This window comes from Panthera onca, chromosome D3 (assembly GCF_046562875.1).
Source record: "Panthera onca isolate mPanOnc1 chromosome D3, mPanOnc1 haplotype 2, whole genome shotgun sequence".
NCBI classification, from domain to species: domain Eukaryota; kingdom Metazoa; phylum Chordata; class Mammalia; order Carnivora; family Felidae; genus Panthera; species Panthera onca.
In genome coordinates, this window is record NC_138350.1 from 16,813,844 (window position 1) to 17,095,278 (window position 281,435).

Below are 281,435 nucleotides of genomic sequence, written 5' to 3' on the forward strand. Positions count from 1 at the left end.
CCTCTCCTCCTCTTCCTTCTTCTCCTTCTTTTTTTAAGTAGGCTTCACACCCAGCAGAACCCAACACAGGGCTTGAACTCACCACCCGGAGATCAAGACCTGAGCTGAGATCAAGAGTCGGATGCTCAACTGACTGAGCCATCCAGGTGCCCTTCCAACTATTATTCTTGAGTTGTCCATTTTCCCCTTCAATTCTGTCCTCTTTTTCTTCATGTATTTTGGGGCTGTGTTGTTAAGTGTGTGTATGCTTACAATTGTTATATCTTCTTGGTGGACTGACCCTTTTCTCATCATAAAATGACTTTCTTTGTCTCTAGTAACAATTTTTTTGGTCATAAAGTCTATTCTGTCTCAAATTTGCATAGTCACTTCAGCTGTCTTTTGGTTACTCTTTGCATGGCAAGACCTTTTCCATTCTTCTACTTTCAACCTATTTGTGTCTTTGAACCTAAAATGAAACTCTTGTAGGGGTGCCTGGGTGGCTCAGTCAGTTAAGCATCTGACTTTGGCTCAGGTCACGATCTCACACTTCATGAGTTCGAGCCCCACATTGGGTTCTGTGCTGACAGCTCAGAGCCTGGAACCTGACTTGGATTCTGTGTCTCCCTCTCTTTCTGCCCCTCCCCTACTCACACTTCGTCTCTGTCTCTCTCTCTCAAAAATAAATAAGCATTAAAAAATAAATAAAATGAAACGAAACTCTTGTAGACAGCATACGGTTGGATCATATTGTTTTATCCATTCTGTCAATCTCTGGATTTTAGAGAGTTTAGTCCATTTACATTTAATGTGATCACTGATCATGTAGAAAACAAATTATGTTTTATGTCTATTTAGTTCCTCAATTCCCCCCATCATTGCCTTGTTTTGTGTTAATATATGTTTTCTAGTGTGCCGTTTTAATTCCTTTGTCATTTCCTTCACTGTATATATATTTTAGTCATTTTCTTAGTGGTTTCCTGAAGATTACCATTAACATCTCAATATATAACAATCTAGTTTGGATTAATATCAACTTAATTTCATTATTCTGCAAAAACTTTGCCCTTGTGTATCTTCATTTCTCCCACCTTTTAAGTTGTTATGATACAAATTACATCTTTTTTTTTTAAACTAGGCTCCATGCCCAGCACAGAGCCCAACATGGGGCTTGAACTCATGACCCTGAGCTCAAGACCTGAGCTGAGATCAAGAGTTGGACACTTAACTGACTGAGTCACTGAGGCACCCCACAAATTACATCTTTATGCATTGTGTGGGCACACAATGTTCAACATGGATTTATAATTATTACTTTATGTAGTTGTCTTTTAAGTCAGAAGACAAAAATGAGTTGCAAACAAAAAACACATTTTTCCATTTTTCATATTTACCTTTGAGTACCAAAGTTACCTTTGAAAGTATCTTTACAGATGCTCTTTATTTCTTCAGGTGGATTTGAATTACTAACTAGTGTCCTTTCATTTTATTTTTATTTTAAAAAATTAAAAAAAATTTTTTTAACGTTTATTTATTTTTGAGACAGAGAGAGACAGAGCATGAACAGGGGAAGTTCAGAGAGAGAGGGAGACACAGAATTTGAAACAGGCTCCAGGCTCTGAGCAGTCAGCACAGAGCCCGACGCGGGGCTCGAACCCACATACCACGAGATCATGACCTGAGCCGAAGTCGGACGCCCAACTGACTGAGCCACCCAGGCGCCCCAAAAATTTTTAACGTTTATTTATTTTTGAGAGAGACAGAGATAGAATGCGAGTGGGTTGGGGCAGAGAGAGAGGGAGACACAGAATCTGAAGCAGGCTCCAGGCTCTGAGCTGTCAGCACAGAGCCCGACGTCGGGCTCAAACTCACGAGCTGTGAGATCGTGACCTGAGCCAAAGTTGGACGCTCAACCTACTGAGCCACCCACGTACCCCAGTGTCCTTTCATTTTAATCTGAAAGATTCCCTTTAGTATTTATTGCAGGGCAAGACTGCTAGAAACAAATCTCAGTTTTTGTTTATCTGGTAATATCTTAATTTCTCCTTCATTTTTTGAAGAGTAGTTTTGCCAGATGCAGAATTCTTGATCGACAGTTCTTTTTTCTTTTAGGTCATTGAACATATCATCCAACTGCCTTCTGTTCCCTATGGTTTCTGATGAGAAATCAGTCGTTAATCTTTTGAGATTCCTTTTGTTTGAGAGTCACCTCTCTTTCTGCTTCCAAAATTATCTTTGTCTTTTGACAGCTTAATTATGTGTCTACGTGTGAATCTCTTTGAATTTATCCTCCTTGGAGTTCCCTGAACTTCTTGGATGTGTAGAATTTATCCTCCTTGGAGTTCTCTGAACTTCTTGGATGTGTAGAATTTATCCTTCTTGGAGTTCCCTGAACTTCTTGGATGTGTTTCCCATCAAATTTTAGCCATCATTTTTTTCAAATATTCTTTATGCCCCTTTCTTTTTCCTCTTTTCTGAGATTCCTATTGTGCATGTGTTACATGCTTGATGGTGTTCTATAGATCTCTAAGCCTCTGATCATTGTTCTTTATTTTTCTTTCTGTTCCTATAATGGATAATCTTGATTGATCTATTTTTGTGTTCACGAATTCTTTCTTCTGCCTGCTCAAATCTGTTGTGGAGTCCCTCTAGTGAATTTTCCATTTCAGTTATTCTTTCAAGTTCATAATTTCTATTTGATTTCCTTTTATAATTTCTATCTCTTTATTAGCGTCCTCTATTTGGTGAGACTTTGGTCTCATTCGTTCCTTTAGCTCTTTGAACCCATGTGTAGGGAAAACCTGCACAGTTTTCCTGAATTGGGAAAAGTCCAGCTCTCCTTCCAGGATTGTTCTTGTACTTTTCACACCACTACCAAACTCACCACACCTCTGTCACCAGATTTCTCATACCATGATTTCCCACACCCACCGATTCTCTGCAACATCAGCTGCATGTCTTACAATGTAACTCAATCCTGACACTGTCTACCTGGAGAGAATGTCAGATCCCACAGATGAAGGGCCCAGTCCCACAAAACTGCTTGCACCCCACTACAGATACCATCTGTAATTAGTAGGTCTCCAGGTTACCCACAGCTTCTGTTCAATTTGGCTAAGAATTGGAGGTTCCCATTACCCCCTCCTCTGGTTCACTGAATTTGCTAGAGTGGGTCACAGAACTCAGGGAAATAGTTCCTTACATTCATCAGTTTATTAAAGGATACGGATGAACAGCCAGATGAATAAAGACATAGGGTGAAATACACAGGGTGAGGGCTGTGAGGGTCCCATGTGTGCAGGAACTTCTGTTCCCACGGAGCTGGGATGCCTTTGCCAACCTGGAAGCTCTCCAAACCCCTACTTTTGGGATTTTATGGAGGCTTCTTCATATAAGCATGATCAATTATTAAGTCCTCCAGTCCCTCCTCTGGAGGATGAGGGGTAGAGCTGAAAGTTCCAAGCTTCTAATCATCCAGGAGCCATCCAGAGCCCATTCAGAATCACCTCAGTAGAACCAAAGACGCTCCTGGTGCTCGTATCACTTAGGAAAGTACAAAGGTTCCGGGAGCCCTGGGCCAGAAACTGAGGGCAGATACAAACACTTTGGAAAACTATCTGGCAGTTTCTTGAGGCAATGTGCTAAGGTCTTACAGGACTATTGTTTGAACAGGAGTGGGTGACTTTGAATGCCGTTCTTACCAGGGAAAAACAAAGAGAGGAATACAGTTACTGTTTGACAAGACATAAATTAACATCAAATAGGAGGAAACATACACGGTTAACCGTATCTGAGTTCTGAAAGGCCTATTGAGGCTTGCGAGTTTAAGAGGGTGAATATACACAATGTACGAATTGATCAGCCATATAAATTAGATAATGATGACTGCATTTGCTAATTGCAAAGTATTTTTATAAAGGACTACCTAGGAAAGGTTAAATGTGGTCTTATTATGATTATGATCAGGATCTGAGGTAGGATGAGCCTAAAGGCTGAGTTTTAGGATCCCCCTGGAGATTGGAGATCAACCAGGATATGAGTTACAAACATTGCAACAATTCAGAACTATTGCATAAAGAAAGGCAAAATTTTACATATAGTCTTCTCTTAAAAATTGCTTTTCTAACTAGAAGAAATAAATGATCAGTATAGAAATTCAGATAACATGCAAAAGCGTTCAGAAGAAAATAAAAAATATATATTACTATATACCACAAAGAGATAACCAGACTTACTACTTTGGGAGTATGCCTTCCAATCATTTTGTGATGCAGGGACACCCATACATAAATATCTTTTTATAAATTTGAGATCATACTGATCCTATGATAGCTTGCTTTTTCACTTTTTTTTTTTTTACAAGTTTCTAATGAACATTTTTTACCAGAAGGGATGTCAATTTTGATACTGTTTCCCCTATGTTTTTCAGGTATTAAATTTTTAATTATTTTTTGAATAAATAATGCATGCCCATGGTACAAAATTCACAAAGGACGAAAGGATGTCTTTCCCTGTCCTCAGTAACATATTTTCCTTACAAGAGGCAGGCTGGGTTCCCAGTTTCTTTATTAGCCCTATATTTATAATCACTTAATTTTTATTCTCTCTTGCAAATAACAGCATTCCATTTCATTGTCCTGCACCTCACTGTTCTCTCTCAATGTCTTGGAATCTTAGAACCTTCCTTGTCAACCCACAAAGAGCTGGCTCATTATTTTCATAGTACACAGTACTAAGCTGTGTGGGGTTCCCATAATTTTGCTGAATATTTAGATTGCTTCCAATCTTTGAGTGTTAGCAATAAGGCTGCAATAAATATCCTTATTCTTGTGTGTGTATGGTACCTACTTAGGTGACAGAATATGCAGATTTTTAATTTTTCTAAGTAGTTCAAACTGTCTAGGATGGAGATAGTCATTTACTCTCCCACAGGGATGCCCAAGAGTGCCTATTTCCTCATATAGTCAACAACACTGTGTGTTATATTTTTCATATTTCCAATCTGATATACGTTCTATCAGAGAAAGGGACAGACAGAGACAGAGAGATCAATTTTAAGGTATTGGCTCATATGATTGTAGAAATTAGCAAGCCCAAAATATTTCGGGTGGGCCAGCAAGGTAGAGACCCAGAGAAGAGCCAATATTGTAGTTCAAGTCTGAAGGCCATCTGCTAGCAGAATTTCCTCCTGCTTGGGGGTCATCAGTCTTTTGTTCTCTTCAGATCTTCCACTGATTGGATGCAACCCACTTATGTTAGGAAGGGCAATCGATTTTACCCAGAGTCTATAGATTTAAATATTAATCTCACCCAAAAAGACTCTCACAGAAATATCCGGAATAACCAAGTATCTGGGCACCAGGACCCAGCCAAGTTAACACATAAAATTAACCATCACACCCAGGGAAAAAGACGAGTTGCCTAAGTTCACGCAGTCCGCCAGATGGAAGTTTCAGTCTAGATCTAGAACCAAGGATCTCTTTATTTAAGCCCAGTTCACACCTGTAGTCCTAATATTATTAACACTACATTTGACTCCCCAAAGGGTCCAGTTTGAGCAAAGAAACCCTTTTCATCTCTACTTAACATTTAGAAATCTGAGATGATTCTTATCAACTTCATCCCATCCCCTTCTGGCCCTGGGGTCAACCCATAACTCATCTGGGGAGTTGGCTGATATGAGGGCCAACTCTGTGCTCAGAGGACTTCTGGGAAAAACAACAACAACAGGAGAGGAGGGCAGGAGAGTGCTGGAGTGCTGTTTGAGGGAGAATTTACCCATTTTTGAGTCATTTTGTTGTTGCTGTTAGGTTTTTTGTTCGGGTTTTTTTTGTGGGGGGGGGGGTTGATAGTCTTATGAAGCAACCACAGCTTGTATCCTTCTGTTTTTATTTTCTCTGCCTGGAAATAAAAAGCAGGTGTTTCACACTTGTGAAAGGATTGTCTTGTTTTTCCAGAACAGGCATGTAGACCCAAAGCCAAGGAGAAAAGACACCAAATGCTACATAATCTACCTTGAGAGAGTTGCCAAACAAACCCAGCCATTTGTGCCAGTCCTGCCCTCAGGGTTTATTAAGAAGTGTTGGGTCAGTGTGGCTTTTGAGGAGAGGGGCACTGAGGTCTCTACTAATGAGAGTACTCCAAGGAAAAGTCTGTGTCAAACCCTGTATCAAGTTGTAAAGGCTGGAACGGAATTCAATACCTTTTTAAAATCAATCAATCAATCAGTCAGCCAATCAATTAATTAATTTAGAGAGCAGGGGAAGGGCAGAGAGAGAGGGAGAGCCCCAACATGGGGCTCGATTTCACAAACTGGAAATCATGACCTGAACCGAAATCAAGAGTTAGATGCTCCACTGACTGCGCCACCCAGGCGCCCCTCAATGCTCTTTTTCATAGTCTACCTATGTGGTAGGAAAATACAGCACAATGATAACTTTTTAAAAATACTAAGAAGGCTCTCGTTTGGATTCCAGATCTTTCTTGTGGCTTTGTGGCGATCACAATTTCTGAAGTCTGCCTTCTGAGACACAGGGGAGGTAGGAGAGAAAGTGGGAAAGGTATTCAGAGTTAGACTCCTCTCTCTCCGGGTCACTCCCTCCTCCGGAGTCTGGGAGAAGACTTTTGAATCACGTTTGAGTTTTAAATAAGAAAATAAACAGGACAGTGATTTAAATATTGAAATGAGATGGCAGTGGCTACAAAGTTGCGTTATTTAGGAACCTACTCCTTGGTGTCAAAGGACCAAGACTGACTGTAACAGGTGGGGGCAGTTGGGAAAACACCGCTTGGGGTTTTTATCCCGTGGAGGTTAGGATCTCAAATAAGCCATTTACCTGCAAAACAATCCCAGCAACTGAAAGATGCCTAAGGCTCTGACAGATGACCTTGTGATCTCCCAGGATGCTGCAAATCCTTGATCTGCCTGATGGATGTGAGAGCGGGCACTGCCTGGTTTCTGGGAGCTGTGTTATCAACATAAATTAGTAATTTGTCTTTATTTTTAAGAACTTCTATTAGTCAATGACAACCGCACCCATGATGGTCAGATGAGCAGCGGGGGTCAGGCTGCAGGCATTGTTAACTTCATGGAATGAGGAGTACAGATCTTCCTTGACCTGTGATGCGGTTATGTTGCCCTAAACCCATCATAGGTGGAAAATATCCGAAGTCAAAAATGCATTTAATGCACCGACACTACTGAACATCACAGCTTAGCCTAGCCTACCTTAAATGGACTCAGAACGCTTACGTTAGCCTACAGTTGGGCAAAATCATTTGGGAGTCTTGGATTTTAAAACTTTTCTCACTCTTGGTCAGTGGTTGCTAGGGCTGAAGGTGGGCGGAAGACTGGACTACAAAGGGACAGGAGGTAATTTTGTGTGTGTGGGGGGGGAGGTTGTGGGAAGGTTCTATATCATCGTATCGATTGTGGTAGTGGTTACACGATTATGCATTTGCCAAAATTCACAAAACCAAATATAGTTGAGTCTTACTGTATACATTATACTTAATTTAAAAGGAACCCGACTATTTCTCAATTTTAATTTGTAATAGCATAAGTATAGTTAGATATAACCCACATGAACAAAAGCTCTCAATTTTTTTTTTTCAAGCTCAATTAATTTTTAAGTATACCAAGGGGTCCTGAGACCAAAAACTTTGAGAACCACTGAGCTAAAGCATTGATTTCTGTACTAAAGCAGGCGCCATCACTTGCTCTGGAGTTGGAGAAAGTGATTAAAAGGGAGGGCACACATTCTCTCTGGCTCTAATGCTGAAAAGCTGTGTTGTCCAATGTGGTAGCCACTGGCCATGAGCAGCTATGGAACGCATGAAAAAGGAGCTGGTTCAAATTAAGATGTACTTAGACAAAAAAAAAAAAAAAAAAAAAAGAATGTAAATGGTCTCATTAATAATGCTTACAAAGAAATGACAATATCTTGGACATATCAGGTCAAGTAAAAGCTATTGCTAAAATTAATTTCAGGGGCGGGCGGGGAAAAAAAGAAAAATAAAATTAATTGGATTTTTTTTTTAACTTTCATGTGGCTATCAGATCATTTAAAATGTGACCTTGGTTATATTTCAACCGTACAGCGCTCTTCTGGGGACACTCAGACTTCCCTGCCAATCTCCTTTCCTCCATTTACAAGCTACTTGTAAGCATCGTGGGTCTCCTGGGATGTGAAGTGTGGGTCATGATACGGGTGCTGTGAAAGCTGAAAGTAATGCATGTGACGTACTCAGCAATGCACGCAAGTACACCTTATGTGTGGTGGCTGTTATCAAAGGCCTAGGTTTCTCCATTGATGCCGTCAGAGACGGACCACAGGCTCACTAAGGCCCTTCCTCTGCAACCTATGTCCACTCTGACGACAATAACTATTGGTGGCCGAGGCCTGATCCCCGCTTTCGGGCTGGGCTGCCCTCTTCATAACGAAGAAAATTAAAATGACCCCAGGGGCTGGAAGTGGGACATCTGTATGTAAAACGAACGGAGCCCGAACAAAACTTGAAAAACCAAGCGGGCCGCAGGGCCTCCCTCGGTAACCGACGCCCGCGCGCGTTGCTAAGCGGGGAAAAAGAAAAACAAGGATGTGGTCCGTCGTCTCTTGTTCTCCGGCGGCGGCTGCTTCCGGTTCTCCGGGGAGCCGGTCCCCGGCCTACCTTCCCCGGAGGAGCTGGGACTGTGGCCGCGGGTTCCGCCGCCTCGGGAGCCTTCGGAGCCCTCAGTCCAGCGAGGTGGTGGCGGCGGGGGGCGCGGCGGCGGGTCTCCCGCGCGGCCGCGATGCTGAGCTCCCGGGCCCAGGCGGCGATGACCGCGGCCGACAGGGCCATCCAGCGCTTCCTGCGGACCGGGGCGGCCGTCAGGTGAGCCTGGGGGGGGCGGGGAGGGGGCGGCCGGAGAGGCCGGGGTCAGGGTCCCCAGCCTGGGCCTGTGGCGGCCTTTTCACAGCCCTGGCAGGGTCCCCGGGGCCGGAGCGAGCATTCTGGAGGTTTCTGCGTCGGGCTTGGTAGGAGACCCAGGCCCCGAGGCGGGACGGGGGATGGGCCTCCAGGGCCTCCAGTTGTTCGGCAACGCAGTTCTGTCAGCCCTCCCCAGTTCTGCTAGCGCCCCAAATTCTCTCAGCGCCCTGCCCTCCCATCCCCGCCCGCCACTGCCTCCTCCAATCCTGTCCTTGTCTCCAGAACTTCAGACACCCTCGGGCTCGTCAAAGCCCCGAATTCTGCCAGTGCCCCTCAGACCTCTCAGGGCCTCGCAGGCCTCCCAGGACCCCTTAATCCTTTCAGGGCACCCCCAGTCCTTCCGGACTCCCCAGCCATGTCAGTTCCTGGTCTGCCGGAGCTCCCCAATCCTGCCACGGTGCTCTCACGCCCTGCAAAGCACCCCGGGTCTTCCTCGATTTGGGCAGTACCCCTATTCCTGTTGCCCCCCACCCCTCACCGCCTAGTTAAGCCAGGGATCGCTGATTCTCAATCTTATTAGTGAATCTCTATCTTGCAAGAGTCCCTGAACCGATCAGCACCCCTTAACCTGTGAAGGCTTCCAGTCCTGGTATGGTCTCCCATTCCTGCTAGGAACCCCAATAGTATGGGTTCCCCAATCGTGTCAGGGTCCCTATTTCCCTTCTCTTACTCATCCTCCCACAGGCTCCAGGCTTGAGAGCTGAGCGCTGCACCCCCATTCCTGGCCCTAAATGACTGAGACCTGCCGCTCATCTCAGCTTCCTTCCTCTGGAACTGGAGCAGGTTTAGGGAGCTCCCAGGGCTGGGAGCCCTCAGCGGCCGTCCTGTCCAGTGCCCCCATTCTGCAGGTGGCAAACAGGCCCCGAGTCGGCTTTGCCTACAGCTGACCTCACAGTAGAGCTGGGGGAGAAGACAGGTCTTTTTACTCCCAGACCCCACTACTCTCCTCGGGTTGTCATTTTGCAGGGGAATGGGGTTTCCGGAGTCACCATGTGCTGGGGTTTTTGTCCATACCCTGCGGAGGACCTGGGCAAGCCCCCGCTCCCATCCCTTCGACGCTCTGTCCTTCAGGTTCCCGCACAAGGTTTGTGGTTTCCAGCACAGACCCGGCAGCCTGACGGGCGGGCATGCGCTCAGATCCCCGCGGCCTCTCTCACTTTGACGGAGTTGGCTCGTCTCTTGGTTTCCTCATCCGTGAAAATGGAGATGATAATAAAATCTACCTCTGTGGGATTGTTCTGAGGATGGGATAAGATCATCACAGTGCCTGGCATAGAGTATGCACCCCTAAATATTGGTGTTTGGTTAGGGGCACCTGGGTGGCTCAGTCGGTTGAGCAGCCGACTTCGGCTATGGTCATGATCTCACCGTTCCTGGGTTCGAGCCCCCTGTCGGGCTCTGTGCTGACAGCTCAGAGCCCGGAACCTGCTTCGGATTCTGTGTCTGTCTCTCTCTCTGCCCTCCTCTGCTCATGCTCAGTCTCTCTCACAAAAATCAATAAACATTAAAAAAAACTTTTTTTATGCTTTCAGTGATGGTTCTTTTTAACCTTTCAGGGCAGTTTCGTTAACGCACCTGTTGTGTGGAAGTCAGCACAGTAGTGCGCGAAGAAATTCAAGAATAGCTTTCACAAATGAAATTGAGATTATAATACTTAATAATTGTAGCAGCTAATGTTTATTAAGCCCTCTGGTTTTTTTTTTTTTTAATATTTACTTACTTTGAGAGAGAGCATGTGAGCGTGGGAGGGGCAGAAGGTGAGAGAATCACAAGCAGGCTCCACGACGCTCAGCACGGAGTCCCGACGCGGGGCTCGATCTCACAACCGTGAGATCACGACCTGAGCTGCTCTCAAGAGTTGGGTGCTTAACTGACTGAGGCACCCAGGCTCCCCGAGCCCTTACTTTGCATCCTGTGCATTAGTGCTTGTTTGATTCTGAGAATTCCATGAGCTGGATCTCGTGATTGTGCCCATTGCACAGGTAACAGAACCGAGGCTGCGAAAGTGGAATGACGCCCTGAGGAATAGAAAAACCAGAATTGAGTCAGATTAATGCACCTGTCCTTTCCTAATCCAGCTCTGTGCATGTTCTATGGACTCTGTCTTAGGAGAACAAAGATTGATTTGGAATTCCGTTATCAGTTATGTATCGTATTAGTTGTGACCTTAGGGAGGTGTTGGTTGTTGGAGACAGAGTTACTCATATCACTAGTGACTCCTCATCGAGTTAATGTTGACTGAGCTGAGCTCAAAACAATGTTCACGGGAGCCAAATATTGGCATAAGAATATATTACACACACATATATACACATATCTAACACATATATACCAGTATATGTTGTATGTATGTGTATACACACACACACACACACACACATAGTTTGTCTTATTTGGTGGAAATACATAACTTTGCATAAAAACAGTGTTTTAAATTGCTGAAATGTCTTCGTTTGTAGTAAAATAACTTCAGTGTTTAAGCCAAGCCTCAAATTAAGAAATTTTTAATTTAGTAAATGTTTAGTAGATCGGTTATGCTATATATAGTATGCCCCTTCCCTATTTAGTATTTCTATATGTTGTCTCCAGTATCCAGTCATTCAGTAAATATTATTAGGAACCTGTTAGTTGCCAGGCATGATCTAGAGACTTGGGATATGCCAGTGAGTAAAAGAGACAAAGATCTCTGCCCACGGGGACTTGCATTCCAGGGGGGGAGACAGACAATAGCCCTAGTTAATGAGTGAATGTTACATTAGAAGGTGGTAAAAAGAAAAAGCAGAACTGGGTAAAAGGAACCAGGAGTACAGGTTCTAATTGTTGGTTAGAAGTGAAGGGGAGGGGGGCGCCTGAGTGGCTCAGTTGGCTAAGTGTCCCACTTTGGCCCAGATGACATGATCTCATGGCTCTTGAGTTCGAGCCCCACATCATGATCTCAGGGCTCCACGTGAGCCCGGTGTCAGGCTCTGTGCTGACAGCTCAGAGCCTAGAGCCTGTTTCGGATTCTGTCTCCCTCTCTCTCTCTCTGCCCCTTCCCCGCTTGCACCCTGTGTCTCTCAAAAATAAATAAACATTAAAAAAAAATGAAAAAAAAAAAAAAAAAAAGAGATGAAGGGGAGGTAAGAGAGAGCCATGCAGTGATCCGGCAGGGGGGGAGCATTCTAGGCAGAGGGAGGAGCAGTGCAAAGGTCCTGAGGTGGCCTGTGTGACAGCAGCGTGGGAGGCAGAGTAAGGGGAGAACCTTGGCATGCCCCCTGAGGGAGATGGGGCTTCTGTGCTCTGACTTCGGTTTTAAATCCTGACGTCTGAACGTGCTGGTTTTCAAGACATAATCCTAACAGTATCATTACTTCAACTTGAAAGTGAGGTGTTTGGTGGGCCATTGGGTTATTTTGATGAAATGTTATTTCTGTGCACCTGTGTCTATAGTCATACGTATTGTGTCCATGATGAGGGAAGAGTGTAAGCCTATTTTCTTTTTTAGATATAAAGTCATGAAGAACTGGGGTGTTATAGGGGGACTTGCTGCTGCCCTTGCCGCAGGGATCTATGTGATTTGGGGTCCCATTACAGAAAGAAAGAAGCGTAGAAAAGGTAAGAATGAGGTCATCGCAGCCTAGTCTGTGCACTTGACCCCAGCCCTTCCCGTCCCAAAACAGTACAAAAAAGGGAGGGTTTTGTTGTTGTTGTTGTTATTGTTCTCTTGTATCTTCGGTTTCCGAACAGTACTTTCTTTTAAAGAGAAGTTCATTTTAACGACTCATTATTTTAGACCCTGTAGTGAAAAGATTTCTGTTTCACCCCCTCTACAGTCTCGAGTTTGAGACGTGCTCCGTAATGAAAAAGTTCACGTGGCTGTTCTCCTTAACATGGTACTCGTGTTGTTCAGTGCCACAACTGACTCATTGTGTGACGCGTTTGTGGGTTCACTGACCAGCAGCTAGTCACGAGTAAACGTTTCAAGTTAGTGTCTTTAATACAAAATTCTCTTTCCTTAAAAAAGTACCCCCTCTTGTAAATGCTGCTCTCACTGTGTTGATTAAAAGTCAGCAACAACAAGCAAACCAAAAAGGGGATAGGTGGAACAAAATGTTGATCGTTGTTAAATCTGGGGGTGGTTCCAATTAGAGTCCGTTACGTATCCTCTCTTCTTTTGTGCACAAAAGTTTGAGAACTTTGCATTAAAGAAAAGTTTCTTGAAAAGGTTTCAGCAGAAGAGGGAAGTACGTCAGGTTTTGTTGATCTCTTTGCAGAAAGACTGATCACAGTTGCTATGGTGGTGTCTTTCGAACTGATTCTAAGAACAAGATCATTGTCCTGGGGAGCAACAAAAGAACAATTGTTTTCTTCTGTTCTGAGAAACGTTGCTTTCTTATCAAAGGAGGGAGAAAAGGGGCGAAAGAGAGAGATGTTGTTACTAAGTGTTTTTGTACACTCAGCGTAAACCAAACTGTGCCAGACACCGTGGCGGCCTTCAGATGTAACACGTGACGGGGGACCTCCTTCTGTCGCTTACAGTCTCCTGAAGGAGCCACACTAGGACCGGGCCTCGGCGCGGATCGAATGCCTGGCCCCCGATGTCAGTGGGCACGGACTTTGTGAGATTGGGATTTTAAACTCCAGGCCACAGTGCAGAAACTCTGGCTCCCAAATGGGAGAGAAAAAAAGAGCCGGTCCCATGTGATGTGCTGTTGTCTTCTTCCCCCGACTTTTTCAGGGCTGGTGCCCGGGCTGGTCAACTTAGGGAACACCTGCTTCATGAACTCCCTGCTGCAAGGCTTGTCTGCCTGCCCCGCTTTCATCAAGTGGCTGGAAGAGTTTACCACCCAGTACACCAGGGATCAGAAGGAGCCCCCCCCACACCAGTATTTATCCTTAACCTTGTTGCACCTCCTCAAAGGTATCTAACTGGGAATTTAAAGGGGATTGTGTGCGTTTTGAAAGCAGCAGCCCAGGTGACAGGCAAAGGGTTAATAGCCTTTGTGTGAAAAAAGATCGTACAGATTGTTATAGAAAACAAACAAACAAAACACGGAGGGTCCAGTAGATACAAACAGCTGTTTTTTTAATTAAAGATGTAGCCATTTATTTTTAAATTATCGTCAGCTTATTAATAGCTTTTTTAGGGAAGAAAACACATCCACTGCCACTTAAGCATTTTGATGGTGAGAAGTACTCTGGTTTATTAAAGTTTAAAGAAAAGAAGTGTCTTAGCCTAAGAGGTAAGGTAATTCGCAGAAGAAATAGTACAGATTGTATGCAGGTTCACAGTGTTATCTAACAGACCCTCAAATATTCAACGTGGCCATCATCGGAGAAATATAAATAGCATACTGGAGGGGTTATCGTCGTTTTGCTTGTCAGCAAAGACTGAACAATCCACAGTTCTGATGGGTGACGTGTTCACATGTGCTGGTGGTGGTGTAACGTAGGGCAGACTTTCTGGAAAGCAGCTTGGAACCACACAGTGATAGCTTGCAAAATGCCCGGTTCCATTTGACCTAATAATTCTGCCGACCGTGATTTGCACTTGCCTGAAATGGAATTCTGAGAGCAAGCCAGTTTAGGAATGGCTGAACAGCAACCCCGAGCTTGGGAAGTCACATATATAACAGTCTTGATAAAGGGTGTATCGGTAAAGGAAATCACCAGTCCAACTTCATCTTTAGGCCAGTTCTTTTGACTGTAGAACGAGTTTTTCCTCCCATAACATCTGTTAACATCCCAAGGACATTCCACAGAACACGATTTGGGAAATGCTATTGTATGTACAAAGATCTCCCAACACGTTGTTACAAAGGAGGGCAGGGGGTAGAAAATGTCGATGTCCAGCAGTAGAATGATTAAGCAGTCAACGAAATATTACGTAGCTGTTACGAATCATCTTTATAAAGTGTTGTGTTGTATTGTTTTTTTAATTTGGGAGAGGCATAGGCTATAATACCGAGTTTAAAAAGAGCAGTGTTCAAAATACGATGTAATTTGACTTCAGCAAAGCAAAAATGTCCACAGATAAAGGCCGGACAGGCCGTTTTGGTCTTGTGCAATTGACAGTTTGGGAACATTAAGAGAAAACAAAACAACCATATTTCTATAGCTTACTCTCACAGTCAGGAAGAAAATGGATTTAAAAAACAGCTCATTGTTGCTTCACTGGGGTGTTTTCCCCGGCGAGCCCAGCCTGACACGGAAAGCGAGTTCTACTGTTCTGTATAACAGGCAGTTTGAAAATAATTTCTTCTAGGGGTGCCTGGGTGCCTCAGTCGGTTGAGCGTCCCACTTCGGCTCAGGTCATGATCTCACGGTTCATGGGTTTGAGCCCCACGTTGGGCTCTGTTTTGACAGCTCAGAGCCTGGAGCCTGCTTTGGATTCTGTGTCTCCCTCTCTCTCTGCTCCTCCCCCGCTCACGCTCTCTTTCTGTCTCTCTCAAACATAAACACAAATAAAAAAATTTAAAAAAATCTTCTACTACCCTGTTAAAAATAAATACCATTCCAGAGTGAAAAGCTGAAATGTCCCTACAGGCAGTATAATGCAGGTTCAGGAGCCGTCCTAGCGTGACCTCCGGTCTCCCCTTTTCACACGCGTGATGCTGTGCTGGGAGCCAGAGCCGTGCAGGGCCACTCCACCTCAGTCTGTTCTCCCCTCTCTGTGTCTGCTTCTCAGTGACTTTTTATTTTGGTTTTTAGAGGTAATTTTTAATTATACAAGTAATGCATGAACAAATTCTCCTTGTAAAAAATTAAACCATTACATAAGGCCATAGTTCCCTTTATCACTGCCCCAATCCTGTTCCCCTCCTTTCTTCACAAAGTAAAATATAAGTGTATCCTTCCAAGCTGTTTTCTACGCATTGAAATATGTTTTTAAGTACCCACAAAAATTATATATTGTCTCATTTATGTTTTTTCCTAAGCAAATAATATAATACATATTGGAGAAATGTCCATGTACCTACATATAGCTTTACCTCCTTCATTTTTTTTCTCTTTTGTGAGTTTATTGGTCTTCTGTCTTCTGTGAATTGCCTACTCATTTCCCTTGCCCATTTTTTGTTTTTGGGGTTTTTTTTAACTAAAAAAATTTTTTTTATTTATTCATTTTTTTGAAAGAGCAGGGGAGGGACAGAAAGGGAGAATCCCAAGCAGACTGCACTGCCAGCGCGGAGGCCGAGGTGGGGCTCGAACCTGCAAACCGCAGGATCGTGACTTGAGCCAAAATCAAGAGTCGGATGCTTAACAGACTAAGCCACCCAGGCGCCCCTCCGTTGCCCAGTTTTTAAAAATTGCGGCAAGATACCCATAACATAAAACTTACCATCTTAACCGTTTTTAAGTGCACATTTATGTGGCACTGAGTACATTCACATTGCTCTGCAACCATACCCGTCTTCATCACCAGAACTTTTCCATCATCCCATATCGAAATTCTGTATCCGTTAGGTAGTGACTTCCCATTCTCCTCTGTCCCCAGACCCTGGAAACCACTATTTTACTCCCTGTCTCTGAGTTTGACTCTGTATCTCATAGAAGTGGAGTCATAGAATATTTGTCCTTGTGTGTCCGGCTTGTTTCACTCAGCACAGCGTCCTTCAAGTTCATCCGTGTGGTAGCAGGTGTCAGAATTCTGTTCCTTTTTAAGGCTAAATATGAATAATGCTCCATTGTATGTACATACCACATTTTGTTCATCCATTCATAAGTCAAGGGACGTGTGGGTTGTTTCCACCTTTGGCTTTTGTGAATGATGCTGCTGTGAACGCGGGTGTGCAGATACCTACCTACTCGTGTCCCTGCTTTTTATTGTTTTGGTTGTATACCTCCAAGTGGGATTGCTGCACCAAATGGTCATTCCGTTTAATGTTTTTGAGGAACCACTATACCGTTTTCCAGAGCAGCTGCACCAGTTTGCATTCACACCAACAGGTGTGCAGAGGGTTCCAGTTCTCCACCTCCTCGCTCACGCTCATTATTGTCTGTCTTTTTGATAGTAGCCATAATGGGCGTGAAGTGATTTCTCATTGTGGTTTTGATCTGCATTTCCCTACTGATAAGTGATGTTGCGCGTAAGTTTTTGTGTGGCCATTTGTATAGTTGTTTTGATCGTTTGTTTGTTTGTTTTTTTTTTTTTTTTTTTATAAATGTCTACTCAAGTCCCTTGTCCATTTTTTAATTGGGTCGTCTGTATTTTTGTTGTTGTTGAGTTTGGGGAGCTTTTAACACGTTCTGGATATCAGTCCCTTATCAGATATGTGATTTGCAAACCTCATTCACTTTCACAATTGTGCAGTATCCAGAACGTCAGGATACCTCAGTTTATTTAGCTGTTGGCTTCCGGTGCCTTGTGGTCATAGATGGGCCCCAGCGAATGGTCTTGTACGTGCCCCTAGTGCACACGGGCCTGTGTTTGCCTGCAGTAGATCCTGAGAAAGTCAGACTGCTAGGACATGAATCATAGGACATGAAAATTAGTAGATATTGCTAAATCACCTCGTGGGATTTTAAGCAAAATTAGGCTAAAGGAGACATTAAAATTTTCCTTGAGAGGAAAAAAGCTAGCACACAGGCTGCTTGAGGGGCCTAAGAGGAAGAAGGAGGCTCGGTTGCTGTCCTAATGGGCACCCTTTGTTCTGGAGGGTAGAGATGTGACACCAGGGTCCTCAGTGCTAAGAGGAGCCTCGGGACTTAGCACTGGCTCCCCAGGCTGCTGCTTCTCCACAGGCTACCCACCCCCAAAGTCCCCACCACGTTCAGCCTCCTGAGTCAGAGCCCGAAGTGTCCAAAGGACTCTCTCCAGTTTACCAACTGCAAATTAAAGAGAAGCAACAGGCTGGCTTAGTCGGTCTGGAGGTAGTTGAACTCGGGAAACTGCACAGAGGTGGCGGGCCCCTGTATTTTTATGTCCCACACTCTGTCTAGCAGCGCTGGGCCGGCGAGGCATGCGATGGAAGGGGGCCGTCAGGATCAGGAGTCCTCAAACTCTGGCCCGTGGGTCAGGTCTGCTCCGCGGCCTGTTTTTGCAAATAAAGTTTTATTCAAACAGCCATGCCCACTTACTTGCGGTCTGGCTGCCTTGGTGCCACAGCAGCAGAGTTGAGGAGTCGCAGCAGAGCCCACAGAGCCTAAAACGCCTACCGTCAGACCCGTTACAGAAACAGCTTGCCAACCCTTGATCTAGCTGTGATGACAGTATAGACTCGTGAGCCCGTCACACGTTCATTTTTGTTTGTTAGGCTTGGTTTTACATATGACCGAAAAGTGAACTACTCAGCAGACCCTTTCATGCTGCCCCGTAGAGCTTGTCCCGTGATGATCAGAAACTCCAGTGCAGACAGATACTAGCAGAGGCCCCGTGGCCCCAGAGAGAGTCCTGTTGGGTGGGGTGGGGCGAGGGGGTTAAGCACTGAGTGTGGGTTGGACTAGATGAAGTCTTCAGGGGCCTCCCGCCCTCAGAGTTGTGAGTTAAAATCATTTCATTCAGGAGGAATCTCGCAACAATTTATATCGATGACGATAATTCAAATAGCCGAAATCAAGTACTTCATTTAAATGCTATAGCCTCATGAAAGATCACATTCCTTCAGCAAATACACGGTGCCTAACAGCCCTCTGTGCATTGGTTGAGGCTAGAAAGAGGAATAATGAAAGAACCATAACTCAAGGTGGATTTTACAGCGAGAGGCTTAATTAGCTTTGATATGTTGTGCAGGACAGGTTTCCTGGCTTCTTGTTAGGCTAGTGAATTTACTAATGGCGTCACCTTTTTGGTTTCCAGCTTTGTCCTGCCAAGAAGTTACTGACGATGAGGTCTTAGATGCGAGCTGCTTGTTGGATGTCTTAAGAATGTACAGATGGCAGATCTCTTCATTTGAAGAACAGGTAAACCTCCCATTCTGCCCACTAACGCGCTGGGGCCTGAGCTCGCGATGACGGCTGAAAAGTAGCCTCGTTGCTAAGGCATGAAGAAAAAATGCCAGTATCGACCTTGCGCTCGCCTGGCCTGAGTGTACATTTCTGTGGCATTCTAGCCTGCCTTAGTATTCTGGGACCAGATCGCAAGTTCTGTTCCCATTCTCGCGATCAGAGGAGAAATGCAGTGGGTTTTGTTTGTTTCTTACCCGTTGGGTGGAAAGGTTAGCAGGATAGGGCAGGAACACCTCATTGCCAAAGAGCCAACCTCTTTTTTGTTCTGGAGTGACTTTGCACGTCATTGGATACCAGGGCCACCTGGATCTTTCAGAGAGAGGCGGGTGGCTTTACCTTTGGGGCTCAGAGGGGCTTTTTTGAACCACACCCCCATTTTTAAAAAGAAATCCGTTTTTAGAGGCTAGATGAATTGAAGTAGCCCCAGACCTTGAGCAGCTGTCATATGCACCCCCAGGGCCTTCTTCCAGCCACTCGTACTCCCTTTCCCACAACTGCAGGGTCACTGCCTTTTTTGGTCCTGACCACACCCCACCCCCTCAGACCGCTGCTATTGCCGATGGTGAGTCTGAGACCGAAGCTGAGAGTTAAGTTGTAGGGACGGGGCGTTTAGCTTCCGGTGATGTGCTGGTACGGCCTCCCTGGCTACCTTTCCAGGACGGTCTTGGGACCAGCTTTGCGTGGGCGGCTTCTGCCTCCACCATCCAGATAATAGACCCGAGAAATGGGAGACAGCCCGTGGGTCCTCACAAGGGTGGGGCGGGAGTGAAATGCGTTTAAAAACGCTGAAAAGTGAGGGGGGAAGGCTTCCCAGCCCCACTTGTTTTTAAAGACTACCTCTGTTTCCAGTTCAGTCTGAAGCTGCACAGGCATTACTTTGTAAACCGGGTGTTGACGCTCTTTCTACTTCCTTACAACGCATCTCGACGAATCCCTTGTATGTTGAAATGTTTCTCCATTTAGAAATTCTTACTAAATCCTCCTCTGGTAACTGGCACGATTTAGCTGCATTTTCTTCTCTCTAAGCCGAGAGAATGGCTGAGATGTACTCCCAGGGACATCGGATACCTTTGCTAAGTCGTGCTTGTCTGTCAAGGACCCTTGACTGCAGTCCCAGTTACTCCTTGGATGTATTTCCAGCAGCTTCAGCAGGTAGCAGTCACTGAGCCCTGCGCTGTGCACGGGAAAGAGGCAAGCATGGCTGGCCGCCAGCCTCTTGCCCTCTGGAGGCAGCCGGAGCTACTGGCCCAGGGCCTTGTCCGCATCTCCGCTTTACTGACCTAGTCGGTCAGCAGCAGACTCGCACCGTCAACCACTCTTCAGGGTCTAGAGCCAGGGCTGTGGCAGCTGTGTTGGGCCACTGTGCCTCCGTTGAGTTCTCTGATTTAATCCTCACTATGACCCCGTCAGGACTCACGGTCACTGTCCCCGTCTTGCGGATGAGAACACCGAGGCTCGGAGGAGCAGGGTGGCTTGCCCGAAGTCACCTCTCTGAGTGGCAGAGCCAGGGCTGGAGCCCCGCTGGTGCTAAAGTGCCCGCTGAAGCCCCGCCCTCGTCTGAGATACCTTCCTTTCCTCGAGGCCGAGGAGCTCCGTGGCTCACAGACACGATAGGGTTGGGTCTGACGGCATCTTGTCTTGAGATTTTTCCCTCTGGCGAACCCCTGCTCCAGCTTCAAGGGTTGGTCCAGACGCCTTGTCTGTGAGCTGCCCTGGAAAAGCTGGTCCCTTTCAGGCTGCGGCAGCGTCACTCGATAAATAGCCAGGCTGCCGCGTCCACCCCTGGGTTGTGCGTCCTTCGAGGGCCTTGCCCTTTAGCTTTGTACCTCCATCACTCTCCATCACGCCCATTCATAGCCTAGGAGGGGCTTCATTTATACGTGCAACAAATATTTTTTTTTTTTTTAAGTTTACATCCAAGTTAGTTAGCATGTAGCGCAATGATGATTTCAGGCGTAGAATCCAGTGGTTCGTCCCCTGCAACAAATACCTATCGAATGCCTGCCTCAGGCAGGGCTTGTGCGGGGCCTGGGGTTGTAGCGGCAAACGTGGCTTGCAGGTTTCTGTGGACAGTAAAGAGGTCATTTCAAAATGTGCTAACCATAAGATAAGCGTGCCGATGTGACAGTGACCGTGCGAGTGTCAGGGGCCTGGCGCTGGCGGGGAGAGAAGAGCAGTGGGGGGACTCCTTCAGGTAGAGAAGACTCTTCTGGAGACCCGAGATTTTTGCTGGGACCTGAAGTCTGAAACGAAGTGAGTCCTGTGAAGAGCCTGGGTGTGGGGCGAAAGCCTCGAGGCTGCGGTGTTTGGGAAGGACAGGGAGGTCGGTGTGGCTGGGGCCGGCGGCAGCAGAGCCACGGAGGGGAGGGCGCTCGGACGGTGGCAGGGGGCGGGTTGCGCGGGGCAGCCGGTGCCCTGGGCTGGAGGGGGGTTTCTACTCGGTGTGCAGTGGGGGAACCACTGGAGGCTTTATAGGCACCCGCCGTGACCTGATTTATGTGTGAACGGCACGTGCTGTACCCGAGGGACAGGAGCCGGGCAGAGGGAGCAGAGAGGGAAGTGGAGAGGCCAGAACAGGTGTCCGGGCCGGGGATGGCCTGCCTCAGAGGCAGGGGAGGCAGAGAGGGTTGGGGCAGGGGAGACAGAGTCCTCTGGGATTCGGGCTGTGTCTCGGGTAGAGGACCCGCTGCACCGGCTGGTGGGGGAGGGGGCTGAGTCGGGGAGAGTCCCCGCGGGAGGGTCTCCTTGCGCAGGTGCCTTTCCGGCAGAAACGTGAAGGATGAGAAGGGGCCCTGTGTGAAGATGTAGGCCGGCCGCTCAGGCCGGAGTGCAAAGGACAGGCCTGAGATGGGAAACAAGGAAGGAAATTGTGAGCCGGGCTATAGCGTGGACGGGCCTTGAGGACATTGTGCTGAGTGTAGCAAGCCGGTCACAGAAGGACAAATACTGTGTGATTCCTTCTGTGAGTTTCTGAGAGGCCAGATTTTGCGAGACCGAGAGTGGAATGGTGGGTGTCCAGGCCCAGGGAGGAAGGGGCTGGGAGTTGATATTTGACTGGAACAGAGTTTCAGTTGGGGAAGCTGGGACGGTTCGGAGAATGGGCCGTGGTGACGGTGACATGACGTGTGGACGTACCTAACCCTATGGAACTGTACGCTTCAAAATGGTTAAAGCCGTAACGTTTATGTGATGTGTTTGTTTTACCACCACCACAACAAAAGTAGGCGGGGCAGAGGTCAGGGCCATGTTGACAAAGCTGAGACAGGCTGGGAGGCGGCAGGTGTGAAGGCAGCCCTGTGCCCCAAGCTTGCTTTCCTCCTCTCTCCCCTTGAGCCCCTTAGTCGAAGGGCCTTTACGGGGAAAGTGTCGGGGAGGTAGCTGTCGATGGGCTGAACCTTGAGAAGGTGGGGGGCAGATTCTGCCCCAGTGGCTGCAGGTGTGCCTGGTGGTCCACGCAGGGCGGTTCTGATGTGGCCCCAGCCTCCTCGGGCCTCTCTGAGGCAGCTTTGCCCTGTGACAGGATGCCCACGAGTTATTCCACGTCATTACCTCGTCCTTGGAAGATGAGCGGGACCGGCAGCCCCGGGTCACACATTTGTTTGATGTGCACTCCCTGGAGGTAAGTCATTGATCCTCTCAATACGTGTATGTGGTTCGTGCATATTTAATAGGTATAGGGAGCACAAGTGTAATCTTTGCACCACTTTCAACTCCACAGTAAGTCTCGGGGCGCCCGGGTGACTCAGTCGGTTAAGCATCCGGCTCTTGGTGTCGGCTAAGGTCGTGATCTCACGGTTGTGGGACCGAGCCCCGCGTCGGGCACTGTGCTGGGCTTGGGCCCTGTTTGGGATGCTCTTTCTCCCTCTGCCCCTCCCTCCGTGCGTGCACATGCGCACACTCCGTCTCTCTCTGTCAAAAAAAAAAGTCTCAATAAAAATTACTAGTGGGAGTGGGGCTGGGGGATTGTCTTAAGCTATAAACTTTGCAATTGGTGACTTTGGTTAGGGTGCCAAGCCTCTTTAAAATGATTCATTACTACGATTTGTATTGGCTTTGAGAAGAAAAGGTATTTCTTCCTCCTTGCCCCCCCCCCCCCCATCTAATCTAGGGAACAAGGAGCCATAGGAATGCTAAATGAATCCTCATTTCCCTAGAACACTATAGATATTAGGGAGTTGGTAAAAGTTAACTAGCAAAGGGATGGGAGGGAGTATTCCAGAGAGAGGAAACGTGTTTTGATTGCATTTGATGATTGGGTACAGTCACCAACCAGAGAGGATCACCAGGGCTGCTTTTAGGATCTCTTGTTAAAAGTCGGGTTTAAGTGGGGCCATGAGCAGAGAAGCTTGTAAGCTTTAGGAGCAGCGTGAGGGTGGTAGAAGGGATTGCGGCTGGGTTTTCAGTCTGTTTTCATTCTTCTTTTTTCCCTACAGCAGCAGCCAGAGATAACTCCTAAACAAATAACCTGCCGTACGAGAGGTAATCATTCCCCTTGAACTGTAACACGGAAGATGGGTACTTTTGAGATGTGACAACGATTTGTTGTTGAAGACAAATTGTGTCTTTTTTTTCTGGTGACATCCAATCCAGCTCGAACTGTGCGTACTTGCAGAGGAGCTTGTGTTTTGGAAACAGCTTTCCATTGTTCGTTCGGACCATCTTGAATCGTTCCCCTCACACCAGGGCCTTGCTTGGTTTCCCGCTCCGAACAAAAGTAACGGACCTATTTCCACCTCAGACAAGGGTTTTCTTTCTACCTTCTTGCCTTGATCTCACTCGAGGAACTTAATAAAGCTGAAACTGTCATGTCCTCAGCAAATGATCACAGTCCTCCTTAGAAGGAGTTGTTTTCTTAAGACCTAAACTTAAGAGGGGGGAAAATAAGACAAACGGATTCCTTTGTGCGTCAGTAAGTAATAATAACGATTAGCTTTTGAGCCCAAGACTGGGTGCCAGTGGCTGCAGCATCTTAACGAGGCTCACAGAGATGAGGTGACACAGCTGGGACCCAGCCCAGGGTTGTCTGAGTCTAGGGTGCGAGTTTTCTGACTAGCACACCACGCTCTTTATTCCTCTAACTCCCATCCTATCAAAAAAAGTCCCGGTTTTTCAGAACTTGCTTATTCTGATGGCTTTCAGACGTTTATCTCACTTTCTGGAATGTTGCCTTGTGCTATATCCATCTTTGGACGTCGCAAACACTTTAAAGTGAATGTGAAAATCCATTATTCAACACAAATTCCTTTTTTAAATGTGGCTGTACCCATTATACGGAAACCACATTTAAGGACCTGTATCAATTCTCCTGTGAAAGGGAACGGGTTGTTTTTTTTTTTGATGGAAGTCAGTAAGGAAAGCTATTTCAGTTTACCTTCCAGGAACATTTTTTTTCTAAAGAGGAGAGTTCCTACCACGTACTGAAAAGGAGGGTGAATTTTGAGGTTGGTACCAAGGGGCTGGAGGTGGCATATCCAGACGTGTTCTGTGTTCCAGGGTCACCTCACCCCACGTCCAATCACTGGAAATCCCAGCATCCCTTCCATGGAAGACTTACGAGCAACATGGTCTGCAAACACTGTGAGCACCAGGTAACTACAATAGCAGAACTTGGTATTTTCTATGGTTTTCTTTCAAGTTAAGATTCGTGAAACATCTGGAGAATGACTGACATTGGTATATGGCGCTTGTGATCGCCTGGGCTCTGCGCACAGAGTGGACTGACCGCCTCCCTTTAGTCAGTGTCAAGCTGTCCTTTGACCCTCAGGGGCATTTTCTGCACTGATGGCAGACCCATTGTGGATTGGCAGGAATTCGAGTCTCAAGGCTGGGTCCCTACGGATGGTAGGCACGATAGATTCTCTTGCTTGGGGTTTTTTTTGTCTTTGTTTTTTTGCTTTGATGTTTTAAAATAACTTTTTATTTGGAAAATTTCCGACATAAATACAAAAATGGAGAATTGCGTAATTAGCACCTTGATCCATTTTAGGATATTTTCAACCCCCGCCAAAAACGCCCGTACCCATTAGCGGTTTCTCTCCATCTCCCCCACACTTGTAGCCCCTGGCGACCACTGACCTACTTCTGTCTCTATAGATTTGCCTCTTCTGGACATTTCATACACACGGAATCGTACCATATGTGGTCCTTTGTGACTAGCTTCTTTCACTCAGCATCATGTTTTTCTTTTATTCTCTTAACATGGTGAGTTGCAGTGATTGATTTTTCTAATGTTAAACCAGCCTTGTGTTTCCAGAATTAACCCCGCTTTATTGTGATGTATTCTTTTACATATATTACCGGGTTTGGTTTGCTAATATTATCTAAAGGAGATTAGTGTCTGTGTTCGTGAGGAATATTGGTCTTACGGTTTCTTGTAATGTCTTTTGTCAGGTTTTGTTATGAGGATTATACTATACTCATAAAATAAGCTGGGAAGTGTTCCTTCCTCCTGTTTCCTGAAGGACTTTGGTTAAGCTTGGTATTGTTTCTTCCTTAATTATTTGCTAGAATTATCTGTTTTTCTTTCTTTCTTTCTTTCTTTCTTTCTTTCTTTCTTTCTTTCTTTTTTTACTGTCTTTTGTTTAATTTTACTTGTTTTAATTTACATCCAAATTAGTTAGCATATAGTGCAACAATGATTTCAGGAGTAGATTCCTTAATGCCCTTTACCTGTTTAGCCCATCCGCCCCCCCCCCCCCCAGTAACCCTCTGTTTGTTCTCCATATTTATGATTCTCTTCTGTTTTGTCCCCCTCCCTGTTTTTATATTATTTTTGTTTCCCTTCCCTTATGTTCATCTCTTTTGTCTCTTAAAGTCCTCCTATGAGTGAAGTCATATGATTTTTGTCTTTCTCTGACTAATTTCACTTAGCATAATACCCTCCAGTTCCATCCACCTAGTTGCAAATGGCAAGATTTCATTCTTTTGATTGCCGAGGAATACTCCATTGTGTATATATACCACATCTTCTTTATGCATTCATCCCTCGATGGACATTTGGGCTCTTTCCATACTTTGGCTATTGTTGATAGCGCTGCTATAAACATGGGGGTGCATGTGTCCCTTCGAAACAGCACACCTGTATCCCTTGGGTAAATACCTAGTAGTGCAATTGCTGGGTCATAGGGTAGGTCTGTTTTTAGTGTTTTGAGGAACCTCCATACTGTTTTCCAGAGTGGCTGCACCAGCTTGCATTCCCATGTTTTTCTTTCTTTCTTTAGTTTTATTTTCGTAGAATTTCTTGTGAGGCTTTGCTATTAGGTGTATACATATGGGCTGTTATGATGAGTTGACTCTTACTTTCCTGATAAAATGTCCTTCTATGTCTTTGGTAAGCCTCCTTGTTTTAATAGTCTATTGCGTCCCATTAGTTTCTAACTCGTGTTTCTATAGGATATCTCTTTTTGTTCTCTAATTTATCTATCTATCTATCTATCTATCTATCTATCCTCTTATTTAAGTTTAGTTATTTTTGACAGAAAGAGACAGAGCATGAGTGGGGGAGGGGCGGAGAGAGGGAGACACAGAATCTGAAGTGGGCTCCAGGCTCTGAGCTGTCAGCACAGAGCCCGATGTGGGGCTCGAACTCACGGACCTCGAGATCATGACCTGAGCCGAAGTTGGACACTCAACCGACTGAGCCACCCAGGCGCCCCTCTATTCTCTTATTATTGAGCTAATTTTTGCCTTTGTATTTGAAGTGTAGCTTTTGTAGACAGCATATAATTGGGTTCAGTTTGACAATTTGCCTTTTGATTAGTGTGCTTAGTCCATTTATGTTTAAACGTAAGTATGTGGTTGGACTTAAGTCTGTTAGTTTACCGTTTGTTTACCGTTTGTCTCATAGAATTTTTTTGTTCCTCTGTGCTTCCTTTCCTGCCTTCCTTTGGGTTAATTGAATACTTCTGAGTATTCCATTGTAATTCCTCCATTGGCTTTTTAGCTCTACTTTTTTACATGGGGAGGGTGTGTGTGTGTGTGATTACATCATGCAATTTTCATGTATCCTGGTCTATTCAGAGTTAATATACTCCCTGTAAAATACAGGAAACTTACAAAAGTAGAGTTCTATTACCCCCTTTTCTGTAGTATTTTTGTCATATATATTACGTCTACAAATTATAAACTCCACTATAATGTCATAATTTTTGCTTTAAGCACTTTATGTGTTTAAAAGACGTTTTTGAAGAAATGTTTTCTATTTACCATTCTCAGTGTTCTTTGGTCCTTTCTGTAGACGCAAGTCCATTGGATGTTTTTCCCCTTCAGCCTAAAAAGATTCCTTTAACATTTCTTAGGTTATTGGCAACAAGTTTATTTAGTTTTCATTTACATGAAAAGGCTTCCATTTTGCCTTTTTTTTTTTTCTTTTTGAGAATAGTTTTGTTAGATACAGATTTGGGGTTGCTGTTGTTGTGGTTTGGTTTGATTTGATTTGTTTGCTTTTTTGACTGAACTAATTCGGCACGTCTGTTTCCAGCCATGGTGTCTCATTAGGACATGGATGACCACAAAGTCATCTCAGTCTGTGGAAGGGAAGACCAGCTGGGCAGGGCACGAAGGATTGCTTCGCATCCGCTTACGGTGCAGGAAAACCCTTGTGTCCAGATACCTCCCACAGTTGACTTGCTGTTTTACAATGCCAGGAAAAGGAAGGGAAAAGGGGAAGGTCTAGGTGAAGAGTTGTAGGGGAAGAAAGGCCTTCAAGGAGGCGTTACTGTGGCGTCTCTCTGTGCCTTGCTGATGAGCTCCGAAGAGCGCATTACTGGGGTGCCTGGGTGGCTCAGTAGGTTGAGCGTCCAATTTCAGCTCAGGCCATGATCTCACAGCTCATGGGTTCCAGCCCCGCATCAGGCTCACTGCTGTCAGCGCGGAGCCTGCTTTGGATCTTCTGTCCCTTTCTCTCTCTGCCCCTCTCCTGCACTCTCTCTCAAAAATAAATACACATTAAAAAAGAAAAAAAAAAAAACGCATTACTTCTTGAGCAACCTAACAGGGACAGAAGGAACCTCACAGCTTTACCTTGGGCTGTAGCTGGTGAATTTCCAGTAATTGTTCTAGATAACAGAGTCCTCCTTCTCTCTCCTTGCTCCCCACTCTTCCTGCCCGCCCCTTCTGATCCCGCCACGGCCACCTGTGGTGTTTGAAGCATACACTTGAGCATCAGGCAAAGAATAACTGAGTAAGCCACTGAAGCAGAAAGATAGGCCCGGAAGTGGATTCACGGGAGTGACATCATCCCTTGGGGGGCGGAGCCGAGCCATCGTAGGCTGCTATTTGAGCTCCCACCCGTCTTCCCCACCGAATGCCCCCCACCCTGCCAGTCAGAGCCCCCTGAGGACATGAGCCGTGCCCCAGCCTCACAGCCTGGCAGAGCCAGGGCCCAATCTCTTAGCGCGAATTCCACCCTCCATTCTCTCTCCTGCCGCCCCCTACCTCCAAACTGGAAGGGGCGGCCCCCACGCATGCCTTGTTTCCTTGCAGTTCACCACTTTGAAGGCATTGTTCTGTGGTCTTCTGGCCTCCAGTTTTTCTAATGCACAGTCGGCATGATTCATACCGTTCTCCTGTAGGTACAGTGTCATTTTTTTTCTCTGCCTGCTTACAAGGTTTTCTCTTTATTTTTGAGTTTCAGCAGTTTGTCCATGCTGTGCCCAGGTATGGTTTTCTTTGTATTTGCTTGGAATTTGCTGAATTTCATGTATCTGTACATGTCTTTCACCAAACTTGTACATATTTTTTGCCATTAATTTCCCCCCAAATTTTATGCCCCTTTCTCTGCTTGTTGGTTCGCGTGGTACTGTTCCACAGCTCACTGAGGCTTGGTTCGCTTTTCTTCAGCCTCTCTCCTCCATGTCCTTTAGATTGGATAATTTCTGTTTACTTGTCTTCAAGTTCACAGACTCCTCGCCGTCGCCATTTGTGTGCTTGTCCAGCAGAGTTTTCATTTTGGTTACTGTGCTCTTGGTTGTATAATTTCTTTTTAGTTCTTCATAGTTGCTGGATATCTACCGAGACTGCCCGTTTGTCCTCCACCAGGACTAAATAACTCTCTCCTTTGTGTCCTTGAGCATGTTTGTCATAGTTCTCGCTAAGGTCCTTGTGCTCATTTCAGTATCCAGGTCAATCCGTAGGGTCCTTCACCATGGCTCACATTTTCTTCTTTCTTCGTAGTGTATGTCTAGTCATTTCTTATTGCATATTAATTAACGTCGTAGTAGAGACTTTGGATTCTGTTACGTTTCTCTAAAAAATGAATTCTCTTCTGGCGTACAGTTAACTTGGCTGAGCTCAAAGCCCAACTGTCTTCCCCACATCGGGCAGCAAAATCTCTGCTGAGTGTTTTCAGCTTCTAGCTTCTGCTTTTTGCCAGGCCCCTGGAGTTTGCCCGCATGTCTGGTGTGGGTGTGCACACGGGCGTGTGCCTGCTTTGGAATTGGGCAGGGTTTATACATTGATCTGGGGGTTCCTCCTCTCTGTGGCTGTCCTCTTTCTGGGATTTCCTCCAGCCTCTTTACCAGCCCTGAACTCAGTCCTCTGATACCTCCATCCTGTAAGACTCCTGCTTTTTTCCACTCAACACTGAACTGCGAGACTGGGGAGCACCCCCGGGCAACAAGTCACACAGTGGAAATCTCCCCACGGAGTTCCTGTTTTCCCAAGCGTTGACGGTAGCTCTCCAGTTGCCGTGTTTTGTTTTGGTCCAGAATTTATATGCGTTATCTCAGGACAGCTACTCTAGCCACACTACTCTGTCATCACCAAAAGCAGGAACTCTTACCCTATTTTATCATCTGGTTTTTTGTTTTTGTTTTTGTTTTTTGCAACTAATACCATAACAGGCACATCTTTCTGATTACGCATACGATTCTTCTATACTGTTTTTAATGTGGACATGATGTAATTTATTTAATCATTCCCTAGAAACTTCAGTTATTCACATTGTGCCGATTTAAATGATGCCGTGATGAACATCCTTGTAGTTTTGTCCAGGGTTATTTCCTGAGGATAAAATCCCTACATTGCTGGGTCAGGCATGTTCTGTAGTTACCTCACAAGCTGTGCTTCGGTATTACTGTGCCCGTTACGTTGACAAGGTTGTTTGTCCTAGAATTTGCTTCTGGGTAAGTACACTGTGTTCCATTATGGAAATGTTGGGCATCTAAATATTAAACTGTTGCATAGGCATGTGTCTTCCCATCTGTAAAGCTTTGACTTGAACCTGCATCCTTTCTGGATTTTCTGCACTGTTTGTTTCAGAGTCCCGTTCGATTCGATACCTTCGATAGCCTTTCACTGAGTATTCCAGCTGCCACATGGGTACGTATTGAGCGATGGTTTATTTGGGGTCTATCTTGGAGACATTTAAGTCTGAAAGGGCTTTGAGGCATTTTGTGTAGCTGAGGTGCTGTGCGTTACTCAGACGCTTGGTTGGCTGAACCTGTCTTAGTTGTCGCGTGTGGTACCATGGCCCGATGTGGGGGGAGAAGAAAGTGGATGGTTTTTCTCTGGCTGCAGGAATTTTGGCTTTTTTGAGTGTACATACACGTGTTACTCTCAAATGCAAAGATATCTAAAACAGTGTAGAAGTCCTTAAGTTTCTACAATGTTACGTAATAGCTCGTAGGAGCAGGCCTAGGGTGCCTTGAGCTCCACTTTGCTCAGGGAATGTCCAGTAGTATCTGTGAAGCTTTATTGGCCATAAAAGCAAATAAAGCTCTGGGATCACACTGCCATCCGTTAAGAGTTTCAGTATAGCTCTCTTTTAAGTTGTAATCGTGAATTTTGTTTTCTGGTGCTTCAGGGGCATCCACTGACCCTGGACCACTGCCTTCACCACTTTATCTCATCAGAATCAGTGCGGGACGTCGTATGTGACAACTGTACGCAGGTATGCCCCTAAGCCCCAGTGTCCCCCCCAGGCCTGTGTGTCCTGATAGAGCGCCTCTCACAGCAAGCTCTTCTGACTATGCCCGGATGGTCGTTTTAGCCACAGTCACGTAACTTGGCTGGGAAATCAGTAGCCCATGGACCAAACCTCTTTTCTGGATGAGTTTTACTTCATCCACAGAATGTTTACAGGAAGACTCTGCTGTGCTTTGAGACAGGACATATGCCCCCCCCCCCCCAGCCCCCTTGTCTTACGCCCTGCTGTACTGACGCTTACCTGCCCTGCCCGACTCCCATAAGCATTTGTGTTTCATCCTCTGAAGAAGAGGAACTGTGTGGAGCAGAATTTTTGAAGACACAGAACAGGCGACGTGCCCACATCAGAGTTCTAGCGTTGCTGCCTCACTTCTCTTGCCCCCTCTGTCACTTGACGACTAAAACTGACAACAGGTCACGATTAACTGGGGGGCTGAGCTCCTTCAGCAGGTCAAAGTCGGGCGCCAGCTGAATCCAGGCGGAACACCGGTCGGCCCTGCGGTTTGCCGCAGATGTTGCGTTACAAGAAATTCTGCAGAGAGGTTTCTTTCATTTCAGATTGAAGCCAAAGGGACGTTGGATGGGGAGAAGGTGGAACACCAGAGGACCACCTTTGTCAAGCAGCTGAAACTAGGGAAGGTGAGCCCACGCCACACACCTTGTCGGCCTAGCTCTCAGGGACCCGCCGTGTCCCGCCCCCGACAGCCTGCTGCCTCGGTTTCTCTCGCCCGCAGCTCCCTCAGTGTCTGTGCATCCACCTGCAGCGGCTGAGCTGGTCCAGCCACGGCACGCCCCTGAAGCGCCATGAGCACGTGCAGTTCAATGAGTTCCTGATGATGGACATCTACAAGTACCACCTCCTGGGGCACAGACCCGGGCAGCACAGCCCTAAGCCCGGCGAGAGCGCGGGGCCCTCACTCGACCTGCAGGACGGGCCGGCCGCCCCCAGATCAGGTGCGTGCCCCAGGAGCCGACGCACGGGACGTGCGGCTCAGAGAAAAGGGATTTGGTGTCACCGCCTTCTGGGACCCTTATGCTGCGAGGGAGCTTGTCCGGTGGTGGCTTAAATACCTGAGAACGGCAGCACTGGGAGTGTGAGGGGGAAGATCCCTTTAAAAGAGGTCAAACGTCCATAGTAATGAGATGTATGGTTTTAAAAACGATAAATCGTAGTTGAAAAAATTTGGGAAGACAACCTTAACATCGCCTTCTGGTCTTTTGACTGAATGCTCGTTGGCTCTGAGCAGTCCAGTGAATTTCTTCCCGCAGTATGGTCATCTCGTTTATACGGGTGACGCGGGGAGGGAGGGTCCTGGCTAATGATCACTGACTTCTTCGTTACTGAATTCCCTATTGATCTAGTTCCACTGCTGTCCTCACCAGAGATGAATAATGGAGTCGGGCCCCAGTACCGCAGGTAGCTCTTGGGACCCTCAGCCCCGCTGAGGGGAAAATCGGAGGCCCCAGGAGGCGAAATGACTGGTCGGAGGGCAAGTGTTAGTCCATTGGGAGAGAACCAGAGGTAGTGATGGGCAGGTTTTTAAATTTGTTTTACTTTGAGAGAGACAGAATGCATGTGGGGGAGGGGCAGGGAGAGAGACAGAGAATCCCGAGTGGGCTCCACATCCTCAGCACAGAGCTCATGCGGGCTTGAACTCATGAAACTATGAATCATGACCCGGGTGGAAATCAAGAGCTGGGAACTTAACCGACTGAGCTACGCAGCTGCCCCAGTGTTGGGCAGTTTTTAAAAGCTATCTTATCTAACACATTGAGCTCTTTACAGTTAAATAGATGAGGAAAACCCATAGACTCTAAGGGCTCTGAGCCCACACTCAGCCCCCACATTTGCTCCCAGTCAAGCCAGACGGCTGTCTTCCCCGCACCCCAGATGCTCCTGACTCAGCGTCCTTTACTGCTTTTATTCTTTCTTGCGTCCATAGTTGTGTGGCCTGGCAGGACATCATTCACAGGGAGACTGTATTTTGCCTTTTCTCAGTTGATCAATAGATGAACGTCAGAAGCAGCTGTAGTGGGAAGAGGGCTCAGTCTTAGCCGCTGCTTGAAAAATTTTTTTCTTAATGTTTATTTTTGAGAGAGACAGAGCTTGAGCAGGGGGAGAAGCAGAGAGAGAGGGAGACACAGAATCCGAAGCAGGCTCCAGGCTCTGAGCTGTCAGCACCGAGCCCAATGTGGGGCTCAAACCCACAAGCCGCAAGATCATGACCTGAGCCGAAGTTGAATGCCCAACCGACTGAGCTACCCAGGCGCCCCTTAGCTTCTGTTTTAAATCAAGGGCTGCCTCACTCTGGGTTCTTCCTTTCCTGGGGGGAGCAGGGGGCGGGGTGCAGGTCTGCTAGTCGTCACAGCATGCTGGCTATGGCCACCATATGACCCACAGTGACTGACTTGGTACTTACAGGCCCCCAAAAATGACCCATGAAAGGAAAAAAGACATCAGCATCTCCTTCATTATTTTACCTGCATCCATAAACATTTATTAACGCTGTTACACGTTGGTATTCTTTAGAAGCTGGCGACTAAACAAGAGAGAATGTTTAGATCGGTGGTTCTCACCAGGGAATTTTGTCCCCCAGGAGACTTTGGGCAGTAGCTGGTAGCGTTTTTGGTTGCCACAAATGGGAGACCGGTGTTACTGGCATCTGGTGGATAGAGGCCAGGGGTGCCAAGAAACATCCTGCCACACGCAGGACAGCCCCCGCCACAACCAAGAATTATCCGGCCCACGTGTCGGTAGTGTCCAGGTTGAGAAAGCTTGACTTTGTCGAAATGTCAGTAAATTAGCTACAGCTTAACTCTGGCGCGTCTTTAGCAAACAGGGATCAGGGATAGGAGGCTTTAAGGTTCACAGAGCTCTCAAAGTGAACAGCAGACCAGGAGCTAGACACACGTTTTCTACTTGGGATTAAACAGTCAAGGACAAAAAGGACGTTTTAGCAATCAACATCACACAAAATGAAATACTTGGTTTTCTTTCTTTGTAGCATTGCTGGGGAGTTAAGCTCAAGGTAATCGAAGCCATGTTTTGTTTACCCACAGCTACTGCGACTTGTAATTGCCTTGGGCCTTTTTCTCTTGCAGTTTTGAATCAGCCAGGGGGTCCGAAAACACAAATTTTTATGAATGGCGCCTGCTCCCCATCTTTATTGCCTACCCTGCCAGCCCCAATGCCCTTCCCCCTCCCAGTTGTTCCTGACTACAGGTGAGCCACTCTTCAGGGGCACATTCTTCATCCGTTGTCGCTGCTGTTTCTCTTGGTTTCCAAAATTAGCTTAGCACAGAAATGAATGCCAATGTGGATGGACATTTTTCTTTCATCTTAAGGTGTGATTTCACTATTACGCATTCCTGTTTTCGTCCAAAACGGAAATCACTTTAAAAATAAGAATTCTAAAAGTACGTAGAATTTAAATATATGTCTTCTGTGTATACACGTGTGAATGTATGTAGAGTATGAAGAAGGAGATTTCAAATTTCTCAGGATACCACGTAGAGGTCAGCAGTTAAATCCCTAAAGCCTTCTGCTCTAAAGTTGTACGTGTGCTTACACACAGGGTACATACACTCACGGAATGGGCATCTTCCCATGCCAGTAAGTATCAGTCCCTATTGTCGTGGCTGTGTAGTAATCACTCGTACGGATGTGCCATCGAATCAGTCCCCCGTCACTGAACATCTAGGATTCTTTTTGTTTTTGCCCGGAACCCTTTTTCCTGTCGGTAAACCACTGGCATCCGTTCCTCCCATTCAGTTCCTCCACGTACCTCTTCCGGCTGATGGCGGTTGTCGTCCACCATGGAGACATGCACTCAGGACACTTCGTGACTTACCGACGGTCCCCACCTTCGGCCAAGAACCCTCTCTCCACCAGCAACCAGTGGCTGTGGATCTCCGATGACACCGTCCGCAAGGCGAGCCTGCAGGAGGTGCTGTCCTCCAGCGCTTACCTGCTGTTTTACGAGCGCGTCCTTTCCAAGATGCAGCACCAGGGCCGGGAGTACAGGTCGGAGGAGTGACCACCCCGGCTCCGGAGCTGGAGCCGTGGCACTGTCCACACGGGCCGGGAACAAGGCAAAATCAGACTGTGTGTGTGCACGCAAGAGGCCCCACTAGAGTCCTCAGCCTTCTGGTGTGTTCTAAGAGCAGGCTCCGTGCAGGAGCCAGTGGCCCCAGTTCAAACCGGATCAGGCTCCCTGAATGGTGCGCCCCGGACGGTGTCCTTGTGCTGGGACAGCATTCGTTCTGTCTAGAACGTCTTTTTACTCACCTGCTAATTAAAAGAAATCCAACTCTGGAAGCCACCTTTTTTATATTCGGCCACATTAGGTGTTCTCAGAGGGGAGGTAGCTTTGTCTAATCCTCCGATTGGTTTCAGCCCCGATCTTTTATTTTTAATAAGCAGGCCCATGAAAATCGTTCACGAGAATTGGTGAAATTGTTAAAGGCAACAATTTAGAAGAAAAAGTGCCTTTCCCTTTCGATCGCTTTTGTAGCACGTCCATTTGGGAAAATATACGTTGTCCAAGAGTCCTATAAAGAACTTTTGGAAAGCTCTGTTCCTTCCAAGTTTCTCAACGGATAGCAACAGGACAGTTACGAGACACCTCAAGAACACCCACCTCCTCTTTCTGTGGGTCTTTTTTAATCTTTGGATTCTTTATATGTAGTAAAAGCGCACCTGCCACATCTGCCCCCAGGGGAAATTCTTTCACTGCTCGGTCAGTAGTGAACTCCCGGGTCGCTCTTAACTCTCTGCTTACCGTGCCAGAGACAGGATGACGGTACGTCCTAAAACTGCGCGAATAGCCGGGACGGGGCCGCCTCCGTGCTGGCATCTGCGCCTCCTCTGCTCTGGACAAAGCTCCGCTCCGGACGGTGGTTCCTAACTCTGTGGCTCATGCAGAGCTCCTGAGGTTTACAGGTGGAGCTGGGGGCTGTGTAAAAGGACAGTCCTAGCCTTGGTTTGAGAGCTGGGTTCAGAAGGAAGGGCACCGACCGTGGGGCCGCAGTCTTTCTTTCTGAGCCTCCGTTTCCTCATTTGTAAAGTGAACAGTTAAGACTCAGTGAGCATCAAAACCCCAGCCCTTCCCACAAAAAAAAGAGAAAGTTTTCAATTTTTAAAAACGTATCTTTACAGTTGATCATCTAGTATTGTCATTTCATTACAGGTCCGTACTCTAAATTTATTGGTTTCTAGTAGCCTGATACAAAGACTGTATTGAGCACTCTCTTCCCTCTTTGGATAAGTCTCATGAATGCCTCTCAGGACCACAGGAAGTTTGAGGACACACAGTAGTATCTATGTTTTAGCTAGTTTTATTTAAACAAACAAAAAAAAAAGATACCAAACTCAAATGGACTCCTCAGAGTTAAGATTTGGAATCAGAGCTGTCTAAAAGGTCCCCCGAGGTAAGGCTGAGGACCATGCTCCTTCTGGTGGGGGCAGGCTGGCAGACACTTCTAGACGATGCCTGGGTGTTGGCTAAAAGCGGAAGTGGCCCAGGTGATCACCATCCCGCCTGGCCCGGCACTCACCCCCGAGGACTCCAGACTCACTACCGATTGAAAATACTGTGAAGGTTCTCCAGGCCACGGGCATCAGGGAGAGAGGAACAGTTCGAAGCATCTGAGGCCTTCACTGCTGACGCCCCTTCCTGATTCCGTGGCAGGCCCTGGCTTTGACGCTGAACCCAGTCCACCTATTTTGCCTGGGTCTGGTGGAACAAACCCCCAGTTACGTGACCTGACGCGGCGTTGCAAAGTCGCAGCTTTCAGTCACTGCTCTCCTGCCACCGCTTACTCTTTGAAGCCTGCCACTAAAGAGACACGCTGGGCACGAAAGGGGATGATCCTCTGAACGTTTAGCTGTCAGCAGATCTTTGGTCAGAGGCCAGGGTGGGAGCCAAGGTTGTAAATGTGAATGATAATCTGTGCAGTCTCTTAACCTGACTTAAAGCTGACTTCCTCATTTCGTAAATTATTAGGCATTGAGTAGCAGCCACATCATCTTATTTCTGGCTTTAAGTTATTTACAGAGTGGCTTCTCTTGGCAAAAAACCGAAGTTAAACTAGTAGTTTATGCCATAATAACTGCTGATTTATGTATTTGCTAAAGGTACCTTTTGTATCTGCTGTGTATTATAGTAATAAAAGAATCTTTTTGTTAGGAAAAAAAATCAACTGGTATTCTTTCATACTTGACCAATTTGATAAAGCCATCCTCTTTCGGAATCCTGCATTGCTGTGCAATAAGCCCCACGCTTGGATTAAACCTCTTCTGTGTTCCCTTTTCGGAAAGGGGATGCCAGTTCCCTCCTGGAGTAGGGAGGGAGGAGAAATTAGACTTACAAACTGCTGACAAAGTTTTTACTTTTTAGTAGGCAGAATTTTGCGAAATGTCAGATTGACCCGTGGAGCTAGAATCTTCTTTCGGACGGGGAGACTGTGATACCAGTGAGTGTTGGTCGGGTGGTTCATCATAAGCAAACTTCCGTGGGCCAGCTGAAGCCTGACCACCTCCACCTTCCGGGAGGGCTGCTTCCCCCGAGAATCCTTATGCCGGAAGAAGAAATCTCTGCAGGCCCCGAAGGAGACTGAGGCTATGGGGCTCCCGGGAGCCAGTTCCCTTTCATCATCTCTGTGTTCACCGATGTGGTCACGGCCATCTTTGTACCTGCCACGAGAAAACAAGCACGATGTACAAAATGGCTCTCTCCCGGAACGTGCCAGAACCCTTGCTGTCCTACTGCGTGAAAGGTGCGAGGAGCAGCCCCCGCTCATGGTTCTGCAGGGGCGGGGGGGCCTCCTCCGGGTACGCAGATGAGCCGCGCCTGGTCTCCATTTGACCTCTTCCTATTTGATCCCTCACCTTAAAACACACCTCACCAAAAGAAGCCACGAACACGTCTTCCACTCCTCCCAGTTTGTGTATGTAAACCAGTATAACATAAGATGGTTTCTCCCTACACTTAGACTCTGCACAGATAGCGTAAGTGCCCATCTCTGAGCTCCTGGTACCCTCTCTCCCTCACTTCTCCAGCCAGATCAGTGGGATTCCCGTTCTATACGCACCCCAAGCCCCCTCTGCTCTTCCTCCAGATGTGTGTGTGGCTCATGCCCTCTCTCCAGTTAGTCTCCAACTCCAACATCAGCATCTCGGTAAGCCCTCTGCTAACCACCTTCCCCTAAACTCAGGGTTCGTAAGCGGAGCGATTCTGTCCCCCGCCCAAGGGACGCCTGGCAATGTTTGGAGACACTCTGGTGGCTGCGACTGGGAAGGGGATGCCCCTGGCATCCAGTGGGTGGAAGCCAGGGATGTTGCTCCCATCCTGTGATGCACAGGGCAGTCCCAAGAGGAATCACCTGGCCTGAAACATCAGTGTCGCTGCTGAGAAACCCTGACCTAAACCCAGATCCCTTCCTCCTCGCCATTCTTTAGCAAAATCAGCCTGTTTCATTTTCTTTCAGACACTTGTCAGCATCTCGAATGATCTTGTTCAACTGTTTGTTCATCAGACAATCCCCTCTCGCTTCCCAGTGCAGCACGGGCTCCACGAAGACTGACCGCTGGTGCTGTCCCTGCTGCACTAAGGAATTACTTGTACAAATGGGTAAAATATGGTGAAATCTAAACTCATGCCTTCAGGAGAAGAAGATTTATACAATTCAGTCCAGCAACCTAAAGAAGAAAAAGTAAAACGCAGGTAGGACGTTACCTGTTCACGAGCACAAAGTTGAAGGTCTCTCCAGTCACCGCAGAAACACGATCCCGGACGCGCTCTAGAACTGGGATCCAGGGCTTTGGAGACAGAGTAAGGCCCGAAAACGTGTAGGTCAGCCCGGGGTTGCCGTAGGTCGCCTGCTTCCTGGGCACACTGTGCCACTTCCCAAACACCTGGACCCTGGCCAGCGCGCCTGTGCAGATAGAACATGGCAGCTCAGGAGGGCAGGCAGGTGAGGACCCCACACGTTTGCTCCCTGAGTATTCAGGATCGAAAGGGGACTAAATCAGGAAGTAACATTTAGTCTCCTGACCAAGGACAAAACTCCCTGTTGCTAGCCCAAAATGTTCATGTAAGAACAGTGATTCTTGTCCTACACTTACAGAAACACGGTCTTGTCCATTTTCTTTTTTTTTAATACCGTGACTTCATTGTCTTGCCTACAGTGGGAACGTATCAAGAGGCTGAAACGCAAGCAAGCTGAAGTCAGGCTGCACGCTAGGGTGATCCCGCCAACCGCGGGGACCGAGGGTGTGGAGCCCCCAAGAAGGTGAAATTAATGCAGCCAAGGCTGTAGGCTGGGGTCTCCGTGGGCTTTTCTATGCCTGCAAGTGCTCTGCCACCTTGCAGGCGTTCTCAGTGTGCGTTCGGTCACCCGGCATCACCCGGAAACAGCCGCTAGAGCGTGGGGGAGGGGCCGGTGATCCACGTTCTCAGAAGCAACAAGGTCCTCCAGGTGATGCAGAGAACCCCCGTGGGGAGGAACTACCTGGTTATTTGCTGTGTCTCCTACGAGACCAGCTGCACCTCAGAATCACCTGGAAGCTTTCTAAAAACACCGATGCCCAGGCTGCACCCCCACCCTACTCTGATTCAGTTGGTCCCGGGTAGAACGCAGCATCTTTTTTATTTTTAACCTTCCCAGATGATTCTAATCAGTGGCCAAGTGGCAAGTCACTCTCAGCATCTGCCTGCTCCCGGTGGTGGGTGGGCAAACTTTTCTCCAGTTTGTGTCCCGAGCGCCCAACAAGGTGCCTGGCCCAGAGAATAGGTGTTGAATCAGTAAATGAAGTCCCCGGAACCAATGGCTCCCGAGTTCGTTATTTCTCCAAACACAGCCCGCTAGTTGTATGAAACAAGTCTTCAACACACACGGTCCTCTGCTTACCTGTAAAATACTCCACTTCCCGCTCCAGCTCCTGGAAAATCTTGTCTGCTTCAGCTTTGCCAAACAGGACTGTGTAATCACAGCTCAGGCCCTCAGCCCGGATGTGCTGCCAGCTGGGGCCGGCCTGGTGGCCTGCATTCCCCTGGGTCTCCGCCTTCGGCCTTTTCCTGCCACCCTCCTGGTCCACTTGCCGGCCTGCTGGACCTTCTCCGCTCACCTCTCGCTCCCTCTTTCCCAAAAGGTCCCCTAACTCCCCTTTCACCAGGAATCTGTCCATCCTGTCTCCACGAAGCAAAGACCTGGGCGCGGGAGGCAGGGCGGAGAGAGAGATTGCCCAGGCTCGGTCCCAGATCCAAAAATCGGCTTGGTGGAGAAGTGGTCCCACTGCATTTCTCCGCGGTGCTTTCAAGTTCCCACTTTTAACACCATGTTCTAGAACAGAAGTAGAGGATGTTGAAGTTGGAAGGGTCCCTCAGGATGTCCTGGGTCTCCCACACCTGGCTATGAATCACAATCTGCTTGCAAAACCCCCAAAAGCCTGCATTCCACCCGCAAGCACCTGACCTTATAAAGAAAGGACGCCTTTCCTGGGACGCCTGGAGAGGTGAAGGGGTTCGCCTAAAGTCACTCAGAAAAGCAGATTCCCTGTCTCCTTTTCACCCACTGCTGACCGGCCCTCCGACGCCACTACCCCCTCGGGTAAGCATAGCGATCCTCAAATGGCTACGATTCAGAGTCTGAATGTAAAACAGTTAAGCGTGATCACCCGCACGCCCAACTCCAAAAGAACTGCGTGGGGCCCAAAAGATCACCCGCACGCCCAACTCCAAAAGAACTGCCCGTGCGTGGGGCCAGGGGGAGGCGAGGGCGCCCTGAGAAACCCCAGAGAGCACCCGCGCCACCCTGAGCCCTGCAAACACCGGAGGCAGGGCTGTCGGGAAGCGGACGACACCCGCGCAGCCGCACTGCTTCCGGGCGGATTTCGGCGCCGGCTGGGAAATGCAGGCGCCTACAAACAGTATGGTGGCGGCTTCCTGGCGCCACCTGCTGGCCTTCTGGGCGCGCGGCACTCACTGCCGGGTTTCAGCCTGACTGCCTGGACTGTGCCGGCTGAGGATCCTGTGTGGTTTGGGAGCAGCTGTTGGGTGTCGCCTCTCCTCAGGGGCCACTGGGCGTCCAGGTAGGGAGCTGGGCCACCAGGTGGGAGCACGATTCCATGGCTCCTCTATCCGTCTCCACCACCCTAGCTGTGTGGCTCCTACAGGTTGCTAAAACTCTCTGGGTTTGAATTGCTTCATCTATACAGTAAGGGCTATAAAACCTATGCCCTGAGAGCACCATGAGGGTTATTAGATAAGATGTGTGAGAAATGCTTCTGTGCTCCAAATAAATGAGGGGCGCCTGGGTGGCTCAGTCAGTTAAGCGTCCGACTTCAGCTCAGGTCATGATCTCGCGGTCGTGAGTTCGAGCCCCGCGTCGGGCTCTGGGCTGATGGCTCAGAGCCTGGAGCCTGCTTCCGATTCTGTGTCTCCCTCTCTCTCTGCCCCTCCCCCGTTCATGCTCTGTCTCTCTCTGTCCCAAAAATAAATAAACGTTAAAAAAAAAAAATTAAAAAAAAATAAATAAATGGTAGGTTCCGTCAGTGCTCCTAATTTTGGTTTACTCTCTGTCTCCCCCAGTGGAGTGAACGAACGCTCGGGGAGACCGGAGCCCTCTTTTTGAATGATCTCGGCGCACAGTTGTGCAGGTTTGGACAAAAGCACACAGTCGTGTGACCACCAGCACAAGGAATCTCCAGAGGCTCCCTGGGGTTCTGTCGCCCCACAAGATCCCCCCCCCCCCAAGCCTCTTATCAGCTCCCTTTCACCCCTGAGCTTCCAACCACCGAGGTGTTGCCTGTCTCTATGGTTTTGTCTTTTCCAGACTTTCTTAGGAAGGCTATACAATATACAGCCGTTTGGGTCTGGCCTTTCCTTTAGTCCAAAAGCTTTCAAGACGCACCCCTTGTTCGTATTGGTTGGTTGTTCCTTCTACTGCTAGGTAGCATTCTATTGTATGGATGCCCCACAGTCTGTTACCCACCCCCCACCCCCATGAGGCACGTTTTTACAAATGAAGTCACCGTATCCATTCACGCATGAACTTTTGTGTGAATGCAGATTTTAATTGCACTTGGGTGAACCGCAGGGGTGCGTGGTAAGCGTCTGGTTCACTTGATACGCAAGCTGCTGAACTGTTTCCCAAAGTGGCCGGAAGCGCAAATGAAGTTGAGTTAGGGGCTTCTCTCCTGACACACCGGGCTCCTTGCCCCAGGCGCTGGAACACAACAGCAGTCAGATAAAAGTCCCTGCCCCCAGCAGGGTTCAATTTTGGAGGTGGAGACCAACAAGGAAATAAACAAGTATAGACAGTACAGAAGCTATAGAGTGACCAGCTAGAAAGTGGGGGAAGAGGAGGCCTTTCAGAGGAAGGGACCTCAGACCCAAAGCTTACCAGGTTGGGGGGGGGGGGGGCAGCGTGTGCAAGGCCGTACAGGCCAGGCAAGGGACAGGCTGGACTGTCCAGTGAATGTGAGAAAGCCAGATTCGGCCACCTCGCAGTAGTAGGGGCTCCCGTCCGAGCGGGGAAACAGCTCTACCAGCAGCGTAACAAGCTGGGGTTTATTCTAAAACCGATTTGAAAACTACAGGAGGATTTTACCTGGGGATTACCACGATTCATTTACATTTCAAAAGCAGCACTCTGGCGGCAAAGAGGGGAGCGGCCAGGATAGTAGCCAGGCGACGCACAGCGGCAGTTGAATCTGGGGTTTGTTTTGGAGATAGAGCCAAGAGGCCTGTTGATGGTTTGGACGCGGGGAGGGAGGGAGGGAACAAGAAGAATCGCAGGTGTATTGGGAAGAGTTTCTGGAATTTACTCTTCAAGACCTCAATTCCAGTCTCCCCCAAATCTTACAGGTTAGGCTAAACGCGGGACCGCACTAGGCCCTAGTTTAAGACCAGTAAAGTAGGTTGTGAAAACTGGGGCGTGCACCCGGACCTAAGGGCAAAACAAATTACTATTGTAATGTTAATTGCACCCCCACTACAACCCAGTGGGGCAGGTACTTCCAGCTCCTTTCCACTGCGGGGAGGTGAAGGGACGGGCCCCAAGGCAGAGGTGTGACTGCTGAGTACAATGAATGAAAGACTAAAACACCTAAGAAAACTCACCCTCCGGCCAGAGGCTTCCAAGCCCCGCCAGGAGCCAGGGGCGTTGCTCCGCGGGCCCTCCGGCACATGCGCATTAGACCCCCCACCGCCCCCTGCCCAGCCCCCCCCGATCGGAGCATGCGCGGGGCGTTTGGCGCCAATTTCGGACCGCTGCAGCCGGCGCATACCGCGGGTTCCCGGGCGGCGCGCGTTCACTCTCCCCGGCTCCGGGATGATTGGCCAGAAGACCCTCTACTCCTTCTTCTCCCCGAACCCCGCCGGGAAACGACGTACCCGCAGCCCCGAGCCGGCCGACCCAGGGACCGGCGTGGCGGCGGTAGCTGAGGAGAGCGGGGATGCGGCGGTGAGGCGCGGCGGGGACCGGGCACCGGGAGCAAGGGACCGGGAGGAGGGACCGGGGTCCCGCCCGACCGAGGGGTAACAGGGATGCACCGCTGACCCGTTAATTTGGGTCCTAGTGTTCAAAGCCGCCTGCACGTGTTCAAAACAGCCCAGGCAGTTTTCTATCGGCGGCCATTCTGAGGGGCCAGCCAATGGGGATGGATCGCGGGGCCCACGGCGCCAATCAGACGCGAGGGGGCCGCCCCGCTCGGCCCGCCGTCCAATCGGAGAGGACACGGGGCGGGAGCCCGAAGGGGTTTTGCCGCGAAAAGACCACGTGGGGACGCGGGTGGCGGGTCCGAGGGGGCGGGGCTCCTGGGTCGCGGCCTCCCAGCCCTTGTACCCCTCCGGAGGTGTCGCGGGCCTTGCTTCCTGCCCCTCTGCCAGCCGCAGTTTGGTACGCAACCCAAAACTGGGGTCAGCGGCCTGCCTTCCCGGCTGGGCTCCCTCACTCCGATTTTGCTGCGACTTGCCCCCTGGCGGCTGCGTCCCCGCGGATGGGCGTGCTGCTCAATGGGCCCTGGGGATGGGGGCGGCAGCTGCGGGCGCCCGGGCGCGGCCCGCTGCGGCTCGTGACCAGCCTGCGCGGGGATCGCTTGCAGGCCAGCCCTGCCAAGAAGGCCCGGGCCGGACAGGAGGACCCCGGCACGCCCCCCACCTCGCCGCTGAGCCCCGAACAGTTGGTCCGCATCCAGAGGAACAAGGCCGCCGCCCTGCTCAGGCTCGCCGCGCGCAACGTGCCCGTGGGTTTCGGTGAGAGTTGGAAGAAGCACCTCAGCGCCGAGTTCGGGAAACCGTATTTCATAAAGGTAAGCCTGGAGGCTGCGGGGCCCTTTGTGTTGCTCGTACAACTTGCCGAGTCCGCGTTTGTAGAATATTGCTTCCGCGTTTGTAGGATATTGCTTCCGTAGGCTTCTGTATTCCCTCCTTTAACGTCCTTGTGAGCTACGAAAGTAAAATACACCCATGGTGTTTTGCATTTGCACGCCTTAAGAGCTTACTGTAAGATGATCGGGGTCTTTGTTAACCATTCAGTTGGTCTGCTCTCCAGGGAAGAGCTGCGTGGTAAAATCGCAAACCCCTGACTGCGTTGACACCCGGTTCAACCTTTACAAAAAGAGGGGAGGGGTTGGCACCAAGAGGAAGTCAAAGCAGCCAGGCCCATCAACTCTGACCCACTCGAAACAGAGGGGAAGGGTACTGACTTTGGAGTGGGACATCCTCGGTGACCCGCAAGTACAGTTGTTCCTTGCTGTTTTTCAAAAGAATTTGGATATAAAACATGGCGAGGAGCTAGGTGGTGCTTCTGTTAGCTTACATTGGAAGTTTTCTTAATGAATTCTCGTGCTTTCCGGTGAGAATCTGATTTTAAATCTAATTTGCCTTTACCTCAGCTCATGGGATTTGTTGCAGAAGAAAGAAAACATTACACCGTGTACCCACCCCCACACCAAGTCTTCACCTGGACGCAAATGTGTGACATAAGACATGTAAGTACAAGTTGTCGGTGAGTTTTAGTAAAAGGGGGGGAGGGTGAGAATCCAGTAGTTATTTGTGAATGGCCCTGGAGTTAAGGCACTGTCCATCATTGAGTGATAAATGCTGAAATGGTGAGTTTTGGGCTGGCTGTTTTGTAGCCTGTTAACTTTCTAACTTTTAGCATGTGCCACCAAGGCAGCAAAAAAGAAAAAATTATACGTAGACTTTGGGTCTGTGTGCTCTAATTTTTTGGGTTTTATTTAATCCTGAAAGCAGCTCCATGCCAGCATCACATCTTATTGTGGTGGCGGTGAGGAAACTGAGGCAGGAAGCGGTTAGGTCTTTTTCAATTGGTTATTGTCCATCCACCTTGACCTGCAGGTCAGTACTCTCTTTGTCTGACCACACTGTCTTTCATAGGTGATGCTTTCAAGCTCTTCCGGCCTCAGCAATTCTGCTGCCCTTTTAACAGACCCCTTTGCTCTGGTTCATTCCGTGCAACATCTACTGACTGGCTTGGTCTGGTCACTTCAGTCTCCTGCTCAGAAGCTTGTTTATGGCTTCATACTGTACGAACGACAGAAGCTGAACATGAAAATAGCCGTGGCCTACTGCCTGGCCTGTCCTCCACCCCCAACCCTCTTGCTTCAGAGTTGGACAGTGTGACAAGAATCCTCTCTTCTGTCTTTTGAAAAACTCGATGAGATCCATCTATGGCACCTCCTGGAAGCCTGTTACCCACTACCTTTGTGATCTGGGCTTCCTCTCCAGTACATTTAGTGTCTCTTCATGCTGGAGTACTCTCTACACCCAGCTCGGGGCTTGAGATTTTATATTTTGTTCTTATCCTGTTCCCTTCCCCGTCTTGTAAGCCAAGGGCAGGAATGTGTGATTTGGTAAATCCTGTCTCTGTTAAATCTCGTAGAAATGAGATTAGGTGAATAACCCATTTAGATAAGGCTGTCACACCTAATATTTAGCAGACTTGACAGTTTTTCACTTTAAAATGTTTTTTTTTTTTTTCAACGTTTTTTATTTATTTTTGGGACAGAGAGAGACAGAGCATGAACGGGGGAGGGGCAGAGAGAGAGGGAGACACAGAATCGGAAACAGGCTCCAGGCTCCGAGCCATCAGCCCAGAGCCTGACGTGGGGCTCGAACTCACGGACCGCGAGATCGTGACCTGGCTGAAGTCGGACGCTTAACCGACTGAGCCATCCAGGCGCCCCAACAGTTTTTCACTTTAGAGCGAGAGCTTTGAATAGAGCTCCCGGTTTTCTAAAGTTAAAGAAACCAAGTCCTGTTTAATTCAGTACGAGTTTGTGCCTTGTTTGAACAGTGAGTCCTGTTTTGAATGCCAGTGACCACTGTCAACAGGAAAAGGAGAACGTGACAGTTCTGTGGATCAGGTGGCTCAGGGAGTTGTCTTGACAGACGGGGAGGTTTAGTGACTCCTTCGGGGTCGTCCCTTATCCAGGACCGGAACCGAAGGCTTCCCTGCTGGGACCGGCTGCTTCACGAGGGAGAATATGCTGAGGACGGAGTGCACACCAATGGGAGGAGCAGGGGGGTCCTCAGAAACTTCCCGATGTCTGAAGGTTGGGTTGTGAAGGATGCGGTGTATGTTAGGCACAAGAGAAGCTTCTGAGAAGGAACAGCAGGGCCAGAAACATGAGAATGAGGAGGTGGGCTGGCACCGGATCGAACTGACTAGCTGTATTTTAATACTGCCTGTGACAGTGACCTCACTACTTGAAATTGCATGTTGCCACCTGCTCCAGCACCTTTGACCTTCTTCTGTTCCATCCCTCGGGATATGGGGGAACAGGCCTCTTCCTGTGTTGCTGGTAGGGAATTTGAATTGCCTCCCCTCATTGAAAAGCAATTTGTAAAATACACCTGTCCTGGGACCAGCGCCTCCGCTCTTCTGAATCTGTTCCATACGTAGAGAAACAGTGTATAAGGATACACATATTAGGGTGTTTGCTGCAGTATTTTTCTTGTGACAGAAGAAACTTAGGAAACAAGCCAACTACTTATTAGTGGCTGAGTGCTTTGGGGATTGGAGGACGCATAAAAGGCACGATGTAGGGTGATGGCTACAATAACCCCAATTGTATAGGTCACTTTACAACGTTGACTCAGGAGGGGATAAGGAAGAGCAGGAGGCCCCGAACCACTCTGTGTGTTTCTGGATGGTTGTACTTGTGCCAAGGGCACGTTTTTTGAAATTTGAAAAACGAAGGGAATGAGAAAGACCTGAACCTGTTTTCACACACTTGCGTCAGAGAAGGAGTGGGGCCGTGCAGCAGGGTGACTGAGTGAAGGCTAACTTGATAATGGAAAGTAATGGTGCCGGGTCACCCTCTCCCTTCTGGGGCTTCTTAGTTGGGTTGGAGAGCCGCCTGTCTCCTCATCACGGTCCTTTGTACAGGTTATCAGGCAGGCAGGTGTTCGTGTAAACTGCCTATGCGACAGTATTTACTCTCTTGCCACCTGGTGTTCACAGGTGAAGGTTGTCATCCTGGGACAGGATCCATATCACGGACCCAATCAAGCCCACGGTCTCTGCTTTAGTGTTCAAAGACCCATTCCACCTCCACCCAGGTACGATTGCTTCACAGATGGCTCGGGTCCAAGTGTGATTACTTTCAGGTGTGTGCTTTGTGGATCATACATGCACTTGGGAGACTTCCAATAGCCATTGGAGTAGGATTTCTCCATCTTGGTACTGTCAACATCAGGGGTTGGGTCTTTTTATGGGAGAGGTGAAGGGTGTTTAGTAGTGGCTTCTACCCGCTGCCGCCCCCCGCCCCCCCCCCCCCCCCCCCCCCCCGCAGAACTAGAGGTGCTGGTAAAATGGCAGTGATGGATGTCTTTGGACAGTGCCCGAAGTCCCCTGGGGTGCAAAAATGACCCCTGATTAAAAACCACTGCTTTGGAGAATTTGACGTATAAAATGTAAGAACATAACAAATACACAAAGATCTAAAACTAGAAGCATTAATTGGGAGGGAGGTTGTAACTCCTGGGCTGATTTACTTAAGTCATCCAAAGTGCTATTCCTTAAATTCAAGCCTAAACCAAAGGAAAGGTCTTTGGCAAGGTTACCGGTCAGAGGAGTGTGATGCTTCCTCACGAATCCGCCGGGTCCGTTCGGCCCTCCCCCTGCACGGGCTGGGGTGCAGGCTGGAATCCACGTGTATGTTGGAGGCTACTGGATTCTCGGAATTGTGCTCGAGATCTGTTTTTTGTTTTTCTCCTGGCTTACTTTCAGTTTGGAAAACATTTATAGAGAGCTGTCTACAGACATAGATGGTTTTGTTCATCCTGGTCACGGAGATTTATCCGGGTGGGCCAAACAAGGTAAGCCACCTACCTGGCTGCTAGATGTGTCCTGGATGGATTTCAGCACAGTCTTCCCTTGTCCTGCACTGCTTGCTTATGTTTATAAAAGAACACAGCACTGGAACATTCTCACAGACTGACTGCATTTATACAAGTCAAAATATGTGTCTCCTCTTTATCCTCCAGCCAGTGTTTTCGTTCGTGTTTTAACTGTAATTTGAAAGAGAGAAGTTTGTTCTTTCTTGTTATTTATTTTTAAGTAATCTCTACACCCAACTAGGGGCTTGAACTCACAACCCCAAGATCAAAGTTGCACGCTCCACCGACTGAGCCGGCCAGGTGCCCTTTGTAATTAATGTTTTATATTTGCTAACTTTGACCACTTGGGAGGTGACCTTACCTTTCTCATTTCAGCACTCGGGTTGTGTTTTTTCTCTGTTGAATACCATTTACAGGACTTTTTCTTTCTTCCTTTCCTTTCTTTTTCTTTTCTTTTCTTTTTCTTTTCTTCCTTTTTCTTTTCTTCCTTTCATTGGTTCTTTTCTTTCTTTCTTTTCTTTCTTTCTTGCCTAAACGTTTATTTTTGAGAGAGAATGAGAGCACAAGCTGGGAGCAGAGGATCCGAAGCAGGCTCTGTGCTGGCCACAGAAACCTCGATGCAGGGCTCCAACTTGTGAATCGTGAGGTCATAATCTGAGCCAAAATAGAACACTTAACCAACTGAACCAAGCAGACAGCCGGCCGGACTTTCTTCCTTCCTCCCTTTCTAACAAATAAACTATAACCAGATAAGGAAAGAATATTTACCATCTGATTCTTTTTTCTTTCTCTTATTATTTTTTAATTTTTTAATGTCTATTTATTTTTGAGAGAGAGACCTAGCATAAGCAGGAGAGGGCAGAGAGACACAGACTCTGAAACAGGCTCCAGGCTCTGAGCTGTTAGCACAGAGCCCGACGTGGGGCTTGAACTCACAAGCCTTGAGATCGTGACCTGAGCCGAAGTTGGAGGCTCAACCAACTGAGCCACCCAGGCGCCTCACTTGGGATAGACAGATGTTTGAAACAACCCTGATGACTGATGAAAGGCACGTTCACTGTTACAAACTTAGAAGATGTTGAAATTGCAGAGGTGAAAATAAAATGCTCTCTGGTCTTGCCCGGAGGTGCCCAGCAGTCATGTTGCATTGCTTTCTTTGGGAGCCGGTTTCAGACAGCTGTGCTGGACCCCGACACGGGAACGGTTCCACGGGCACAGCCCCTGTTGTCAGGTGTCTGGGCTGGCTCGTTTGTCTTTTCAGCCGTTTCTTTGCTGTGTGTCTGTAGGTGTTCTCTTACTCAACGCAGTCCTCACCGTCCGGGCACATCAGGCTAATTCGCATAAGGAGAGAGGATGGGAGGAGTTTACGGATGCGGTCGTGTCCTGGCTAAATCACAACTCCAGCGGCCTCGTCTTCCTGCTCTGGGGCTCTTACGCTCAGAAGAAAGGCAGTGCCATCGATAGGGTATGGTTGTTGTGTTTTGTCTTTTAAACACTTTAAGCCAGTTGAGAAAATCTTAGGAATTTTCCGTTGTGTGGTCTTGGAAAACCCCATGTCCTAAGATGAAGCTTATTCTCCCTAAAGACTTAAGAGTTAGGGTCAGGTTTGCCATTGAAAATTAAGCAAAATTCAGACGAATTACAAGAATGATGACTTGTGTGAGAGGAAAGCACCGGGCCAACTTCTGATTCAGTAGCGTTAGTAACGCGGGCGTGGACCTGCCACATACGTAGAATGATGCGGGCACCGTCCGGTGCAAACGATGCAGTAAGTGGCCAGTAAGGCCAAGGACCCCGCGACCACCGAGCCGCCCGCCCTCGGCTTCCCCCCACCTGCTCCTTCTCTGCTCTTCTCCCTCTGTTTCCAGAAGGAGCAGCGTACCTGGTGCCGAGATTAAAAGCCAGACGCCATCCTTGAATCTCTCCTTGCCCTCCTGGCCTTAAATCCTGTCCCCTTGCCTCCCCTGATGCCAGTCCTCCTCCCGCTCACCGTTGACGGTGCCACCAAAGGCTTTCTGTTTCTGGGGTCTACTCCCCGCGCCTTTACGTGACCGGCAACCGAGTAGGAGCCACGCGAAGGCGCTTCTCTCTCTACAGAGGGTCTGTGTCAAGGAAGCAGACGTTTTCAGGTGTTGTGAGGCAGCGCATAATAAAATCTGGCATGAGTGAACTAACTGCTGAGATCTGATTCTCTAGGCAAGTAGGAAGTGTCCGTGCGAGCCGTCTCCATCTCTGCCTTGGGGAGACTGAAGGGCTGCGTGGCTCTTCGTGTTTTAATCTTTATTATCGACAATGGTCCGGTTGGACGGGAGGCGCTTGTAAAAGCTTGGTCATTAGAAGCAAGTTGCGGGTCCAGCCCAGTGGCTTTCCTGAGCGCCGGGTCTGTCTGTCCCGGCTGCCGCGAGGCACATCACATTCGGAGCTTCCCGAGTTAACGCTCTCCTTTCCTCAGCCGGCCTCGCTGAACCTGCTCCCGCGTACTCCCCAAGGGTGGAGGGTACCGCCGCCGGGCACTTGTGCAAACAGAAGTCCCATCCCGCACTGTCCCTCCCCCCTCCCCATCCTGCAGGTGTCAGGCCTTCAGAGCCTTTCCCCTGCTCTCAGATGCCTCCCCACCTAACTGTCTGTGCCTGGCCCAGGCCCTCACCTGATCTTGCCAGAGTGTCCCATGGAGTCCCCCCGTGGAAGGCCTTGCCTTGGGTGGGGTCTTGAGCACGAGCACGCCCCGGGCTGCCTCTCAGCCGCAGCTCCCACCTTCTCCACTCCCCCCCGCCCCCCCCACCTCTTCCCTGTGTCCCGCTTCCCTGCCTGCCTTTGAATATCGTGCCTCCTCGGTCCAGAGACTTCCTTCAGAGCCCAGCATGGCTCACATTTTCAGGGCCAGGCTAGTAAGCACTTAACCTGCGTAAGTTACCTGTCAGGCTGCATCAAGACCCACGGGCCTTCTTTGTCCCTGCACGGCATCTCCACAAGTCGGGCACTCTTCTTCCCCGTTTACAGATGAAGACTGACGTGCGGGCTGGACTCCTTGACTTCTCTGGGGCCACACGACACGGCAGTCAGAACTTGAACCCAGGCCATCTGGCTCCCGGCTCCGTGTTTTTTTGTTTTGTTTTTATATAAGTAATATTTACCCCCAATGTGGGGCTTGACCCCCCGACCCTGCCATCGGGGGTCGCGTGCTCTTCTGACTGAGCCAGCCAGGTGCCCCTTCAGGCTCTGGTTCTTAACCACACTGCGCCGCCTGGCTTTAATGATGGCCCCTCCCGGATGGAGGTGTTTGAAGGCAGGGATGTTGTGAAAACACTTGTGAAGTAGCATTTATTTATCTTTAATATTTTTATTTTTGCCGGAGCGTGAATGGGGGAGGGGCAGAGAGAGGAGGGGCAGAGGATCTGAAGCGGGCTGGGTGCTGACAGCAGAAAGCCTGATGCCGGGGACTGAACTCAGGAACCATGAGATCATGACCTGAGCCAAAGTTGGATGCTCAACCCACTGAGCGCCCCAGGTGCCCCGAGGTTTTTATTTACATACAGAAAAGAAGCAAGAAAACAAACGTCCCTGGTCTTCCTGCTCCATTAACTAGAGTTGACATTTAAAAAATCAAAGTGTTCTGTTTTTGTTGACAGTTCAGGTAATACAGGAAAGTGTAAAATAGAAAGTAGATAAATGCCTTCCACTATTTCTTTTCCCTAAAGGAACTATAGTGTCTTAGATATTTTCCCAAAAAAACCTTTTTGTGTAATTATCCCTTTTTTCTTCTACTTGCGATATTTAGGTCTTTCCACATCAGCCCACTAGCTCAGCCTTGTTCTTCTGATATCCTCGTGGTGTCCCCTTGTAAGAAGTTCAGGGAAGTGTTTGCAGCCAGTTGCCTAACCCTGGGTTTATGATGTGAGGTCTTTCCTGACCCAAGCCTGGAACGTCATGCCTGCATCTCCACGTGGGTCTATGCCCCGTGGGGTCCGTTGGCAAACGCATTCTTAGCAGTGGGATCGCTAGATCCTAAGATACGGGCACATGACCGCTGCGTAGGCGGTGCCTCCGGTCCCAGACGTGCCGACTTTGATTCTCTCGTTCTCTTTCAGAAACGTCACCACGTGCTGCAGACCGCTCACCCCTCCCCGTTGTCGGTGTACAGAGGGTTCTTTGGATGTAGACACTTCTCTAAAACCAATGAGTTGCTGCAGAAGTCTGGCAAGGAGCCCATCAACTGGAAGGATCTGTGACCCTAAACTGGGGAGGCTGTCCCTGGGCCGGCTTTTAGAAGCTGCTAGTGAAGTTACTCGCCAAGAGTGGCAGCAAAGGCTCTACTCTGGGACCTCATGTCTGTCTTTGCAACACGCCTTTGGACTAAAATATACCTTCACGGTATTTGGGAGAGAGAGGCGGTCAAATACTCCAGACCACTGCTCTCTGTGTCACCTTTATGGTAAAAGGGGACAGGAAACAGAAGCACCTTGTGGTACAGCCAGCTGTTACTTTAGTTGGACTTTAGGTTGTAGTGTTGGGTGTGTTTATTTAGCAAGGCCCTCCTTTGCCCAGCTTGGCTTCCCGTTCTTGGCCAAGTACACTGCTCCCCGCATCCTTCTGAGAGCCCCGAGGCCCCTCCTTGCAGGAAGCGGGACATTTTGCAAGTGCCCAGAAATTTGGGGCTGAAAGTTCTTGAGGACTGATCTCTGAGTGAGCCTTCAACAGATCGGGAGAGGGAAGTGAACTGGGGCTTGTTTTCTAGTTACTCTATGGGTGTTCCTAGGAATAAACAGTGGAAGTTGAACTGGAAGAAAGAGAAAGGGGAGTTATTTTTTTTTTTATTTTTTATTTTTTTAAAGAGGAAATGCTTTTCTTCTCTGGAGTATCTCGAGTTGGGGGATTTCAGGAAGCACAGAGTGCCACTTGCTGTTTTTTTATGGACTGAAATCACATGGGGATTTTTTTTTCAACACTGGTGAATTTTGCTGTTTTAAAAATACTTCTGCAGATGTATATATATATTTTTTAATCCTTTGTCGGGGAGACCGTCTTTTGTTAGGTCTGTACCTCCGTCCTCCATCCTGTTAGAGATGCCGTTGCTGTGTTAGTTGGGGGAAAGGGGGCGTTAACTCCAAGTGAGCTTGGCAATAAAAAGATAGTTGAAGTTTCACTCCGTGCCCAGTGCTCTTTCTGTCAGCTCCCTCTGGCCGGGCGCGCTCCGGCTGCCCCGCAGCAACCTTTGTGGGCAGGAAGTGCTGCCCCCCCCCCAACCCTTCCGCCCCGCCCCTCGGATGGAGCCGCCCACCTCTCCAGGCCGGGTAAGCCCTGGGCGGGTTCCCGGGAGGGTCACCGACCGCCGGGCCTCACCCCAGCCGGGAGATGGCGATGGGGCCGTAGGTACGCGGTCAGGAACTGCGGAGACCCTAAAGAGGCCGAGTGGGGCCGGAAAAGCGTTTCTCCGGGGATCGTGGCTGCGAGTCCTGCCAAGCCTTGGGACAGCGCAAGGGGAGCTCCCCCGCCCCCATCCCGTTAGTGTTTGCAGACTCTTCCCTGGGACTCTGGACTGGAGGTGTGAGGCTAGGGCGCTAGGAAGAAGCCCTGATGGCCCGCTGACCTGCCAGCACTTGGCTGGGAGTCGGGGTGGAGGGTGGACCCTCACGTTCAAAGCCTGGACTCCCCTGGTGTCTGATGAAGAAGGAAGCCAGAAGTACATGGAAGGGCCTGGTTAACACGTGCTAGTATTTAAGTGGGCGAGAACGCATCCAGTGCTCACGGCCCCACCTCCTCTCTGCGCAGGGATCTGGAAACCTTTTGCTCGAGAACATTGCTTCCCATCTAGGCCTTCGTTTTCTAAACGTTTCAGAAGGAGGGTATGTGATCCCACACTGCCATGGGCAAGCAGGCTTTCAACAGAAGGAAGATCCAGAACCAAGATGCATTCTCAGTTTGCCCTCTGGTAACTTGGGGTGGGGGGGGGGGGCGGCTCCCTTATCCAAGTGAGGAATGACGAGGTGATATTTCTACATCAGTTAGGCTTTGATGCTTGGCTCCCGACACAATGCTGTCCATAGGGGAGAGGCGGTGAACTCTGGGTTACTGTAAATCATTCAAAAAGTGAACTCCTTTGCTTTTTCTTGTTTAATAGTGAGCCTTAGACATCTAGTGATACTTTAAACAGAACACAGAGCTGTGGGTTCAGTGGTTTATGACCGCCCCTCCCCCAAAGGAAATGCAGATTTGATCACTGGTTTCTGGAGTGGTCGTTATCCTTCACGTTTTGGGATTTGCTATGATCACAGCACTAGGTTTGCAGAAATGGATAAAAGGCAATCTTGGCCTTTTAGGTCAGGGGTCAGCATGCTTTTTCTATATAAAGGGTCAGGTAGTCCGTATTCTAGGGTCTGCCCTGGTTCCGTCCGTGAGAACCACTCCACTCTCTTTTGCAGACAAAGCAGCCATGTGGTAAATGTAAATGAGCAGGTGTGGCTGTTTTCCAATAAAACTTCCCGGACACTGAAATTGGAGCTGAATATGATTTGCACGTGTCACGAAATCTTGATTTTTTTTCCCCCCCTTGAGCATTTAACATGTAAAGACCGCTCTTAGTTTGACTGCCATAGGGAAACAGGTCGAAGACACCTGTCCTAGGAACTCCCACTCAGATGTCTGCAGTGGCAGTGCCCATCTGTGGCATCCTGCCACCGGTCAGTTCTGCGTGGCTCACCGTGGGAACAGGTGAGAACCCGGCCAGAATGGTTCTGTCTCCCTTCTCAGGCAAGGGGAAGAGTATTTGTCGAGGGCTTTTGGAAACCGGGAAGTCCGCAATGCAAAATGACCTGGGAACCCCGAGTTGTAAACTAATTATGTGAAAGTCACTATCTGAACAGAGTCCAGCAGGGCAAAGTCAAGAGAATGTGGGGTTTTTTTTGTTTGTTTGTTTTTGCTTTTTTAGACATGTTGTTAAGATGCTCCCATTATTACATGGGACATTCTGTCCATCTTAAAATTTGCTTTCTGCTTCAGTTTGCACCTAGTATAAAAAAGTAGAGTTTCGGACTTGGGGAAGCAAACAGTTCAGTGTTTGGCAGAAAAGCAGACTCTTCATCCTTGTCAAACCTTCGAGATGTACAAGGGAGAACAGGTAGGAGGCTCTGGGCTACTTCAGAGGGTCCTGGCATGTTGATTGGTGGTGACGCATGCTGAGAAAAGTCTGGAACTTCAGTGGCCTCTCTTCCTACTTAGAGTCCTTCTGACACTTTGAATCTGAGTCTCACAACCTGAGGTCAGACCAGGAGTTCGATACTTTGCAGTCTTTGCTACTCAGTTGTATATTTCCTGTGTCTTCCTGTCCCTCTCAGCTAGTGGCTTTTGTGGTCCGGGGGGTGGTATCCACAGGCTTCAAACAAGCCCTTTGTATGCCTTAAGACTCCCCATGGATGCTTACCTGTGCGACGCAGGCAGACTGGGTCTGAGGACCCAGAAGAGGTCCCTGGGGACCAGCCAAGAGGGTTCTTGGCAAGTTGGAAATCAAACGTGAGCCCGCAGGAAGCGAGAGCAGAGACCGAGGGAGCATCTGGCAAGACTTGGGAAGGAAGAGCATGAAGTCTCGTCTTTGCCTGGGGCCTGGGGTTTTTACTGAGGATTGTGGTCTGGTGCGCGTGTCCCTCCGGGCATCTGGGGACCGGTCAGAACCAGGACAGGGTCCAGGTGTCCCTCATAAATCACTTATTCTTTGGAGCCAGGGGGTCTTGGCATCGATGTCCAACACGAGCGGTCTGGAATGTGTGCATGAAGGCTTCACCCGGTCCCGCCTGAGAGGTTCTCTGTCGTGCTGGAAGACTCCAGAGATATCATTAACTCCCTGTCCCTTGCAAGGAGGACATACATGAAGCCATGGATAGGGTGGGGGTGCAGGTCCTAACGAGAATAGAAGCCGGAAAAGAAGTAAGGGGGGAAAAAAACCCCAGCTTTTTCTTTCATGGGGTCCATTTCATTTCCCTGTCTCCTGGGGAAACAAAAACATGAATGCCAGGCCCGCTCCCAGAAATTGTGATTTAAGTGGTTCTTGGGGTGAAAAGGAGACATGGGCGTTTTTATGAAGGGTCAGGTTTGCAGCCCAACCAGCAGCTTCTTTGACCAGATGCCCTGTGTTCTGTATGTTACGGAACCAGGCTGGAACGCTGGCAGAAAAACCAAGCGGCCCTCGGAGATCTTGGTGGATTGCAGATTGGTTTTACGCCGGCGGGCTCAGAGGAGACCGTTTCTCCAAAGGTCTGAGCCCGGAATGCCAGTGGGGAGGGTAATTTATAGCCAACAGCCTCCATATCTGGGGACGGTTTGCGATGCACAGCAAACAAAGGAAGAAGAAACCGGAGGCGGCATCTCTAAGCTAGAGACCAGAGTTTGTTTTAGTCCCATCAGCCATCTTTGGTGTAATTTATCCACTTCTTCAACATTGACGCCATGTGGTCACTTCATTTTTTTTTCTTTTCAGCAGATAATAGGATTTTCTGCATGTAAGAGGTATTTGAAGGAATCTATTTTTTCTATTATGTTGGGTAGGAAAAGTTTATGAACGATTGGTTTCCAGCCAACCATTCAGCTTCTGGAAATTACTTGTGGCCGTAGAGAGAGAGTGTCAGAGGATAGCTGAGGCACCAGAACCGAGTTCCCCATGTGTGTGTGAGTAGGGGTAGCAAGGAACTTTTCTAGTCTCTTTGGAAGTGAGGAGTTTCATTAGACGTTGCTCGGTGCCTGTCACGAACAAGCCACTATGCTAGAAGCTCGGTGTTTGTCGTTTGATTTCACTTTTCCCAGCCACGTGGTAAAGTACCTGGATGGACAAATAGACTCAGCCATTTGCCTAGAGCCACAGGTAACGGAGCTAGGATTCGAACCCACGGCAGCCCGATTTCAAAGCCGCGTCGTCTTGCCACTGTTTACACTCTGCCCAGATCACGGTTATCGGCTGTCATCAGGGAGGACTTCCAAATGGAGTTTACAGAACGTCCTGGAGTCACGGCTCTCCCAGGAAAAAACCAGGATGTGTCCGGAGTCTGAAATGTGCCTCTTTGAAAATTTTGCACGAGCTACCCTCTAGTGAAGTCATTGGGATCGATAACCGAAGCCGCATGGTGCAGGGGCTGCGGTCTGGGGAGGACTGCAGGCGGGCAGGCAGCGTGCCAAGCCCCTGACCGGCATTGTTTCGCCCTCCGCTCCTATAAAACGTAGGTGGGGCTGGCCCGGCTTACAGCTGACGGTGCCCAGGCTTCCAGAGGACAGGCACAAAGTGGCTTCCCGCTTACGAGTCCGAGGGGGAAAGTTCCAAGAAGTCCACCGTTTGCCCACTTTTCCTTCTTGGAAAACAAGCCCACAGAGGAAGTCTCTCTGGCTGCCCCTGTCCCCCTGCCATTTAAACTGTTCTGCAGAAGTTCGGGTTCTGGCGGGTTTTTCCACTTGCTCCTCCTGGTTTACTGAGATCAGGCCCGCCAAGCTGCTGTTCCCCTTACCTCTTGTCAGAGCACAACGCCCTTCCGTGTGGCCTCTGCCTTACCGGCTCTGGTTTGGACCTGGGGGTGACCTTTGTCCTACATGCCCGCAGCCCTCCCCTCCTCGCGGAACATTCCGTAACAGCCTGTGCCGGGTTTCCCGTCTTCCCCGCCGGGCCCTAGCAAGAGCCAGCTGACCCAGCTGTTGGGGTGTTTGGGTTTTTTTTTCCTCCCTGAGCGTGAGTGGCATTTTCGTTCGGAAGGTTTTACCAAATCTTTATCTGGGGAAAGAAGCCTGGTGGTCCTTTGACAGCAGTTGTGCAAACCCATCGGAGCTTTTGCTGCAGGCTGGCTCCAGAAGCCCTTTCTCAAACACCCCACAACCCGTGTGCAATTAATTTCCTGCATGTCTCAGGAGGGCCGGGATGACTTTGTCCGTATTGCTTACGACAACTTGGACTTTAGATGCCCCATCTTGGGCTTTAGATGGCTTAGATACGTAACAATTGTGAAACCCAGCGAGGGCTGGGATTGAAGGGTGGCCAGCAGGGTCCCTCCCGGAGTGGCAGGGGGCCACACGAGTGGTTTGGTGCGAGATCTTGCCCCACTTCACCTGGGCTGTTACTGGTCTTCAGTGCCTTGAAGGTTAAGTGCTCCGGGGATCATTTTTAAACGGCAGAGGCCAGTTCCTCTGAAAGTGACGCTTACAGTCACGGTGGTGAGCAGCTAGCTGGCTTAGAGTCAGGCACACGGCAGACAAGGAACCCGGAAAATGCAACCCCGAGCGCGTAATTGGGAGGACACGGGAAAGGCGGAGGGACAGGGGGTAAGTGAGCTCACCCCTCCGTGGGGTCACTGACCATAAAGCCGGCGCCCACGTGGATGGGGGTTTCACGCGCGGCGAGCTGAGCCCCTGTGCAGGAGTGTGCATGCGGGCTTTCCAGAGGGGGACGGTCACTCCTGTTTACCGGGACCTGATGTGAGGGTTGGAAATGTAACAGATCAAGGAGAAGAGCCTCTCTCTGCTTCTGTAAATGGTTATGTTGTTGGGAATCTCTGCGTGAACTCTTCCATCCGTTCCACAAACCGAAACGGTAGGGTTAGGTTTGGGCTTAGGTTTACTGAAAAGGTAGTTCTGTGATTTTTGTTGTTGTTGTTGTTGTTGTTTTGGGGTTTTTTTTTGCCCTCAAGACTCCTGTCCTTAAGGAAAACCATTCGGTTTCTCACAGATGTCCAATCTCTCAAACTATTATTATTATGTATATTTTTAAGTGTATTCTGAAGGGGGGGCGCCTGGGTGGCTCAGTTGGTTAAGCGTCTGACTTCAGCTCAGGTCACGATCTCACAGTTGTGAGTTCGAGTCCCATGTCGGGCTCTGCACCGACAGCTCGGAGCCTGGGGCCTGCTTGGGAGTCTCTCTCTCCCTCTCTTTGTCCCTACCTTACTTCTGCACTCTCTCAAAATAAATAAAATTAAAAGAAAGAAAGCATACTCCAAGAGTCAAGCATTTATAGTGGTCCCACATTGCTAGAAAGATGTTATTTTTTAAAAAAAATTTTAATGTTTATTTTTGAAAGAGAGACAGAGCATGAACGGGGGAGGGGCAGAGAGAGAGAGAGAGACACAGAATCCAAAGCAGGCTCTAGGCTCTGAGCTGTCAGCACAGAGCCCGACGCAGGGTTCAGACTCACAAACCATGAGATCATGACCTGAGCCGATGTCAGACTTAACTGACTGAGCCACCCAGGCGCCCCTAGGCATCATTTTTTTTTTTTTTTTTAAGGGCTCTAGGGAGTAAAAGTCAAGTGGCACAGAGTAAAAAGGTCTCCCTGCACCACCACCCTTCCATCTGCCCCTCCTCCCTGCTGGGAGCCACTATGCACAGTTTGGTATAAAACTTCCCATATAGTTTCCTAAAGACCTATTTTGTGCCTTCACCTCGTACACAATTATCTCTCAGTGATGATGATGATTACTCTAACATCAGTGGGCTTCCATAGAAGTTGGGTGACCAACCGTCAACATTGGCCCAGGCCTGAGGGGGAGCTCCTGGGAAGCCAGTCCTTCCAGTTAAAAACTGCAAAGTAGAGACATTGTTTTATAAATGGCTTTTGCCTTCTGACAGTGTCTTGGGAGATGAAGATACGACTTTACTGACTCGGGTTTTAAATGGAAAGACTCAGCCCATCCTCGGTCATGTGACCGGACGTGCCGACCTCCTCAGTTGGAGGAAGCCATTTTATTTCCTCTGGCAACCATCCCCTTGTTCTCTGTACTTATTGACCTGATTCTGCTCTTGATTTATTCGTATTTTTAGATTCTACTTAGGCGTGAAATCGTATGGTATTTCTCTTTCTTGGTCCGACATATGTCGCTTAGCACAATACCCCCCAGCTCCATCCCTGTTGTCGCAAATGGCAAGACTTCATTCTCTATGGCTGAGTAATATTCTGTTGTGTGTGTGCACGTATATGTATATATTCCCACCTTCTTTATCCATTTGTCTGTTGACGGACACCCAGGTTGCTCCCGTATCTTGGCTGTTGTAAATAATGCTGCAGTGTATACAGAGCTGCGTGTATCTTTTCAAATCAGTGTCTTTGTTTTCCTTGGGAAAATGCTTAGTAGTGCAATTGCTGGGTCGTAGGGTAGTTCTATTTTTAATTTTTTGAGGAAACTCCATGCTGTTTTCCAGAGCGGCTGCACCCGTTTGCCTTCCCACCAACAATGCAAAAGAGCTCCTCTTTCTCCGCATCCTCGCCAACATCTGTTGTTGGCTGAGTTGTTAATGTTAGCCATTCTGACAGATGTGAGGTGATGTGGTTTCCGCGCGCATTTCCCTGATGATGAGTGACGTTGAGCATCTTTTCATGTGTCTGTCGGCCATCTGTACCCTTCTTTGGAAAAAAATCTCTGTTCGGGTCCTCTCCTCATTTTTAAAATCAGGTTGTTTTGTTTTTTTTTTTTCACGTTGAGTTGTATAAGTCCTTGACGCATTTTGGATACTCTATCACTTACAAATATCTTCTCCCATTCAGTAAGTTTTTTGTTTGCTTGTTTTGCTGATAGTTTGCTGTACAAAGGCTTTTTATTTTGATATAGTCCCAATAGTTTCTTTTATGCAAAGGAGTTCTTTTTGCCCCTGCTCAGGTGCCGGGTAAGCTCTGGTTTATCACCTTTAAATCTGAGACATAAATTAAAGTATTACATGAGATACTTGATCTTTAGGGGGCAATAGAAATTTTAATCTTTTCAAATGGAGGCTCCCTCAAAGTCTTGTCCCTGTGTAAACTTTGGGATACCTTAATCTAAAGTCTCCTCTGAGTTTTGACTCCAGGATCTTTAGAGAAGTACGCATCAGCGCGCCTGGAAGCATGGTCAGAAATCTTGCATTTTATCTGAAAACTTCATGCACGTTTCACGTTCTATTCTTTTTTTTTTTTTAATGTTTTTATTTATTTTTGAGACAGAGAGAGACAGCATGAATGGGGGAGGGGCAGAGAGAGAGGGAGACACAGAATCAGAAGCAGGCTCCAGGCTCCCAGCTGTCAGCCCAGAGCCCGACGTGGGGCTCGAACTCACGGACCGCGAGATCGTGACCTGAGCCGAAGTCGGACGCTTAACCAGCTGAGCCATCCAGGCGCCCCTCACATTCTATTCTAAGAGACCTCTTTGTTATAATAATAGTAAACTTCCTGCCATAGAGTAAGAGGATTCTCCAGGAAGATAGGCCATGTTTGTTTATTCAGGGCCCCTCCTGCTGGACAATGTGGGCCGGGCACCACAGGGAACCCAAGGTTACTTCGTGGTTGGCACGCATCAAGTGTTGAATTACGCTCAAGGACGATCTTAGGATGGAGTCCCTGTTTACTCCATTCCTCAAACCAGGAAACCAACGTTTGGAGAATTCCCGTGACTGGCTCAGGGCAATCAGATGACAAATGGCAGAGTCCATTTGGCTCACCCAGATGATCCCCATGCCAGAAGCGCTGCTTTCTGGATGTCCCTGGGCCACTCAGCGTACCTTAGCTCCCTTCCCTGCACTGGGGCCCCGGGAAACAGCCTCGCTCTTCAGGTAGCCCTGGGATTGTGCCACTCCTGTTGGGCTCACTGGAGCACCACCTTCCCAAATCAAATCAAATCAAATCAAATCAAATCAGGCCAAATCATGGGTGAGAGTGATATTCCCGGTACATATTCTCCTTTCTATTTGGAAGTAAATGGGTCTCCGGCTCCAGTAGTAACTTGAATAATTAGCTGTTGGAAATGCTCCTCTTAGCAGACCTTCCTTCCACGTTATGAGGAAGGCCGGGGCCTGGTTTTTCCACATTCCCAACACACTGGGAGTTTGGGGGCCCTCCCGTTTAGAGGAATAACCCACGTATGGAGGAAGAGGGGCTCTGGTTCGGGAAACATTGGGCTGCCTGTGGGGAGCCCAAACCCTTTCCAGCGGGACTTCTCAGAGCCCTGAATATACTAACCTGCGGTGGCAGTCTCCAAAATGTGACTCTGGGACCTGGCAGCGATGGGGACCGTCTTTCAGGGCCGGTGTCCCACAGCCACCTCTTGAGAAGCACGGAACCGTTTCATTTCTTGCCCTTCTCAATTTTCCTTCGGAGTCCCGGAAGTATGATCCTGCAACGGATCAGGGTCACCGGCTTGAGCTCTTGTGCAGGGTTCCAAGGTGTGTGTGTGTGTGTGTGTGTGTGTGTGTGGTCAGAGTTCAGGCTCTCAGGGAGATCTGCCAGCAGGCAATTGCACTAACTCAACCGTGGGGGGAGGTGGTGGTGGGCGTAGGGGGAGCGTGAAGAAAACGCACAGACCCCGCAGGACGGCTCAGGTCCAGCTCTGCCACTCCATGGTGGGGCCTTGGGCAACAGATGCCCCCTGTGCCTCGTCTCTTCACTGGCAAAACCGGGAGCACATACTTCCTAGAACCTTTGTGGACACGTGAAGGAACGACAAACCTGAAGCGCACAGCTTAAGACCTGGTGTCCAGCAAGTGCCCGACAAACGTTAGGCTGTATTATCGTTAAGCAATTTCCTTGGCTCGTTGGACGATCGCTTACGCCTCGCGCTGTATCTGCCCTCGGTTTCCAAAAGAGCCCTGTGTCCAGAGTCATTTTTTTCTAACTCTCGCTTGCTGGGGAAAGGGGTCAGAGAGCCTGTATCGGGAGTTATTGCGAAATTCGAACAGGTCTGGGTTTTAGGCCCCGCCTTCCCTCACAGGGTTTACTTTCTAGTGGGGAAGACAGGGGTGCGTGTAAAAGTGACCTCACACATAACTACACCCAGGGCGCATGCAGAGGGAGAGGACAGGGAGCCATGAGGGCATCGAGCAGGAGCCTGGCGTCCAGTGCAGGATGCGGTGGGGATTCAGCCGCCTGTCCAGGTGGTTGCCCGATGCCTGACCTTGACACCCACACCCTTGAGACTCGTCGGGGCAGGAGGACCCTCCAGGGAGGCAGGAAGCACGGCCCGGACACTGAGATGGACCTGAGCTAGGTGGAGGCATCGATGCATCCCGTGGGTTTACCCTTCTGGGTGCTAGGCGCTGCACTGCAGAGCCAGGGACAGGCCACAGCCAGCCCTCGTCCCGACGAAGCTTACATTCCACGGAGGGGTATGAGTGAGCATATCAGCATAGCGTCAGCTCACAGGGACGCATAGTGTCAGCTCAGCATATGGTAAGTGACACGAAGGAAAGGGACGGGTCATTGAGAATAAGACCCGTGGGTGTCAGGGTGGGTCTGGAGTGGGAACATTGAAGCAAAGACAGAAAAAGGGGCAAGAGATAACTATGCCAGGGAGCAGTGGTGGGAAAGAACATTCCAGAACACGGGCCCACAAGCATGGGCTGAACAGGGACCAATGGCCAGAGAGTGGGCCGGGGCCAGATCCCCAGGGCCATGTGGACCACAAAGGAGTATGATGAAGGAGCCACTGAGAATGTGAAATTCAGTTCAGCTGCTCACTGCCGGAGTGACTTTGGGCAAGTTTAACTTCTTGAGCCCTGAGATTCCTTTTCATTTAAAAACAAAACAAAAGGCTGCTCATGATACTCATCTCACAGAGTAGAATGAGATCATGATTATAAAACGCTTCGTACAGAGCCTGGCACACAGGAAGTACTATACAAATCTTAACTATCGGTGCTAATATACAGGTTTTAATCAGTAGACAGGGTGCCTTGCATTTTGTGGGGTATATTTTTTAACTTTTTGCTATAGAAAAAAGTTAACTTTTTTTTAATGTTTACTTGGAGAGTGAGAGAGAGAGAGAGAGCACATGTGCACTGGAGCGGGCAAGGGACGGAGACAGAGAATATCCCAAGCAGGCTCCACACCACCAGCACAGAGCCCGACGCGGGGCTCAAACCCATGAACCGCGAGATCATGACCTGAGCTGATACCAAGAGTTGGACGCTGGGGTGCCTGGATGGCTCAGTCGGTCGAGCGACTGACTTTGGCTCAGATCATGAGCTCACGGTTTGTGAGTTCGAGCAACCCACATCGGGCGCTGTGCTGACAGCTCGGAGACTGGAGCCTGCTTCGGATTCTATGTCTCCCTCTCTCTCTGCCCCTCCCCTGCTCATGCTCTGTCTCTCTCTGTCTCAAAAATAAATAAAAACATTAAAAAAAAATTTCACACCCACAACATAGTTGAAATAACAGTAGAGCGAACACCCACTGCATTCTGCATCAGTTGCAGACATCGGTACCTTCTCCCCCTGAGTACTTCGGCATACTTCCCTTTAACTAGAGTTTGGAGGCGGGGGGGGGGGTGGGGGAGGGTGTTGGAGTTGTTCAAGCAAATCTCAGAGCCGGATAAATACTGTAGTAGGTATCTCTAAAAGAGAGGCGGACTTTTTCAAAACCATTGCCATGATTGTTTCCAACACAGTTAACGGTGTTTCCTTAACCTAGTCCCCAGTTTGCGCTCAGTGCCCTCTGACTGTGTCAGAGAAGTCTTTGAACAGTTGTCCTGTTCCAATCAGGACCCACAAAAGGTCCTCTTAGGTCTCTCTTCGTCTGTAATAACCGCCCCCCTCCTTTATTGAGTGCCAGTTACTTACTGAGGAAAACAGGTCGTTTGTCCCATAGAACTTCCCACATCCTGATTATGCATCTCTCAAGCATCAATTTAACATGTCTCTCTGTCCCTATACATAAGTACATAGGTGTAGAGGCTTGAATCAATTCGGGTCCAAATCCTTGGTCCAAGACCACTTCACAGGTGGTGCCGTTCCCTTTCTTGCTTTCTTCCTTCCTTTCTTTTTTTTTAAATATTTTTCAGGAGAGCGTGAGCGAGGGAGGGGCAGAAAGAAGGGGACAGAGGATCTGAAGCAGGTTCTGTGCTGACAGGCTGACAGCAGTGAGCCTGACGTGGGGCTCGAACTCATGAGCCTCGAGATCATGACCTGAGCCAAAGTCGGACGCTCAACCGACTGAGCCGCCCAGGCGCCCCCGCTGTTGGCTTTCTATTGTGTCACGTGAAGAAGAACCTAACGTTGGGTTATCCCACCTTCAGTGATGCTCACTCATCAGTGAGCGTGGGAACATTATTAGCCTGACCCCCGTTGCAAAGTCCTCGCCAGCCTTTCACTGAATAGTTCACAAGCCATGGGCGATCCGAGCCCAGGTCAACATTATTTCCTTACTGGCTGCAAATGTGGCTTCCTACTTCCCTCCATCCCGGTTCCCTTCTTAGCTGTCATTGTTCTGTAATGGACAAGTTTCACCCACCGTCTGGCAACCCCGAAGTACAGGAAAAGCAGAATAAATGCTTGATTGTGTCCTTTTTTTTTTTTTTTTTGTAAGTCAATTTCAGAGTCATGAGTGCTACCATTGGGAGTTCCCCAGGTGTCTGTGAGGTTTTGTTTTGAGGAACATTAGGACCGTATGATTTTTGAAACTGCTTTGACATATTTCAGTCCACTGCCGTGATCACTGTTTTACAGGCCCAGGTATCTTATCTTTGGCAGAGCAAGCCGCTACCGGGTCCTCGTGTTCAGGCAGGACAGGAAGTTACAGTTCATTTCTGTACATTTCTGCCCCAGCTCTGGAATGAGCCGTTCATTTCCCCAATAGTCATGCTTCCTTTTAAGGCGAAATATACTTAGAAATCACAATGTGGGGGCGCCTGGGTGGCTCAGTTGATTAGGCGTCGGACTCTTGATTTTGGCACCAGTCATGATCTTGAGGTTTGTGGGTTCAAGCCCCACATCAGGGTCTGCACTGGTGGCATGGAGCCTGCTTGGAATTCGCTCTCTCCCTCTCTCCCACTGCCCCTCCTCTGCTCATGCTCTCTCTCAAAAATAAATAAACTTAAAAAAATCATAATCTGGGACAAGAAATGGTTTACAAGTTCCTCTTGGCTTCTCTGTGCATTATGGACTAGGGTCAGGGAGCTGGGTCAGGAGACTTATGCAGTGGTTCAAATAAGTGTCAGCAGTGGCTTGACCTTGATCTCAGGTCAAAGCCGGGTGCATCATGGAGAGTGATTAGAACGCTCTTCATTTGTGTTGTTTATATTAGCTCACTTAAACCCCACCAGATCTCTCTGAGGAAGTCATTCTTATCATCCCCGTTGAACACACGAGAAAGTCAAGGCTCAGAGAGGTGAGGGAATTTGCCGAAGGTCACACAGGAAGTAAAGAGCAGAAATAGAACCTGGAGTTAGCAACTCCAGATTCTGTAATCCAACCGGTACACAAGGTCTTTTTTTTTTTTTAATTTTTTTTTTTAATGTTTATTTTTGAGACAGAGAGAGACAGAGCATGAACGGGGGAGGGGCAGAGAGAGAGGGAGACACAGAATCGGAAGCAGGCTCCAGGCTCCGAGCCATCAGCCCAGAGCCTGACGCGGGGCTCAAACTCACGGACCGTGAGATCGTGACCTGAGCTGAAGTCGGACGCTCAACCGACTGAGCCACCCAGGCGCCCCCACAAGGTCTTAATTTAACTTAATTAACTAACCTAGATTAGTTTCTGGCACAAAACGTGATCTGTCAGCGAGGCTGGCCTGCTTGTGCTTGTCAACTGGGATTCTGGCGAGGCTCCCGAGGGCCTGGGCCACCCTGCAGACCCTCTCCCTGCCCGGAGAGGTTTGTGGAACCTTAAAATGGCCCTCGAGACTGCTCCTGGTGCCCTCTATCCACACAACCTATAAGTTCTTCTGAGCCCGTCTTCTCATTACTTAGTCTTTACAGGAGCCCTCGTGAGGTTGGCGTTACTCAAAACTGAAAAACTGAGGTCCAAAGATTCCAATACGGAACCGACGCTGCGGAGTTTCCCAGCTGCTGACGGTGCCGAGGCCTCTGATTCTGTGTCTAGAGCGGTTTTCGCTTTGACTTCTGGAAGGGACGGGACAGGGGAGAGGTTGCTCCTTTTTAGAGAAGCAAATCACCCATGTGGGGTTCTCTTGATTCCTCCCGACATTTGCAACCAGATTTCCAAAGCTGGTGGGAGGCGCTGGGCCAGCCTTGAAGGAGAGCAGCCGTCCCCAGAAGGTCAAGTTGACTCAGGTTGGGAGGAGTCACGTCACACTGTCGTTAAGGCAGGATGGTGCCGTGGCCCCGCCCGGGCACTAGGCGTCGGGGAGGCCTCAGCCAGCAGAGCCAACTGGGGGAGGAGATACCCACCACGTTCAACATCAAGGAGAAGCCTTGCACAAAGCCCGCTGGTCTCCAAGGCAGGGGCCGCTCGGCACCTAAGTAGCAACACTAATGAGGAAAAGAACTACAAGAATGACAGCAGCCGCTCCTGATCGCATGCTTTGTTAAGGCCGAGCTAAGCAATCTACCTACGGGAGTTCATTGAATTGCCTTTCGGGGCGCTGGGGTTATTGTCCCCATTTTACAGATGGGAAAACTGATTTTCCAGCCCAGGCAGGCAGACCACGGAGGCTGTTCTCAGCTCTTGGCCCTGTAGCTCCCCGCTGCTCCAAGAAGGAGGCGGGCCCCGGCCACCTTTGCAGGTGGAATTCTATCCTCTCTATTCCTTCTGGACCCGGGATTTTGTCTCCTTCCATCATCCACTCATTCATCAGCAGGTATTTCCTGAGCACCAGCCAGGTGTGGCTGCTGGCTCCAGGAGACGAGGAGCAGACAGCACAGGAAGGAGGGGCCCTCCCAGGCAGGGTTTAAAATCTCACGGCACATCTAGGAGAAGCCCTTGCTGTGCCACTAAAAAAAAAAAAAAAAGAAAGAAAAGAAGAAAAAAAAAAAGCACACAACTTGGTCTTGCAGGTAAGGATGTTTCTGGAAGGAGGTGTGACATAGCCAGGCAAAGGGGCTGATGCAGGAAGGCGGAGGAAGTGTGTCGGAAGCTTATGGTGCAGGAGCCACAAAGGCCTCAACGGAGGAGGAACCAGGAATTCTGGAACTTTCCAGGAACCAAACAGCCTGCCTGGCGCTGGGGAAAGGGTGGAGAGGGGGTGGGGCAGCAGACAGGGACAAATTACTAAGCAGCATCATGAGACACTTAAGGGATGCACGCCTCCTTCTTGGAGCAGCGGGGAGCTACAGGGCCCAGAGCTGAGAACAGCCTCCTCGGTCTGCCTGCGGAGAACTGATTTTCCAGCCCGGGCAGGCAGACCTAGGTCGTGTGTGACAGTTGACTTTGGCAGTTTCTACCAAGATGGCTCAAGTGAGACCCTAGCGGGACAGGTGAGCCCGGTGAGCCTTTGAGACCGCGGAGCAGGTTTTCCACTGGAGGTGGGGACGTGCCCCTCTTACGTTTCTCCAGGGTGGGGGCCCAGCGGGAACCATTCAGGCCAGTGGTGCCTGGGCCAGCAGATTAACCCCAACGAAAGTTGGGTTTGGCTGACAGGTGTTAACTGAGCACGGGTGGTTTGCCAGGGAAAACTGAAATTCACAGGCTTTTCATAAAAGGGATTTCCTCCCCAAAGTTGTCCCCAAATTGGTGGCCCCCAATGCTGTACACCTGCTCGACTCTCAAGGCAGTGTGGGATTTGGTACAAACCCACCAACCTGTAGGTAATGTGTGCTTACTCTGATGGTCACGGGATTCTCCGGAGACCCAGATGTTCTGACGAGTGATTAGTTTGAGAACCGCTCTGGTTCTCATTTCTAGGCTTTGGATTCCAGCCGTCCCAGAAGGTAGGGTAGCCAATTCATCCACCGAATCAGCAGCCTGCTCACCTCCACTTACTACAAACGTAGGCTTTGGGGGCGCCAGGGTGGCTCAGTCGGTTAAGCGTCCGACTTCGGCTCAAGTCATGATCTCCTGGTTTGCGAGTTCGAGCCCCGCGTTGGGCTCGGTCCTGACAGCTCAGAACCCGGAGCCTGCTTCCGATTCTGTGTCTCCCTCTCTCTCTGCCCCTCCCCTGCTTGTGCTCTGTCTCTCTCTCTCTCTCTCTCTCAAAAATAAATAAATTTATTTATTTATTTTTTTAAACGTAGGCTTTGGGATGAGGCAGAGCAGCGTTGAATTCCGTGTAGCTCCAAGCTGTGTGACTTTGGGCAGGTCACGCCCCGCTCTCTGGGTGCTGGATTTTCATGCCCCATCTGTGAAATGAGATAAGAATACTACTCCCACAGGATGGCTGTGAGGAGTAAATGAGAACCCGAATGCAAGAGTCACGACGACGGAAGGCGTTGTTATATATCAGCATGCCGTGCTTTTAGCGTTTGTGGTTAGGGAGTGACAGGCGGCAGGTTCTGTTTGAGACGAAGGTTACAATTCTCTCGCTCTCCCTGGGCATTTCTCCCCCCGGGGTAGGGAAACATGACCTCTCACCAGCACAGTGCCCTGGCCCAATCACAGAGGTAGGTGATATCCTTGCGTTGCCCCCTCCTCCGCTGTCACCTGCACCGTCACACATCGTCAGATGCGAAAACAAAGGAGTGGCCTTTGTTTTCTTGTTTACTATTTGTTTATTATGAACCAAGTGTTCATAATAGAACACTTTGCTGCTTGCTGTTCCTTTTTTAGTCCTTTTGGCAGAGTCCCCATCTGTAGCCAGCATAGTTGCTAATTCACCATCTAGCACAGTGCCAAGGGCAGACTCTGCTTGAGACGTCCTGCCCCCCGTAGCAACCTGGCGAACTCCTATTGATTCCTCAAAGGCCCAGGGCAGATGTGTCTTTCAGCTGTCCCTCGTGCCCATCACCACCCCTGGAAGGAGTTATCTCTCAAACTCCCTTCCAGATCGGGCTGTTCCTGATGCTGGGATCCTAGCGGCGAGATCTTGATTTGAAAGACTTTATTTGAGCGGGACTCTCCTGTGTCCCCCCAAAGCCTTTCCTAGGAGAGGAACCCCAAGACCACCGAGAAGCAGTTCCGTTCTTCGCTCCTGGTTACATTTTGGTGCCTCGGCAGTGGACGCAAGGATTCACACACTAGCTCACAGCTCTAAGAAACCAAGCAGCACTGACAGTCACCTCTCAGATCCGCTGACTTGGGGGACCTTTCTCAGGGCTTACGGAGGGAAATCCTGCCCAGGCAGGAAGAACATGTGAGGATTAAGGGCGTGGGCTTCCAAGGGAGGCCACCTGGGTCCTGCAAGTGTGAACTCGGGGGTGACTGAGCCTGTTCCCTCACCTGCAGAGGGGAGTAAGAAGGGGCACCTGTTGCAGACGGTTGCAGGGGGAGGCTGATGAGACGACACGTATGAAGCTTGTAGCACACGGGCTGTGACAGACTGCGTGCTCCCTACACTCTAGTGACAGACAAACACGCCCGGTGACTTCTTAGGAATCGCTTCCAATCCCCTACAGCGTTCTCTGACATCTCCTTTCTTCCTTCCTTTAACCCCTGTGATAGCAAGTGAAGAAAGAAAATCCCTTTCTAAATAACATAAAATGTGACCCCTCTCAAACAGCAACAACAAAACCACGCAGAATCCGCGGGAATATCCCCCATCGGATCAGGGAACAGACGAGAAGTCAATTCAGCCCTGGCCTAGGCTGCCGAGGCCCCAGATTTCTGCCCTTTGGGAAAACATCTGCCCTGCGGTGACCTCCCTAAGCAGCTTGGGGCTGGAGCTAAGGAGCTGGTGAGTCCTGGGACTGTCCCATAGGAGTCTGCCTGTCCCATCTGGGCCGGCCGGTCCTCCGGGAGTGGCCCCGAGGCCTGACCCGCGGCACACTGGCCCCCGTTACACAAATGTGAGTCCATTTGTGTGCCTTTGTGGAGGAGGACCCACAGCTGAAACGACACTCATGGTCACCTGCCTCATTCTTTGCATTTTGCGGCACCAAGAAGGGGAGGGCTGTGTTTAGTGACTAAACAGATCTTGGTTGGTCCTCCCAATAATCCTCTGAGGTGGGCGAGGCTTTTCCAGACGGGGAACCTCAGGTTCAGAGAGGGAACGTGATTTGTCCGAGATAGCACTCCGTGGGTGGCGGGGTCTCGCTGTGCAGTGACTCGTGCTGCCCTGGACTCTCGGTGCGGTCATTCGTGGCGGTCGTCGGGATGAATCGCATCCGGCACTGGCTCAGTTCCCCACGTGGGATCACCTTGGACTCTCGGCACTCTGTCTTGCGAGGTACGCACGTCCTTACCCTACTTTGTAGATGAGGATCCTAAGTATTGCCCAAGGCTCACCCTGCTTGTAGGTGGCAGAGCTGAGGTCAGCTACCAGGGCACCAAACAAGGTGCCCAAGGACAGTGGGGTTTTGCCGTGAATGATGTGTTGGTGTAGAAGGAGCCCTGGCCTGGAGCTGGGACCGCAGTGCTGATCATGGCCGTGTTGCTAATTTCACGCGGGACCTCCGACCTCTGCTCATCTATAGAATAAGGACACTCCTTAATAAGCACGTGCTCACCTCCAAGGGTCCCCTCCCAGGCTGTGGGGTGGAGCAGGTGGATTAGGGGGAGCACGGTGACCCGTGACACCCCCGTTCCTGCAGGCTGGCGTGCAGGTTAAGGTATCCGCCGGTCAGCTTTGAACTCCCGGGCAGCCTCACGCGGCTGGCTCCCCTCACCTGCGTGACCTCTGCCTTAGCAAAAGGACATCGGGCTGCCCGCCTGCCAGCTGGAGGGTTCTTGGCTGCCCACACTTTGTCCTGACACTCTGCTTCTCTTTCCGTCCCAACGTGGCCAAACCCGGGCAAAGCGTCTCGCAGGTGAGCACATGGGCACAGAAGGTGCTTCTGACTAGGGGAGTGTTTCAAACACAGTCGAGAGATGCAGATTTGGGCCAGAGGTCAATGGTACAAGCAGTGAAATAGGCCTAAGTACGTACAGGAATGTGGCAAGCCGGGGGAGGTGGCCCTGCGGGCTGGCCAGCCCCAGAGAGCGTAGACAGCCTCCCGAGTAACTGAGTCCAAGTCAGGGGAGGGCTGACCTGAGCACAGACAGACCTTCACGAGTGGCTTAGATCCGTGGGGGACAAAGGAGGGCGTGCCGCATGGCTGACTCGAGTAAAAACTCACCCGTGCTGGAGCACCGGCCGGTCTGAACTCCTCCCCCATGGCCTGATGCACGACACCAGCCTCTTGCTGAAAGGTGACACCCTGTGGGCCGGGTTCCCTTAGTCACCCCGTGGGCGCCTGTCAGGACCCACATGAGAATGGAGCTGGCGGCCGTGGCCACCGTGGTGGTAAGTGGAAGCAAACACCCAGGTGCTCTTCCTCTTGGTGGGAGGAAAAATCCGAGCGTGGAACAGAATTGCTGTCCTCACGCTGGCATCCTGCCCCCCTCGGTCCCGCACAGACCTTGCCAGGGATGGGTGTGTGTTGCAGGGGTGGGGAGCCGCGGGCAAACAGATCCCGACCACCCCGCACCCCCCACCCCCCTTCCACTCTTCATTTGGTCGCTGCCCCGTGCTTGTAGGTGCCGAGCGGTTTCCTGCGTTCGTTGTGGCTGGACCCATGATTGCTCTGACACCTGGCAAGGTTTGCTTTGCAAGACATAAAAATAGCTCTGGCTGTGCTCAGTTTTCGGGTCAGCTGGGCGATTTCGGCGAAGGGCGACAGTTTGGCATGGCGTGGGCCCCAGAGCTTCACTGCGGGGACTCCTCTGGCCTTTCCTGCCTATGGACTCAAACCACCTGCGCAGTGCTCCTCCTGGACCACTGTGCACGTCTGGCATTGTTAGTTTACATGTCGCTCTGATGCTCCGTCTTCCAGGGACACGGCCAGTGTCTGGTTTTACAGTCGGGTGTCCACATGCTGGGGGGTTAACACCGTCCATTTTAGGGAATTTATCTACGTCCACTTTTCATGCTAGGACGCTGTGAAAGGTTTGGGTGCGGGGGCCGGATTTGAGTGAAGTCAAGGTCCTGAGCTTCTCTGAGCCCATTTACTGAACTGTGAAATGGAAGTAAGATGACAACAGCAATGATAATATCCATCACGGTTGTTCTGAGGTTTGAGGCTAGCAGGCACCCTATACTCGTGACGGTGTAATATGTGTAAGTACTATTATGTTTATTTGTTTATTTAAAAAAAATTTTATTAAAAATGTTTAATGTTTATGTTTGAGAGAGGGAGAGAGAGAGCAAGAGAAAGCAGTCAGGGGCGGGGCAGAGAGAGAGGGAGACACAGAATTGGAAGCAGGCTCCAGGCTCTGAGCTGCCGGCAAAGAGCCCGACGCCGGCCTGACACTCTTGCGAAAGAGCCGCTGGAAAGACACTGCTTGTATCCCCGCATCCCTGATACAGGTCCCAAGATGGAAATTTCCAAAGTCCAAATCCAAATCCAAATTCCAGCTTGCCTCAAGCCATCAGTGGGTGCTCGGTGTGGGTGTGTGCAGGTATCGTTCATTTTGTACACGCCTTGGGGGTACCTGCCATGTCCCAAGCTGGGCACCAAGATCCCGAAATGAATGACAGTTCGTCCCTGTCTACAAGGGCAGCCGAATTGGCCCGGAGAGACCAGTCGGTGCCGTTTCCATGCTGTGTTGTCTTTGTTTCCATGCTGGAGGTCTGTGGGCTCTCGCACCCTGTCACGCTCTCCTGCCCAGGGAAGGTGTAAGACTCTAACCTAATGGGCTCGCTAAGGGAGCCAGAATAGCCTTTGCAACATTTTTGGTACTGTCCCCTGCCAGTGACTAATTTCTAAATCTGTCCTAAGGGCACGCGCGAGCCAGCAATGTCAGGACTCTGACCTTTCTTGCACTTTTTAAACTTTTCTCGAGAACTTGCTACGTGCAAGAGTGGAGTCCCCAGAAGGACCTCACCATCGAGAAGCAGGAGGGAGGGAGGGAGTACACCTGGGGGTCTGGAGACCCGGTGGTGGTCACCCGAGAGCAGTTTTGTCCCCTGAGACGTTTGGCGACGTCTGGAGACATTTTGCATCGTCGCAGCTGAGGGAAGGGGGTGCTCCCCGCGTCTAGTGGGTGAAGGCTGTGCGCCCTACGATGCGCAGGACGGCCCCCACCACGGAACAGGGAACGTTCCAGCCCCGGAAGCCAATAGTGCCGCGGTTGGGGAGCCTTGGGGGAGAGAGCAAGGCGAGGGCATCGGAAAGCTGGGTGCTGCTGTGAACAGGCGTGTACCTCTGCTTGTTTCAGTCCCCGCTTTCAGTTTTTGTGGGGCTATGTCTCGGGAGGGAAAGCCCTGGGTCAGAGAGCAGTTCCATGTTCAAGTTTTTGAGGAGCCACCGAACGGTTCCGCACGGCAGCCCCACCATTCATTCCCCAGTGCCCCCAGCAGCAGACAGAGGTTCTGGTTTCTCCACGTGCTCACCAGCCCCTTGCTGTTTTCTTCCCTCCGCCCCCCTTCCTTCCCCCCTCCCTCCTTCCCTGCTTCTCTGTCTCTCTGATTGCAGCCATCCTTGTGGGTCTGAAATGGTACATGGCAGTATATTGATTTGCATTTCCGGAACGACTAAGGTTGGATCTCTTCGTGAGCTATCGGCCGTTTGTATATCTGTTTTGGAGCAATGTCCGTTCGTGTCCTCGGCTCATTTTAAAATCAGCTTGTCTGGGGGGGGTGGCACTTGGGTGGCTCAGTGAGTGGAGCGTCCGACTTCGGCTCAGGTCACGATCTCGCGGTTTGTGAGTTCGAGCCCCGCGTCGGGCTCTGGTGCCGACGGCTCTGTGCCTGGAGCCTGCTTCCGTTTCTGTGTCCCCCTTTCTCTCCGCCCCACCCCTGCTTTTGCTCTCTCTCTGTCTTTCAAAAATGAATAAACAGAACAAAAAAATTTTAAATCGGCTTGTCTTTTTGTTGCTGAGTTGTAAGACTTCTGTATATGTTCCGGATACTAAACTGTTAGCAAATGTGTGATTTACAAATATTTTCTCCCCTTCGGTAGGCCGTCTTTTCACTTCCTTGGTAGTGCCCTTTGATGCATAAAAGTGTTTAATTTGAATGAGGTCCAATTTATCTACTTTTTTTTTTATGCTCATGCTTCTGGTGTCACATCTGAGAATCCATCGCCAATTCTAAGGTCACAACGATTTGCTTCCATGTTTTCTTTTAAATTTTTTGTGGTTTTTTTTTTTTCCATTTTTTTTAATGTTTATTTATTTTTGAGAGAGACAGAGACAGAGCTTGAGCGGGGGAGGGGCAGACAGAGAGGGAGACACAGAATCCGAAGCAGGCTCCAGGCTCTGAGCTGTCAGCACGGAGCCCGACGAGGGGCTCGAACCCTTGGACTGTGAGATCATGACCTGAGCCGAAGTCAGACGCCCAACCGACTGAGCCACCCAGGTGCCCCAAATTTTTTTGTGGTTTTAGTTCTATTTAGGTTGTTGACTCATGTTGAGTTGAGTTTTTTTATATGGTCTGAGTTAGGAGTCCTGTCGTAGACTCTGGGTCTAGAGTTCTTTCTTGTCCAGCAAGAAAGCGGGACGCAGGATTAAAATTCGAGAGATGGCTAATGTCCGGGAGGAGACAAGAGCCCCAACTAAGGGTCCTTGCTCCGTTTTTATTAGGATCAGAAGGCTTACAAACGTGATGATGGACGTGCACAAAGAGATAATAAATCTGTGACCATTAACTCGTGGGCGTGAGGGAAAGAGGGTTTTGAAGATATACGGTGTTAGAGGTTTGGGTCAATATAAAACAAAATCCTGGAGCCAGGCAGATGGTTGTTCTGGGCAACTTTACCCCGCAGTGGTCTATAGCCCTATTTACCTATTTACCTAATTTGGTTCTCCCTTCCTGTGAAAGAAGCTTTCTGCTATAGTACTAAATTGGGGGGGCATATCTGCCCTGAATACCTAATCTTACTTACCTCATATACTTTTGTGTTGGGGCCTTTACCCCACCCTCTCTATACCTATTTAACTAATCTTGTCTACCCAAACGTGGGTGTGAGCATCTGTGGCTTTCTAATTCTTTATGCCTTGTTAACCCATCGGTGCAAGCCTGGGGAATCCCTAAGCTTATTCCCCACAGAGTCCAACCTCATTCTATTGCTTGTAGAAATCAGTTGTCTCAGAACCATATGTTGAAGAGACTATTCTTTCCTCCTTGAATGGTCTTTTTTTTTTTTTTTTTTCAAGTTTGTTTATTTTCTTTAGTAATCTCTGTACCCAGCGTGGGGCTTGAATTCACGATCCTGAGATCAAGAGTCTCATGCTCTTCTGACTGAGCCAGCGAGGCATCCCCCCACCCCCCACATTGAATGGTCTTGATATCTTCATAAAAAGTCTATGGGCCATAGATGTATATGGGTTTATTTGGGGACGTTTGATTCTAATCCATTGATCTATATACCTGTTCTTTACGCCAGTGCCACACTGTTTTGACCGTAGTTTTACAGTAAGCTTTGAAATCAGAAAGTGTGAGTCCTCCAACTTTGTTCTTTTTTAAGATTGCTTTGGCTATTGGTTCCCCTTGCAGCTGCATATGAATCTGTTTATCGTTTCAGGTAGTATGGCCATCTTAACAGTAGGAAATCTTCCAATCCATGAACATGGGATGTCTTACATTTATTTAGATCTTCTTTAATTTCTTTCAGCAATGTTTTATACACCAGCGTTGTACACACCTTTCACCTCCTTGGTTAAATTTATTCCTAGATATTTTATCCTTTTGGATGCTACTGTAAATGGAATTGTTTTTTTAATTTCCTTTTCAAATTGTCCATTGTTGGTGCAAGAAACACAATTAATTTTTACATATTGATCCTGTATCCTACAAATGTGCTTAATTTGTTCATTACTTCTATTAGGGTTTTGTGTGTGTGTGTGGATTCTTTTTTCTTTTTAATTTTTTTAATTACATGTATAGAGAGAGTGCAAGTGGGGGAGAGGGGCAGAGGGGGAGAGAGAGAGAGAGAAGGAGAGAAAGGGAGAGAATTTTAAGCAGGCTCCATGCTCAGCAGAGAGCCTGATGAAGGGCTCGATTCCACAACCCCGGCATTATGACCCGAGCCAAAATCAAGAGTCAGCTGCTCAACCAACTGAGCCACCCAGGGGCCTCATGTGTGTGGATTCTTCAGGATTTTCTATACACAGGCATCTCCTGCTTTTTGAAAGTTCACATTATGCCACTTTGTTTTTGTGAAAGACCTACACTAGTACCTGTTTTTGCTAACTGGAGGAAATCTGAAGAGGATTTTTGCTTTTAGGAGAAAGTGGAAAAGTTAAAATAGCCAAGCTCCTTTGGTGAGAACTACACTCAGCACCTCAGCACCAAAGCTGCCATAGCTTTGAACTGTGTCTGTGAGCATCTGAGTTTTGTCTTGATTTATGTTGTGTATCCATTAGCAAGATGTGTCCTCAGCTACCAGAAAAGCCTAAGAGAGGTTATTTTATGGGTCTGGGAATGCTCAAAAGTGTTTTCTTATCAATTAATGGTAATTGCTTCTTTGCTTTACGCCATTTCAACTTATGAAAGTTTTCAGAGGAACCTCTCTACTTTTGGATAGCAGGGAAACCTGTATAGGATCATGCCGTCTATGATTAGAAATGATTTCAGGTCTTCCTTTTCCATTTGAATGGCTTTTATTTCTTCTTCTTGTCTAATTGCTTTGGCTAGGACCTCCAGTACAATAGCAAAATAGGTGAAATAGGTGAAAAGTGGGCACCCTTGCCTTGTTCCTGATCTTCAGGAGAAAGCTTCTGGTCTTTCACCATTGACTATATATTAGCTATAGGTTTTTCATAACGTGCCTTATTGCATTCAAGTTCCTTTCTATTCCTACTTTTCTGACTTCTTTTTTTTTTTTAATCATGAAAGGGTGTTGGATTTTGGCCAAATGCTTTTTTTTTTTTTTTTTTTTTTGGTGTTCATCGAGGTCATCCTGTCAGTTTCCACTCTGTTCTATGGATGTGGTCTGTTACATTGATAGATGCTGAGCCACCCTTGCCTGCCTTTTCTGTAAAAAGAAACTTGATGACCTTAAAGGGAAAAAACCTCCTGACCCTGTGTATTACCTGGAAAATACCCTGATGACATTTCCACAGTTTCTGTTGCCCAAAGTGCACAAGAAGTACTCAGAGTCGTGCCGTTCTGGGAAATCTTGAGAACGTTTCTACTTCCCTTAAGAACATAATATTGAATTATAAAAAGACAAAAGCCTTTTAGGTACTATATTGATATGTTTGAGCTTGGTGGTCCTGTTTTTTTGTTTTTTGTTTTTTGTTTTTTTCTAAATGCTTCTACTGTCTCCCTGTGGCAAAATTGGTTCCGAAATTTCAACATGTTCAGGTCGTATTTTTGTTTGTTTGCTTTTTAACAATCTTTACTTCAAATCGCAATGATCGACTCCACTAATAGGGCAGAGTTAGCGTGGAGGGAAGAGGCATGGGTTAGAAATCAGAATATCTGAATTCATGCGTTCGGCAAAATGACTTTTTGTCCCTTGTTAAGCTCTCCCTGTTTACCGGACACTGTTTTAGACCCTGGAACAGAACAGACTCTCTTCGGTCTTGCTGGGTTTTCATTTGGTTCTAAGCACACTCCATCCCGGGCGTACTAGCGCTAGGAAGAAAATAAGGCAAAGTGCCCTTCCCCCTTCCAGAACCATGATGAGGATTGTGACAGTAATACAACGATGATGGCGGGGTGATGATAAGATAATGGCGACAGTCCCTTTACATCTACGAATTGGAATATGTAGAGTCTTCTCTTTTCTTTCTAGGTAACAGCTTTATTGAGAGATAATTCATATGCCATTTGGTTCACTCATGTAACCTATATACTTCCGTGGTTTCTAGTACATTCCCCAAGTACATTCACTACAGTCAATTTTAGAACATTTTCATCCCCCCAAACACAACCCCTGTACCCTTTATCCCCATCCTACTAGCCCTAGGCAACCACTCAGCTTTCTGTCTCTATGAATTTGCCTGTTCCGGGCGTATCAGATACATGGCGTCATACAATGTGGTCTTTGGCGCCTGGCATAATGTTTTCAAGATGCATCCGTGTTGTAACGTGTGTCAATGCTTCAGTCCTATTTTATGACCAGATAAGACTCCGTTGTATGGATGGATCACCTTTTGTTTACCCATTCTTCAGGTAACGGACATTTGGATTGCTTCAACTTTTTGGGTCTTAGGAATCTGTAACGGGATTCATAACAGGCATGATCTACTCATCTCTTACGTGCATGTTGATGATTTATGGTGAGCATGTGTTAGTGTCCCTAAATGAGAGGTGAGAAACAGACATCCAGAGGCGTTCAGGAACGTGCCTAGGACCACAGAGCGTGTTCTTCGCAGAACCACTCTGTCCACTGCCTTTCCTCTCTGCCACGGCCAGCTGAACCCACAGAACCCTAGCTTGCCCCTTGCCCCGCGAGCCCCTTTAGGGTGGGAATAACTCCATTATGTAGACTCTAAAATGCCTTTCCTTTTTTCCCCTACAGATTTTCTGAATGACCTTGCTTCTTTTTCTATCTTGTTTGATTTTCTCCTGCTTGACCTTCTCCTGGTTAAAATTCTGGGGGGAAATGACAGACTCCAAGCAAGTCACCAAGAGCACACCCGAAGGGAGCTGTAGCCCAAGCCAAGCGCCTTTTCCAGCCTCAGACAGCTCAGGGGAGCCGCCGCAGAAAAATGATAACAACGGCCCTCTGCCAGAGACTCCTAACCGGACTGAGCCAGCCTCCCACAGAGGTGCCGACGATACTGATCAGCAAAGAACTTCCGGGCCGCCCCTACGCCAGAATCCCCCAGGAGACCCCCTTTCCTCTGATGACACCTCCCCAGCGCCCCAAGCCAATGCAACAGGGACCGCAGACCTGAAGACCCCAGATACCGATGGCCCGTCGTCTCCAGCCAAGCCCCAGGGCCAGCGAGCCAGACCCCTCTCCAAGAAAGACGAGAAGCAGGAGCACATCAAGAGGCAGCTGATGACCAACTTTATCCTGGGCTCCTTCGACGACAACTCCTCCGATGAGGACCCCAGTGCCGGCTTGTTCCGAGAGTCTCCCCGGAAGGGCAGCCGGGCCAGCCTGGGGACTCTGTCTCTGGAGGCTGCTCTCACTGCAGGCGAGCCGGAGAACCCCGTCCCCACCATAAGGTAACGTGCCCTGTGTCCTTCTAACTGGGAGGCACAGGAGACTGTCTTTCTAGAAAGAGCTTAGCCTAGTTGGGAAGCCGACCTTGAGTGTGACCCGTTGTAATTTAAGCCGAATGAGCCAAGGCTGACAAGAGCCATTCGGGATGGGATGATGGGGGCTGGAGGGAGGGACAGGTTCCCTGCCTCCTGAAGAGACCTTCTTTCATTTGTTCCTTGATTCTTTCAACAGGTAACTAAGCACGGAGGCACATGCCTTCCCCTTAGGGATGCCTTCAAAACAAAAACTCAGATACTGTAACCGCATCCAGCAATTTGTTGGAAACAAATGCCCATAGGCCCGTCACAGGTGGGAGTGTCGAGCCTGGGTGTGCAGTTGGTGGCTTTGTTTGTTTTTGTTGTTGCTGTTGAGCTTTGCCGCCTCCCTTCCGGGAGACAGAATTGCAAATAGAATACGGTAGTTCCAGGTGGAAAACTCAGGAAACACAGACAAGCAGAGAAAAGAGAAGGGCCACCAACCGTAACTGGGCCAGGTCCTCTGCTTTCCTTCCAGTGTCCTTCCCTCCTTCCGGTCTGTTCCTTTCTCCAGGAGGTAGAATCCCACTGGCTGTCGGTCTCAGTGCACCTCTTGTACTCTCTCTCTCGAACGTGAAAAACTTGGACGAGGAGGTGGCTTCTTCCATAGGTGCCCACGTTCCCAGGGAGCTTAATTTGCGCTCTGGTGACGGGAAATAGAAGGTAGAGAGAGACGAAATGCGAGTATTCCCTGTACTGACCGTCCTCAGGGGGGGAGTTCAGTTTGAGGTTCCGCAAGGGTTAAAGGAAGGGAGGGCTTTAGGGTCTGGTACAAAGAGCAGTCATTGGTGTTGGAAGCAGAGCTGGTTCCACCTGGGCTCTGCCACCCCCCACTGTGTGCCCTTGGGCATGGCATTCGCCTGTCCCGGCCTCAGTTCCTCATCTGCCAAACACTGACCTGATTAAATGGCATAACGATTGTAACGTATGCAAAGACCGGTACATAGTAGGTACTTAATAAGACCCGGATTCCTTCATAGCTCCTCCCTGTGGCTTGCTCTTTGTCCCCCCAACACCCACTTCACCCACCACTTTACAGTTTATATAAATTATCTATTGATCCCTTAGAACAACAGCACAAGGCTGGCGGTGGGTCCCCATTTTACAGATGAGAAAACCAGGGCTCAGATCCGTGGCGTCCCCCCCACCGCCGCCCCGCCCTGGCTACTGTTGACCCTTTTGCTCACATCCGTTGGTCCATCTTGGGTCAACTCTGAAGAAATATTCAGGGGGGAGCCTCCCAACCCCCTCCCCCCCAAAACCCTCCAGAGTGTTGCTTTGCAGAGAGCCACTGCTGTGCTCTCCCTCTTCCACAGGGTGGTCATTCCTCTTCCCCGGGGCCCCCAGGTCAAAAGCCCAGGCCACGTTCAGATGTGGGCAGGTGGCCTGCAACCAGCCGGAGGGGTGAGGAAATGAAGCCTGACTTAGAGAAGGCCAATGTGTGGGTAAAGTGCCCCTGATGGAGTCTGGGAAGTTCCCTTTATTAATATTATTCTTTCCCGGTCAGCTGCTAAATAATCTGCACCCTCAGGCAAATCCCCTAACCTCCCGGGGCTCTGTTTCTGCAAAATGGAGGCAGGGAGTAGGGGTTTTATTTATTTATTTTTTTTGCTAGTCCTTCCAACCTTCCCATTTCGCAGACAGAAACCTAAGACCGGGGTGGGGGGTGGTTTATTCCAGGGGGCTGCACTCAGGCAGAAGCTACAGCAAAGGCATTGATAGGTCTGCAGATCTTCCCTGCTGGTAACAGGTTCTTCACACACCGTGTGACCTCTGTGTCGCTCCAGAGGTCACCTTGTGGCCCATGCTGGCGTCTTCCTGCCAGGCCACCAGCCAGGAGACCGAGTAGAGAAACGGCACATGTTTAATTCTGTGGCGTGGGAGGAGCTCTTTTTGAATGATCTCAGAGGGCCTTTGTCTTCCCCCTGTGCCCTCGCCATCCCAGAAAACTCCCATTTGCTGTTCCCTCTGAACTGAAATGGCCCTCACCCCCTCCTCCACACCCCCCTCCCCCTGCCACCGTTTCCTTACACCTCCCCCCCCGGACCTACTTCAAGGCATGTGACCCTCTGCTGCCTCCCTCTTGAAATTCTTAATAACTTTTCAACAAGGGCTCCATGTTTTCATTTTGCACTGGGCCCTGTGAATTCTGTAGCCTGTCCTGCCTGCCCACCAAAGTCACCTCTTCTGCTTTTTTTTTTTTTTAAGTTTATTTATTTATTTTGAGGGAGAGAGAGTGAGTGGGGGAGGGGCAGAGACAGAGGGAGAGAAAGAGAATCCCAAGCAGGCTCCACACTGTCGGCACAGAGCCCGACTGGGGGCTCGAACTCTCAAACCTGATCATGACCTGAGCCGAGATGGTGTTGGATACTTAACTGACTAAGCCACTCAGGCACCCCCGAAGTCACCTCTTCTGAAGGGTGTTCCCTGTCCCCAAGCATTCCCCATGTGCCCCCATTTCTTGATTGATTGCTCTGATATGTTTTCACAACTCATAATCATTCCTGAAGATTATGTCATTAATTTCCTTGTGTTGACTTGGTTGTTACCTGTCTCCTGCACGGAGGGCAAGGTCCATGAAAATGGTGCCGCGTGGGTCTCCAGTTTTCCCCACCGACTGGCCTAGTGTGGGTTCATGGTAGACTCTGAATAAATATTTGCCGAATGCATGAATTCAGTGAGGAACCCAGGCTTGCCAAAGACAGAATTCTGCATTCCTGGGGCATGCAAAACACTTCATGAATGAATCTGGGAAGGAAGGAAGGAAGGAAGGAAGGGAGGAAGGAAGGGAGGGAGGAAGAAAGGAAGGAAGAAAAGTGGGAAGGAAGGAATAAATAGATGGATGGATGGATGGGTGAATAGACACTTTGCTGTTGCTTTCAGCAGCAATAGCATTTTTGTTTGCATAAAACTCTTTTTTGTGTAAATTGTATGATTTTGTAGACTAGTTCCATGGTTAAGCCCTAATTTTTCTTCTGCATTTAATATGGTTGTACAATCTCCCTGTTGCCTCCCATCTTCCCAGCTGGCAAGGGCCGGCTGAGATTATGGACTGTCTGTTAACCTGGTGACTTCGTGCTGTCTGTTCAAGTCCCCTTCTCGTCTTCCCTTTTGGGTTCATCTCAGGCCAGGTGTTGGGACTTGGCTCTTCTCTGGACTTGGAAATAGTCCCCAGATGGCGGACTTCCCATGCAACCCTTAGAGAACAAAGCTGGTGAGAACATTACATGTGACAAAATGCTCACGTGCTGTGAAATGAAGGTTCCGAGGTAATCACTTTGGTCAACAGTGGCAATGTGACTAGTATACAGTGGGTCTGGGGTAAGATGCCCGTTCAGAGCACTGTTGCCCTGATACTTCTCTCCCGTGGGTGCGTGTGTGGACTGAATGGGTGGGATAGGACAGGTTCAGGATCGCACAACTGTAGTCCTGAAAATTAAAGTTATGACCCAGGGGGCGCCTGGGTGACTCAGTTAAACGTCCCGCTCTTGCTTTTGGCTCAGGTCACGATCTTACAGTTCATGAGATTGAGCTCTGTGTCAAGCTCTGTGCTGGGTGTGGAGCCTGCTTAGGATTCTGTCTGTCTTCCTCTCAAGATAAATAAATAAGCTTAAAAAAAAAAATAAAGTTATGACCTGGAAATTCATTAGTTGGTGGTGAACTCATTTAGCAGCAAAATCCACCGTGAATAGATGTAAAGTTGTTTGTAGTGTTTATTTATCCCGTTTTGTGAATATTCATGCCTTCTGCTGCTGAAATAGTAACATGAAAACGTATCATGTAAAGCTTTACCATCACCCCCCAAGAAAGTTCCCAAATTCCAAAGCATATTGAGTCCTGGGAGTTTCAAATTTTTTTTTTTTTTTTAACGTTTACTTATTTTTGAGACAGAGAGAGACAGAGCATGAACGGGGGAGGGTCAGAGAGAGGGAGACACAGAATCTGAAACAGGCTCCAGGCTCTGAGCTGTCAGCACAGAGCCCGACGCGGGGCTGGAACTCACGGACCGCGAGATCATGGCCTGAGCCGAAGTCGGCCGCCCAACCGACCAAGCCACCCAGGCGCCCCAGAGTCCTGGGAGTTTCAGATAAGGGATTGTGGACACATGAATGTAATGTGCTTAGATTTCTGTCCAATTAGTAAGCACAGAAAATGAGGGTGCTTAATGTTTGTGTGTGTGTGTGTGTGTGTGTGTGTGTGTGGCTGGAAAGTCTATAAGGAATGTGTCAAAATAGTTAATAATCATTGTTTTTATATGGTGCAATTATGAGTCATTTAAATTTTCTTCTGTGTTTTCCAACTTTCTGCTGTAGATATTGTTACAACAAGTGTTAACAATGTTTAGTAATAAAACCTTATAAAAATATTGGGGGGGGAAAGTGAACCAGTCATCCCACTTCCTAGATAAAAAGCTGAAGCCCTGACCCTCAGGGGTCTGTCAGAGGTCTCTGATATCTCTATCAGAGATAATCATAGGCCCTCAGTGCCATTCGAGCCCGGACCCTCAGCAGGTGCAGGTCAGAAAGCGGTCTGCGATCTCCCGGTATTGATGCTTAACCTGGGCTCCAGCAAAGATGCCTCCACCCTCCTCCTAACCCGTTCTTGGCATTAGTGAGAAGAATGAGGCAGGGGAGGCAGCCATTAAGCTCTGTGACCTTGAGGATGTCACCTACCCTCTCAGGGGGCTGGACTGGATGCTCTGAGATCCTTTGTGGCCCCAGCAGCCTTTGCTTTTGTTTCTTTGTGTGTGGAGCGGTGTGTGGTGGGGGGCAGGGGGGCGGTGCTGGAAGAACGGAGGTGGGAGGGGGAGGGGGGAAGAGAGCTTGGGGAAAGTTTGTTAATTTCGAACCATTTTCTCCTGGGCCGGTTGCCCCTCGATGGTCTGGGTCTTCCTAGGTAAACATTAGGACAAACTCAGAGATGAAACGGTCCAGTGGAGAAGCTAAGGTTTGTCCCATTCATTCATGGGCTTGGGAGCATTTATCATAGGCCTGCTGGTTGCCGGGCTCTGTGCAGGCACTGTGGGTGCTCAGATGGCCTCAGAGAGGCCAGGCCAGGCCAGGAAGGAGCCTAAGAGGCCACTAGCCCAGAGAACTTCCCATCGTGGGCAGAGAACTTCCCACTGCGCATGCTTTCTCCTCCACTCAGCTGTCAAGTGCCCCGGGGCCGAGCCGTTAACCTTTCTGTGCCTCAGCATCCTCCAGAACGAGGTCACAGTGCTGCCTACCTCACAGGCCCGGTGCCACGCTTAGCTGAGCTACTGTGAGCCCACAGTGCCATGGCGTGATCACTGTCATTGGGTGCCAAGCACAGTGGTCACAGCAAGGGCCCAGGCCCCGCAGGCAGACAGGTCTGGCTTCGGATCTCAGACCAGTCCCGTGAGCTCTCTCAGCTGCAATTTCCTTCTCCGTCGAAGCGGGGCAATGCTGGTGTCTACCTCACAAGTGTGCTGAGATCACGGGAGAAGGAGTGGCGGGTGTGGGTGGCCCAGGGGCTGCCTCGGGGGCCGGCCGCTGAATGGGCATCTTCCAAAGCTCTCGCCTGTGGCCATGGCTCTTCCCAGGCCCCTCCGGGCGTACATCCTTAAGGTATAGCGGCCTGTGTCCGCAGGGGAGGAAGTGGAGGGGGGTTAGGTGAAGTGTCCCCAACAAAATGGTAGAACACAAGGCAGTCCACAGGGTGCTTTCCCAACCACTCACTTCCCTGGTGGGAGTGCTGAGTTCAAGAGAGGCTTCTCAAGGCAGACCGCAGAGCCCAGGGAGGCGAGTGCGGGTCGGTGGGGTCTGGACCGCAGTGAAGGACACCACAGGCGAGCACCCTGACACCCGGGACCTTGCTGCACTTCTGTCCCAGATAACGTCCTGGGTGGGCTTGCATCGGGCCTCTTCCAGATCCTTCCTGCTCATTATCTCCCCTCCGTATCTCTTTTCCTCTGCTCCAAGTAGCGAGCAGGTCATAAAACTTTAAATTGTCTATAAATATTTGTTATTTGTCCCTCAGTGAAATGCCATGGATCTTTTGATAATGTTTTAATTTACTTATTCCTTTATTGATTTAGGGAGAGGCTGGCAGAAACCCCGTTTTCAACTCTTTTTAGCTCCTAAGATGTTTTCTGGGAGGTTCGGGGGAAGGGGGTCTCTGTTTTCACATTGTTTCATTGGTGGACTGGCTATTGAGTTTTGGAAGAGGCTGGCTATTAATACAGGATCCAGAGAAACTAAACATTCCTTTCTCTCTCTCTTAAATATCTGGATCCCGCTTTATTTTTATTTTTGTTTTTTTAAAGTTTATTTTTGTATAATTAAAAGAATTTTAATGTTTATTTCTGAGAGAGAGAGAGAGACAGAGTGCAAGCGGGGGCGGGACAGAGAGAAAGGGAGACACAGAATCCAAAGCAGGCTCCAGGCTCTGAGCTGTCAGCACAGAGCCCGACATGGGGCTCGAACCCACAAAAGGTGAGATTGTAACCTGTGCCGAGGTTGGACACTTAACCGACTGTGCCACCCAGGTGCCCCTTAAGTTTATTTATTTATTTTGAGAAACAGAGTGAGAACAAGCGGGGAAGGGGCAGAGAGAGAGGAAGAGAGAGAGAGAGAGAGAGAGAGAGAGAGAGAGAGAGAGAGAGGGTCTTAAGCAGGCTCTGCACTGTCAGCACAGAGCCCAATGTGGGCTCAGTCCCACAAACTGTGAGATCGTGACCTGAACTGAAATCAAGAGTCAGATGTGCAACAGACTGAGCCACCCAGGGGCCCCGTCTGTATCTTAATTTAGAAAAATCTTTCACTTCTGCTCTATGCTTAATGGAACATTTCCTCCATCACATATTGAAAGGGATTATTTTAAATTATTTTGTTAATGTTTATTTTTGAAAGAGAGAGAGCTTGCGCTCGCATGCAGGGGAGCAGGGGAGGGGCAGAGAGAGGGAAGGACAGAGGATCCGAAGCGGGCTCTGTGCTGTCAGTGGGACTTGAACTCACGAACCATGAGATCATGACCTGAGCTGAAGTCAGACGCTTAACGGACTGAGCCCCCCAGGTTAATGCCCCAGGGCATTATTTTGGTTTTGTCTGAATGAACACACTTTGTATATGGATGGTTTTACAGATGAAGTAGAGAGAAGAGGTTTGCTCGGGGTCACAGAGGGCACAGGGCCAGGCTTGAGGCCGCTCACGGCTCCGGAATTTCCACTGTGCTGCTCGTCACTTGTACGTGTACCATTTCTTGTTGTTTTTTGCGTGTGCCTTTCGCCATTGACCTGGCTTTTCCCTCTGCCATACCAACAAGTTAAATTTAGCCTCTGATGAGCCTGAGCAGAAGGGCTTGTAACACGAGACTGCATCTACAGCCAAGTTTGAACTGTCATCGAAAGCATGGTGACAATTGTTTAGAGGAGATGTTTGTATAAAGGCGGTACTGAGCATAGGGGCGTGTGTTATTCTTTCCTTCCGATCTTCTCTTCCCTAATAAGGCAGGCAGAGAAAAACCCAAGTCGTTATCACTCTGATGACGTGCCAAGCGCGGACATCTAAGTGAAATCCTTTCTTGAGCGCCCCCACGTAAAAGCGAGCTGTGTTACGACGTCTCTCGGGCTGGGTTGGCGGAGAAGTTAGCATCACCACGAGGTCCAACGGGTGTTGGGGTTTTGTCACTAGAGGATAAAAATCCAGAGCGATGCAAGTAAACTGATTCAAGCTCTTTCCCACTTGATCCTTACTGACTTGGGGTCTTTTGAAATACTTCCACTTCCTGATTTTAATTGTTTTCCCTATTTTGAGGTGAATATATTAAATTCGGGTCATGTCGGGGATGAATTTGCAGGGGGGAGGGGGTTGGTTTGAAACTTTAAAAAAATGCATCAGCCTAAGGTGGAGTTCGTTTTGGAGGAAGGAAAGACAAGGCCGTGGAGAACATTCTAGAAATTCTGAAGAACTGAGAATTGTGTTCACCTGTTTTATGTATTTATTTCTTAATCCCCTTGTTGAAACAGTTGATATCTGGCTAGAGCACAGCTAACTGGTGTCCTCAGGCAGGGCAGCTTCTACAGCTCCTAGGAGAGGTCACTGCTGCCATTGTGGCCATATTTGCAAACTTTTACATTAGTTTTTGGCTTCTTGCTTTGCTGTGAACGTAGGCTACATTTATTATCATTGCAATATTTTCTAGGCAGTGTTTTGGGTCCTTTTAACTTATGAAAACTACTTGGAGAAGTATTCATTCATTTATTCTAACTGGAATCAGTTTGCGTGGGTTCAAGGCTCCAGCTCTGTCACCCTTAGGAAATGTACATCTCTGGGTCTTGTTTCCTTATCTGCATTATGGAAATAAAAACGATAGGATTGTTGGGCACCCGGGTGGCTCAGTCCATGAAGAATCCCACTCTTTTTTTAAAATTTATTTTATTTTATTTTTTTAGCGTTTATTTATTTTTGAGATAGGGAGAGACAGAGCATGAACGGGGGAGGGTCAGAGAGAGAGGGAGACACAGAATCTGAAACAGGCTCCAGGCTCCGAGCTGTCAGCACAGAGCCTGATGCGGGGCTCGAGCTCACAGACCACGAGATCATGACCTGAGCCAAAGTCGGACGCTTAACCGACTGAGCCACCCAGGCACCCCAAGAATCCCACTCTTGATTTCAGCTCAGGTCAGGATCTCACGGTTCATGAGTTTGAGTCCCGCGTCGGACTCAGAGCCTGCTTGGGAGTCTCTCTCTCCCCTCTTTTCTCTTCCCCTACCCCACTAGTGCTTTCTTCTCTCTCTCTCTCTCAAAGATAAATAAACTTACAATGAAAAAAAAAATTAAAAACAATAGGATCGCTATTAAATAAGACAAAGGCACAAAAGAGCACCCAGGGTATGCTGGTCTTAGCAGAAAGCTTATTTTTTTAAGAAAAGATGTATTCATTTGAGTGTGGCTGACACACAATGTTGCATTCGTTTCAGGTGTAGGACATAGTGATTAGACAAGTCTATGTAGTTATGCTGCACTCACCACAAGTGTAGCCGCCATCTGTCACCATACATCACTGCTACACTATCATCGACTATATTCCTTATGCTGTCCCTTTCATTCCTGTGACTCATTCATTCCATAGCTGGAAGCCAGAATGAAGCCTTTTTAGGGTCTCAGGGCAGCTGGGGTCTTCCCTGCCTTGAAAGCACTCACTTTACCAGGTGACCCATGTGGTCCGAAGTGTGTGTTGGGAGCTCTCCGTGGGGACAGAGGGACCTGGAACCAACTTGTCCCTGGGAATAGAGGTGAAAGAATGAGCAAAACCAGGAACTTGGAAGCCAGAAGTTGACCTGACTTCGGGGGCTTTTACCAGGCACTGTGGTGACATCTGACTCATATTTTAAGGTTTATTTATTATCAGAGAGAGAGAGAGAGAGAGCGCGCAAGGGAGGGACAGAGAGAGGAGAGAGAAAATCCCAAGCAGGCTCCACACCGTCAGCTCAGAGCCCGAGGCAGGGCTGTATCCCCCTAACCTTGAGGTCATGATCTGAGCCGAAATCAAGAGTGGGGCTCTCAACCGACTGAGCCACCCAGACGCCCCTGACTCATATTTTAAATAAACCATATTTTCCACCACTTCCCTAGCGGGTGTATTCAAGCACTTGTGAGTTTTGCCCAGCTGCCAGTAGCTAGTGGGTGCCATCCTGGAACGCTTCTCCTCCAGTCAGGCGAGCTGGGTAGGAAAGCAGCCAAGAGGGTTTTTGTTTTTTGTGTTTGTTTTTTTTTTTTTTTTAACATCTCCGGCGGTCGTTTCCCGGCCCCCAAGGTCAGCGGTGGCTCCGTGATTGGCCGGCGCGGGGGGGGCGGGACCTGGCTGGCGGGGATAGGGGGCGGGGCCCGGTGAGGGGGCAGGACCCTTCTGGGAGGAGGGGTCCGCTTGGGGGCGGGGCCTGGGCGGGCGCGTCCGCCCCGGACACTTGCGCGCAGGACTCATTTCGGGATGGAGGAAGCTCAGCGCTTGGGCCGGCATCTGCAGGTTGCAGCACAACCCGGCCCGAGCCGCTCTCGGACCGCGCCTCCGCCTCCCTGTGGCTGCCCCGCTGGGCCCCGGGACCGGGGTCCGCTTCAGGGGGTTCAGGGGTGCATGCTCGGCATTCCGGAAGGAGCCGGGTGGGATTGGTCGGCGGGCAGGTCAATATGAGTCCTGCCAAGTGCAAGGTCTGTTTCCCTGATCGCAAAGTAAAGTAAGTAAGCCTGCAATTCTAATGACCGTTATCTTTTGCAAACTTATGCAGCGAGTCCCCCCCCCCCCCCTCCCCGCCCCTAGTAGAGACAAGCCGTGTGATCCCTTCGCTCCACCTCCTCTTCCCCGCCCCCACCAAAGAAATGCAGGCTTCAGTTGGGCCGCTGGGGAGACGGAGCCTGCCTTGCAAAACCCGGGGGGCTGGATTTGGCGGTGATGTTGTTTGGAAGGGGGCGCTCAGGAACACAAAGGTGGACCCGCTGGCGGGGGGCCTCGCTTTCCTCCTCTTCCTCCCCTTTGCTTTGGTGAAGCCTTGGTTGCGGACGGCAGGACTTTGGAAATGATCGCGAAGTCCGGGGCGAATCAATGTGCATCTGAGCGCGCATCCCATTTAAGGTTATTTTCTGAGCAATTAGTGCAGGCGTTTCTGTGCCCCAGTGCTTCCTAGCCCCACCTGCTTGATTTCTTGTTTTCATTGTATTACACTTGAAAAACTTACCAAAGTCACGTTCTGTTTGTTGTTGAAAAGTCAGAAAATTCTAGATAAGCAAAAAGGAGGAACAAAAATCACCCTTAACCACTTCTCCCCATGCATCCCCGCCCACCCCATGATCTTTATTAACAGTTGCTGGATAGTTAGTGCAGGGAAGTGAGGTCACTTGGAGCCAGAAGGACCTGGTTGTTTGGGTTCAAGGTTGGGGGGTTCAGAGAGGGCAGGAGACATGCCCCAGGAAGGAGGCTGACCTTGAAGTTCTCTGGTCCCTCTGCAAAGCAGAATAACAGAGACTTTCGGGGGACCCTCCTTGGATTGCTGAAGGCAAAGGGCCTGCAGACGGGCACCGGTCCCCTGTTTGGATCATGATCTTTCTTGTACACTGAGCTTTTTGTAGAGCATGTTAGTCACATTTCTACCCCCATCTGACCCCTCTGGCAAAACCCCTCAAGTCCTCCGGTGTGCCCAAAGCTGGCCGCGTGGCCTACAAAGGAGACATTTTTTTTTTTTTTCCTGATCTGTAAGGCTATTTACACAAAAGTTCAACCTACGAATCTTGAATCACATTTAATCGAAACCACCTTAAGCTGAAAGAATAAACCTGCAAGAATTGGAATCACCCCATTGCAAGTGGCTTCGCTGCCATGGGAATGCTGCTCAGAACCAAGGCCAGCTGCCTGGTTGAAATGTGGGTTGTTGATTGGTGGCTCTCGCCCCCACCTGCAGGTTAGAATTTCCTGAGGGGGGGGGGGCGGTGCTTTTGGAAAATGTAGATGCCTGGGTGAACCCTACTCTCCCCCCCCAACAATCCTTCCCATCCTGGGGATGCTGAGTAATTAGTCCAGGTGGGGTCTAGACATCAGCAGTTTTTAAGGCTTCTCGTCATGGAGTGCACAGTCAGGGCCGAAAAGCACCACTTAACTCAGAGTTGGTGAACTGTTTCCATCAAGGGCCAAATAGTAAATATTTTCGGCTTTTGTGGTCATATGGTCTCTGTCACACCTACTCAGCTCTGCCATTTACTGCCCTAGCAGCCACAGATAATTACATCATGATTGAGAGGGCCTGACTGTATTCCAATCACACTGTATTTATGGACACTGAGGTTGAAAATTCACATAATTTTCTCATGTCACAAAGTAAGATTCTTTCAACCATTTAAAAATGTAAAAACCAGGGGCACCTGGGTGGCTCAGTCAGTTGAGCGTCCAACTTCCGCTCGGGTCATGATCTCCCGGTTCGTGAGTTCGAGCCCCACACCAGGCTCGCTGCTGTCTGCACAGAGCCCGCTTCAGATCCTCTGTCCCCTTCTCTCTGCCCCTTCCTCGCCTGCCCTCAAAAAATAAATGAACATTTAAAAAATAAGTAGAAAATAAATAAAAAGGTAAAAACCATTATTAGCTTGTGGGAGGTACCAAAGCATGTGGCAGCCTGGATTTGGTTTTTGGACCCTATTTTAAGGACTCCTGGCCTAGCCAAGGTGGCCATCCCAGGAAGCACTGGGCCGGTGGGGAGGGGGACAGGAGGCCTGAGAGATTTCCAAGGGTCTATGTGTCTGGGAGCCCAAAGATGAGTTCAGAATTATCGGCCTTTTACTAAGCTATGCAATGTCCTTTCTTCCTTACTTGCTTGGTGAAAATAGTAAATAAATAACTTTACTTCCATCAGGTCATCGGCTCTCAGCGGTTACCATCCCTGTTTTACCAAAGAGAAAGGAGAGGTAGGGACACAAGGGCTGGTTGATGTCAGGGCCCAGTGGCCCCATACTGGGCTCTTCCCATGGCTTCCCTGTGGAGAGGCCCCTCGGCTTAAGGTCTTTACTGCCCGCAAGGCCCAATGCTGAACCCTGCACACACACTCAAGGAAGGAGACGCAATTAATGTTAATATTTTCATCTTATGAGGCAACTAAGAGACACCTGCTAAAGCAACTTTCCCAGGATTACACAGGTCAGGAATGGTAGATTCTGCATCGAAAGTCTGGAAGGATGGCTCTAATCTACGATGAGATCGATTAGAAACCATTAGGTTTTCTCAGCTGAGGCACTGCTAACGCGTGGGGCCCTGTAATTCTTTGCGGTGAGGGGCTGTTCTGAGCATCCTAGAACATTCAGCAGCATCCCTGGCCTTTACCTACTAGATGGCCACCCCTCCTTCGTTGTGACCACAAAAAAATGTCTGCAAACGTGGCCAGGTGTCTCCGGGGGACAAAACTGCTCCCAGCTGAGAACCCTGTGGTATACACATCGCCTCTCAAATATAAGTGCTTGTTTTTTCAAGTCCAGACAATAGAGATACTCCCATTTGTCTTAAATATCTTCCTGCCTCAAACTTAGATTCAGAAGGTCAGAGTCCGATTGGAAGCCCACACTTGCCGTCTGTGTGGCTTGAGGTCATCGGGCCTCTCGGAGCCTCAGTTTCCTCACTGTGAGCAGGAAATGGTGGCCTCCCCTGCACGGGGCTCTGGGGATTCAGTGAGAAGCCCCCTGTGTCTGATTCATAGTGACACTTGAGATGTTTATTTCTTCCCTCCAGGTGTTTTCTGCCTGGTCTTGTGCCTGAGCAGCTGACTGTGTTTGGTGTTTGGCGGATAGCTCTGTGGCCTAGTTGATTGCACCTGAAGCCATTTCCAAAGTCACCCTGGAATATTTCAGCCCTCACACTTGCCTTGGAACAAATGCCGGTTGACGGTCGGCCCTCCAGAGCCAATGTTGGTTGGCCTCCAACTTTGTCAAAAACGAATAAAAATAGCCACTGGCCTGGAGACTGGGTCTGAAACAAGGCCCCTCCGGCAGCATTGTGTGTTCACCCGCCTAGTTAGTTGTGATGGGCCGCGACCCACCTGATGGAGGGGCTCTGTCGCCATGTTTGAAATCAAAATGGCGGCTGGGAATGGTTTTTCCAGGCCACAAAATGGTGTTCTTCTCCTGGATGACTTTTTGTTGTTGTTGTGCTTTAGGTCAGTTTGCTAGAGTTTTAGTGTTTGCGTGCATGGAAACGGGATGTCTGAGACTATCTGAAGCCAAAAGATGAAGCCAGCCAGTCGGGGAAGGCTGTAGATAAGAGTGGGGGGTCGGGGAGAGCGGATGGATGGGGAGCAGACCCTGGGCAGAGGAGTGGCTGAAGCGTTTCCTGGTGAGGTTGGGAGGTCAACAGTCCCTGATCCTCTTGGCTTCACTGGACTGAAATGATAATACAGAGTTTACTGTGTGCCAGATGCCATTTTTTACTTTCTGTATATTAACCTTTAAACCTGGTGTAGTACGTGTTAATAACCTTATCTTACAGTTAAGGATACTGAGTGCCTTGCCCCATGGATGCCAGAATGGCTAGGGCTTTCAGCATCCCTATTAACAAAATTCATATATATTTTTTTTCTTATTGAAAATAATTTATCGAGGCACCTGGGTGGCTCAGTCGGTTAAGCATTCGACTCTTGATTTCGGCTCAAGTTGTGATCTCACGATTTCATGAATTCGAGCCCGCGTCACCGCAGTGACAGCACAAAGCCTGCTTGGAATTCTGCCTCTCTCCATCCCTCTCCCGCTCATTCTCTTTCGGTCCCTCTCAAAATAAATATGCTTAAAATTTTATCACCGCGGGAAATTTAACAAACATAAAGCAAGAGAAGAAAACACAAACCACCCATAATTGCTCACCATTTTGGTGTCTCTTTCCCTAGATCAGAGGCCTGCAGGTTAGGGCCCTCAGGCCACATCTGCTTGTTTTTGGAAATAAATAAAGTTATCCGAAACAAACTGAGCTCCTTGCTGATTGATGGGATGTAATTGGCAAGACAATATCTGCCCTTCCAAAGTACCCTTGTAAGTCCTTGTAAGTCCTGTTTTGTTTCAGTAGTTCAGCCCTAGGAGGTTCTAGAAGAAAAGCTGCTTGCAGTTTATTTATTTATTTAAAAAAAATTTTTTTTAATGTTTATTTATTTTTGAGACAGAGAGAGACAGAGCATGAACGGGGGAGGGTCAGAGAGAGAGGGAGACACAGAATCTGAAGCAGGCTCCAGGCTCTGAGCGGTCAGCACAGAGCCTGACGCGGGGCTCGAACTCACGGACGTCGAGATCACGACCTGAGCCGAAGTCGGACGCTTAACCGACTGAGCCACCCAGGCACCCCATGATCAATCAGTTCTTCACCAAAAGTTTGGTCCCCTGAACCCACTCATCCCTGCCCTCGACCTGCCTGGTGACACAGCCACTGGACACACCTGTGGGTGGTTAACTTCTGGCTTAATTCCTGGCAGATGAATGTCCCCTTGCTGCGTTACAAAAGTGGACTGAATATTCGCGCCTGATTCTCTTCCATGTCAGGAGAAGGTCCTGTCAACATCCCACTAAATGACGGCAAAAGAGATTTTTATTTTATTTTATTTTATTTTATTTTATTTTATTTTATTTTATTTTATTTTATTTTATTTTATTTTATTTTATTTTATTTTAAGTTTATTTATTTTGAGAGAGAGAGTGCAAGCAGGGGAAGGGCAGAGAGAGGGAGCGGGAGAGAGAGAATCCCAAGCAGACTCTTCACTGCCAGCACAGAGCCTGACGCGGGGCTCTATCTCGTGAACCATGAGATCCTGACCTACGCAGAAATCAAGAGTCAGATGCTTAACCGACTGATCCACCCAGGCGTCCCTAGATTCTTTTTTTTTTTTTTTTTTTTAAGAGATGGAAACCATCAAGGCTGGCAGGACAGGAGAGGAGATTAGCAATACTATTTTGGAGGCCCCAAAGCAGGTGAGCCAGCAGTAACTGGCTTAGCAGAACCAAGAGGGCTGAGTCCTAAAGCAGCCGTGAGGACAGCTGAGAACTTACTGGATCTGCACCCTGAAAGGCGCAGGGACTGGCGGCATCACGTGCCTGTGCGCCTGGGGGTAAAGGTGGGGAGGTACCAACGTAAGAATTGGGTACAAAATGCCCAGATCTTCTTGTCTGCTTTGCTTGGCAGGGGTTGTCCACTCCCACCCCCACAGAAAGCAGGCAATTCATTCCCTGGAGAGGGAAAAGTAGAGGGTCTTGGCGCTGGGGACCGATGGGCACGGTGGAGGGTGTGGGGCCTGTATCCAAACGTGACGATCAGGGTCCGTATAGGTTATAGGTGTTGAAACCTTCCCTGCCCCCCATCCCAGACCTTCCTGCTACGTCCACCCCCCCACCCACCCTCTTCCCAGCTGCTGGCCAATTGAGAGTTGGACCCTTGAAAGAAGATGACTCTAAGTGTACTTCGGGTTCCCTGGTACACAGCAGCCCCCCTCCCCAAGGTCCCGAGCGTGGAGCTCAGGGTCCGCTGGCCTCACCTCAGTACCTTCTGTCAGCCCTTTGGTTCTCGCTCTTCGCCACGAGGAAGTGACTGAGGCTTAACAAACAGTTGGGGACAGTTTCTGGTATGGAAGGCAGGCCCCGAACAGAGAGACACAAGAGACTTGGAAGAAACAGAAATCGTGCCAGGAGAAGGGAACGTGAAAAAGCTGCCATTATTGCCCTCACTGAAGTCAGGGAGGATGTTGCACACATAGGCATAGGATGCGTGAAAAGGAAACTCTGCTGGTCATTAACAAGCTCTTGGTTGTAAAAACACAACAGCGGCGGCGGGGAGGGGGGATGGGTGGTGGGTGGTGCCCCTGGGTGGCTCAGTCAGTTGAGCGCCTGACTTCGGCTCAGGTCATGATCTCACAGCTCATGAGTTCGAGCCCCTCATCCGGCTCTGTGCTGACAGCTCGGAGCCTGGAGCCTGCAGCCTGCCTCGGATCCTGTGTCTCCCTCTCTCTCTGCCCCTGACCCACTCGCATTCTGTCTCTGTCTCTCTCAAAAACAAACAACCATTAAAACAAATTTAAAAACACAACAGCGGGTTAGGAGAGAAGGCTGAAGGAATTGCCCGGAAAGTGGAAGACACGAGATGGGAAGTAGGGGAGGGGTAAAATACAGAAACTTGCCGGCCAGTCTAAGAATTTCAGCATCCAGATGATAAGGCTTCTGGAAAGAATAGAGAAAAAGGAGGCAGGGAAATCATTTGAAGGAAATATTCGAAGATAAATTCCAGGATGTGAGTTTTCACATTGAAGGAGCCTGATAGATGCACAGCCCCACTGACGGAAGCAGACACACACCTGAGCACATCCCTGTGAAACTGTAGGCTACAGGAGACAGAGACAAGGTCCTATAAGCTTCTGGATGTGAAACAAAACAGATCACCCACGAAGGATCCAAGTATCGGAACAGCTCTGGTTCCAGCATCCTCGGAAGCCACAACATGATGGTGCAAGGAAACTCGGAAGGAGAAGGTTTTCCCTGATAGAGTTCTGTACGCGGCCAAAGGCTAGGGTCAAACGTGAGAGGAGAAGGAAGTTTCAGACCACGCCAGCTGATGACACATTTACCACCCCCAGTCCCCACTCCCGAACGCCTTTTTTGAGAAGGCTAGCGATCTCCCCCTGAAGCCAGAGAATAAACTGACATCCAGCATAGAATCAGAGGGAATCTCCAGGGCGGTAGTGATGAAGTAGCCTGGTGCAGCGAGGAGGAGGACAGGCACGCGAGGACGTCCTCATCACATGTCCTGCCATGGTACCATCTTTTGAATTAGATGAACTACTGGACGCTATGTCCCAACAAAATGAGGGAGAAAGAGGGAGCCGTGTGATCCCCCAAATGAGAAATCAGACCCGAGGAGAGGCAAAAGGAATCCTGAGGAGGTCAGCAAAAGAAGGCCCAGGATGACAGTCGGGTAAGGGGGTCTGGGGAACCGGCAGTCAAGACGGGAGGAGAGAGCAGAGGCCTCCAGGAGGGATGTTGCCAATGAAAAATAAAGGAGCTGCTCAATTAGCTGCAATTAGTGGGCTGCATTAGCAACAGGTGCAAGAGCTATGCGAAGGAGGGGTGCCTGGGTGGCTCAGTCGGTTGAGCGTCCGACTTCGGCTCCGGTCATGATCTCGCGGTCCGTGTGTTCGAGCCCCGCGTCGGGCTCTGGGCTGACAGCTCGGAGCCTGGAGCCTGCTTCCGATTCTGTGTCTCCCTCTCTCTCTGCTCCTCCCCCACTCATGCTCTGTCTCTATCAAAAAATGAATAAACGTTAGAAAAAATTTTAAAAAGAGCTATGTGAATGAAAACCCCACTGTCTCCAGGAAAGAGAGAGAGAGAGGAAAGAAAGAGGAAGGAAGGAAGGTAGGAAGGCACATGTGGTCTACCCCAGCCCTCATCTGTGAATAATCCTGGATTCATGAAACACCATGTACTGAATCTGCCAGGGTGCAGCATGCCTGTGTTGAGAGATTGGGGGACGGGAAGCAGATGGGGCAGCTGAGTAAGAGCACTCATTCTCATCCCTCGAGATCCGAGGGCCATAGATGGTGTCTCAAAACTCAGATACGGAAGACCCATAACTCTGGTTTCCTTGCCGTATTTTGGAGCTGTACTCCAGATCAGCACTGCCTAATAGAAACATAATGTAAGCTACACATGTAATTTAATTTTTCTTTTTTTTTTTTTTAAATGTTTATTTATTTTTGAGAGAGAGACAAAGCACGAACAGGAGAGGGGCACGGAAAGAGGGAGACGGAATCCTAAGCAGGCTCCAGGCTCCGAGCTGTCAGCACCGAGCCCGACGCGGGGCTTGAACCCATGAAGCATGAGATCATGACCTGAGCCGAAGTCAGACACTCAACTGACTGAGCTACCCAGGCACCCCATGTAATTTAATTTCTAATAGTCACTTTAAAAAATAAAAAGAGGGGCGCCTGGGTGGCTCAGTCGGTTAAGTGTCCAACTTCGTCTCAGGTCTGCTATCACTGTTCCTGAGTTCGAGCCCCACATCGGGCTCTGTGCTGACAGCTCGGAGCCTGGAGCCTGCTTCAGATTCTGTGTCTCCCTGTCTCTCTGCCCCTCCCCCACTCACATTCTGTGTGTCTCTCTCTCAAAAATAAACATAAAAAAAAGTAAAAAGATATGTATTTGAGTATATGTCTTAATACTATCTAAAATAGATAATATTTTTTGATAGATAATATAGGTAATATTTTTTTGTGGATTTTTGTTTTATATATCATGTAAGTATAAAATCATATGTATACACAGTATGTGCCATATCAGCCTTTAAAACTACATATCTAAAATCTCAAAGGCTCAGAAAATATTTTTCAGAATTTCTTTTTTTATAGTCAATATGTTTACTGTATTTTATTATTTTTTTGCTACAGTTATAGCAAGTTTTTATTTGTTTTAATTTAAATCCAAGTCAGTTAATATATAGTATAATAATAATTTCAGGAATAGAATTTAGTGATTCATCACTTACATGTAACACTCAGTGCTCATTCCAACAAGTGCCTTCTTAATACCCATCACTCATTTAGTCCATTGCCCCCCTTCCTCCCCCCCAGCAACCTTTGGTTTGTTCTCTGTATTTAAGAGTCTCTTATGTTTTGTCCCCCTCTCTATGTTTATATTATTTTTGCTTCCCTTCCCCTATGTTCATCTGTTTTGTATCTTAAATTCCACGTATGAGTGAAATCATATGATACTTGTCTTTCTGTGACTAGCTTATTTTGCTTAGCATAATACACCCTAGTTCCATCCACGTTGTTACAAATTCTTTTTATTTATTTATTTTTTAATGTTTTACTTATTTTTGAGAGAGAGAGAGAGAGTGCGAGCGAGCATGAGCGGGGGAGGGGCAGACAAAGGGAGACGCAGAACCTGAAACAGGCTCCAGGCTCTGAGCTGTCAGCACTGAGCCTGACGCGGGGCTCGAACCCACGGACCACGAGATCATGACCTGAGCCGAAGTCAGAGCTTAACTGACTGAGCCACCCAGGCGCCCCTACAAATTCTTTTTGATGGCCGAGTAATATTCCATTGTATATTCCACATCTTCTTTGCCCCTTCATCTGTCGATGGACATTTGGGCTCTTTCCATAGTTTGGCCACTGTCAATAGTGCTGCTATAAATAGGATTTCAACGTACAGTCAATATAAAAAATGTTGATAAGAGGGATGCCTGGGTGGCTCACTTGGTTAAGTGTTTGACTCTTGATTTTGGCTCAGATCATGATCTCGCGGTTCGTGAGTTCAAGCCCTGCATCAGGCTCTGCACTGACAGCATGGACCCTGCTTGGGATTCTCTCTCTCCCTCTCTCTCTCTGCCCCTCCCGCCTCTCTAAATAAATAAATGAACTAAAAAAAAAAGATGTCACACAAGGTGATACTCATGCATTGTTCAGGACTATGGAGAGATGGCAATGCCAGAGAAGTGCTTTCCTCTGGTGTGGGGTTCTGGAGGGGGAGGGCAAGGAACCACCACCTGGAAGTTACACACTTTTTTTTGTTGTTGTTTTCAGCCCCCCAATTTTTGATATGTGTGTGCAGAAAAGGGCATGAAAGACAAATCTAAAGTGTTAGACTGTGTGGGCTTGCTCCCTGTTCGTAAACCCCTCCCCATAAGCTTTTCAGTATTATTTGAGTTTCTAAGTTGGGAGCGTATGAAGTAAGAATTAACTGGAGATTAAAGATTTGAAATGTACAGCTTGGGGCACGCCAGGGGTCACTCCTGCTCATTCCTGTACTGGGTTCTTGAGTCTCCTTGTGAAATGCTTCAAGGTCCCTGGTGGAGACTACAAAGAGGGGGTCTGACGGGCTCCCACTTCTCTGTTGATGTTGACTTCACGGGTGCTGGCCTCCCGACTCCCTTCCCCCGCATCCCAGGCTCCACGGCTCATCGGGGTCTGTCCTGTTCGCTCTGCAGACCCAGCATGTCCGGACTCCACCTGGTGAAGAAGGGCCGAGAACTAAAGAAGGTGGACCTGCACAGAGACTTTACCGTGGCCTCCCCGGCTGAGTTTGTCACGCGCTTCGGGGGGGATCGGGTCATTGAGAAGGTACAGATGGGGTCCCGGCAGTCGGGGTGGGGTGGGGCCCCTCCTCCCAGCTGGAGGGGAGAGAACCTACTTCAGGCTCACATAACTCTGTAGAGAAAGGGCCAGGCCACCCTTCCGTGGGTGCTCGCTGAGTGCCACGTGCTGGAATTCATCAGCTTTCTACCCTGTCAACAGCCGGAAGCAACAGGTGCATCATCCCCATTTCACACAAATGGAGACTGAGGTCTGAAAAGACCCCACGGTGCTTTCATGCAAGGGGCTGCTTTCTCAGTTACTTGGGGGGGGGGGAGGCAGGTCTAAAAGCCCCGCCCTGCCCTTCTGAGGTGTAGAGCTCCTTCCGGGAGAGGAGGCCCATGTACTGAATAACGATAACGAAGGGAAACCGCTACCTGTGGCCATTTAGAACGGCTTTTCGCATCGTTTCCCGTTCCATCGGGTTAAGGCTCTGGGCCACAGACTGGTAATACCCGTCGTATTCATGGAGAACAAAGATGCAGAGACTTGACATTGGTTGTCCAAAGTCCCGTGGCCAGAGAGGGCCGGAGTCGGGATTTGAACCCAGGTCAGTTTGACCAGAAGGCCTTGTTCTTTTCCACTATTACTCCAGGGTGGTGCTGGGTAATTATAACAACAGCAGCTACTGGCTTTTGAGGGCCTGCTCTGCCGGGCACCCTGGGAACTGCCTTACCTTATCTTACCTCATTTAACTATACACCCCCGCCCCCCACCGAGTCCTGTCAGGCGATATTATTTTGCAGAAGGGGAAACAGGCCCAGGGAAGGGAGGTGGCTTGCCTGGGTCTTACAGCTGGTCAGTGGCAGAGCTGGGATTTGGACTCTGGTCGTCAGAGTCCAGACCCCACGTCCTCTCTCCAGCGTCCTAAGTGCAGTATTGAGCGTTAGAGACTCCTATGGGCTCCTGAGCCTGGCAGCCAATAGACTCTTCTGCCCTGGAGCCTCAGAGTTAGAAACTCTTGGGCGGGGATCCAGAAGCTACGCTTTTGTCACACTTGCCAAGGGCACTGTGTTGCAGCCGGCCCAACTGATGGTGGCTGGCACGCAGCCCTGGGGAGCCGAGAGGCTGGGTGGCCGCTGAAGGCCTCAGCCGGGAGCTGCCTCACTTTATGACTTTGGACTTGACCGTGGCTTGCCCTTTCCCCTAGACTCCTTGTGGGAAAGCTGCACCTGTGGAGACTAGAACAGCCAGCCAGCCCACAGTGGCCTTCTCCCCTGGCGGAGCTCCCAGAATGTGCTGGGACAAATGGGGCCTAGGGAAACGGGCTGTCCTAGGCTCACCCAGAGCCCTTCCTTCTTGACCAAGCCTCCCTTTGATGATAAGACTGAGAGAACCGAAGGCCTGCCATTCTGTCGTTGCTCTCCAGGGGGCAGTTTCAAAAGGAGGGAGCACTGAACCAGAGCCCAGAGCGCTGGGCTCCGTCTGCTGTGGCCACTCATAAGGATATGACACCTGGACTCAGTTTCCCTTTCTGTAAAATGGCAGCCATTGCATTCCCCATCTCTAATGAGACTTGTCCTCCCGAGCCTTAAAATTATGTTCTTGCTACGTCAGTCAGAGGTTCGAGGCCATATGCCTATTTCTTTTTAACAGGAAAACTAGACCTTGGTTTTATTTCTTATAGACCAAGCCAGGAGGCTGGCCAGTCTGAGATCCTTATGTGGGGGTCTGCCTAATGCCACACAGGAAGTTCAGGCACATTAGGAATGGAAACTGGGACCTTTTCTGTTGCTTTCAGTTGCTGAGGATGGCCAGTGTTACTGCCTTTCCTCCTTACCAAGTCTGGGGCCTTTAACCTCCAGGACGCAGAGGCAGCCAAGGCGGCCAGTTCAGAGCACAGGTCAGAGTGTGCAGGGCTCACGAGTCCCATGCCTGCTATGTACTGGCTGTATGATTTTGGGCAAGTGCCTCGACTCCTTTTTTAATATCTTTAATCCCAAATAGAGATAAGAATACAGCCACTGTCAAGGGCTGTTGTGAGGATGAAATGAAATAATGCTGGTGAAATATATGGTACTGTAGCTTGGTACATGTAAGCATTCAGAAATGTTAAGTGATCGTGATGGTGCCAGTAGAGGATCAAAAATCATTCATTCATCCCATCCTGTCCATCCTGCCCATCTTGTCCATCCATCCATCCATCCACTTACCCATCCATCCAACCATCCATCCATCCATCCATCCACTTATCCATCCAACCATCCATCCATCCATCCATCCATCCATCCATCCATCCATCCACTCACCCATCCACCCATCCATCCACTCATCCATCCATCCACTCATCCATCCATCCATCCATCCATCCATCCATCCATCCATCCATCCACTTACCCATCTACCCATCCACCCATCTATCCATCCACTCACCCATCCATCCACTCACCCATCCATCCACTCATCCATCCATCCATCCATCCATCCACTCACCCATCCACCCATCCATCCACCCATCCATCCACTCATCCATCCATCCATCCATCCATCCATCCATCCATCCATCCACTTACCCATCTACCCATCCACCCATCTATCCATCCACTCACCCATCCATCCACTCACCCATCCATCCACTCATCCATCCATCCATCCATCCATCCATCCATCCATCCATCCATCCATTCTTTCATCCATCCACTCATCCATCCATCCACTTACCCATCCACCCATCCACCCATCTATCCATCCACTCATCCATCCACCCATCCATCCGTCCATCCATCCACTTATCCATCCATCCATCCACCCATCCATCTATCCATCCACTTACCCATCCACCCATCCACCCATCTATCCATCCACTCATCCATCCATCCATCCACTCATCCATCCATCCATCCATCCATCCATCCATCCATCCATCCACTTACCCATCCACCCATCTATCCATCCATTCATCCATCCATCCACTCATCCATCCATCCATCCATCCATCCATCCATCCATCCACTCTTTCATCCATCCACCCATCCATCCTTTCACTCATCCATCCATCCATCTATCCATTCCTCCATCCACACATCCATCCATCTATCCATCCATCCATCCACTCACCCATCCATCCATCCATCCATCCATCCATCCATCCATCCATCCATCCATCTGTCCATCCATCCAGTCCTCCACCTGACCAATCATCCATCCATCCCCTCATCATCTATTCATGCAGCCAGCAGATTTTGAGCACCTCTCTGCCAGGCTGTGTGCTCTAGAGATTCAAAGAGGTACCTCAGGAGGCTCTGCAGCTGTGAGATGGACACCGGGGTAGCATGCAGCTCCCAGCACAGGTAGGTGTGCAGCTCTGGCCCCTTCCCCATTTTCCCGGTCCAGGTGCTCATCGCCAACAACGGCATCGCCGCCGTGAAGTGCATGCGCTCCATCCGCAGGTGGGCCTATGAGATGTTCCGCAACGAGCGGGCCATCCGGTTTGTTGTCATGGTGACCCCAGAGGACCTGAAGGCCAATGCAGGTACCCGGGCCTTGACTCCTTCCCCTCCCGCCACCCCCTGTCCTTACCTGCCCTCTCCTCCATTTTACCTAGGCCACATCCATCCTGGACGCCAGAGTCCCAGGGTACCTCTCCTGAGCTTGCATTATTTGCCTGTTCTTCATTTAATTAAAAATGCAGGGGCGCCTGGCTGGCTCAGTCAGTTAAGCGTCCGACTCTTGACTTCGGCTCAGGTCACGATCTCACGGTTTGTGAGATCGGGCCCCGCATCTGGCTCTGTGCTGACGGTGCGGAGCCTGCTTGGGATTCTCTCACTCCTTCTCTTTCTGCCCCGCTCACTCACTCTCGTATTCTTTCTCTCTCAAATAAATAAACTTGAAAAAATGCAAACGGTCAATACTCAAAGTAGAAATCCTATCTTTGAGAAGTGCCCAGTGTTCCATCAGAGTGCTCTTTCTCACCTGGTGGGGCGGGGCGGGGGGGGGGGTGGTTCTTTCTTGCAGATGTATGTATTGTGTTTCAACCATTCAGTTTTCTGTTAACTGTTTCTCTATGTCTGTTAGCATAGCTCATTCTGTAAATAACTGTCGGACAAGTTTGCTTTTTTTCCCTGAACCATCACATCCCTCTACAGACTTTTTTCCACACAGTAGCCAGAGTGACCTCTTAGAAACCCAGCCTCAGGGCCTGTCAGCTCCTCCTCGAAGCTTCTGAGGCTGCGGGGCTGTCCCCTGCCCTCCCCCCGAACCTGGAGCAGAGGCCCTGGGCCCTGACCCGCACTGATGCAGCCTTCTTCTCTCTCTCTCTCTTTTTTAATGTTTATTTATTTATTTTGAGAGAGATGAGAGAATGAATAGGGGAGGAGCAGAGAAAGAGGGAGAGAGAGAATCTCAAGCAGGCTCCACATTGTCAGCATGGAGCCTGATGTGGGAGTCAAACTCATGAACCATGAGACCATGACCTGAGCCGAGATCAAGTCAGACGCTTAACCGACTGAGCCATCCAGGTGCCTCAGGATGCAGCCTCCTTTTAACTCAGAGGACAGATTTGATTGTCAGCCCTATTTTATAGACAAGGCAGCGAGGCACGGGGACATAAGTCATTCGTCCAGGGTCGTAGAGCCAGTATGTGGCATGGCAGGATTGGAACCCCAGGCTATCTGCATCCACAGCCTTATTCTGTGGGGGCTCCCATCACACTCAGGCTAAAATTACACGTCCTCACTCAGGCCAGTTAAGGTGCCTCACAACGTGACTCTGCTGGCCTCCTGGCCCCATCTAGTGCCTCTCACGTTCCATCCCTGGGTCCCAGCCACAGTGGCCTCATCGGTTCCTGGGCTGGCTGAGCTCTTTCCTGTCCAAGAACTCTTGGAACATGCTGGATCTTTTGCTGATGACGCTCCCCCCACTACTTCTCCACCCCCGAAGCTTCTGGCACAACAGGCCTCCACCCCTCCCTGCCCTAGCCTTTGAGTCGTGTTCTCCCGTGTGACTTTTACAGAGAGCCCTGGCGTTGACCCCGTTCTGGTGCTATTGTGTTTGTTTTCTTGTTTATCTTCTCAGATAGTGGAGTAAAACCCAGGGACGGGAGGGAGCTTGTCTGACTCCTTACTTTGTAATCTGTGGACCCTCCCCCGTGGCCAATGCTCGTGTGCTCCATAAACACGGGAGGCAGGCAGGCTGGAAGGAATCCACCACTCTTGGGTTTCTTTGCGAGCCAGCACATGAAGTTCCACACTGTTCCTTCTCAGGATCCACAAGAATCCCATGGGACAGGGGTACCAACCCTTGCCTTTGGCTTGAGTCTGGCTTTTCACAGTTCAAAACACTGCCCAGTGAACATCCTCTTACATCATCCTTTGGCTTCGTTCATGAGTAGGGTTTTTTAGGACATATTCCTAGAAGTGGAGTTTCTGGCATAAAGGGCATGACTATTTTGAAATCAAAACATCGCATTGTATTCAGCCTTAAAAAGGAAGGAAATCCAGTCACGTGGTACAGCGTCGGTGAACCAGAAGACATGATGCTAAGTGCAAGGAACCAGTCACAGAAAGACAAATAGGATCCCACATATATGAGGTCCCTAGAGTTGTCAGATTCGTAGAGACCGAGGGTAGATAGTGGTGGCCAGGGGCTGCGGGAGGGAACAAGGGGAGTAGTTGTTTCATGGGCAGAGTTTCAGATTTGCAAGATAGAAAAAGTTCTGGAGATCTGTTTCATAACAATGTGAATGTGCTAAATCCTCTGGAACTGGACGCTGGAAAAATGAATTCGATGACCCATTTTATGTTTTTTGTTTTTTACCATGGTTAAAAAAAAAACATCGTATTGTTGGGGCATCTGGGTGGCTCAGTCAGTTAAGCATCCAACTCTTGGTTTTGGCTCAGGTTATGATCTCACGGTTCGAGAGTTCAAGCCCCACCCCACGCTGGGCTCTGTGCTAACAGCGCAGAGCCTGCTTGGGATCCTCTCTCCCTCCCTCCCTCTCTCCCTGCCCCTCTCCTGCTTGTGCTCACTCTATCTCTCTCTCAAAAAGTAAATAAACAAAAATGTAAAAAAACCACATTGTATTGCTTAATGGCAAAACAGTATTAAGGTAAACTTTAAATAGGAATTAATAGGGGCTCCTGGGTGGCTCAGTTCGTTGAGCATCAGACTCTTGATCTCTGCTCAGGTCATGATGTCAGGGTTCGTGAGATGGGGCCCTGAGTTGGGCTCTGTGCTGATGACGTCGAGCCTACTTGGGATTCTCCCTCCCTCTCTCTCTGTCTCTCTCTCTCTCTCTCTCTCTCTCTCGCGCGCGCGCGCGCGCGCGCGCGCACACCCACACCCACACACACACACACACACAAAATAAATAAACATTAAAAGAGGGAATTAATAGAACACGCCATCTCTTATCCCAACTGTCCCCAAGAAGCTTGCGTCCTTCTTTCTTTAGTCCCTTCCAGACCTTGTCCTGATGCACATATATTTTCACATAGTGAAAGTCACGTTCGGTTTTCTTCAAGTGACCACACGCGTTTGTCCCTTGCTGCCACAGAATCTCGGTCATCTTCTCGGTGGCCGTATGTAGTCCTGCAGTGAACTTCAGCGTCTCAGTTCTTCTTTCCTTTTCGCATTTAATTGCAGAGTATATCAAGATGGCAGATCAGTACGTCCCTGTCCCAGGAGGGCCCAACAACAACAACTATGCCAACGTGGAGCTGGTTGTGGACATTGCCAAGAGGATCCCCGTGCAGGTAAGTCAGATGGGGTGCCCAGTCTGTCTACAGGGGGATGATGCTCTGAACTTCGGAGCAAAAACTCACTCCTGCAGGTTCAGAAGGGAGGGAGGAGCCAGATCGTCCGAGACCCTGAAATCCGGGGCTGATGTGACCCCAGGGAAGAGCTTTCCATGCGTGACAGGAGGGGGATTCTCCAAGATCTTCATTCACGCCTCTCTGTGTTTACAGGCGGTGTGGGCTGGCTGGGGCCATGCTTCCGAAAACCCCAAACTCCCGGAGCTCCTGTGCAAGCATGACATTGCTTTCTTAGGTAGAGTATGTCTCTGTCAGATACGCGGGAATCGGGGTGTTCACGGGATGGTCTGCTGGGTCAGGCTCTCTTTCCAGTGTAGCCCTGCAAGGTGGGGGTCACTTTACATTCCCACCTCACCCTTTCATTGTCACGAGGAAGCAGGGCCGGCCGGTGGAGGGGAGGTTGGGCAGCCCAGGGACATAGGAGGCATTACCACGGGTACCGCCGCGGAATGATGCTGGAGCGAGCGGAACCCTCTGCTCATGCTCCTGCTGGTACCGAGATCCCAGCCACGTTCAGATTTCTGACTGGGTTCGGAGGTCACATTTCTGATAAGCCCACACCTTTCTTGGGCTGTTCTCAGGGCTTTGTAATGTCCTGGCATCTTAGGACCAGAGTCCCTCATCGCTATAGCTTTTTAGGTAAAACGATACTCTCTATGGCATCTGTTTGTTATAGGATATGTATTTGTAAACTCTGTGTGTGCAGGTATGCTGTTGGCCATCTTTGCATGATTTGGGGGAATCATTTACCATCCACACTAAATCCCCGTGCTGCTTCTTATCTCTGGGCCTGCAACACACACTGTATGAAGCAACTCAGGGCAAATCAGCACCTGACATTCCACAGGTCTGCTTAGTGACCCAGGCCTGTTTATGTTTTCTCTATCTATTGTCTTTGGTTGGCCGTCACGTGGGACCCTCATTATCCCTTAGCTCCTCTGGAGGTTGATGAGCCAGCCCAGCGACCTATAGCCCATAGGCCAAGTCCAGATCACTGCCTGCTTTTGTAAATAAAGATTTATTGAAACACGGCCCTCTCATTCATTTATTTATTGCCTATGGCTGCTTTTGCCCAACATTGGCAAAGTTGAATATTCATGACAGAGACAGGCAGACCTGCAAAGCTCCAAATATTTTCCATCTGGATCATTATAGGAGAAGTTTGCTGACCTAGGGTCTAGTTTTCTGAGGTGCTAGCTTGGCCCTTTGGTCTAACTCTTTGGCTTCTTCCCGACAAGTGAATTTTGCGCATGCCACATACCTCAGGTTGTAACTCAGATCAGGTTTACAGTCCACATGTACTAAAAATGGCAAACTTCATCCCCATCTGATGAAGTAGCAGACCGATAGATTTTTTTTCCTTCCCCAACTTGTTGTTACATTCCTTGAGAGCTAGGACCTGAGTACTTGTCTTCGTGCATTTGGTTGGCACGGGGCTGCAAGGGGCCACTGACTAACTCGATTCTGCCTCGCCCTTTGTCCCTGATCCCTCAGGCCCTCCCAGTGAGGCCATGTGGGCCTTGGGAGATAAGATCGCCTCCACCATTGTGGCCCAGACGCTGCAGGTCCCAACACTGCCTTGGAGTGGAAGTGGTAAGTGACCTGAGCCTCACTCTGCGGGGAGCTCTGCCACCCTATCTGCCCAGAAGGGGTGATAGGAATATGCTTTTTTCTTTTTATCCTTATCATTTAAAAAATTTAAAATGATGAAACCAATGGTACAGTTTCATTGCAGACAGCTTAGAAAATCTAGAATTACAAAAAAGAAATAGAAATCACCCACAATCCTATGCCCCAGTGTCAAACGTCTGTTACAGCCAAAAAGCCTACCTTTCCGGCCTTTTTTTCCTAGGCATATCTTTTAAAAAGCCAGAGATCTTGTATTGACTACTCTGTGACTTATTTTTTTTCTTACTAATCCTTCTTTGTCAATAAGTACACTTTACAACATTTAAAATATCTGCATTGGATTTTATCGTAGAGAGGTACTTACCATAATTAACAGTTCTCTACAGTTATATATTTAGGTTGTTTCCAGCTTATTTCGTTCCAATTTTTTGTTTTAAGAGCTAAAAGTAATGGAGTCTTGATAGTCTTATAGCTAAATCTCGATGTAGTTTTTAATCATTTCCTTAGGATGAATTCCTAAGGAATCCTAGGATAGAATTTCTAGGATAAATTAAAAATGAACAGGAAAAAAAAAATCTAGGATAAATTAAAAATGAACAGGAAAAAAAAAATCTCAGGAGTTTCCTATTCAATCTGATTTTTTTCCTCAAAGACAGCGAATTTGGGATGGAAAGGGTTTTAGAAAACAGTGATTCACATGTAAATGACATCCGTGGGTAGAGTTGGAATTTTTTTTCAGTTCAGGTTAATATGATTGTTCTTGGTAGACTCAGTCTGAATTTCTTAAGTTTGATTTCCCTTTCGAGGTCAAGTCAGTCCTTAGGAAAATTAAAAGCCACTGTGCGAAGCTGAAGGACTGTGTATGTTGTTGGTCCAGAGGCCAGGTCTTGAGAGGCTTTGGTGAGGAAAGGCCCTGTGGTTTCCGTATTATGTATCTCCACCATCCTCAGGAGGATTCAGCTTTTTTTTTTTTTTTTTGTGACTCTCCAGGTCTGATGATAGAGTGGACAGAAGATAATCTGCAGGAGGGGAAAAGAATCAGTGTCCCAGAAGACATTTACGACCAGGGTTGTGTGAAAGATGTGGAGGAGGGCCTAGAGGTAAACATGGGGCTGGGAGGTCAAGGTGCTGGAGGCTTCTCATCATCCTGGAAACAGTCTACCTTCTAAAGAGGTCTGTTTGCCCTTCGCCCCCAGGTGGCAGAGAAAATTGGTTTTCCCTTGATGATCAAAGCTTCTGAAGGCGGTGGAGGGAAAGGAATCCGGAAAGCAGAGAGTGCCGAGGACTTCCCAATCCTTTTCAGACAAGTGAGCCGTTCTTGCTGAGTGTTTGGGAGTTGTGTGCACTTCGTTGTTGGCTGCCAGATTCTTTTCATTTGCGTTACCGTGTCAGAAATCAAGAGGACATGTGCGGGAGCTGGAATATTGCTCTGCTGTCTTCTGAAGCAAATGTGTACGTTTTTACGACACACGGAAGTCCGTGGTTCGTGTTGATCCCCACGCCATTAACTTAGATGTTCGATTCTGTGAATCCTCGTGACTTTAAATGATTTCAGAGAAGCAGGGCCAGAGTATCTATCGGCTTGTGACTATAGTTGTCTCTCGAAAGATGGGACATTGTGTATGTTTTGGTAGTCTTGGTGTTTTTAATGTTTCTAGGTGATTGACTTTGGTTGTAGGAATGAACTGTGTATCTGCTTATTTGTAGCTGGGTTTTCACTTTGCCAACATTATGCCCTATTGCAGCTGCCCGTTGGCATTTTTTTTTTTTTTTTTTAACGTTTATTTATTTTTGAGACAGAGAGAGACAGAGCATGAATGGGGGAGGGTCAGAGAGAGAGGGAGACACAGAATCTGAAATAGGCTCCAGGCTCTGAGCCGTCAGCCCAGAGCCCGACACGGGGCTCGAACTCACGGACCGTGAGATCGTGACCTGAGCTGAAGTGGGTCGCTTAACCGACTGAGCCACCCAGGCGCCCCGAACCGTTGGCATTGTCTTAAAAAAGGTAGGCTGATGATCTTCCCATTCTTTTTAAAGACTTTTTTTGAAGATTTCTTTTTAAAGAATGTTTATTTATTTACTGTGTGTGTGAGAGAGGGAGGGGCGGAGAGAGTGGGAGAGAGAGGATCCGAAGCAGGCTCTACGCTTTCAGCGCAGAGCCCGATGTGGGGCTCAGTCCCACAAACTGTGAGATCATGACCTGAACTGAGATCAAGAGTTGGACACCAAACTGAATGAGCCACCTAGGCCCCTCAACCTTTCCATTCTTAACACGACTATTTTAGTATTTCTAGGGTTTCTTCCAGAACTTGTTCCCGTGCGTGTTTGAAAGAGTTGCATTCATTCTGCCCGGTGTTTTGTTCTACGTTAAAAAAAAATTCCAAGTTGTAGATCATGGACATTTTTCCCATGTTGTTCCAGTCTTGACGGTTATTTTGATGATGTGCCAAGAAGGACTTAGAGGGCGCGTGCATTTACCAAAACGGGTCAATAAATTGCTTTCTAAAAACGTTTACCAGATAAACAGCTGTGGGCAGTGTGTGAATGTTCTATAACGTAGTGGTTTCGCTCTCACGTGATTCCATTGGGCTGAACGGGTTTTTGGGGTATTTTGGGGGGAAGAAGTTCTATTTACAGGAAAGTTGTGAAGGTGGTAGAATTCCCATCTACGCTTCACCTGGTTTCCCGCCTTTATCTTCCGTCAGCCGTGCTACATTTGCTATAACTAAGAGATCAACAGTGATACGTTTCTATTAAGTGAACTCTAGACTTGATTCAGAGCTCACCAATATTCCCCACTAATCTCTTCTTTCTGTTTCAGGATCCAGTCCTGGAGCCTCTATTACATTTACGAGTCATATAGGTTCTAAAGCTTTTCCCCCCCTTTCTTTAAAATAGACGTGGGGCGCCTGGGTGGCTCAGTCGGTTGGGTGTCCGACTTCAGCTCAGGTCATGATCTCAGGGTTTGTGAGTTCGAGCCCCACTTGGGGGCTCACCGCTGTCGATGGAGGGCCTGCTTCGGATCCTCTGTCCTCCGCTCCCTGTCCACCACCACCTCCCCCCACGCTCTCTCTCAAAAATAAATGAAAACATTAAGAAAAAAGTCTTTTAAAATAGGTATTGCTTCTTAGAGTGGTTTTTAATTCACAGCAAAATTGAGTGGGAAGTGTAAAACTCCTGCATACGCCCTGTCCCCACACATGCCCAGCCTCCCCCAAGCGTTTTTCTTTTGATTACGTGAGTGCAGTATGAAACTGTTCGTATACAAACATCCGAACACTTTTGGGGTATATTAAACATAAAAAAGGAAAATTCTCTTTTTTTTTTAAATTTTTTTTAATGTTTATTTTTGAGACACAGAGAGACAGAGTACGAACGGGGGAGGGACAGAGAGAGAGAGGGAGACACAGAATCAGAAGTAGGCTCCAGGCTCTGAGCCATCAGCCCAGAGCCCGACGCAGGGCTCGAACTCACGGACCGCGAGATCGTGACCTGAGCTGAAGTTGGACGCTTAACCGACTGAGCCACCCAGGCGCCCTGTGGAAAATTCTCTTTTTATCACCACCTCTGAACTCCTCCCCCTTCTCAGATGTAACTAGTTAGCGGTTGGGTTGGTTCCAGCACTTCGACAATATATACTTTTGAAAAAACAGTTTTAAAAGATTTTTTAATTTTTAAAAGTAATCTCTGCACCCAGTGTGGGGCTCGAACTTACAAACCCGAGACCAAGAGTCACATGCTCTACCGTGAGCCAGCCAGGTGCCCCTGTATCTACTTTTATATAGACAGTCATACAGTTCTGTTTTATTATTTTTTGTATTATAAGTGGGGTCATCCCCTATATAGCTGCAGCTTGCTTTTTAAAAAAATTTCTTAGGGGTGCCTGGGCAGCTCAGTCAGTTAAACATCTGACTCTTGGTTTCAGCTCAGGTCACGATCTCCCGGGTTCATGAGATCGAGCCTCGTGTCGAGCTCTGCCCTGGCAGCACAGAGCCTTGCATGGGATCTCTCTCTCCCTCTCTCTATCCCTCCCCTGCTTGCTCTCTATCTTGCTCTCAAAATAAATAAAAAATAAAATAAAATAAAACTTAAAAACTTTTCCTAGGCATCGTTAAATGGGACCACTGATTTTTATATCGTCATTAAGAATTTCTGGACGATTGGCTTTAAGCCATCAAAAGAATGAAGTGAGAGAGTACTATTTAAGAAGGAGGAAAAGAAAGTTGCAGGGTAGCATGCTTCGGTCCTATTTTTATCCCAAGAACATTCCGTGTGCCATGTGTGTTCCTGAGTGTGCCCCCGGCTCTCACCAGCGCACTGACTTAACCAGTTAACTCTTAACCACAGTCACTCTTAGCACATTAAACTCTAACACGCACCCAAATCTTAACAGCACATTATCTTTAGGAGATGGGGTTGTGGGAAAAGTGCCCTTGTTCCATTATAGACTTTTGACAATATCAGACTTAAAACATCAAGGAGAAGGGCATGTCTGTGAGAGAGGTAAAACAAAGCTAAGAGATCAGCAAAATCGTGGACGTATCTTCAGAGAACTTCGCGCTCCAGCCCTGGTCCCCCGGGGAAGAGTGAGCCACTCTGCTGTCCCCCCAGGTGCAGAGTGAGATCCCGGGCTCCCCGATCTTTCTCATGAAGCTGGCCCAGCACGCCCGGCACCTGGAGGTCCAGATCCTCGCCGACCAGTACGGAAACGCCGTGTCTCTGTTCGGGCGTGACTGCTCCATCCAGCGGCGGCATCAGAAGATCATCGAGGAGGCACCGGCCACCATCGCCACACCGGCTGTGTTCGAGTTCATGGAGCAGGTGAGCTCTGCAGAGCTGGGGAGGGGGGCGGGTGGCGCGGGGCGGACAGCCGCAGGGAGAGCCGTCTCCACCCAGCCAGCAAAAGCGCCCTACAGTTCGCGTTGCCAGAGCGGGGTGGGTGCCCGTGAAGACACGGTCGGCGGGGTGAGAGCCATCGTAGGGAGTGTGATCCCTGAGGTCCCAAAGGAGCTCCCACACAGCAGGTCCTCAGCATTTGGTGCGGGGAACTTACAAGCCACCATTGAGACGGTCCAAGAAAACCACTGGAAACCCTTCGGTGTCCGTTTCTGTGCAGTGTGCCGTCCGCCTGGCCAAGACCGTGGGCTACGTGAGCGCGGGGACGGTGGAATACCTCTACAGCCCGGATGGCAGCTTCCACTTTCTGGAGCTGAATCCCCGCCTGCAGGTGGAGCACCCGTGCACGGAAATGATCGCGGACGTCAACCTGCCGGCCGCCCAGCTACAGGCGAGGAAATGGGCTCCGGGCCCTGGGGTTTCTTCCGCCTGGGGTGGGGGCCCTGTCCGGCTCATATCGGCCCTTCCCGACTCTCTCTTGACTGGCCGTCCCTGGGGAGTGACTGGTTTGTTGCGGGAGTAGCCCTGAGAACCACACAGGCCGAGAAGCTTCTGAGAAGTGGCTCGTCCCCTTTGTCTGGCTATAGACTTCTTTGAGAAATGGGCAGAAGCCTGTTGAACTTCTCCCTGGGAAAAAACTATTTTATACAGTTCCAGGGCATTTGCGGACCCCCCGTACCCGTTCATAGTCCCTCCCAGAGAAGTGTGTCTCAACCTTTTTTTTTTTTTTTAACTTTTCAAAAAAGTTTATTTATTTTTGAGAGAGAGAGCACGAAAGGGCCAGAGAGAGAAGGAGAGGGAGAGGGAGAGAGAGAGAGAATCTCAAGCAGGCTCTGCACCGTGAGCGTGGGGCCCATTGTGGGGCTCGAACTCACGAACCGCGAGATCATGCTCTGAGCCAAAATCGGACGCTTAACTGACTGAGCCGCCCAGGTGCCCCTCAGCCTTTTTTTTTTCATTACAGCTCCCTTCAGGAGTCTTTGTAGATACTTTTCCCCCTAATTCCTCCCCTTATGAAATTTTAACATCACAGATATACCTGTTTTTACTGTAGATACATCCACATCTTACGCATACAAAGAGTAAGATGATTTCATCCCCAAGAGCAAATATTTGCCCCCTTGGGGGGCAGTATCAGCCCCGTCGAGAACTTGTGACCCACAGTTAGGAAATCCTGCACCAATGGGAACTCAAATTTGTAAAATATGTGTGTCTTTCCTTTCTTTCCTTGCTTCCTCCCTCCACCAGCATTTTTATTGTTTTTCTATTTTGTGGGGTTTTGTTTTTTGTGTTTTGTTTTTTTTTAGTTTGGGAAATTTCAGGAATGTTGCAAGGACAGTGCAATTAACACCCACCCCCTACCCCTCAGTCCACCAATTGTTAGTCTCTGCCATGTTTGTGTTGTATTTGTGTGTCTGTTTAATTTTTTTTCAGCTTAACTTTTTTTTAATGCTTTATTTACCTTTGAGAGAGAGAGAGAGAGAGACAGAATCCGAAGCAGGCTCCAGGCTCCGAGCTGTCAGCGCAGAGCCCGACGCGGGGCTTGAACTGATGAACTGTGAGATCATGACCTGAGCCGAAGTTGGTTAAGCAACCAATTGACCCACCCAGGCGCCCCGCAGCTTATGTTTTTGAGTGATGTTTTGACTTGAACCTTCTTGGCACTTTACCTCTAAATCCTTGAGTCAAAGGAACTCCCAAGAATAAGATCATTCTAAAAAAAAAGATCATTCTGGCACAACACCACCAGAAAATGATGACGCTTGGTAAAGCACTGATGCCACCACACGTCTATCTAAAATTAAGAAGTATAAAATTAAAAAATTGATAAAATTTAGGGGCTCTTGAGTGGCTCAGCCAGTAGAGCATCGACTCTTGATCTCAGGGTCATGAGTTCAAGCCCCGCATTGGGCGTGGAGCCTGCTTAAACAACAACAAATTTATACAATCTAATACCATTAAGAGTTTCCCCTCTGTTCCAGTAATCTCTTTTTATGGCTATTTTTTTTGCTTACTTTAAAAACCCAGGATCCATTCCCGGACCTCACATTCTGTTTCACCACCACAACTTTTGAGTCTCTCCTCTGTCCTCAGACATACCTTTTTGTTCTCATGTTGGTGTTTGAGAAGAGTTCAGGCAGAACGCCCCTCAGTGTGGATTTGTCTGATGGCTTCTTCCTGGTGGAAAGTCCCGTAAGGGTTTTGGCAACTTACCACCTAGGCGGGCGTTGGGCCCTTCTTAGTGCATCTCATCAGAAAGACCCAGGAGGTTAAATTTGTGTCTTATACTCATTCTGCAGGCTCAGGTTCCTCTGAGTCCTTTTAAAACCTTTAACTCGGGGCCCCTGGGTGGCGCAGTCAGTTAAGCGGCTGACTTCGGCTCAGGGCGTGATCTCACGGTTCATGAGTTCCAGCCCCGGGTCAGGCTCTCTGCTGTCAGCACAGAGCCCACTTTGGATTCTCTGTCCCCTCCCTCTCCGTCACCCTCCCCCTACCCCTGCTGGCTCTTGCTCTCTCTCTCAAAACGGATAAATAAAAACTTTAAAAGTAGTAAAACCTTTAAGTCTGCAGCTGGCCGCCGTTATATCTCCCCTTGCACGGATGGCACCCGGAGTCTGTAACTTTTATTTGACGCACGGGTGTTCTGGTGGCGTGAGGTGGTTTCACGAAAGTGGCTGCTTTTCCTCGGGGGACGCTGTTTGCTCCCTGGGGGCGGAGTCAAGCCTCTTGCCTTTTTCTTGCTTTGCTTCTCCCGCCACCGCAGCCACAGTGTTGCACGCTCAGGACGTGCTCGGTATCCCTGAAATCGTTCACTGCGCCTCTTCCTCCGTGGCAGTGCGCTCGGTGTTTGGGGGCCGGGGTTCCGGTGGGGCTGAGGCTCACGGGGCGTGGATCTCTTCCTTCCAGATCGCCATGGGGGTGCCGTTGCACCGGCTGAAGGATATCCGGCTTCTGTACGGAGAGTCACCATGGGGGGTGACACCCATTTCATTTGAAACTCCTTCTAACCCTCCGCTCGCCCGAGGCCATGTCATCGCGGCCAGAATCACCAGCGAGAACCCAGATGAGGCAAGTTGGGAGGTTCCCCACCCCGCGTCTGCTGTCTCCAGTCTCCCAGTGTGGGACACATCCCAGACGTTAGCCTCGGACGAGACGCCCAGGCTTCCCAGGGTACAGACAGGCGCGGGGAGGCGCACCGTTTGATCGGGGGTGAGCCCTTCATGCGTCTCATTGGTCACTTACATGACGGTTACCCCACCGGGCATTGTTGCCCTGCCCTACAGCTCAACGGGTTGAGGTAGGGTTTTGTGCCTGGGACCTGCTGAGGCCGCGGCCGGGCCCCCTTGTTGGACTCGAAAGGCCACATCCGTTTTGGGGATGAGCAGCCAGGCTTGGAACCCGGGGCCTTGGTTTTCTGGCCCCACGTACTCTCTGCTACAACATAAATGGAGTCTGATCCCCCGTGAGGAGTTCCTTTGCGACTTGTTCTTCCGTGCGCCTTAAAAATCAGCCAGCTGGCATCTGTCCCACTTGACGTAGTTGCTCACGGTTGATTGTCACATGAGCTCCATAAAAATTTACCGCAGCCTGATTGTTCCATGATTACACTCAAGAAACCTGGGGTAAGAGGTTTGTCTCCCCCCACCTCCCTTTTAATGAAAGGATCGTAAGGTGTGGTAGCGCTATTCATTTGGCATCTTGGGCTGCAAACGACCGACTCTGGTGGTGAGTAAGGAAAATGGGAGGTTTTCAGGGGGATGATGCCTGGGAGGGCGGAGAACCAGGTATGGAAACAGCCCAGGCACCTGAAATTCTCCAGCTCTCACCTCCAGGTACCTGTGCCCAAACGGATGCCTCCATTATGTGCATCAGAAGCCCTGATCACGGCAAGCCAGGGTCCGTGTCCCCTCCCCCCTTACTAAAATTATTTTCAGGGGGATGGGATGGGCCATCCCCCACCCCCCAATAAGTGTATTCGGTGTGTGTTAGCGTTAGATTTCTTTATCTGCTGGAATTTTCATAATCCAGAGTTCAAAAGCTTTTTATTACTGACAATATCAAGCTGACAAAATCAGAATGTATTTTCATTCCACTCCATCATGAGCAACGTTCACCCACATCGTATCTGTACTTCCTCCGCGCGCACCCCCCCCCCCGCCCCCGCCCCAGCCCATCCAACTGGGTTATTTATTTTTATAGCTTTTTTAAAGTAGAGATTACCTGCACGCACTGACGTGTGGACAAGGGTAGATACACCCACACCCGCAATGGGAGATATCAATGTTCTGTTGATGACGCTAAGCTTTTAGTTGTGATGGGTGTTCTTGGGTTTTCCTAGGATTTAATTCTGATGCACATTTGGCCGGAGTGACGATTTTTTTTTTTTTTTTTTTTCCCATTTTGCTTTTTCTGCCCGGGCTCCAGGGGTTTAAGCCAAGCTCCGGAACGGTTCAGGAACTGAATTTCCGCAGCAACAAGAATGTGTGGGGTTATTTCAGCGTGGCTGCTACTGGCGGCTTACATGAATTTGCGGATTCCCAGTTCGGGCACTGCTTCTCCTGGGGAGAGAACCGGGAAGAGGCCATTTCGTCAGTATCTCCCTCCTTCCCTCCTCCTTTCCCTCCTTTCTTCGGGAAACTAAAAGTTAGCCTGTGGCTTCAGATGCAGCAGCACCAGGAGATAAAGGAGGCGAATCACCGAGCAGACCCTGTGTCAAATACCCTTTGCTAAAATCCAAGAGCGAAGTCTGCCCTCTTCCTGTGTCCGAGATCCGTAAGGGCCAGTGAGCTCACCAAGGCCATTTTGGTCTTGGGATCATTACAGGTCGCATATAAAAGGTGCCAAGTACTATAGCTTTAAAAAAAAAAAAAAGATGCATGTGGGACTTCTTTAGATACAAACCTTTTAAGTAGGTCCTGGAGAAACGCCCCTTGACAAAGGGGCTCCCGAATCCCGAAACACCCACATCTTAAAATTTCTCCTGCCTTGCCCCGAGCGCAGAGAGGTAAAAACCAGCTCACGTTGTGATTAAACCTTCTCGTGTGGATGAATAACTGTCCTTGAGAGTGAAAAGTCCCAAAGACATTGCAGTCATTCTGTCTCAAAGGCATTAAAATCAGGGTGCCTGGCTGGCTCAGTCGGCGTGGCACGTGACTCTTGATCTCAATGTTGTTAAGTTGGAGCCCCACGTTGGGTGTAAAATTGAAGGGGGAGGAGGAAGGCCAGCCATCCCAGCCCATGCCGATGCAAACGGCCTGTGGCTTGCGTGTCCCATGCTGTGAATGACCAGTATCCATTTCAACAGAATTCAGAGGGAAGAATTTCAGCATTTCTTATGGCCGCCAGAGTCCGGTGCCGGGGGCGGGGGGGTTCAAGGGTGCCAGTTCCCCCAGGACTGAGGCTTTCCTAGGATTTGGGATTTCTCACTGCTACAATTGGGCGTGTCCTGAGCAAATTGGAACAAGCGGGTCACCCTTGAGCCCAGTAGCTCGTCTCGTACGTGCAGATTCCAGTGCCACAGCTGACCTTCCGTAGACTATTGACGCCCTCATTTGATCTTAGTGCATCTTGTGTATTTTCTGTCCCCCCCGAACTGGGCTTGTGATTTGCCCCTTTGCTCCACCTGCTGAATGCACGCTGGGACACCAATGTCAGATATCAAAGCTCCCTCCCGGGAAGAGAATTGTTCTAATCCCACCTCTTTCTCTGGTGCCCAACACTCTCCCTGTGATTTCATAGGGAGTAGGGGTATCAGCCCTTTGGACTGGAGCCCTGTTTGGGGGAAGGCCACCCCTCTGGGAGATGGGAGGTGGTGACCAACCAGGCACGGGTGGATGGGTGACCGCCACCCCCTCAGTGGAGGGACAGCGTTGGCCGTCCGTAGGCCCACCCCGTGCATACCCGGCAAAGCAGCTGCCCTGGGTGCTGAGGATTTGAATAGGGCTGGCCGGAGAGAGGCAGAGCTACTGGCCGTGGTTAATAATCATTACCATCACGGTAATTAATCCTGTTGGTAGCAACCGACCTTTTTTATCGGTGACTGTGTGCTCTCTATGGATTGTCTCACTTTAATCCTCAAGCACCCGTTGGAAGTCAGAGTTATCTCCCCGTTTTCCAGATGAGGAAACTGAAGCCCAGAGCGGTTAAGTCCTTTGCCCAAGTGACCAGTAAATGCTGGAGCCGAGATTGACACCTGGGCCATTGGACTCAGGCCCCCCTCTCTCAACTCTGCTATTCTGGCTCTCTGAGAAGCACGCAGGAACTCTGTTGGCCGGTATATTAATTTGGAAAACAATCAATGTGCCTTTCCCCTCAAGGAACATGGTGGTGGCTTTGAAGGAGCTGTCCATCCGGGGCGACTTCAGGACCACCGTGGAGTATCTCATTAACCTGCTGGAGACCGAGCGTTTCCAGAACAATGACATCGACACAGGGTGGTTGGATCACCTCATCGCTGAGAAAGTGCAGGTGGGGGGGGGCTGCATGCTTCTCCCCTCGGGGTCGTGGAGCCCCCGGCTCCTCGTGGGCTCGGTCACCACCGACACTGAAGCGCGGAGTCTTTCCTAGGCTGAGAAGCCAGATATCATGCTTGGGGTGGTGTGTGGAGCCTTGAACGTGGCCGATGTGATGTTCAGAACCTGCATGACGGATTTCTTACACTCGCTGGAAAGGTAGGGCACGATGGTAATTCTCCACCGCCCCCCCCCCCCCTCCCGTGGGACGCGCGTTAGTGGTGAGGAAGGCGATGACCAGCGCCCAGGCAGTTAGGGAATCCCTCCTCCGTGCTTGCCTCTGAAATTCCTCGCCTGAACCGAGTCTGCCCTGGAGGAGAGTCGCTGGGGATGGGATCCTCAAGGCAGCAGACAGAGGGGTGCTTATTCATGCTGACTTGTGCAAGCGACGTCATAATACTTGAGTTCAGAAAGAAGGTGGATTTGAGAAGCAAAGCAGGGTATAGGTCACCTCTACAAATGTTCTTTCTGGTCCCTCACCCGAATCAGACGGTGACTAGTGAAATGGAAGGGGCCAGGTCGCTCACTGTTAGAATGGGCCAGGATTTCGCAGCTTCAGCACCCTTGATGTTTTGAGTTTTTTTTTTTTTTTTTAATGTTTATTTTTTGAGAGAGAGAGAGAGACAGAGTGCGTGCCACAGAGGGGCAGAGAGTGAGGGAGACGCAGAATCTGAAGCAGGCTCCAGGCTCCAAGCTGCTGGCACAGAGCCCGATCCGGGGCTCAAACTCATGAACCGTGAGATCACGACCTGAGCTGAAGTCGGATGCTCGACTGACTGAGCCGCCCAGGCGCCCCTGAGCTGATTCATTTTTTACTGCGGATTCATTTTTTATTGCAAGGGCTGTCCTGTGCACTGTGGGAAGTTAGCAGCATCCCTGGCCCTCTATCCCCAGTGTCCTCCCACCCCCTCACTCCGCCAGAAGCCATGACAATCAAAGACATCTCTAGACATTGCCAAATGTCCTAGAGTAGAGGCTGAAGTCACCCCTCGTGGAGAAACATTGTGATAGGCAAATGAAACTACAAAAAAAAATTTAAAAAGAGAATAGATTTTAGTGCTTGGTTATCATGCTTTTGAACAGTAATAGAATCTCAGTGCGTGCACCCAGTTTCTTTCATAAGCAGGTGGCAGGATTCCCACATGGGGAGTTTTTCTAAGAACAAGCATTATGAATTTTGCTTCCTGGGAAGCCCTCTGGAAATTTCTCATCCTTGAGTAAGTGCTGTTTCCTTAAGTCCTGAGGAATGTCAGTTTCCTTGCCTTTTCATCAGTTTTAGCTTTTTTAGTACAGTCAGGTGGGTTGATGCTTAGGCAGGGCAAAGAGCTGAGTGATTGGTTCAAATCCAGAGGACGGCTGCAGAGTTCTCGTTCATTCCCACAGCCGACCGTGAGTCTGTCTTCTCTTTCAGGGGCCAGGTCCTTCCTGCCGCTTCTCTGCTGAACATCGTGGATGTGGAATTAATTTATGATGGTGTTAAGTACATTCTCAAGGTGAAGGCCCCGGGTTTCTCGGATGTCTCCAACACCCTGGAGGCTGGTGGGAGTTTTTATTTCTGCAGGGAGCCATGCCCGGAGTGGACTTGCTCATGCTTGGGTCCTGGGACGCCCCAGGCAGTCCTGTGATCTTGAAACCTAAGCCCTTTGGGTTTCAGAATGCACAGACATGAGCGATAGGCACAAGGTACAACAGAGCATGTGTTAGCGTCCTGGGGCCTCAGTAACAAAGTACTGTAAGCTGGTGGTTTCAGACAACAGAAAGGTTATGTCTCGCACTCCGGAGGCCAAAGTCTAAAATCCAGGTGTCCGCTGGGCCCTGGTTTCTCTGAAGTCTCCAGGAAAGAGTCTGCTTCATGCTTTCCTAGCTTCTGATGGTTGTGGGTGGTCCTTGGTATTCCCCGGTCTACAGACTGTCACCCTGATCTATGCCCCTGGCTTCATATGACCGCCTTGCATGTGGGTATGTGTTCACAGTGTCTTCCTTCTGCATTGGGTCTCTTCTCAGAAAATCACCAGTCAGATCGCATTTAGGGCCCACCCTCCTCCGGTAGGACCTCTTTCAACTAATTACACCTGCAAAGACACTATTTCCAAATCAGGTTGACATTCTGAGGTGCCAGGAAGGACATGAATTTGGGGGGATGATATCCAGTCCAGTACAGAGCATGAGCAGGACCTGTGCTGAGCTGGCATAGTGTGTGGGTCCCTTTCCACAGGGCTGGTGAGGCCAGCTCTGCACCGAAGGTCAATGTGTGGCTTTCTAATCTCTCCCTGGCCCACCTTCAGGGCTTTCCTGAAGGTTACTCGGGGTGGCTGTCCCTTCAGAAGTATCCGGTTACCCTTGCTGGGACACCCGAGGTCAATTCAGCAGAGACTATCAGGGAGTCTCTGAGATGTGCGGTCACAGGGTCAGGCCCTAGTTCTGAGTCGGGGTGACCTGTAGGGCCAAAGTGTCCCCAAGAAGCTAAGGCGGCCTTTAGGGAGGGAAAAGATAACCGAACTTGAGTCAGCTTTTGAGGCAGAATATTTATTTTCTGTTATCTTTAAGATCACTGAGCACTTTACGCTTCCAACTTTGGGGTTTTTCAGGTTTAGTTCAGCCGAACGAGCGTGTTATCCATGCGGGCGTGCTTATAAAACCACTTTTTACCCCTCCATGCTGCTTGGCTATTCTGGGGGCCCTGGTTCCCCCAGTGTGATTTTTAAATATGGCACATGCTTATTGCATAAAAGTCAAAAATTTCAAGCAAGCACAAAACATCAAAAGAGCAAGCCCTTCAGGTGCTGACTCCGGGAGGCGATCCCTATTAACGTCTTAGCAAATCTCTTCAAAATTTTTTTCCCCTCAGGCATTGATTTTGCACATTGAGATCATGGTGCAAATACTGTTTTACTGCTTTGATATTATTACGGCATGATGTTTTCCCCTGTTAGTAACAAGGTTTCTTATATCAGGTTGTTGTCTCTAATGCTGTCCAGTAGAACTTTCCGTAGGAAGGCAAATGTTCTGTATCTGTGCTGTCCAGTATGGGGCCACCTGTATCTACTGAGTGCCGAGGAACTAAATTTTCCTTTTTTTTTTTAAGTGAAATTAGCCATGTAAATAGCCAGCCTAGCCAGGGGCGGCCATGTTGGACAGTGCTGGTCTAGAGTATTCCATTGCAAGGTCGTTAGATGGCTACTTTCTCAGTCTTTCTGTTGCCACGAATAGTGTTGCAATAGACATTCCTATACTTCTTAATACCTTTTGTTTCCACATGAATATTTTACGGGTCAAGGGCTCTTTAGGGTGTTTCGTGTTCTGAGAGAGAGCACTCATGTCGAACCGAAGGCTAGTATGTCCGGTTGAAGTACAGAGCTGAGGTCAGGGCGTGGCCACCTGTGCCTTTCTCAAGTGTCCCAAATGTCTGGTGTGCCCCTGGGCAGAGCCGGGTCTGAGGAGGACAGAGTCCTGGTCACTGCTGGAGTCTCCAGGACTGCCTCGCTCCCGGCGAGACCCCCACCCCATCTCTTTGCTACTCAGGGTGGCCCTGCTTGGGGGCTGATGCTTGAAGACAGGAATCGGAAGGGCAAGCGATTGGTGGGGATGTGGCCAGGCTGGAACTCCGCCTGTAGCCAGTGGCCATCAGGCCACCCAGGGGACAAGTGTGGCACCACTCTGCAGCTCCAGCAGTGGCTCCCTGGGGGCGAATGAGGGCCGAGACTGGAGAGATTGCAAACGTCTACCGTGGCACTCCCACTGTGGATCCTAGCCCTTGCTCGTGGCGCCCTGGCACCCAGGGACATGCGGGCCTCCTGAATTCGGGCAGGGACACTGAGTCTGTCCCTACAGGTGGCCCGGCAATCTCTGACCATGTTCGTCCTCATCATGAACGGCTGTCACATCGAGATCGACGCCCACCGGCTGAATGACGGTGGGTTACTGCTGTCCTACAATGGCAACAGCTATACCACCTACATGAAAGAAGAGGTTGACAGGTACATGGCGGGGTACACAGAGCCGCGGGTTGAAAATACAAAGCCAGCTGTGTGCAGCCCAGGAGTCTTCGATAAAGTACCATTTCCAGTAAATTCTGGGGCCCATGGAGAGGTTAATCTCTTGGCTGGAAAAACACCAACTGGCAGACATCTGGGGGGAGGCTCCCAGGAGGCCCGTTTCTAGTGACATAGCGGGGTTCAGAGCCAGATGGGATGTGACTCCCAGCTCCGTGGCCTGCGAGGTGTGCGACAGTGTGTCAGCTGCCCCTTGTCTGAGCTGCGGTGCCCACACCGGGCTGAGCGCAGGCCTGGAGGAGAAGCAGCCGTCCAGTTAGGGCAACGGCTCCTCGTACCAGGCACGGAGCTAGGTGCTGGGATGAGACCGTGGTCACGACCAATGGAGCCTGTTGGCGAATGTGACCCATTAAACAAGCAGAAGTGGCAGGAAAGGTCTCTGTGCACCTGAGTGGGTGAAATACAGGAAGGAGACCCAGAAAGCACGTAGCAGGGGGGCATCACGAGATAGACCCAAAGACCCTCCTATTCTGATGCAGCTGACCACACTGAGCTCATACAATGAAATGTGGACCAGCCCTGACGAGCAGGCAGTACCGACCCCCTCTCCCGCTCCAGCCGAGGGGAGTCAGGCCCAGTGCCTGCGAAAGCTCCGCTTAGAGAGTTGTCTCCCTTCCCAACCTTCGAAGTTTTGGAAGAAGGCAGACTGGATTCGCCCCAGCCAGAGCACTATTTTATTACCTCTTTTTAAGCCATGTTCTGTCTGCCAGGAATGTTCAAGGTTATTATAGGCTCCCCCCGGGGGCATACTCTCCCCAGTTCGGTTATAAGGCGAAGACTTACCATTGGTAACTATATATCGAATAATATTGATTGCGTTCTCTGTGCCTGTTAGAATTCTATCAGTAAAAGGGACTTGTTTTCAGCCAGAAAAGGGTCACACCTTTTGCTCACCCGCTTCATTCCCAGTTATCTCTGCTGTAACCGTCAAAGGCTAGCATTTGGGAAAGTTGGAGTCCAACAGACCACGTGCAGGGTCATGCTCATGGCTGCCTCTAGGGAGGGGGAGATACCGACCAAAGCCTGACTTGGGCGTGCGGGGTGGATGGTCCTCCCCATCTACCCGCCTGCCCGCCCGTTCTCCCTCCCAGTTACCGTGTTACCATTGGCAACAAGACCTGTGTGTTTGAGAAGGAGAACGATCCCACGGTCCTGAGGTCCCCTTCGGCCGGGAAGCTAATACAGTACACGGTGGAGGACGGGGGCCACGTCGAGGCTGGGAGCAGCTACGCGGAGATGGAGGTGAGCACAGAGCCCGCCCCTGGGGTGAGGCTGCAGCCGGGTCTCCCCTCCCCCCACTCCCCAAGGGAGGACCATCCGCCATCATCCAGTCTGCACCTCTCCCCTGGGCTGCCACCTGCTGACTCCTCAGAGAGCCAGTATGTGGGGTTCAGCCCAAATTCTCTGCAGTGTTCAAAGGGAAAACCTCCAAAATGTACACTCTGCAGGAACAAGTGAGAACTGATTTTTTTTTTCAAGCTTATTTTTACTTATTTTGAGAGAAGGACAGGAGAACAAGTGAGAGAGGGACAGAGAAGAAAGGGGGAGAGAGAGAATCCCAAGCAGGTTCCACGCTGCCAGCACAGAGCCCGATGCGGGGCTCAAACTCACGAACTGTGAGCTCATGACCTGAACTGAAGTCAAGAGTCAGACGTCTAACTGACTGAGCCACCCACGTGCCCCAAGAACTGATTAATAATAATGACGGTGATGATTTAACAAGCCGTAAGCCAATACTTATAAAGTGCTTGCCTGTGGCAGGTGCTACTGTAGGCATTTTACGTGTCTTTAATTACCTTCTGTAATCTTTCCGGCAACAGTCATAGGAGATGGGCACAGAGAGGATTCCCACTTGACACATGAAGAAACGGGCCCAGGCAGGCCGAGGAACTCACTCAAGGTCACACAGGTTCACACCTGGGCTCCATGCCACGCTGCCACGGTAAATAATACGATGATGGCAGTGAAAATGCGGCGGCTGTAGGAGGTGGTCCTTGCTGACCTCCCGCCATGTGCCAGGCTCCTCTTCTCGGGTAATCCTGGTTACTCAAGAGGCCTGTGAGGCGTGGCTGTCTTCCATTTTATGGTTGAGGAGAGTGAGGCTCAGAGAGGGCAAGGCACCTGGTAGAGGTCATGGAGCGATGGGTGGGGTGCTGGGCTCCAGCCCAGGTCTGTCTCGGGCGCCCAGGCTGTGAGCTGCTGACCTAAAGGGTCACAGTGCCGGCTGCCTGCAGCCCACGCCACGGTGGCAAAACTCATCGTGTCTGTGTTGGCAGACCGTCAGGCCAGTCAAAGGGGCTGGTGACTGTGCTGGGAGCATGTTCTTCTTGCCACCAAGTGTTCCCCAGAGGGTTTTCTCACTGCCTTTAAGAGAGGAGCCGGTCACTAGGGGCGCCTGGGTGGCTCAGTCGGTTAAGCGTCCGACTTCAGCTCAGGTCACGATCTCACGGTCCGTGAGTTCGAGCCCCACGTCGGGCTCTGGGCTGATGGCTCAGAGCCTGGAGCCTGCTTCTGATTCTGTGTCTCCCTCTCTCTCTGCCCCTCCCCCATTCATGCTCTGTCTTTCTCTGTCTCAAAAATAAAACGTTAAAAAAAAAATTAAAAGAAAAAAAGAAAGGAGCCGGTCACAAAATACACCATGTTTTCGGAATATGTCTGTTAATCCCCCCCCCCCCCCAAATGATTTAACTGTATTTCTAAGACAGAGGCTTTACATCACAAATAAAATCAGTTTCTGGGGCACCTGGGTGGCTCAGTCGATTAAGCATCCAACTCTTGATTTTGGCTCAGGTTTGAGCCCCGCATCGGGTTTTGTGCTGGCAGTGTGGAGCCTGCTTGGGATTCTCTCTCTCTCACTCTCTCTCTCTCTCTCTCTCTCTCTCTCTCTCTTTCTCTCTCTCTCTCTTTCAAAAGGAAGTAAATAAACTTAAAAGAAAAAAAAAAGAAAAAAGAAATTAAAAAAAGCAGTTTCCGTGCCTGTAAAATGGGTACAATAAACACCTGCCTTCCCAGCTGCCTTTGCAGATGGAGATAATTCACGAACAGCACTGAGCCTAGCACACAGCAGGCTTCTGGCAAATACCAGTTCCCTCCATCCTTTACACATGAACTCTGCTCAGGGAGTCGTTCTATTTAAATGGCCAAGGACCTGCTCCAGAAAACTGGTTCTGGGGGACTCTAGCTGTCACACACGCACACACAGCCAGTCCTGGCGGGCTCAGCTCGTCTTTTCCTTCTGCAAAACAGGTGATGAAGATGATCATGACCCTGAACGTGCAGGAAAGCGGCCGGGTGAAGTACATCAAGCGTGCGGGGGCCGTGCTGGAAGCAGGCTGTGTGGTGGCCAAGCTGGAGCTCGATGACCCTTCCAAAGTGCGCCCGGTATGTTGCACCCCGGCACAGCCTCCCTGGCTGGCTCTGCCCGTTCAGGGAGCCGAGCTGGCTTAAGACTCCTGACTCTTGTCCTGCCCCTGTGGGCCCCCGGCAGCGGCATGACGGGCACAGAAGCCTGCCTGCCTCTGCTCCTACCCCTCCCATCAGCTCCGCATCTGGCTCAGGGTCAAACTCAGGTTCTTCTGATAACCTACAAGACCCCAACTGAGTTGTCCCCCACTGGCTTTTTCTTCCCCCCACTGTCTTCTCTGGCTTCACCCACTTTTCTTCTCCCCCTCATTTAATCGAACATGCCAGGATCTTCCACTTAGAACCTGCCCCCTTTGCCCAGAAGAACCTTCCCCCAGATGTTTTCAGTGCTTACCCTCTTACCTCTTGTAAACATTTATTCGAGCGTCATCTCTGAACCCACCCCCACCCCCCGCAGTGAGGCCTTTCTGGACCACCTTTTAAAAATGTTTAATAGATTTTTTTAGTTTTATATTCACAGAAAATTTTGGCAAGATAGTACAGAGAGTTTCTATATACCTTGCACCCAGTTTTCCTCTTACCGTCTTATATTAGTGTCGCTCAGCTCCATAAGTGCAGGAAGAGGGACTGCCCTTGGCCCCCGCTGTGGGGGCCCAGCTGGAGAACCAGCCCCAAACTACGCAGAACGAAACCCTCTGGTTAATCTCAAAGGACAAGAGGAGCCCACAGGGGTGGGGCAGCGGAAGGGGCAGGAAGCTGAGGGTTCCAGGCCAGCAGAACAGCACGTCCCAAACCTCCTGGGCCCCAGGGCTGCACGAAGTAGGCAGTCAGTGGACATTTGTAGAACGAATGACTAAATGAATGGGCGTGTGAGGTCAGGGTGAACCCTTGGGGGGAGCTTTTTGTTTTTTGGTTCTCCAAGGCTAAATGTTTGTGATTTACAAAAAGCTGGGACATTGGCATGAGAGTTTCGTTAAGTTTTCATCCGGCTAGGTGTTTATGTCTGGGATTGGATAAAGACTGAAAATAAATAGGGAAAATAGATAGTCGTGATTAGAAAGCAAAGTGAAACAAAAGAACCTAATCTCCTCCAGAATCACCGGGGGCACCTGACAACGGATTACGGCATTTGCGATGGGGGAGATTTGGGAAGCCAGCATTGGGGCGTGAATGTAGCAATTGTGACTTTCCAGTACGATGTCTTCTGGGTTTTTCGTTCTTTCTCCCTCAGGCTTCATCCTAATTATATTGTGTGTTGGTAGATCTGCCTCGCCCCTCGTTTTTATCTTGTCTTACTCAGGAGGCAGGTGTCCTTGACCTCTGGTTCTTGCTGTGTCTCGTCAGGCCGAGCCATTCACAGGAGAGCTCCCTTCCCAGCAAACTCTGCCCATCATCGGAGAGAAACTACACCAGGTTTTCCACAACGTCCTGGAAAACCTGACCAACGTCATGAATGGCTACTGTCTGCCAGAGCCTATTTTTAGCACAAAGGTAGGTCATGTGCGAAGGATGGGTATGTAGTCTGCACGCGTGTGCAGGTCTGTGAAGAGCCACGAGGGTTTAAACCATCAGATCCGAGGTCTTTACTGAAGTAAGGAATGGAAAAACGGCTAGTCCTCCGTTTTTACAAAGGACTTCCTCACTTTGATTGTAAACACGGGTGTACGTTTCTCTTTGCTTCCATACTGTTGCGAAAGCTGTATTGGTTTTTTGTGGTTCAGTTCGTTGCATCCTGGGGAGTGTTCAAGCTGTGCGTGAGGAAAGGAGTCCGCGTGGGTCCCCTCTTAGAGAGCAAGGAAGGCGCTTTGGTCAGAGACACGCTCTGTTCGTTGTTCATCGTTCCAGGGGTCCGTTGCCTACTTACTCTGTAGAGAAATGAGTTTTCACACTTGCAGGCTTCTGCGCAAGACCCACGATGCTAAATTCATCATCACTAGTAATAACATCGTGCGTCACCTTCTATCTCTTAGTGGTGGTGACTGTGCGGTGGTGTTTATGGCCAGTATGATATTATTTCCACCTTACAGGTAAGGAAACTGGGACACAGAGAGGCTAAGAAACTTGTCCCGTTTCATCCGTGAAAAAGATCGGGTTGGATTTGAACACTGACCATCTGTCTTCAGGGTCTGTGCTCTTAACTCCCGTGTTGTCTAATTGTGATCGCCGTGACGGCCACACTTCTTTAGCCTTTGCACTTGCCAGCGTGTGCATTCTTTCAGTTTTAAACCGCCCGACCCCTGTGGTGGCAGCACTCTTATCCTTCTCACTCAGAGACTGTCAACATTTCGGCTGCTGGGACCCCTGGAAGCAGCTTCGTGTCGCTGTTAAGCATCTCGGGAGCTTGATGGCCCGAGTTTGCTTCTCACTAGCTGGGTGACTTTGGATAACTCAGTCAGCCTCTCTGTTTCAGGTTTCTCAACTATAAAATGGGAATAATGATTATCCCTACTTTGTAGGGTTATTTCTGAGGATCGGGGGGGAAGGTACAAATAAAAGTTTTAGCGCAGTGCCTGGCACTGAGCAAGCGTCCTCGGATGTGAGCTCTTCGTGTGGCCTTGTGTAATATCCTCACGCCAGGCTGGCGGATGCATGGAGAGGGGAGTGCAGGGAAACTGAGTATTCCCCTTGTGGTCAGTGGGCCATTCCGCTCGGGACTGTTCTAGAGGCTGCTGCGTCTAGCTCTTGGGCTCCTCGAGTACAGGACCTGGGTGGTGCATGTCGCGTGCCTCGTGGAGGGTGGTGTTGCCCAAGGACCCGCAGGGCCTCAGGCTGACGCCGTGGTCCCCGCTTCAGCTGAAGGAGTGGGTGCAGAAACTCATGACGACCCTGCGGCACCCGTCCCTGCCGCTGCTGGAGCTGCAGGAGATCATGACCAGCGTGTCGGGCCGCATCCCCGCCCCCGTGGAGAAGTCGGTCCGCAGGGTGATGGCTCAGTATGCCAGCAACATCACCTCGGTGCTGTGCCAGTTCCCCAGCCAGCAGGTACGTGCCCCCCACCCGGCCCCACCAGGGGACCCCCGGGTGCCACTCAGGAACTCAACTCCCGGTCACCGTGGCCTCTGATCGAGCACGCACGGTGTTGGGGGCTAACCCCACCATTTTCTCCAAAGCAACAACTGTTCAGATGAACACAGGGGCCTCACTCTATAGAACTCAGATTCAGAATAGGAGTGAGCGGTTGCTACAAATGCAGGGAGCATTTTCCACACCTGACCTGGCTGAAAGAGAGGCAGTTGTGGGTTTTTCTTGCAAGACTGTAGCTTTGACTTTCCTCTGGTGTCTGTAAGGTGATCATCTTGGGACTAGATGTGTATATAATATTTTTACGTGATGGAAAGCCTTCCAGGGTCGTATAAAATATCTCTAATAATACTATGTTGGCCTGATTTTTTTTTTTTTTTTTTTTGCTTTTATCAAGCATTTTAAAGGCAATTTGCTTTTGGAAGAACCTGCCCGTGTCTCATTAGAAGGGATTCATACCGTCACTGTTCCCCCACCCACATGTTCGTGATTTGGGGAGCTAGGGGTCAGCCACTCCAGAGGTTGGAATAGATCCCACCAAAAGGGATCTAATATGGATTTATACTGGAAGAGGCTGAGTGAAAGACACCAAAGATCACCTGTTGCATGATTCCATAGAAAAAGCAAATCCCTGGAGACAAAAAGTGGATTAGGGGTTGCCAGGGGCTGGGGGAGGGGGATCCAGACATTTTTAAATGCTTATCGGGTTGCTTTCTGGGACGATGAAAATGCTCTCAAACTAGATAGTGGCAAATGGTTGCACAACTTTGAATGGACTGAGAAATGCTGAATTAGGTGCATACTTTCAAGGCGGGGGAGAAAGGCGCCCGGTGGCTCATTCGGTTAAGCGTCCGGCTTCGGCTCAGGTCATGATCTTGTGGTTCGTGAGTTTGAGCCCCACACCGAGCTCTGTGCTGACAGCTCAGAGCCTGGAGCCTGCTTTGGATTCTGTGTCTCCCTCTGTCTCTGCCCCTCCCCTGCTCGTGCTCTGTCTCTCAAAAATAAATAAACGTTAAAAAAAATAAAAAGAAAATGAATGGGAGACATACCATGGTATGTGAATGATATCTCGACTGAAAAATAACCAAAACACAACTCTAAAGAACCCCAGTTGAGAAAAGTATGCATTTGGACCTTTTAGGAATTTGTTGTTAGTGTAGATTTTTTCATTAAAAACAATTTTTGTTGCCAAAAGCAGTATGATAATACCAATAAATCTAGTTATAAAAACAAGACACCCCCCCCCCCCCAGCACCTTCATTTTCCCTGGGGTTGAAAATTCCCTTCCCTTTTCCCAGACCACTCATATTTGTGGAGAAGAATAATACACGTGTCTTTACGGGATTGTTGTCATTTCTGAGCTCTTGAATTCCTCCAGCCATGTGTTGAGAGGGACAAACAGCTGGTGGCCAGAGAGCTTTGGAGCTGAAATTTTTGATTTTTAAAAATGTTTTTTAATGTTTATTCACTTTTGAGACAGAGAGGGAGAGAGGGAGGGAGGGAGGGAGGGTGAGCAGGGGAGGGACAGAGAGAGAGAGGGAGACACAGAATCCGAAGCAGGCTCCAGGCTCCGAGCCGTCAGCACAGAGCCCGACGTGGGGCTCGAACCCACGAACCGTGATATCATGACCTGAGCTGAAGTCGGACGCTCAACTGACTGAGCCACGCAGGTGACCCAAGAAATTTTCGATTTTTGAATGAGCCTTGAATGGGTCCTCCATGGAATCCCACGGTGGGTCTTTCTGGTGACTTCTGGAGGTGACCGGATCGTATGGTGATGAGTGGTCAGACCTATCCTGTCTGCCCTTCTAGATAGCCACTATCCTGGACTGCCACGCGGCCACCCTGCAGCGGAAGGCTGACCGGGAGGTGTTCTTCATGAACACCCAGAGCATCGTGCAGCTGGTCCAGAGGTGAGTCCCGGGCCCCCCATGGGGTGTAGTTGTCACCACACGAACGTGGCACTCTGGGGCTCTCTGAAGCTAAGACCCAGCCCATGGGGTTACCTATTCCTAACCCTAGAAACTCCAAGCAAGACCCTTTTCTCCTGTGATCTCAGTTCACCAAGTTGTAAAATAGGACTTAAGACACTTCACGCACAGTAAGTCATCCTGAGTTACAAGTGGATTAAGTTTTGTAAAGGGCTGATGACACATGGCACATACTCAGGGGAGCTTTGACTACATGACAGTGGGATACAGTGGTTTTGTTGGCTTTATAAAGGACTATACCCATTATTGTTGTCGTTTTGAAATCATTGCAGAGGAGAGATGATGAAGATTTTTTCAGCTATGTTTTGTTTTGAATGTTTATTTATTTTCGAGAGAGAGAGAGAGCACGCACGAGCAGGGGAGGGGCAGAGAGAGAGGGAGACACAGAATCCGAAGCAGGCTCCAGGCTCTGAGCCGTCAGCACAGAGCCCGATACGGGGCTCGAACTCACAAACCGTGAGAACATGACGTGAGCCGAAGTCAGATGCTTAACTGACTGAGCCACACAGGTGCCCCAAGAATTTGTATTTTGAGGAGCTATTGAGCAGCAAGAACTATTCTAATGACAGGAAGAATGGCCATGTTGTGTGAAAACTGTGTCGCAGGAAAGCTTTGCATGTAAGGACAGAATCCAAACATTTTTAAACCAGAGGAGATGAAGTCTGTGCACATTTACCACCTTCTGGAAACTACTGGAGGCACAGAGAGGTAGGACCCTGGGAGGCTGCCCCTCTCTTCAGGGAGCTCTTCGGCTCATGGGGACTCGGACTGCTCATAGAGGATCGACCTGACAAAGGGTATCTTTGGATCCCCCACAAGAAGAGAGTTTCACAGCCAAGCGCTAGGAGGGGAGACCCTCCCCCAGAACACTTTGACCGCTAACTTTCAACCCACCCTTTCGCTTCAGAGAAACACCTAGAAGAAAATGAACAAATGTTAAGTTAGCTAAATTCCCTGGCAGGTTTTTCTGTGTTAAACATAAGTAGCAAAGCTCTGTTTTTTGTTTGTTTTTTTTTTAAATTTTATTTATTTATTTAGGTAATCTCTACACCCAACGTGGGGCTCACAACCCTGAGATCCAGAGTCATATGCTTTACCAGCTGAGTCAGCCAGGCACCCCTCAAAGCTCTGTTCTATGTATATGTGTGTGTGTGTGTGTATATATATATGTATATATACATACGCGTATATGTATATATATATACACGCACACATACATACATATATACGTATATATATAAATTACATTTGATTTTAAAAAAAAGGAAGGAAGAAAAAAGAAAGAAAGAAAGAAAGAAAAGAAAGAAAAGAAAGAAAGAAAAGAAAGGAAAATGGGGCCCCTTGGTGGCTCAGTCGGTTCAGTTCAGGTCACGATCTCATGGGTCTTGAGTTCAAGCCCGTGTCGGGCTCTGTGCTGACAGCTTGGAGCCTGGAGCCTGCTTCGGATTCTGTGTCTCCACCTCTCTCTCTCTCTCTCTCTCTCTGCCCCTCCCTGCTTGCACTCTCTCTCTCTCTCAAAAATAAACATCCAAAAAAAAAAAAAATCACATTTGAATAAGTGCATGTTTTGGGTGCTTTCTTTTGTTGTCATTTAAGTGACGCTGGGGTTAAACTGGTCTCAACGCCCTTAAAACTCAGTGTCGCATCTCTTAAGGGATTCTGTTCCCTATGTGCAGAAATGATTTATTTAGAAGAGAAAATGTTTTAGGGAACATCCAGGTTAAAATTTGGTTTTTAAAAGAGAAGTGAGGGGTGCCTGGATGTCTCATTTGGTTAAAGTGTCTAACCCTTGATCTCGGCTCAGGTCGTGATCTCATGGTTTGTGGGTTCGAGCCCTGTGTTGGGCTCTGTGCTAACAGTGCAGAGTCTGCTTGGGATTCTCTCTCTCTCCTCTCTCTCCCGCTTTCCTGCTCTCTTTCTCTCAAAAATAAACAGACATTTTAAAAAATAATAAAAGGGAAGTGAAATTTACATAAGGATCTATCGATCAATGTCTCTCAAGTTTCATTTACTTATTTTTCAAGCTGCCTTTATGCCTATGGTGGTCAGTCATTTTGGTTTTCAACTGTGCATGCAAGGCTGACCCTGTCTCTTCTCTCTGGGGATGGGCAGGTGCCATCCAAAGGCTCAGGCTCGGACTCTGGCTTGGGGTCAGAACTTGGGCAAGTCACTGCTGTCTTTGGCCTGCAGAGTCAGTGCGAATGAACCGACTCCCACGACCCTCCCCGGCTTGAGGATCGGGGAGTGCAGCCTCCAGATACTTTATTACCGTTTGCTCCTTTTGGAAGTCCTAAAAGCCCCGGCTGTAGACCCAGGCACTCTAGGAAGTAGGGCTGACGGCTCAAGCAGCCTCCCCTGCCTCCCCAGGTACCGCAGCGGGACCCGCGGCTACATGAAGGCAGTGGTGTTGGATCTCCTGAGAAGATATTTACGCGTGGAACACCATTTCCAACAAGGCAAGTGTCGCCGCCAGCGCTGGTGACAAGCCCACAGGGTGGGGGGGCCCTGAGCCTCACCCCTGTTGTCTCCCTCTAGCTCACTACGACAAGTGTGTGATCAACCTCAGGGAGCAGCTGAAGCCAAACATGTCCCAGGTGCTGGACTGCATCTTTTCCCACGCGCAGGTGGCCAAGAAGAACCAGCTGGTGATCATGTTGATCGTAAGCAGGACGGGGCACCCTGTACCCACAGCAGGAGTAGCTCGGGGTCCACAGACATTCTGGAAAGGGCCGGGGTAGAAATATTTTAGCTTTTGCTGGCCGTGCAGCCTCTGTCCCGACCTTGTGCAACGTCAAGGCCTGCAAATGGACACGGCTGTGTCCCAATAAGGCTTTGTTTATAAAACCAGGCAGCGCGGGTGGGATGCAGCCGCCCCTGGGTGCAATCGCGACTGACGCTCACGGAGCGCCTCCTATGTGCCGGGCACTCCTCACGTGCTTTTCAAAAACCGGCTCGTTGACCTGAGCAAGCCCGGAAGGTGCGTGCTGTGTTCACTCCCGCTCTGGCAGAGCACAAGGAGGTGAAGTCACTTTGCCAAGGGCACACAGCTGCTAAATGCAGAGCTGGGATTGGAACCCAGAGCCTGCCCCCCCCCCCCCCCCCACCGGAGTCATGAGTTATTAGGGGCTATTGGATTCTGAGTCTGGTAGGACTTTGGTTTTGCCTTCTTGGAGAAGCACGGAATTTCTTCGTTCTTATTTCTCTTCCTACCAGATGGTAATTAGCATCCTTTATAGTTCGCGATCTCTTCCCTTGATATGGTCTCTGACCCGACTCACTTGGAAGACGCAGGGTCAGCAGATACTAGGAGATCTGGACTTGGTTTTAGCAAGAAGGCGCCGACAGATTTTTTTTTTCTTTTTTGTAAAGATAGTAAATGTTTTGGTCTTAAGAACCATGCAGCCCGTGTTGCAACAGTTCAGTTCTGCTGTTGTAGCGTGAAAGAAGCCATGGTCAGTATATAAGTGAACGTATAAACTTTATTTGTGGGGCACCTGGGTAGCGCAGTCCATTAAGCGTCTGACTTTGGCTCAGGTCATGGTCTCACGGTCCGTGGGTTCGAGCCCCGCGTCGGGCTCTGTGCTGACAGCTCAGAGCCTGGAGCCTGTTTCGGATTCTGTGTCTCCCTCTCTCTATTTGCCCCTCCCCTGCTCACGCTCTCTCTCTCTCTCTCTCTCTCTCTCTCTCTCAAAAATAAATAAACATTAAAACAAATTTTTAAAAACCCACTTTATTTACAAAAATGGGCGGTGGGCCAAATTTGGGCCTGCAAGATGGATTCGGAAATACTGACATTTTTGTAAAGAATCATTTTGAAATCTCCTAGTGCGGCGTGAGGATCTCTTAATCCTAGCTGCACATGAGAACCTCCTGGGGTAGGTGTAGGGGGACTTTTAAAAAATACAGACACCCTGGCCTCACCCCTGGTCAGTTAAATCCGGCTTTCTGGGGTTGTGGCCCAGGCATCAGTACTTTCTGAAAGCTATCCCCGGTGCGAAACTTCCTCGTGGGCTGCGTATTATATAATATTATCAGTTTAATGTTTAATTTCTTGGATGTTTCAATGGTTCTTTCGTTAGCTAGGAGATCTGTTTTCTCAAGGAGGTACATTTTTTTTTTTTTTTTTAACGTTTATTTATTTTGCGGGGCGGAGGGCAGAGAGAGAGGGAGAGAGAGAATCCCAAGCAGGGTCTGCGTTATCGGGAGAGCCTGATGCAGGGCTCACACTCATGAACTGTGAGATCGTGACCTGAGCTGTCGTCCGATGCCCACCTGACTGAGCCACCCAGGCGCCCCACAAGGAGGTGTATTCTTACCGGGAGGGATCATGGGGTCTGTAACTGACTTTCAAAAACGAAAGCGTATGTGTGCACACACGTGTATGCATGCTGGAGAAAAAGCAGGTGTGGCCATACGGTCAAAGTTGAGCAGCCGGTGGAACTGGATCATCATTAGAGGGGTTTTCCATATACCGACCCTCATTTCTTGTGTAGTTTTGGCAATTCTTCCAAATTATGTTTGGAGGGAGAGCTTCCCAGCGTGCGGCCCATAAGTACAGGATTGGGAACTTAGGCCCGAAGGTCTGCCTGTCACATATTACTATCCCCTCGCCATTCGGAAGCCAGGGGTGAAAGCTCTGGATTATTCTGCTGTTTGCTACTCTCTGTGCACATACTGACTCTCTTCTGGGCGTGAAAGAGCTAAACATTATGGACATCAGAGGACAGTCTTGGCGGGGTGGCCCCCGGAGCAGAGAGCTAGGACACTTGCTCTCGGGGGCTTCTCAGTGAAGGCGGCTGTAGATGTGCCTGCTTGGTGGGGAGGATGTGTGAGATCCATTATTCTTTTGGCTCTCTTGGTTCTATTTATTGAAAATGTTTGCAAAGTTTCTACGTGATTTAGAGTTAATATTTTAGCACTGCACTGTATAAACTGTACAGAATGAAGGGAGGTATTTTATACTCCCTAGAGAAACCACCTAAAATATTTATTGAAAGTGGTGAGTTCTTTGCATTTGATGGTGCCTAGGACACTTTCTGAAAGGACTTGTTAACTGCATGATTACTTCGAAATGAAATTTTCTGAGTCTTTAAGGGGCCTTCATGTCTTTCTTTCTTTTTTTTTTTTTTTAAGGTTTATATTTTGAGAGAGAGAGAGAGAAAGAGCACACCAACAGGGGAGGGGCAGAAAGAGGGAAACAGGATCTGAAGCAGACTCCGCACTGACAGCAGGGAGCCCAACACGGGGCTCGATCTCACGAACCGCGAGATCATGACCTGAGCCAAAGTCTGACGCTCAACCAACCAGGGGGACTTGGTCGCTAAAACAGATCACTTACGGGGAGGGAGAGAAGGTTAAGAATAATCTCCTGTGCAGTTTCTTCAGCACGTGTGTTTGTGTCCAAGTGTGAAATGTTAATGCGTTAGAAACGTGCTGATCGTTCTGATCGTAGAAACAGAGCAGGCTCATTCTAATTAGGGAGATGCAGAGGCAGGTGTAGAAGAAAGGACCCATGGCCCCACCATCTGGTGACTTCTTGGAAAGCAGCCTGGGCTGCGGCAGGGGTGGGGGCGAGTTGCTGGGGCGTTGAGAGTCCCAGCAGTCAGTGATTTGCCTTCTGAGGGTGTTTAGGGAACATCCGCTCTGAGCCATTCCTAAGCCCTTCTTGTGTTTCGGGGGCATAAGGAGGAGATGTCCAGAGCAGGTGCATGCAACCCTGATCTCTAGAAAGCAGGTCCCTCATTCAGAAGCAGGAGGAGGGATGCACATGGAATGATCACCCCTCTACTTCTTCTGCAACTCAGATCCTCCTTCCTGCTGGAAGCTGCCCTTGACCCCTCCCTGCCCAGACCCTGAATGCTCCTTGTGGGGACTCGCAGAGGGCGGCTTACCACACCCTCACTAGAGCATCCCATGTGAACCTTACTTTTTGTTTGTACCGGGCTCCATTTCCCCTCGTCCCTCTTGTCTGCACCTGTGAACCCCTTAAGTCAGGCAGCAATGTAGAGAGGAAAGTGAAGCCTCGGGGACACAAGAGACCTGGCTTCAGATTGGCCCTGAGCCTCACTTTTCCCATCTGTAAAATGGGCATCGTAATGTAACTCCTCAGAGGGTTGGGAGAATCTGGGGAAATGAACATAAAGGGTCTAGTTGCTCGCCTGGGACACATTAAATGCCCGATAATGGCCGCCTATTAATGGTGCTGTCGGTAGAGACTTGGTTGTATTTTTCATGTTAGCAGGTGTGGAGGGCGTGTCAGGGGTGAATGGGGGGCACGTGGTGGACAGTGGTCAAGGGTATGATTATCAGGCTCTGCCGGGGATGTGCAGAGAGCTGAGCAGCTGTCTGGGTTGTTGGGGCGGCCGCACGCCCCAGCTGTGGGTGAGGGCTGGGCGTGTTTCCTTCCGGTGGAGAAAAGCCGTTTGGATTTCTGTTTTTGTGTCCCTCAAAGGATGAGCTCTGTGGCCCAGACCCTTCCCTGTCGGAAGAGCTGACCTCCATCCTCAACGAGCTCACTCAGCTGAGCAAAAGCGAGCATTGCAAAGTGGCCCTCAGAGCGAGACAGGTAGGGTCCTGGGGAGCGTCCTTCCCGCCACGCACATCCCTCACCCCGCACGGCCCCTCTGCCGCCATCCCACGTCCTGATCGCAGGGCCTGGCCCTTGGCTTACCCCGCCCTCTGTCCCCTCCCCCTGCAGATCCTGATCGCCTCCCACCTCCCGTCCTACGAGCTGAGGCACAACCAGGTGGAGTCCATTTTCCTGTCCGCCATCGACATGTATGGCCACCAGTTCTGTCCGGAAAACCTCAAGGTGAGGCCGCTTCCTCCCATCCACCTGCCACAGAGCTCACACTGTGGCCCAAGTCAGGCCTCGGGGAGGTGGGCTCCCCGTGCCCTCCGTGTGCGGGCACCTGCCTTCAGAGCACGGTTGCAGGTACCAGTGGTTCCGTCCAATGTGGCCAGGGCTGCCCGATGGGACCTCGGGGAGCCCGAGAGAGGTTCAGTCCTGCAGGATGGACAGAGAGTATCAGGCAGCAAGGCTCCCCCCCCCCCACCCCCCGAGGTGCAATTGTATTTTATTTGATTTTATCGAATTTTATTTATTTATTTATTTATTTATTTATTTATTTATTTATTCATAAATGTTTATTTACTTTTGAGAGAGAGGGGGAGGTGGCGAGGGGCAGAGAGAGAGAGGGAGAGAGAGAATCCCAAGCAGGGTCCATGCTATCAGCACAGAGCCCGACGCGGGGCTCGAACTCACGAGCCGCGAGATCATGACCCGAGCCAAAATCAAGAGGGAGATTCTTAACTGACGGAGCCATCCAGGCGTCCCCCGGGGTGCAGTTTTAAACACTCAGATGTGATGGAGCTTACTAGGAAACCAGGAACACTCACACGGCTGAGTTACGGCTTCATCTTTTGGGTTCCCCGAGCCCCCAACTTTGGATCATTTGCAGGCCTCCAGGTACCCCCTCCGCGTCTGGAACGGGGAGCCCCAGGTGTAATCCTCCCAGAACTGCTCTCACTTTCAGGTCCACGGGCCTGGAGCACGGACAGAAACCACCGCCGGCTTCCCCTCCCTGCTCCCACCCCTCCACTCATCTTGGTGAAAACTTGGTAACATTTGCCTCTTCTTCCCCCTTCCCATCCTGTAGAAATTAATACTGTCAGAGACGACCATATTCGACGTCCTGCCCACTTTCTTCTACCACGCTAACAAGGTCGTTTGCATGGCGTCCCTGGAGGTAAGTAGGAGGGAGGACCCAGTAACAGCACCCGTAGCCAACATGCCGGTCCTGACATCCACCACCCGCCTGCTGTGCGCCTGAGCCCGGGCCACGCGCCTCGCGAACGGGACCTTATCCTTCTCTCCACAGGGTAGGTACTGTTACCTGCCCATCTCACAGAGAAGGGCGTTGAGGCTCAGAGAGGTGGAGCGTCTGGCCCGAGGTCCCCCAGCTGGGGAGTGGCACGACCAGGGTCTCACGAGGTCTCTGACCAGGGCGCTTGCTGGTAACCCTCGTTTTCTCAGGTGCCGGTCCGGCCTCCTCCAGGCAGGGCACGTTGAAATGCTAACCACCAAGAGCCCAGGCGCCTCCTGCAGACTCTCTGATTCCCTGCGTCACATACCTTTGGAAGACTTGTCTGCTTGAGCCATAGGGCAGGAAGGAGCCTAGGTGACAATTTAAGGCGACCTCCCTGTCACCGGTCCTGATGGGGCAGACAAGGCAGTGGCCAGCAGCAAAACTCTCCGATCTTGGAGTCTTGGTCCCCTGTGGTCCCCACTCCCTCTTCTGCCACCTTTTAGACCCCATGGGTCACCCATCCTGGTGCTAGAACGTTGACTGGGTCTCCACGGAGACCGTTTGGGGCTTTTGCGTATGCGATGGCCCCAGACTCTCCTGGGCCTGCAGCCTTTACCTCCATCCTGGTTTCAGCTCAAAGAATCCTTCTCAGGTCTCCCTGTTTCCGGCAGTGAGACCATGTAGCTCTCTTAAGTGCCTCTCTTTCCCCCCCCCTTTCCAATTTTCACTTATGTTGAGACCCACTGTGTGCCAGCCTCTGGGGAAACAGCAGGGGAACAGCCCCGGTCTCTGCCCTAACGGAGCTTCTCTCTGGCTGGGGAGATACACACACACACACACACACACACACACACACACACACACTCTAAATACAACGGGCATGCTGAGAATCAGACAGCAGAGTCTAACCTCACGGGGAGGTTTGGCTCAGACTCGGATGAGAAAGTGATGTGAAAGCAGGCAGCTAAAGAGCAAGTCAGAATTGGTGGGAAGAAGCACAGAGGTTTCAGTCAGGGGGAGCAATCTGTGCAGAGTCCCGAGCTGTGTGACCTGTGGCCCGTTGCTTTCCTTTGCTGGACATTTAGGTTCTCCTGCTGTAGCGGGGGCAATAATACCTACCTCATGGGGTTATTGGAAGATAAATGAGTAAACACTTGCAGGAAGCACTTGGTACTCATTATCCAGTCACCTGTCCTATTTGGGGGGGGGGGGTGTCCTCTGTCAGGTGGAGAGCAGCACCCCACCTTTGCTTTTCGGTGCGCTAAATCCCATTTTTTTCTGTTTGAGAATTTTCCACAGCTCTTTGAGCATTCTTTCACTTTGTTCGGCGGGTTTATTGAACACGATCCCGCCTCTTCTCCCTGACTCAAGAGGCGCACCTTGAATATTACATTGTTACTTGGTCTCTTGAGATGTGGAGAGTTTTGGTCCTGCTAAAATGTGTGGGTGTCCCCCAGACCAGCCCCGGGTTCAATGATTCACTGGGAAGAACCACAGGGCTCAGCAGATAGGCGTGCTCATGGCTGTGAATTGTTACAGCGAAAGGACGCAAAGTACGATCAGCAAAGGGACACAGTGTGTGGGGGTGTGTGTGTGGGGGAAGCCAAGTGAAAGCTTCCAGTGGGTCCTGTGGGCGCTTTTTTTTTTTAATGTTTGTTTATTTTTGTGAGAGAGAAACAGAGCGTGAGCGGGGGAGGAGCAGAGAGAGAGGGAGACGCAGGATCCGAAGCAGGCTCCAGGCTCTGAGCTGTCAGCACAGAGCCCGACGCGGGACTCGAACCCACGAACCCACAGACTGTGAGATCATGACCTGAGCTGAAGTTGGATGCTCAACTGACTGAGCCACCCAGGCGCCCTTCCTATAGGCACTCTTAATTCCTCAAGCAATGACTTATGACATGTTTGAAATGAGGCTTGGAGACTCGGTGCCTGGGGGTTTTATTGGGGGTTGGTCCTAGCATGTAACTAAATTCCGAACTCCCAGAAAGAAAGCATACGTTCAACATAAAATCATCGTATAGCTTGGGTGCCATGAACCATTCTTATCAGGGAATAGTGGGAGCCCTCCCAGATCCAAGGTTCCTGATGCTGGCCAGGGGCCTTTCGAAGGATAGCAGTTAGGCCTGCTATGTTAACTCTTACTGCACACTTCTTATATTCCCTATTCAGTTAAAAAAACCTCCCACTGTCTAAACTCTAGAACTGTGCTATCCAATATGGCAGCCACTGGTGACATCTGGCCAACGAGCACTGGAAACCTAGCTTGTCTGAGTTGAGCTGTGCTCTAAGTATAAAGTGCACCCTGGATTCCAAAGACTTTGTGTGGAGAAAGAATTTCAAATATATCAATACTTTTGCTGCTGATTACCTATGGAAATGACATTACGTTAGGTATTGGGGATGAAATGAAGTCTATTATTAAACATTTTCACCTGCTGCCTTTTTTTTTTAACTGGCTACTGGAAAATTTGAAATTAAAATTGCACACGTGGCTGTGTTACATTTCTCCTGGATGGCGCACTCTAGAGTAGGAGTTGGAAGTGATAGCCTGTGGGCCACATGTGGCCCACTGCCTGATTTTATAAATAAAGGTTTATTGGAACACAGCCACGCCCATTCATTTACATATCATCCTTGGCTGCTTCCAGGCTGCGACAACAGAATTGAATAGTTGTGACAGAGACGATGTATCCTCCATCTGTCCCCCAAAGTCCAAAATATTTACTCCCTAAGCGTACCTGGGTGGCTCCGTCGGTTGAGCATCCGACTCTTAACTTCAGCTCGTGTCATGATCTCGAGGTTTGTGAGCTTGAGCCCCGCATTGGGCTCGGCGCTGAAGGCTTGGAGCTTGGTTGGGAATCTCTCTCTCTCTCTCTCTCTCTCTCTCTCTCTCTCTGTGCCCCGCTCGTCGTGCATGCACACTCTCTCTCAACATGAACAAAAATAGGTAAATAAAATACATATTTACTATTGAGCCCTTTGCAAAGAAGGTAACCTTGTAAAGAGTGAGCAGACTCTCTCTTTGCTACTTCGTAGGGATCATTTAGAGAGGGTTTCTGGTATCGCCCCAGCCCGAGTTTTCTCTGGTCTGGAGGGCCCTCTGCGAGAATGTCTTCTGTGCCTCTGCTCCGTTAGGTTTACGTGCGAAGGGGCTACATCGCCTATGAGTTAAACAGCTTGCAGCACCGGCAGCTCCCAGATGGCACCTGCGTGGTAGAATTCCAGTTCATGCTGCCCTCCTCCCACCCAAACCGGTATGGAGTGGGGCGCACGTGGGGGAGGGGTGGTGGGTGTTTCTTTTCTCCCTGGCCACCATAGTCCTGTCTCTGGAGGGACCCAGCGAGTATGTCTGGGGAGGGACCTCAGGAACGCCACTTCCCCACCGTGGGATCTCCCTACATCTCTGTTCTCTCATCTGCAAAAGGAGTTAATCCAATGCCTGCCTCATGCACCTGTACTTCCCAGTGTGGAAGCCACTACCCCTGTGTGGGCTCTTTAAATTAAATCGAGTGAGATTCAATGACAAATTCAGCTCCTCGGGCCTACCTGCTGCATTTAAAGTGCCCCATAGCCACATGTGGTTTGTGGCTGCCACGCGGGATATTGCAGTTCTAGAACATTCCATCACCGCAGAACGTTAGCTCCGGTGGCGCGCTCCTAGATCATTATGGGGAATAAGTGAGATAAGGCCCACATGGCTTTTAGGGGCGTGCCTGGCATGCAGAAAGCTGTTGGTGAGCATTAGTGATCCCTGTGATGGTTATCGCTATGCCATTGGTTGGGCACCGTGCACTTCCACACCCTGTTTCATTCAGCCCTCACCATCTGTTGGCCAAAACTGTGTTCCTATCTCCATTTAGGCCCTGGGGCCTCCCCTTGGTATATGCCCAGCTGTACGCAGGGTAGGGATTCGAGCCACCAGCCGGGGCTGGTGTTGCCCTGTCTGGATCCCCACAATGTGCTCAGTTGGGGACATTCTGGTGTGCCTCTGCTGTTCCCTCATCATGTCTTTTTTTAATCCACCTTATTTCAGGACCCAAAGTACCGTTCTGGTCAGGTAGAATGTGTCATCTTCTGCTAAAGCAATCACTCTCCCTACAGTGTGGAGAGTTCTCTTTCCCTCTTCCCTCGCCCCTCTGTGTCTGGTTCTCCTGGGGCTCCCCGCAGGCTTTGCTTGTGGCTAGGAGGACGGTCTCATCATGACTGGGGCGTTGAGTTAACCAGATCTTGGGTCCGTATGGGCAATAGCGTTCATGGTTTCTTTTTTTTTCCTCCCAAGTTTTTATTTAAATTCAAGTTATGCGTAGTTTAGTATTGGTTTCAGTGATTTCATCACTGACATACAATACCCAGTGCTCACCACGACAAGTGCCCTCCTTAATGCCCATCACCCATCTAGCCCAGCCCCCCGCCACCTCCCTCCATCAACCTTCAGTTCTGCTTTTATCTTATTTTTCCTTCCCTGCCCCATGTCCATCTGTTTGATTTCTTAAATTCCACGTATGAATGAAATCATATGGTATTTGTGTTCCTCTGACTGTCTTATTTCGCTTAGCATAATACCCTCTAACTCCATCCACAACGTTGCGAATGGCAAGATTTCATTCTTTTTCGTTTCTGGGTAATATTCCAGTGTGTGTGTATGTGGGGGGGGGGGCGGGGTATATTTGGATCTCTTGGGATTTCAAAATCTATGTTTTTCTTTCCATTGCCTTTAAGAATAAGGGTGTTGCTTTGGTTTTTTTTGAAAAACAATTTTTAAGTTTATTTTGAGAGAGAGAGCATGAGTTGGGTAGGAGCAGAGAGAGAGGGAGAGAGGGAGAGAGAGAGAGAGAGAGAGAGAGAGAGAGAGAGAGAGAGAGAATCCCAAGCAGGCTCTGTACTGTCAGCGCAGAGCCCAACGTGGGGCTCGAACTCACAAACTGTGAGATCATGACCTGAGTCGAAATCATGAGTCTGATGCTTAACTGACTGAGCCACCCAGATGCCCCAGGTGTTGCTCTGTTATGGGCAAAGGAAAGAAGTGCTTCTCCATGAGGCACCTTCTTTCATATTTATCATTTATTTTTACCCTTCCTATTTCCAAAAAAAAAAAAAAAAAAAAAATGGGGGGAGATGATGGTATTTTCCCCGACTGAGAGAAAAGGGGATAAAGTGCTTGTGGCCCTGGCATCGTTTCGGGGACAGTGGGAGGCATGGTGAAAGGGCTTTGGAAACTCTGTGCCCGTGAGGAGGCATTCTGTTCTTTGCCTTAAGAGTCCCACCCAGTTAGGAAAGGAGGGCTGCTTTCCTAAAGCCTGTGGATCAGTCGCACCTTGTTCCTTAGGAGGAACCGACATATAAATCTGGGTTATTCGTTGTGACCACCAGTGTGGTCACGGGATCCTATTTTTTTTTTTTTTAACGTTTATTCTTTAGAGAGACAGAGCATGGGTGGGGGAGGAACAGAGAGAGAGGGAGACTCAGAATCTGAAGCAGGCTCCAGGCTCCGAGCTGTCAGCACAGAGCCCGACGCGGGGCTTGAACCCACAAACCGCGAGATCATGACCTGAGCCGAAGTTGGAGGCTTAACCGACTGAGCCACCCAGGCGCCCCATACAGGCTCCTGTTTTGACCCGCACAGACACTGAGGTCCCTGGAGGGGATTCCCTGACCCTCTCAGCTCCTTGTTGTGGCTGTTGGCTGGGAGCACAGGAAGCTTGCTCTGGGCTGGTGGCTTCAGGGCACACTCTGCCTGCTTTCCCCCCCTCCCCGTCCCCACCAAGCCCTGCTTCTCAGGGCCTTCGGGAAGGGCTGCGATGACTGAAGTCCCACCTCCAGGAGGACCCGGCTGGAGAGCCAGGCGCATTGTTCTTTGGGTCAGGGGACCAGTGCAGGGAGGTCAGAGGCCAGCGGACCTTCACGCGGGGTGCATCCAGGACTGAGGGCCAGGGCCACGGTGGGGGGGCGGGGTGGGGGGGCTGTGAGCACAGCTGGGAGGCAGGAGCTGGAGAGAGTGGCTGTGCCTGCGGGCTGCTGGTCGACCCCCAGGAAAATGGCCCAGCCGGCCCACATCTTTCCTTTTTTTTCTCCCCCAAGAGAAGTAGGACATCTAGACTTAAGAAAAAAAAAAAAAAAATTAAATCCTTCAACTTTTCGCTCTGAACAGGTAAGCGATGTGTAGGAATCTATTAAAAATGCTGCAGGGACTGGGGCGCCTGGGTGGCTCAGTCACTTAAGCGTCCGACTCTTGCTTTCGGCTCAGGTCATGGGATCTCCAGGCTCGTGAATTTGAAACGCGTGTCAGGCTCTGTCCTGATTCTCTCTCTCCCTCTCTCTGCCCCTCCCCTGCTCTTTCTCTCTCAAAATAAATAAATAAACTTAAACAAAAAATTAAAAATGCTGCAGGGACCCAAGTCACCTGCGGGCTGAATTCAGCCCATGCTTCTATGCCGGTTTGCTTCTCTGTATTTAGCTGTCCAAGAGCAGGGAGCCTGGGGGAGGGGGTGGGGAGTGATTTCAGGGGTACCCAACAGGAAGGCACAGAGGCCCTGTCCCACCTGGGTCCAGCGTCTCCAGGAGCACCCCAGACTTGACAGGTGGCTGGGAAGATTTATAGGGCTCCGTATAGGTCATGCTCACGGCTGTGACTTGTCGCAGTGAAAGTCCGCGAAGTGGGGCACCGTCACCAAAAGGAAGAGGGTCACAGGGGTGAAGTCCCCAGGACGCCTGGTGCAGGAGTCCTCCCCAAGGGAGCCCCATAGGATGCGCTCTGTTCCCCCAGCAACGTGTTGTGATGGCCTGTGTGCAGTGCGGTCCGGCAGCTGGTTAGAGACCCAGCGCCCAGGGTTTCCGCTGGGGGCTGGTCGTGTAGACACCCTCTGCCGAACACGGGGATTTCTGCTGAAATCCCCGACTCCAGAAGGAAGGCAGGTGTTCTGCATAAACCACACGGCACAAACATTTGGAGCACAGCGAGCCTCTTGTATGATTCAGGGAATGGTGGGAACCCTCCCCAAGTTCCCAGACACCAGCCAAGGGCCAGTCTTGCAAGGAGGTCTCCTTTTCAGGAGAGCAGGCCTCTTTTCAGCACCTCCTCTGGTAACCCCTTCTTCACTTGATTCCAGGGCTCCAGGGGATCTGTCTGTGTTTGTTGCTGGTGAGCTGCCAGTCCTGGGGGCAGTGGCCAGCTAAGCTCTCACGGGCAGCTGGCCTCGGGGCCGGTTTTGGTTCCGGACCCCTGTCCCAAGAGCAGGTTTGATGGAGAGGGAGGGACTGGGAGAGCGGAAGCCTGGCGTGTCTCTCTAGAACCAAGCCTGCCCTTTCACCAGCCGCCTAGGGCTGGGCTGTCCAGGAGAAGTTGGCACTAAGAGTGTTCATGCTCTGTGGCTGAGTTCACCGTTCTGGATTTCCCTGGGACCACGGGGAGGCTGGACTTGTCTGCACACATGCATGTCTGCATCATTCATTCATTCATTCATTCATTCCCTCCCTCGCTCGTTGAGCTTAGTCTGTACCAGGTCCTGAGCAATCAGAGAAGACTTCTCAGCCCCATGCCTGGGTGGTTCAGTCGGTTGAGCTTCCAACTTCAGCTCAGGTCATGATCTCATGGTTCGTGAGTTCGAGCCCCACGTCGGGCTCTGTGCCGACAGCTCAGGGCCTGGAGCCTGCTTCGGATTCTGTGTCTCCCTCTCTCTGCCCCTCCCCCACTCACAGTCTGTCTCTCTCTCTCTCTCAAAAATAAATAAACATAAAAAACAAGGACTCCTCAGCCCCAGACCCCAGTCCCTTCCACGTGCAATTTTAGGCCCCACTGTGGGAGGGCTTTAATGCTAGTCTGGCTCATCGAAGCTTCCAGGGCAGGAGCAGTTAACTCTTGGGGCCAGGTCTTCAAGCAGCTGCATCAGTCCCCTCCTCTGGTCCCCCTGCAGGATGGCCGTGCCCATCAGTGTCACCAACCCCGACCTGCTGAGGCACAGCACCGAGCTCTTCATGGACAGCGGCTTTGCCCCACTGTGTCAGCGGATGGGGGCCATGGTTGCCTTCAGGAGATTTGAGGACTTCACAAGGTACCCAGAGTGGCCCAGTCTCCCAGACACGTTGAGCAGAGGGGCCAGGCAAGCTTCTCCTGGTCCCCACCTGTTCGTTTGTGTGGCCTGCCCATATTTAAATTCTGGCCATGTGTTTCCACGCCGTGAGACTCTGAGCAAATTATTTAACCTCCCTGTGCCTTAGTTTTCTCATCTTTATCATGGGGATAAGAGAAGGATCTACTTCATGGGATCACCAGGAAAATGAAATGAGATGGAGTATATTAAATATCGTATTTAAAGTGTAGCTAAGGGATAGGTGGGATTCTCAGTGAACATCAGCGATCAGTCCTATTAGCATTGCCTACTTTCCACCCGTTCCCGTGTGCTGTGCCTCGTGCTTGGGTTATCTTGCTGTAACTCCTCAATGGCCTTAGTTGATTCGGTGAAGTGAGGTATGAGGGTCTCCCGGCCAGTGACGGGGAACCCAACTGATGCCCCAGAGCACTGGACACCCTTTCTTTTATTCACGATCTCAGATCACATAGGTCCCTTCTTCCCTTTGGGGAAATACCCCATCAGTGGTGTCTTGGGCCTGGTCAGGAACCCAGTGAGCCCTGGGCGGAGTTGGATGAGCTCCTAGAGCCGTCGGTGGGAAAGGGGAAGGACCCAGTCCTTCCATCTGGCCAGAGTGAAATCTTGACCTATGACCTTAAGGAGCCGGCAGCCCCTCAGCCCTACCTCTCCACCCCACACCCCCAGAAACTTCGACGAAGTCATCTCCTGCTTTGCCAACGTGCCCAGGGAAATCCCCCTCTTCAGGAAGGCCTGCGCTCCCTTGTACTCTGAAGAAGAGAACAAGGTAAGTCTCCTGAGCAGGGAGCCTGTCCAGGAGGGGGCAGCCTGGGACCCCTGAGGCCTCCTGCCCCCTGCCCTTGTTTTCTCCCCCAGAGCCTCAGAGAGGAGCCAATCCACATCCTGAATGTGGCCATCCAGTACGCGGACCACCTGGAAGATGAGGAGCTGGTGCCGATTTTCCGGACGTTCGTACAGTCCAAGGTACGCCGGCCGTGCCTCTGGTCCCAAGTCACTGAGACAGGAAGGAAGGGCTGCCGTGGCAAGGCAGCCCATGGGCCCGAGTCCTGATGTGCACTTCAGAGCCACAGACCCGGCTTCCCATCCTAGCTCTGCTACTCCTGGGAGCCCGTAACCTTGGGCAGAAGTAGCCGAACGTGGTAGCGTCTTGGCTTCTCCCCCAGTAACGCGGGGGCAGAGTTTCTCCCTCCCCGGGTGTCGGAACGACCTAAAGGCGAAGTATGTGCAGTGGACGTTTGAACAACATGGGTTGAACTGCGCGGGTACGCTCATTCGCAGATCTTTTCCTACACGGATTAGGGCTATGAATGTATTTTTCTCTTCCCTGTGATTTTCTTAACAACGCTTCTTCTCGTTGGCTTACTTTATCGTAAGAGTATAGCATATAACGCATATAACATGCAGAATACGTGTTAACTGACTGTTGATGTTCTAGGTAAGGCTTCGGGTCAACAGTAGACTGTTAATAATTAAGTTCTCGGGGAGTCGAAAGTTGTACGTGGATTATCGACTGTGCAGGGGTCGGTGCCCCTAACCCCCACGTCGTTCAAGGGTTACCTGTACACTCCTTAGCCCGCGCAATGATGAAATGAGCCAGTGTATATATGCCACTTCACAGAGGCATTCGATAAATAGTTTGGGGTTTAGGGGGGGAATGCTTTTTGTCGAAATAACCCAGAAAACTCAAATCTTTAAATAGTCACTTAGGCTGACCGCCATCTATGCAAAGAACTTGCTTTTATAACCGTGTGGCAGTTGTGAGCATGTTTTCTCACCCAGGCAGTAGGGACAGCTGTTATATATGCTCAGAGACCTCAGCTGCGAACAGATGTGGAGCAGCTTGGCAAGCGTAGGTGGTAGAAACAGTGGGAAGGCACTGTGTGACCTCGGGCAGGTCACTTTACCTCTCTGTTCCTTAGTTTCCCCATCTGTAAAATGGGATGCTGAGATTTCTGAACTCCTAAATTAATCCCAGGCACACTGCCCGGCTGTTAGTTCTGAGTTGGTCCCAACTTCCAGACCACTTGGAAATTTTTAGTTGTTGGTTTTTAGTCTATTTACCTGTACATTTGTTGTGTTCTCCATAGTATCCGAGTGGGAGGGACACTTTTTACCTCCTCTGACTTGGTGTCCCTCAGGGGACCTGGGGCTTCCTAGGCAGAAGATGGGGATGAATGGTGCTGAGTCCCAGATAACGCCATGGAAGCTTAGGGACGTTATTGTCAGTGATTTACTTAGTCTTTACTTGATTAATCAACAAATGTAGGGGGCGCCTGGGTGGCTCAGTCAGCTAGGCGTCCAACTCTTGGTTTCGGCTCAGGTCATATCTCACGGTTTTAGGAGTTTGAGACTCGTGTCCATCTCTGTGCTGGCAACGCAGAGCTTGCTTGGGGTTGTCTCTCTCCCTCCCTCTCTTTCTGCCTCTCCTCCAATTGTGCTATCTCTGTCTCTCTCAAATAAATAAATAAAATAAAATAAATGTAATGACGTTCATTGTACAAAATGTTTAAGGTGCGGACAAATCTGAAAAGTAGGTTTTATTTATTTATTTTTCGACTGTTCAATTTTTTCGAAATTTATTACTTTTTTTAATTTTTGAGAGAGACAGAGGGCAAGTGGGGAAGGGGCGGAGGGTGAGGGAGACACCGAATCTGAAGCAGGCTCCAGACCCTGAGCCGTCGGCACAGAGCCCGACACAGGGCTCAAACTCACGGACAGTGAGATCATGACCTGAGCTGAAGTCGGATGCTTAACAGGCTGAGCCACCCAGGCGCCCCTGAAAAGCAGGTTTTAAAATGAAACCCACAGCCCTACAGTCCAGCCCCGGGTTGAAGATATTGACGTGTTTCCCTTTGGCTGGTTTCTTCTTGACATAGCTGATGTTCTTACTCAAGTTACACGTGGCGTCCCATGGCGTTGATAAGGCAACATTTGGGCAGTTGCGGTTAGCCCTACCCTATAACCAGATCAAATGATGCTCATGATAATTGGTGTTTCTTGCCTGGAGAGGGCAGAGTGGAGGGAAAAGTATGGGCAGTGAGTGATATATGTATGTCTATACGTAACATACCAAAGAGAGGAGGGCTACAATATATACCTGGGGGAAAGGAAGGACTTTTAATGTCCTTCCAATATATTGCTAGAGTATTTAAATTTTTTTTTACCTTAAGCAGAGACCTACATACATATTCTCACATACAGACATTAATATACATATACATTCCCACACACGCACTGATGCACATCCTTAGTTGAGAACTAATGATTCATGCTCCCCCTAACCAGGTTAGTTTTGCTGCATTCACATCCTCTTTGTTTTGTGGTTTATCTTGTTCTCTTTGCAACCAACGTTCCATGAAGTATTCTTTTTTTTAAAAGTTTATTTATTTTGAGAGAGAGCACGAGCAGGGGAGGAGCAGAGAGAGAGAGAATCCCAAGCAGGTTCTGCACTGTCAGTGTGGAGCCTGATTTGGGGCTCAAACCCGTGAACTGTGAGATCGTGACCTGGGCTGAAACCAAAAGTTGGACGCTTAACCAACTGAACCACCCAGGCACCCCCCATTAAGTATTCTTTTGTGTTTGTCTAGTTACGTCTTTCTGAAATGCGCTAAGACAACTCATCTCCCCTGATAAGTTTCTTTACCGTATGGACAAGTTAAGCAAGAACTGTATTTCCTTGTCTTTTGGGTTTTTTCTTTCCCCTTATATAATACTGTATGTAATAATATTTCATAAATGTACAACCTGGTGAATTTTCATAGTGAATTCCTAAGTATAACCAGCATTCAGATAGAAAAAATGAATGTTCCCAGCTTCTCTTGCCAGAGATAACCGACCACTAGCCTGAGTTTTAACAGTGTGGATTAGTTTCATCTATTTTGGAATTTTGTGTAAATGCAGTCATACTGCATATACAAAAAGTATACTTTTTTTGTTTCTTAACTTACCTTTTTTTCTTTAAAGTTTTTATTTTTAAGTAATCTTTATATCCAATGTGGGGCTAGAACTCACAACTCCAAGATCATGAGTCACGTGCTCTTCTGACTGAGCCAGCAGCCAGGCACCCCAACTTGTCTTTCTTTTTAATATAACAGTGACCTCCCTCCTCAATTTTATTAAAGATTTCATAAAAAAAAAGATTTCATGATATGTTAAAGAATTGTATGTCTATATATATATATATATATATATATATATACATATATATATATATTTTAATATAGCAGCTTTATTAAATATAATTCACATACTACATTATTCCTCCATCGAATATGTACAATTCAGCGCTTTTTGGAATGTTAGTACAGTTGTGTAACCATCATTATATTTTATTCTATCTATTTATTTATTATTAAAAAAATTTTTTTTAGCGTTTATTCATTTTGAGAGGCGGAGAGAGACAGAGCACGAATGGGGGAGTGGCAGAGAGAGAGGGAGACACAGAATCCAAAGCAGGCTCCAGGCTCTGAGCTGTCAGCACAGAGCCTGATGTGGGGCCCGAACCCATGGCCCATGAGATCATGACCTAAGCTGAAGTCAGATACTTAACTGACTTGAGCCACCCAGGCGCCCCATTATTTACTTTTTTTAAATGTTTATTTATTTTGAGAGAGAGAGGGAGAGAGGCGGGACAGAGAGAGAGGGAGAGAGAGAATCTTAAGCTGGTTCCATGACCGGTATGGAGCCTGATATGGGGCTTGATCCTGTGACTGTGAGATCACAACCTGAGCTGATATCAAGAGTCAGACTCTTAACTGACTGAGCCATCCAGGCACCCCTAAATATATTTTAGAACATTTTCACCATCACCACCTACCAAAAAAACTTATTAGCAATCATTCCCCATTTTCCCTCAACCAAACACCCTCCCCATCCTAGGCAACCATTAATCTACTTTCTGTCTCTATGTGTCTGCCCATTTCTGGATGTTTCATATAAATGGAATCATGCAATGTGAGGTCTTTTGTGACTGGTGTCTTTGACTCAGTATCATGTTGTCAAGGTTCATCCATGTGGGAACTTGTATCAGTACTTCATTTCTTTTTGTGGCTAAATACTATTCCATTACATATTTGGTTTTTAATGCAGAAAAACATCCTTGTGGAATATGGACTCCGAAGAATCACATTCCTGATTGCTCAAGAGGTCAGTGTGATTCTCAGTGCATCTGTGTGAGTCTTTAACATTCCTTAAGACTCGGTGCTGTTGATTTGATGTTTACTTAGTAGATGGGGGTTGAAGAGAGCAATCACTAGAAAAGAGAAGGTTTTCAAAGGATTCATTCTGGAAACAGATGGGGTTATGGCTTTAAAAAAATCACAAAACAAGTATTTGTATGAGTCTTACTTGATTTCATTGTCTCGTCTATGGATTTCTTTTGCAGAAAGAATTTCCGAAGTTTTTCACATTCAGAGCAAGAGATGAGGTATGATGTAAAGAAAGCAGTGATACTGTTCTTGCCTCCCTGGCATCTTTGATATTCGGGAAGAGTATAGTCCCCAGTCCTTGAGGTAACCTCCGTTTTTAAGAACGGACATGTAACTTTTGTGTAAACTCCAGCCTTCCTCTGGGATTGTGTTTCTCTGTGGAGCTGAGATCCCATGCTTCCTGCCCTTTCAGCCTTCACTCTGGTTTCTCCCTCATCTGGATCACTTTTGTCCTCAGATGGCTCTCCCAACCTCTTTTTCTTACGTTCTTGCAGACCGGCTGCCTGTTTTTATAAACGGAGTTTGACTGGAACACAGCCACACCCATCTGATCTCCTGTTTTCTGCTGTGGCTTTCTTGCGCCAGTGGCAGAGATCACGTGGCTCTGATCGAGTGTGTGGCCCACCAGCCTCATATATTCCCTCTCTGGCCCTTTAAGAAAGGCTTTTGCTCATCCCTGTTCTAGAACAGGCAGGCTTATTCCCATCACAAACTCCGGACTCCATCCTGTTCGGCGTGTTGTGGTTTAATTTATCCAAAGCCTTCCATTTCTGCGTAAGACCCATCCTTTCTTTCGGGTCTTCATCTTCTCCTCTAGTTCGGTCTCCAGCACTGTCTGTCGCTTCCTTTCGGGGACCGGTTTCCACAGAGAAACCAGCCTTTAGTGACTTCCTGAGAGGTACCCTGTGCTGTGACAGAGAAGAGGCCGTGCTGGCAGGCGCTGGGGACCGGGCAGGCCCACCTGGGAGCTGAGAGGCTCGTGCCGGTGCTCAGGTCTTACAGTGCTCGTGGCTCTTGTCTGGACCTTCCCAAACCCCGAGTCTCTTGAGCCCTAGAGCTGCCCACGGGTGACACCGTGAAGGCTACATCCCCTGGGTGCTAAACTGACCAACACCAGGGGTCTGCAGGACAGGGCGCCCAGCCTGCAGGCGTGCGGCCCCAGTGTCAAATTGAGTGTTTGTCTGTGTGTCTGTCCGTCTCCGCTCTCTGGCCGGCCCGCAGTTTGCAGAAGATCGCATTTACCGTCACCTGGAACCCGCCCTGGCCTTCCAGCTGGAGCTCAGCCGGATGCGCAGCTTCGATCTGACCGCCGTGCCCTGCGCCAACCACAAGATGCACCTGTACCTGGGCGCCGCCAAAGTGAAAGAAGGCGCGGAGGTGACAGACCACAGATTCTTCATCCGCGCCATCATCAGGCACTCGGACCTCATTACGAAGGTAAAGCGTCGTGGAGTGTTTCTTTCTCCCCCTGAACCTGTCCCTCGTGCGCTGGCCTTCCCTTCGCTCTGTCCGCGTGAAGGGAATTGAGCAGGTAGCAGAGTCCTGGCGTACTCAGGGAGTTGCTTGTGTGTGCCTACTGAGTGCGTGATCATTTTCCAACACAGCCAGAAAAGTCACCTGTGATTCTCTTGCGAGCTTTTCAGATCACACTGGAAAGTATGGTTTTTGATTAACAATTTTTTTTCATGTTTATTTTTGAGAGAAAGTATGAGAGCGTGGGAGCGTGAGCAGGGGAGGGGCAGAGAGAGAGGGAGACACAGAATCCGAAGCAGGCTCCAGGCTCCGAGCTGTCAGCACAGAGCCCGACGCGGGACTCGAACTCAAGGAACTTTGAGATCATGACCTGAGTTGCAGGTGTAGTGTTGTGGGCGGGGGCTCCCAGTGGACCAACCGTTTGAATACTGTTGCTCTTTTACTGGTCAGGGCCTCGTAGACCTCATCTCCCGTGTTGATGAAGATAGTATGCCTCATGCTCTGTCTTTGCCTGGATGTACCGTGTGTGTGGTTGTATTTTGTTTTGTTTTTTCCTAATCCTCTATTGATCGATGTGAAGATAATGTCAGTTTTTTGCTGCCTCAGTCAACTAGCTACCTCCAGGGGTCTTATTATTTTCAGGTACAGTAAGGCTGATAGATCAGGAAGCAGTTACCACTGAAAAGATTGTCACTCTCAGATCCCAAGAGTGGGGGCACACCTTACACAGGGAGCCACATGGGGAAGCACCAGGGGCGGCCGAGAGGCCGGGGAGGAGGGGGAAACGTGGATAAGAACCTTTGTGGTGGTTTCTGCAGGAAGGATCAGGTGCGGCAGGGTAGGCCGGCTTGGGTTTGGCTTGTTTGAATAATCTCAGTAGGTTCTGGAACTGAGGGGCTGTCTCTAGTTGTCCAGCACCTGGGCCTGGGGTGATTAGGGCAGGTGGACGGTGACTTGGAACGCGAGAGCCCCGAAGAGGAGGTGTGTGCTCTGAAAACTGGTTGGTTTGCATTTGCAAAGTGCACTCACTTTGGGGTGAGTCGTTGACTGTCTCTCGGAATCGGTAACCCTGGAAGCGGCGGTCCCTCCGGGGTCAGGGAGGCCCCCAGTGGTCAGAGCATCACACTACAGAAGATAGAAGGCAGGGTCAGGACGCTGGACAGCCTTTGACGTGCCTTCACCTTCAGAGGCAGGGCTCGGCGTATACTCGCTGGGCATACTTTTCGGGGGAGGGGAAATGTTTCCTCTCTCCTTGTGTGTCTGAGGCCCCGTTTCCAGCCCTGCGCCCCTTGCCTTAGCGTCTGTCCCTCCCGCTTTGGCAGGAAGCCTCCTTTGAGTACCTGCAGAACGAGGGTGAGCGTCTGCTCCTGGAAGCCATGGATGAGCTGGAGGTGGCGTTCAACAACACCAGTGTGCGCACTGACTGCAACCACATCTTCCTGAACTTCGTGCCCACCGTCATCATGGACCCCTTCAAGGTCTCGCCTCTGGGGAGGCTCTGGGTTCAACTTTCCCTGGGCCTGTGGCTGCAGGTGGACAACCTCCTGTCCATGAAGTTCCAGAGCCATGTTTTTGCCACCCCCTTAGGGTTATCCCTGTTATGATGTTCACCCTTTCCCGGGCAGCATGCTTCACTCTTGGGATGACGCGAATGCCCCAAATTTCGTCCCTGGTTCCTGGCTCCTTGGGCTCTTGGGGACCGTGTATAGGAGGGAAGGGGATAGAGACCCGTTCTCCCGTGGCTGGTTCTTCATGAACAGGCAGGGTTGGTGCTGGTGATTCTGGGTGAAAGAAGTCCTGGGACATCAGCATGGCATCTGTGGGGTGCAGAGGGCCCGTGCTGATGCCCCGTCTCCATCAACCCACATAGTTCCCAGGAAAAGAAAATGCAAAGGCTCGAGCTACACGGTGCAGATAAAGATTGATATAATGTGGGCACACTAGCTCTGTTACTTCCCTGTCTCAGTCTCCTCATCTGTCAGTGGGGCATAAAAATGCCGCCCTCTCGGAGTAATTATGAGATGAAATGAGATCATGATCTTCATATACTTAGCACGTGGCTATTTCTGGGTCCGTACTGTGTCACAGGTGTTTTGCCTTCAGTGTCCCTCATCATTCCGTTGTTATCACAACTATTTATAAATAGCTAGACCTGTGTATTACCAGTGTGCCTGGATTGGGGCCTGAGGGTGGAATTGCTGTGATTTGGCGGCAGATCGAGGAGTCCGTGCGTTCCATGGTTATGCGCTACGGCAGCCGGCTGTGGAAACTCCGCGTGCTGCAGGCCGAGGTCAAGATCAACATCCGCCAGACCACCGCCGGCAGTGCTGTTCCCATCCGCCTGTTCATCACCAACGAATCGGGCTACTACCTGGACATCAGCCTCTACAAAGAAGTCACCGACCCCAGATCTGGAAACGTAAGGCTGGGCGGGCCCGCAGAGCCCCACCTCAAAGTGCAGTCGGGGTCCGTCCGCTCGAGAGAGCAAGACACAGACTGAAATGATGTTTGGTGGCCATCTGCTGGATGGGGGTGGCTGCTTTGAGTTTACGGTAGACGTGTCAGCTTCTGAATGCCAGTTCATTCCTCTGCGAAGGAGAATCAATCCAAAGTTTGATCCGTTCGAGGACTGATATTTGGGATAAGATGCGGAGGGCCGTGGGTCACCGTCGTGCAGCTCCCATAAGGCTGGCTCACTTAGGGAAATGGGTATTTTCCCCAGCCGTGTTTTAGAACAGATCTTTGTAAACCAAATCAAATATCCCATTGACTTCCATTACATCTATCACTTTTTAAGCGATTAAAGAGTGTCAGGAGGTTGGAAAAATAGTAGAGGGGAAACCATTACTGCAGAGAGTTCCTAAGCACCCTTGACCCGACCTCCCCCAATGATAGCAACGTAAACAATGGGACCTTGTCATGACAGGCAGTTGACGTTGGTACAGTGCTAATAACACAAATGCGGACTCTATTCAGATTTCACCAGTTTTTGCGTGTGTGTAAAGCCCTATGATAGTTACATTTTTGGAGCTACGCTCCCATACCTGTCACTGTCCCTTCTCGTGCTGGTTGCCCACAGTGGCAGAGAAAAGAAGATTACCTCTCTGGGGCGTGCGCTTTGTCATGTGATGTGATGTCCTTTGCTTCTTTCCGCCGCCTTTTCGTTGAGGAGGATGGGAGTGAATTGGACGGGAGCGTGGCTCTCTGGGAGTCCCCTCCTTCACTCTGTTTCTCTTTCTGTCTTCCCAGATCATGTTTCACTCCTTTGGCAACAAGCAGGGCCCCCAGCACGGGATGCTGATCAACACTCCCTACGTCACCAAGGATCTGCTTCAGGCCAAGCGATTCCAGGCCCAGTCCCTGGGCACCACCTACGTGTACGACTTCCCGGAGATGTTCAGGCAGGCAAGTCCTGTGGCTTTCCTGGGGCACCACCCCGGGTCCCCCCAGGGATTCCACCCGCCCCACACCCCTCCCCGTCCTTAGTTACTCTCCTGAAGACCCCAGCCTAAAGAACTCCGTATTGGGAATGCCTTCCTAGCGTCTTGTCTAAAATGAACCTACTTTCCTCCGCATGTTAGAAAGTCACGTAATCCAGAAGCTTAGGAAAATAAAGGAGCGTGGAAAAAAAGAAAAAAGTGACTCATGGTTCCGTGTCCTAAAGACACATTGCTTAATAATTTCGGTGTGTTTCCTCCTGGCCTTTTGAAAGCTTGTTTAATTAGAGCTCATTTGTGAAGGTCTGTGCCTGCCACATTCCAGGCACCATGCTATGGGCAGGTCGACCCTGAGGAAGAGGGTGGGGTCACTCACTAGCTTTAAGGAACTTTTAGTCTACTTTTTAAAAACAGTGTCTTGTTGTGTTTTCCTGGTGATTGAGGTGTTCATTGGAAAATACAGGAAAATGGGTCTCAGCAAATAAAATCCCACCCTCATGGAATCCATTCACCGTTGTCAGTGCAGTAACATTTTTTTTATTTACTTTTGAAGGAAACAGAGACAGAGCATGAGCAGGGGAGGGGCAGAGAAAGAGGGAGACACAGAATCGGAAGCAGGCTCCAGGCTCCGAGCTGTCAGCACAGCGCCCGATGCGGGGCTCGAACTCACAAACGGCGAGATCGTGACCCGAGCCGAAGTTGGTCACTTAACTGACTGAGCTACCCAGGCGCCCCCATCCCCTTTCTTTTAGATAAAGAGACAGAATAGTATGGACAACATTCATGCCCAAATGAATAATTCAGTGTAATTCCAGAGGGTTTTTTTTTTTGGAGAAACTGCAAAATTCGTATGGAAAAGCAAAAGCTGTGAATAGCAAAAACAAAGAACTAAAGACAAGAGGACTTGTCTTAACAAACGTCATCACTCGTTTTAAAGTAGCAGTACTTATTTCGGTGTATTGTTGCAATAGAGCCAGACAAGTAGACCAGTGGAACAGCATAGAGCCTAAAATCAGACCCACTCACAAACAGCCTTGACCGAAGGCAGAGGTGGGATAGGGAATCAAGGGAGTGAACGTCACCGAAAGGTACAGTATTTCCCGCTTCTCCGTGGCTTCGTTTTCCACGGTTTCAGTTACCTGTGGTCAATGGCAGTCTGGAACCAGAGGTTCCTCCTTCTGACATGTGGTCAGAAGTTCGGTGTTAGCCTAACGCTGTGTCACGGTACCTACATCAGGCATCTCACTTTAGCCCATCGTGTAGGCATGTTATCATCTCCTGTCATCACAGGAAGAAGGGTGAGTTTAGTACAATAAGACATTCTGGGAGAGAGAGAGAGAGAGACTGTGTTCACATAACTTTTATTATAGTGTATTGTTATAATTGTTCTTTTATTATTAACTTTACTGTGCCTGTTTATAAATTAAACTTTATCATATGTATAGAAAAACAAAGGGATATATAGGGTTCAGTACCGTCTGGGGTTTCATGCACCCGCTGGGTATCTTGGCGCATATCCTGCATGGGTAAAGGAGGATTTATCTAACTGGAAAAAGTAAATTTTGATTTCTACCTTATCTAGCACACAGAAATAAATTTCAAGGGGATTAAAGCTAGTTGGGAGTCAGTTTAAAGCATAAGCTGTACAGGAAAAGACCCATAAACTTGACTATATTAAAATTTTGCAGTTCTTGATGCAAAAAAGGAAAGATGAGCCCCGGTTCGGAAGAATATGTTTCAATGCCTATTACCAGCAAGGGATTACAACAGATTATCTAAAGAGCACGTATAAATCAGTTAGAAAAAAAAAAAAAAAAAACAGGGAAAACTATAAAAAATATGGACGGGAATTACAAACAGGGGGAAATTGGCAAAAAAGAAACTCCCATGGTCGATAAGTGCATTCAAAGGCTCTCCTTAATAATCAGTAGAGAACAGATTAATACCGCAGTATAATTTCACACCCAGCAGACAGGGGAACGTTAAAATATTCGACAAAACAAGTATGGCCAAGTGCATGGAGCAAAGGAATTCTTATGCCTTCCTACTGGACCTGTAAAGGGTCTTTAAAAATGAGAGAGCACGGGGCGCCTGGGTGGCCCAGTCGGTTAAGTGTCCGACTTCGGCTCAGGTCATGATCTCACCGTTGGTGAGTTTGAGTCCTGCGTCGGGCTCTGCACTGACAGCTCAGAGCCTGGATGGAGCCTGTTTCAAATTCTGTGTCTCCCTCTCTGTCTCTGCCCCTCCCCCACTTGTGCTCTGTCTCTCTCTCTCTCTCTCTCTCTCTCTCTCTCTCTCTCTCTTTCTCTCAAAACTAAAAATAAACATTAAAAAATGAGAGAGCAGTTTGGTAATATTGATCAAACTTGAAGCTTCACCAGCCCAGTGACCCAGCAATTCCGCTCCTCGGTACCTACCTGGCGAGACTCTCATCCAGGTTTATAAGACGAGACCATCAGAACGCTCGTTACGGCCTTATTGTTAATACTGTAGAATTGGAAGCAACCTAAATGTTCCTTAGAAAAGGCTATGGATAAGTAAATTATGGTCTACTCACACCATGGAAACTGAATAGTAGAAAAAAATGAACCAGAGTTAAATTTCTCATTATGGATAAATATCTCACACCTATGGGGGAGCCAATGGGGCAAGGTGCAGAAGGATGTGTCCAGGGCCAGACCATTTATTTAAATTTTAAAATCACGCAGGGGTGCCAAGAGCACACAACTCTCGATCCTCACGTGGGGCTCGAACTCATGACCCCGAGATCAAGAGTCACGTGTTCTTCCCACTGAGCCAGCCAGGCGCCCGGCACATTTTAAATGGATGCATATACAATGCATAAAAACATGCACGGGACTAGTAGACGCTAAGTTCAAGACAGATGGTTATGTGGGGTTGGGGAGGGGTTGGAGGGACGGGTTGGGGAGGGCTACACCAGGGGCCTCAACTGCATTTTTCTTATTCCTTTAAAAAAATTCATAAGCAACCGCGGAAAAATTAGGATTTGACAGAACCACGAGGTAGGTGCTTGGGTATTTATTATTCTGTGTGGTTTTTCTGTGCGTGCTTTAAAGAGTGGATGCTTTAAAGAAAGAGAGAACTAGAAAATGTGCCTCCCTAATGGTGACTTCGGGTTTTCTCTTTCTTTCCCTGTCCCCAGGCTCTCCTTAAACTGTGGGGCTCCGCGGACAAGTACCCCAAAGACATCCTGACATACACCGAGCTCGTGCTGGACCCTCAGGGCCAGCTGGTGGAGATGAACCGCCTCCCTGGAGGAAATGAGGCAAGAATTCAGCAGAGCCCAGCCCCTGGCTGGAATCACCCTTTCCAAAAATGTCCCCCTGAAGAAACAAACCATTTTCCTTGTGCGTTCATCCCCTCGGCAGGTGGGCATGGTGGCCTTCAAGATGAGGTTTAAGACCCGAGAGTATCCAGAAGGGCGGGACGCGATCGTCATCAGCAATGACATCACCTTCCGCATTGGGTCCTTCGGCCTGGAAGAAGACCTTTTGTACCTGCGTGCGTCTGAGATGGCCCGGGCGGAGGGTATCCCCAAAATCTACCTCGCAGCCAACAGCGGGGCCTGTATCAGCCTTGCAGAGGAGATCAAGCACATGTTCCAGGTGGCTTGGGTGGACCCAGGAGACCCCCACAAAGTACGTCACAAAGCCAGCCTGGCGGTGTGAGGCCACCCGGTGGGGGTGATGGCGCCCACAAGAGGGGCGGAAAAAATCTTCGCGGTCTTTGTGTACAAAGCACAGACATATGAACAGCACACAAAAGGCGTATAAAGTTGATCAGTATTAACATTTCATGAGACGGGGTGGCAATTAGGAAGAAATGTCTAAAAAGGCACCTTAGGGGAACGATAATGAAGACAAGTTTGTAAACGTTGAGCTAATATAGGCTGAGCACGAATGCACACTGTACATGAAGGATACAAAGGTGAATGAGACATAGTCCCTGGCCTCAGAGAATTCTCAGAAATGATCTCGGAGACGTAGAGACACGAGCCACGATAAAGGCGCAGTGAATGAGAGAAAAGGGCGCATTTCACGACGGGGAACTGCAGGGGACAGTTATTTTTTGCAGGCAAAGCATGCATTCTCAAGGGGGTGATCCCGCCTCTGCCAGAGGGGCAAAAATTATTCTTTTCATGTAAAAAGCATGCATACGTCCGTACACACACACATATATACATACGCATACATACGCATGGTTCGTAAACTATATAATAAAAGTTGGTGGAGGGAGCTGGCAATAAGGGAACAAAAGAGACCCTTCAGGGGAGCAACGATGAAAAGATCGTTGAGGAACTGGATCAGAGCAGGAAAAATGTGCGGTTGTGTGTAAAGATGAGTGGAAAGCTCTTAGCACTGATCAGACCTTCAGTTTATAGCCGTTATGAATATGGTATTAACATCAGACATGTTAACTAGGCTGTTAACACATTGTTGACTCGTTATTAACCTCCGCCCCTATAGTGTCGTGGTTTTTTATAGAAAACATTGGCTGTGGAGTGCAGGGAGCTGAATTCACAGCCTCACTGGAGTATATATGTTTTTAAGGGATTTAAATACCTGTACCTGACGCCTCAAGACTACACCAGAATCAGCTCCCTAAACTCTGTCCATTGTAAACACATCGAGGAAGAGGGAGAGTCCAGGTAAGTAATTTATCAGGTAGCTCCTTCATTTTGCCTCTGGTCGCGCCTCAGCTGCTAATGGGCAATCCCTCTCTTTGCCTCTGGGCTTGTGGATGACGTTTTCAAATGGGGTGGTGGTGTTTGTACAGTGGGGACCCCTGAGCTTTCTGGACACCGACGACTTAGACACCTGGGGAAGTCTTCAGGGCGAGCCCTTCCTTGCCATCCCAAAATGAGTCACAGCTTTCATAAAAATAGTACATCACGCAAGAAGAATTAGATGGGTTCCCCGGAGCTGCCAGCTCATGTTTATGCCCAGATTAGCCAGACTGACACAGCAGCAATTTGGCAGGCTGGTAAGGTGTAGGCAAGGCGGGAGTCTGCTCCAGTGAGAAGGTTCAAGGCTACCAGCTATCTTTTCCAGGGAATTTTGCAGGTGTTTTGTTTTGTTTTGTTTTGTTTTGTTTTGTTTTAGTGAGGTTGACAAAATCAGAATTTCCCAGCTAGGTTTTCTGGAATGTTAGTTGGTGATATGTTTGCGGGGGAGGTGGGTAGTGTAGAAAAAGTTCCATAATCAAGTAAGTTGAGGAACACTGGATTTAAAGGAGATCTAAAAAGCATCTTTACTGCAGACCTTCTCAGAACCTTTAACGGTTGCAGTGTCTTGTGAATCTTTAACAGGGGCTGGGCTGTCTAGTGGCTTACACTTCTGTGGCCATAGAATCTTTTGACTGACTGATTGGTTGATTGATTGATTGTGAACTAAGTGGCTTTCCCCATCTCTCTGTAGACCAAACGCTATTCTAGATGGTTTTTGGAGGTAGGCAGGGTGGGGGCAAGGCAGACATCTTTGGTTGGAAGGGTGATAATTACTGATGCTGTACTTGCCCTTCTAGAAACTTCAGGACCAACTGTGAAGGTCCTAGACCTCTGCTTTCCTTTCACCCCTGGCTGCTTTGTCACCTTCTGTTCCCTCACCTTGCTCGTCCGTCCCTCCTGCCCTGGGTCCTGGGGAAGTGCGTCCGCCTTGAATTTTTCTGGGCTAGAGCTTGGTCTTGAATCCATGTTCGGTTCGTGAAGGTATGTCATCACGGATATCATCGGGAAGGACCGTGGCCTGGGCGTGGAGAACCTCAAGGGCTCGGGCATGATTGCAGGGGAGTCCTCCCTAGCTTACGAAGAGATCGTCACCATCAGTCTGGTGAGCCTCCTATTATACTTCCTTTTCCTTTTCGCCTTTCTCTTATGGAATCTTTGTAAGCGTCCCGTGCATTCATCATGCAGTTCCGGTGATTGTCAGCCAGCAGCTCGTCCTGCCCCCCGCGGCCCCTCTGCTCTCCTGTTTGGGGATATTTTAAAGCAAGCCCCTGGCCCTGTCTCTCCATCTGTGGATGCTCCGATGCAGATCTTTACTAGATAAAGACCTTCCCCCGCCATGCTTTTTTACAAAATGACGGTACTGTTCTTACACCAACATCAACAGCAATTCTTCAATATCCTTGAAACCTGGTCCGGGGGTCAGTTTTAACAATTATCTCAAAATGTATCTTTTTATAGTTGTGTTTGAACCACAGTCCAATGTCTTCTTATTTAAAAGGTACTGAGTATTTAGAAGAACTTTTGTCTGGTTTTAATTGGTACTGAATGAATATCTCCCCCTTCTCTCCCTTGGCCTTTTCAAAAATATTTGCTGTTTCTGGTAATACTATTCTTTCATGGTAGATTGTCGTTTAAGACCTTATCTTTACATTTGATGTTGGATCTTCAGTTTCCAGGGTGGAAAATGTGGCCATGAGTGTCTTCCTTAGGCTAGTGTTCTGCATCTCATTTACATATATTTCATATATGTTTCAAAATCTATATATATTAATATCTACAAAAGATATGTATTTTTATATGTTCCAAAGTACATATTTTTATATGTATCATATATAATATCATTTATATCAACATGATATATATGATATATGTCATAATGTATATATATCATTATGATGGTGACATCATGATATATGACATATATATGACATGATATGACATATATAATATATAATTACATGATAACACATATCACACATACATATAATGATATAACATTTATATACATTATGACATATCACATATCATATAATTATATATGATGATGTAATATATAATTATATATGACATATATCATATATATAATTATATATGATGACATATATATGTGTGTATGTATGTATTTATCTATATATATATATATATAGATATAGATAGATAGCCATATAGATATATATAATTTTGAAAAAGTTTACGACTGACTCACCAGAAGTTACAAGCCAGTATAGAGAGGTCCTCTGTCCCCCTCACCCAGCTTCCCCCAAGGCAGTATCCTACATAATACATTATCGAACCCGGGACATTGACATTGGCACAACACTCTTACCTTGGTATAGACCTTAGTCAGATATCACCAGTTTTGCACGCACTCCCAGATGCCCTGTGGCTGTGTGAGAGGCTACCATGGCTCAGAAGAACTACATATAAGCTATGCCTTGTGTGAAGCAACAACCAGAACATTCTGTGTCTGCTGTCTATCCTCACAACACTCTTCTTCATTAACCACATTCTTTCTGGAAGCCAAGGTTAGGTGAGCGCGAAGAAGTGGCCTGTGCCTGTGCCATTTGGTCACCAGCCAGGCTGCCAGTGGCCAAATCGTACCCTCCACGTGTGCCCAGTGGGTTCCTGGGCTTTCCCACCCCGGGCCACACCTGCCTCCGGAATTCCCAAGGGCTGCTGTCTCCACAGGTGACCTGCCGAGCCCTTGGGATCGGGGCCTACTTGGTGAGGCTGGGCCAGCGAGTGATCCAGGTGGAAAATTCGCACATCATCCTGACGGGAGCCAGCGCTCTCAACAAGGTGACCGAAAAGGAGACTGTAGGGGGCGGGCGTGTGGGGCCAGGACTCATTTTAACATAACCACTGTCTCCCAATGGGGGACTTTTCTCAGTATGAAACCAGTGTCATTCCAACTGAGCTAGGAGCTGTTTTTCCAATTTGTACTCATCTGGGTCTCTCAGGAGCCAAAACAATTTTTTTCTAAGTGTTAGGCTCTTGTGCTAAAACTCTTGTGTGCTGACAGTTTAAATTTTAAAAAATTATTAAGGTGGCATTATATATTGTAGAAAATTGGAAAAAGACCATCCCCCAAAAAAGTAATTTTGCTCCTACTCAAATTTTGGTGTCTTTCCGTCCCATCTTCCGTCTCCATGATGCCTGGTGAGCGTGCGGTTTGGGATTCTGTTTTCACTGTATGAAAACATACCCCACGTTGCTGTAAAAGCCTTGGTAAGATAATGTCTGATAAAATCCCACTGAAGTTCTGCAAGTCTGGTCCCAGAACCAGCAGCAGCATCACCCAGGAACTTGTTACGAATGCAGATTCCCAGGCCTCGGCGCCAACCTGCCAAATCAGAAATACCCGGTAGGGTTTCACCTTGGAGAAGACCCAAGTAATCGGTTGGATCGCTGGTCCTCAAATTGGGCCGCAGAGTTCCACCTACCTAGAAGTTTAAGGAAAAAGTACTGATGCCTGGGTCCCAGCCTCAAAAGATTCTGCTGTAATTGGTCCGGATGCAGCCTGGGCATTGGGAGTTTTGAAAACTCCCGGGTAACTGTCACGGGCGGCCAGGGTTGAGGACCGCCGAGGGAGATGACTTCCCAGCAGGTGGAAGGGGCCTGAGCCGGGCGGGCCCTTGCTAACCTTGCCATGTCAAAGCAGGTCCTGGGCAGAGAGGTTTACACCTCCAACAACCAGCTGGGCGGCGTGCAGATCATGCATTACAACGGCGTCTCCCACGTCACTGTGCCAGATGACTTCGAGGGCGTGTACACCATCCTGGAGTGGCTGTCCTATATGCCAAAGGTCCAGTATCCCCCCCACTCTGCACCGTAGAGTCTGGAAGACTTTGTCATCAGGTTCACTTGCTGGGTGGTATGGGAGTTTGGGAGCCAGGAAGTGCCACCCTTGTGGCTGGGCTTAATTTTTCTTCACTCCTCCCTCCTTCCCTCTCAGACACCCAGCTCTGTCTAGCTGTTCTTTGCTTTAAAAAAAAAAAAAAATGCCACTGGGGTGCCTGGGTGGCTCAGTTGGTTAAGCATCTGACTTCGGCTCATGGTCATGATCTCACGGTTCGTGAGTTCGAGCCCCGCGTCGGGCTCTGTGCTGACAGCTCGGAGCCCGGAGCCTGCTTGGGATTCTGCGTCTCCCTCTCTCTCCGCCCCTCCCCTGCTTGCATTCTGCCTCTCTCTCAAAACTAAGTAAACATTAAAAGAAAATTTTAATGCCATTGTAAGATGCTATGTGCTGATCCTTTATAAAGGGGTGGCCTTGCGTCTCATCAAAAGAGGTAACACTGAACAATAGAGAACCCTGAAGCTTTGCAGTCGGGCTGGATCCGATTCCCGGCTTCCTCATCGCTAGCAGTGAGACCTTGGGACAGTCCGTGCATCTTCCTGAGCCTCAGTTTCCTCATCTGTGAAATGGGAATAACAATAGCACCTACCCTAGGGAGCTCCCTTGGTGATTCAGTACCATGATGTTGGGAGCCTGCACCTTGGCAGGCCCTCACCAGACGCCACTCATGCTGGCGATGACTGGCTAATTCGGGCAGGGCTCTGCTGCGCAGGCAGGCATGATCATGGTCGGAGGGGAGAAGCAGATCACAGGCATGGCTGACCGGCACAGAAGACTGAGGCCGCTTTCTTTTCTAGGATAATCGCAGTCCAGTCCCCATCACCACACCCTCGGACCCCATCGACCGAGAAATTGGATTCTTCCCGTCCAGGGCTCCCTACGACCCCCGGTGGCTGCTTGCAGGACGGCCTCACCCAAGTGAGTCCCTAAGTGCTTTGCCGGAGACCTGGCTCTTGGGTTTCTTTTCTGAAAAGAAGGCGTGAAGGGGCCCTCTGGTAGAAGCCCCGATCCTCCCTTGGTCACACATCCCGGAAGGGGACACCTGAGATCAAACGCAGAGGGAGTGGAGGCTGGGGGTGGGGGGCACTTTTCTTTATACTTTTCCTAAGTCGTTAATAAAGAAGCCGTGGGCACAGGCTCTGGGTCCTCGGGCTGGCAGATGCAGGGGAAGTGCAACAGGGGGCCTGGCCTCCCTCCGAGCTGCCCCGTGGTTACATAGGAAAATGCGGACATCAGGGTTTCAGAGACAAGACTACACCCCCCCCCCACCCCCTCTCTGAAAGGGGCAAGCTTTTCTCCGGCAGGTATTGGATTACCTCCTGAGCAAGCAGAACACCCCAGGGAAGCTGAGCTAACCCCGTTACCATGATCCCGAGTCTGGAATTTCAGACGCCGCTGCCTTTAGGGATCCGCCTGCCTGTCCAGCTGCGTGGTGCAGGAGGGGTGCCCGTCAGGGGTGCGCCGGGCGCTGCCGGCTCAGGATACCCCGCGGCTCGCGTGCCCCTCTTGTGCCTCTCTCGAGCTTTCTTCCCCGTGAGCTCTGAGGGGGATGGCTTTATCTTGACTAAAAAAATGTCCACCTTGTTTCTGACCATTTTCTCCATCTGGTCAGGCCAGCCCTCGGGCAGACACGGGAGTTGGGCTCCTTTGTTTTCAGGCACCCAGCCTCCCTCGCTGGCGGCTTGTGACCCTCGCGTCACCTGGCTCCTTTCTCCTTGGCCAAACCAGAGTCACGGACACCAGGGCGCCAATGCTTCCTTTAAAGGGACGGCTGCAATTGGCATCATCATATTCTGTCCCCTCCCCCTCCCCAAGTCATCTCCCTTCCCCTCCTCCCCCGCCCCTCCCCGACTCCCCTCTTCTCTCCCTCTCCCTCTGTCTGTCTGTCTCTCTCTCTGAAATCGAAGATGGCCCCCAGTTAACATTTAAATGTTATTAAGCTACTGCCGGCACATTGAGGATGAGGTTTCCCGGGCAGGTGGTCCCTTCCCCAAATCCCATCTTCTGAAGGGGCCCTGTCAGCTCTCTTTGCCTCCTGGGCTGATCCTTGGGATTAGGATCTCCGTGCATTTGGCGTTGGCAGGAGCTGATATGGTTGGATGTTCCAAATGGGCTGAATTCCTGACTTGGGGTATTTTCTGCAACCGTGTTTTTGGGAGGTTTTGTTTTGCTTTGCTTTGCTTTCTTTTAATGGGGTCGGGGTCTGTGTGGTTTTCTGGAGAAACAGGTGTCTGGGCTGTGAAGGTCAGGTTGTCTGCCCCACCAGGCAGACCATGGGGACCCTCATCAACCCAGCCCCTTGGCCTGGGCCTCTGCCCTTCTGCCCACAGCTCTGAAGGGATCCTGGCAGAGTGGATTCTTTGACCACGGCAGTTTCAAGGAAATCATGGCGCCTTGGGCCCAGACGGTGGTGACAGGAAGAGCGAGGTAACCCTGGGAACGGGGCAGCCTGCACTCGCCTGGCCTCACCAGGCACTGGGACTCCTAGGCACTAGCCATGGGTCCTTTCCTCCTGGGTGACCCCCAAGAACACTTTCCTTTTGGCCTCAGGGCTTTCCGAAAGGAAAACCAATTTGGGGGGATGGTTTTCTGGAGGCTGAACTTCTTCATAAAGTCTGGATTTTTCTGTGGCCTTAGGAAAGGCCATCTCAGCCATCTGCTTGCTGGGGGCCAGAGTCTGCCCCTTTGGGAATCAGAAGACAGCGCTGGGTGCTCCCACCAGAAAACTACACAGACACTCAAAACTATGAGGTCTGTTCCACGAGGGCCACGATCAGGAGCCCTCTTGTCTACGCAGAGCTGGTGGACGGCTTAATCGCTTGGATGCTTTCAGAGCTGAGCAGCTCACCCCTCAGTGGTGCAGCCGTCATCATTTTAGACATGTCTGGCCACCTGCGGGATCCTCTCCATATAATTGACCCTTATAATTATCCTTATAAGTTAGCATTCAGATCGTGGCACGAGGTAGTTGTTACAAGTCCAGGCTCTGGAGTCAGATCTAAGGTCCTTCACTTTCTCTGGGCCTTTACGTCCTCATCTGCAAGACGGGGATGATAATCCTGCCCCCAGAGGACTGCTGTGAGGACATGTGTCAAGCTCTTCAAACACCCCAAGTGCTCCGTCAGTGCCAGCGGCTGTTATTCCTGTCCTTGTTGGTGCTGTTATTTCTCTCCCGGGCAATAAATAAGTATTAAAATACCAAATGTTAAGCCTAGTACTAACAGCTCATCCCTCCTCCCTAAGTGTTTTATTTTTTAAGACCTGCGATGAGATCTCCCTCTTCTACACGGAAACCCTTCCTTTATTTAAAGACTTTCTCTCCACCTGCCTCGTAGTCACGAGTGACCCAGGGATGCACCTGGCTCCAGCCTGGCTGGTAGCAGGCGGGTGACAGTGACTAATGTCATGGAATCCTCTGAGCCGCAGCTCCTTCAGGCTCCACATCCGCCACCCCTTTGCAAGCACGCCTCGGTGCCTAGACCCGCCCCGTCCCGCGCGGTGGCTGCTGGCCGCGTGCAATTCAAATCTCGGTGACTTGAGAGAGGAAGGTGTATTCCGTTCCCCTGTTGCCCTTGGCACGTTTCAGGTGCTGAGCATCCGCACGAGGTAGCATGTCACGGCTGCTGTTCTGGATGGCCCAGGGGCAACACAGCGTCCCAGAAAGTTCTAGTGGAGAGCGCTGCTCCTGCACTGGCCTCACCCTCCCCGTCACCACGATGGCTGCTGCCCCAAGAAGGGCGCCGATGGCACCTTTCCAGCCCGCCGGCTGGCGAGGAGGCTCTTACCGCTTTGGAACGGCTTCTTTGCCTTCCAGTAAAATAACCCGCCAGAGTAAAAGCTGTGCACGCTTCTGCACGCGTGCCCGCGTGCCAGCCTTTAGTGCCCAGGTACCCAGGATGCCCATAGAATGTCAGCCGGGGCTGGGCGGACCCGTCTACCCCCGGATCCAAGGGGGCTGCCGCCCAGCTCCCCGCTCGTCCCTGCTCCACCTCACAGGCTAGGGGGGATCCCTGTTGGAGTGATCGCCGTGGAGACGCGGACCGTGGAGGTGGTAGTGCCTGCAGACCCTGCCAACCTGGATTCTGAGGCCAAGGTCAGAGGGCTGGGAATTTGGGACTGTGGTTTCAGCTGGCTCAGCCAGCCGGAGTGGATCCTGGGCAGTCACACGCCTGCCCTTCCAGCCTCAGGGGAGTCCTTGGCCCCAGGGGCGCCCGTCTCCAGCACTGTCTCTGCGGGATGCATAAATGTCCTACGCTGTCTTTCTTCTTCAGGGGGTGACAGGTCCCTGGGAATCCCTCCTGCCCTCTGCGCCTGTCCCTGTCGCTGTCACTGACTCTAGCTGGGCCATGGCACATATGGGAGGAGCTCAGGAGCCAGAGGGTGGGTCCTAGGACTCAGTATGGCCTGGACTGGCTTGGCACCCCTTTGAGCCTGTAAATGAGGCAGAAGGAACCTCCCTGGGCTGCAGAAGCAGGGCCCCCAGCAGGTGAGCTTCGGGCCTTCCCTGTGAGCCCTGGCTCTGGTGTGGGTGCCAACGCAGATCAGATTGCCTGCCCTCTAGGGTATGGCTCAGAAGACGGTCCCCGTGTCCCCTCGCTGGTCTTGCACAGAGGAGTCTGATCCAGGGCACCCTGTGTTCCAGATAATCCAGCAGGCGGGCCAGGTGTGGTTCCCAGACTCAGCCTACAAGACGGCCCAGGCCATCAACGATTTCAACCGAGAGAGATTGCCCCTGATAATCTTTGCCAACTGGAGGGGGTTCTCCGGTGGCATGAAAGGTAAAGCCACCTCTCCTGTGGGTGTCCCAAAGCTGCGGGGTCAGCACCCAGGACAGGGAAACCCCCTCCAGGTGGCGCTGTCGCGTCATCATCTTAGCCGAGCCCCCCTACAACCTCCAAGGATGGGAGCAGTTCAGGGAACATCCACCCATTTCACAGATGAGGAACTGAGGGCTCCTAGTGTGACTAGCCAGAGGTCACCCTGTGAGGGGCAGGGCAGGGTGGGCGACCCCGGGAACTTTCCTTCCTGTGAAGGGGCTAAGAGTCAGACCAACCTGAGAGAGGTCTGAAGTGAGGGTTTGATATGAGCTGATCACGGGTGCATGGTGTTAGCTCCTGGCATGATGATGGTTGATTTTATTATTGCAGCCTAACCACATAAGGTGCCTGGTACTCGGAGAGCCTTGTCTTGGTGGAAAATAACGACCATGCTGTCTGTGGGCAGGAGGGAAGGATCTGTGCTATTGCTGGATAGGGTTCCGTGTGCTAGGAACGGCAGGACAGGGCGGGGGGCAGTCACCGGTGAGGGCATCCCGGAGTCAGAGCTGGAAGGAAGGGACCCTTGAGATTGCCCTACGCTTCCTTTTACAGATGGAGGCACTGAGAGGCCCCAGTGTGAGGGAGGGGAGAGTGGCCTGGCCAAGGTGACACGGACAGTAAGGGTGCAGTCTGTACCTGGCCTCCTCTACTGCCCTTTCCATGGTGCCGCGAAGCATCCCGGCTGAACACGCTTTCTCAGGCTCCCCAGGACAGCGACGGCTGGGGGCTTGGCGTGTGGCAGGTGCTGGGGCCTGAAGCCTCCTCACCGGGCCACTAACTGCTTTGCTTTCAGACATGTACGACCAGGTGCTGAAGTTTGGAGCCTACATCGTGGACAGCCTCAGGCAGTACAAACAGCCCGTCCTGATCTATATCCCACCCAACGGGGAACTCCGGGGGGGCTCCTGGGTGGTCGTGGACTCCTCCATCAACCCCCTGTGCATAGAAACGTACGCAGACAAAGAGAGCAGGTGGGTGTGTGACCCTCAGCCTCGTTTCCCTTCACCCCCAGTCCCGAGGCCCCATCATCTTTGAGCCACTGGCCAGGAATTGCCAGGGCATTCTGAGGTTCTGAAGGATGGAGAGGCTCCAATTTTACCAGTCTGAAACTAGCATCCAGTGCACAGGTGGATTTTATCAGGAGAGTTCATGGCACCTGAGCTTCCTGGCAGCCAGGATAAAAAGGGAAACATAACCAGTCCTCTAGTTCTCCCTGGGCTCTGAGTCTGCCCAAGCTGTGAGTTCCTGGAGGGGCTGTGCTTTATTCAGTTTTATAGGCCAGGGCCTCACACAATGCCTGACCGCTAGCAGGTGGTTGGGAAATCCTGGCTGAACAAATGACTGACAGATACTTGCCTGAGAGGTTACTGGTTCGTCGGGAGAGAGAAACCTGTGGCACTTTGTTAAGGAGGAATTCATTCATTCCAGGAACGTTTACAGAAAGGACAATGACAGTAGTACTTGCCACATGGTGCTTGAGTAACTTTAAAGTGAAGACTCTAAGTTGGGGCGCCTGGGGTGCTCAGTCGGTTGGGCGTCCGACTTTGGCTCAGGTCATGATCTCGCAGTTCGTGAGTTCGAGCCCCGCATCGGGCTCTGTGCTGACAGCTCAGAGCCCGGAGCCTGCTTCGGATTCTGTGTCTCCCTTGCTGTCTGCCCCTCATCCACTCACACTCTGTCCCTCAAAACTGAATAAATGTTAAAAAATTAAAAAAAAAAAAAAGAAAGGAAGACTCTAAGCTACATGTGTGTAGGATATCAAGACCTCAGGAGTAGTTTTGCCCCAAATATAGGCATCCTCTTCCTGTGTCTGTTATCCATTCATTCATTCAGTGACTATTTATTGAGTACCTACTATGTACCAGACATCATGGTAGATATTGTGATATGGTGCACATGAGCGACACCTGTCCCGCCTTCAGTGCACCTAGACCATCACGGGGGGCTGTTGAGGTCCGCCCTCCAGGACGACTCGGGACATGAGCAGCCTCAAGTGGGGTCATCATTACCTTTACACTCTGGCCACCAGGAAGCTCAGAGCTACATCAAGTATTTCTTGGGGCTTCCAAACTATCAAAAGAGGATGAAGGGGGCAGTGTGGGGGTGAGTGAGAGGGCCAGCTCATACTGAACCATGTTGAGTTCTTCATTGTGCCTTTGTGAGCTTGGAGGAGATCAGAAACAGTACCCTGGCCCGAGGAGAGCAGAGATTAGGAAAGTCACAAAGGGCTGTAGCTGAAGAACAGGAGGGCTATGCTGTTCTGGAGAAGAGGCCTATGCTCTCAGAGCCGAAAGGGCATTCCAGAGTTCAGAAAACGTGATTTTAAGAAGTTGGCTCAGCCCCTGTACATTTTATGGATATAGAAGCAGATGACTGGAGAGTCCCCTCTGACTTGCCCAAGGTCACAGAGTGAGTCTGTGAAAGATCTAAGAACTCACACCCGGGTTTCCTGGCTCTCCTGTCTCTACCCCCATGTCTCCTGGCTGTAGGTTGTTGGGGGGACATCTCCTACACCTTCCACCCCTTCCTCTTCTTTTTTCAGGGCGAGCATTCTGGAGCCGGAGGGAACAGTGGAGATTAAGTTCCGGAAGAAAGATCTGATAAAGACCATGAGGAGGATCGACCCAGTTTATAAGAAGCTCGTGGAACAGCTAGGTGAGAGGGGTGGGAACGCCTCAGGTCTCAGAGGGCAAGAGAGACCCAGCCCGCTCCCCTCCCGGGGGGTTCTAGTCTGGTAAAAACAAAGTGCCGGCGTGCCAGAAGACAGCTCCAAAAATCGGGGGATGTGTTAAACACGTTCATATAGCAAAATCAGCCCTTTACCATTAAAAAGTGTGTTTAGTGCCTTAGTGTATTTATTTCTGAACACACATAAAATATAACAATGGAAGTATTTGGGGCCAGTGAGGACGATGAGAATTTGCACAGCAAAATGTCCCTTTCGAATTTTCCATCAGACCTGAAGTGTGTTACCAATTTTGTCTGAGTGATAGTTTTGTTTCACTTGTAGCCTTAGATGTAATTCTCTTTAAAAGTCCATATTGGGTGACAGTGTCTTTATAACTGTGCCCTTCATAAGATTTATTAGAGTGTGTGTGTGTGTGTGTGTGTGTGTGTGTGTGTGTGTGTGTGTGTAATTTCTTTGGTTTCGTGTCAGGGTAAATGCTGATCTCTTGAATGAGTTGGGAGGTGTTCCCTCCTATTTTCTGAGTCTGAATTGGCATTATTTCTTTAAATCTTTGATAGGAGGTTTCTGGCTACAAATTCATCTTTATTATATGTACGACTATTCAGGGGATCTGTTTCCTCTTGGCAGAGCTTCCATAGTTTGTATATTTCAAGGAATTTGTCCATTTCATCTAAGGTGTGAAATTGGCCCAGGCTTGTTCATAATATCCCCTTAATTGTATTTTGCAATATGTGTGGAAAATAGTAAGTGATCGTAGCCCGTGAGCACAGTGGTTCTTCCCGAGAAGGGGGCGCATTTAGGGTTGCACGCTGAATGCGGTCTCGCCATGGTAAGCACGCTTCTGAGACCGTGCGAGCAGCTTGGTTTGGGGGCAGCTTCCGAATCAGAGCGCAGGCCTGTCCTGCAAACCCTGGTTTGTGCCCTTGCCCACAGGAGTGTCCGAGCTCTCCGATAAGGACCGCAAGGACCTGGAGGGCCAGCTGAAGGCCCGGGAGGACCTGCTCCTGCCCATCTACCACCAGGTGGCGGTGCTGTTCGCCGACCTCCACGACCGGGCCCACGGCATGCTGGAGAAGGGTGTCATCTCTGTAAGAGCCTGCAGCTGTGGGAGCCCCACGTGAATGCCCCATCCTAAGGTCACCTGGTTTCCCACCGGAGCAGATCTGGGCTCGAAGGCTACATGTTAGAAACACTTGGGGAGCGATAAAAAAAAAAAAAAAAAAAAAAATCCCAGTGCCCAGGTGGCTCTTCGGACCAATTAAATCAGAGTATCAGGGGGTGGGAGCCCCGTATAACTATGGCTGCAAATCCCCAAGCGATTCCAACAGGCAGCAAGGTTTGGGAACCACCAGTCTGACCTCTATGGGTGTCTCTAACCACGGGCCAGACTTGGGAAGGATTGTTCCCGCCCAGCACTGGCCTTCACCAGCCCCACCCCATCGCTCGGCCCCTAAGAAGATACCCTACACTCACCTACCACCCCTGTGTGTGGGGCTCCCTCCCAGCCAGCCTAAGCCCCTCCGTGCCTCTGGGAAGCCCGAGTAGAGTCCCGGTGAAATCTTGGCCCCGCCAACCCCCCCGCCCCGAGCCTCAGCTGCCCCGCCTGTAAAACGGGAATGATCACCGAGCGTGCACCTAGCCCAGGGCCCCGCCCCGGGCAGCACCCTGCATCTCTGCCCGCCCCTGCCCCTTCGGAGGGCTCAGGCCTGGGGCTCGTCCGCAGGACATCGTGGAGTGGAAGACCTCACGCGCCTTCCTGTACTGGCGTCTGCGCCGCCTCCTGCTGGAGGACCAGGTCAAGCAGGAGATCCTGCAGGCCAGCAGTGAGCTGAGCCACGTGCACATCCAGTCCATGCTGCGTCGGTGGTTCGTGGAGACGGAGGGGGCCGTCAAGGTGGGCCTGGGCGGAGACAGGACGGGTGGGTGGGTGGGTGCGCGCCTGCCTCCCGGGGCCAGCCTGCTCAGGGGTCCCTCTCTGAGGCTGCCTGTCCCCTTCCCCCCAGGCCTACCTGTGGGATAACAACCAGATGGTGGTAAAGTGGCTGGAACAGCACTGGCAGGGCGGGGGCGGCCTGCGTTCCACCATCCGCGAGAACATCAAGTGTTTGAAGCGCGACTCCGTCCTCAAGGCCATCAGACGGTAAGTGGCCACCCCGCCCACCCGCCCATGCCTTGGACTTCTTGGCGAGCGCCGGATTTACCGCCAGCCGCCTGACCCCAGAGTGCCAGCTTGACTCTACGACGCTGCATGGTCCCCGGGCCTACAGCTCAGCCTCGCGTGCGAGGTCCACGGCTCGGGGGCTGTATTCCTTGCTGGAGTATAGAGGACAGCTGGTCCAAGGTCACGGCTAGAGCGCATCTGGGAGAGCCCACGTTCTTAACTGCTAGGCCGTAGGTACCAGCCTTTCCAAAGGATTTGCTCACCCCATTCCCATGGGGTCCCCTGTGAGATGGCTAGTCGATCATGTGGGACCCCATTTAGGGAATGAAGCTGAAATTTAGGGGAAATACTGGGTCTCCAGTCACACAGCTAGTGACTGACAGGGTCCACTGTCCTTCCAAGTGTTCTGACCCCCAGAATTCCCTCCTGCCGTATGGGACCACTCCCCCTCTCCCGCCACGGTGACCACGGCACAAAGAGACTTGGGAGGCCTGGGTTGTCACCCACCCAGGAACATGGCATGGCCCCACACGGGAATTCTTAGCGACCGCCCTAGGACCCCCTGAACTAAGTGGCAGGAATGACCCCTGCCCTTTTCTCCCCTCCCCCTGCAGCCTGGTTCAAGACAACCCTGACGTGGCCGTGGACTGCATAGTGTACCTGAGCCAGCACATTAGCTCAGCAGAGCGGGCCGAAGTCATTCACCTCCTGTCCACCATGGACAGCCCAGCCTCCACCTGACCCCGGCCCACCCGGCCACTTTCAGGACCACGGGCAAAAGAAACCACGCTGACCCGCCTACCGCAGGCCTCATCAGGACCGTGGGGGTTTGCTTTTTAAAAAGAAAAAAGCAAAAAAAAAAACCCTCAAAACCCCAAAACCCCCAAAACCCTAGGCATCTCTGCAGGGCTGCTGGCCTCCCACTCACTCCTGTCTCAATAAAAAGCTCAGGAGAGCCCCTTCCGAGCAGAAATAACTTCCTCTCCATCACTGGGAAGTTGGCTCTGGTGTCTCTTGAGACATCATTTTTTTTTTTTTTTTTTTTTTGCTGCATCCCTGAATCACATTGAAACCAAACCCCCCAGTTTCCTTTTGCTTTCCAGTGCCTGGTGTGCGGGCTCCAGGTGTTCTCTTGGGCTCGTTTTATATCAGATCACAGAATCTTTTTATTTTTCTACTGAGACCAACTCCTGATTGTAAGCGTCTTACATAGTTCGGCAGAATAAGTAGGCCGAGGAAGGAAGCGCAGAAACAGCCTGGTTTTTTGTCATGATGCTTATTCGGAAACTGTCAAGTCACCTGGGAAAGGGCATGAATGGTTTTTTAAGAGAATAAAACGGTATGTCGTTCCCCACGTGGCCCCTAGAGGAGCGCCAGGAACGTCTCGCTGGTAAGGCCGCGCTGATTCTGTTTTCGAAAGAGGGAAAGCAAATGGGCAGAACTGTTTGGCCGCACATTTCAGGACCTTTGAAGACAGCTTCCGTGTGGCTCCCAGCCCTCCCAGCTGGCCCCTTCCCTGGGAGGAGGACAAGGACGGCCCCCCGGTCCCCTGCGTGCAGCCTCGTGGCCGGGTTGGGAACACGAAGGCAGAAGGCAGACGGTCACCGGGCTCACAGCCCAGCTGGCTCATGAGTGTCACGGAGGGGACTGCCACTACTCACCTCGAAGGGCCCCTCTGCCGGCACCCCCTCACCTGGTGCCTTGATGTCTGGGCAGGGATCTGGCCCCAAGGGGCAGAGCTCTTGGTTTGCAAGGACTGGACCAGGAGGGCCACACCAATTTGCTCAGGGAGGCCCCTGCGACCTGCCCTCCAGCACTGGGTTCTGGAGGCCGCACGGCATCGGGGGCCTGCTATCGTCCCGGCCCCGTCCATCAGTTCCTGGGTGCCGGCGATGGGGGCAGTTGCCCCCCCCCCCCCCCCCCCCCGGCTGGGATGGGAAGTTTGTCTGAGGAACCTTGCTGGTTCAGAGACCGACGAGGCTGCCCAGGGAAGCCCCCCACCAGCCCGGATTCTTCCACTGCCTGAGTGGAAAAAAAAACCAGAGTTTGGCCATCAGCCAGTGACGGACCTGGCACGTGAAGGTGTCATGGGGGCAGTGAGGGATGGGAGAAAGAGGAATTATCTGTTGTCCCATCCTGGGGCCCATTCGGGGAGGGTGTGGGACTCCACGCTGACTCGGGAACTGAATGTTTCCATGTGCGGGAGGCTGCCTTGGTTTTGGAGGGAAAGGCAGGTCCATAACGAGCTGCTTCCCAGGTGCAGTGGGTGGGGGGATCCCGCCAGGAGATGTGTGCAATAAAGTGTTTTTTAAAGGAAGCACTTTGGCCTTGACTTACTACCTGGACCAGAAGAGGCAGGCCGCCTGCCTGGGTGATTGCCCTGGAGCTCACCGGCCTGCCCCATTGGCTGAGATCTTGAGCAAGCCCCCATCCCAGGAAGACAAAGCTCTGATAGGAGTTTGTATCCCAGAAGTCAGACAGTTTGTGACAGTTTGTAGCCCGGAAGTCACAGGCAGACTTGGTCTTTTCAGCTTGATTTCAAAAATGGGTGCCTGCTGCTGTCTGCCGGCTGATGGGGCGGAGTTCAGCACATTGGCAATCAGCTGATAGTACTTTCCCTGACGAGGTCAACTTTCCTCCTTCCGGGGACTCAGTGCAGCCCCCTCCAGGGAAGAGGGGAGGGACCATGCCACTGAGTGTGGCCAGAGGCCTCGGTGGGCAGCTCGGGTCCAAACTGGATGCTCAGGGTGGTGACCTCATCCCATGTGACCCTCGAGAGCCTCTCAAGTGCATGCTACATTCTATCCTCACTTTTATGGGCAAGAAAACTCCAGCTCAGAGAGAAGAGACGTGCCCAAGTTCACACAGCTGGTGAGGTGGGGGCCAGGCACCCAGGCTGACCCAGACCCGATCTTGGGAGGCTTTTTGCTGTCCCGTAAATCCTGAACCTTTGCAAAGGCTACGTCCTGACACGTGAGGACACCATCTACACCGGCCCCCCGCCTCACCTCCCCCCCCCCCCCCCCGCCCCCACCCCAGCTGATCCAACCAACGTCCTCATTCGGATCCCCATCAAGACCCCGGCCCCTCCAGGGCCAGGCTTCGGCTGGGGACAAGCTACCCTCTCCATTCACTGAAGTCTCTCCCTCCCTGGATCAGCAGATTCTGGAGCACCACGCACCCCCTCCCCCCCCAAACCACTTGAAGGAACCCCGTGTCCTTGGACGTACAGCTTGTCCACATCACAAAAGCAGAGTGCTACCAAACTGGCACCCCCTGCTTGGGTCATCCCAACCTCTGCCTCTTGCTTTGCCTCCCCCACCTCATTCTCCAAATGCACAAATCAGTTGGCCTTTTAACCCAAGGTCACTTTCCCCTGACACTTTATTATGAAAAATTTCCAAACACCAACAGGTCAACTTCGCTGTGGCAGACGCACAGCCATTCAGTGCTGGCTGCTATCGTGGTCCTTTTCCTGTGCTTGTCCTGGCCCATCCATCTATCCGCCCCTCTCTCAACCTGTCAACCCATTCTCTTATTTGGACACATTTCAGAGTAAATGGCAGACATCTGTATACTTCTCTAGGGGGATATTTGTGTTTCAAAACACTGGTTTTTTGTTGTTGTTGTTTTGTTTTACCTTTAAATCATGTCCTGAGCTCCTTTGCAGCCGAGAGTAGAGAGTTGAGAACAGAGCTGTGTTGAGGTGAGGTGGCCCATCGTGTGGCTGGTGAGGGGATCTCCGGCCTCATGGTGCCCAGTTCTGTCTGTGCCGAGCGTATCTTCGTCGACTATTTATTGAGCACGTACTATGTGTCACACACTGTGTGAGGGGGCACAGCCGTGAGCAAGACAGCCCACCCCTGCCCTCGGGAGCTGTTTTTCCAGGGTCCCCAAAGCTGGAAATTGCAAAGGATTAACCGTAGAGGATATTCATGGCCACAACTCATCAAATGCCCAGGGTCTGTTGTCATTTGTTGTCCTATTTCTTTCGGAGATGGTCCACCTTTCCGGGTCACTGTGATAGGAACCGAACAGAGACGATCACCCACAGGACCGCAGCAAGGGTCCCCAGATGACCAGCAGGCACAGGAAAGGGTCCTGCGCACTCCGCTAGCATGAGCAAACCTGTCTTCTTCTGGGTTTTGTCCATGCAGCTGATGGCCGGAGCCAGGCCGAGGCTCTCTGCCAATAGTCTATCCCCAAAATGCCCCTTCACTGCCCCAAGTACCCGCTGGGACGAGTTCTTACTTAACCCCACATGGACTGGCGTGACCCACACCCAGCCTGCACATGGTTCCTACGGACTCTGTCATCACCAGCCACCAAACTTGTCGGTTCACTGCCAGGTGAGCACAGACTGTTTCTCCTGCCAGAAACCCTCTTCCGCTTCGGCCTTTGCCTGGCTGACTCCTACTCACCCCTCAAAACCCAACTCACATGGTGCTTCCTCCAGGCAGTTCTCCCTGACCATCTCCCCAGTGGGTTGGGAGACCATGGCTTGTGGTCCTGCAGCCTCTGGGCTGCTCCTTTTGTGTGATTTGTATCTATCTATCTATCTATCTATCTATCATCTATCTATCTATCTGAAACATGGATTTGAAAATGAAATACATACCTAGAAATCCCTAAATTCCTCTGGCTACTGAGCTGAGGAGGGATGCTGGAGAGCCATCTTTTTAAAACTTTTTTTTTTTTAACATTTTATTTATTTTTGAGACAGAGACAGAGTGTGAATGGGGGGGAGGGGCAGAGAGAGAGGGAGACACAGAATCGGAAGCAGGCTCCAGGCTCTGAGCCATCAGCCCAGAGCCCGACGCGGGGCTCGAACTCACGGACCACGAGATCGTGACCTGAGCTGAAGTCGGATGCTTAACCGACTGAGCCACTCAGGCGCCCTGAGAGCTGTCTTATTGGCAGAGGGTGGCCCCCTTCTGGAAGGTGAAGGAAAAGGCCACTTTGCCCTGATGATCTGTATCTTGTGATACTCTGACCCTTGTATATCTCTGAGCAGCTTCGTGTACAGGGAACACAGGCCAGTGGCCTAGGATTTCCCATTTTTCATTTTTTTTACCATTTACCATTTTTGGTAAAATATACATCACGTCAAAATTTACCATTTTAGCCGTTTTAACCGTCTTTGAAATGTACAGCCCGGCGGCATTACGTGCAGTCACGCTGTTGGGCAAATCAGCACCACCGTCCGTCTCTACAACATTATCATCTCAAACGGAGACTCCTTACCCCTCAAACACCCCCATTTCCCCCTCCCGCCAGCCCTGGCAACCACCAGCTGCTTTCTGTCTGTATGCATTTGCCTACTCGAGGTCCCTCATACAAGTGGAAGCATCCAGTGCTGGTCTTTTTGCGTCTGGCTTCTTTCACTCAGCACCACGTCCGCAAGGTTTCGTCCATGTTGTAGCAGGTGTCAGAACTCCCTTCTTTTTAAGGCCGGATAACATTCCATTGAATATATATATATACATGTATATATATATATATATATATATATATATATATATATATATCACAAAATTCCACAGGCTGGGGAGGGGGGTGTGGAGCTTATAAATAACGGAAATTCATTGCTTACAGTTCTACGGGCTGGAAGTCCAAGATCAGGGTGACACCATGCCTCTTCTGGGGTGCAAACTTCTCCTTGTGTCCTCACGTGGCAGAAGGGACGTCTTTGGGCTTCTCGTAAGAGCATTAATCCCATTCTTTTTTTAAAAAAAATTTTTTTTAACGTTTATTTATTTTTGAGACACAGACAGAGCATGAATGGGGGAGGGTCAGAGAGAGGGAGACACAGAATCTGAAACAGGCTCCAGGCTCTGAGCGGTCAGCACAGAGCCCGACGCGGGGCTGAACTCACAGACCGTGAGATCATGACCTGAGCCGAAGTGGGACACTTAACCGACCGAGCCACCCAGGCGCCCCACATTAATCCCATTCTTGAAGAGGCCACCCTCACGATCTACGTACATCCGAGAGGCCCCCCCACCTGCTGATGCCATCGTATCTGCGTTAGGATTTCGGCATACGCATGGCGGGGAGGGGGCCGCGGCACACAACCTTTCAGACCGTGGCACCCACGTTCCGCTTATCCACTCAGCCGTCCGTGGTCACTTCTGTTGCTTCCACCTTTTGGCTTTCGTGAATAGCGCCGCCATGAGCGTGGGCGTGCAGATACATCTTCGAGTCCCCCCTTCCGGGTCCTTGCGGAGCGCGTGCCCACACGCGGAATTGCTGGACCGGACGGCAGTTCTGTGCTGCACTTTGTGAGAAAACGCCAGACCGTTTCCCGTTGGGGCTACACCATTTTACATTCCCACCAACAGCGCGCACGGGATCTGGTTTCCCCATAACCTCGCCGACACTCGAAATGGCTTTTTTGTTCATTTTCACGGGAGCGATCCTTCCGGATCAAGCCTGGAAGTAATTGTCTACTCAAGGCATTGGACTTTTTCGCCTGCATCGCTCAAACACGGTGGCGGGGAAACGCAGCCTAGCGTGCGCCTTTAAATTTTCCATTCCTGTGCCTCCTGCTTCCCCCGCCCACCCAGCGGCTCCTGCCCCAGCTGCCAGGCCTCCCTTCCTTCCGCCAGTTTGGGCTTCGGCTGCTACCCCTGCCTTGGAGGTGGGGGTGCTGCGACCCCCCCCAGGGGTGGAAACACCTGCCTCGCTCATCTCATCGTCTACTTCTGTCCGTTTCCTTCATCCCTTTCCCTGAACCTGCACCAGGTGAGCCTTGGGGAGCAAATGCTAGGTGAGGCGGTGAGGTGCCAGGGCCGTGCAAAGGGCCGGGAGAGCTGCTCATCTAGGGTCAGACCGCAGCCGCATAACCTGTTACTGCTCTACGTTAACCCCAGCAAGCGACGGGCCAGCTGAGCCCTCAGAGATGGATGATAGGCTGTGGGGAAGCTGAGCGCCATTGGAATCCCATCTCCACCCCTTCCTGATCACAGGTAAGCAGCTCAGCCGCTCTGAGCCTCAGTTTTGTCTTCTGTAAAATGGGATGTTTGTTTCCCGTGGCGGCTGTGACAGCGCAACCTTAGTGGCTTAAAAACAACACAAACTTGTCATCTTACGGTTCTGGAGATCAGAAGTCTGTAATGGGTCTCACTGGGTTAGAATCGGTGCTGCTAAGCCTGTGGTTCCTTTTTTTTTTTTTTAAGTTTATTTATTTATTTTGAGAGAGAGAGCGCATACGAGTGGGGAGGGGTAGAGAGAGAAAGAATCCCAAGCGGGCTCTACACTGTCGGTGCAGAGCCTGACTTGGGGCTCGAACTGTGAGATGATGACCCCAGTCGAAATCGAGAGTCAGACGCTTGACCGACTGAGCCACCCAGGCGCCCCCCGCCTGTGGTCCTTTTGGAATCTCTAAGGGAAAGTCCGTTTTCTGGTGTTTTCCGGCATCGAGAGGCCCCATTCCACTTTCACGGCCAGCAAGGTTACATCTCCAGGGCTGACACCAACTCTCCTGCCTCCCTCTTTTACTTAGAAGGATCCTGTGATGACCACAGGGTTTCCCTAGATAATCCGGGATACGCTCCCTCGTTTAAGACAGCTGCTTGAATTAACTAATTAATGCAGCCTCAATCCCATCTGCTCCCTTCATTCCCCTTGCTGTAACCGAACAAAGTCGCAGGATTAGGACGTGGCCACCATTGGGAGCCAGTATTCTGCCTCCCACAGGTGATGACAGCTGTGCCCCATGGAGAACGGGATGAACGAAATAAGCCATGTAGCATGTCACCCCGTGTCATTACTATTTTTGTTGTTAGAATGTGGACGATTTCTCCTGGAGGGAGAAGAGGAAAGCTGCATGATCGTGAGCCGAGCCTTAGTGTTCTCACCTGGGAAATGGGACCATCTCCTGACTCTGAGGGTGGTTGTGTTGTCTCGAGGAGATGGTTCCTGGCTGTTTAGCTCGTGCATAGTATACAGCTGGTGCTCACATCGATGAGTATTTTCCTCCTGAGTTGACCAGCTGCAGAGAGAACCTTAGAGAAGCCTCATTCCTCAGGTCTCTCCTTCACGCTTCGTCCTTGTGTCAACACGGCCCCTGCACAGGTGGGGCTTGGGTTGTGACTGGGGCTCTTTGCCTAGAGCTTGTGACCTTATGATCTTGGCATTCTTGCCTTGATTCTGTGCATACCTGCCCCAAGTGCCCATAGTAAGGAATAGGTGTCAGACCCAAGGCTCCTTAGCCCTCTCCCTGTGGTGACCCACCTGCTCAGGCTATACCCTCCGGTGTGGTGGCCCTGTCCTGTAGCTTCTACAAAGTCCCCAGGTGATGTCGATCGGCTGTGACATGTGACATGGCCGGTGTCATTCCGCCCCCAACCAATCACTGGGGGCGGTGGGGGCAGTGATGTTCTCATTGGCCAGGCTGGGGTCACAGGGCCACCCCCGGGGCACCCTCTCCCTGTCACCTGCCTGGTTTCCACTAAGGTAGGCCCAATCCCCACTTCCCCATCATCCTCCTACCCTTCCTTTCCTGCGAATTGTTGCCTATGTGTGAACCGGTCTCCCCAGTGAGGCTGCAAGCCACTCCCTGGGAGGGCTTAAGACTTAGACGCCTAATTCATACACCCTTTTGCTGTTATCTTGGATGGCAGGACATTCCTTTGTTCCTCTGAGCCTCAGTTTCTTCATCTGCAAAATGGGTACAGTAACTACGGCATGCCTGGTAGGGTTGTCATGAGGATAGAAGGAGCTGATCGATAGGGGTGACCAGCACAGGGCCCGGTGCTCAAAAGGTTGTGTCTCCTCGCCCTTGAGGCCTTCTCTGACCCCAGCTATGCACCAGAGGCAGCGCCTCTGAGCTCTAGCTCTGGAATCTGGCACACACAGACCCAGTCCTGCCTCTTCAGCTCACGTGAGCCTCCGCCTTCTGAGCAAAAAACGGGCTTCACATCCCCACCGGAGATAATGCCTGTCAAGAGCCTGGCACTGAGGGACCGTAAATGATGGCCACGCTAATTTTACCAATGAATGGCCAACTCCCCCCAGTTTCTGGGGCAATGGGAACCTGGCATCAGAGGCCTGGCTTCAGTGTTGCCTCTCTGGGCCTCAGTTTCCCCATCTGTAAATGGGGCCTCACCTGTGAGGGTTGCGACAAACGGCGTTTTTGTCCTTCACCTCCCCCCTCCCCCATCTTCCCCCAAGCCACAGGGCTGCCGTTCAGCCTTTATTGACAGAAGACATTTATTCATCACTACTCTTACAGAGTCTTGGTGTTGCCCGAACGCGGGGTCTTTGTTGACAATGACTCAAACATCTTAACTTATTGGGGGGCACATCACACAAAGCAGCTGAGCGGTCCTGCTCAGATGCACAGCACCGGGCTATGTTGAAAGATGGTGGCTGCTCGGCAGAAAGTTCCGGAACCAGGTAGGAAGTACTTAAAGGTGGCCCTTCAAGACAAGTCTAAACCCTGAACCCTCCAGGTGGCTGGCTGATGAAAATTCTGGCTCTTGGGTTTGGGAACTCACAGACACAGGAGCCAAACATCCAGCTGGTCACGAGAGGGCAGTGGCACAAGCCACTCTGGCAGATTCTTGGCATCACCTTAGCTGGAAGATCCCGAGTTACCTTCTCTTTTCCCCACCCCCCTCTCCTGTCCCTCCTCCAACCCACCGTCTGCAGAATCTGCCACTTGCAAAATCAGCTGACAAAAAGAAAAAAAAAAAAGAAACGTAAAACGGTCACAGGGCAATGAACAGACAAACAGGTGCCAATAAATACTCTGCATTATAGCTTTGCTGGCCCCCACTCGCTGCATGGGTCAAGTTTTACATGGTTCAGTTTGCTTGCCCTCCATCAGGAGTGTCTTTAATTCCAGCACAGAACGCCCCTGCCATTCTTTCCATCCCCCTCCCGATTTGCCCTTAGAAAGCCCCCCAGCCCCAAACTATGTATGCCACCTCCCCTCTTAGGAGCATGTGGGAAGAAATCTGGACCATGCCTGAGCAGTTAGAAAGTCATCCGGTCTCTGGGGTGCCTGGGTGGCTCAGTCGGTTAAGCCTCTGACTTCAGCTCAGGTCATGATCTTATGGTTCATGAGTTTGAGCCCCGCATGGGGCTCTGTGCTGACAGCTCGGAGCCTGGAGCCTGCTTCGGATTCTGTGTCTTCCTCTCTCTTTGCCCCTCCCCTGCTCGCACTCTGTCTCTGTCTCTCTCTCAAAAATAAATAAACGTTAAAAAAAAAAAAAAGTATCTGGAATCTAATTTAGAAAAAGTGGATGTCTCATAGTGTCAAAAGTGCTTTCTGTTCTAAAAAGCAGCCCAGGGCTGCAAAGGGGTTAAGAGCCAGTTGGCGTCACGATTCACCTGTAATTTGGGAGTTAAGGTTGCCAGGATGCAGGGAGAGGTACCGGGGCTCTCATTCCAGAGGCCAGGGGCTGGGTTCTGAGAGGTGGTGTGGATGGGCTCCAATAAATATAAATAAATGTACACTGGGACACGGTGCCCTGCATGGGCCCGGGACCTGTTGTGTGAAACTCCAACAGACTCCGGGAGTGGGGAGCCTGGAGGGGAGGGCCGGGCACCCATTCCGGAGTTCAGCCTGGTCCGGTCCAAGAGAGGTGCGCCAGTCTCCCAGCTCTGCTCCTGGCCTCAAGGCCTGTCCTCTGGAGGCTGAGGTGGAGGCTTAATCCCAGAAGAATAAATTAAAGGGCCTCCCTGCCGGGGTGTTTCCATGGCGGTCCCACCCCAGAGGGGACTGCGGGTCGTTTCGGGAGCACTGCGGGGATGCAGGCTGGAGAAATCTCGTTCTCAGGTGTCAGGAGGTCAGGGAGGCTGCAATGCCCGTCCGTTGTCCTCTGTCCTTCTGACTCGAGGTGGCCCCAAAGGCCTCCTGCCGAGGTGCGAGAGGGCCCAGGGTGCCGACGGAGATGTGAGAGGCTTGCGTCCAGGAACCCAAGCCCGGGGTTCCGGGTGCCGGGGCAGGTGAGGCGTCACCTCAAAGCAGGGCGATGGGCTTGTTCCCTGGGCTGCCCAGGTACTGGGAGGACGAGGTTGTGGCCGACGTGGCCACGCTGTCTGGGGTCGAGTACGCAGCATACAGGCCCGTCACCTGCAGGTCTGGGAAGGACTGGTCGCTGCCGCCGGAGACGGGGGTCAGGCCCGAGACCCCCAGCTCACAGCCGAGGGGGGAGTCTCCGAAGGCCCCCAGCGTGTCCAGGCTGAAGCCCCCATCCTTCATCTCCTCCCAGAGGTTCCCTTTCAAAGACAAAAGCGGTTGGGTGAGCTGGCTTCGTGTCAAACAGACCGAGTTCAAATCCTATCTTAAGGAAGAGGCAAAGACCATGTCTGGGGTTCAAAGTTGGGTACCGCAGGGGAGCATGGAGACACCAAGTTCGTTCTAGCCGCCCCCCCCCCCCTTCCCACTGGGCATCCCTGGGAACATCACTTCTGTCTCGGAGCCTCAGGCTCCTTGGAATGAAATGGAGACAATCGCCCCCACCCCCCCACTCCTCCTCCCCTCAGGGGCTTAAACAGGGGGCTGTGTGGGAAGCACTTACTCTCACTAAGGGGTCCCACTGTGGCAAGGTCAGGGGACAGAACAGCACAACACAGTTTGACTACATGATAATCTCGGGGGACAGGCAGGAGGCGGTGAGGTCCGGATACACCCAGTTCACAGCTGTACATGACTCGCTCGCTTGCTAACTAACAAACTGCCAACCGGTCCGTTTCCCTCTCTAGACACCGAACTCGAGGGCAGAGGAGTTCTCGGCCATTGGCTGGCACACGGTTGTGAACGGATGACTCACAAGGCACCTCCCTCGTTCGTTCGGTCATCCGCTCAGCTCCTGTGTATCAGGGACGACCGTGTGGCAGGCAGTGGGGGCCAGAGTGTGACCTGGCATGAGGTTGGCACGTGTGAGTGGAAGCAGTGGGAGTGGAAAAGTTGGGGGTCGGACGGACCTGGGTTGAAATCCCGGCTGGGCCACCGGCGAGCCAGGGGACCTCGCTCCTCTGCCTCAGTTTCCTCGCTGGCAGGATGGGGACGTGAAATGGCAGTGGCCCCCCAGGGCCGATGCAGGGTGACATGGGGGTGATGGCTATGACGCGTTTGGCACGAGGCCTGGTATACAGTAAGCGCTCACTAAATGCTGGCTGTACTTCACCGTCATTAGGCGGTTGGGGAGTGCTTGTTGAAGGAATGAGCGGAGGTGGAAATGCAGACAGACCTCCTCTCTCTTGCCCTCCCCCATCCTCTTGGCCCTCCAGCCCCCCCCCCCCTTCCTCCGGCCTCACCCTGCAGAGCGAAGTCCATGATGCTGGGGTCCAGGGCATCCACCTCAGTGTTCATGTCGGTGCTGATGTTGATGAAGTCCACGGGCGCCCTTCCCATGGCGGGGTGGGGGAGGGGGCTGGGGCTCAGTTCCGGCAGGGCGTGCAGCGGTGGGGTCTGGGCCGGGGCGGGAGAGTCTGGGGCGAGATGTGCCTGGGGCTGGACCTGGTGGTGCAGGGGGCCGGACTGCAGGGACAGGGTCATCAGTGGCTGGGGCGGAAGCTGGGAGACAGCCAGGCGTCCATGGGCCATGGCCACCGTGGTGGCATGAGTCAGCACGGGGCCCTCGGGGTCTCCCAGTTTGCCAGGGCGTCTGCAGCTCTCCGGTCGGTCCGAGATCAGCTTGTCCAGCTCCTCTGCAGGCAAGTGGGAGAGGTCACTGAGCAGCCGCCCTGCAGTTCCCAGGCCCCAGTGGTAAACCATGCGCGCGACCGTTAGCCAACCTCTTGGACCCTCTGAACCTCAGTCTCTTCCACACAGTGTTGTTGGGGAAATGTCATGAAATCACAGGGTAGGGTCTTTGAGGAAGGAGAAGGGCCTCGGATAATAACATGAGCTCCTCTCATTGGGACAGTGCAGTAACCCTAGGACCTCGCCTGGAGCTCCTCACGCCCTGCAAGAGGAGGTCCGGCGGAGGTTACAAATCCACGACATGGGGACAAAATGCATCAACGTGCAAGGGGCCCTCGCCACTCCCTGCTGCTCAAGAGACATTAAGAAGTGTCGCTGTGAGTTAAAGCTGGATCCTCCTTGACGGCCTTGGATACGAACAAGACCATGACTGTGGAATTACTTTTGGTTGCTGGCTCGTGTCTCCTGGACCGTAACACCAGTTCGAGACTGGACCGCTAGGGTCCCAGGATCGATTTAGGTTACACTCACTTTAGAGGACGCTTCCAACCTGGGTCTTACTCTAAACGTGTCAGGGCTGGCCTCAGGTCTCAAGCCAGACCCCAGGGCTCTCTGAGGGGTGGGCATCACACGGTACTCATTCTGCTGAGGGCCTCCCGGACCCCGCTATGGTCCCCTTTTCCTCTCTTTATTGAATTATTCGTGTCTGAGTTATACTCCTGTCCTCCTTCATATGCAAACACCAGGCATGCCAGTCCCCATGGAGTCAGGCCACATATTCCTAAGGCTGGGTGGGACTGGCCTTTCATTTCACATCCTCCCCTCCCCTTCACATCTCTTAATTAAAAAAAAAAAAACAAAAAACAACAAAACATGCCATATTTTTTTTCTCATAGCAAAGAGGTTCACGAACAGGGTAGATTTGGAAAATACAGAAACGTGAAGAATATAAAAATTACCAGTGGTCTCTTCATTCACAGTAAAGAGTTTGGTATATTTCTTCTAGTCTGTGTGTGTGTGTGTGTGTGTGTGTGTGTGTGTGTCCACATAAGTACATATACGCACATATGAGTGGATATACACACATATATAAATGTATATGTTCATGTAACATCACATATGCATTTTAAAATATAATGAGGCTGTGTGATATGGCTTCATAACCTGTCTTTTTTTCACCTGTTGTGTTGGAAGTATTTCTTTCTATTCCAAAAATATTTTTCTCTCTAGTCCTTGCATGGTATGACATTGTGTCTATTTAATCCCCTCTTGTAGGATGTCTAGATTGCTTTCAATTTTTTACCATTAGAAATAATTTTGTGATGAATCACATTGTGTGTAAGCCTTTTGTTGAAATCTTTGATCTCCTCAGCACACGTGGCCAGAAGTGATTGGATCAAGGGGGTGCCTGGGTGGCTCAGTCAGTTAAGCGATTCTTGGTTTCAGCTCAGGTCACGCTCTCACGGTTTGTGAGTTCGAGCCCCGCGTCGGGCTCCACGATGAGCATGAAGCCTACTTGGGATTCTCTCTCTCCCTCGCTGCCCCTCCCCCACTCGCTCTCCCTGTCTCTCTCTCTCAAAATCAATAAATAAACTTAAAAAAATAATAACTGGTGCAAACAATGAGGTACAGTTTGCAGGGTTTTGTTCTATTACTGTGTCCGGGAAAAGTTTCACTTAGGTTCCCATCAGTTAGACACGGAGGTGCCTGTTTCTCCACATCCTAGCCCACACTGGGTGTTATTACTTTATTATTTTATCATTTTATGTTTTTTAATATGTAAAAAAGTTTTTTTAACGTTTATTTCTGAGGGAGAGAGACAGACAGACACAGAGCGTGATGAGGGAGGGACAGAGAGAGAGGGAGGCACAGAATCCGAAGCAGGCGCCAGGCTCTGAGCTGCCGGCCCAAGAGCCCGATCCGGGGCTTGGACCCGCGAACCACAAGATCATGCCCTGAGCCCAAGTCGGACGCTTAACCGACCGAGCCACCCAGGCTCCCCTATTATTTTATGGTTTTAAAACTCAGTGCCGATGTGGTAGGAGAAGTACGAAAGCGACGTCATCCCGTGGTTGTCTCGTCTGGGGTTTCTCTGGGAGAAACTAGGGGTTGCTGGGGGGAGACTGAACAGCTTTTCCCAGACCTGTGACCAGGGCTCTGAGCTGAGCAGCCACAGGGGAGCGGGGGAGGGAGGGGAGGCATAGTTCACAGGCGGGAAGTTCACCAGAGGCCCGTGTGCCCCCCATCGGGGCCGAGACTTGGTGCCGGCCAGGCAGGACGCAGGCAGAGCCGGGCCGGGCGGTGCGTGTGGGCCTCACCGGGGTTGGCCATGCTCCGGTGGATGGCGGCAAGGTCCTTCCTCTTCCACTTGTACATCTCCTCCTCCATCTTGTCGATGCGGGCCAGGTTCAGGGCCCACAGGCAGCCCTTCCTCGAGGAGCCACTCATCTTGTTCTCCACCTTCTCAAAGCACTTGTTCAGGGACAGGTTGTGCCGCACCGAGTTCTTCCAGCCGTCGGGAGCCGTCTGTGGGGAGAGACGGACGCGCAGGAGACCCCCTCAGAGACCTCCCTATGAGCTCTTCCTCTCCAGGGGCCTCTCAAAGGCGGGCCTAGAGGGGCAGGCGCGGCAGGGGCGGGGTAACACGACACTCCGACACCCGCCTTGAGTTGGGAAGACGAGAGAGAGCGGTGGGGACTGGGGCAAACTGGAGGGCCCGTGCCCTGTTAAAGGGGCAGGTGCACTTTGGCTCCAGCCGACAGTTACTACTTGAGAACCGGCCCGGGGATGCCGAATTTTCCGTCCTTTCTCTCAGCGCACCTCATGGCCTCTTCCCCTCCCACACACACTACGGTGCGTGGCATTTTCTGCGGAGGGCACGGTCCAAGTCGGGGACCTCACAGCTTGGTACCGACCCTCTGACCACCGGCTCCTGAGTTTACTTGGATGCCAGCAAAACTAACGTTCCTAGTGGCCCACCACGTGCCAGGAGCTGCCAGGCCCTTTACACGCAGAGTCCTCGCCAACCTTGGCAGAGGGGTATTATCCTCCCCATCTTATGGATGAGAAAACCGAGGCTCGGCGGGGCAAAAGCTCTTGCCAAGCCTGTGTTCTGCATCAGTATGTTTTTGAAATTGTTCACTTTTTCAGAGGGAGGGGAAGAGAGCACGTGAGCCGGGAGAAGGAGGGAAGGGAAGGGGGGGGAGGGAGGGAGGGAGGGAGGGAGAGAGAGAGAGAGAGAGAGAGAGAGAGAGAGAGAGAGAGAGACCTAAGCAGGCTTCATGCTGAGCTCAGAGCCCGACATGGGGCTTGATCCCATGACCCTGGGATCATGACCTGAGTTGAAATCAAGACACTCAAGTGACTGAGCCACCCAGGTGCCCCTGCATCCGTATGTTGAACCGAGTCGGTGCTGAGTAACTAGGTTAGTCCCTCTTCCCGCCGCCCCCCTCCCCTGCTGCTGCGGATGCCTGGTGAACTTGTTCCCTCGTTAGAGCCCAGCTCAGATGCCCCCTTTCCCTTCTGGATTTCTTTGCCCCTGACTGTGTGAACGGTGCCTATGGACACAACTGGGGGCCTAAAAGGGCGACCCAGTGTGGCCCCGGGACCAGGTCCTGGGTTCTGGCAGTACGAGAGGCCGGGGCGGCTCCAGCACCCCTAGGCCAGGCTGGGGCCCCTCACCTTGAAGTAGGGGAAGTGCTCCTTCATGAAGGTGTAGATCTCGCTCACAGGCAGGCTGCCTGTCTTACTGTTCTTCAAGGCCATGGCAATCAGACAGCTGGAGGCACAGGGTGGAGAAGGCGGGGGTGACGGTGGCTCGGGCTGACGGCCCCAGGTCTCCTCTGCCAGGAAGCCTGCCCTGCTTGACCCCAGCGGTACCAGCCCCTACACCCTCCAACGGCGTTAGCTCTGGTACCTTTCCACGGCCCTACGTTTTCCCCACCTCCCGCCCTTCTTGACCCTGAGCTCGGACACTGGTACCAATCTGAGAAAGTGCTTTTCCTCTCTTTATTCCTTCTTCATAATTCATGCCTATGGGCCTTTAGACTTTAACGAGGCTTGCTTACCTCCCGCCCCAGCCGTATCCAAATCTTGTGAGGTACACAATCCTCTTGTTTCGATGACTTTTTACACCAGAGGAAACTGAGGCTCAGAGAGGCCAAGCCACTTCCCCAAGGCCACACAGTTTATGAGTGACAGAGTCGGGAGTGGGTTCTCAGCCCTGGGGGCTGACTGGACACACGATGGTCCTTCCTTGAGCAGGTCCCACCTGGGGGTTCCCCACTCCCCCCCAAACTCCCCCTTGCAAGTCTGAGCCATCGCACCACATCTAGCTGTCTGGGATAGCTTCGCCCCTCTCCTCCCTGAGCCCCTTGTGGCCCCAGCCCGTCCTGGACCTCACCTGTATGAGTAGATGGGCTTGGGGTAGTGTTTGGGGTGCAGTTCCCGAGACGAATGCACAGCCATGCGGGGCTGGGGGTAGGGAGGCCGTGCTCCAAACGGGGAGCCGTACAGGCCCATAGGGGGGTGCTTCTCACGGGCGTGGCAGGGAAGGGTGGCAGAGAGAAAAGGTGAGAGAGAGCATAAGCCACTCACAGGACGCCCCCCAGCCCCAACCCCGGGCTCCCTTTTCAGGAGATGCTGTTTAGCAAGATGTCAGGTCTATGGCCCCAGGAGATAATCCTGTCCCTGCCCCGCACAGCGGTTTTAGGGGACTGAATGAAGGACTCAATGACACGCACACGGGGAATGTTATGCCCATGTTGCAGGGGAGTAAACTGAGGCTCAGAGAGCTCCCTGGCCAGCCCAAGGCAGGGGTGTGTGTCTCCGAGTCCAGGGGCCCCCGCCAGCCCCCGGTACCTGCTGGGTGCCTGGGGGAAGCGGTAACTGCGTTTGGGAGGCGGGCGAGTACAGCTGTGGCTGGTCCTGCAGGCTGGATGAGGGCTGGCCCCCCACAGGGATCTGGTTCATCTGCAGAGGCCGCAAGAGGGGGAGACAGAGGTCAGGGTGAGGGTGGGGCACCCCAGCCCCGGAGGACCCCCTGTTCTAGCTCCCCGACCCACGCGGTGGCACTTACGCTGGCTCTGTGATTGGCTATGGGGCCCAGGCCTAGCATGCCTGGGGGGACCATGCCAGCCGGGCCGTGGAGCAGTGGACCTGGGGTGGCTCCCACATGCAGGCTGGCTGCCCTGGCCAAGGCACCTGCAAAAGGGAAGCACAGAGATGCCACTGGGCTGGAGGAGTGGGTCAGAGCAGCTCAGTCCCCGGGCACCTCCAGAGAATGGAGCCGTCCCCCACCCAGGTGCACAGCAGGTGCCTGGCAAACCACTGCCCGGGAGCGTGGGAGTGACCAGTGGGCTCCTACCAGCTGTGTGACCTTGGGCCAGCCTCAGTTTCCCCATCTGTACAGCGGCACTACCGAGATTACCTACGTATGAAGTTGTCAGGAGGTTGTGCTCATTACATTGCTCGGCACATAAGCTCTCGATAAATACGAGCGGATAATTAATGATGATGATGTCATGAACATCTTGGCCCTCGTCCATCGTGAAGCTAAAGCATCAACTCATTATGTTCATCTCTCTCCTCAAAAACGTGCCTCCATCCCCCAGTCCTCTAGGCTTAGCTCTAAATGCCTCTGTGCCTGTCTCCCCTTTGCTGAGTCCTGCTCGTCCGCCAAGGATTAGCTCAGATTAGCATGGCTAATCTATCACAGATGCTCACTGTACCATTCTGACTTGGGGCTACCTTCCAGGTGAAACAAAGTTGACCTGCAAGATGATCCTGCCCGGGGGGCCACCTCTTCCAGGAAGCTCTCCTTTGAGTCCTGGGCTCGTCCCCTTGTGCCTGTGATCTGTCCGCCTTGCCCTCTTCTCTGACCAGGCCCTCAGCTCCTCCCTGACAACTAGGACCACATCTTATATGACCCAGTGCTCCAAACCCCTGGCACGGAGACAGGGACACAGGAGGCGTGCGGCAACGCGGTGGAGAGGGGAGGGTTCCCGCTCGTGTGCCACACAGCCCCGACTGTGCGTGCAAGGAGCTTTCGGCGTCACGTCTCCACGTCGCCCCGCGAGGGCAGTGCGGCTGTCCTTTTGTCGCAGAGGAGGACACAGGTCAGAGGGGGAGGGTGCTTGCCCGAGGTCATACAGCTGGAAGTTCTCGATCGGGGCTTGGCCAACCACGGCCAGCCAGCCAAACCCAGCCTACAGCACGTCTTTGTAAACAGTTTTACTGGCCCGCGACTACATCCCTTCGTTTACATATTGTCTAGGGCTGGGTTTGCGCCACAGTGACAAAGTTGAGCATCTCAACGGAGACCGTATGGCCCACAGAGTCTAAAATATTTACTCCTTGACCCTTTACGTTAAAAGTTTGCTGACCCCTGCTATAGATGTTTTGGCCAAGAACAGTTTGTTCAATGAAAGAAATAATCCTAGACACGAATTTCTCAACTGTCAGTCCTTTTAACATACTGTGATGATGGTTTTCCTTGATTGTTGGTCTCCAGTGCTTTCTGGGTCTCTAAATATTTAGTCCACTTGCTATGACTGCGACTGGCTGCCATTTATTGAGCACCTACTGTGTGCCAGGACCTTTGGCACTTTCCACGTATGACCTCTTTGACGATCAGGGTTCAGGAGGCTTTTGTAAACGGCCAGGGAGCAAATATTTGAGGCTTTGCCAGCCATATAGCTTCTGTCTTCTCTTTTGTTTTGTTTGTTTGTTTGTTTTTGTTTTTTACCATCCTTGAGAAATGTAAAACCATTCTGAACACGAAGGCAATAAAAAAAAAAAAAAAAAAAAAAGCAAACAGGCTGCAGGTTGCCGGCTGCATCTGGCCCGCGGGCCACAGTTTGGTAACTGCTTTAGACCTTCAAGACATATCAGGGTCGGGGCAGGGCTGTCTTTCTTCTTTACCGACACCTTAGCTCACACAGGGCCTGGTGCACAGTGGTGAGCAAATGAATGAACCACATCCCTCTGAGGAAGGCATGATTAGTCGCATTTTACAGATGGAGAAACAAAGGCCCAGACACGGACAGAGATCTGGCCGCAGACATACAGCGGGTGGGTGGCAGTGCCGAGCGCCGCCCCTCCCCTGCACCGCCCTCATGCCCCGCCTCCACCTCACCCCTGAGCCTACCTGGATGTGGGTGGGGTGCACTGGGGCCACCCAGGTCCACGCGGCCACTCGCCATCTGCTGCAGCCGCGGCACGTCCACAGCTGTGAGCCATGACAGCGACTGCAGGTCCCCGGGAAGGTCGTCCTCGCCGGTGGTGGTGGCCAGGAGCCTGCAGGGAGGGGCAGGAGCTCGGGCGGGGCGGGGAGCTCAGGCCAGCTCTTGGGGGGCCCCCCCACCTCTGGAATCGCCCCCTTAGTCCCTCACCTCCCCCAGCTTCCCTAATCTGCCCGTCCCCGGGGCTGGACATGGGGACCCAGGATCCTCCCGCTTTGGCAGCCAGGATCACACATCCTCAAATCATTCATTCCTTCATTTACCCACTTAACACATCTCACGTTAGCCCCTCCCCCCAGAATGATAAACGCTCATGTTTGTTGAGCACTTACTCTGTGCCCGGCACCATATCAAGCCCTTCGCAGGCAGAAACCCGTTTAAATCTCTGGGTCACCTCATGAGGCAAATGGTAGTATTATTATGATTCCTATTTTATGGGTGGGGAAACTGAGGCACGGGGCTCGGTGCTCAACAAGCACAGTCCTTTTCAATCCCGCCAGATCCCCACAGTAGCCCTGAGAGGTAGGATATGCCCACATCCCCCCCCTTTTACAGATGGGGAAACTGAGGCTCAGAGCCCCGAGTCACTGGCCCAAAGCCATGTGCAACAGGAAGCGGGGGGTCTGGAAACCAGGCAGCACAGCCTGAAGGCTGCGGAGCTCTTCACCGTGACCCCAGGAAGCCCCCGGAGCCTCCACTTGGGACGCAGGCCCACCACCCCTCAACAGATGTGCGAGCAAAACCATCAGTCTCTACGGGAAGGAAGAGGCTGCCCACTGAGGATGGCAGGCAGGTACCCCGATGTGGGGTAACCATGACCCCCAGCACCTCCGACGTCATGCTTGCCACACGGCTCCAAGATGCCCCACAGGAGCATCCCGTCCACGTCGTAACGTGGCTGCAAACTGGCCAGGGCCTTTCTGGTTTGCAGCCCGGAGGCCCGCGGTCCAAATTCTAAGCTCCATGTTTCAAGCAGGAGTGTGTCGGGGCTTCATGGAAAGGGGGAGAGAGAAAAAAACAACGCAGCCTCTGGCTTTGTCCTGCATGTGACAGGGGACCCACGGTGGACTTCGGCTTCTGTCACCTGCGGGCCACCGCAGCTAGCGTCCCCTCTCCTCTGCCTTGGTGTCTCAGCCTCTCTTCCCCCTCCTTCCCACCTCACCCGCTCGCTCTCTCTCTCTCTCTCTCTCTCTCCCCTTGTTTTAGGGCCACAATTAGCGTTGCCATGGCCACAACTGCTCGGTTGTCGCCGGGCCTCGGCCCTCAGCCCACCAAGCTGGCATCAGGTGACCGCCCGGCTACCCCAGCGATTGGCTGCCTTGTAGGAAAACAGGGCCTGGAAACGATTTGAAAACCCGGCCGGCCCTGTCAGCAGCAGCAGTTGGCCTGGCTTCTGTCCCCCCCGGCGGCCCATTGTGCGACAAACGACTGTTGCCCCCATGGCACGTGGCCCCCATTGTCCCGGGGTCTCCCTGCAATTGTTTTTGTAGCCCCTTCCCACCCCCGGCTGCCACTCCTTCAGCCTGCTCGTAACTCATCTGGCGAGTGACAGCCGCGGCCCAGGCCTGGGCGATGCCATCTGTCCCCTCGGGCCCGTGGAGACCATGGGGTAAGGCCGAAGGGCAGGGCCCGCTGTTGGGGACGTCTGGCTGGTCCCCACCCACCCCTCCGCACCCCATGACTGGCCCACCTCCCAGAGGCTGGTGGTGTGAACCCTGCTCCTGCTCTGTTACCTGCTGTAGCTCCCTACTGCCCACGTGGCCCCGTCTGGCGCTGGGGCAGCAGGGAGGGATGGATAGAGGTGAGGGGCTTGCAAACAAACCGGCTTCTTGCATGCCACCAGTAAGCAAAGTCTCTGGCAGCAGGTGACCCAGAGTGGTTAGTTCCCAGAGTGGTTAAGAGCCTGGGCTCTGGGTTCTAATCACCTGTGTGCCCAGGGCCACTGACTTAACCTCTCTGAGCCTCAGTTTCCATCTGTAAAATAGGGTTAACAACACTTCCCGTCTCATAGGGCGTCGTGAGGATTAAGTGTGTAAAGCCCTTGGAACGGTGTCTGACTTAGCTGTCATTATTAATACCAATATTAACGTCAAAAGTCACATTAGCTAGGTTCCCAGAGGACTAGAAGTACATCGAAGCTTTGGACTCTGGTCTCACGGACCTGCCTCTGTTGCTGTTTCCACTAGCGGCTCCCATTTATTGAGCACTTCCTGTATGCCAGACCCTGGGCTCCATGCTATCCCCATTTTACAGATAGAGAAACTGAGACCCTCAGCAGTCACTTAGCTGTCCTGAGCCTGTTTCCCCATAACGCAAGGATCCCGGAAGGGTATCGATGTAGCTGAGCCCATAGAGGGGCCGAGTAAATGGTGCTATTCTGGTTGTAATTTATGTGGTTTTCTTCCCTGCCATTTGGGTGTCCACCTGGCTCCCCATTCCTTCAGCATCATCCCTACTGGGGCCACCCAGTGTCCGCTTTGCCCCCGGGACACCCAGGCACCGTCGCACCTCGCGTTTTTGCATTCTAGCCATTCCCCCCTGCCGGGAATGCCCCCTTTTGCTTTTCCTCCCCCCACCCGAACGGTGCCCATCCCTGGGGGGCTCACTCCAAACTGCCTTCTGACGGCCAAAGTCCCTCCAGACATCATCTGACCCCACCCCTCATTCTACCCATGGGAACACTGAGGTTGGGAGAGGAGAAGCCGTTTTCTCCCGATTCGGAGTCCTGAAAAAGACCAGGGCTAGGGCTCCCGGCTCCCAGGGGGCCGGGGGGGGCGCTCATTCCAGCCCAGGAGTGTGGCTTCTCCTCCGGGAAGTCTTTGCCGTCCAGACCCCAAGCTCGGGGACCCCTCTGCCTCCTGACGGCTCCCTACGCCTTGCCAGGGCCCGTGAGTCTGTACAGCCATCTCTCCACCCCTGCCCTGCCTGCTCGACCACCGAGGGCTGGCCCTGAGCCCTGTATCACCCGGTGTCCCTGCACACAGAGGTGCTACTTAAGTGCCTGCTTGGCTGGTCGAAGTAAGCTGACCCCAGGTCACCGACACAAAGAATGGTGTGACAATGGCCGCGGTGTCCGGGATTTTTGGTGCTCACTGAGCCATCCTCCGCCTCCCTGAGTCCTTGCAACCCCTCCAGGACAGGGACGGGGAGTAGGCGGCCCCACTTTACAGATGGAGAAGCTGAGGCCAGACCAGGACTCGAACCCAGGTCTGTCTGCGCCAGTCTGAGGCTGTTTTGGTGGCACAACGGGCCGAGAATTAGATGTGACCTGGGGGTGATGCACCCCGCCCCCATGATCCTGGGGCTTTCCAGTGGGGGCTGTGTACACAGCATTGCCCAGGAGTTGGTTGAAATACAGGGTTCAAGACCTAGCCCAGAGCCTGGGGTCCCCCCCCCACCCTTGAGCTGTGGTGCCCAGGAGACTGTATTTTAGCACCTCCCAGAAAAGCTCTGGGGGAAAGACAGCCCCAAGGTGGTGAAACAGGGTCTTGGGCACAGTGTAAGCTTTGACTAGATGAATCCCTGTGACTTCTGGTCCCTGGGCCTCTGTTTTCTCCTCTGGAAAATGGGAGAATAACAGTCCATATCTCCCTGGGTTGTGTTGAGGATCACATTAGCCAGTGCATATTCAGCTTCCGACACAGGCCTGGTCCCCATTCTCCCTTTGTGGGGGGTTGCTGCTCATCCCGGGGGTCAGTGGCCAGGCCCTGCTCCCCCTGCTGGGTCTCTCTCTTGCCCAGGCCAAAATGTCTGTGTCAGTGTGCCTGGCACCGGCCCAGCTGGTCTCCTGCAGCGGATGTGGATGCCCAGAGGCTCTGTGCCGGGGATCCGCTGGCCCCGAAGCCTGGCTCGCTTTCTGCTGTCTCATCAGCCGGCATTCGGGCCCCTCTTCGCTGTGGATCACGGGAAGAGTGCGGTGCTCTAGGGCCTAAATGGGGAGTGTCTCGTCCCCACTGCCCAGCCTGGGTCCTCAACCATCTCTGTCCCCTTCTCCTCCACCCTTCCTCTGCTCCCTGCCCAGAGGCCCATCGGCCCATCAGCCCAGCCCTCTCTCCACGGTGGCTTAGTGAAGCGTCCCTATGACCTGTCCCTCATCGATGCATAGAGTTCCATGCGAGGACCCGGGCTGAGTCCACTGCTGGGTTAGGTGGCCCCCGGACAACCTGATGCTGCAGCAGGGAACCTTGAACCCCCTGAGGGAGCAGCTGTACCCCAGAGCCCAGTATGGGGCCAGGCACATAGTATGTGCTCACTAAGTCCTCACAGCTTGGACAAATGAGCAAACAGACCCAGCTTTCCAGATGCCCCACTCCCTGCTGTCCAAAGGGCCGGGAGGGGATAAAAGGCCCAGCTTAACTTTATTTAATTTTATAAAAGCCTGTGGACACAGCTTGGGGTGGGTGAGTCCCCACTGTGTGCCCAAGCCGGTCAGGCAGGTATTGTTATCATTACCACTTTCCCATTTACCAGATGGGGACACGGAGGCCAGGGAGAAATAGGCCTGTCTAGGGTCCTCCAGCAAGAGGCTGGGCTGGTTACAGTCCCACTGTCCTTTCTCCCTGCCCTACAAGGAACGGGTGAAGAAATGGGCTCTGTGGATTCTAGAAAATTCTAGCACTGTGCTATCCAATAGGAAGCCGCACGTGGCTATTTATTTATTTAAAAAAAATTTGTTTTAACATTTATTTATTTTTGAGAGACAAGAGTGAGACAAAGTGAGAGTGGGGGAGGGGCGGAGACAGAGGGAGACACAGGACAGGAAGCGGGCTCCAGGCTCCGAGCTGTCAGCCCAGGACCCGACGTGGGGCTCGAACCCACAGGCTGTGAGATCATGACCTGAGCCGAAGTCGGACGCTCAACCGACTGAGCCCCCCAGGCGCCCCATGCACGTGGCTATTTAAATTTAAATTCATTAAAATTAAAATTATGGATTCAGTTTCTTTATCACACCAGCCACATTTCAAGTGCTCAATGGCCACACATGGCCAGTGCCTGCCGTACTGGACAGCACAAAATTGGAACGTTTCTATCACCACAGAAAGTTCTACTAGGTGGTGGTGGTCTGGAACGGTCTTTTCACAGAAAGTTCTACCAGGTGATGGTGGTCTGAGACAGTCTTTTCGATTATTATGGAAAAATTTCTGGTGTGTCTATATTGCCTTAAAATTGGAAATTTGAGGGGCGCCTGGGTGGTTCAGTCGGTTAAGCGTCCGAATTCGACTCAGGTCACGATCTCACAGTCTGTGAGTTTGAGCCCCGCGTCGGGCTCTGGGCTGATGGCTCAGAGCCTGGAGCCTGCTTCTGATTCTGTGTCTCCCTCTCTCTCTGCCCCTCCCCCATTCATGCTCTGTCTCTCTCTGTCTCAAAAATAAAAAATAAAAAATAAAAAATAAAAAAAACGTTAAAAAAAAAATTGGAAATTTGAGGTTCAGAAATTTCAGGAGCTGATTGCATGGAATTTGGAGTTTTAGTATGTCCCATTATGAAAAACTCCCCACTTTACCTCCCACCAGTGAGGAAGTGACAGGGAACGGCTCTGTAAAAATGGAAGCCTTGTACTAAGGTGGCTCACAAAGTAGTAAGCTCCCTGTCCTGGGAGCATTCAAGCAGGAGTCAAGGGATGATGGGGGTCAGGCTCCTATTGGATGGATGAGCCCAAGCAGCCTCCAAGTTCCCTTTGGTGCAAAGAAGCTATGACTCATGGGAACAGTCTGCAGGTAAACACTCTGGTCACATTTCCACAGTTCTATCATCTGGGGCAAGTGAGTCTCCCTCTCCTGGCCTCAGTTTCCCCAGCCACAAAGCAATGGCGGCAGAGTAGAGGTTCCCTTAGAGTCCTACGTGCGCTTGCGCTCTAGGAAGGCAAACTAGACCGTGGTTAGGAGCAGGCATGAACCCCAACACGGGTGGACCAGAGCCTGAAGATTCCTGCCTGTGTGACAGTCACCTGCTCTGGGGCTCAGTGTATAAACCGGGAATAATAATGGCATCTACTCTAAAGTGATGGTCAAGAATATGATGGGGCATCTGGGTGACTCAGCCGGTTAAGTGTCTGACTTTGGCTCAGGTCACGATCTCGTGGTTTGTGGGTTCGAGCCCCGCGTCGGGCTCTGTGCTGACAGCTCAGAGCCTGGAGCCTGGAGCCTCCTTGGGATTCTGTGTCTCCCTCTCTCTCTGCCCCTCCCTGCTCGTGCTCTGTCTTGATCTCTCAAAAATAAATAAACATTAAAAAAAAAACAAAAAAAAGAAGGAAAGAAAGACCTGCCTGGCACCCCAGAGTCCCCTTCTGAATTCAGTAGTTCACCATCAGCTCTCCACCCCACATGGGGACACATCCGTCTTTCCCTTACTAACACACACACCTTGTGGGTGTCATCACCCCTGTTCACAGATGGGAGAGGTGAGGGCGAGCCAGGAGAATTTATCTCAGCAGCTTCTGGCCAATGGCCTCAGGTACCCGCCCCAGCACCTTTCCCCGGGGCCTCTATTTGCCCATCTGGAACACAATGGGGTTGAGCCCTTTCCATTTTGGTGGGGCTGCCCCTGCGACACACACAGCCTGCCGGGCCACTCGGGGTGGGGGGACCACAGAGGTGGGCGGCCCACCTCTGCCAGGAAGCGGGAGGATGCTGAAGGGGGCAGAGCCTGGTGAGGAGCAAGGTGGTACCCTGGGGACACCGACCTCAGAATACTCGGTCGTCAGTGGAATGATCCGGCCAACATTTTCCAAGTGCCTACTACGTGCTTATCATTTTACCTGCCTCATCTGTGTGCCCTGGTGAGTTTGCTCATCACAATTCCCGAGTCCTCTGCAATGACACATTCCGGGCCCCTCCCAGCTAGGGAACCCCAGTCAGGCCTGTCCCCCGCGACCCCCCATTGCCTTCTCTCAGGCATTTCCAGGTAGTGGTTCCAAGTGTCGGCTCTATGGTCAGCCAGGCCTGGGTTTGAATCCCACCCGGCCCCTTTACAGCTGTGAGACTGGTCTGCGGTAGTCTGCCTCTCTGGGCCTCAGTTGGCTCCTCTATATGGCTTAATGCCTGTACCCACCTCGCAGGGTGTTTGTTGTAAGGACTGAGGCGGCCATGAGGGTGGGGCGCCCAGTCCACCCACGTGCATGGCATGGTGCGGTTCACGTGATTACGAACACCTTCTAAAGAGCGTGCAGCCAACACTCAGTAAACATAGGTATTTCCTCAACTCCTACTTGCCAGGCTGTGGGGCAAGCACAGAACCGCCCCTCTGCCCAAGGAGAGAACTTTTTAGTTGACTTAGGAAAGCACAGTCCCATAGTGTGGTCCCATAGTGTGCCTACCTCCCCGCCAGCCCTCTCCGGTCTGTACCTCCCTCGATGCTCGACAGCCTGTGGGATGAAGGCATCTTAGCAAACCCATTTCGTAGATGGGATAGCTGAGGCTCAGAGTGGGGAAGCGATAGCCCTCGGCCTCACAGCGTGTACGCAAAGGAGCTGGGGCTTGAACCACCACCCCACACAGCCTCTTTACTTGGTCTCTGTGCCAGTTTGGCTGAAATACGTCAAGCTGTGGGCGGGAAGGGTAAATCATCGTCATCATTTTTAGAAGGATCTGCTGGGTGCCTCCATAGTGACAGGGTCCCTGGTCAGGGGACCCTGTGGTGGCCCTGGGCAAAGGGACACACCACTGGAGTCCCTGGCTGCCATCCTAAGTGACCAGGGGACCAACCTGATGACAGGAATTAACAGTGTCCTTAATTAATCAGCCATGTTGCTGGAGGGACAGAAGATGAGCCAGGAGGGCAAGGCACTGCAGGGGTGAGCCCAGGGACACCTGGATTCCAGTCCTGGCTCTACTCCTAATAGAGGTCCTTGTGCAGGTGACTCGGTGCCTTTGAGTCTCTGTTAGCTCATGTGCAGAACAGAGGCGTTCTTGGTTCAGGGTAAACCACAGGAAGGGTGTCGAACAGTGTGTGGCTCGAGTGCTAGACAACTATTTGTGGGATAGATGGATTTAACACCCAGCAGTCAGAGTGACCTTTTGGAAGGGACATCAGAACCTGGCACTGTCCTTAAAACCCATTAGGGGAGTAAGGCTCCAGCTCCCCACCATGATCTGGCCCTGGCTGCCTCCCACCCCTCCCCTCATGCCTTCCTCTCCTCCGCTCTAGCGAACCTGTCGAACTTTGAGTTCCTCGAGCATTTTAAGTTCTCTTTGCACCTGCTGTTCCCTCCGGCTGGAATGCTGTTCCATGCACTCATTCGTGGCTGGCTCTTTCTCATGCTTCTGGTCTCAGCCTAAATCTTCCCTCCTCTGAGAGATTCCCTCTGGCTACCCACACCCCTAGTGGTCCTTCCTGTGTGTGTCTGCAGAACATTTAGCAATTTTTAAGGAGGTATTCACCTTATACGTTTCCGGTCATTCCACTCTAGGAGGGCCAGGGCTGGGAGACCCTCTATTTTGTTCAGCCACTGGCACAGGGCCTGGCACCCTGTGGACATTTATTACATCCTTGCTGGAGTAGGAAAGGGTAGAAGGGTACCCCAGCCCAGCCCAGGTAGAAGGCATCTACTTGTGGCCGAAGTCCCACTCCAAGCCCTTTGTAGCTATGTGACCTTGGGCAAATCACTTTACCTGCCCTGTGCCTCAATTTTCCCATCTATAAAATGGAATCATCATAATCATAACCTCCCCCCTCCCCCCAGAGGGCAGCTGTGAGGATAAGACCAGATAATGTGTACGATGGGGCCCGGCCCCCAGCAGATGCTTAGACCCCGTTCCTTCTTTCTTCCCCATTGCGTTCTCTCCTCTTGCCTTTTGCATGGTCACTAGGAGGAGACCCCACGGCACATATTGCCTTTGGGGAGTCAGATCACCATCCCAGCGGAGCAGAGGCGCACCCAGCCCCGGGACGTCACTTCCTCTCTGATTACAAGGTTTTTACCTTCTGGAGATGTGGTTTAGTAGGAAGCTCTTAACATTACCACAAACTGTTCCTGTTTCCAATCCAACCCTTTACACAAAACGGATTAAGCATTTCACGGCGGTATTTATTTAGCTAACACATCTTTTGTAATATCTTTTGTAACCGTTCACAGGAAGAAGAAAATCAAATGCAGTTGAGCAAGCTAGGGGATTCCCAACTGGGCCAAGAGTGAGCGTAATAGGACATGATTTGATTAGGAGGCTGGAAAAGAGAATCTCTCCTTGCTAGAACTTGGCTGGAACTTGGCAGGGGTGGGGTGGGGGGCGTGTGTGTGTATGTCTGTGTGTGCACACACGCGCGTTTCTAGGGGTGAACCCAGGAAGGCTGGACCCCAGAAAGGCTACCTCTCTTTCCCTTGCCTGTTAGGTAGCTGGAGGAGTTGTTCTGGCCACCTCGAGGGAGGAAGGGTGTAAGGATGTTGGGAGCGTCACCGCCCCTGACAGATGGAGCCCCCAGCCTCCCCCCTGCAAGGAGGTTACAACTGATGGGTGGAGCCACACTGATATGGGAGTTAAGCCATCCCCACATGCAGCTCAGCGGGGGGGCTTAAGAGGAAAGGCAGGTGGCCTCTGTCCACCCTGGTCCACACTGCGGGACCCTGTCGTCACTTAAGCACAAAGCCTCTCTACATTTTCATGGACGTACTGTTTCTCAGGTGATAGTTACCCATCCATCCATCTATCCGATGAATATTTATGATTGATCGTGTGCCCAGCACTGTGATCCACAGATGAAAACACCACTGTCCAAAGAAAGGAAGGGCTTTGCCCGTTTCTTAGAGGAGGAACTGAGAGTCTGGCATCAGAATCTGTAAGGAGAGCCACAGAGCCGCATGGCTGTGGGAGAAGGTAAACGTCCAAGGAGCCAGAAGTCTGCCTTCTTCCTCTGGGCCTCAGTTTCCCGATCTGTAAAAGGAGGTTGTTGGACCTGACCTCTAGAATAAGTTCCAAACGTGGGGACAGGTAGTTGAAATCTGCTGCCCTGGGGGCGCCTGGGTGGCTGCCAGTTAAGCATCTGGCTCTTGATTTCAGCCCAGATCATGGTCTCATAGTCCGTGAGTTCGAGCCCCGCAGCAGACCCACGCTGACAGTGCAGAACCTGCTTGGGATTCTCTCTCTTTCCCTCTCTCTCTCTCTCTCTCCCTGCCCGCACCTACATGCACTCTCTCTCTCTCTCTCTCTCAAAATAAATAAACTTCAACAACAACAAAGCAACGCTGTTCTGCCCCTTCCTGAACATATGCCTCTGGACAAGATGCTCGGCCTCAGTCTCCTTGTCTGTAAAATGGGATCATGCCACCACCTATTCCACGGTTGTTACCATGAAGATAAAATGGGGTCGGTGCACTTGCTAAGGAGCTCCGCAGCTTTCTGGCACACAGTAGGTGCTTAGTAACTCGAATTATCCTGCAGAACCTCGAAGGGAGCACTTCCCTCCCAGCTTTGAACCAAAGGGAAACCGGCTAACCCATGTCGAACCCACGTGGGACGTGAGCTGTTGGTGCTGTCCACAGGGTCACGGCTGCCCCTGGCCCTGGCCCCCAGGCCCCAGCGTCTCAGGCGGGGAAGGCTGCTGCCATTTGCTGTCTAGGCCCAGCCACGGACTCTCCCCCGACAGCTCCTTGGGGACAGGACGGCCTCCAGCTGCTGTCCCCTGCCCCCGCTCCCTCCCTCTCTGCACACAGCCATTGAAAGTTAACGGCCAAGGCGGCCCTTGGGGATGGAGGGCTGCGTGGAGGGCTGCCTGGGGGCTGGAACCAGGCTGGACCAGCAGCCTGAGTGGTCCTTGGAGCCATTCCCTGGAGATGGGAGAGGGGGAATGAGAAGCCCATAAACTTCTCCAAGGCTATTATTCAGGGAGAAAAATGGGAGTGGTTGGAAGGGGCCAGGGAGTCTACTCCGCGATCATAAAACCTCCCCTCCCTGAGAAAGCAATCTATCCCAGTCCTGGCCAAACACCTTTTCTAGACAGAAAGTGCCAGATACCCCCAATGACCTGTGAATTGGGCTCTCCCTTTGCTCCATTCCACAGATGAAGAAACTGAGGCACAGAGACGGACAGTGACTTGTCTGGGGTCATACAGTGGCGAGGTGGTAAAGCAACTTATTGTGTTCCAGCATTTGAGGGGCACGGGGCGGGGGGGTGCGGGGAGGTAGTGGTCGTGGCGCCCTCTGGGTGGGACAGCCTCAGGTTCGAGTGGTACTTTGGCCATGACTAGCTGTGTCATCATGTAAAGCCATTTAATCAGATTGAGCCTTGGTTTCCTTATCTGCCAGATGGGCACAGGAGTGCCACATTCACAGGATGGCTGCGGCACAGGGAAGGTAGGTAGTAAAGGGTTAAGAAACCATCAGCTGCTATTATTATTATTATTATTATTATTATTATTATTATTATTATTGCTGTTGTCACCATTATTATTATTCTGCCCTCAGGGAGGGACATGGTAGCTGTTTAACACAAGAAAGCCCCAAACCCATGCAAATATAAGGCAGGACACCCAGGCAACTCATCCTGTGCTGAGGCAAGACTGTTTCTCTTAGCTCCACTGCCTCGCCCCTGCCAGCTGGTCAGGGAACTGGGTAGGCATTGACACCCCCCTCCACACACACACACACACACACACACACACACACACAGTAAGCTTACTGCCTGCTCTGCCCTATTTCTGGAGAGGGACAGCTTGCTCAGTACCCCAGACAGTTTGGGAGCTGGGCTGGCCAAGACCCCAAGGCTTGGAGCTGGTGGGAGCCCCAACTGGGGAGTACTGGAAATCTGGGTTCAGGGAACCCCCTCATCCACCCTGTTCCTCCAGGGCCCCCACACAAAGGCCCTCCAGAGACCCCAACTGTTGCAGAAACTTAACACTTGTTAATGGAACTAAGTAGTAAGAATAGCGGCAAATGCTGGTTCTGTGTCTCTTGCTCTATAAAATATACTCAGTCCTTTTAGCAGCGACTGCGCCCTAATCGTGCTCCTGGGAAAGATTAGGAGACTCAAGCAAATCACGTGACATGTCCAAAGCTGGACTTTGAACTTGGCACGTCTGACTCCAGAGCAGCTGCTCTGAACACCTGATTCCCGGGGCAGCTGGGTGGCTCAGTCGGTTAAGCGCCTGACTTCAGCTCAGGTCATGATCTCGCAGTTCGTGAGTTTGAGCCCCGTGTCGGGCTCTGTGCTGACAGCTCAGAGCCTGGAGCCTGCTTCGGATTCTGGGTCTCCCTCTTTCTCTCTGCTACTCCCCTGCTCGTGCTCTGTCTCTTGTCTCTCTCACTCAAAATTAAATAAACATTAAAAAAAAAGTTTAAACACCTGATTCCCTAACTCTGATGCTTTTATGGGGTGCTTTAGGCAACAGTAAGAATCAATGGTTCTGAGCTTTTCCAGCTGGTCCAGGGGAAGGACCTGTTTTCCCATGGGCTTCCGGCTGGGGGGACAGAGGGAGATTCACCCCGATACACTGAGTGCCTGCTGGGTGACAGACACTTCCATAGATATTGCATTTAAAACCCGTAGCTTTTATTATCCCTGCTACAGACACAGACAAATGAAGGTGTAGAAATGAAATCGTCCAGAATCATACAATTGGCAAGTGGCAGAGTCAGAAATTGTTCCTTCATCTTTATAATAACTCCATGCAGTGGAGTTTTCTATTTCTATCCCCATTTTATGGACGAGGAAACTGAGGCTCAGGAATCAACTGGGATTATAGAGGATTTCAGAGCCCAACCTCCTAACACCCTTATGCTGCCCCCACTACACCTGCCATTATTTAAACCCTTTCAGGGCTGGAAGGAAGCCCAGAGGTCCTTGGTGGTGGGTTCTTGGTTAAAGATTTCACTTAATGTCTCCAAGCCTCAGTTTCCTCATCTGTGCAATGGGGGCTCATCACAGCAACTTCCCAAGCTGGGCACACAGTAGGTGCTCTCAGATTGCCGCATGCCTAGCATACATGTGGAGTCCCAGATCTGCACACAGCAAGATCTCAGCAAACATCTCTTTGCATTTGTGTCTTCGTTCGGATCTCAGAAGGCAGCCTCCAGGCCCACAGCCCTTAGGAAGCAAACCTCGCTCTAATTGGGGGCTGTCGTCTGCCCCAGAAGGCATTGCTGGTGAGTTGTAGTGGCCCCAGGAGGCCAGACAGCCCCTGGGTAAACAGGTCTGATCCGAGGTGACAGCCTGCTCTTCCCAGGCCAGCCCCTGTCCTGTCCCCACTCCATAATCTGGGCTGTGCCCCCTCAACCCATGGACACGATGCCTGCCTTGACAGGTGGGGCACTGGGAACCAAGTCAGGCCTCCTGGCCTCAGGCGAGAGAGGCTGGGAGGGAACTCCAGCTCATTCCTTTTTTCTCCTCCTCCCTCCCTTGGCTGTGTGACCTTCTTGGCCCCTTCTCCCTTCTTGGCCTCAGTTTCCCCAACCGTAAAAGAAAGGGGCTGGACTAGTCGAACCCCGAGAGGCCGTTCTAGCTCTGAGGCTTGAAGAGAAAAAACGGGCAAAGGACTCTGAGGAGCTCCCCCGACCCGTGTATATCTCGCTTCATCCTGTCTCAAGAAACAACTTATTTTGGCCTCAGCTCCAGAGCGTCATTTAACTGATAAGGAAATGAGGTCCAGAGGTCCAGAGAGGTCAAGGGCCTTGCTGAAAGTCACACAGTCAGGCTAGGAATTCAGGAGTTCCCGCTCCCAACTTCTGCAGCATCCAAGGAGTGTGGCCACCAATTCCTCCCCCACACCCCAAAGCTTTTGGGGGACATTTCCTGGAGCCAATCTTAGGACACTGTAAGGGAAGCAGTAACTGCTACTGTCATCTTAACATTCACCAGGATGCCCAGTCTGTCACCCAGGAGGGGACCTCTCTTGGAGGAGACAAAAGACTGGCCTTTGAGTGGTCCCCGTTGCCCCACGCCACAAGCCCAGACACCCTCAGAGAGGCCAACTTTGAAATTGAGATCTTCTGGCTGTCTTGCAAAACCGCAAAATTCAAGGTAACAATAGTTCTTGCGCAGAAACCATAAGCAGCACATAAACGCGTTAAACAATTCAAAAAGAAATGGTTTGTTTTTGCTGAAGCCCTCACCTGTACTCCTGTGGAGAGGGGTGATGATTTTGCCCTGAGTTTTGCAGAATTCCTGACATCATAGATGAGATGTCACTTTCTATCATCTCCTTGGGGAAAAGACAAGCAGAAAACAAAGCTCCCATCAGTGATGGTGTGGACAGGGCAGAACCCCAGTTTTCCCACAGTTCAGAAGGATGAAGCTCAACCAACCAGCAGAACACTTGAAAGAAAGAAAGAAAAAGAAAGAAAGAAGAAAGTACTAGAAAATTTCTGGGCATCATAGGTCACTTTCCCAGGGCAGTTCTACAGAGTTTCAGAAGCAAATGAAGAGAATGGAATGAAATTCCAGGTTCTTTCGAATTAATGGGGGAAGGGCAGAGGAAGGCTCTAGAATCCAAATGTCAAGTCGTGGAAAATGTGGACTTGCAAAATAGGAATCAGAAAAACCTGAATCCCTTCCAAGCCTCTTTTCAACCGCAGCTCAGTTACTTTATTGTTCAGTTATTTATTTATTTATTTATTTTTAAACAAAAAAGGTAAATAAAAAAGCTGTGCTTGACGTGTCATGTATGTTTCTCTGGGAGGGCCAAATTCCCACTTGCAAAGGGGAATAATCCCTGCAGGGCTCCCGCCCTGGAAATGCCTTCAGAAATGCCACATGCCCTGGCTGGAAAACCAATCCAACCTCCCACCCCACCCCACCCCCCACCACATACACACACAGTCTTAAAAAAAAAAAAAAAAAAAAAAAAAATCAAGAAACAAAAACACAAAATTTGCCGAAGTTTCTCAAACTTCAACCTTGAAACAAACACAGAAACCCACCCAAGAATCTCAGTTCCGCCCCAAAAGTCATTCAGGGATTCCCGGGAAGGAGAAAAGGGGAGAAGAGAGAGGTAGCCCCCACAGCCCCTGCGCCCGGGGCTCCACCCTGGAAATGCAATGCAAGGCAGCAAAGCCGACCCTGCAAGGCGGTACCTGGAGCCGATCCTCGTCTGGCCGCCGCTGCAGGCGCTCTTGGGGCGGGCGGGGGTTCCGGAGGGGGGCTCCCTCGCGCTCGCCCCTCGCGTTCAGCAATTTGGCCGCCGTCGCGGCTCGAACCGTTTTTAAATTTCCCTCTCTGGAGCTGTCCAGCTCAGAGCATGCGCAGTAGCCGTGCAGGGGGCTTTTTCCCCAAGGGTCAGTTACAGGGCAGGGTCAAGGGGACTGCAGCGAGTGTTTCCCAGCAGCCGCCAGCCTTGCACGCCCCGGGGCTCTAGGTGGGGTGGGGTGGGGCGGGGCGCAGGGGTGGGGACACCCCTCTTCAAACTTTGCCAGCAGTGGCCGCAACTGCATGCCGGCGAGCATGCGTTGAGGAGCAGTGGGAGGGCGATTTAGACCAAAAGAATTAAGTTGCAAAAGGATGCCGGGTGCATTAAAACTTGCAACCCGTCACTTCCCCGGGGGGAGAAGGCGGTGGGTGGGAGGAGAGCTCGGCGGCAAACTCCCCTTTCCCCCTAAGCCGGGACGGGCCTTGAGGCTGCCCGGCGAGGTGGGGGGGCCCAGGTAGACGCCGATTCCGGCTACCTGTCCCTTTAAGAAAGTTGCGCCCGCGGGCTGGCGCGCGGCGGGCGGGCGGGGGCTGCGGGGCCGGGAGCGCTCGCGCCGGGCGCCTCCACCTGCCGAGGCCTCGAGGGGGGGGGCGGGCCGAGCACGGCGGCCCGGCGCTGGGGGGCGGCCCGGGTCTGCGCGCCGCACTCCCCCCGCCCCCGGATCCCGCGTGGAGAGTGAGTCCGCCCGGAGCGCGCGCGCGTGCGCGCGCGCGCGCGGCTGGGCTCGGCGGCCGAGGCGCTCGGGGTCCGGGGCCGCGAGCCGAGCCCGCCGAGCCGTTGGGGGCCGGGTCCCGCCGGTGCGCCCGCGCTCCCGCCTTCCCCGCCGCCCGGCCCGCGTCGCCTGCTGCCCCGCCCCGCCCGGCGCCCGCCGCGGGAAAGGTGGCGCGGACCGCGGGCGGCGGCGGGCGGCGCGGGCGCGGACAAAGGTCCCCGCGGCCCCCCTTAGGGGGCTGGAGTCAGTGTGATCCCCCGAGAAAGTCTGCCTTTCCGGCGCCCTCGCTCCTGAGCCTCCGTTGGAATCATTTGCCAGAGTAATGACCACACTAATCGTCACGGCCACCCTTGGCTTTATTTCCTTATGTATTTCTACCTCCTCGTTTATTCTTCACGCCGGCCCCTTAGACGCGATGGTCCCCTTTTTGCCTATGGCGAACCTGACGCTCTGAGCGGTCACGAGGGGGCCGAAGGAGCACGGCCAGTAAGTGGCAGAGTCCGGATTGGAACCCAGAGCGGAGAGACGCCGCGGCCCCTGCACCTGCAGGTGGACGTTGGGCTCGAGGCTGCGCCACTCTGGCCGAGCCAGGCCGGGCGCCCAGCGCTTCTTGAATTTCCTGTGGCTGCCCTCGCGTTCTGCATCCCCCTAGCAGGCAAGGGAGCCGCGTCTCCACGCCTGTGGTTGGGAAGCGTGTCCTAGCCCGTGCTTAAGTCCCGCGAGGAGCCGGGGCTCCCTAAGGCCGGGTGTACCTGGATTTTATTGCTCATTCAGGTGGGCCGTGACCTTGGCGCTGGTCCATGTCCTCCTGAATGGTTTTCCTTTAACACCTGGGCGCCCTTATTCCTTTCTTCTCTGCCAAGAGTAAATAGATCACTTGCATTCTCTGGTGGGGGAATGTAGTTTACGGATGTTAGTTAAGGTCATGGTCATGAAACTCTGTTTTCATTTCTCTCCGACCTACCTCTATTGAAAGTTTGCATTTTGCCTGTTTATAAAAGTCGTTAACATGGCTTGAAGTGTCCCTTGGTGACCTATAATTAGAGACCAATAATTAATTCCAAGGTTAAGTGGTAAGCATTCAAAGTATTTGAGTTTATTTCTGTTAATCCTTAATGGAGTTGTGTGTAAACAGAGGTGACTTCACAATCTCCTGTTGAGGTAACAGCCCTTTTCACTAAGGTACAATTTTTTATCTCCACAGCAGTTTGGAAAGAAAGTCTCTCTTCTGAAAGTTGATGGATTCAGTAAAGCTTTTTAAATAAAATGCATCCAGTCTGTGAATTCTGCAGACTCGTGCACTATGGAAAAGCCAAGCAGGGACCCTTCCTTAAAAGACAAAAAAAAAAAAAAAAAAAAAAAGAGGATGTTCTGGAAAGTCCTCAAAACCTCCCCTTTTCCTTGAGAGAACTTGGCTTTGAAAACTTGGCTTCCCTGCATGGGCTTTTGGCTGGGAACTATGGCCATTTTACTAAAGACTTGACATTTTAAGTTCTCAGCTTCAGGAATGGTCGGTGAAAATATTGCCACTCAAACTTCTACTGTTGAGGGTATTCAGAAAACCCAGGTAACTTAGCAGAAACCCTTCTTTTTGTGACATGCGTCTATTTTTCCCTTTTACGAATATTTCTCAAGCCTGTTGAATTGTAAGAGTCACCTGGGGTGAAATTAAAACCACAAAAGGGAAGAGCTGGGGAATCCTTGTTTCACAAATGTCCCACGTGATTCTCAGGTAAAGTGTGGACACCTGTAGCAGGTGATCATGAAGTTCACCTGTGTCCATGGCTCTGTGGCTCCTTATCATTTGCTTCTGTGTGGGGAGGGTCTTAGATCCATCCTGACTTTGCAAAGGTACCTGCTTTCCTGCTAGCAAGATTTCTAAAAGGCTCAGCAGACGCTCTGTTCACCAGACCTCTGATTTTTATAGAAAATCTGCAGAAAGGAACAAAAGCAACAGGTATGTGGCTTTTCTGCTTACGCTCTGGATTGACGTAGTGGAAAATGCTCTAATCTGGGCCTGAGTTTGATACGTGTTGGTGGTTGAGCAGTAGTTATTTGTCTGATCTCTTTGGAGCTAGGGTGCCTATGGCTGTGGGCAAAATATTTGTTTATGATGTTAACGATGAGCTTAAAACCCAACTCCTTCATACGTGGGAAGACCAGTTCCTTGTGTGCAATGTGTAAGTATAGCGTTCATATTGAAGGATTACAGTATATTCACTTAGCAAGTTAAAGCAGCTTTTTTTTTTTTTTTTTGCTCAAGTAGCCCGATTTTTATCACACGCCCTGACCGTTTCTCCTTTAATTCCAAAGTTTTTGACTTTTATTTTGCTTAACTGTTCTGAGTTTCCCATGGTAAAGAGGGAAAGGGAGTGTGGTCAGAATTACATGACTTGTAGCGATGAATAGTTCTCTGTCTTCCGCTCTGACCTCTGGCTGGTACAGTGAACCGCAGGGCACATCTACGAAGCAGAAATCTCAAGGTGGTGTTTTTTTTGTTGTTGTTGTTTGTTTTTTTTCCCTCATAAATGACTATACTACAGCAAACCCTCAAGGCCACAGCCTCCTGGGCTGTTTCTGGCGCATAGTAGGCACTCTGGAGATTTACAGGCTTTTAAAAAGCTTTTTTTCTTGTGTCCCATTGCTAAAAACTAGTTAGGTGGCATTTTCTTCTCAGAAAGTTCTGGACAGAAAGCTTACCCGGTCTTTACTCCCCAAGGCTCATGGCTCTCTTAAAAGTACCTTCTGATTCCGATTTCTTAAGAGGTAGGTTCCCTAGCATTGGGAAGCCACTGTTGAATGTCTGAACACAGCTTTCGAAGACGAGAGCAGAGTTTGTTGTTTTTCTGTGGGAGACCGTGAAAGTCTACTGGTCATTGATCTCCTTTGCTCCTGTTAGCATGACTGATACGTGTATTATGGTTCTTTTTGGGAACGCGTTTGTAGAGGAACTGCCGCTTGGAATTGTCCTACGTCTTATTTAATAAAAGGATGCTAAACCCTCCGGTGTTTCTAGGAAGGGAATACTATAATGTTTTTGTATCTTTGTGATCTCCTGCCTCTCGTCTGAAACTCCAGACCAGTTTCCACCATTGTCCTGTCCGACTCTTCAGAAAGGTTGTGACTAACTTAAAAAAAAAAAAAAAAAAAAAAAAAATTAAGCCTGTTAAAGAGTGTGACCCTCAAATGTGCACTGAGCAAGTTGCCGGAGCCTTCTCCGCGTTTTTTCTATTTTTTTCCCCCAACTGCCTTTTATAATAACCTCACTTCGTTGTTTATGGCAATACATCTAGGCTTTCCTTTCTGAAAAAGTTGTTTCTTTTGGCCGCTTTTTTGGAGTGCCGAGAGAATAAAAACCAGAGGCCGTATTGTCTGTGACTTCGCAAAACAGAGCTACCACCAGGTGGTAGGTTCTGAGGCTTATTAATCAGGATAAGGAAAAACTTGCTAACAGTGACCGTGATCCCAGGCTGGCCTGTCTCCTCTGCTGGTAAATAGTGCCCTCACCCCAGCTGTCGATACAGAGACTGGGCACAGGTGAAGGGGGATTCTGAAACCAGAAACCAGTTGGATGCCACCTCTGAAGCTCCCCCAATGCCAGAATTCCACAGTATTCCTTGAACTTGAATGCCAGGTTGGTCTATATAAATAATTTTCTGGACCAAATCTCTGCTGCATTAACAAGTAATATAGGGGCGTCTGGGTGGCTCAGTCGGTTAAGTGTCTGACTCTTGGTTACGGCTCACATCATAATCTCAAGGTTTGTGAGTTCAAACCCCCCATCAGGCCCTGTACTGACAGCGCAGAGCCTGCTTGGGATTCTCTCCCCTGCCCTCTCTGCCCCTCCCCAACTTGTGCACGTGTTCACTCTCCCTCTCTCTCTTGCAACATAAACTTTAAAACAGATATTTAAATTTTTTTTTTTCAACGTTTTTTATTTTTATTTTTGGGACAGAGAGAGACAGAGCATGAACGGGGGAGGGGCAGAGAGAGAGGGAGACACAGAATCGGAAACAGGCTCCAGGCTCCGAGCCATCAGCCCAGAGCCCGACGCGGGGCTCGAACCCACGGACCGCGAGATCGTGACCTGGCTGAAGTCGGACGCTTAACCGACTGCGCCACCCAGGCGCCCCTAAAACAGATATTTAAAAAAAATGTTATATTTACATCTAACTGATAATCCAGAGGAGTGAAAAAATAAATGCTTTGAGAAAAAACTTAATCCTTTATCCATTTCAACACCTATTATCTTGATAATGACCACATTGATGCTGCTGGGTGGTTATTTTCCTATCTGGCTTAAGTTGAAAAGCATGAAACAAAGCATTTAGAGATGCTTAGAGATTGAGAGATTTCGAGCATTTAGAGATTTACAGTAAAAATGTGTTAAAAGGCTGGGCCATCTCTTGGTCAAACAGACCAGTCAAGTTGTTTGGCATAATCTTCACCTGAAGCATGTTTGATATTGGGCAAAGTGAACAACCCATCCTCATAACATAGCAATTCCATATGAATTGGAGTATGTATCCAGAACCCTCCGTTCCCTGTGGACGCTAAACACAGGGAGGGCCCTCCAGGAGGAGGTGCTCCCTGAGGCTCAACTGGTTGGAGAGGACAGCGGTGGCTCCTGTCTCAGTGCTGTCCCTCTCTTGCCTATCCCTAGCTGCAGGGCTTTGGATGAATTCTTCCCCCTTCCTTGGTTCTCCTATCTCTGCAGGGGAGTAACGACGCCCATCTTGCAGGGCTGTGTGAGGCTGGGGGAGCACGCCTTCTGTGGGGTACGTATTCCTCAAACCAGGTATATGTTTCAGGTGGTTTTGTGTGTTTAAAGGGACTTCTTATTCGGTTGCTAGATTCTTCTGGAAAAAGGAAGGAATCGGTTGGGTTGCTTTGGGAAACTATCTCAGATTTTTTAACCAGGAGATTCTGAACTTAGGTAGGTCTCTAGTGATCCGAACGCTTTGACACAGCCTTCCCCCGGCTTCTAGGGAGAAGTTACTCATGACCCCTCACAACCGTGCTGTTTTACGTATGAAAATCTAGTCAAGGGCCTCATCGTCTGCCCAGTCCACAGTCTTACCCAGTCTAAGCCCTCACCTTCATTCCAGGAGGAAATCCCACCGGGCAATCCCATTTGGGGAAGGCTGTGTTGTCCCTCCATTCCAGAATTGATTTCATCTGGCCACTTTGTGGCTCTTGTATTTTCTCGTTGTGCAGGGTAATGGCTGCAGCCTCTAGATCTGTGATGGGGGAGTAGTTAACATACAACTTCACATCTAATCTGAGTCTACATTATTAGACAGAATTGAGACTATCACTCTATTCTGTGTTCCATTTTCTTTGTCTTTTTCTACTGGCTTCGATGAGAGATCCTGAACCAGAGGTGCGTGATCCACAGACAGGCTTTGGCTCAAGGGCTTTAAAACAAACAAACACAAAAACTTAAAAGCCGGCATTTAAAAATCCTTCAAAAGCTAGGACTTCCAGCCTTTTTTTTTTTTTTTTAAAGATGTTTATTTTGAGAGAGAGAGAGTGCATGTGCCCATGTGTCCACAAGCAGGTGTGGGGCAGAGAGAGAGGGAGGCAAGAATCCCAAGCAGGCTCCATGCTGTCAGCGCAGAGCCCCACGTGGGGCTCGAACTCACGAACCGTGAGATCATGCCCTGAGTCGAAACCAAGAGTCGGCTGCTTAACCTACTGAGCCACCCAGGCAACTCTCTAGGTTTTCTTGAAAAATGGGAAAAGCTGGCCACTTGGCCAGCAACCCCACGAGGCAGTCATCAGCTGGGACTGAACGCAGCTGCCCACAGTTAGAGGGATTGTCCTATGCTCTTCGATTTGCCCCTTGCCTGGCCACTTCCTTATTGCTCTGCCCTACTGTCTAGGTCTCAGCCGTTTGTTTTTTGAACACGTTTTTTAATTGCCCTTTGTTTTTCTTAGAGTGAAGACAAAAATAACAGTGTGGGCACACCCATGTTGCTATTAAAAGCCGAGAAGGATCATCAGTGGTTAATAAAGATGATCTACCCTTTTCCCCCCACAACTTCCTCTGCTCGATGCTGTGCTGAGTGCTTTGCGCATCCAGCTCGGTCCTTAGGGTGCTGTGAAGTAGGTGTCATCGGCCCCCACAGGAGAGATGAGGAGATCCCTTTGATTTTGGCTTAACTGATCTGTTCGACCTAACCTGACTGTGTCAGGGGATGGGGAAGAGGTTGTCTGGAGGACCCCTCCCTTGTACTTTTCCACACCAGGTAGTTTCTCATGGGCGGGGCATCTTAAGCATCTCTTAGGATGCAGGGCTTGGGACCAGGCAGGTCCCACTGGTAAGGATGCAGCTACGTCCCAGGAAATTGCTACTGGTCACACTGGCCCCAGGGAAGTCACACACCGTTTATGGGCTTGAGTCAAATAAATGGAGTTGAGCACACTAGATGTGCAGACCGCTTCATAACTCTTTCTGCTAAGCCAGCGGATCTGACCTCTCAAACCACTGATCCATAAGGGAACATCTGAACCCACCAGAAGAAAGTTTGGGGGAAAAATAAATTTGCTGTATTTGTTTGAGTCTAATGGAAAGGCTTCCTTCTTAAAGTAGGTGAAAATATCTGGTATCCTCACTTTGGTTAGACTTCAAATAAGTGCATTTTTTGAAGGTAATATATTTTGAAGTGGGTAGTTACAACGTTTGGAGTAATACCTTTTGTGTAATTAAGACATGGGAAAATAGCATGCCTCTGTGCCTCGTGAAAAGGAAAACTCTGCATGCTTCAGGCCAGCTCTTTTTTTTTTTTTTTTAATGTTTATTTTTGAGAGAGAGAAAGAGAGAGAGCTAGTAGGGGAAGGACAGAGAGAGAGGGAGACACAGAATCCGAAGCAGGCTCCAGGCTCTAAGCTGTCAGCCCAGAGTCCGATGTGGGGTTCGAACCCGCGAGCCGTGAGATCACGACCCGAGCCGAAGTCGGACACTTAACCGACTGAGCCACCCAGGCGCCCCTCTTTTTAATATTACAGACTGTTCTTGGGGGCATCTTCCTTTGTGCACAAAAAGATCTTTAAATGTTCGTTGTTCAACAGAGAATCCAAGCTCCAATTTTTCGCTGCAAGCCGCTTTCTCCTGCAAACAACAAACAACCCTGAGGGGTTTTAAAAGACTGTTCAGGGAACTCTGACTACCACTATTTCATGTTTAGATCCTGTTTCCCAGTAACAAAAAGCAGCCTGCTCTCTGACTAAAAGCCCCTTTCCCAAGGCTCTGGACCAGGTTTTTTGTTGTGTGTTTCTTTCTTTCTTTCTTCCTTTCTAATATCTTTCCCCACTGATGTCTAAAGTGAATAAAACAGAACAGCGCATAAACTTGTTCATACATAGCACTTGGTGGACACTTTTCTGCTTTTTATTGCAAGGTAACAATCCCGGCTGTTTGTTTTAGAAATGGTAATGTTGTATCATTGTAACAAATTATACTTAAAAATCATTTAGTGTGAAATTGCAGATTAATCCCATAGGGATGGGGTATTAACAATCACCCAGCCCTTTGGAGCATACAGATGGTGAATCTGGGATTTACAATAGGAACAATCACTGATTACATGCCTGGCTGTAACGGACAAAAAGGCCTCCGCAATTTCAGCTTGGAGAATACGGCGGAGGTCCTAGCGCCTGACTTGTTTGGGACGCTTGGTTCCGGAGAATGCCTGTTTCATCACCTAGCCCGTGTGAGAGACGGGTGCGTTCTGCGTGCTTTGAAACCCACCAAGTGCTTCTGCGGAAGGGATGCCTCGGTGTGCCTCTCTCTAACCCTTCTAAATTCCATTAGAATTCGTTGAAAGAGCATGGTCACAGTGGGGTGTGCAGTGGGAATGCGGCAGATGGGCCGGGCCAAGAGAGCTCATTGTCAAAACCAGTACCTGCTGTTTGCAAATCACTGGGAGGAAAGTTGTCATGCACGTGGACCAAGGGCCAGGGAGGGCTGTGCACTTCGGAAATGAATCTGCACCTGAAATGAAAAGGATTCCCAAGTGCAATGCCCCTGGTTTTGAAAATCCTCTGGTGGAGCTCCAGACTGTGGACCCCATGACATGCGTGTTAAGAAAAGGGGGTACCGGGGCGCCTGGGTGGCTCGGTTGGTTAAGCGGCCGACTTCGGCTCAGGTCATGATCTCCCGGTCCGTGAGTTCGAGCCCCGCGTCGGGCTCTGTGCTGACTGCTCAGAGCCTGGAGCCTGTTTCAGATTCTGTGTCTCCCTCTTTCTCTGACCCTCCCCTCTTCATGCTCTCTCTCTGTCTCAAAAATAAATAAATGTTAAAAAAAAAATTTAAAAAAAAAGGGGGTACTTATACACACAGTCCCGAGTACAGACCATGCTACAATAAGTGACCGGCCAGTATGTGCTTGGGACTCTGAGCAAGTAAGAGCAAATTCTTTCAACTATATATGGATTTTTAAATGTTCATTATTTATTTATTTTTATCTTTATTTTATTTATTTATTTTTTTTTGAGAGCAAGAGAGACAGAGTATGAGTGGGGGGAGGGGCAGAGAGAGAGGGAGACACAGAATCCAAAGCAGGCTCCAGGCTCGGAGCTGTCAGCCCAGAGCCCAACACGGGGCTCGAACTCACAGACCGCGAGATCATGACCTGAGCCGAAGTTGGACAGTTAACCGACTGAGCCACCCAGGTGCCCCAATATATTTCTTGACTTTTAACGACATATTTAAAAATGCTAAACTTGTAGAATCAAAATAGCCATTTCAACGGTAGTTTAGGTTCTGTCTATATACGCTCAAATAAGTCCCCCACGCCCCCATCTCTGCTTTGGTTTCAGATGCAATGGTAAGAAATTTTTCGATCAAAAGAACAAGTTGTCTCAGAAGAAAACCAAAAAGCTGGAATGCTTAAAAGATTGAATAGAATTCTCTTGACTTTTCAGGGGTGGCTTCTCAAAAACAAAAAACCATTTATCCAAATGAACGCTCTATTCCAAATATTCTTGATCCGAACATTGTTTTGTTAACAGTGCTCTGAGCAAAATGAAAGCACACAAGTGGATGTTGTCCTGGACTGGAGAAACTGCTTTTGCTTTTAGGCAAATGCACCCCACACTGGTTTTATTGCTTTTCCTGAACCCAGGGATTTGTGACCCCGATGGGCCAGCTCAGTGATAATGACCCTGTCTTCTCCATTGGACCAATTAAGTACCTTCCCAGAAGGGTTTTACAGCTCCATCTTGGGGGGACGCTTGTAAGCTTCTCAGGATTATTCTAGAAGTGCTTTGCAACTGGTCCTTATTTTAGCCCTGCCTAAAAGGAGACGGGTTGAACAACGTTTTGCTCAGAATGATCGGTACGACCTTAATTGTCACAATTATCAATGATACTAGTAACTTGGAGACAAGGCACATTCCTCGGAAAAAGTCTGTTTTATCAACTTTTGAGACCCTTTATAGCATCAGATCTAAAGTAGTTGGTGGTACACTCCTTTAGAAAGGAAGGATAGGCCCCAGCTCAAAAAATTTAATTGTAACCAACGGTGTAAGATAATTATCCATGAGTACATTCTGATATAAATGATGAAAGAAACGGATAAATGCAAGAACAACAAACATTCCTTCCAGAAGAATCCTGAATATTCCACGTAGACAATCTCCATATCCTGGATGGGAACATGAATCTTCCCTTTCCCCCTTCACTGTTGGGCTTGTTTTCCTGACCCCCCTCCAACTTCCAGCAGTTAGAGAAACCCAGTAACTTCTATCCTGGACCAAGTGATGAATACTAATGTCAGCAGTGATGTCCTGGGGGGTCCCATGCACCCCCTGGTAGGATGTGACGGGATGAGAAGCCACAGGGGCATTTCGCCACTGTGGTAATCTTCCTTAAAAACAAACAAAACAATAACTTCAGTCTACTCATGAGGAGAATGTTTGACAATCCCCAATTGAGGCTCATTCTACAAAATACCAGATCCATACCCTTCAAAACTATCATGGTCCTGAAAAACAATGGAAGTATAAGAAACTGTCCAAGGGGGCACCTGGGTGGCTCAGTCGGTTGAGCATCCGACTCCCGCTCAGGTCATGATCTCTCGGTTCATGAGCTGGAGCTCTGCGTCAGGCTCGTTGCTGTTGGCACGGGGCCCGCTTCAGGTCCTCTGTGCCCCCTCTCTCCCGGCCCCTCCCCTGCTCACGCTCTCTTTCAAAAATAAACCAAAAAAAATCTTTAAAAAAAAATAACAAAAAAGAAACTGTCCCAAACCAGAGGGGACTGGCTAGGACACAGGAACTGATGCCACATGGGTACCCTGGTTGGATCCCAAGAGAAGACCAGGACATGGTGGGAAAACCGGTAACATTTGATCCAGTCTGGAGTCTAGTTTATAGAAACGGACTGCCATTGCTGTGGCAAACATACCATGGTAATGTGAAATGACAACGGGGAACTCGGGGAGGGGTACGTGGGAGGTCCCTGTGTAATCTCTGCAACTTTCCTGTAAATCTGAAACGCATCCAAAACGGTTCATTTTGAATCCAGTAAATGATCCCTCCACGTTTGTCACAGTATGATTTCTAATAGCCAAGAGGTGGCCGCGACCCAAGTGCCCAACAATGGAGGAGTGGGTAAATAGGATGTGCTCCACCAGGGGCGCCTGGGTGGCGCAGTCAGCTGAGCGTCCAACTCTTGATTTCGGCTCGGGTCATGATCTCGTAGTTCGTGAGTTAGAGCTCCAAGTTGGGCTCTGTGATGTCAGTGTGGTGCCTGCTTGGGATTCTTCCTTCCTCCCTCCCTCCCTCCCTCCCTCCCTCCCTCCCTTCCTCCTCCTCCTCCTCCTCCTCCTCCTCCTCCTTCTTCTTCTTCTTCTTCTTCTTCTCTCTCTCTCTCAATAAACGAGCAAACAAACTTAAATGTGATACACAAGGGAATATTCAGCCTTAAAAGGGGAGAAGATTCTGTCATGTGCTACAACACAGAACCTTGAGGACGTGATGTTAAGTGAAATAAGCCAGTCACAATAAAGACATATGCGGTGCCTAGAATAGTCAAATTCATAGAGACAAAGCAGACTGGTGTTGCCAGGGGCTCGGGGCAGAGGGAAACGGAGGGCTACCATTGAATAGGTTTAGGATTTCCATTTTGAAAGATGAAAAAGTTCTGAAGGTCTGTTGCACGACGAAATGAATATCCTTAGTGCTCCTGAGCTGGACACTTCACAAATGGTTAATACGGTAAGTTTTACGTTCTATTTTTACCTCAATTTAAGCTTTTTTTTTAATCAAAAGAATGCATATCACAGCTGTACAAATTAAGAAAGCCTTTGCTTACCATAAAAAAAAGTGTGTGTCCCAGTTCTCAGCGTTGGTGCTATTGACAATTGTGCTTGATGATTCTTTAAGGTGGGGGAGCTGTCTTTAAGGTGGGCATTGTAGGACATTTAGCATCCCTGGCCTCTACCCACTAGATGGGAGTAGCACCCTTTCCCCTATCGTGACAGCCACAAATGTCCTCAGACATAAGTGTCCCCTGGGGCTCAGGGGGAAAGTTGCCCCTGGCCCAGAACCATTGGTCTATTGGAAGAGTGGGAGGTAGGGGAAGGAAACAGATTTAAAAATGATTGTATAGACCTTTGCTGTCCAATACGGTAATCGCTAACCGTATGGGACTATTTAAAATTAAACAATTGAGGGGCACCTGGGTGACTCAGGATTTAAAAAATATTTTAAGCATGCGACCTCATAGTAGCAACAAAAACCAAGAATTAAATAGACATTAGCCCACCTTGACGATGCTACGCTAAATGAAGGAAGCCAGTCACAGAAGCAAAAATATTGCATGGTTTTACTCCTGAAATCCCTAAGAGAGTGCAACTCCTAGAAACAGTAGATTGGTGATTGCCCAGGGGTGGCCACAGGGGGACATGGGGAGCTGACTCAAGGGTGTAAAGGTTCGATTATGTAAATGAGTTCTAGAGATCCGTACAACGTGATGCCTGCAGTTCTGTGTTAAGAGGGCAGATCTCCTGTTAGAGGTCCTTACCACAATAAAAGTAAATGTTACGTGCTAAAAGGAAAAAAAAATAGCCAAAGAATCCAAACCATTGTTTTTTTTTTTTTTTGAGATATAATTGACAAAATTCTGAGATATTTAAGTGTACAATGTGACGATTTGACACAACTATAGAATGGTGGAAGCGTTCCTCCCGTCAAGTTAAGTAACCTGTCCATCACCTCACATATTTACCTTTTGTGTGTGCATTTAAAGGACATTTAAATTGTCCTCTCAGCAAATTTTAATCATATGACAGTGTTACCGACTGTAGTCAGCATGTTTTACATTAGATCCTCAGGTCTTCCTCATTTTATGACTGAAAGTTTGTACCTTTGGACCAACCCTTCCATATTCTACTCTCCTCCAGCCTCTGGCAACCACTCATCTACTGTTTTATCAAGTTTGGCTCTTTTTGATTCCACACATAAGTGACGCCATGCCCTTAATGTGTCTTTCTCTGGCTTATTTCACCTTGCATAATGTCCTCTAGTTTCATCTGTATTGTTGCAAAACGCAGGATTTCCTTCTTAGGCTAAATAATATTCCATTGCATGTGTGTGTGCATGTGTGTGTATGTATAGATCACATCTTCTTTATCCATTCATCTGTTGACAGACACTTAGGCTGTTTCCATACCTTGGCGATTGTGAATAAGGGCGCAATGAACATGGGAGTGCAGTTACCTCTTCAAGATTGTGATTTTGTTTCCTTTGGATATATACCCAGGAGTGGGCCTGCTGGATCATATGGTAGTTCTGTTACATTCTTGAAGAACCTTTATGTTATTTTCCGCAAGAGCTGCACCAATTTATATTCTCACCAGCAGCGTACAAGGGTTCCACTCTCTCACTTCCTCATCGACCTTTATTATCCCTTTTGTACAGACATCCCTACAGGTATGAGATGATCTCGCTGTGGTTTTGATTTGCATTTCCTTGACGATCAGTCATGTTGAACATCTTTCCGTGTACCTGTTGACCATTGTATGTCTTTGGAAAAATGTCTAGGCAAGTCCTTTGCCCATTTTTTTTTCCATTGGGTTTTTTTGCTGTTGAGCGGGTTCCTTGCATATTTCGAGTATGAACCCCTTAGCAGATAGGTGGTTTGCAAGTATTTTCCCCCATTCTATAGGTAGCCTTTTCATGGTAATGGTTTCCTTTGCTGTGTGGACAATTTTTAATTTGATGTAGTCCCGCATGTTTATTTTTGCTCTTGTTGCCTTGCTTTTGGTGTCAAATCCAAAAAAATCCTTGCTGAGACCAACGTCAAGGAGCTGTTCCTCCGTGTTTTCTTGTATGAGTTTTATGGTTTCACATCTTTAATCCATTTTTAGTTGATTTTTGTGTGTGGTATGAGATAGTGATCCAGTTTGTTTTGCATGCGGCTGTCCATTTTTCCCAATACCATTTATTAAAAAGACTATCCTTTCCCTATTAGATGTTCTTGGCTCCTTCGTTGTGTATTAATTGGCTCCTTTGTCATAAGTCAACATATGCATGAGTTTATCTCCGGGTTCTCTGTTCCGTTGATCTGCATCGGTTTTTATGCCAGTACCATAGTGTTTTGATTACTAGAGCTTTGTAATATACTTTGAAACCTGGAAGTGTGACGCCTCTGGCTTTATTGTTCTTTCTCAGTATTGCCTTGGCTATTCAGGGTATTTTGTGGTTCATACAAATTTTAGGGGTGGTTTTTTTTTCATATCTATGAAAAATGGCATTGGAATTTTGATAAGGATTGTAGTGAATCTATAGATTCCTTTAGGTAGTATGGACATTTTAACAATATTCTTCTAATCTATGAACATGGAGTATCTTTCCATTTATTAGTGTTCAACTTCTTTCATCAATATCTTAAAGTTTTCAGTATACAGATATTTTACCTCCTTGGTTAAACTTATTCGTACGTATTTTATTCTTCTTGACGTACTATAAGTTGAATTGTTCTCTTAATTTTTCTTCTAGTTCATTGTTGCCAAGGAGTTTTATGGAGAAAAGCTTTAAAACTCTTAAAGGTCTGGAAGGAAGACGGGAATAAATGAAGAGAGAGGTTTTCCATGGATGGAATAATTTTTTATGGTGGTAAATATACATAAAATTTACGATCTTAACCATTTCTTTTTTTTTAATCTTTTTTTTTTTTTTACATTTATTTATTTTTGAGAGACAGAGAGAGACAGAGTGTGAGTAGGGGAGGAGAAGAGAGAGAAGGAGACACAGAATCCGAAGTAGGCTCCAGGCTCCGAGCTGTCAGCACAGAGCCCGACGCGGGGCTCAAACTCACAAACCGTGAGATCATGACCTGAGCCAAAGTCGGACACTTAACCGACTGAGCCACCCAGGCACCCCTACCTTAACCATTCCTAAGTATACATTTATGTAGCATTCAGTATATTTACGATGTTGTGCAATCATCACCACCATTCATCTCTAAAACTTACTCATCTTCTCAGTCTGAAACTCTGTCCCCAACAAACACTAACTCCCTCCTCTTTGTCCCCAGCCCCTGGGAACCACCATTCTTTATGCATTTTGCTGCTCCAGGAATCTCCTGTAAGTGGCATCCAGATTTTTGAATCTTTTACGACTGGCTTGTTTTGCTTAGCATGATGTCTTCAAGATTTATCCATATTAGAGCGTGTGTCAGAATTTTCTTCTTTTTTAAGGCTGAATACTGTTCTATTGCACATGTATATAAATGTACATTCTGTTGCCTGTGTAATGCACATACAAATACCACGTTTTATCTTTTGATTAGACACTTGGGTTCCTTGTACCTTTTGGCTATTGTAAATAATATCGCTGTGAACATGGGTGTGTAAATATCTGTTTGAGCCCCTGTTTTCAATTCTTTTGGGTATATACCTAGGAGTGGAATTGGTGGATCATATGATAGGAGACTGCTCTTTAAAGCCCCGAGTACAGAATCTGTGCTAGTCTGCTTGGGCTGCTATAACAAAACACCATAGATGGAGTGCCGTATATGACAGACATTTATTTGTCCCAGTTGTGAAGGCAGGGAAGTCTAACCAAGGTGCTGGGAGATTGGGTTCTTGGTGTTGCTTTTGCAGAGAACCGTCTTCTTGCTGTGAGCTCACGTGGCCTTTCCTTCGTGCCCTTCTTAAAAGGGCACCAATCCCATCATGGGTGTTCCACTCTGGTGACCTTATCTAACCCGATTACCTCCCAAAGACTTTACCGCTGAATATCTTCACACTGGGCATTAGGACTCCACCTCAGGAATTTGGGGAGGACACAAACATGTGGTCCATACTAGAATCCTTCTAGATTTTTATCCTAAATCTTTTACAGTTTCCTCCCCTTTACTAACTTCATGGAAATTAACACCTGGGCCACATTCTCTTTGTAAGACCTACTGAGGACTGTGTGCTTGAATTTCATCAATGTGCTTGATGTTGGAATGAATTAACTTAATTACAACAGCAAGCTTAATGAGGTACAAATAGGTTTGGGAAAAATACAGGCGATTCTTAAGCATTCAGTTGAACCTGTGGAGACAGAAGCAGAAAGTCCTCTCAGATTGTGCAATGCGTGTATGTCACTGGAGATCTCATTAAAAGGCAGGTTCTGACTGGGTAAGTCTAGGATGAGGCTTGAGACTGTACATTTCTAAGTGCTCCCAGTCGGTGCTTATGCTGCTGGTTCCCAGACCGTAGGTAGCGAGGTTCTAGAAGGTCTGTTGCTGCTTTTGAGACTTCAGCAGATGTGGGTGTCCTCCCACGTGTTCATCAGGGTTGGGAAAACGGTGGCTAACTTTGGGATTGGACTGATGGTTTTCAGTTAAGAGAGTATATTTGTCATGGTTTCAGTTATTACTGGGCATCAATAAGCCATCCCAAACTTAATGGCATAAAACAGCCACCCTTTCTTGTGCAGACTGATTCTGTGGGTAATGAGTTCCAGCTCGCCTGAACCTGGTTTCTCGATGTCTGGGTCCTCAGTTGGGAAAACTGGAGGGTTGGGATGGGAGTGACTTGGTAGCTGGGCTCAATGTATCTAAAGACTCCTTCACTCTCAAGTCTGGTCCCTGGCTGGGTGGACTGGAGAACAAGAACCTGCCAACCAGAAGGGCATGCCTATACCCTCTCCATACAGCGAGCTTCTTCTCAACATGGTGGCCTCAGGGCAGCCAGACTGCTGATGACAGCTGTGTCTTTGACCTAGCCCCAGAAGCCATACGGTGTCCCTTCTGCCACGTTCTGTTGGTTAAAGTGAGCCACAAGCCCATCTAGATTCAAGAAGGAATTAAAGGCCATCTCTTATAGAGGAATGGAAAGATCTAGAAGAACAGGTGGAAGGGGGCGTATTGTAGTGACCATCTTTGGAAAGAAAATACAATCTGCCAAACTTTTAAAACTTCTTTTTTTCACTTCTAGATTAAGATATATTTTAAGTTTATTTTGAGAGCGTGCACACAAGCAGAGGGGGGATAGAGGGAGGGAGAGAGAGAGAATCCCAAGCAGGCTCCACGCTGTCAGTACAGACCCTGATGCGGGGCTCAAACAGGAGATCATGGCCTGAGCCCAAATCAAGAGTCAGTGGCTTAACTGAGCCACCCAGGCACCCCGAGATTAAGCTATTTTTGACAAAATACAACACGTTTTCAGTACATCTCCCTGATAGTAAAGTCATCGTTTTATTGGAGGTTAAAATCTTGTTCAGGGACCCAGGAGTGAGGGATGATGGATTCACACTGAAGTCTTTCTACATGTATCACCCTGAGGGCCCCTTGGTTCTCCTCCTTTAAGGCTTTCGCGAGACCATTGCATCCTTGATAACTGTTGTTCATTCTTGAGTAATGGGCCCCATCCAGACAGGACCTCAGATAACACAGAAGTGCTATCCACTTGCGGTGACCTTTGTGAAGAGGGTAATCAGAGTCCTTGGGCACAATTTGCTTGACTGTCTCTACCTGTCCAGGTGCTCTCCTTTTCCACCAGCTGAACAGCTCCACCATTGGGCCAGTTGCCCAGGTCCCCCGCAGTTTGTAGGAGACACTGCTTGCTACGCCTCCCTCCTCCACTCCATTCCAGTCCCGCCACCTTGGTCTCACTCCGTCCATTCCCAGGCTAATGAGTCTAGTAGACAGTAGTGTTGATTTCCTTTCTTTGTTGTAACAAATGTGCCAGGTTATGTAAGATGTTGTCATTATGGGGAACTGGGTGAAGGATATAGGGAAAGTCGGCATTGTTTTTGCAACTTTCTGGAAGTCTATAAATACTCCAAATAAAGTGTGTGTGTGTGTGTGTGTGTGTGTGTGTGTAGGCACACATTAAACGCAAGACCTAGGTGAAGTCAGCCACGTGTCTTTGTCAGTGTTTTTAAAAACAATCCTTTGAGTGATATAGTCATTATTAGAAAGTTTTAATATTTAATAGACACAATGTTTGGCTAACAGTGCATATCTGAATGTGGCAGATTATAAGTGGCTGATGGATGAACGTCTTGCGGGGTTATTCCTACTTCCTTATTTAATAGCTGGGTTCGCAAGGGCTTCTTAAGCCTGAGTGACCCATGCTTTGTTGCCGGGCCTGGCCCAATGACCCCTACCAAGGCCCCTGTCCCAATTCGTCTATCAGAGAAAAATGAATCTATTTCAGGAGCTATCAGTCCTCATTATCTCTAATTGGGTCTGGCGGCTGGAGACAGGCCTCATTATTTTTAATTGGGGCCCATCATTCTAGAACAAAACACCACCCAGTTGCATGCAGATTATGTGGGGCTATGTGTTTGCAAGTTCAAAGTGAAATTGCATTGTGGGATTTCCAGGAAATCACACTATTTTCTGTCCTTTTGTTTCACCTAGCTTTAGGGTTGTAATCTTGGGTTGTTCCACCAAAAATAACAATGGAATTGGGACTGTCTCTGTTTATATCAGAGGGTTTTTGTTGTTGATGTTAGCACGTGGGTAGTTGTAATATAAGTTTTTTTTTTTTTTCAAAATTAATATTATAATACTGGATATAATCTGGCAGATTGCTCATTTAAGTATCATTTAAATGCTGCTTCGGGCATGGCATTAGGCCATGGATAAAATTTGCCTTGTTTAGAGGGACTCATTTTTGCTCATTTTAATTTACTATAAAATAGGTAATCCTTCCCATAACACATGCTTTTGCGTTCCTTGGCTACCCTGCTAAATCATCAGTCGGTCATTTCCTACTTTGCTGAAGGAGGAAATCCATTTTAGAAAATCCGGAAGTGTCTGTGTCCCGTACTGATTGCTGGAGTCTTTGGCTGTTGCAGCTTCCATACTATTTCAACGATCCATGATGGCAAGTAATTTCTTTGTGGACAAGCTTTGAATGCCTTCCAAAGGCTCTTGGAGGGGTTGTTGCCGCTTGGAGATAGAAGCTGTGAGGTCCGGCACGGGTCCTGTCCCCTGAGCGTGCCCGTGTGGGGCGGGGTCTCTGAAGTCCCTAGACGCCTTACCACTCAGACACAAAATCTGGGCCCTCCTTAGAGCCAAGGGCTGTAAGCAAAGCAGACCGCCCTGGAAGGGGAATTGCAGGAGCAGCTTCTTGCTTTGCAGCCTCAGGGATACTTTTTAAGACCTTTCAGAAAAGAGAAAAGGCCAGGGCAGGCCTAGCATGGAATGTGAAAGAATCAATATGGCAGGGGTCAGCTCCTCGTTCCCATGCCATGATTTCTCTCGTCCACGCTCCGTTTTAGGATGTAGCTCTTGGGTTAGCTGGGGGTAGTTGCTTTTGTTTAATTTGCTATTAATGCGGGGCGCCTGGGTGGCTCAGGTCATGATCTAGTGGTCTGTGAGTTCAAGCTCCGCATCGGGCTCTGTGCTGATGGCTCGGAGCCTGGAGCTTGCTTTGATTCTATGTGTGTGTGTATGTGTCTCCCTCCCTCTCTGCCCCTTCCCTGCTCACACTCTTTCTCTGTCTCTTGCAAAGATAAATAAACATTAAAAAATTAAGAAAATAATAATTTGCTATTAATGCTTTCTTATTTTAGGAAATAAAATATGCTCTATTTCTTAGCATATATGTGGCTTACCCCGGTAGGGATTTTCTGCCACCCTCTCGTGTTTGAGATTCCTTCTGAAATCTCTCTTTGTCTCTAGTAGACAGTCCAATTAGGTGCTGTGTCTTCCGATGACAGATTTGCCATATGAAACAGAGACTTGTCACAGACCTTCCTGAGGTACTCCTGAGTGGCTGAAGACTGAATTCCCACTTGTTAAAACACACGAAGAACATGTCTTCTGGCGCCCTTTGTTCTAGGGACACTCAGCGAATATTTACCAATAAGGAGGAAAGTAGGTCAGTAGTCACTAATGTCTACAAACAGGGGCACTGTTTTCCCTGCGTGTATGCAACGCATGTTTGCAGTTCGAAAAATAAGTTTGATGTGCCTCCTGACCCCCTCTTGAAGAGGGAAATTTGCCCCCATTTGGAGTGTCAAAGCCTGTGTACGTGTGACCTCATGAACCGTGATACTAATCCTGGGAAGTGGATATTATCCATGTTTCTGCAAGTGAGAAAATATGGCTCAGAAAGGTTAAACGCTTAGCAAAGCCGGAACCAGAGCCATAGAAAACACCAGCGGAAGCTACTGCCTCTCACCGCCTCCAGCTGTCCCTGCTTTTCAGCAGGATGTTTTCTTGATTTACAAACCTTTCCTCCTCTTCTTACATCTAGAATTTTTGTTAGTTCTGTGGTGAATTTTTCTTGCTGTTTGCTATTTTTTAATTTTAATTTTTTAATTAATTAATGTAATTAATTTAATTAATTCATTTATTTGAGAGAGAGCATGCACAAAGTGGGAGAGGGGCAGAGAGAGGGAGACAGAGGATCTGAAGCTGGCTTCACCCTGACGGCAGCTAGCCCAACGCCGCTGGGCTCAAACTCACGAACCCGGAAATGACAACCTGAGCCCAAGTCAACGCTCAACCCACTGAGGCACCTAGGCACCCCTGTTTTGTTGTTGTTGTTGTTGTTTTTAAACAACAGCTTTATTAAGTTCACATACTTTTAAAATACATACTTTAATTTTTTTTTTTTTAAGTTATCTCTACCCTCCATGTGGCACTCAAAGTCCTGAGCCCTCCAAGATCAAGAATTTCATGCTCTACCAACGGAGCCAGCCAGGGGCCCCCAAATAGGTACTTTTAAAGCGTACAGTTCAGTGGGTTTTCATGTATATACAAAGTTGAGCAGCCATCACCACTATTCCAGAGTTGGGTTATATTTTTTATTTATTTTTTTGCCTCAAAAAGAAACCCTGTAATCCGTAGCAATCTATCCTTTTCTATCTCTGCTCAGTCCCTGCTCAGTCCCTGGCAGTAGACTAATCTACTTTGTCTCTCTGGATTTGCCTATTCTGGACACTTCATATAGATGGTACCTTTTGTGTCTGGCTGATTTCACTTAGCGTAAAGTTTCTAAGGCTTCTTCATGTTGCAGCATTTGTCAGTCCTTCATTCTTTATAGCTGAATAATAGTCCATTGCATGTACATATCGTATTTGTTTATCCATTTATCCCGTGATGGATGTTTTATCTTCTTTTCATGCTGTATATCTTAGTCCATGATTCCTACGTGGTCTTTTGGAGGTTGGCTGGATTAGGAAACTTTGTAGCAAAAGAAAATATTTCTTACAGCATATGTATAAATTCCTTTGCCTTCTTGACAATATTGTATAGAATTTCTCTTTTCAAAGCATAAGAAGAATCAACCACAATTGAAAAATAAGCCAAACAGCTACATAACCTCACCAGGATTCTGCAATACTTTTTTTCTGTCCCCGTCTAATTTTTTTTTTAATAAGCTTTGAATTTCAGCAGGGCTGGGAGTAGGGTGAGGCAAGTGAAGCACTTGCCTCAGGGACAAAATTAAAGGGGTCTCCATGGGGCACCTGGGTGGCTCAGTTGGTTAAGCGTCCGACTTCAGCTCAGGTCATGGTTTCCTTGTTCATGAGTATGAGCCCTGCGTTGGGCTCCAGGCTGACAGCTTAGGGCCTGGAGCCTGCTTCAGATTCTGTGTCTCCCTCTCTCTCTGCTTTTCTCCTGTTGATGATCTGTCTCTCAAAAATGAATAAGCATTAAAAGAAAGGGGGGGGTCACCAAAAATTCTAGATAATATTTTAATGTATTATTTTTTTTTAATCAAAATTCAAAAATCTCTGAATAAAAAATACCAAAAATTTAAATGTAGTATCTCTGGGTACCATATAGAATGACTAAGCTTATTATTGGGGATAGACTACTTATGAGTAGCGATCATATCTTAAAGAACTTGGAGTCTAGAATGCAGTATGTTGATACTTCTGTGCTGGTGCTGCCCCGATTCTGGGAAGGCCAGGATGTAAGCACGAATATTTGAAAAAAAGTAAGTCTCAGATACAGTTCTGCATGTTGGGACTGGGTAGAAAGGAGAAAGGGGGACTCTTTTGGTTGTGTCAAAGGAAAAGGATGGGAAAAGAGTGTTGCAGTAGTTAAAACAGGTAAGAGTTTCTTTCTTTGGGAATACAACCAATATAATTAGCCTTGTTATCATCAGAAACCTATCAAAACCAAACCTGGGACCAAAAGAAAGAATGGTTTTATAAGTATATAACTGTTAAAACCGATCTGCAAGAATGAGAAAAGTGTGGGGCACCGGGGTGGCTCAGTTGGTTCAGACTCTGGCTCTTGATTTCAGCTCATGATCTCACAGTTCATGGGAATAAGCCCTGCATTGGGCTCTGCACTGACAGCTGGGAGCCTGTTTGGGATTCTCTCTCTCCCTCTCTCTCTCCACCCCTCCCCCACTCATGCTCACATGCTCGCTCTCTTTTAAAATAAATATTAAAAGAATAAGAAGTGCAAGAATTAGAATAGCACAAAGGAACACCCCACACCCTTTGCCCAGATTCACCTATTTTTTTTTTTTTTTTAACATTTTTTCATTTTTGAGAGAGAGCGCATGAGCGAGGGAGGAGCAGACAGAGAAAGGGAGACACGGAATCTGAAGCAGACTCCAGGCCCCAAGCTGTCAGCCTGGAGCCCAACGCAGGGCTCAAACTCACGAACAAGGAGACCGGGACCTGAGCCGAAGTCGGACGCTTAACCAACGGAGCCATCCAGGCACTCTGGGCTTCACCTATTGTTAAATTGCTTATCCTATTTGCTTTATCATTTGTGCTCCCTTTACCCCTGAATCACTCTCTTTCTGGCATTTTCCCTGTCCAGTGCAGGATCCAGCCTAGGGTCAGGTAGTGCATTCAGTTGTCAGCTCTCTAGCTTCTTTATTTGTCCCCCTTTTATCCTTCTTCCCCCCGCTCTGGCCTCTGTTAACTGGAGCTGCTTCTGTCTTTCAAATGTTGATATTTTGGAAGAATACAGTCCCTCTCACTCCGTTTTATTATAGGACCTTCCTCGTATTGTGTTGTTCCTTCGCGATCCAATTCTGGCCACGCATTCTTGGCCACATACCGCAGAGCTGATGGTCCTTCCCTCTTAGGGAATCCCACCTGGAGGCTCACAGTGTCCATTTGCCCCTCACTCGTGATGCTAACTTATGACACCCAGTGGAGGTGTTGTCTGATTTCTCTACTGGAGAAATACATTTTCCTCCTGTTAATATGCCATCTGTGGGAGGATACCTGGGAGGATACCTTTCACCTCATGGAAATTGTCCCTTGAATTCAGTATTCCTTGAGGATTCTAGCTTGATCCAGTCTTTTCTAAGGTGGTTGTGACATGCTAATTGAACCTTTTTTAAGTTTCCCAAAGGCAGTGGAACAGGAAAGTGGGGTGGGGGGTGGGAATTGGAAGTTTTGGTTTTGATTCTATCAGGACCTGCTAAGTGACAGCCACCACCCTTTGCCTGGATCCAGCACGGGTGGCTAAGAATACTGGCTTCCAGGTCTGCCTAACACCGCTTACCAGCTGTGTGACCTTGGGCAAGTTCCTTGGTTTCTCGGATCTAGAGCTTGCCCCCCCCCCCCCCCCCCCCCCGCAAAAAGAAGTTAGTATTTGACTCAGAGGATTCTAATGAAGTGTGATCGTTACTTTGATGTCTCAACTTGCCTAGGCTGAGCAGTGCCCCCGACAGCTGGTAAAACAGTAATTTCTGGGTGCTTCTGTATGGGTGGTTCCAGAAGAGATTAGCATTTGCGTTGGTAGACTGAGTACAGTGGGCCTCATGTGATTCGTTGAGGGCCTGAGGAGAACAAAGAGGCAGAGGGAGGGTGAATTTGCTCTTTGTCATTGAGCTGGAACATCTGTCTTCTCCTGCCTCAGCTATTGGTGTTCTGGTTCTTGGGCCTTTGGATTCATGTTAGGACATAGACCATCAGCCCCCTGGTTCTCAGGCCTTGGAATGAATTACACCAGCAGCTTTCCTGGGTCTCCAGATCACAGATGGAAGGGCATGGGACTTCTTGGCCCCCAAAATAGCGTGAGCCCATTTCCATAATCTCATATATATATCCTTTTGGTTCTGTTTCTCTTGAGAATGGTGACTAATAAATACATAAGGGTAGAACTACCCTACGACCCAGCAACTTCTCTCCTTGGTATTTATCCAAAGGACACAAAAATGCTGAATTGAAGGGACACACGCACCCCGATGTTTATAGCAGCACTATTGACAATAGCCAAAGTGTGGAAAGAGCTCAAATGTCCATTGACAGATGAATGGATAAAGAAGATGTGGTGGGGCGCCTGGGTGGCTCAGTCGGTTGGGCGACCGACTTTGGCTCAGGTCATGATCTCACAGTTTGTGAGTTTGAGCCCTGCGTCAGGCTCTGTGCTGACGGCTCAGAGCCTGGAGCCTGCTTCAGATTCTGTGTCTTCCTCTCTCTCTGACCCTCCCCTGCTCATGCTCTATCTCTCACTTTCTCAAAAATAAATAAAACATTTAAAAAAATTAAAAAAAGATGATGGGGTGTGTGTGTGTATATGTGTATATATATATATATATATATATATATATATATATATATATATACATATGTGTATATATATAAATATATACACGCATACACGATGGAATATTACTTGGCAATCAAAAAGAATGAAATCTTGTAACAACGTGGATGGAACAGGAGTGTATTATGCTAAGCAAAATACGTCAGTCAGAGAAAGACAAATATTATATGACTTTACTTGTATGTGAATTTAAGACACAAAACAGATGAACATAAGGGAAGGGAAGCAAAAATAATATAAACACAGAGGGAGATAAACCATAAGAGACTCTTAAATACAGAGAACAAACTGAGGGTTGCTGGCAGGGTGTTGGGTGGGAGGGAAGGGCTAAATGAGTGGGCATTAAGGAGGACACTTGTTGGGGTGAGCACTGGGTGTTACACGTAAGCGACGAATCACTAAATTCTATTCCTGAAACCATTATTACACTTAATGTTAACTAACTTGGATTTAAATTTTAAAAAAAATGAGGGTTAAGTGCAGAAAATGTATACGCGTTGTTTGGCACATAGTGAGCATTTAGTAAGATGATAACTGTTGTTGGCATACGTCCCAAACAGAAAAATCCTGGGGAATCTGATTTTTTGATGACCCAAACATAATTCCAGGCAATTATAGATGTATCTGATGAAACTAAATGTTGTCTTCTTTCTGTCTTAGGATATGCTATCTTAAATCTTAATAACAGTGATGTTGGAAGGAGGAGGGCTTAACTGCCTCTGTGTCAAAATGCTTACAAATTCACAATTTGAAACTGTGACGTTTGAAATACCTGCAGTGTATATTAACTAACTGGAATTTAAATAAAAACTTTAAAAATTTTTTTTAAAAATGACATACCTGCAGTGTAGACGCAGGCTGTGATGAGTCACATAGCCCATGCCCCTGGAACCAGGAGTCTGAATAAGATCTTTGTTGTTTTTATCACTTGACATTCTTCTGGTGACACACTTAGGCAAGAAAAGTAATCTCACAGGATGATCGCACCCGTACAATTTCAGTGAACATAAATCTAATGGAATAAATCAGAAATGTAGAGCTGACCCATTTTAGGGATTTACGGTGGTTTGAGGTATCAGACCGGATGAATGGCTTTTAGTTGTTCTTCAAATCTATATCAATCCATGTATCTAAAATAGCGTAAAGAAAAACTCCATCCATAGGATCCCCATACGTTGCTAAAGGACCCAGACCGTGGTTAATGAGGGTAAATTTTTAAACAGCAAGTAGTTACCTTTAAGCTGTTCTTGGGTTCCCTATGCAATCTTCAATGGCTACGTGGCATCTGAGGTTTAGGAAGCACAGTTGTGACTGGACATGACATTGACAGCTGTGAGGTGGGCTTGATCACATTGGACATTAATGTTTGTTTCTTCTTCTAACATATTCTGCTTCAAGTCCTTCCCTTCCTTCTTTTCCCTCTTTCTTCCCTTCATCTATCTCCTCCTTCCTACCCTCCTCCTTCCTTCAAACATATTTAAATTGTAAGTAGCCAGGGGGTGCTAAGGGCTCTTTGCAGATGGAGAGGCCCAGAAAACCATTTTGTCTGAGCTTACAGTGGCCAAGAACCAGATGGTTAGGCTTTGGACGTCCTTTCCAAATGAGGATGGTTGTAGACTCACACAGAAAAGTCAACAGGACTGAAAAAAGACAAAGGCCCACTTTACGATAGTTTCACCTGCCGGGTACCGAGACCCGTAGATGGTAAATCGTGAAATTATCGGGGAAATAGCACAGTTAAATTGCTTTGTGTCTGGTTTGTGCATTTAAAGTTATAATGTATTAAGTATCAATAAGTAAACATTCTATTGCACTTAGTTTGTGTCCACACTTAGTTGTTATAAAATCCTAGGCTCTCGGATGAACAATCTTCTTCCGTATTTAGTCTCCCATTCAAATTTTTCCATCATGCGTCCCAGACCTTTTGAACCTCATCTCTTGTTTTTTCTAATATGGTGGTCCAGTTGAACTGAGCCATTTTCTTTACTGCCTTAGTCACCAATCTTCTTTTTGCCTTGAGTTTTGCTATTTCCTTGGCCTTTTATGCCTCCTCCTACCTTTCCACCAATATAAGGCCATTCCTCCTTCACAGACCAGACTCAAATTTCACCTTTTCCACATTGTCTCCATGTAGCCTGCTATGCTCTGACCATTTTTCTGGCCACTCTGTGAGTTCTCTCAGTACATGTCCTATAAATCAGCCACGCATCATCTTTCTCTTATTTAATCCTCTCCTTAAAGCATCCTGTGTTTGTGATATGTCTCTTTCTGGAGAATCCATTCTAGAAGAGAAGGGACATACACACAGAGATCGAATAAATGCCAAGGAAAAGAATGAAAAAACAACCAAAAGATTGTGGTCCCAGTCCGGTTCAGTCATTATTTACTTGGGTGATGAACTACAGCTTTCCCCAGCTCCATTAATATCTCATTTCCTGGGATTTGGTAATAGGAGACAACATTCTGAGGTCTGTGAATCTAGAATAGGCAGCACTTGCTAACCATATAAATGAGGGCACTCTCGAAGCTGCTGAAATGGAGACCTCCAAAGGGCAGAGCCTTAAAGACAATAGGAGCTGTTTCGCTCAACAGTCCAGAGGGAGGTGAGTAGCCCAGGGTGGACAGGTGTTTCTGTTCCACAGGCCATCTAGAATGGCTCTACCATTTCCTGGGGGCTGTTCTTGTTTGCGTGGTCAAAGCTTACCGCCAGGTCTATAATCCAACTCACGGGAAGAGGACAGACGGAAGGGGAAGCCACACAATGGCCGAACGTGCGCACCTTGCTCCTGCTCGCCTTCCATGATGAGTCACATGACTACTTCCAACTGCAAGGGAGGTTGGGAAATGTAGTTTCTAGCTGAGCAGCCATGCGCCTAGCTAACGGTTGGGGAAGGGTTCTCTAGTCCTAAAAAGAGGAAAGGGGCAGTCGGCCACGTCGAGTCCCTGCTCTCTGCAACGTTAAGAGAAAAAGAGATGTGTTTTCTCCATTCGAAAGACCTTACAAAGGGCCACAGCAGCCGGATTACAGCTGACCTGTCTAGCCAACCACTTGTTCCTACGTATCCTGCAGTCTACCTAAATCTGGACATTTGCCGATTTTTCTGCCTTTTTGTTGTTGTTGGAGTGCTGGAAAGGATTTCTTACCTCATCCTTCAAAGACCATCTCAAAGACCACCTCCTGCTCAGAGGCTCCAAATGGATCTTGTGTAGAGATAGCCCTTTGTTCATGTCTTTTTCTTGGCCTGATATATCGGTTACTGGCATTCCTGCATCATCTGATCGTGTCTACATCTTATGCTTCTCAGGGGGTATTTCTGCATCTTGGACCCTCCTGCACAGCAGGTACTTACGAATGGGAGTGGCTGACAGCATCCCAACTCGCATTTAGTGGTGCTTATGATGAGCTATCTTGGGTTCCATGGGCTCCTTACCTCATGCAACCCAAAGGCAATCCTGTGAGGTAGGGTATACTGTTCCCCCCACCCCTCATTTCATGGTTGCAAAAACTGAGGCTTAACCAGATGAAGACACTTTCCCAAAGTCCCTCCATCAGCAAGCAGTGGAGACAGACCTCACTCCCAACTGACTGGGCTGCAAAACTTTTGGGCCTCTTTTTTTTTTTTTAATTTTTTTTTAACGTTTATTTATTTTTGAGACAGAGAGAGACAGAGCATGAACGGGGGAGGGGCAGAGAGAGAGGGAGACACAGAATCGGAAGCAGGCTCCAGGCTCTGAGCCATCAGCCCAGAGCCTGACGTGGGGCTCGAACTCACGGACCGCGAGATTGTGACCTGAGCTGAAGTCGTATGCTTAACCGACTGAGCCACCCAGGCGCCCCACTTTTTTTTTTTTAATATATATATCTTTAACGTGTTTTTATTTTAGAGAGAGAATGTGAGCAGTGGAGGGGCCGAGAGAGAGAGGAAGACACAGAATCCGAAGTGGGCTCCGGGTTCTGAGCTGTCCGCACAGAGCCTGATGCGGGACTCGAACTCATGAACTGCAAAATTATGACCACAGCCGAAGCCAGAGGTTTAACCTACTGAGCCACCCAGGTGCCCCTTTGGCCTTTTATCCTAAAGTCTTTCCTGATCTCTTGAAATGAGTCGGATAACACTGTGAGCATGTGTGTGCATGAGTGTATGTGTGTGTATTGGGGGTGGGGGGCAACAGTGTTCCTGCCATAGCACTTCTGTTTATAGGAGGCCTTCAAAATCTTACCTATTTTTCCATAAAAGTGTTCAAAACACCTTAAGGCCTCATGTGTAAATTTTTAAGGGGTGGGGGGGAACAAGGGCTTACCATTAATAAGTTAACATTCTCACCTGGAGCCGTCGTCCCTTCAAACACTAGAACGTTTAGTGTAGCAAAGGCCTTGACGAACATTGAGGAGGAGAAGGAAAACATCGAGGAAGAGACTTTGAATGAAATCTAACTGTATTCAAAGAGAAAACAAAAAATCCTGCATGGCAACGGGCAAGGAACAAACGGAGATAGTTAATTGCAACACAGGTTAGAGGGTCAATTTCCGTAAGTCATAAAGCGTTCTTGGAAGTCATGTGGATCTCGGGCATGTGAAGAGCGGCTTAACTTCCCTTACAGTTAAAGCAGTCCTCCTGTTTATCCCTCGGAGAGGTGACCAGCAAGGCTTTTGGTAACACAGAGTGATAGCCAGCAAGCCAAGCTGTGGTGGAAAGAACATGCGTCTTCGGGCCCTGCTGGAAATGTAAATTCGTGCAGTGTGGAGCAAAACACCAATAGCACAGAAACCTTGACTTAGCAGTTTCAGTTAGGAAGTCCGTATCCTACAGTTTGCCATCGGTTTGTGCCTCACGGTCAGATGTACGGCATTATCTAAGTAGCCAAAAACTTAGAACAGCCTAAATACTCACCTCTGGGGGCTGGTTCAATATTGTAGAGTGATTTAACACAACAGGAACCCTCACGGCCAACAAAAAAGAACCTTAGATGGGGCGCCTGGGTGGCTCAGTTGGTTAAGCATCTGACTTCGGCTCAGGTCATGATCCCCCAGTTCGGGGGTTCGAGCCTTGCGTCGGGCTCTGTGCTGACAGCTCGGAGCCTGGAATCGGCTTTGGATTCTGTGTCTCCTCTCTGCCCCTCTCCTGCTCGCACTCTATCTCAAAAATAAATAAACATTAAAAGAAAAAAAAACCACTAGACAATATAACTGCACACTTGGAGTACCTGGCACCTGCAGAGGTCACTTTTAATGTCTCCCTTTTCTACACCACAAAATTTTTTTCCGTAATCGTGAATGAAGCAAATGACAACTGTCAGAAAATAAATGCAGTGCAATGTGTTTTACTGAACTTTGTATGTATAAAATCATGCCAGTAAAACGTTTCAAAATTAAAATATTTTAGCACAAAATAGGGAAAGGAGTAGTGGGCTGGTCCTTTATGATTACATGAATATATCTTCTGACCAAAGTGGGGAACGTTCTACCAGCACATTTGTCACAGTAACGAATAATAACTTGATAGGTTTTTAAGCCTCGACTGCTGCATAATTTGTCAGCGATTCCAATAGTGATCTTTTTTTTTTTTCTGCATATGTATGTTGAATAGATGTGAAGCAATAGATATGCAAGTAGGAAAAGTCTTTCTTCTTTTTCTTTTTTGAGTAATCTCTACATGCAACACTCGAACTCACAACTCAAGATCCACAGTCACATGCTCTCCAGACTGAGGCAGCCAGGCACCCCCAAGCAGGAGAAGTCTTAAATAAGCAGGATAAATTTGGTAGAGACTCCCAAAAATTCCTTTTCACAACACATTCCAGAAATGGCGGTATCCGTGTCTTTCTATCTTCAGATCAATTCTCGGAGCTTTCAAATGTCTCCATAGCCGAAAATTTCCACTAAAATAACTTCGCTAGAGAGTTCGTTACAGTTAGTAAAAAGTTCTCAAGCGTTTCTTTGACAAAAATCAGTTCATGGCTGATTGTTTCCATTTGGTTGGTCTTTGTTTATTTCCAACCAAAGGCTATTCGTTCAGAGCTTGCTGTATGTAACAAGGGAGTCGGCCACCATGGCCCGTGTTGAGGCAGAGAATCTGAGGCAGGCACAGAAGTGAGAAAGCTTTATGGGGCGGGCGGGGAGAAAGGAAGCTTCTGATAAGCTCAGAGCGGGAGGCAGTTGGCACGGGAATCTGAAGGCGGGCTAACTAGAAGGGCATTATGTGTGATCAGTTAGGGAGCTTATCTGGCTTTCTCTGGTTGGTCCTCAGTTGGAAATGGGAACAAAAATGAGAGAAGCTTGGCCGTTGTGAATGTAGTCCTGGCCGTTTTGTGCTGTTGGTTTTGGGGTCATTGCTTGGCTTTCCCGGATTGTTACTAGAGATAGATAGCAGTTTGGTTCCTGGCAGGTCTGACCCAGCAGGCTGGCTTCCTGGGCTGCTGGTTATAGGTAATGGGTCAGTTTTCTGGGCAGCTTGCTGCACGGTTGTAGGTCAGGGCTTTGTTTTTATATATGAGCTGGTCATTGTTTGTATAGTCAGTCTCTCATGATACCTTATTGCATCCTTTGCTTTATTTAATTTATTTTTTTAATATAATTTATTGTCAAGTTAGCTAACATACAGTATATACAGTGTGCTCTTGGCTTCGGGAGTAGATTCCCATGATTCATTGCTTACATACAATACCCAGCGCTCATCCCAACAAGTGCCCTCTTCAATGCCCGTCACCCATTTTCCCCTTCCCCCGCGTCTCCCCATCAACCCTTAGTTTGTTCTCTGTATTTAAGAGTCTTTTATGGTTTGCCTCCCTTTCTGTTTCAGACTATATTTTTCCCCTTCCCTTTCCCCATGGTCTTCTGATAAGTTTCTCAAATTCCATGTATGAGTGAAAACATGTGACTGGCTTATTTCACGTAGCCTAATACCCTCCAGTTCCATCCACATCATTGCAAATGGCAGGATTTTATTCTATCTCATTGCCGAGTAGTATTCCATTGTGTATATATACCACATCTTCTTCATCCATTCATCAGTTGATGGACATTTAGGCTCTTTGTTGAATTTGGCTAATTCAACAAATTTGGCTCTTGTTGAAAGAGCTGCTATAAACATTGGGGTACATGTGCCCCTGTGCCTCAGCATTCCTGTATCCTTCAGAGTAGGGCTAGGAGTAGCCCTTCCTAGTAGGGCTATTGCTGGGTCCTAGGGTAGATCTATTTTTGCTTTTTTGAGGAAACTCCGCACTGTTTTCCTGAGTGGCTGCACCAGTTTGCATTCCCACTGGCAGTTCGAGAGGTTTCCCATTTCTCCACATCCTCACCCGCATCTGTTGTCGCCTGAGTTGTTAATCTTAGCTGCTCTGATTGGTGTGAGGTGGTATCTCAGTGTGGTTTTGATTTGTCTTTTCCTGATATGAGGAGTGATGTTGAGCATTTTTTCATGTGTTTATTAGCCATCTGGATGTCTTCTTTGGAGAAGTGTCTGTTCACGTCTTCTGCCCATTTCTCCTGCTATTCTTTAAAACCTGTTCTTTTTTTTCCCCCCTATATGTGTATCCACTTCCTTACATTTTGCGGTTGCAAATCTAAGGAATTTCTCCACTGCTAAGCCACAGATCATGGCTTTCACACAATTTTCTCTGGGAGGGATCTTCAAGGGACAGTTCTAAAGGCTGACTCCGGCTCTTTACAAATTTTTTTTTTTTTTATGATTGATGAACTTCATTTAAAACTTGCTATGAGAGGGGCGCCTGGTTGGCTCAGTCGGTTAAGCGTCCAACTTCGGCTCAGGTCATGATCTCGCGGTCCGTGAGTTCAAGCCCCGCGTCGGGCTCTGTGCTGACCGCTCAGAGCCTGGACCCTGTTCCAGATTCTATGTCTCCCTCTCTCTTTGACCCTCCCCCGTTCATGCTCTCTCTCTGTCTCAAAAATAAATTAAAAAAAAAAAAAGTTAAAAAATTAAAAAAAAAATAAAAATAAAAAAAATAAAACTTCCTATGAGAAAAAGAACTCCGAAAAGAAAAAAAAATGCATATGGCTATCCTTACTTCTAATCTATTGTTTAAGCCCAGAAACAGGTACAAAATATGACAGAGGCTGGACACATAGACCTGTGCCCAAGGTGAGCACAATTCTAATTCAACATGATCTCACTCTGAATAGGAACACAAGTGGCGGAGTCTGTGTGTTAGAGGAAGACCACGTAACTAGGAAATCCCCAACTTCTACATAGAATTCAGTGCTGTTTAAAGGATAATCCACGGGGCACCTGGGTGGCTCAGTCGGTTGGGCGTCTGGCTTCAGCTCAGGTCCCAATCTCACGGTTCATGAGCTCAAGCCCCACATCAGGCTCTGTGCTGACAGCTCAGAGCCTGGAGCCTGCTTCGGATTCTGTGTCTCCCTCTCTCTCTGTTCTTCCCCCACTCACACTCTGCCTCTGTCTCTCCAAAATGAATAAACGTTAAAAAAATAAAGGATAATCCACAAACTGTGCTAATTTGAAGCTTACAAATACATTATTGAAACTCAACAGAAATAGTTGAGCTATAATCTAAGACTTAGATGAACAAAAGATTCTTGTGGGATGGAGTATTTTATCCCTGACTTTGTCTAGAATTACTGGTGCCTGGTGATGACGTAAAGCAGACTTTTAGTTGGTGTTGGTTTTTTTTTAATTTTTTTTTTAACGTTTATTTATTTTTGAGACAGAGAGAGACAGAACGTGAATTGCGGAGGGGCAGAGAGAGAGGGAGACACAGAATCTGAAACAGGCTCCAGGCTCGGAGCTGTCAGCACAGAGCCCAATGCGGGGCTCGAACTCCTGGACCGTGAGATCATGACCTGAGCCAAAGTCGGATGCTTAACCGACTGAGCCACCCAGGTGCCCCTAGTTGGTCTTCTTATGATTTGTAAATTCTCTACAGACACCTGGGTGCTCCTGCCATTCCCAGTGTCCCACCAGTATGCCTCTGGAAGTTTCCTAGCACCGCAGAATGATCATCAAGAGTGAGTAAGGGAAACCTCAGAAGGAAGGAAGCATACGTTGTATGCTCCTGGTTGCGTGCATTAAGTGATGCATGCACTTGCATATACATGCATATTTAAGCATAACGTAACTCTGGAAGAACACAGAAGAAATTGTTCAAATGACTCTTTCGAGAAGTCTGGGAAGGACGCCTGGGTGGCTCAGTCAATTAGGCGTCCGACTCTTGACTTCAGCTCAGGTCATGATCTCATGGTTCGTGAGTTTGAGTACCGCGTTGGGATTCTGTCTCCCTCTCTCTCTGCCCGCCCCCCCCCCCCCCAAATAAAAATAAACTTAAAAAAAAAAAAGATCTGCGTAACTAAGGGGTGGAATGGGAGCTCGTCTCTGTCTAGTTGATTCTCTGGTGACCACGTCTGTTCACCGAGGACCTAGCTGGAGCTCAGCTGAGAAGCCAAGAGCAGCTTTTCTTTAGCACAGCTCACTGGGGGTCCTGACTTTGATATTCGGTGACTGGTCAGGAATGTAGGTGACTAATCAGAGATCAGCAGTGGCTGTAACGTAATCTCGAGAGAGGTCCGGTTTCCAGTTCTTATCGGTTGCAAGCAGCCCCGTGTGCCACAGGTGGGCGGCCATCGGGAGCAGTCACCACCTCCTGGGATGAATTATTAACACCACCCCGCCCAGTGAGCTAGAATCGCATCAGACCTTGCTGCTGGGCATCTCAGGATCAAGGCTCATAAGCCAACGGGGGAGGCAGTTTTGAATGGCTCAGCACAAGAGCTGTTAACAACCGGTGCACTCTCCCTGCAGGATGGCATCCAAGGTAATGTGACTGGGAGGTGGCCTCATTCTGGCACCTTCTCTTCTATGAGTAGCTCTTTAAACAAGAGTAACAGCTGGGCCTCCAGGAGCGATGGGGCGAGAACGGGGCTCACGGATAAGAGTCTGCATATATTTGGTGAAAATTTTATTTGAGACGGTTGTTCGATGCCACCCTTTGTACTCACTGGGGGATGCGATCCTTTAGGAAGGAAGTTGTGGGGTGTTACCAGTTCATTTCAGATCGCCCTCGAGCTACGCCGTCAATCAACCTTTCTGTGATTATGGAAATGGTCTGCATTCTCCATGTCCAATGCGGTCGCTGCTGGCCATATGGGACTACTGAGTGCTTGGGATGTGGGTGGTGTGCCTGGGGAACTGAATTTCCAATTTTACTTTTAATGGATTTGGAGAGCCGCATGGGGCTGGAGGCTGCTGCGGTGGGCAGCTCAGGTGGAACCTTAAGTAGTAGGTAGGTGCCTGAAGAAAATTGTGGGTAGTAATTGCCCTCACATTTGAGACTGTCTCTAAATGTATCCCCGAGGCACCGTGTTTATGCTTTTAGATGTGGTAACCCCAAATTGCCCCAGAGAAAGATCACCTTAGGAAGCTAAAACTGAGCTATTTTCCTAGGCGCGTAGGCAGTGACAATAATTCTCCTGGGGCAGGTGCAAGATGGAAATTGGGTGTCGAACCTACTGGCTTTTTCCAGGGGTTCGTTAAAAAGCCTAAAGATTTAGAAGGACAGTTCTCTTTTCTGGCCTTTTTCTTTTCTTTTGCATAACCATGTCTGTTTAGAAAACATTACCGGTTGGAGGATAATTTCTCCTTCTCTAGACAGCCAAAAAGGTGACAGAAGCATTTGTATATGTGGTGAGAATAATTCAGTAGCCAGCCACACAATCCTCATGCCCGATGAAGAAACTCTAGCTCCAGCCTGTCATCGATCCATCCATTCAGTCAATGATCCATTTCTATAGCACCTAATACCGTCGCCTTGGCAACTGGTAACTCCAAATGGCACTGTCCTTGACTGAAAGTGTACTTGAACTCCCAGAGGTCCCGGCTTTCCTCGTCATTCCTGCATCAGGTCTCAAAACAGGAACCCGAGGGAGCATGATTCATGGGGAAGAATGATTTGGTTCGTTGGAGAGGAGTATTTCCTGCGGAGCGGGTCTTGCCGAGGAGATGTGACAGGTGGGCCTGTCCTCAAGCAAAGTGTCATGTGTCATTTTCTAATTGTCATGGCTGTATCGAAATCCACGTAGATGTAATATACGTGCAGATTTATCTATATGTGGTTATACTTTGTTTTTTAAATTTTTTGTTTATTAAAGTGTATTCATTTATTCTGAGAGAGACGGAGACAGCATGAGCAGGGGAGGGGCAGAAAGAAAGGGAGAGAGAGAATCCCAGAGAGGCTCTTCGCGAGTAGACGTGGAGCTCAAACTCCCGAAACGGAGATCATGACCTGAGCCGAAACCAAGAGTCAGACACTTAACTGAGCCACCAGGCACCCCTATTTTTTATTTTTTACTGTTTTATTTATTTTTGAGAGAGGGAGGGAGGCAGGCAGAGGGGCAGAGAGAGACGCACACACAGAATCCGAAGCAGGCTCCAGGCTCTGAGCTGTCAGCACAGAGTCTGACGCGGGGCTCGAACCCACGAACCGTGAGATCATGACCTGAGCCGAAGTCACTTAACCAACTGAGCCACCCAGGTGCCCCCTATGTGGTTATACTGTATAAAAAATGAAGGAAAGCTATCCTTCCCCCACTTGTGAATTAATTCCCGGATCGCTTTGGTAAACGTTTGGACATCCTACGTCATAATAAAAACAAGCAAACTATTGATACACCTGACATCTTGGACGGATCTCAAAGGCGTTATGCTGAGTGGAAAAAGCCTCAAAAGGTTCTATGTTCTGTGACTCCATTTATAGATCATTCTCAGAATAACATGATTATAGAGCTGATGAACAGAATACTGGTTGCCAGGAGTCACAGAAAAATTGTTCGTATGACTTTAGGAAATGACAGAGCATTTGTGTCTTGTTGGTCATGGTGCACATGGGATGAAATTATATAGAAGCACATGACACGAGTGCATATAAGAACTAGAAAGATGTGAGGGCACCTTGGTCCTTGGTGGCTCAGTCGGTTAAGTGCCTGATTCCTGATTTCGGCTCAGATCGTGAGATCGAACTCCCCGCGCCCCATCCTCACTCCCCTCCCCGTTGGGCTTGGTGCCCGGTGTGGAGAGTGTTTGGGATTCTGTCTCCCCCGCCCCTCCCCCGGTTGTGCACATGGGTGCACATGCGCACTCACTCTCTCTTCAAAAGAGAAAAGTGAAATCTGAATACAGTGTGAAGAATGTCCTAGTGTTGATTTCCCGGTACGATAGTTGTTGTTACCTTTGGGGGAGGCTAGAGGAAGGGTACGTGGGACCTCTCTGTACTGGTTTAGCAACTTCTTGTGAATCCATAATTATTTCAAAATAAATAGATTTTTGTTTGTTTGTTTGTTTCAAGCCTTGGGGCACCTGGGTGGCTCAATCAATTATGCATCTGACTCTGGATTTCGGCTCACATCATGATCTCATGGTTCATGAGGTCAGGCCCCGCATCGGGCTCTGTGTTGAGAGTGTGGAGCCCGCTTGGGATTCATACTCTCTCCCCCTCTGTCTGCCCTCCCCTCTCTGCCCTGTTTCTGTCTGTCTCTCAAAAGAAATAAACTTTATGAAAAGATTTTTTTAATGTTTATTTTTGAGAGAGAGAGAGAGAGAGAGAGAGAGCATGAGCAAGCAGGGGAGGGTCAGAGAGAGAGAGGGGGACACAGAATCCGAACAGGCTCCAGGCTCTGAGCTGTCAGCGCGGAGCCCGATGTGGGGCTTGAACTCACGAACCGTGAGATTATGACCTGAGTCAAAAAGTCAGACGCTTAACTGACTGAGCCACCCAAGCACCCCAGAAATAAACTTAAAAAAAAATAAAACCCTTATTTGGAAATATTGGCAATGAAGCCAGTGGAAATGACCTGAGAAGGAGCTGGGCTTGAGGAGCAGAACAAAATGAATAATGATGCTACTCTTTACTGAGCACTTGGTTCATGCCACTCAACTGGGCACCGTCCACATGATGGCCTTTTTTGGTTCATGGGTAATTTATTCAAAAGCTCACTTTCTCAAAGTCATCTGTACAGCTGGCCTCTTTCCTCCAAGCTAGTAGAATTGTGGGAACTTGTTGTTTAGTCGGAAATCTGTATACGCTCCTTTGCCAGATAATGAGGAAGCAACTCATGATTGACATCCATGTTCAGTGTTCATACGGGATGGCTGCCTCCATGCTTCTTTTCTTTCTTTCTTTTGTTTACAGTCTTTTTTTTTTTTTAGTGTATTTATTTTGGGAGAGACAGAGAGTTTGAGCAGGGGAGGGGCAGAGAGAGAGCGTGGGGGAGAGAGAGAATCCCAACCAGGGTCCACACTGTCAGTGCAGAGCCTGATGTGGGGTTCAATCCCATGAACCGTGAGATCGTGACCTGAGCCAAAATCAAGATTCGGACGCCTAACCGACCTGAGCCACCCGGATGCCCCCATAGTCTTTGTTTTTAAAGTCCAGCTTGTCTGGGGTGCCTGGGTGGCTCAGTCGGTTGAGCATCCAACTTTGGCTCTGATTGTGATCTCTTAATTCACAAGTTTGAGCACCATGTGGGGCTCTGGGCAGACAGCTCAGAGACTGGAGCCTCCTTCAGATTCTGTGTCTCCCTTTCTCTCTGCCCCTCTCCCGCTCATATTCATTCTCTCTCTCTCTCTCTCTCTCAAAAATAAATAAACATAAAAAAATTAAAATCTAGCTTATCTGATGTAAGTATGGCTACTCTGGCTTTCTTTAGACCTCCATTTGCATGATAAATATTTCTCTGTCCCCTCACTTTCAATCTGCAGGTGTCTTTAGGTCTAAAATGAGTCTCTTGTAGGCAGCATATAGATGGGCCTTGTTGTTTTACATTGAAAGTAATGGTTGATCTGTCTTTCTTGCCATTCTGCTACTTGTTTTGTCATTGTTTCTGGAGATTTTCTCCGATCCTTTCTTGTCTTTGTCCCTTTGGGTCTCTCCTCTGCTGTTGTAGAATGGAATGTTCTCTATATATCTGTTGAGTCCACCTGGTCCAGCGTGTCGTTCAAAGCCATTGTTGCCTTGTTGATTTCCTACTTAAATGACCAGTCCGTTGATGCAAATGGGGTCTTAAAACTCCCTACTATTATTGCATTATTTTTTTATTCCTCTACGTTTGTTATTTTATACATTTGAGTGCTCTCATGTTGGGTGCATTCTTAAAATTGTTATATCTTCTTTTTGGATTGTCTTCTCGGTGATTATATAATGCCCTTTTTTTGGTCTCTTTTGACACACTACGTTTCAGATAAGTACTTTGCTGCTGTTCGAATATATTTTGGTGACTATGTATTTTTAGGACTCTGTAACCCCGTCAGAGTCAAATACATAGGTAAGTTAAAAAAAAAAAACAACTTTATTTTAAAATAATAGCAGACTCCCCAAGTTGCAAAAATAGCCACACAGAGGTCCCATGTACACTTGACCCAGTGTCCCCCGATGATGTCGTACATAACTACCGTACGATATTTAAACCAGGACAGGTGACGTTGGCGCGAGGTGTGTGGGGAGTGCTACGCCGTTTTAACACGTCTGTAGATTTGTGGGACACCTACTGCAGTGGGGAGTAGTTACTTTGACCCTGGCTGTCTTAAGTCCTAATTCGCTAAGCCCCTTACACCTCTGGTAGATTCCTTTTCCTGTCCCGTTAGGAGGCGGTGTCACTAGGAGGCGGGAGAAGCGGCACCCAAGTAATATGTTGAATTCAGAGACTAATTGGGTTCAGTGAGCTCCTTCCTCTTACTCCTGATGGCTTTCCTTTACGATTTTGCAACTCATTTTGGTATGCCTTATTTTTAAAGCAGAGATTCATCTAAACCGTGGTGTGTGTATGTGTGTGTTACTACTTTAAAAACTCTTTTGAACACTTGCCTCCCATGACCCCCACTATCTTATCTTTTGATTAACGAAGAGCAAGCATTTTATATTGAAATCTTGAAGAAAAGCAAATTCACACACAGTTTGACAGCAGGAACTTCTATTTTAAGTAACTTCCTAATTAATCATTTTTGGGGGGGGGGGATCTGAGTAAAAGCCATTTAAAAGAATAGGCATTCAGTATAGGGTTGATGTCTTTTTTTTTTTTTTTTTTAACATATATTTATTATTTTTTTGAGAGAGAGGCATTTAGTCTAGGGTTGTCTTTATTTTATTTTATTCATTTTAATGTTTTTATTTATTTATTTATTTATTTATTTTTTGTTTTTATTTATTTTTGAGACAGAGACAGAGCATGAGCAGGGGAGGGGCAGAGAGACAGGGAGACACAGAATCCGAAGCAGGCTCCAGGCTCCGAGCTGTCAGCACAGAGCCCGACGTGGGGCTTGAACTCGCGGACTCTGAGATCATGACCTGAGGTGAAATCAGATGCTTAACTGACTGAGCCACCCAGGAGCCCCTGGGTTGTCTTTTTTTTAAATACAAATTTATTACTTTTTTTTTTTTTTTTTTTTTTTTGAGAGAGAGAGAGAGAGAGGGAGAGAGAGAATACAAGCAGGAGAGGGGCAGAGAGAGAAGGAGACATAGAATCTGAAGCAGGCTCCAGGTTCTGAGCTGTCAGCACAGAGCCTGGCACGGGGCTCGAACTCAGGAATGTGAGATCATGACCTGAGCCAAAGTGGGTTTGCCGAACCCACTGAGCCACCCAGGTGCCCCCAGTGTTGTTGTCTTCACTGTTCCTATAACTGTGCTTTTATTTCTAAAGTGATTGTAAGTTCCTGGGGACCAAGTACCTCCCATGATGCCTTGCACACATTAGATGCTCAGAAAGTGGTTGATCAGGTGTCGTGTTCACATAGTTGATTGCGCTCCTGGTTCCTATTTATTAGAATCCCTCAACTTTCAGTGTGCCTGGCTGGTTTGGTCAGTAAAGCCTGTGACTCTTGATCTCGGGGTTGTAAGTTCGAGCCCCACATTGGAAGTAGAGATTACTTAAAACTAAAAACCTTAAAAAATAAACCACTCAACTTTCTAATCTGATCATTGACTTCTTAAGTTGACAATACAGATTCTATGTGCAACATCTCCAGTAGTTTTAGCTGGTTCAAGAAAGTTACTTCATTTTGTCTCTGCTTGAGTCAAGCATCATCTAACCCAGAGGATCCCACGGTGGTCCGAGAAGCTAGGTCTAATTGTGATGTTTTTCATCACCGTCAGAGAAGGTGAAACTCCATTTTCCGTCTCATACAGTTTCCTAGATACTTAAGATTGTGTTAGACGAGTTTGCTCTCTTTCTTTGGTTCAGAATTTGTTTTACGACTGAGGGAACAAGAAGGTGCTGTCACTATGACACAGAAAATGAAGGGTTCTTTTTTTCGTCTTTCCAGGGGTAGATCTCTTGTTACAGAAGCCTGGCTCTGTTTGTAATTCCACTTTGACTCTTTAAAAGATATTTATTGATGAGAATAATTCTAGTTATTAGCATTAATACTTTAATCAGGGGTACTTGGCCAGAAGACTCATAAATAATACCATAAATTCTGTGGAGCACAATTGGGAAATTAGCTGTTGCCTGAATTTTTATTTTAATGTTGTCATTCTGATGGCTTCAAATCCAGACTGTTTCACACCATGTGGTGTTTCAAAGCACCATTCTTTTTTTTTTTTTTTTTTTTTTTTTTTTTGAGACAGAGAGAGACAGAGCATGAACGGGGGAGGAGCAGAGAGAGAGGGAGACACAGAATCGGAAGTAGGCTCCAGGCTCCGGGCCATCAGCCCAGAGCCTGACGCGGGGCTCGAACTCACGGACCGTGAGATCGTGACCTGAGCCGAAGTCGGACACTCAACCGACTGAGCCACCCAGGCGCCCCTCAAAGCACCATTCTTAATGTGTAAGGATCAATCGTGTTATTCTTAAAAGATAGAAAACCATATATAAAACATCATCCCAGTGGGGGCGCCTGGGTGGCTCAGTGGGTCAAGTGAGACTCTTGATTTCAGCTCAGGTCATGACCTCAGAGTTCACGAGATCGAGCCCTGTGTCAGGCTCTGCGCTGACAGCATGGAGCCTGCTTGGGATTCTCTCTCTCTCTCCCTCTCTCTCTCTCTCTCTCTCTGCCCCTCCCCCACTTATGTGCGTGTATGCGCGCTCTCTCTCTCTCTCAAAATAAATAAACATGAAAATAACTTAAAACATTATCCCAATATTTTTACATACATATATGCCTGGGGTGAGGAAGACTAGAAAGGAATATTCCCAAATGAAAACAGTGGTAATTTCTGAATGGTGAATTTATTTATTTATTTATTTATTTATTTATTTATCTATCTATTTATTTATTTATTTTGAGAGAGAGAAAGAGGGAGTGCATGCTAGTGGGGTAGGGGCAGAGGGAAGAGGGAGGGAGAGAACCCCAAGCAGATTGCACGCCCATCATGCAGCCTCACATGGGGCTCCATCTCAGGACCATGAGATCGTGACCTGAGCCAAAAATCAAGATTGGGATGCTTAACCGACTTGGCCGCCCAGGCGCCCCGAAGTGGTGATGATTTGTATCCTCTCTATTGTGTCTTTCCAGAGCGTCTGAAACGACAATGTCCTTCTTTTACAATCAGACAGAGAAAAGATACCATTTTAAAAAGCCAATATCCGTGGGGGGCTTTTACGCTAGATCTGAGCCAAGAGGCTGAGAAGCGATTTCCGTGAGGGGCTTTAGCAGATGTTTATTTAACATACTTTTCCTTCTCCTTTCCCCGCTCGATCTCATCATAAACCAGGGTTAACAGCGAAATCCAGAAAAGTCAGTTTTGTTTTTGTTTTTAGTATAGTTCACACACAGTGTTGCGTTAGTTTCACGTGTAGGACGTAGTGGTTGGACAAGTAGATGCGTTACGCTTTGCTCACCACAGATGCCACAACCATCTGTCCCATATATCACTATTGCGATATCATTGACTGTATTCCTTATGCTGTGCCTTTTCTTCCCGTGATTGATTTACGCCATACGTGGAAGCCTGTATCTCCCCAGGAAAGTAAATTTTTAAAAACGGTACACATTGATCTTTATTCCATTTCTGGGGTGTGTGCGCAAGAATTCTACCCTTTGCGGAATGAACATTTCCAGGAAGTTGATCCAGCCCATGGCTAAAGACCTTGTACATTTTGGTTTTTTTATTAAAAATTGGGGGCAGGGGCACCTGGATGGCTCAGTTGGTTAAGTGTCCGACTTTGGCTGAGGTCATGGTCTCGTGGTTCATGGGTTCAAGCCTCGCGTCGGGCTCTGTGCTGACAGCTCAGAGCCGGCAGCCTGCTTCAGATTCTGTGTGTGTGTGTGTGTGTCCTCCTCCTCTGCATGCTCTGTGTCTCTCTAAATATTAAAAACAATAAGTTTTGGGGACAGAAAAGGTATGTTTCTTCAGAAAGAGGAATCTGAGAGACTGGTGGTATCTCTTGGGTTTTGGGGTCTACCTACCCTTTTAGAAATTTGAGATGAAACCTTTTGGGCCTCCCTCTCCAGAAGAAAATAAAGGGGTGGGGGGCGGTCTGTCCTGCCTGGCAAGTCCTGGCAATGTCACAAAAAGAAAATGAACTGACTGGCTTTGGACATGGAGGAAAAAGGGTTGGAAAATCCCTAATGAATTCCAGACGTAGCAAAAGAAAGACCGTTGAACTTGAAATTTGCATAAACTGTGCTAAACTTCTCAGGGGATGTCGACACTGCAGGTCTGTGGACCCAGCTTTGAGGAATGGGGTTCTAACCATGGTCCTGGGCTACCCGGACCTATTCGTTGGAATGGCCTGGGGTACCTGTTACACATCCAGATTCCTGGGCCCTACTCTGCCTTTTCCCAGACTTTTCCAGGCGATCCTCTGCCATATTCAAGTTTGAGAACCACAGGCTCCAGTGATTTCTCAACCTGCCGGAAGTGTTAGCTGTTTTCACCAGTGTTATTTAAGCACAGATGTCAGAATGGGGAATAGTTAAAAAGCCATGTAGAAAGTTGTGTACTGTGGGGGCATCTGTTAATTTCTCCGTTGTCCCCAGAGGGATATGAACTGAGGGGGGTGCAGAATCCTGGGAAAATTCCAAGCCACACTTTCATATTAGTTGATCCAAATAGGTTTTAGTGTAATCCATGGTCAATATCCAATTTCTTCTGAGTGTTTATAAGGCTCCCAGACCATGATATAGCTTCTGTTCCAGGGAAAGCTAGCTGAGAATGCCAGGAAGATTCTCCTTAAGGCAAGAAAATGCCTCTTGTACAACTTCATCTATAAACTCAAGGAAACAGGATTTCTGGAAACTTTAATGGGCTTCAGGAAAGGCAAAAAGTAACTCAGAAAAATATCCTCCACTTAAAACTGCTATATTGAACCCCTGTGTTTATTGCAGCATTATTAAAAATAGCCAAAATGTGGAAGCAGCCTAAGTGTTGATCGATGCATAAATGGATAAAGAGTGTGTGTGTGTGTGTAATTATTCAACCGTATGAAGGTTTTACCATTTATGGCAACACTGATGGCATTATGCTAAGTGAAACAAGTCAGAGAATGACAAATACTGTATGATGTTATTCATATGTAGACTCCTACAACAACCGCAAAAACAAAAACAAAAACGCATGTAGATACAGATAACAGATTGTTGCTTGCCAGAGGTGGAGGGTAGGTAAAATGAGTGAATGGGGTCAGCAGGGACAAACTTCCAGTGGTAAAATAAATAAATCCTGCAGATATCATATACAAGCATGCTGACTATGGTTAATAATCTTGTACTGTATATTTGAAAGTTGCTAAGAGAGGGGCGCCTGGGTGGCTCAGTTGGTTAAACGTCCGACTTCAGCTCAGGTCACGATCTCGCGGTCTGTGAGTTCGAGCCCCGTGTCGGGCTCTGGGCTGACGGCTGAGAGCCTGGAGCCTGCTTCGGATTCTGTGTCTCCCTCTCTCTCTGCCCCTCCCCCATTCATGCTCTGTCTCTCTCTGTCTCAAAAATAAATAAACGTTAAAAAAAAATTAAAAAAAAAAAGAAATTTGCTAAGAGAGTAAATCTTTAAAAGTTGTCAGCACACACACAAAAAAAACACTTTGTAACTGTGGTGATGGACTAGACTTTTTGTGATCCTTTCATAGGGTATACAAATGTTGAACTACGTCTGAGTTTACTATAATGTTACATGTCCATTACATCTCAATTAAGAAATGTGTGCAAAGGAAAAAGCCTACTACGAATTTTCCAAGATCTTTTTTTCTAACATGTATTTAATCTATGGTTGGGAGTTAGTGAGTTACATTTAGGTCTTGCCTTTGATATTTTTTTATTTCCTGCTTAGGCTGAAAAACATGGTCCTATACTGTAACTGCAAATGTTTCCTCCACCTGCAACTCCCATGGGACAATTAAGAACCCATGAGCTGCTCTATTTTTTTTTTTTTTTTTTTTTTTTTTTACAAGGGGACCATCTAATCCCTAAGGTAATTTAGGAGCATTATTCTGTTTGCTGATATTCATAATTATACTCATTCAGTAGTGATTAAGAGGCTGTAGTTGGATAATAAAACACCAACAGTCCTCTTGTCGTGAGATGAAAAGATAGTCCCTCATTTCAACTGCTGAGCTGTCACTGTTGAGCAAATCAGATACATAAAAACTGGCGGTCTTACAATGCTTTTATCACTCAGGTTCGATCCTTGTCAGTTCCACAGCTAAGACCCTTTGAATCAAAATATCGGACCACGCTTTCTCAACGTGCGTTTGATTTAAATTTTAGCTGCCACCGAGGACTCTCATTCAGAAGTGGGGACAGCACCTTCAGAAGGGTTTCTTTGAGAGCTACAGGTCAGTTTCTGTTGGTGGAGCCGACACTCTGTTGAGTTCTATGCTTGAAATTGCTACCTGCTGTTTGCAGTTAATTTCTGGTTTGCGTTTGGGCAAGCCAGAAAACAATGGGTTGAGGAAAAGGTAACGTCTCCCCTTCCGGGTTCTAAATGACCTTAATTTGCCAAGATTGTTAGGCGCTGGGAATACAGAAAAGCTTAATTAAGAAGTATCACACCTCCAAATTTGAGGGAGGTATCAGAAAACCATTGGACCCTTTTTTGGAAAGGATTATTTTTGAAATTCCACTTGGCTTGTCTTTTTCAGACTTTTCCACTTTTTTAAACTACCATTGATTTGGAAGTCTGGTTCCTAAGGAAAAGAGGGACGTGGGCTAACCGAGAGGCAGAGCAAGGATCCCCAAGCTTCTTCTGTAAAGTCCAGACGGTAAATATTTTAGGTTTCCCGGACCACACAGCCTCCGTAGCAACTATTCATTCCTGTTGTGGTGGAAAAGCAGCCGCAGACCCCCATAAACCATAAGCGTGGCCGTATTCCAATCAGTGACACTGAGATTTGCATTTCATACAATTTTCTCATGTCATGAAATATTATTCTCTTGATTCCCCATCCCCCCCCCCCCCATCATTTAAAAATGTACAAACCGCTCCGTAGCGTGTGACAAAAACAGGCAGCTGTCCGAATTTGGCCCACAGGACATAGTTTGCTATTGTCTGACATGGAACATCAAAACTGTGTTGTTTTTAGAATTTCATCGACCACTGGCCAAGCCTCTACAAGCAGCTTCATTATGAATTTTGCTTTCTCCCTAAGTCCCCTCTGACAATATCCATCACGTTCTTGCTGTTGGACTGTGACCAGAGGCAGCTTCTATATGGCACATCATGACGACCAGAAGCAAGTGTGTGTTCAAACATCAGGATTGTTTGATAGGCAAAAGAATGATACAGTGACACGAGTCGTTTTAGGTGATCTATGAAAACCCGGGACTATCTGTGCCTGCTGGTTTGTTCTGGAAACCCACCATAAGAACAGGAACGGGTGGGGGACCCCCCCACCTTCTGGAAACATCCCTAGGTGGCGTATACCCTGCAGTATGCAGCGTAGAAACCATACGAGCAGTGTTTAGGTCTGTACATATCCCTCTCCGATCAGCTACATCCGTTAATCTGACGAGAATTTCCAGAGAGCTAGAATTTCCCCCCATCGTTTTAGGGAAGGATCCTCTGGCGTTAAACTGTTTTGCCCCATCGAGAACATCTGAAACAATGCTGTAAGATCTTTCTCTCCCAACCTTCTCTACTAACAGGCTTCTAGGTCTCTCGGCCTGAGTTTGTAGTTACAGTTGTAAATGTAGACGTTCCAGGAATATACACATAGCCCTTCGGGGCTTGGCAGGTGATCCCTCAACGATGGAGGGAAATGTTTCAAACCGAGGTTATTAAAGATGGCTTTTTTTGGTGTCCGCCTGGGAGATGGCCCTTCACTACGGGAGCTGCCCTGCTCACTAACCAAACTGCAGGCCGGATTTCTGGCCTGAACCCAGACGTTTGAGGGCCTCATAGGGAACCTGACAGGCAATTGTATTATGAAAGCTGACGTGCTGAATGGCCCGCTTTTAACGATATTCTTTACCTGTCTCCTTGTGTTAAAGTGGGAACGCGCGAAGGAGCAGAGTTAGAGGGTCGGTGAAGGCGGGTGGGGGATGGCAGGTGGAATAAAATATCGGGTGGTTTCATGTGTGGAGCTGATGTAGACTGTGTCACAAGAAAGGGTCGCACAGAACAAATCTCTTTTGTTCCCTGTCATCTTTAAATGAGTGTCAAAGTAGGCAGGGGGGCTTTGACCGTTAACCGCACAATTTAGCCGGGCCCGTTGTGTCCTGCGGGCCCCACCTCCTTGGAGTTTCTCAGATTAGAAAAGAAGGCCCCAGCCCCTTATAAATGGGCCATCTCTTGTTCTTTGTGTCCAGACTGCCCAGTGTGAAATCCACAGTGACGTTAAATGTTTTCTAATGAATAATTCCTGAAAGAAAATGGAGGACTATATGTGTAATGGATTGTAGCGCATTAAAATGTTTTGTTCGGCGCACAAAAATGTTGTCCTTCACAAGCGCCACGATCGTTGCAAAAAGGCCTTTGTGACGGACCTGTTTCAATGGATTATCTGCAAGCGTTTCCATCCCAAATGGGAATCAAAGGCCGCCTTTGGCAAACTAATGTTTTTCAAGATGGCAGCCATGAAACACATTTAGTATTTAAAGTTGCGGGTTTTAAAGGAATGTTTGAACTCGGGAGATTTTCTCACTTACTTTCCCCCCTTTTGATTTGAGAAAGTGAAGCGGCTCCCCCCGACCTCTGTCCTGTTCTGGCGGCCGAATGGTCACCCTTGACAAGATTCGTGGAACCTATTTCTTGGAAACGAGCAAGAGGTCCCAGGAATGGGTGGTGGGCGCTTTCTCTGTGGCTAAACTTCGTACGTGTTTTCCTCCTCCTCCTTCTGGATGGGTGTGGATAAAGAGGAGATTGCAGGGGATTTCAAATGACGCCTCGTTGTGAACTTAAGGTCCCAGTGGTTTTCACTGGGAAAACGATTGGGATTTCAGTGGCTCTTCAGTGGCTCAGTACAGAGACACCTGGGTTAGTGGGCCGGCTCCGATGGGTCGATAACAAAACTAATGGGAGTTTCTGTGCTTCTTGAATCCGGGTGATGTCGGCTTCAGAGTTTCACTGCTCTTAGATTGCCAGTTAGCCAACCACCGTGGCAAGGGTCTTCTCTTTCCCTGTTTCTGTCTCTGGGACTTTACTAATAGTGAGGGAGCTGTGGTTCGCTGCTGCCAAGCTCTGTGAAAGGTGGCGTTTTCCAACTCTTTGGTTATCTGCCTTCATAGGAGAGAGAGCCGATGTGTTTGTTCGCCAGAATATGTCTCCTTGGCTCCCATGGAGGATGTGTGAAGCGTAGCCGGAAACATCCACCATGTAGCTTTCCTCCGTGGGAATGATCATAATGAAACATCCTCGGAGGAAAGAAACAAACATTCCGCTTCTGTGAATTACAGATGTCAACAGAAGAAGGTCTTAAATGGCAAGACTCTGCCTCACATCCTTGTGGATCTTTAAGCTTTAGACATGGGACTACCGCGGCGCTCCGTGTTGGAGGAGAAATTGAAACAAAAGCCAAAGCTTCTGGAAAGTACCACGGAGAGCGGATAGATTCTCCTTTCCAACACACGAAATGTTAACTCCCGTCTACCGAGGTGTCCTCTTTTGACTTCTTATTTGCCATCTCCACAAGCTTAAATGAATTTAAGGAACAAGGACCTTAAACTCATAGGAATTTCCATAGGAAACAAGACCTCGCAGCAATTTGGTTTCCCCACCTACAAATTTATAAAGACTAAGTGAACGTAATGAAAGCCTCCATGGAGTTCATCGTAGACACTCCTGTGTCCTATTCTTTTCCTTGAGAGGAAACACAGCAGAATTAGGACACGTGAGGTTTTAGAAAGGCTTTTTCTTGTGGGATATAACCCACATACCGAAACGTGCGAAGCATAAGTGTGCAGCTTAAGTATTATAAGGTCCACACCTAGGTAACCACCGTCTGGGTCAAGACCTAGCACTCCAGAAACGCTTCACGTGCCTCTTTCACTCAATTTCCTTCATATCCACTAAAGAGAAGCACTCCTGGGATTTTCCTGATTTGTTTTGGAATCATTTGTTGAGCACTTAGAAACAACAACAGCTTGTTTCACAAGGTGGAAGCTTCTAGATGAGTCTCGCTGGCTACACAGAGATGAGTGTCGTTATGTCTTCATGTGTATTACGAAAAACAACCAGCAAACCCAGTGCATCACTGTTTAGATACAATCACTTAGGACGAGGTAAAAGTAGACTCTGTTCTTAATCCTGCCTCAGTGCATACACACAAGCAAAAATCCAAACTGGAACGAAAATAGGAAAGGTGAGACTTAGACGCAGCAAACATCACTACTGAAACATACGAGATTCACTAACAGTTGTGGTTTTTGTTTTTGTTTTTTTTGGAGGTGGGGGGAGGGTGTTGGATCGCTTTCCGTTTGAGTTTGGAAAGAGAAAGCAGTCATCCCATGGCGTTTATCGCGCAGCTAGCAAAGACTTTGTCATTCCGTCAGCAAACACGAGAGCTTTTGCCCACAAACTGCAAGTCACGAAGTAATCGCTGGGGGAGTATCAGGGTAAGCCCTGTGTCCTTGGTTATTTGGTGGAGGGAGGGCGGGGCTCCATTGTCCGAGGTTTACCGAACCGACCTATCCCTGTATTCAGTATATGGTTTTACAATCTGGGCTCCAGTGTAAGCCAAAACATCCTCTTTTTTTCCTTCTGAATTTAAATCTTATTATTTAACAAAACAAAACAAAAAACCTGTATCCACTATGTTGTGTTTGATTTCATTGGTTGCAAACAATGCAAATGACCCTCACCAGTTCCGAAAAGGAATTACCTTTTTTTATTTTTTTTTTTTAACGTTTATTTATTTTTGAGACAGAGAGAGACAGAGCATGAACCGGGGAGGGGCAGAGAGAGAGAGGGAGACACAGAATCGGAAGCAGGCTCCAGGCTCTGAGCCATCAGCCCAGAGCCCGACGCGGGGCTCGAACTCACGGACCGCGAGATCATGACCTGAGCCGAAGTCGGCCGCTTAACCGACTGAGCCACCCAGGCACCCCGGAATTACCTTTTTTTAGAGATTCCCCAGTCCCAGCGCATTCCGTTTGCGTCCTTACCTATGGCTACATCCATGTGCAACAGGCAGCTTTGTTTTGCGTGGGAATTAACTGCATGCGAGTTAAACGGCACATTTCTTTTTTTCTTCATAATGCATCTAATCTCTTTCCACGATGCCGTGAGACTGTTCCCCAGGGTGCTCCTCTCCTGCCCAGTCCCTAGTGGTAGCTACTGAAGTTGCTTCCGAACCAAGAGGTCAGCAATGGCTCTTTTGCTCCTTGACACGCCTGTGAGCAAGATCTAAGTGCCTGGAGTGCAGAAACGGGAAGTCTGAGCTTTCTTCCACCTCCTCCTGGCTAGAGATGGGAACGTGTTGTTGGACTGTCCCGCCTGAGGCCTTCCGAGTCGGGAAGAGGACGTACCTCCAGGGGAAGTCCAAGGAGGAGGCACAGGTCCTGGGAGGGCACCACAGTGGGGGGAAAAGAAATAAGAATTCTTGGGCTCGGTGTCTCACCAGTCAGCGGGGAAAGTAGACACGAGAAATGGCCACCTGCCACCTGCACCTGCCACCTCCTATAACTGCATCTGGCCCATGTCCCGGTCTAGTCTGGGTCCATGAGCACCCATATGCATACATAGTTTGTAATCGTAAGGCACAGGTACGTCTGTGTTCTGTTGGCCTCACTTAAAAGGGAGAAAGCATTGGTTATATGACCTTCAGAGGCATTATTTTAACATATGACAGTGCTGCCTCTCTAAGGGGTGGCCGAAATGTACAACGCTCCTTGTACATTTGGTTGCAATTTCACTTCAGCCTTGCCAGCATTAATAATACAGCTCAACAGGGGGCATGCTTCCTTACTCTAATGTTACTGCAAAACTGGAACTGTTTCTCAGGGCTGGGGTGGTATCTAGGCAAAACCAAAGTAGATCCAGCTTCTATCTAGGAAAGTGGCTTTGGAATTTTCTTCTGAGTCCTTTACTTCCAACTCTTCTGTCCCGGGGGCACCCGGAGCCTCCCCGGAGATGGTGAGCTTAGAGCTGTGTGCAGAGGGTCCGGAGTCCAGCCTTTGGTATGAATCCTGCCTCCCTCACTTACCTCCCCTGCATCTTGGAGAGTTTAGCCCAAGTTTTCCTTTTTGAAAAATTAAGGTAATAGCAGTTACCTCAGAGGGGCTTTCTAAGGATTTAATGAGGATTAAATGAGATGAGACATAATAATAATTGAGGCTATGGACCCAGCACGGTACACATGGGGTGCATTAGTGGCCCATCAGCCATGATAGTAAAAGGGCGAGCTGCTTCTGTGAGCCCCCCATCACCCAGACGTGCCTTCCCCAGGACTCCTCACGCTTTTTCTTTTCAGTTCGCTTCTTTTGCCAAAACTTCTTAAAACTGTGTCCTGTCAGCCTTCATTTAATTAAGCACTACCATTTAGCTCAGAGGAAAGGAACCCAGAGGTGAATTTTTAGCCAGCGCTAAAGCTTATCCTAGCTGAGGAAAGGTTTAGAGAAGTTGTGGGGTGGGACAGTATCTCTTTTCCATATCCCTCAAGTGGAACCACGTAGGAATACTTGAAACAGCTCTAGAACTGGCTCGAGACCATCGTAGCTGGAAGTTTTATTTTGTGGTTTAAGTAGAATGAGCAAACCTACTCAAGGTTTCAGAACTATCTCCTTGCCATAGCTCTGGATGCAAGACGAATGTGTGGTTTTCACTCAAATGCAGATTGACCTAATTATAAATTCAAAGAGAACATTGAAACAGAGAAAAACACTTGGATTTGCTCCATAAGAGCCCAAACTGAGACTGAAGTGACAGATGTGGGTTGAATCCCAGCTCTGCCTCTTACTGGCTATAGTCATTCCTCATTATCATTACATCTATCTGTATTTTATTATCTACTAACCCCGGCAGAGGGGCTAGGTTTTATTCAGTGACCTATCTGTAGTCGCCTCCTATCCTTAGGACAAATCCATGAAAGAAATCTTATGACCCCACTTAGAAATGAAAAATGGGGGCAGCTGGGTGGCTCAGTCGGTTAGGCATCCGATTCTTGATTTCAGCTCAGGTCATGATCTCACAGTTCATGGGATCGAGCCCCGCATTGGGCTCTGTGCTGACAGCATGGAGCCTGTTTGGGATTCTCTCTCTCGCTCTCGCTCTCGCTCTCACTCTTGTTCTCTCTTGCTCTCTCTGCCCCTCCTCTGTTCTCTCTGTCTCAAAATAAATACACGTTAAAAAAATTTTTTTTTAACGTTTATTGCTGAGACAGAGACAGAGCATGAGTGGGGGAGGGGCAGAGAGAGAGGGGAACACAGAATCGAAACAGGCTCCAGGCTCTGAGCTGTTAGCACAGAGCCCGACGTGGGGCTCGAACCCACAGACTTTGAGATCATGACCTGAGCTGAAGCCGGACGCTCAACCGACTGAGCCACCCAGGCGCCCCTAAATACACATTTTTAAAAAATGAAAAATGATTTGACTATTTAGTTTCAAGGAAGAAAAGCCCAGGCGGATGAACTTAAGAGTTTATTTTGTTATAGATCACAAACTCCAAAGGGTGGAAACAGAAGTACATAGTGTTGGAGTTCTAGACCCCATAAAAGAAAAAGTCATTTTTATATAATAAACTTCATCAGGTATTTCTCTGTAGGAAAACCTCCATGAGCAAAATCAAAAGACAAATGACAAACTGGGAAAAATATTCCCAGCCCATAGCAAAAGGCTGATTTCCTAACTCCGCAAAGAGGCCATTCAAGTAAAAGACAAAACTAAGTTCCTTATTAGAACCTAAGGAAGAATACAAGTGGGCAGATGATAGAAAAAAGAAATACAAAAGTCCAAGAAACATGCAAGTATAAAAAAAAAAACCAATAAACCTACAAAATGACGCTCCCGCCTGCTTGCAATTCACAAAATGCTCCCGTCTCCACCTATGTGGTGACCAAGAAAAGGACCCATAATAGCAGTATTGGAGAGAGTTAGGGGAAAAACTGCATTTTCACACCTGCTTTGTTGGAGCGGAAGTTGGAGTGATGTTTCTGGTGCACGTTGGCTAAGTTGGGTCTCCAAGTTGTCTTGTGATCCGGGAGTTCCTTCCTACTGGTTCTCTCCCAAAACAAAACACGCCGAGCCGTAACCGGCAGGATGCCCATTACAAATGGTCTGTGGCACCACAAACTAAAAATAACCTGAGGTCCATCTGTAGGAATGTCAGCTCCTCAAGGACAAGGCTATTTTTCCAACTTGTCCACTGATGCATCACGAGTGAGGTGCCTAGAACAGGACGTGACACAGGAAAAACTGAGCTCCTTGAATGTTGGTGGATGAGCAAAGGTAGTGAACAATGAGTACGCCGTCCTAGAAAGAATGAGGTGGTTCCTGCTGATCCTGAAAGCTATCTAGAGCTATTAAGTGAGAGAAAAGCAACATGCAGTTCGCCACGTGGGACACGGTTCTGTCTGTATAAATAGGAAAATGTTACGGGTGTGTAAATATTCAGGAAGGACAGCCCTAAACCTTTGGATGGGGAGAGGGACTGAGGTTGAAAAAGATGAGAAAGCCTTGTTTGTTTGGGGGGGGGACCGCGTGGCATTTAAAAATTGTGCGGATGTATTTATGAGGGTTTCCCTCACCCCCATGCACATGCATACCATGTGGCAGGAAGTATGGCCAGATCTAAAATGGAACCGAGAAGTTATGGGACAGTTAGCATCTGTCTGTCTCTAGGACTGCCCAATACATGTCTTTTTGTTTGTTTGTTTGTTTATCTTTGAGAGCAAGAGAGAGAGCACGAGCAAGCGGGGGAGGGACAGAGAGAATCCCAAGCAGGCTCCGCACTGTCAGCACAGAGCCCCATGCTGGGCTCGATGCCACAAAATGTGAGATCGTGACCTGAGCCGAAATCAAGACTCGGAGACTCAATCAACTGAGCCACCCAGGTGCCCCCTCCAACGTCTAGGTCTTTGCATCTACGTGCATGGCCAACATCACCGTGCTCATAACCTTGTTATTTTTACATCCCCATGGCAAAAAGAATGGAGCCTCTTAGATTCCCCGGGCTGGATTCTGTGGTCTTGTCTAGGTCCGTTCCCCTTCCCAGGGCAGAGCCATGCTCTGGCCCACCTGTGACCCGTTCAACTCACCTCTTCAGCAGGAGTGGGAAGGGAGCAGATTCCCTTGGAAGGGAGTGGAGGCAATTCCTGTCACCTGTACCATGCTGAGGTCCAAAGGGGGCAATGACATAGTCAGAGTCACATAACTACACAGCCGTGGGACTAACCTTTAGACTGATCCAAATCCCAAATCCTTTCTGTAGCCTTCCTGTCACTTAACTTCTGTTTCTACTTTCACCAAGGGAGGAAAATGCCATCTATGGGATGAGTTGTCATGGATATTCCATGAGACAGATATTTGCAAACTGCCCTGTTACTGTGCATGGTAGATATCCAGTGAACTAGAAAGGGCTATTGCCCACAAAAATAGTCCCTCTTATCAGCAGGTGGAATACATTTGGGTAAACCAGTGTTGATTATCTTTCTTTAAACTGTGATTTCCCCGAGACCAGTGACTTTAGCTGCTGTCCTTCCTCTCTGAATTCTCTAGATTGTTTCCAGTCTATACAAGGCACAGAACTAGCATGAAATTCTAGTTCACTCAGCACACTTACTGAGGCAAGAACTGAACTAGAAGCTGGGGACACAACAATGAGCAAGATTTACTCTTGAGAGTCTTCTAGAAGGAATCAGCCTAAGATCAAGAAATCATCTGATTAACTGCAAGTTGTGGACAGTCCTATAAAAAATGGCGTGCAGGGATATTGAGTATTGGAGGCATTTACCTATCTCTGATTTTGAATAGATAATACAAATACACATACAAAATTCAAAAAGCACAAACAGGTTTACAGTCAAACTGAAGCCTCCTTTTCCAGAAGCAGCCACTGTTGCCAATTTCTTGGGCATCTTCCAGGGAGATTTCATGAATGTACATGTATGTGCGTGTATATTTCCTAAAAGTGGTAACAAGCCATTCAGAAGATTCTTTACCTCTATAGTATTCCATTGTATCGCCTGGACCATAATTTAATTTACTTGTTCCTTATTAGTGGATATTTATATTTTGTCTAATGAAAATGTTAGAGGGCTTATCTAGAGGATAAGTATCCAGAAATGAAATTATTGTCTCAAAGAATAGTTTTAAAAATATTTTATCAAATTATATTTCATAGAGTTTCAACAAGGTATATAACCTCTCACTTAGAATAAATGCCAGTATTTCTTTGCCATACTCTCACCAAGGATGTTCTCAAAGTTTTATTTGTCAGACTGCCAAAAACGGAAAACAGTAGCTCAGTGTACTCTAGTAACATTTTTCTTCAAAGCGGAGTATTTTTTTTTTCTTATGTTTGAAGGACAAGTCTTCATTTTCTTTGCTGTGAATTGTTTTTTAAGCTTTGTCTAGTTTTGGTGTGTATGTATGTAGGGGTGTTGGACTTTTCTTATTGATTTATAGAAGCTCTTTATATATTAAGGAATCTAGTCATTTGTCTAGAATGTGAGTTGCAAGTATTTTTTTCCAAAATTCTTTTTGTCCTTTGACTTTGCTTACAATTTTTTTTTTTTGGCAGACATTTTTCTGTCGTTGAACTGGTGTGTGTGCGTGTGTGTGTGTGTGTGTGTGTACCTTCCTGAATTTTTTTTTCCTCAGAAAGCTTTTCTTTATTATTTTATTTTTTTAATTTATTTTTAATTTTTTTAATATTTATTCATTTTGCGGGGAGAGAGAGAGAGAGACAGAGCATGAGCAGGGGAGAGGCAGAGAGAGAGGAAGACATAGAATCCAAAGCAGGCTTCAGGCTCTGAGCTGTCAGCACAGAGCCCGATGTGGGGCTTGAACCCACGAACTGTGAGATCATGACCTGATCCCAAGTCGGATGCTTAACTGACTGAGCCACCCAGGTGCCCCTAAATTTATCTTTAAATTTACATCCAAATTAGTTAGCATATAGTACAATAATGATTTTGGGAGTAGATTCCAGGGATCCATCCCCTTGTATAACACCCAGTGCTCATCCCAACAAGTGTCTTCCTTAATGCCCATCTTGCATTTATCCCATCCCTCCACCCACAACCCCCCAGCAACCCTCAGTTTGTTCTCGGTATTTAAGAGTCTCTTATGTTTTGTCCCCCTCCTTGTTCTTATATTATTTTTGCTTCTCTTCCCTTATGTTCATCTATTTTGTATCTTAAGTTCTTCAGATAAGTGAAGTCCTATGATATTTGTCTTTCTCTGACTAATTTCACTTAGCATAATACCCTCCAGTTCCATCCACGTAGTTGCAAATGGCAAGATTTCATTCTTTTTGATTGCCGAGTGATACTCCATTGTATTATCCATTCACCCATCGATGGACATTTGGGCTCTTTGCATACTTTGGCTATTGTTGATAGTGCTGCTATAAACATGGGGGTGCACGTGCCCCTTTGAAACAGCACCCCTGTATCCCTTGGATAAATACATAGTAGTGCAATTGCTGGGTCGTAGGGTAGTTCTATTTTTAGTTTTTTGAGGAACCTCCGTTCTGTTTTCCAGAGTGGCTGCACCAGTTTGCATTCCCACCAGCAGGGGGATTCCCACCACCAGGGATCCTCTTTCTCCGCATCCTCGCCAACATCTGTTGTTGCCTGAGTTGCTAATGTTAGCCATTCTGACTGCTTCCTGAGTTTTTAAAAATCATACTTAGAAGAACTTTTCTTACTTTACCTATATTTTCTTCTAGTACCTTTATTTTTTAATTTGTATTGTTTAATGTTTGAATCTTTGACTCATCTGGAATTTGTTTTGGCATAAAGTACGGGGTAGATATCCAAACGTTTTGTTGTTTTTTTTTTTTTAAATAGAGCTATCCAATGTCCTAATGCTAATTTTGAAAGTTAGGCTATAAAGGTATAATTTATGTACAGAAAAATTTATCCTCAGATCAGCAGCCCTCTGAGTTTTTACGATTGTATAATGCCGTTTACTGAATAATGCATTTTCTCACCACAAATTTAATGCTACCTTAATCACTTTTAATAGAAGTTTGGGACAAGCTCTCCCTTCTCTGTTCAGTGAAACTGAATTGGTTGTGTGTTCGTGTGCAATCATACACTGTTGGATTAATGTAGCTTTGTGTTTTAATATCTGTGTAGGCTCATATCTTCCCATTGATCTTTTTGTTTATTTCAGAAATTTCCTTGATAGTTTCACTTTTTCAAGATGAACTTTAGACTCAAATTTAGTGCCCAAAAAATCGTGGCAGTAGTTTTTAAGTAATCTCTATGCCCAACGTAGGACTTGAACTCATGACCCCAAGAACAAGAGTGTCGGCTCTATGGATTGAGACAGCCAGGTGTCCCCCAGCAGTAACTTAAATGGGATTTATTTAGGGGTGCCTGAGTGGCTCAGTCGGTTAAGCATCTGACTTTGGGTCAGGTCATGATCTTGGGGTTCGTGGGTTTGAGCCCCATGGGCTCTGTGCTGACAGCTCGGAGCCTGGAGCCTCCTTCAGATTTCTGTGTCTTCCTCTCTCTCTGCCCCTCTCCCACTCATGGTCACTTGCTCACTCTCTCTCTCTGAAATAAATATTAAAATATTTTTTAAAATAAATAAATGGGATTTATTTACTTTATAGATGAACTTAGTGGAACTGATATCTTTGTGATGTTGAATCTTCCTAAACAAAGACATAGTGTGTTTTTCTATTTGTTTAGCTTTTCCTTTGTGGTCCTTAGGAGGGTGTTAAAATTATTTTTATATAAACTTGACACGTTTTTTGGTAAGATTGTTTTTATATTTCAACTCTGGTGATATTTTAAGTAGAGTTCCTTCTTCAGTTACAACTTTCAACTAATAATTAGCTGGTTACGCTAAAGCTATTTCTTTCTTTTTAAAAATGTTTTGTAATGTTTTATTTTTGAGAGAAGAGAGAGAGAGGGAAGAGAGGGAGGGCCAGAGAGAGAGGGAGACACAGAATCCGAAGCAGGCTCCAGGCTCTGAGCCGTCAGCACAGAGCCCGACGCGGGGCTCAAACTCACGAACCGTGAGATCATGACCTGAGCCGAAGTCGGACGCTCAACCGACTGAGCCACCCAGACGCCCCGAAAGCTATTTATTTCTGATGATTAACTTTGTATTGGGCCTGCGTTTCTATATCATGTATAATTTTTGGTTGATTTGCTTGGATTTTCCATAGAAGCACTCAGACAATCTGCAAATACTTTTATCTCTTTTTCTCTAGTATTTCTGTTCCTTATTTACTTCTCTTGTCTAATTGCACTGGCTGGTACCTCCAGAACAATGTTAAATAGGATGATAAAGGACATCCATGTCTACTTACTTATTTATTTGAGAGAGAAAGAGAGTGCATGAGTCGGGGAGAGTGGCAGAGGGAGAGAGAGAATCTTAAACAGGCTCCATGCTGCGTGTGGGGCCCGATGCAGGGCTCGTATCCCACGACCCTGGGATCATGACCTGAACTTAAATCAAGAGTCAAGACACCCAACCAGCTGAGCCACCCAGGTGCCCCTTGTTCCTTATTTTGATAAGTGTGCTTCCATACTTACTATTAGGTATGTTTCTGCATTTACTATCAAGTATGATGCTAGCTTCTTTTTTTTTTTTTTTAATGTTAAGTATCTATATTTTTCTTCCAAGTTTTTATTTAAGTTCCATGTATTGTTTGTGATAAATGTAATTACCAAGAATGAAAGTTGAATTTTATCAGGTGCCTTTTCAGAATCTTTAGATAGGTGTAATTTCTCGTTCCTTTTTTAAATTAATTAATATTATATTTTTTATTTTTTATTTATTTGATTATTTTTAAATGTGTATTTATTTTTGAGAGAGAGAGAGAGAGACACAGAGTGTGAGCCAGGGAGGGGCAGAGAGAGAGGGAGACAGAATCTGAAGCAGGCTCCAGGCTCTGAGCTGTCCGCACAGAGCCCGATGTGGGGCTTGAACCCACGAACCGTGAGATCATGACCTGAGCTGAAGTCAGACGCTTAACGGACTGAATCACTCAGGTGCCCCAATTAATTTATTTTTTAAATTTGCATCTAAGTTAGTTGGCATATAGTGCAATAATGGTTTCAAAAGGAGTAGGATCCAGGGATTCATCCCCTACATAGAACACCCAGTGCTCATCCCAACAAATGTCCTCCTTAGTGCCCGTCACCCATTTAGACCATCCTCCCACCTACCTCCCCTCCAGCAACCCTCAGTTTGTTCTCTGTATTTAAGAGTCTCCTGTGTTTTGTCCCCCTTCCTGTTTTTATGAGTGAAGTCATATGACATTTGTCTTTCTCTAATTTCGCTCCGTATAATATCCTCTAGTTCCATCCACGTTGTTGCAAATGGCAAGATTTCATTCCTTTTGATTACCTGTAACGTTTCAGTCTTGATCGACTGATAGGGTCAATCTATTATGTATCTTTTTATCTTCTCTATAATCTTTTATGAATCTTTTACCTTCTTTATTCGTAGATTTTCTAATATTGAATTCTTATAATTGATTTTATTACTAAATTAATATTGACTTTCGGGAATACATCCCACTGGGCCATGTTTCACCGTTCCTTTATTATTTGATTAGATTTTGTTTGCTAGTCATTGAGGAATTTAGTATTGATGTACCTAAGTGAGGTTGGTCTAGTTTCTTTTATATTTTCATTAGAAATAGAGAAGGTATATACAACATAGGTATAAGTTAAAGAATATTAAACACCTCTATGCTGCCACCCAGGGTAAGCTATGAAGCACAATCCTTGGTTTTCCTGATAGTTTTACCATCGGTGCATGTATCCTCAAACCATACAGTGCTCAATTTTGCTTGTTTGGGACATTTGTTAAAATAGAATCAAACCGTCGGGGCGCCTGGGTGGCTCAGTCGGTTAAGCGTCTGACTTCGGCTCAGGTCACGATCTCGCGGTATGTGAGTTCGAGCCCCGCGTCGGGCTCTGTGCTGATGGCTCAGCGCCTGGAGCCTGTTTCAGATTCTGTGTCTCCCCCTCTCTGACCCTCTCCCGTTCATGCTCTGTCTCTCTCTGTCTCAAAAATAAATAAACGTTAAAAAAAATTAATAAAAAAAAAAATAGAATCAAACCGTATATATATTCTTATATGACTTGCTTTCTCTGAACAAGGCGTGTTTTGAGATTAAACCATGTTGGCGAACATAATGGTGATTCGTTCACTTTCCCAGCTGTGCACAGCAGAGTGGTTGCATTGCACATCTTTGTTGAATCTTCCTACCCAGGATTTGGCACGTATTTCTGTTTCTCTAAGTGTTCTTCTGCATCCTTCTGGAGTGTGCTAAAAACAGCATGGATTCTGGAGTTGGACTCTTTAGGTTTGAATCTTGGTTGGCCTATACTAGTTATCTGGCAAGTTATGGAATCTCTCTGTGTCTCACGCAGCGTCTCCACCTATAAAATGAGAGCCGACGTGCCTGTTACCTCCGAAGGTCGTTGAGAGCTTTCAAGTGAATTTGTATATGAAAATACAAATCCAATGCCTGGTGCAAAATGTAACTCTGTGTAACTGGTCGTGGTCTGGCCACCCCGCTATGTAATAGCAGTAGTAATGTATTCTATTTTTTTTAATGCTTCTTTATTTATTTTAAAGGTGAGAGTGCACATACATGAGCAGGAGAGAGGCAGAGAGAGAGAGAGAGGGAGAGAGAATCCCAAGCAGGTTCCATGCTGTCAGCACGGAGCCTAAGGTGGGGCTCCAACTCACAAACTGTGAGATCACAGTGACCTGAGCTGAAATCAAGAGTTGGATGCTTAACCCATTGAGCTACCATGGCGCCTCTTTTCTATCTATTTTTTTTAAAGTAAGTGCTACACCCAACGTGGGGATTGAATTCACAACCCCAAGATCAAGAGTCCATGCCCTCCCGACTGAGCTGGCCAGGCACCCTTGCAGTAAGTGTTTTCTGTTCAACTGAGGATGGTCTAGATGCTGACGGGCACCCAACCAGGGACGAGGGTTCCAACGTTTCCACTTCCTCGCCAACCCTTGTTATTACCGGACGGATTGTTGCCATCCTGGTGGGCATGAAGTACCATCTCATTGCAGTTTTGACTTGCACTTTCCTCTCTGACCTTTTATTTAAAGTATTTTTTTATCGGGCGCCTGGCTGGCTCAGTCGTTAAGCATCTGACTTTGGCTCAGGTCATGATCTCCTGGTTCATGAGCACGAGCCCCACTTAGAGTAACCAGGAGCCCCACTTCTGGTCTCTCTTCTCTCTCTCTCTCTCCCCCTCTGCCCCTCCTGGGACTCTCTCTCTCTCTCTCTCTCTGCCCTCCCTGACTCGCGCTCTTTCTCTCTCTCTCAAAATAAACTTAAAAAAAAAAAAAAGTGTTTCTCGTTCTTTGTTATCCTTCAAATGGGAAGTTAGGTCTAGGCCTGTGCTGCCTGTTGAGGTTAATTGAAATTAAAATTTCAGTCCCTCAGTCTCACTCATCGTATTTCAAACGCTGACGGGCCGTGTGTGGCTATCAGCTGCCGTAAGAGACAATGAAGTTCTAGAACATTATCTCAGAAGGTCTGAGGAGGTTCAGAATGTTCTACTGGAATGTTGACCTGGATGCTTGGCCGGACTCGGCTTTGCATGACATAAATCCCTTGAGATTTGCTTTATGGCCCGGGCTGTGGTCAACTTACTGTAAGTACCCTATGTGCTTTTGAAACAAAATGCATATTCTTCAATGGTGGGATGCAATGTTCTACTTGTGTTAGTTAATTCTGTTTAGCTTTTCTGTGTCCTACTGATTTTTTTGCCATTGTTTTCTGTCAGTTTCTGAGAAGGGTTAGTTGAGATCTTTCTCTGTGCGACCATTTGAATAAACTGTAGTAGGTACTTACGCACAGTGGGGTACTTGGCAACTTTAAAAAAAGGAATGAGGAATGTCGTTATTAACAGCTCTGGAGCGATCACCAGGAGACATGTCCCAGTGAAAGACAAGTTGGAAAAACAGAATATAGAATTTGCAAATACATGCCTAAGAAAGGAGGGAAACAACCGACAGGTGTTTGCTAATATTTAAGAAACAATTTTAGCATTGTAATAACTTTTAAATGTTTTCCATGTTTGTTTTATTTTTGAGAGAGAGAGCACACAAGGGAGAGGCAGAGAGACAGGGAGACACAGAATCCGAAGCAGGCTCCAGGCTCTGAGCTGTCAGCACAGAGCCCGATGCGGGGCTCGAACCCACGAACTGTGAGATCATGACCTGAGCCGAAGTCGGACGCTAAGCCGGCTGAGCCACCCACGCACCCCAAATGTTTATTTATTTTTGAGAGAGAGAGAGAGAGAGAGACAGTGTGGTAGGGGGAAAGAGAGAAGGAGGGAGACACAGAATCCGAAGCAGGCTCCGAGCTGTCAGCACAGAGCCCGACGTGGGGCTCAAACCCACGAGCTGTGAGATCACGACCTGAGCCGAAGTCGGACGCTTAACTGACTGAGTCACCCAGGCATCCCTAATAGTTTTTAAATGGTCATTTACAGAAATAGAAAGGAATAGGGCTCGAGAGACAGGGGTAGGAGCTAGTTCCGTCAATATGCCTTATTTTGTTCTTTGGAACCATTAAAATGTTTACAGAATTATAGAGTAAAATAACATTGAAAAATTAATCTCCAAGTAAGGAATAAAATAAAGGAGATAAACCTAAGGTTGTATTTAATTGCTGGTAGAGCCACATAGAGATCAACTATTTTTTTTTTTTTTTTTGAGATCAACTATTTCAAGGGGACTTAAAAACGCAGTGATGTGCCTATACAACCCCAGCAAAGTACACTCCCAAGACAAATAACTGAAAAACTTTCAGACCTTTTCCACTAATCACATTGGGGATAGTGTTGGCGCTCTTACTTTGGAACTATCATGTGTGTATTATGGAAAAAAACCCATGAATAATTGTGTCACTGAACGAGGGTTTTGGATAGAAGAAAGGGGAAATAATATAAGAAAGGTAAGATTCTGTACAAACCCCTTAGTTATGTATTTGAATGGAAATAATAAACTCCTCATGCATTTTGAGAAACACTTCCTTGCTTCCTTTCGGATGGGAAACAAGATCTGATGTCCACTGTCACCACTCATATTCAACATAATACTGTTCTAGCCAGAGCAGTTGGGCAAGAAAAAGAAATAAAAGGCATCAGAGTTGGAAAGGCAGAAGTAAAATTGGCTCTATTTGCAGGTGGCATGATTTTACCTATAGAAAATCCTGGGGGCTCCTGGGTGGCTCAGTCAGTTAAGCATCTGACTTCGGCTCAGGTCATGATCTCACGGCCTGTGAATTTGAGCCCCGCTTCGAGCTCTGTGCGGACAGCTCAGAGCCTGGAGCCTGTTTCGGATTCTGTGTCTCCCTCTCTCTCTGCCCCTCCCCTGCACGCACTGTGTCCCCACCCCCCCAAACATAAATAAACATCAAGAAAAAAATTTCCCTCTTGGGGTGCCTGGGTGGCTCAGTCGGTTAAGCATCTGATGACTTTGGCTTAGATCATGATCTCATGGTTTGAGTTCGAGCCCCACATTGGGCTCTCTGCTGTCAGTGTGGAGCCCGCCTCAGATCTTTCATCTCCCTCTCTCTTTCTCTCTGCCTTTCTCTCCCTCCCCGCCCCCTCTCACTCTCAAAAAGAAATAAACATTAAAAAAAAAATTCCCTCTTCTCATCTTCCAAACCTTAGAGTTGTAGCCAGGACAGTTGGCTGAGTTTAACGTGCAAGAGCTGTGACTCACTTTCCAAGTGTCGTTCTCCCTGCGGAAAAAGCCCTTTTCTGCAGGTATATGAGTCAGGATAAGCAGCCTTCAGCTACAGCAACAAACAGCCCCCAATTCTCTGAACTTGGGCGCAGCAGGAGTTTATTTCTTGCTTACGCAAAGCCTACCGTGCGTCCGGATGATTCATTAGAGCATCTCTCTCCACGTGATGACTCCGGGATCCAGGCTGTATCGATTTTGTGGCTCGTCCATTCCACAAGAAATTCCCAGTCACTGCAGCCTTGAAGGAGTCCGGATAACCCAGTGGAGGAGCTGGCACAGAGGTCACTTCTAGCCACAGTCTGTTGGTCCAAAATAGTCATGTGACTTAACTGCAGGGGGAAAGGTCGGGACATGCATGGAATGTGTGTCAGGCATTTTGGTCTCTGTCACAGCATTTAGCCATCTTGATATACGCTGTGCCTCCCTCCTCCCTTCTTTCCCCCCCTCCTCCCACTCACCCAGACACACACTGGGTCAGGTGCTAGGTTATATAGAAGGTGGTATGGTCAGGCCATCACTGACGATATGACGCTTCCAAAATAATGGTCCTGGTGGGAGCATCTCCTGAGTCTCCCGCCTGCGGACAAGTGAATTATCTGAACCACCCAAGACGAAGGGTGACTAGCTTTCTTTCGACTGGTGCCCCACCAGCCTATGCATGTGCAACAGACTTCACATAAAATTCCAAATTTCTGACTTTTCTTGAATGATCGGAAGGTCTGGCAACACGAGGCAAACATTCACACCTGGAGTCAGCGGAGACAAGCGGGGGTGGCCCAGTTTCGACGGCCATTCGTTCCCTAATCTGAGTGAGTCCCTATCATCCACCAGCTTGACTCAACCCTAGCACCTGCCCGGGTCCCTGCAGGCAGCACAGTTTGTGATCCCTAACCTGTGGGTTTGCACAACGGCATCCTCTACAAAAGTTTTATCGCCCCAAAGATGTTCAGTCTTAGGTCTCCTAAAAACCTCTCTCTTGAATTTCTTCCCTCTTATTTGGTCCTTTCCGGATTTGATATTCTCTTCCTGATAAAATCTTTCGATCCTTTTCTTTTGGGCCAAAGCACAACTACTTGAATTGCTTTATTCCCCCATCCCCTCCGCCCCGATTTTCATCCCTTTGACTGTTCCCGTCAATCTTACCAGGACACTCTCATTTCCTCTTGCCCTTTAAAGATATTTGGAAATGAGCTAGGTAAAAGGAACCCAGCCGTGGGAATTGAAATATTGCAGCAAACAAAACTCCAGTCTGAAGTGGCCCTTGGGGAGTTAAAATCACTGCCCCATTCCTTAATCTTCGAGGTTTATGCAAAATCGGCTCGGGCTGCGAGTCACTGAAAGCCCGAGGTACTGACTGCAGGGCTCACTCTTGTAGGCACACATCGATCGAAGGGGGATAAGAGAGCTTTGTAATTTCTGCACCCTCCAGTGTGGGGATCTGACGGCAGCGCTATTTGTGGGCGCGGCTCCAGACATTTCAGACTCCAGCCCACTCCCAATTCAACAGGGGCTCGCTGACCACTAACCGGCGCACTTTTCACTTTGTTTTCTCGTTTCTGATAATTACTAATACAGTAATACTCACAGGGCTCGAAGGACGTGCTCCCAGAGCTGACATTGTGTCTGGCACCATGCCAAGTCCTTTCCATGGTCTGTTCAAACCAACAACCTTGCCAAGTAGGTACAGTTATGTTTCCATTTTACAGACCTGAAACAGAGACCGGTCCTTGCAGAGCGAAAGAGACTTTCCCCGGAAGTGACAGAGACTGGATTTAAACCCCGGGGAAGGCTTGTGTTCCAGGGTCCTTTACTGCCTCTCTTAAACACACAGACACACACACTTTTTTTTAAAAAGTGTTTACTTTGAGAGGGAGAGAGGAGAGAGAGCAGGGGAGCGGCAGAGAAAGGGAGAGAGACAGAATCTCAAGCACTCCAAGCTGTCAGCGCAGAGCCCGATGCGGGGCTCGAACCCACGAACTGTGAGATCACGACCTGAGCTGAAATCAAGAGTAGATGCTTACTCGACTGAGCCACCCAGGCGTCCCACAAATGCTTTAAAATGGGGATATTTGGAATCACCAGGATATTCTTTCACGATTCTTTTACAATCTAAATGCGTTGTTTTCATCCTTGGAGAGCAGTGTTTTAGCTCCGTTTGACTAGGGTAGAGAGACACCTGGTGGCCATTCTGGTTTTTAAAACTTTCTATTCTGCAAAATTTCGAATGTGTACAAACAGATTAGTATAATAAACCCGCCTTATTCCCATCACCCAGCTTCAACAATTACTACCATTCTGCTTTTCTGTTTCCATGTAGGCCTCCACCCACTCTCCATCCCCTGCACACTTAACTTTTTTTGTGGTTCTTTTTTAAAAAAAAAATTTTTTTTAAACATTTATTTGTTTTTGAGAGACAGAGAGAGACAGAGCATGAGCAGGGGAAGGGCAGAGAGAGAGGGAGACACAGAATCCGAAGCAGGCTCCGAGCTGTCAGCACAGAGCCTGATGCGGGGCTCGAACTCACAAACCACGAGTTCATGACCTGAGCCGAAGTCGGACGCCCAACGGTCTGAGCCACCCAGGCCCCCCTGTGGTTCTTTTTTAGAATAAAATTTACATATGTGGAAATCGACCAAATCTTAACAAGGTATCTTGGCAAACAGACACAGCCATGTAACACACAGCCCTATCAAGGCAGAGAATGTTTCCATCACTCCAAAAATGCCCTTTGCCAGACCACCCCCCTAACCAGGCAACAATTGTTCTGATTTTTCACTGCAGATTAGTTTTGCTTCTAGAATTTCAGATAAATGGAATCATAGGGCATGCACTCTTTTGTGTCTGAGTTCTTTCACTCAGCACAATGTCGGTGAGAGTCCTCTGTGTCTTGTGTACCAGTTCTCTCTTTTTTATCGCTGTACCCTTTCTATTGTATAGATTCCACGTCCGCTCTCCGGTTGATGGAAATTTGGATTGTTTCCAGTTTGGGGCCATTATGAATAAAGTTGCTGTAAACCTTTATGTTGGAGTCTTTTTGTGGCTGTGTGTTTACACTTCTCCTATGTAAATACTTGGGAGGGGACTGCTGGATCAAAGGGCGGAGGCTAACTTTATTAGAAACTGCCAGACCTTTTTCCCAAAGTGATTCTAATCACTTCACGTTCCTGCCAGCGATGCGGGAGCGGTCCATCTGTTCTGCGTCTCGCTCATAGTTGGTGCTGTCAGTCTTTTTCATTCGAGCTGCTCTGGGGCCGTCTCGATGCAGTTCTGACTTGCATTTCCCTGATGACTAATGACGTTGAGCACTTTCCTATGCGCTCATTGACCATTCGTTTTGTCTGCCTTTGTGAAATGTCCGTTCAAGTCTTCTGCGCAATTTTTACGGGGTTTGATTTCTGTTACTGAGTCATAAGAATCTTTTATCCTGGATGCAAATCCTTCGCAGGTATACATTTTGTGAACACTTTCGGCCAGTCTGTGGCTTGCCTATTCGTTTTCTTAATGGTGTCTTCTGGGAGAAGTTTTTGATGAAGTCGAATGCCTTATTTTTTATAGTTCTTTCTTCCTTTGTCATAAGGAAATATTACCTTCCTCTGGTTGCAGAGATATTCTCTTCTGTTTTCTCCCGTTAGCTTTATAGATTATGCATTGACAGTTAGGTCTCAGATTCATCTCAAGCTTTTATATATATAAATAAAATGTTATAATATGTCCAACATGTTTTTATAAATTTATATCTTTATATATTATGAGATAGGAATTGTTTATATATAAAGTTCATATATAATAAAAGTTTTCTTTATATAGTTCCATATGTAAGTTTATATAACATATAGATGAATTAAAAAGGTTTGTTTTTAATTAATTTTGAGAGAGAGAATGCAGGCAGGGGAGACAGGCAGAGGGGGAGAGAGAGAATCTCAAGTAGACTGCACTGTCAGCACAGAGCCCTACACAGGGCTTCATCCCATGAAACTGGGATCCCGACCTGAGCCAAAATCAAGCATTGGGCGCTCAACCGACTGAGCCACCCAGGTGTCCTGATACATAAAAAAAGTTTTATATAGAGTTTTGTATATATGTTTATATATTATATAGATATGTGTCTTATATATAGTTTTATATATAAATGTATACTGTATAATATATAGATATATAGAAGTTTTACATATAGTTTTATACATACAAGTTTATATAATATATAGATATGTGGAAGTTTTACATATAGTTTTACACATATAAAAGTTCAAGTAATAGAAATGTATTAAAATATGAACATATATTTTATATGTATTACACTACATTATTTTATAATATATATGTATCATGAAGTAGGGTTGAAATAGATTTACCCCATTATGATACCTAGCTATTCCTGTGCTATTAGTTGAAAAGATTTTCCTTTTTTGCACTGACTTGTTTTGGTACCTTTGTTAAAAATCAGTTGACACAGTGGGCTTGATTACTCCCGGCGAAGATGCGTGAGTCCTGTAGCTTTGTTTTCCTTTGTCGAGACAGTTTCAGCTATTCCAGATCCTCTGTGTATCCAAAGGTGTCCGTTGTCAATTTCCTGTCCCATGCCCAGATTCATCCTTCAGTACCTGCCCTGTGATAACGGACCTCCTTGAGCGCAGCTCCTTGAATCCTGGTCACCAGAGGGCGCTGGAGGGACGCTGCACTAGCCAGAGGTTTCTCTTCCTGGCTCCCTTTGCTAGGTTTTGCTGCTTCTTTTCAGCGGCAGTCGCCTGCGCAGTGGTACATGGTGACCCATGCACTAACCGTGTGCCCAGAGCACGGTCCCTCAGCCCCCCAGTAGCCTGGGCCTGGTGATCACCTTGTGGCGATCCTCCCAACGCAGAGCTCACACGCTCCAGGCCACCTCCTATGGCGGTGCCCCCCACCTCTCTCTCTCTGTACCCTCCAGTCTCCAGCCTCAGCTTGCCCCAGACCTGGAGAGCTGTTTCCCACAGCCCTCCTGACTCAGGCAGTGCTGCACCAGGCCCGCTGCCCAGCGCCGATCGGACTCCCTTTGCCCACCTGTGTCCCTCATGGACACTGTCTAGTGACAGTGGACCAGCTCTGCCCCCTGGTATCCCGCTGAGATTCTCCACCTTCCAGTGAGCTGCGACGACTCCTTTTCCAGGGAGGTCTGAAGCCCAGCCTTGGAGAGAGGACCCTTCCGGGGTGTCCTTCCTTGAGTGTTCCTCTGTAACAAGAAATTCCCATTGCAACCAAATTCCTCACTCATCTCAGAATTACACAGCAAGCTGAGGTAACTGACGCTTA

General features: G+C 49.0%; 5 protein-coding genes and 1 long non-coding RNA gene across 16 annotated transcripts; 3 read left to right on the forward strand and 3 right to left on the reverse strand.

Annotated features, from left to right (window-relative positions):
- Window positions 1–8,625: 8,625 nt before the first annotated feature.
- USP30 (ubiquitin specific peptidase 30) lies at window positions 8,626–35,116 on the forward strand. 3 transcript variants are annotated; one of them, XM_060612497.3, is made up of 13 exons: window positions 8,626–8,853; window positions 12,434–12,543; window positions 13,667–13,849; window positions 18,725–18,828; window positions 22,394–22,492; window positions 23,307–23,352; window positions 24,367–24,461; window positions 30,133–30,192; window positions 30,677–30,763; window positions 31,357–31,437; window positions 31,563–31,752; window positions 33,901–34,021; window positions 34,571–35,116. In XM_060612497.3, the coding sequence occupies exons 1-13, from the start codon at window positions 8,771–8,773 to the stop codon at window positions 34,833–34,835; spliced, it is 1,524 nt and encodes a 507-aa protein (XP_060468480.1). In that variant the 5' UTR covers window positions 8,626–8,770; the 3' UTR covers window positions 34,836–35,116. The 3 variants fall into 3 exon arrangements, with proteins under 3 accessions (XP_060468480.1, XP_060468479.1, XP_060468478.1); XM_060612496.3 differs by having other exon boundaries at window positions 8,628–8,853; window positions 23,310–23,352; window positions 31,533–31,752; XM_060612495.3 differs by having other exon boundaries at window positions 8,631–8,853; window positions 31,533–31,752.
- Window positions 35,117–36,145: 1,029 nt separating this feature from the next.
- Window positions 36,146–48,630, reverse strand: ALKBH2 (alkB homolog 2, alpha-ketoglutarate dependent dioxygenase). 3 transcript variants are annotated; one of them, XM_078435686.2, is made up of 5 exons: window positions 48,529–48,630; window positions 48,160–48,338; window positions 39,709–40,140; window positions 38,535–38,733; window positions 36,146–37,492 (listed from the first exon to the last, which is right to left on the reverse strand). In XM_078435686.2, exons 3-5 carry the CDS (start codon window positions 39,983–39,985, stop codon window positions 37,186–37,188), a joined length of 783 nt encoding a protein of 260 aa, XP_078291812.2. In that variant the 5' UTR covers window positions 39,986–40,140; window positions 48,160–48,338; window positions 48,529–48,630; the 3' UTR covers window positions 36,146–37,185. The 3 variants fall into 3 exon arrangements, with proteins under 3 accessions (XP_078291812.2, XP_060468485.2, XP_060468484.2); XM_060612502.3 differs by lacking the exons at window positions 48,160–48,338; window positions 48,529–48,630 and adding an exon at window positions 42,921–42,967; XM_060612501.3 differs by lacking the exons at window positions 48,160–48,338; window positions 48,529–48,630 and adding an exon at window positions 40,273–40,669.
- On the forward strand, window positions 43,074–53,310 carry UNG (uracil DNA glycosylase). Its single transcript, XM_060612500.3, has 7 exons — window positions 43,074–43,263; window positions 43,904–44,110; window positions 44,696–44,791; window positions 47,290–47,387; window positions 48,058–48,146; window positions 49,454–49,632; window positions 52,256–53,310. Exons 1-7 carry the CDS (start codon window positions 43,132–43,134, stop codon window positions 52,394–52,396), a joined length of 942 nt encoding a protein of 313 aa, XP_060468483.1. The 5' UTR covers window positions 43,074–43,131; the 3' UTR covers window positions 52,397–53,310.
- Window positions 53,311–71,913: 18,603 nt separating this feature from the next.
- On the forward strand, window positions 71,914–179,505 carry ACACB (acetyl-CoA carboxylase beta). Of its 6 annotated transcripts, XM_078435681.2 has the most exons (53): window positions 71,940–72,195; window positions 79,361–80,016; window positions 100,528–100,660; window positions 104,006–104,144; window positions 107,255–107,364; window positions 107,578–107,659; window positions 108,919–109,017; window positions 110,044–110,153; window positions 110,250–110,360; window positions 113,665–113,874; window positions 114,170–114,340; window positions 116,857–117,018; window positions 118,375–118,538; window positions 120,267–120,417; window positions 120,517–120,620; window positions 121,873–121,954; window positions 124,293–124,438; window positions 125,605–125,755; window positions 127,760–127,894; window positions 129,221–129,367; window positions 130,670–130,858; window positions 132,710–132,810; window positions 135,256–135,344; window positions 135,424–135,548; window positions 139,340–139,453; window positions 139,586–139,699; window positions 140,547–140,636; window positions 143,832–143,950; window positions 148,607–148,744; window positions 149,468–149,567; window positions 149,657–149,764; window positions 153,890–153,946; window positions 154,185–154,226; window positions 155,230–155,445; window positions 156,804–156,959; window positions 157,697–157,900; window positions 158,731–158,886; window positions 162,082–162,204; window positions 162,308–162,577; window positions 163,490–163,587; window positions 164,647–164,767; window positions 166,354–166,464; window positions 167,327–167,470; window positions 168,319–168,439; window positions 169,852–169,948; window positions 171,518–171,614; window positions 172,164–172,299; window positions 173,132–173,309; window positions 174,881–174,993; window positions 175,961–176,115; window positions 176,751–176,921; window positions 177,031–177,167; window positions 177,803–179,505. In XM_078435681.2, exons 2-53 carry the CDS (start codon window positions 79,370–79,372, stop codon window positions 177,927–177,929), a joined length of 7,371 nt encoding a protein of 2,456 aa, XP_078291807.1. In that variant the 5' UTR covers window positions 71,940–72,195; window positions 79,361–79,369; the 3' UTR covers window positions 177,930–179,505. The 6 variants fall into 6 exon arrangements, 5 of the variants coding, with proteins under 5 accessions (XP_078291811.1, XP_078291810.1, XP_078291807.1 ...); XM_078435682.2 differs by lacking the exons at window positions 71,940–72,195; window positions 79,361–80,016 and adding an exon at window positions 85,401–85,676; XM_078435683.2 differs by lacking the exons at window positions 71,940–72,195; window positions 79,361–80,016 and adding an exon at window positions 90,018–90,283.
- Window positions 80,057–85,277, reverse strand: LOC132665474 (uncharacterized). Of its 2 annotated transcripts, none has more exons than XR_009604164.3 (3): window positions 84,762–85,277; window positions 83,153–83,285; window positions 80,057–82,733 (listed from the first exon to the last, which is right to left on the reverse strand). It is a non-coding gene; the product is annotated as an uncharacterized LOC132665474 (long non-coding RNA). The 2 variants fall into 2 exon arrangements; XR_009604165.3 differs by having other exon boundaries at window positions 80,057–82,805.
- Window positions 179,506–184,386: 4,881 nt separating the features above from the next.
- On the reverse strand, window positions 184,387–211,379 carry FOXN4 (forkhead box N4). The gene is made up of 9 exons (XM_060612503.3): window positions 211,127–211,379; window positions 196,994–197,142; window positions 194,924–195,048; window positions 194,707–194,817; window positions 194,249–194,376; window positions 193,528–193,624; window positions 192,165–192,372; window positions 189,459–189,851; window positions 184,387–188,417 (listed from the first exon to the last, which is right to left on the reverse strand). Exons 1-9 carry the CDS (start codon window positions 211,249–211,251, stop codon window positions 188,158–188,160), a joined length of 1,596 nt encoding a protein of 531 aa, XP_060468486.3. The 5' UTR covers window positions 211,252–211,379; the 3' UTR covers window positions 184,387–188,157.
- Between the last annotated feature and the right edge of the window lie 70,056 nt (window positions 211,380–281,435).

Excerpts from the sequence above, each read along its gene's own strand:
- USP30 (XM_060612495.3), top strand. The coding sequence starts at position 8,771 with ATGCTGAGCTCCCGGGCCCAGGCGGCGATGACCGCGGCCGACAGGGCC. Across the intron at positions 13,850-18,724 it reads CTTGTTGCACCTCCTCAAAG|CTTTGTCCTGCCAAGAAGTT; the intron begins GTATCTAACTGG and ends TTTGGTTTCCAG. Across the intron at positions 31,753-33,900 it reads GCCGGCCGCCCCCAGATCAG|TTTTGAATCAGCCAGGGGGT; the intron begins GTGCGTGCCCCA and ends TTTCTCTTGCAG.
- ALKBH2 (XM_078435686.2), bottom strand. The coding sequence starts at position 39,985 with ATGGACAGATTCCTGGTGAAAGGGGAGTTAGGGGACCTTTTGGGAAAG. Across the intron at positions 38,734-39,708 it reads GGAAGTGGAGTATTTTACAG|GCGCGCTGGCCAGGGTCCAG; the intron begins GTAAGCAGAGGA and ends CTATCTGCACAG. Across the intron at positions 37,493-38,534 it reads AACTTTGTGCTCGTGAACAG|GTACAAAGATGGCCGTGACC; the intron begins GTAACGTCCTAC and ends TTCTCGTGGCAG.
- UNG (XM_060612500.3), top strand. The coding sequence starts at position 43,132 with ATGATTGGCCAGAAGACCCTCTACTCCTTCTTCTCCCCGAACCCCGCC. Across the intron at positions 43,264-43,903 it reads AGGAGAGCGGGGATGCGGCG|GCCAGCCCTGCCAAGAAGGC; the intron begins GTGAGGCGCGGC and ends GATCGCTTGCAG. Across the intron at positions 48,147-49,453 it reads ATCCGGGTGGGCCAAACAAG|GTGTTCTCTTACTCAACGCA; the intron begins GTAAGCCACCTA and ends GTGTGTCTGTAG.
- ACACB (XM_078435681.2), top strand. The coding sequence starts at position 79,370 with ATGACCTTGCTTCTTTTTCTATCTTGTTTGATTTTCTCCTGCTTGACC. Across the intron at positions 104,145-107,254 it reads GGACCTGAAGGCCAATGCAG|AGTATATCAAGATGGCAGAT; the intron begins GTACCCGGGCCT and ends ATTTAATTGCAG. Across the intron at positions 153,947-154,184 it reads CATTCCTGATTGCTCAAGAG|AAAGAATTTCCGAAGTTTTT; the intron begins GTCAGTGTGATT and ends TTTCTTTTGCAG.
- FOXN4 (XM_060612503.3), bottom strand. The coding sequence starts at position 211,251 with ATGGGAGCTTTGTTTTCTGCTTGTCTTTTCCCCAAGGAGATGATAGAA. Across the intron at positions 197,143-211,126 it reads CCCTCTCCACAGGAGTACAG|GCTCCTGGCCACCACCACCG; the intron begins GTGAGGGCTTCA and ends CCCTCCCTGCAG. Across the intron at positions 189,852-192,164 it reads CCGGAGCATGGCCAACCCCG|AGGAGCTGGACAAGCTGATC; the intron begins GTGAGGCCCACA and ends ACTTGCCTGCAG.